The sequence below is a fragment of the Oryctolagus cuniculus genome, chromosome 5 (assembly GCF_051225735.1).
Source record: "Oryctolagus cuniculus isolate XC-2025 breed Fujian yellow rabbit chromosome 5, ASM5122573v1, whole genome shotgun sequence".
NCBI classification, from domain to species: Eukaryota; Metazoa; Chordata; class Mammalia; order Lagomorpha; family Leporidae; genus Oryctolagus; species Oryctolagus cuniculus.
In genome coordinates this window covers 102932148-103220505 of record NC_142871.1, presented here as the reverse complement: position 1 = coordinate 103220505, position 288358 = coordinate 102932148, and the positions used below count along the sequence as shown (strand labels likewise).

At 38.8% G+C, this 288358-nt stretch overlaps 1 protein-coding gene, 1 long non-coding RNA gene and 1 pseudogene across 11 annotated transcripts; all 3 read right to left on the bottom strand.

The window, feature by feature from the left end:
• Window positions 1-26472: 26472 nt before the first annotated feature.
• Window positions 26473-122675, bottom strand: LOC149126602 (uncharacterized). Of its 8 annotated transcripts, none has more exons than XR_016233938.1 (6): window positions 122439-122675; window positions 121249-121362; window positions 95598-95644; window positions 61177-61365; window positions 60491-60606; window positions 26473-27558 (listed from the first exon to the last, which is right to left on the bottom strand). It is a non-coding gene; the product is annotated as an uncharacterized LOC149126602 (long non-coding RNA). The 8 variants fall into 8 exon arrangements; XR_016233940.1 differs by having other exon boundaries at window positions 121249-121358; XR_016233941.1 differs by lacking the exon at window positions 26473-27558 and adding an exon at window positions 39548-39700.
• Window positions 122676-144043: 21368 nt separating this feature from the next.
• Window positions 144044-287633, bottom strand: LMBRD1 (LMBR1 domain containing 1). 3 transcript variants are annotated; one of them, XM_089333068.1, is made up of 16 exons: window positions 287532-287633; window positions 281034-281210; window positions 268626-268686; window positions 245837-245934; window positions 241788-244357; window positions 235520-235608; window positions 230216-230289; window positions 209010-209135; window positions 205965-206117; window positions 187014-187078; window positions 186566-186668; window positions 185607-185711; window positions 178901-179050; window positions 177179-177257; window positions 144861-144952; window positions 144044-144717 (listed from the first exon to the last, which is right to left on the bottom strand). In XM_089333068.1, exons 7-16 carry the CDS (start codon window positions 230237-230239, stop codon window positions 144604-144606), a joined length of 1011 nt encoding a protein of 336 aa, XP_089189194.1. In that variant the 5' UTR covers window positions 230240-230289; window positions 235520-235608; window positions 241788-244357; window positions 245837-245934; window positions 268626-268686; window positions 281034-281210; window positions 287532-287633; the 3' UTR covers window positions 144044-144603. The 3 variants fall into 3 exon arrangements, with proteins under 3 accessions (XP_089189194.1, XP_008261307.3, XP_069930010.2); XM_008263085.5 differs by having other exon boundaries at window positions 241788-241855; XM_070073909.2 differs by lacking the exon at window positions 287532-287633 and adding an exon at window positions 287251-287381 and having other exon boundaries at window positions 241788-241855.
• LOC127493182 (tRNA N6-adenosine threonylcarbamoyltransferase pseudogene) lies at window positions 279142-280485 on the bottom strand (annotated as a pseudogene).
• Window positions 287634-288358: the final 725 nt, after the last annotated feature.

Genomic DNA, 288358 nt, shown 5'->3' with positions numbered 1-288358 from the left:
TTCTTCAATAGGAAAAGAGTATCATGATATAAATTTTCAGTTGTCAGTGTTTTCTAATAATCCTAATAAGATGAATAAAAACCATTGGTAGCTGTATGCATCTGCTGATAAGCAGTTGCAGAACTGCAGATCAAAGCCCTAGTTCTGGTGCAGCCAACCTACTTCTGCCTTCCTCATTTCGAAATCCCATTCTGAAATCAATTTAGAACTTCCCATGCTTTTATATTTACACATTCACTCATTCACCCATTAACTAATACATTCTGTGTACTCTTTCAGTCACTGATGTCTGTGGTCAGGTCTCTGAAACACTGACTTGTTGGCCTCTGGGAAGAGATGTCAGCTTTCAAGGTCTTTAGGTAACCTGATAAATAGTTCCTTTCTCACTGTCCAGATTCTGAACCATATAGGACCTATATATTGTGAGTCAAATATCACTGACATAATCTGAGTTGGAGTTTGCAGTGTTTGAAAGTGGGTAAGTGAATTTCTCATTCCTGGCTCCCAGAAATCAATATCACAGGTATACCCTGTGTCAGACTAGAGAAGCCTTCCTGTTCCTGCCCTCAAGCCAGCAAAACATCTCTATGAAAGGAAAAGAACAGCACATGCCATGCTCCTAGTTCCTAGGAGAAAGGAGATAGTAGAATGAGCTCTACGCTTGCCAATTTCACTCTCCATATTCCCAGAGAGAATGTTGAGGGAGGTCAAGAGTCTTAATGGCACAAAGGAAAGGAGGAGGCCCAATGTCAGCCCATCCCATGTTCCTGTACAGCCCACAAGCTAAAAATAATTTTTAGAACTTCTAATGGTTGAAAAACAATCAAAAGAATATCTGTGGCATATAAACATTATATAAAATTCAAATTCCAGTGTCCATAAACAACTTTGATTGGAACACAGCCCTGCTCCTTTATTTACATATTGTCTGTGGCTGTTCTTGCAAGGCAATGGCAGAGCTGAGTAGTGACAGATTTTGTATGGCCCACAAAGCCTTAAAACACTTGCTATTTGACCCTTTATAGGAGAACAGTGCCAAACCTTTACAAGAAGGAAAAACTTGGGTTGGAGTAGAAGAATTCTGTCTGGGGTTTTACTGCAGATGGAATCTGCCACTGAGTTTGTATCTTTGATGTGGGAACACCATTCTCTTCTCAGCTCTCCACCTCTACACATTCAAAACCTGGCATGCATTTTTGTGATTTTCTTAATTCCTTATCTAATTACTCACTGTTTTCTGTTTGTTTTTCCTTTAAAATGTCTTCGAAATTATCTTCCCATTTCCCCCTGCTGTTGTCCCAGTTTCACCATTGCACATCAGGATCCCCAGCAATTTTCCAATTTGCCTTCTTAATTCCAATATCTCCACAGACTTTTAGAATTGAAAATAACTTTAGAGAGTTTCTGTTCAATTCCCTCATTAACAAAATGAGGAAACTGTTACTCTCTGGGAGACAAAATGACTTTCTCAAATTTGCAAACCTAATTTGTGGCAGACTAGGACTAGACTCCCTCCCAAACAATAGCTCAGGCATCCTCCAACGGCGGCATGCCATCTCCTCACATTGTTCTTGGGAAATTTTCGAAGACTTCTACGGATCGTGTCAAATTTATAATCTAATTCATAGATCAGAAAACAATTATCTGTGAGTCCAGTTTTGCTCTCTACCTGCTTTTATATAAATAAAGTTTTATTGGAACCCAGTCATGATCATTTGTCTACTTATGTATGGCTGCTTTTGCACCACAGTGGCAGAGCTGAGTAGTTGTACCAGGGACTGTACAGTTAGTTGCAAAAGCCTAAAATATGGACTAGCTAGTACTTTACAAAAATAGCTTGCTAACTTTGATCTAGACTTACTTTCTCAAAGGCCCCACCTCTTACTACTGTCAGTAGGGATATTAAGTTCCAAGGTATGCGTTTTGGAAGGATACAGACTTTCAAACCATAGCACTTTAATTTTAGTGAGTGAGTCTAATTCCACATTCAATTTCTTTCTCTATTATCTAAGACATACTTTATGATCTCGGAAGATACACCACCACACCTTCAGCTTAACTGATTGTGTATCAGACAGTTACAGTCAAACTAAGGAACAAAAAGCCAATTTGATACTGTTTATACTTTCCCCAATTTATCAAGCAAATATAAATGTACAGAGACTCCAGCATGTTTTCTCCCTTTGGAACTGCACATCTTGTTTTTTTAGGGCCATTTGCAGAAACTCAGTCTGCAGTTCTTAAACGGTGATGCGTAGTCTGTCTATTCACATTAGCTTACAGCAGAACTCTTAGGACATCCTTACAAATGAATTGATTCCAGTGTCAGCCAAAAGCCTACCTTGAGACAAGTGCCTGGAGCTGCTTAAGAGAAAATTGAGTTAAAGCGAAACATAGATTTTTGGAGTACAGGAAGGTTGCCTGCTCCCAGTTCTTTGCACTTACAACTTGAATTCACTCTATGGCCAACTTCCCCCGGAGAGGCAGTCAGTTTCCTGTCTGTAGAGGAAAATGAGATCATGGAGGCAGCAGAAACTTGTCAGATGGCATGGGAACAGAGTGACTCTCGAGTTTTTTGTTTATTTTAGTCCAACAGTTCTTGTCTGTATCTCCAACAGCTTCTTCTTCCAGTTTTACTGAACACTTTGTTCAGTCTTCTTGATTTCTTTGTCAGTTGCTGTTATGTTTTTAAAGTTCTTCTCAGAAAATTTTCTGTTTCCTAAAGAGAATGCTGTCTGTTTGCAGCATTTTCACCAGTGCTGGTGTGAGAAAGAAATCTTAACTCCTTCACCTTGTTTTGTGTCTTCAGCCCACCCACCTGCTATTAGGAAAACAACAGCCTGTGGAAGTCTCCTTTTTTGCCTTCAAGCCCAAAGTAACTACGAATCTAGTTGCAAAAGGTGCTGATTTTTACTTCATGGCAGTTCTTGGGAGTCTTAAGTCACCTCTAATTTTGTGCTCTATCTGCTCCTAGATATTCTAGCTCAGCCCTCTTCATCACATCTCTCTTCTCTCTTCCTCAGGCCCTTCTCCAGTGAACTCGATTTCTCTTATTCATTGTAAACACTGTTCCCTCCTACAAGAGTCCTCCCTTAGCTGACCACGTTGGGGAAACATAATTAAAAACAAAGTCTTTCAACCCTGAAATCCTTCCCACAAAGATAGTAGAGCAAGAAAGTAATATTATCATTGAATAAGCATTAAATCAGGATGTAACGCATATAAAATTGTCTAATTGTCATTAGACAATTGTGTCTAAGATATGGCAAAGGCAAAAAGAATTCTCACTCTTCATATAGCCAGGCAGACGCAGTCCATTACATACATGTTTCAAGATAAACAATTGCTAGTCTTTAAGTGAGAGAACTTGACAGCACCATTTGTCACACATAGTTGTGTTAACTTTGGTAATTGGGGTGACCATCTGTATTAGCTAATTAGCTTTATTCAGAGAGAAAACAGACTTCTCATATCTTTATGACAAGGAGCAGTTTTGTAGCTTGGAGCAAGGCACCCACAAAAGTTGGACTCCTATCCTCCCACAGAAATAGGAAGTCCTATTTCACGGAAACTGGAAGACCTGGGTTCTATTTCTTTCACGCTTACATGTCATTGAAATGGCTCCCAGGTCCTTGGGTCATAAAGAAAAAAAAAGCTCATCTAATTTTAACAAGAATTTACATTCATTTAAAGGAGATGACAATGAAATTAAATCCCATGTTTTCTAAAATAAACACTCTAAATAGAAGGGACTTCTCGATGATTTTAGTATCTTTAGCACCTTAGTGTTTGAGTAATGATGTGTAATGAAACAGGAGGAAGGACTGATCTGGAAACCAGATATTTAAATGCTCCAAAAATGAGGAAGTGGGAGAGAAATCAGGGAGAAAGGACATAGACTTTTCTTGGTGACAAATATGGTTCTTGGATACAATTCATGAACACTCACATATTGTAACTGAGGAGTGAGCTGTTTGGTAAGGATTCTTGGGCCCTACCTCAGACATTCTCATTCAGCAGTTTTTGAGAACTTAAGAGTAAGTTCCAGAAAATAGAAATTTTTAAGAACTTTCCCAAATTATTTTGCTGTGCAGCCAGGTTTAGGAACCATTGACTTGGGGTAAAATAATGTGAGCATCTCTATAATTTCTGTTGAGTTAATTCTAGAGAGTTTGGCTTAATATCTTAAAAGAAGTTGAAAATCAATAAAATATGTAATGCTAGTAGTTTGTAAACAAATAAAGTCCATTTCATTTGAAAAATGGAACGAAAAAAATCTTCTGGAATAGAAAGAATAGCTGCTACTATTAATGGCTCCTCCCTCCCTCCCACCTCTGTGTCGTAGGTTTCAGGGTTGGGGAGCATCACTTCTGCTGACAGGTGATGAACACCAATAATTAAGCACAAAACTTGGCTGAAGGCTAAGTTTTCTGAATAGCATTTGGACCCTTAGGGTTGAGAAAATGGGTATTTCTTAGCACCTGCAGGTAAACTGGAAAGCCCACAAAAGATGTTTTCAAGATTGCCTGGTAGGTAGGCAGCACTGTTTGGCAGCAGGTTTCCTTGCAAAGAACAGATGGTCTAAAAGTAGTGTCTTAAGCACAATGGGGATGAGTGGAGAGTGGGGAGGGCAGGATAAAAGTTCACCGAATATTTTTATAAAGCAATATAATGTAATATAAAGCAAAAGGGAGAATAAAAAGGAGGCATGTCTAATAAAAGAATTTAGGATGCAAGATGGACAAAGATCAGAGGTAAAATTAAACATAAATGATTTGAAGCATACCACATGTAATGGAAATCTTTTATAACCCTATCTAGTGAATAGAAATGTAACCATAAAAACCACTAGTGAAAATCAGTGTGGTAATGGAAATAAAATAAAAGAAAGGGGAGTGACTCTTATCCTTAACTGAAATTCAGCCTCATATCATGGTTATTAGGAAATTCAGTTTCTCAAATAATGGTATCACAAAAGTTTCTAAAGACTTTTAATGTCTGCACTTGGCCTGTTGCCCACAGCTGACACTTACTGGAAGGGCACGGGTTCACAGATGCAGCACTGAGTGATGTTGCTTTTGTGGACTTCTTCTGTCCTGCCTTAGTCACAGTGGGCTAGTGATTTTAACAAGTGGTCCTTCTCAGACAACCCTTCACTAAGTTTACTAAGCTTTATTTAGGTTTATTATTCTGGCTAGGACTTCTCATTGAAAATGTATATATATATATATGTATAGGTATATGTATATATACATACATACATACATATACACAAGTAAGAAGTTGGAGACAATATAAATACCCAAAAATAGAGAACTAGGAAAATCAATTGCAATGATTTCAATAAACAATCATAGAATTATTCGAGTCAGATTTCAGAAGAATATTTAATAATTTGGGAAAATGCTAAAAAAAAGGTCAGAGTGTAAAAGAGTATATAAATGATAATCTTAATATTATAAAGTTTAAAAAAATTAAGAACAAAGGCTACCGCTGTGGCATAGAAATTTAAGCCTCTGCTAGCAGTGTTGGCATCTCATATGGGCACCAGTTCGAGTCCCAGCTGCCTCACTTCCAATCCGGCTTCCTGCTAATGGGCCTGGGAAAACAGTGGAAGATGTCCAAGTGCTTGGGCAACCACATGCAAGACCTTGAAGAAGCTCCTGGCTCCTGGCTTCAGCGTAGCCCAGCTCTGGCCCTCGTGGCCATCTGAGGAGTGAACTGGTGGATGGAACATTCCTCTCCTCTCCCCCCCCTCCCCTTTTCTCCCATCCTCTCTCCTCCTCTCCCTTCCCCTTTCCTCTCCATCACTGCCTTTCAAATAATATTAAAAAAATAAGAACAGAAATAGCACCCATTTTAACACTAAATTTATGTCTCTAAGAAATTTTTCTACTTAGTTTTTTCCACTTGATTCTTTATTCTATTTCATATTTTCAAAAACTTCTGCAGTGAAAATTATGCATGTTTACATATATATGTACACACATTCTACTCACTACAGATATTTTAAAAAATATGAAATGCTACATATCTATGATATACAGCCAAAACAAATCTTCCTTTGGCTGCATACCAAACAGATGGCCTAAGCAAAAACTTTATTTCTTGCACTTAAAAGAGGTCCAGAGTAGATGTGGCAACTCCAGAGCCACCAGTGCCAGCAGGGTGTAGTTTTTTTTCTCAGGGTTATCTCATAACCCATTCTATGTGTATTTTAGGCACGAAGGAGGATGAAAGAGGACAGCAAAGGGCACACCTTTTGCTGGGTTAGGCCCCTTTGAGGAGCTTCCTTAGAAGCCTCACTCAATAACATCTCATGATCACCCCTATCTGTAAGCGGAGAACTGAAGTATTAAACATCTGTTGCTTCTTGGGAATAAATTCCAGGTTTTCTTCTTGTTGCTGTTGTTTTTTAAAGATTTATTTTTATTTGGAAGGCAGCGTTACAGAGAGAGAGATCATCCATATGCTGGTTCACTCCCCAAATGGCCACAGAGCCAGGGCTGGGCCAAGGCTGAAGCCAGGAGACAGGAACTTCATCCAGGTCTCCCACATGGGCCATCCTTTGGGCTTTCCCAGGCACATTAGCAGGGTTCTAGATTGGAGGTTGAGCAGCCAGGACTCCAACCTGCACCCATTTAGGATGCTGGCATTCCAGGTTGCGGCTTAACCTACTACGCCACGTCATCCCCCATGTTTTCTTCTAATGACATAGGAAGGAACGGCGTTTGAGTAGGTCATTAGAAGGCTATACTGTATTTCTAATGATAAAACCATCTTTGAAATTGTCCTTTAAAATATGATAGTGACAGAACAATAGCATAAAAATAATCTGCATGAGACAAAAAGAAAAGAAGTGGAATAGAAACAAGCATTAGGAATCACAATCTTCAGTTAACGGGCATTATGAAATATATGAAGTTTGTATTCCTTAAACAAAAGGTTTCTGGAGGTGGGGGGATAAATCTTATGTTCATCATAAAAAAAAAAAAAAAGAATCACATGGGGCCGGCGCTATGTCATAGCAGGTTAACGCCCTGGCCTGAAGTACCAGCATCCCATATGGGCGCCAGTTCAGGTCCCGGCTGCTCCACTTCTGATCCAGCTCTCTGCTGTGGCCTGGGAAAGCAGTAGAAAATGGTCCAAGTCCTTGGGCCCCTGCACCCACATGCGAGACCCAGAAGACTCCTGGCTCCTGGCTCCTGGCTTCGGATCGGCACAGCTCCAGCCGTTGCGGCCAACTGGAGAGTGAACCAGCGGATGGAAGACCTCTCTCTCTCTCTGCCTCTCCTTCTCTGTGTAACTCTGACTTTCAAATAAATAAATAAATCTTAAAAAAAAAAATCACAGAAATAAGGTAGCATTGTGGTGCAATGGGTTAAGCAGTTGCTTGCAATACCACCATCCCATATCAGAATGCCAGTTCAAGTCCTGTATGCTCCACTTTAAATTCAGCTCTTTGCTAATGTGCGTAGGAGAGCAGAAGTTGCCCCAAGTACTTGGGTCCCTGCTAACCACATGGAAGACCCAGATGGAGTTCTGGGCTCCTGACTCCAGCCTGGACCAGCTTGGATTTTGCAGCCATTTCAGGGGTAAATCAGCAAACGAAAAATATATCTGTCTGTCTGTCTCTCTCTCTCTCTCTACTTTTCAAATAAACAAAACACAGAAATGAAGTTATTCTGACATTTATGGGAAGGGAAAAGGAGAATGCAACAATGGATTCAACTGTTAATGCCAGGTTTCAAACAGACCGTTTTCTACTTGCCAAAATTAAATTCTAAGTACAGTGAATTAAGGCAGAGAAGTGGGAGAAGGACTAAACTTCATTATGTTTTTCGAGGGTTCCCAGGACTTACAGTATATCTTGGAATCAAAGTAGATACTCGCAATTAGAATCTGGTCTTCCTGTTTCTCCCTGTAAAGCACAGAATGCGAGTATCCCTTAAAGTGTAGTGTGCGTCCAGAACACAGCAGTGCTATCTGTTCTCCCACTCTATGAGGTTAACAGTTCTATACCTTACTTGCTACTAAATAAATTTCTTCTTTTGTGTGTCAGTTTGCTACATAAATATGAGTAGGATTTAAATGTCCGTATTATTTAAAAGATTACAAATATAGATATGTGTTCTCTAGCCATATGGACAAGTTTTCACAATAATCTAAAAGGTTTATTGTGAAACTATCAAAATAAAAGGATTTAAAATCCATTTGGAGGGGTGAGTGGCCTAGAGATTAAGATGCTGTTTGAAACATCTGCATCCCGTATCGTAGTGCCTGGGTTTTCAGTCCTTACCTCTCTCAGTTCCTGACTCCAGCTTCCTGCTAATGCACACCCTGGGAGGCAGCAGGTAATTTTGTAAGTAGTTGGGTCTCTGACACCATCCTGGGAAACTAGATTGAGTTCTGGGCTCCTAGCTTTGGCCTGGCCCAGGCCAAATATAATAATTTTAAAATAAATATAATTAAATAATTTTAAAAGCTACATGCACTTTGGTACAAAAAAATGTTGAAGTTGCTGCATAGGTTTTTCATGATACAGAGTTCCCATGTACTCGGAAGATTACTCATGGAAGTACAAGTTCAAGTGTTGACCATGCTTCATCATCAGGATACATATAGCTGTTGTATGTAGAAAAGATTCTATCATTACCAAAACTGGCCCCAACATGAACTCTGTTAGTTGCTTGTGTCTAAAATGAATTTTTAGATATTTTAAAATTCAAAGAATGATTTTTTTTTAGTTCCAATATAATAGATGTGTTATATACATATTATTCATATATTACCTATATTCTATTCATATAGGTGTGTGATTAAAGTTGACAATTATATGCTTATTAAAAAATTCTTGGGGCCAGTGCTGTGGCATAGTGGCTCAAGTCATTGCCTTCTGTGCCAGTATCCCATATGGGCACCAGTTTGAGTCCCGGCTATTCCTCTTCTGATCCAGCTCTCTGCTATGGGCTGGGAAAGCAGTGGAAGATGGACCAAGTTTTTGGGACCCTACACCCATGTGGGAAACCTAGAAGAAGCTCCAGGCTACTAGCTTCAGACTGGCTCAGCTCTGGCTGTTGTGGCTGTTTGGGGAATGAACCAGAGGATGGAAGTCCTTTCTCTTTCTCTCTCTCTGCTTCTGCCTCTGCCTTTCTGTAACTCTGCCTTTCAATAAGTAGATAAAATCTTTTAAAAAAATTCTTATTTCTACCATCTAGCTTTAACCACTATTAAAATATTGGGCTATGGCAGCTTCCTGCTGGTACAGACTGTCAGAGGCAGCAGTGGTAGCTCAAGTAAGTGGGTCCTTGCCACGGATGTGGCAAATCTGGATTGAGTTCCCAGCTTCTAGCTCAGGCCTTGGCTCCACTCTGGCTGTCATAGAGGGCATTTGGAGAATAAACTACAGATGGGAATACTCTCTCTTCTCTCTCTCCCTCTTAGTCTCTTTGCCTCCCCATACCTAAATAAATAAAATAGTAAGATAAATAAATTTATTTGAGTTTAAAAGTTAAACTTCATATTAAACACGTAATTTTGGAGAAATCAGAGTACAAGGAAAAACAGAAAGCCTTAAAAGTTTGTAAGCACAAAAGTTTATCTAAATTTATACAGTTAGATATCTGAAGAAGTCAGAGAAAATGCAAGCACTTCCTATACAAACTGTAGATTCATAAAACTAGCATTTCTGAGTAAATTACATAGCTGAAAAATCTGAAAAGAATTTGAATCCTGAGTTTCAAGTGGAACCATGATGTTTATTTAGAGAACAATTAGAAGATGCTCAAAATTAGACCATAAAGGTCTTCTATTTCTGCAGATCTGAAGTTGAATATATTATCGCTATGTTCCCTTGTATGACTTCCCAATAATTTGGATTTCTTCTTCGTTTATTTGATAAGCACAATGCTGTGTATATGTTTGCAGAGAGCTTATTTTGCAAAGGAAGCATAGGAGTAAAACTATCTGAAAGCAGCTGGTGGCATTTGTGTTGAATAGAGGGTCTCTAAGCTGCCACCACGAAAGTGAGACACTTCCTGTCCTGTTAGAAACCCCTGCCTTTGTGATGCTAAGCAATAGGATGCTGGTAGGAACAGGAATTTAATTTCCTCACTTAATGTCAGCAGTAAATTTGGTTAAGGCAAAACAACACCATTATCAAAGTACAGTTAACATCATGGAAAAGCTTCCAAGTTATGCCATGGAATTTTTGAATTGATTACTGCTTAGGATTTACCCACTCATTCATTTGCAGCAGCAGAAAGCTCCTAATTTCTGAGTTCTTCATGCCTGAGCATCCAGAAATACACAAACAAACAAAATTCATCAGAAACCATAAGGCATGTTGAATGAACCATATTGGAAATTTTACCAAGAACTTCCCTATAAATACTGTCCCAGATCTCCGGAAATTTCACTTCTGAAAAATAAGTCCTTCCTTCCAAAGTACAGTTTATGGATTACAATGACCACCCCCCCATAACTTCCCTCCCACCCTCACCCATCCCACCTCCCGCTCCTTCTCCCCCCCCCCAAAAAAAAATTCTACCAAAACAAAAAGAAAAAAAGAGAGATTTATCTTATTTATTTGAAAGACATACTTACAAAGAGGTAGAGACAGAGGAGAGAGGTCTTCCATTTGCTGATTCACTTCCTGAATGGCTGAGATGCCCACAGCTGATCTGATCTGAAGCCCTAGGACCCAGGAGTTTCCAGAATCCAGAGGCTTCTTCTGGGTCTCCCAAGTAGGTGCAGGGGCCCAAGCACTTGGGTCTTCTGTTGCTTTCCCGGGTGCATTGGTGGGGAGCTGGATAGGAGGTGGAGCTGCTGGGACTCGGACCAGCGCCCACATAGGATGCTGGTGCTTCAGGCCGGGGCTTTGGCCCACTGTTCAACAGCACCAGCCCTGCTAGTCTTAAGATAATAGAAGTTCAGTGCTAAGAAACGGTAGTTAGTCATTTTTCCATTTGATTGAGGTTTTATAACCTTTGCCTATATTTCTAATAAACTGGAGTCTTCTTGCTTTTTACTTGCTGAACTCTATTTACTGGAGCATTAAGCTCTTGACTGCCATGTATATTAAAGAAATGTTATCTCCAAAGTGAAGGGCAGGGCTGATGTTGTAGCATAGCAGGTTAAGTCTACATCTGTGGCACCGGCATCCCATGTGGGTGCTGGTTCAAGACCCAGCTGTTCCACTTCCGCTCCATCTCCAGCTAATGCACCTGGGACCCCTGCATCCATGTGGAAGACCCAGAAGAAGCTCCTGGCTCATGTCTTCGGACTGGCCTAGCCCGGGCATTGCAGCCATTTGAGCGAATGAACCAGCAGATGGAAGATTTCTCTCTCTTTCTCCCTCTCTCCTTCTCTCCCTCTCTCCATCTCTCTGTCTGTGTGTGTGTGTGTGTGTGTGTGTGTCCTCCTCTGTTTGCAACTCTGCCTTTCAAATAAATAAAAAATAAATCTTTTTTTTTTTTTAAAAGTGAAGGGAGAAGGGAGCATGGGAGAGGAAGGGAGGGTAGGGTTAGAAAGGGACTAACCTTATAGTCTCAGAACAGATCTATGAACTATATTGGACTTGTGAAAAACTAAAATAAATTAAAATTTAAAAAATAAATTAAAAAAATAAGTCCTTCCTGAAATGTTAAGAATAAAAAAGAAAAACTTTTAAGTCTCCACTTTTTATGTGTTACTTCTTGTCACAAATTGTACTAAATGTGTCACAGTAGCTCAAATAAGTAGGCACAATTATTACCTTAGTTCTGCAAAAGAAGACACCGAGACTCAGGCAGATAAAGTGATAGGTCCAAGATTATAAAACTAATTATAAATGACAACAGTTTAACATAACTTACATAGCAACATTGCCCTGGGCCTGCTTTGGAGCATGAATGACAAAATTATCTAAATTGTGGATCAATGTGGCACAACCAATGTATGTTCATTTTAAAACATGAAATGTACACGGATTTACCACATATTATGAACTTAAATGGAAATAAGTCCATTAATTTCAACCAACTAGGTTAAAACGAGGTTTTCCTAGTCAGTGCTCAATAAATAATAGATACTATTATTATTCAAAAGTAATGTCTATGCTTCAAGAGATAATTTTAATGATATGGTTAGTAGAAACAGAAGGAATTCCCTGATTGGGAAACATTCTCTTGGTCTGAAACCAAATGTTGAGACCCAAACTGTATAGCATTTGCCTCCAAACAGATGAAGAAATGCATTTTGAAATGACCCAGCCCTGAGTATTCTCTCAAAAATGTGAAAAGTTAAAATTAATCCTTGTTCTTTACTATGAGACAGCCAGATAGGACCATGTCAGCTGTTAATGCAGGAAAGCCTTTGCTTTTCCCAGACCTCCCAATCCTGGAGGAACTTCCACTTTGACCATGGCCTTGTCTAAATATGATCAGAGTCAGTGAACTCAGGGGGCTTCCATAGGGGGCAGCTCATGACAAGAGCCTAGGGTGATTACTGAGGCCATAAACAAGAGTGTCAATTTGTTAAGTCAACAACAGGAGTCACTGTGCACTTAACTCCTCATGTAGGATCTTTGTCCTTAGTGTGCTGTACATTGAGATTTAATGCTATAACTAGTCCTCAAACAGTATTTTTCACTTTATGTTTCTGTGTGGGAGCAAACTGTTGAAATCTTTACTTAATGTATGCTAAACTGATCTTCTGTATATAAAGAGAATGGAAAATGAATCTTGATATGAATGGAAGGGGAGAGGGAGTAGGAAAGGGGAGGGTTGCGGGTGGGAGGGACGTTATGGGGGGGGGAAGCCATTGTAATCCATAAGCTGTACTTTGGAAATTTATATTCATTAAATAAAAGTTAAAAAAAATTTTTCCCAAATCTAAGAATGACATTCTTTGAGAGTACATCCCCGGCCCAGGTAACTCTTTTCTGGCTGTCTTTCCTGCAATGTGCCAGTCTCTGCCTTCCAGGGAAGCTAACACTAATCATGGATAAAATGTCAAGGAAGATATACTTGAGCATAGATGACTGCTTTCATGGGATTAACAGTATTCTCCTAGATCTAAGAACAGCTTCATCTACAATCTGCAGGATACACGATAAAGGAACTAGGCAGTATTCAGTATTTTCAAATCATGGCGGTCATCATTAATGTAAAAAAATCTATCTAGTTTAAATATTTTCCATAAATCACCTGCAGTGATAGTTTCCAAAGCAAAAACAAAAGACATAATAGAGCCTCCAGACTGAATTTGTGGTGTGTCAGTGACATAAGACAGAAATGCATCCTGACACGTTCTTTGAATTTTCAGTTCTATATGCTGCTGAGCCTTTCAGATGATTTACCTTCTGGATATAAGGCTAATATTTGCATCTTGACTTATTTTTATAGCTACATTCCTGGATTCTTATTACCCAGAATCTAGTACACTGGTATAAGTATAATAAAATCTGTTAGGGTCTTGTAACTTTCTATTTCTATTCCTACAAAGCAACTAATATATGGTAACTCTTTCTTTGTACAGTTCAATACATACACACCATGCTAGAATACCAAAATAAATGAAATATGTTGGAACATAGCTATCAGAAATAGAAAAATACTAAATCAATGATGTTGTATATTTTATCTATTGGAATAATGTTTTTCTGAGAAAAATATTACCATTTATTTTTAAACATACAAAATTAAGAATCAACTTGTGGGGTCAGCATGGTAGCATAGGGGGTTAAGCTGATGCCTGTGAGGCCAGCATTCCATATGGGCATTGGTTCAAGTGCTGGCTGCTGCATTTCTGATCCAGTTCCCTGCTAATGTGCCTGGGAAAGCAGTGGAAGATGGCCCACGTCCTTGAGCTCCTGCACCTATGTGGGAGACCCAGATGAAGTTCCTGGCTCCTGGCTTCTGTATGGCCTATCCCAGGCCATTGTGGCCATTTGGGGAGTGAACCAGTGGATGGAAGATCTCTCTCTTTCTGCCTCTTCTTTCTCTGTAACTCTTTCAAATAAATAAATCTTTTTAAAAATCAACTTGTAATTGTCAACTTACACATTTTATGATTTGAGGTAAAAACAGGATAATTTCTTTTTTTTTACCTTATGTTTGTTTGTTTTTTATTTAGTAAATATAAATTTTCAAAGTACAGTTAATGGATTACAATGGCTCCCCCCCCATAATTTCCCTCCCACTCACACCCCTCCCATCTTCCGCTCCCTCTCCCATTCCATTCACATCAAGATTCAGTTTCAATTATCTTTATATACAGAAGATCAATTCAGTATATATTAAATAAGTAAAGATTTCATCAGTTTGCACCCACAGAGAAACACAAAGTGTAAAATACTGTTTCAGTACTAGTTATAACATTAATTCACATTAATTCACACACTAAGGACAGATCCCACATGAGAAGTAAGTACACAGTGACTCCTGTCGTTGACTTAACAATTTGACACTCTTGTTTATGGCGTCAGTAATCTCCCTAGGCTCTAGTCATGAGTTGCCAAGGCTATGGAAGCCTTTTGAGTTCGCCAACTTTGATCTTATTCCGACAGGGTCGTAGTCAAAGTGGAAGTTCTCTCCTCCCTTTAGAGAAAGGTACCTCCTTCTTTGATGACCCCGTTCTTTCCACTGGGATTTCACTTGCTGAGATCTTCCATTTAGGTCTTCTTTTTTTTTTTTCCCCAGGGTGTCTTGGCTTTCCATGCCTAAAATACCCTCATGGGCTCTTCAGCCATATCCGAATGCCTTAAGGGCTGATTCTGAGGCGAGAGTGCTATTTAGGACATCTGCCATTCTCTGAGTCTACTGCGTATCCTGCTTCCCATGATGGGTCATTCTCTCCCTTTTTGATTCTATCAGCTAGTATTAGCAGACACTAGAATTGTTTGTGTGATCCCTTTGACTCTTAGACCTATCAGTGTGATCAATTGTGAACTGAAATTGATCACTTGGACTAGTGAGATGGCATTGGTACATGCCACCTTGATGGGATTGTATTGGGATCCCCTGGCATGATTCTAACTCCACCATTTGGGGCAAATCAGATTGAGCATGTCCCAAATTGTACATCTCCTCCCTCTCTTATTCCCACTCTTATATTTAACAGGGATCACTTTTCAGTTAAAATTTAAACACCTAAGAATAATTGTGTGTTAATCACAGAGTTCAACCAATAGTACTAGAACAAAACAAAACAAAACAGGATAATTTCATAACTTTCAGATTCAATTTTATTTTAAAATATTTAATAGCTATTATTAGTTTGTATCTTAGCCCATACCTAGATACCTCTAGAGATAATACATATATTAATATTTATATTTGTAGCTACTTCGAATGTAATAGCACTGTGTTTTATGATAATTATGGTGTGGAAATATTATAAATAGGAATACAAAGTAATCTCAACTTTCCTAGATTTAATAATGATAAATATTTAACTTCCTAATCTATAAATTACTAACTATCTCTTTCAGGAAAATCTAACTCTAAATATTTAAATACTAACCCCAGGGAGATTGAAATCATTTCTTTAATCTGTATAATGACATGATACCAATTTCGTGATATAAAGAAGATTGTAGATTCTAGATTTAAATACATATGATGAAGGGAGATAGAAACAGTTGAGGAAGATACAGGGAATAGGAAGGAGGGAGAGGGAGAGAATGAGAATAAGTCATCATTGTTTTATGGCTTCTATTTCTTCGTTTTCCTTTTAGTAAATATTTGATTTATCCTTTTGATTTTAAAGGCAATACTTTAACCTTCCTTTCATATTGCTCTATTATCCCTTATTCTTTAGGGTTATGTTCTGTCTTTCACGGGGTAGATTTGTTATGTGCTGTACAATTTTGTGAGCTTCGTCTTACAAAATGCACATTTCAGACTATAAGGCATCCCTATGATAAATTTTATTCAATTTAAAATTAAGATATAATCTATACACTGTAAACTACACAAATCTTAGATGTGAAGCCTGATTAATTATTGCATATGCATACAGCCATGTGACCCTCACACAGACGTAGATACAGTAGATATACTACTCAGTCTCCTGCTAGTCAACCTCTGAAAAGTAATTACTAGAAGGATCAACATTTGGAAGTATATTTTCCAGTTTTGTTCTTCTCAGAAAACTTCCCTATCCTATTCCAGGTCCTTTAAATTTCCACCAAAAACATTCATTATGACTTTGTGCTTGAATTTAATCCACAGGTTGATTAGGAGATAATTGTCATCTTATCAATAATTTTTTCAATCCATGTACATGGCATTTCATTTCATTTCTATTTGCCTTTCCTGAATTTCTTGGCAATATTATGCAATGTTTAGTGCATTTTAATTGTTTTTCCCTAAGAATAGAAAGCTTTATTTGTTAGTATCTCTCGACCTTGTGTGCATGCAGGTCTGTTTTCTTTTTTAATTTTTACTGATATAAAGAGAATAGATTTCATGTATTTCATAAGCAGAAAATAACAGGCCGGCGCCGCGGCTCACTAGGCTAATCCTCCGCCTAGCGGCGCCGGCACACCGGGTTCTAGTCCCGGTCGGGGCGCCGGATTCTGTCCCGGTTGCCCCTCTTCCAGGCCAGCTCTCTGCTGTGGCCAGGGAGTGCAGTGGAGGATGGCCTAGGTGCTTGGGCCCTGCACCCCATGGGAGACCAGGAAAAGCACCTGGCTCCTGGCTCCTGCCATCGGATCAGCGCGGTGCGCCGGCCGCAGCGCGCCGGCCGCGGCGGCCATTGGAGGGTGAAACAACGGCAAAAGGAAGACCTTTCTCTCTGTCTCTCTCTCTCACTGTCCACTCTGCCTGTCAAAAAAAAATAAAAAATAAAAAATAAAAAAATAAAAAATAAAAAAAAAAAAAGAAAATAACAATACTTCTTTCCTCGCCTCCTCCCTCCCTAAATCCCCCCTCCTTCCTTCCTTTTTATCTTTAATTTTGCAAAAGCTTAATTTCATTCCAGTGTATAATCACTGGCTTAAGACAACACTAACCATATATTCAACAACTAAAAAGAAGAAAGACCACGTTCCACAGGAGTATAAACAAGGGCTAAAAACAACAATCAAGTCACAAGATGCCCTTTTCATTCCTATACTTTTTTGTATTTTATATTAACTCCCACATGTCAGAGAAAATGTATATGATATTTAAAAAATTAACTTCTAGATAAATGATTTTGGTGCTATTTTAAATGGTATTTTTAACCTTTTTAATTAATATAAAGAGAACAGATTTTGTTTATTTCAAAGATAAATTCTAAAAATATAACCACACTTCCCTCCCTGCTTCCCTCAATCCCCCTCCATCATTTCTTTTTTTTTACCTTTAATTTTTGCAATAACATATTTTCAATGTACCTTATAATCACAGGCTTAACGTATCACTAGCCATAACGTTCAAAAAGTAATAAATAGAAAAACCACAGTTCCACAGGAATATAGACAAGGGCTAAAAATAATAATCAAATCATAAGATGTCAGTTTCATTCTTATACATTGTTTTGCTTTTGTATTCTGTACTAATACCACATATCAAAGAAAACATGATATTTGTCTTTGTAGACTGGCTTATTTCACTGAGGATAGTGGTCTCCAGTATCATCAATTTGTTGCAAAAGACAGGACTTTATTCTTTTCCTGGCTGAGTAATATGCCTTCATATAGATAAACCACATTTTCTTTATCCAGTCATCAATTGACAGACATCTGAGCTGATTCCATATCTTAGTTTTATCAATTTCTAATTGTTTGTTGCTTGTAAATAGCAATAACATTGTTCTAATGCACTGACCTGATACTCAGCAACTTTTATACCTTCATTTATTAGTTCTTTTTCTTTTTTAAAAAAAGATGTACTTATTTATTTATTTATTTGAAAGTAAGAGTTTACAGATAGAGAGGCTATCCATCTGCTGCTTCACTCCCCAGATGGCTGCAATGGCTGGGGTTGGCCAGGCTGAGGTCTACCCCGCTGCTCCACAGTGCTATCCTCTCTTCTAATATTTTGTTGCTATTTCTGTTTTAGATTTTCTATGAATTCAATCATGTTATCAGTTTTCTTTCTAATCATTGTGTCTTTTTCTATTTGCTTTATTGATACAAATATCAAACAGAAGTAGTAACAGCTGACTATTTTGTTCCCAACCTTAGAGGGAAGCATTCCATTATTCAACATTAGATATGTTGTTTTTTTTTTTCCGTAGATTCTTAAATAGATACTATTTATAAAATTTAAAGTCTTTCTATATTCTTGGTTTTCTGAGAATTTTTTATCATGGACATGTGTTGAATTTTAGCAAATCTTTTCCTACATGTGTATATTGAGATGATCATATGTATATTGAGATGTATCCTCTGTTAATTTGGTGAATACTGTTTATTGATTTTAAAATATACTAAATCAAACTTGCATTCTTGGAATAAACTCATAAGATAGAATTTTAAATTCACCATGTGGGGGTTGGCACTGTGGCATAGTGGGTAAAGCTGCCACCTGCAGCGCCACCTGCAGTGGGTGCCAGTTCAAGTCCCTGCTGCCCCACTTCTGATTCAGCTCTCTGCTGTGGCCTGGGAAAGCAGTAGAAGATGGTCCAAGTCCTTGGGTCCCTGCACCCATGTGGGAGACCCAGAAGAAGCTCCTGGCTTCGGATTGGCACAGCTCCATTCGATGAGGCCAATTGGAGAGTGAACCAGCAGATGGAAGACCTCTCCCTCTGCCTCTCTTTCTCTCTGTGTGTAACTCTGACTTTTGAATAAATAAATAAATCTTAAAAAAAAAATTCACCATGTCAATGGCCCTAAAGAACTTACTACTTTCAAACTTCTTTTTTAATCACTGTTCCAGCTTGGCATTGTGATACTAAGGACAGTTCAAATGAGAAGCTAGTTACAGTAACCTAGAACCACTTTGTAGGTACATAACTGAGCAACATGATGAATTTATATCCTTAAGAACTTAATTCACTTTCTAAACAGAGTTAAGAAAGTCAATAAAAAGCCAAATAAACAAACAAAAAAACTAGCCCAAACAGATTTACATGTCTTTGAAATTAGTGGGGTTTCACCCAATGAAGTTTCCTAGGCATTGGCTTCTTCTGATAAGACCAATGAAAAATAAAGGAGAAGATAAATGAGTTGTAGGTAAAAACAGCGGCAGCAAGCAGCACTGAAGATAGAAGACCAGGGTAGAGCCATCTCATGTAGAGAGATTAGACGACAAACTCTCCATAGCTTCTGGGAGGTGGGCCTTACATTACTGTAGTGCAGTGCAATAATTAATGTTGATCTTATATAATTTCCAAAATATTGAATTATTTTAAATTTGCTCTGATTAAGACAATGGAAGATTTTCTCAAAATGTTCTATATAAAATGGTTGACATTCCAAATCTGACAAAGAAGCAAACCATTCATTTTACATATATTCAGTCCTATATAGTTTTATATGGTTATACTTAGTTATACCCTATATAGTTTTGTATGCATATATAGTTGTATAGTTATACAGTGTGCAGTACAGCTCTCCGAAATTCAGTCCTTGAACTTTAGGATAATTGAAGTTGAACTTTACTTTGAATATGAACTCCTTCTTTTCCACTCTGTTCTTTAAAAAGCAACTGTAAGGGGCACACCAGCTAAGAAATCAACATGGTAAACAATCTCAATGCTGATCTAATAAACAACACCTGTCACAGTGGCTTCTGTTTACCTGCTCTTCCATTCTGGCATTCATAAAGTCATTTCTTTTTACACAAGACTGTACTAAGGAATAGTTAATGTCTTTAAAAACAATTTGAAGGTAAGAGATTATTCCAAAATACCAGTTGTGATTATTATCATAATAGTCTGGGGGCAAGAACAATGCAATGATCCTAATTGGTAACAGAGATGTCCTTAACCTTCTGTGGGATGGGTAAAGAGAAGTAAAAACAGCCTTCAGCCCCAGAAGCAGAACCCAGGAAGTAAGTGCAAAACTGATGAGGGTTGAACCTTCACACTGGAGCTTCCTAAGTGATTCTTTAACCTTTTGCCAGGCAAAATATAATCTTCAAAATCCAACAAGAACGCTATCTTTAAATGTATACTATTACCTTTTCAAAACTCTGTTTAAATGAAATTTAGATAGGTAATAGTGTTCATTCTATAGTAAAAATCTGAATCTTATATGACCTCCCAAGATATCAAGGATGGCAAACCTCACTTAATGGTAAAATAAATATTTGCTTCCTAAATAATGCACATTTGCATAACAAGTATATATATGAAACATTTATATGATATATCAACTATGTTTAACTAACTTCCAAATGGACATTAGTAATTCAGACATCTCTTTTGGACTCTATACTCACATATTAAGCATCTATCTCTAATTAGATATCTTAGGGTGCCTCAAGTTTCATTTATCTAAAAACTAGCACCTATAATCCTCAGCCTCACCCCAATTTTTCCTATGTGTCTTCCACATTCCCATAGATGCTATTTACTCAGTTTCTCCAGAGTTGGTTTTGATTCCTCCTTCTTTCTGAGTCATATCATCTTCAAGTCCTTTCAATTCAACTACATTCGTATCTTGATAATGTAGCTACCACTGCCATGATAAAATCCATCTTTACTTCTTGCTTAAATAATTATAATTTCTTGGGCTGTCATTGTGGCATAGCAGGTGAAGACATCAACTACAAAGCTGGCATCCGATTTGGATGCTAGTTCTTGTTCTGGGTGCTCCACTTCTGATCCACCTCCTTGTTAGCACCTTGGGAAAGCAGCAGAAGATGGCCCAAGTGCTTATGCCCTTGCCCCTATGTGGGAGACATGGATGAAACTCCTGGCTTCTACTTGGTTCAGCCCCAGACATTGTGGCCAATCTGGGAAGTGAGCCAGTGGATGGAAGATTCTCTCTCTCTCTCTCTCTCTCTGCCTTTCAAATAAATAAATCATTTTTAAAAATGTAAGTCAGTGATGCCATACTTCTGCTGAAAGCTTACTAATGACTGCCATTTTACTTGGGATAAAATGAAAAATTTTAAATATTTCATGTCTAATCTAAGGTCACGTAATCAGAGAAACTTTTTTTTTTTTGTAATTAGCAGCATCATCTATATAAAATGAGTATCTGATAATTTATTTAAATTATCTCCCCAATCCTTTTTTATTTTTATTTAGTAAATATAAATTTCCAAAGTACAGTTTATGGATTACAATGGCTCCCCCCCCCCCATAATTTCCCTCCCACTCACACCCCTCCCATCTCCCGCTCCCTCTCCCATTCCATTCACATTAAGATTCATTTTCAACTATCTTTATATACAGAAGATCGATTCAGTATCGCAGAGAAACTTCTATTGTCATCACTCTGTCTAAAGAAGTTTTCTCACTCTCCTACATTTCCATATAGTCTCTTACTAAACCTTGCTGCAATCCCTTCTCAGCATCTAGCACAATTAGGAATGTGCTCACTTGTTTGCTCGCTTCTGTTTGGATCCCTACCCAACTAAACTAGAAGCTCCTCAAGAACTAGGCCCATCATTGTTTTGCTTGCTGTTGTAAACAGAGTACTGTGTAGTCACAGACCGTGTATATAGGAATGTGGATGGATATGTGCTGTTGGAAAGAAGAGACTCTTTCAAAGTTGCTTCTCGCTGTGCCTAATGCAGAGGCCTTCTCTTATGTGGAGAAATTAACAATGGGAAGTTATAAATTGTTGCTGGCATGCTTTCTAATGGGTTGAGTGTTCACCATATGCTAAGTCTCCTCTTCTTGTTTCCCACTTAGAAAGTAATTAGTTCTTCTTCCTTTGCTGCTGCAAAAATTATCTTCCTCTTCAAAGGTTTAGCGGTGCTCCATCCTGCATTGCCAATCAGTCTGGGCACCATATCACTCTCAACAGCCCGCCTACCTATATCACCTCCATCATTTTCCCCACCTGCTTCCAACACTCTAATCAAGAAGCACCACTCATCTTCCCGTCTGTCTCTCTCCTTCTATAGATGCTTTACAGGACAGTTTATGCTATTTCAAAAGCCCAGAACAAGCTCCCATCTGCCATCTGTTAAGCCATCATTTCTTCTTCATTAAAACTCTTCCTTAAATTCAAGCTCATTTCAGAAAAAAATACGAGTTTGGAAAAGACTGAGATGTCTCACATTTCGATTCAAGTGTCTAACAATGGTATACCTTGGTTTACTTAATAAGAAAAACATAAGGAATAAAGTCTAAAATAGAAAAACAAAACCATAGCATATATATTTTTTTAGTTTGAGTACATATGACCAAATTACATAATACAGATATATATATGCATATTCTATATGTGGCAGTGTTTCAACCTGATAGGAAACCAAAGGCTTATGATTATCTTACACACAATGTACTGCACGGAGGGTATAGAATAAACACATATACATATTAATGTCATAGATACAGTCATGTACAAGTTATATTAAAATACATACAAGGTTTGGAAAAGAGTTACAGATTGGAAATTTTTCTTAAACCTAACCACTAGTTTTAACTTATTGACAAGGTATTCCACATTGTAGTGTCAAGTGGCCTGACAAAAGATTTCTTCTTCCTGAATAAGTTAAACATTTCATGTTCTTAATAGGCCACCTTCACCAAAGCAGAAGAAAGGAATTTGTTCTCCAATGAGGGTAAAATACGTAACACATGCCTAGCCATAGAGAAAAGGAGATTTTATCAGGTATTTCAAATCTGTTGAGTCCTAAACCAAACACAGCCCTAATTGTGGAAATCACTGGATATAGACAGAACAATACTTGTAAAAAAATGGAAATTGATAACAAACCATGAGTTTGTTATGAGTTAGTACTAGGTTCTTTCAACATCCATTCTTACAGACGTTTGCCAATGATTCCCTTATATTTGTATAGGCTTAATGTTGATTTCTATATTCTAGGGCAATTTGGAGAATTTTTAACAGAGCCTAAGAAAATGGGCCAAAATGATGGATAGGATGATAATAATGCCTATTATGGAAGGTAAAGAAATTGGGGTTATTTAATTTTCAGAAATGATGGTAATGGAATGACAATTACTTTAAAAAGAAGGCTATCTAAGGTGGGAAAATGGATTTATAGTGTGACCAAAAAGAGATTTACAGTAGTGATAAAGGAGATTTTTGGTATAGATGATGAAGTTTCTACAGAAACTAATGTAATTTCTATTTTCGGACACAGTTGAATCAGATGGATGACAGTCTATTTGAAGTTTATTTGATGTAAAAGAAAATTGTCCAAGCAATTTGCAATTGGGCGGGGGGAGGGTTGAGCTTAAGAATTATGGATGCTTTGATCCTACTTTCAGTGACCCTGGAACAATTTTCTCTCAACAATAACTTTGTATTTCAACAGGGTATGGAATATTATGTATTTAAGAAACTAATGTTTATAATCGGAAATCTCTATGATGTGAAAACAAGATGTGAAGTCAAGGTGACAACATAGGTAAGTAACTTTATAAAACTACTGATTCATTTTGGGAAAAAAAAAAAGTACTTCTCTTTCTCGTTCTTCTTTCCTTCATAATTCTGAAGGTCACTTCTGACACAATGCTGAATCCCAAGAGTGAAGTGTTAGGAGCGGCGATTACTAAATTTAACTCTAAAAGTGTGAAGATGGAGAACTTCATAAATTGAATATGTCACAAATACTGTATGGTGAGGAATTGGCATTCATTAGGTACAGAAGTGTCCTCACTACCAATTTGTAGCCTCATTCAAGAGTGATGGGGTCACCCCTGTGTCATGTAAATAAATTCGACTATCCTGATTCTGACGTTTTTCCCTCTGCTTCACTTGTATGATGGCTCAGTTCTATTCTGAACTTTATTTTCCTTGTAATGGCACACTGAAAATGTCTTGTAATAGCAACAGGAAGTTCCTGTGCTTGACCTTTACCTATCACAGGAAGATTATGTTGTGTTATTATTCTGAGGAAAGTGTTTTACTTGTAAATTGATAAGCCTTTCATTTACAAAGAAAATGTTGATTCAAGCTAAGTCATTAACAATGATAAAGAGTTTATTAAATCCAAATAAAGGTCCTGTCAGCAGTAAATATGTGCAATTATGCCATTATCAAAAATGTCATCCTATTTATAATAAACATTTTACAATTATAATGGCATGGATAAAATCAACAAACACATTCATCTATCCAAGTTTTTCAGCTTTATTGATCTTCAATTTTTCCAAGTGGAAACTTATAATAGAGATGATTTCTGATACCTTTCCAATTAAAAACTAAAAAGCTTTGTTCATTGATTTCCTTTTCATTAGTATGATTAGCACAGAGTCCACAAAGGGCTTTTAAACAGCCTTCCTGCTTGCTTTTAGAAAGAACCGTTCACCCAGGAAACCCAACTTTACTGCAAACACTTTAACAATCCAATGAACACATTCCCCATCACTATCACCTTCTCTCAAAATCAAGGTCCCCATCCTGGAAAAAGAGGAGAAAGAGAATGTAAAGCAACAGAAACAACAACAAAAATGATACCTAGCTTACTGCAAATTTCAAGCAATGATAAATAGCAATGAAAGAATGAGAAACAAAAAGACAAATATCATATACTTTCCCTGATTTGTGGTAACTAATATACAGAGTACAAAAAATGTAATGTATATGTGCAATTTTGTCATTTTGAGATTTGATTATTGTTTACAGAACTCGTCTATTCTCTTGAGGAACAGTGGTTTTTCTACTTACTACTTGTGAATTCTTTATTGACTGAAGGGTTAAGCTTGTGATTATAAAATAAACTGAAAGCATGTCATTGTAAAAATTAAAAAGTAAAAATAAGAAGGAGGAGAGAGGGTGGGAGCATGGGCGGGGAAAAAGAAAAAATATAGTTATACACATTATGCGTGATACATATCTGAGCTAAAAAAGAAAAAGAAATGAAAGAAAGAAAAATTGGGGCAGGCATTTGGCACTGTGTTAAGTTCCCGTTTAAGACACATGTATCCCTTATTGGAGTGTCTAGGTTTGAGTATAAGCTCTACTTCCAGTTCCAGGCTCTTGCAAATGTGCATTCTTGGAGGCAGCAGGTGATGGCTCAGGTACATGGGCTCCTGCCACCCACATGGTGACCTGGGTTGAAACCCTGGCTCCCCATTTCACCCTGGCAATGCCCTGGTTGCAGGCATTTGAGAAGTGAACCAGCAGATGGAAGATCTGTCTATCTCTCTGCATTTAAAATATAATTTCAATAAATAAATAAATATTTAAGAAGAAAAATCAATTATTTGATTATTATTAACAAATTTTTAGATATCATTTTATTTCTAATAAAGGTACAGATAATTGACTAAATTAAATGGTTTTTAAATGCACTCATGAGGTGACTTAAAGGTAATCTGAGATTCTGCTAATTTATTTAAATATTTTGCAAGAATTAAACATAGTCCTGCCTTTTTTATAATTTCAAAAAATTGCAATTAACAAGATAAAGCTTGACTAATGATTACTTAGATTATTAGATAGTTAAAATATTCTAACACAAGTAAAATCAAATACATAAGAACATCTTAGCATCAACCTTCTATTTTATGTCATTCCAATATTCAAATATTCCCAGATAAAATAACATATTAATTTACTTTCAAAACAACTTTTCATGGATTTTTTTTTTTTATTTTTGACAGGCAGAGTAGACAGTGAGAGAGACAGAGAGAAAGGTCTTCCTTTTGCCGTTGGTTTACCCTCCAATGGCAGCCACGGCTGGCGCGCTACGGCTGGTGCATCATGCTGATCTGATGGCAGGAGCCAGGTGCTTCTCCTGGTCTCCCATGCGGGTACAGGGCCCAAGCACTTGGGCCATCCTCCACTGCACTCCCTGGCCACAGCAGAGAGCTGGCCTGGAAGAGCGGCAACCGGGACAGAATCCGGCGCCCCGACCGGGACTAGAACCCAGTGTGCCGGTGCCACAAGGCGGAGGATTAGCCTATTGAGCCACGGCGCCGGCCTCATGGATTTTTTAATGTGCTTTTTATATACAAGAAATGTGGATGCCTAACTTTTTATGTACAAACAAGTCAGCAACAAAGAAGGGCTCAGCAGCGTGGGTGGCAAGTGACAGAAACCACTCCAAGCATAGGAGAGACATACTGACACACACAACTAACAAATCCTTGACCCACTTGAGGCATTGCTGAATCCACATGCAAGAGCATCACAGATCTGAAGCTGTGTCTACTCTACCTTCTGATTGCCTCTGCATGTGTTTATTCCAAGGAGGACTCATTGAGGAGGAGAATAGCCAAGAAGTGGGAGAGGCTGATGTTTAACTCAGAATATAATGGGATTTTATACAGGACAGGTCCACTCTTTCTATTTATTTATTTATTTTTAAATTTTATTTAAGGTATACGAATTTCATGTATTTCATATACACAGATTCAGGAACACAGTAAAACTTTCCACTTTTTAAAGGGCCTCTTATTGGAGGCTTGATTATTTTATTTCTTTTTTCTATAGTTATCTAGATCACATTGTGCTCTCACCAAAAGAAAGCAGTTGCAATCTCTCTGAGTGAAAAAAAATAGAATTCAAATATTACCTGGTCTAAACTGGTCCCTTCAGCTGCCTTCTGTCTCCAAGTCTAAAAAGCAGTGTTGCACAGCAAAGGAGCTGTCATACCCACTAAACTCCTAGTCCCAGACCTGCATCAGAATAGAAGCATCAATTTAGTCTAAGAATTACATCCTATTCTTCCCTTAAGCAACTGCTAGATTTAACAATTATCTTTCTTGGATAGACAGACAATAGTTTATTATCATCCTGGTCACAGTACAGAATTGATGCTAATAGTGATAAGCTACCAAAACCTTGGATTCTTTGTCATTGGCCAACTCTTGGTTTCTTCCTAGTGCAGGAAAGGAGCTGCATTAACTCTACCCTACGTTTGAAGTTTACTCTCATTGGCTTCCATCTGGGTGGTTCAACCCTATACACTCCTGTGTTATAGGTGAATAGTGTATACGTGCAAATACAAATAACACAAATAATGATAAAAATATTCCAAGACCAAAGTTAAAATTGTAGTTGGAGATTTGGAGAGCAGGAGCAAAAATGATTAAGTATAGTTACTATGGATAAGGAATAAAAATACAAAAGCCCTAGAACATAGCAATGACAGCTGAGAATACCTATAAACCACATTGTTCAAATGTATTTCACTTATGTGATGACTCACTGCTACTCCAAATCTTTTGTTTTCAAGCTCAAAAATATTAACGTGTGAGCCAATATTCCACTTCTCTGAGAAAAATCAAGCCATACAATGTAAGTTCTCTGTTTCCTTGATTGTAAATCTTTTGGAGGTAAAATCAAGGCTCTTCCAAATGATCTGCTATCGTTGATCACTTCTCACTCACACGGTTACAATCTTTTCTTTCTTCTCCTTCTCTCCTTCTTCTTTCCTCTGTCTTCCTCCTTTTTATTTACTTTTTTTGTCTTTTACCTCTCCAAAATATAAACTACACAAAGGCAGAGAAGTAGTGGCTCTGTTCTGCTCGCTGCATATTACCTAATGCCTAGAACGGTAAATGGTACAAATCAGTACATACTTGCCAAAAAATATTAAAAATACCAAAATAGAAAATTTAAACAGAACAAAATAGGTTTCTACTAAAGAGTCATAACTAATTTTACTATTTCAAACTGACATTTTAATGGGTTCTTTTTCTTTGCCGAAATATAGCACATATTCTTCAAGAAGCTCACAGACCACTTTAAGAGACAGAAATAAAAATTACAATACAATAACTTAAGACTGAACAAAATGCTATGGAGCAGAAATGATTAGTAATTAATTCTGCCTGGTAAAGTTAAGAAGAATAATAAAAGTTGACCTTAAAGTATGAGTAGAATTTGTAAGACTGCTGTCTGAAATTTTAAAGAAAATTCCAAGGCTCCTATCACTCTGCTATACAACATTTTTGTCTTATTAGAATAAACAGTATTAAAAACATAAGACCACAGTTATAAAGCAATACACATGAAAGATTACTATACCCATTGTCTTCTGTGAGATGTCTGTCTGCCTCCACAAATGAGGAATAACACATTCAAATTTTCCTGCCTAAGTTTGCATTTCCCAGGTCCTTGATGGCCAATGCTACTCCAGTATTTTAAGAGTTCACTTAAAACCTTTTCTCTTGATAGAAATTAATAGGATTAGCCCTCAAAGAAGATGCAGGTAATTTATTTTTAAAATTTTATTTATTTATTTTTTTGAAAGGCACAGAGACAAAGAGGGACCTCTTTGGTTAGTTTACTTTCCTAAGTACCTATAACAGCTGGGGCTGAATCAGGCCAAAACCAGGAGCCAGGAACTCTTGCACATGAATGGCAAGGACTCAGCTACTTGAACCATCCCCAGGGTATGCAGGGAATTCATTAACAAGAAGTTGAAATAAAGAACACAGCTAGAACTTGAATACAGGTACTCTTATACACAGGCATCTCAAACCGTATCTTTTTTTTTGTAGTTTATTTTATTTTATTTTATTTTATTTTATTTTATTTAATGAACATAAATTTCCAAAGTACAGCTTATGTATTACAATAGCTCCCCCCCATAACTTCCCTCCCACCCACAACACTCCCCTCTCCCACTCCCTCTCCCCTTCCATTTACATCACGATTAATTTTCAGTTATCTTTATATACAGAAGATCAATTTAGCATATATTAAGTAAAGATTTCAACGGTTTGCACCCACACAGAAACACAAAGTGTAAAATACTATTTGAGTACTAGTTATAGCATTAATTAAACACCTAAGAGTAATTGTGTATTAATTACAGAGTTCAACCAATAGTTTTAAGTAGAACATAAAAAAAAATACTAAAAGGGTAAAGTATTAAGTTCTTTTTTTCTTTTTCTTTTTTTTGTTTGTTATATAGTTTTTTTTTATTTAATAAATGTGAATTTACAAAGTGCAACTTTTATATTGTTGTGGCTTCCCCCACCCAACCTCCCTCCCTCCCGTGGCCCTCCCCTCTCCTACTCCCTCTCCCATCCTGCCCTTCAACACATTCATTTTCAGTTACCTTCATATACTGAACATCAACTTAGTATATACTAAGCAAGGATTTCAACAGGCTGTCCTCACACAACCGCACAAGGTATAGGGTATTGTTCGACTAGTAGTGTTGTTTTTAAGTTTCATAGTAGAACACATTAAGGACAGAGATCCTACGTGGGGAGCATGTACCCAGTGACTCCCGTTGTTGATTTAACAATTGGCACTCTTATTTATGATGTCGGCAATCACCCGAGACTCTTGCTATGAGCTGTCTAGGCTATGGAAGTCCCTTGAGTTCATCAACTCTGAACTTGTTTAGTCAAGGCCGTATCACAGTGGAGGTTCCTTCCTCCCTTCAGAGAAAGGTGCCTCTCTCCTTGATGGCCTGTTCCTTCTGCTGGGGTCCTGTTCACCAGGATCTTTCATTTAGATTGCTTTTTGCCACCGTATCATGGCTTTCCATGCCTGTGAGACTCTCATGGACCATTTAGCCAGATCCGAATGTCCCAAGGGTTGATTCTGAGGCAGGAGTGCTGCCATTCTATGTCTGCTGTGTGTCCTGCTTCCCCCGCAGGATCATTCTCTCCCTTTTAATTCTATCCTTCATTACTTGCTTACACTGGTCTTATTTGTGAAATCTCATCGACACATACCCTATATTTTTGATCGGTTGTGTATTTATACTTATCACTTTACCAAGTGCGCTGGCATTGGTACCTGCCTCCTTGGTAAGACTGAGTTGAAATCCCCTGGCACATTTCTAGTTCCACCATTGGAGGTAAGTCCGAGTGAGCATGTACCAATCTATATATCTCCTCCCCCTCTTATTCCCACTCCTATGTTTAACAGAAATCACTTTTCTGTTAATTTTAAATGCCTAAGAATGATTGGGCATTGATTACAGAGTTCAACCAGTGGTCTTATGTAGAACAAACAGAGCAACAACAACAACAACAAAAATACTAAAAGGAATAAAATAGTAAGTTGTTCCTTAACAGTCTAGACAAGGGCTGATCATGTCATTGTCTCTCATAGTGTCCATTTCACTTCAATGGGTATCATTTTAGATGCTCGTTTAGTTGCCATCGATCAGGGAGAACGTATGATATTTGTCCCTTTTGGACTGGCTTATTTCACTCAGCATGATGTTTTCCAGATTCCTCCATTTTGTTGTAAACGCCCGGATTTCATTGTTTTTTACTGCTGTATAGTGTTCCATAGAGTACATATCCCATAGTTTCTTTATCCAGTCATCCATTGATGGACATTTAGGTTGATTCCATGTCTTAGCTATTGTGAATTGAGCTGCAACAAATATTGAGGTGCAAATGGCTCTTTTTTTCTCCCCTTTAATTCTATTTGCTTAAATTCCAAGGAGTGGGCTGGCTGGGTCCTGTGGCAGTGCTATATTCAGGTTTCTGAGGAATCTCCAGACTGTCTTCCATAGTGGCTTTACCAGTTTGCATTCCCACCAACAGTGGGTTAGTGTCCCTTTTTCCCCCACATCCTCGCCAGCATCTGTTGTTGGTAGATTTCTGAATGTGAGCCAATCTAACCGGAGTGAGGTGAAACCTCATTGTGGTTTTGATCTGCATTTCCCTGATGGCTAGGGATCCTGAGCATTTTTTCATGTGTCTGTTGGCCATTTGGATTTCCTTTTTTGAAAAATGTCTGTTAAGTTCCTTGGCCCATTTTTTTTATTGGGTTGTTTGTTTTGATTTTGTGGTGTTTTTTGATCATTTTATGGATTCTAGTTGTTAATCCTTTATCTGTTGTGTAGTTTTCGAATAACGTCTCCCATTCTGTTGGTTGCCTCTTCACTTTCCTGACTGTTTCCTTTGCTGTAAAGAAACTCTTCAATTTGAGGTAATCCCATTTGTTTATTTTATCTTTGATTATCCGTGCCTCTGGGGTCTTCTCCAGGAATTCTTCACCTGTTCCAATATCTTGAAGGGATTCCCCTATGCTCTGAATTAGTTTCATGGTGTCGTGGCACATCTCTAGTTCTTTGATCCATGTTGAGGGGATTTTTGTATAAGGTGTAAGGTAGGGGTCTTGCTTCATACTGCGGCATGTGGACATCCAGTTTTCCCAGCACCATTTGTTGAAGAGGCTGTCCTTGTTCCAGGGGTTGGTTTTAGGTACCAGTACCAGGCTATTTTGATTATAACTGCCCTGTAGTATGTCTTGAAGTCTGGAATTGTGATGCCTCCGGCCTTGTTTTTATTGTAAAGGATTGCTTTAGCTATTCTGGGTCTCCTGTTTCTCCATATGAATTTCAGCATCATTTTTTCTAGGTCTTTGAAGAATGACTTTGGTATTTTCATTGGTATTGCATTGAACTTGCAAATTGCTTTTGGAAGAATGGACATTTTTATAATATTGATTCTTCCAATCCATGAACATGGCAGGTTTATCCATTTTTTTGTGTCATCTTCTATTTCTTTCTTTAGTGTTTTGTAATTTTTCATCATAGAGGTCTTTGACATCCTTGGTTAAATTTATTCCAAGGTACTTTATTGTTTTTGTGGCTATCATGAATGTGATTGATCTTAGAAGTTCTTCCTTGGCCCTGGCATTATGTGTGTATACAAAGGCTGTTGATTTCTGAGCGTTGACTTTGTATCCTGCTACTTTACCAAACTCTTCTATGAGTTCCAGTAGTCTCTTATAGGAGTTTATCAGGTCCCCTATATAGTATCATGTCATCTGCAAATAGGGATAGTTTAACTTCCTCCTTTCCCATTTGTATCCCTTTAATTTCTTTTTCTTGCCTGATGGCCCTGGCTAACACTTCTAGGACTATATTGAATAGCAATGGTGAGAATGGGCATCCCTGTCTGGTGCCAGTTTTCAATGGAAATGCCTCCAACTTTTCCCCATTCAATATGATGCTGTCCATTGGTTCATCATAGACTGCCTTAATTTTGTTGCAGAATGTTCCTTCCAACCCCAATTTGCTTTGGGTTTTCATCATGAAAGGGTGCTGTATTTTGTCAAATGCTTTCTCTGCATCTATTGAGATAATCATATGATTTTTGTCTCTCAATTTATTAATGTGATGTATTACATTGATTGATTTTCGAATATTGAACCATCCCTGCATACCAGGGATAAATCCCACTTGGTCCAGGTGAATGATCTTTCTGATGTGCAGTTGGATTCGGTTTGCCAGAATTTTGTTGAGTATTTTTGCATCTATGTTCATCAGGGAGATAGGTCTGTAGTTTTCTTTCTCTGTTGTGTCTTTTCCGGGCTTAGGAATTGAGGTGATATTGGCTTCGTAGAAAGAATTTGGGAGGATTCCCTCCCTTCCAATTGTTTTGAATAACTTGAGAACTGGGGTTAGTTGTTCTCCAAATGTCTGGTAAAATTCGGCAGTGAAGCCATCCAGTCCTGGGCTCTTCTTTTTTGGTAGTGTGTTTATCACTGATTCAATTTCTTCCATGGTTATGGGTCTGTTTAGATTTTCTATATCTTCACGGCTCAGTTTAGGAAGTTTGTATTTGTCCAGGAATCTATCCATTTCTTCCAGGTTCCCCAATTTGTTAGCATACATCTCTTTGTAGTGGTTTCTGATGATTCTTTTTATCTCTGTTGTGTCTGTTGTTACATTTCCATTACTATCTTTGATTTTACAGATTTGGGTCTTCTCTCTCCTTTTTTTTGGTTAGTTGGGCCAATGGTGTGTCGATTTTCCCAAACCATATCTTAACTGCCAGGCCATGTGTCCACTCCAAGGTGCAAGTAATTTCATCAGAAATCACAGCTTCTGCCTGGGACTAGGGAGGTGAGAGAGGGGGATAAGAGAGAACCAAGACATCATTACCAGTTGCTGCAGTGGAAGGCTTATAACTCTCTGCTTCGCTGTACACACTGCATTCTGTGCCCCACATCCATTGTTTCAAACACAAGGAAAAAAAGATCTGAACCTAAGATTTCCATTTTCTATCTCCAGATACAAGAGTAATATCTAAGGTATGTTTGGACATTTATTCAATGAAAAATAGTTGACAAAATTCGTTAAAATGTTTCTGACCTTGAAGCCCTGTAATTTTTGTGGCATTGAAAACTGATGAAGCAAAGTGATATATGATCCAAGATATAGCATGATCTCACTGCAAAATATTGAGCACATTCAAAAACATGGATTGATAATGGTTAGCATGGAGGTCCAGATAGAACAATGGATAGAGATTAGGCAAGACACACTGGGGAAGAGTATAAGGCTTGCTGTGGCCGAAGTGCAGGATACATAACTGGGAGAAAATGTCGAAAGAGGACATGAGGGAGCCGGCTATGCAGCGTAGTGGGTAAAGCCGCAGCCTGCAGTGCTGACATCCCATATGGGCACCGGTTTGAGTCTAGGCTGTTCCACTTCCAATCCAGCTCTCTCTATGGCCTGGGAAAACAGTAGAAGATGGCCCAAGTCCTTGGGTCCCTTCACCCACATGAGAGACCCAGAAGAAGCTCCTGGCTCCTGGCTTTGGACCAACTCAGCTCTGGCTATTGCAGCCATCTGGGGAGTTAACCAGCAGATAGAAGACCTCTCCTTCTCTTTCTCTCTCTCTGTATGTCTCTCTCTCTCTTTCTCTCTGCCTCTCCTTCTCTCTGTGTGTAACTCTGACTTTCAAGTAAATACATAAATCTTAAAAAAAGAAAAAAGAAGAAGACATGAGAAGGTATGTTAGGGCAAGAATAATTAGAGAAAGGCCAGCTCTGTGGCACAGTGGGTTAAAGGTCCAGTCTGCAGTACCAGCGTCCCATATGGGTACCAGTTCTAGTCCTAGCTGTTCCACTTCCAATCCAGCTCTCTGCTATGGCCTGGGAAAGCAGCAGAAGATGGCCCAACTCCTTGGACCCATGTACCCACATGGGAGACCCAGAAAAATCTCCTGGCTCTTGGCTTCAGATCTGTATAGCTCCAGCCACTGCAGCCATCTGGGGAGTGAACCAGCAAGATGGAAGACCTTGCTCTCTCTCTCTCTGCCTCTCCTCTCTGTAAATCTGCCTTTCAAATAAATAAATAAATCTTTAAAAAAAGGATAGAGAGGCATTGCCTGCTATTATTAAGAATACAGAATATATATTATACATCACTGTCAATGCTGTTTATTACTGCTGAGAGCAAGTTGGCATGTCAAGTAGCTTCAATCAGCTCATGATGTATCCGAATAAAAGAGTTAACCTTTGGTACACACTGAAGAGTGTATTTCCTGGAACCGATCTCATTTCTAATTCTTCTTGTACACTCTATTGATGCTTAGGTGCAGCTTCAGTCTCTTTTCAGCATAGTTGTAGGCAGAAAGAAGGTTAATGGGCTTATGCTAGTAAAGTTAAGACAAAGCCTGCAAAAATTCCCCAACTCTTTTTCTTTGCTGATAAGTCTTTTTCCCAAATATGAGATAAATATAAATGGAGAGTTTAAAAAATACAGAGAAAACATGCAACTTTTAAATTATGTATCTATATTGCTTAGCTTTATACAATAAAGAATCAAAAGTCTTTTACCAAAATCGAAGAGGAAGATTTTTTTCAACCACAAAAATGTAGATTCTCAACCACGATATCTTTTAGAAAATATAATACCAGCATCAATTATCTCTTTAATTGAATTCCTTAACTATCTATCTATCTATCTATCTATATATATATATTTCAAATGCTAGCAATCATTTAGATTTCATCCCATGTCATTTTGTAACTCTTATCACAGGCACACTCAAACACAAGACTGCAAATGGGGTTGGCTGAATATTTCTATTTTGGTGCAGCAGGAGGAGCAGAGATGTCCCAGTTTAGTCAATCCCATTTTCTGTTTTGCAGGTCACACACCAGCCCTTCAGTTCATGAAGTTTCTCTCTATTTCTGGAATAAAAGCTTCCCTTGCCTGTAGAGCACTTCAACCATGTCAACTCTGCAAGTTGAGAGCTGATGGGACCGATTTCTCTGCTGGATGTTGTGAGCAAGACAGCAAAGACAGCGTAAAACTGACAAGCTTAAGGATTCCAATGAAATATCCCAATTAAAGGGCAGTTGAAATGCAAACACCAGAACCATGTGCAATATGTGTGTCAAGAAGAAAGAAAGGAGCATGAATGCAACCAGTATCACAGAGGAAGAACATGGTGAAAGAGATTCAAATTAGCAGTTTTCAAGCTGTATGAGAAGACAATAGACACCGGGATAGAGATGAGAAGTAACAAAGCCCTGTGATACACGTGATGCCTTCCCCTAATGAAATTCAGCATAGCAGAAGGCAGGCCCACAGAACTTCTAACAAGGAGAAAAGGCAAGGCATAGCTCCTTAACCAGAATGCCTGATTTGTCTAAAACAATATTTTGATTTTTGCAAGTTCATTTCACTTCCTTCATCCACTTCCTTGCTGCTTCTTCAGATATGAATATTTGTCCTTTTAAACTACTTACAAAAATGTGAGAAGAAACTTATTGGAACCTTTGGGGTCACTGGTCCTGAACCCCCAGGCCCAATGAAACTAGGTGCAGATGGGTAATCCAAAGGCTAATGGGAAGTGTATCACTCGCTAGGGAAAGCCCCCCAACCTGGGACCTTCCAAACTCCTGGGACAATGTGCTGTAAAGTTTGCCAAGGAGCCTTTCTGCACATCCCTGCCCCCCTCATCAGCATCTGTGTGGCTCTCTCCACTTCCCCCAACAAGCAGCTCAAGAAGGGACTCTTCCTGCTGTCCAAATGAAAGGAAGCCTGACTTCAAAACCCCCTGCCCTCTGTCCAGGGCAGGCTTAACCTGCACACTCTCTACCCCCTTTCTGTCCCCTCTAAAAGGAAGTCTTTTCTACTTTAACTGGCTGCCTCCTTACCTTCTTTGGATGCTAAAAATCCTAAAACCTAACAAAACTAATAGACAAGGCTAACATAATAACATAGAACCAGAGTATGACAGTGCCACAAAAAAGATCCCGGAACAGCAGCAGTGATGGACAGAGCACTAGGAAGATGTAAATGAGTAAGGCGCCCTGAGACTGATCACAGATTGGTACGATGAGCTGCACTCACTGAGCCAGTATTTTGCCTTTGGCCTGCATTTTGTTAACTCAATATTTAAAGCTTATTTGAGTTAACCACTAACATTAACAGATGTATAAATTTTAGAATCTCTGCAGGACTAATCCTAGCTCTGATCTTACCCTTGAATGATCTAGGACAAGTAACTCTGTTCCTAAACTCCCTTATCCATAAAATGTGGGTAATAATATAATTTACCTTATAGAATTTTTATAAGGATTAAACGACAATGTATTAGAGTACTTGTAACAGTACCTGACAGAGTAATTAGGTGTTAGTACTAATGATATTTGCTATTCCATTTGAAAAACTGGCCTTTGGAACTGTGAGGCAAGCTCAAAAATAAACATAGAGAAATGCCTTAAAATTAAACAAGATGTATTTGTGTGCAGTAGATAAATGAATTATATAAACTTCCAGTATGATTATTTACTATAAGAGAGCATTGCAAATGCACAATGACCTGAAGAGTAAACTCTTAAAAGATTTTTATTTTCATTTTGTCTGAAAGGCAGAAAAACAGAGAGACAATCAGAGAGAGAGAGAGAGAGATATCTTTGATCCACTGTTTCACCCCACAAGCGCCTGCAACAGCCAGGGCTGGACCATGGCGAAATCAGGAGCCCAGAACTCCATCCCAGTCTCCCATGGGAGTGGCAGGGCCTGAAGCACTTGAGCCATCACTTGCTGACTCCCAAGATGTGTATCAGCAGAAGCTGGATCAAAAGCAGAGGAGCTAGGGCCTGATCCAGGCATCCCAATATGAGATGCGAGCACCCCAAGGGGCATCTTAACTGGTGCACCACATGCCATCCCAAAGAATAATCTTTGTAAGCTTTTTTAATTTCAAAACCGAGTATAAATAAAACTGTGGGCAAGGCAGAAGAATTTTCATCTTGAAAGTAACTGAAGAAGCATATTTTAAAATATAGCAGATTTTTTAAAAGTAGTTTCTTAATAAAAGAAACCATCTGAAGCAACATTATGGAGGAAAAATGTCCTTAACCCTCAGAATAAGTTCAGGAGGATATAACATTTAAAACTCACATATTTAAGACACTGATAATTATTCTTTTTTAAAAATATGTTTAAAATAATATACATAGTAAATTCATGTTATTTTAAATCACATATTATCCAAAATCTAAAATGAAATAATGCATGGATAAACATGTGTAAGAAAACAAAATGGAGTGTGTATACACACATGCAAAATATCTAGAACTTTTGGGTCATAGAATATTCAGTATACTGCATGACTGTTAGAATGTGAATATACAATGAGCACTTATAAATCAATAATAAGAAATTCAACAACATAAAATTCAAAGTAACTAAAGCACATAGTTATTTTCTAAAAGAACAAATAGAATAAATAAAATATTTTAGCCTCACTAATATCCAATAAAAGTAATTTATACCACCAACAGGATTATATATTTCACTGACAAATTGGAAGTGATTTTAAAATTTAATAGTCTTAATAAAGGCTCTAGAAAAGAGGACTCTCATTGATTATTGGTATCAATTTCTATGAATTAAGAGAGAACTATATGAAAAGGCATCAAGAACCTTAAGTTTTACCTATTCTTTAAGCCAGAATTTCACTTTCAGTAATTTAGTGAAAGAAAATGAGTCATCAAGGGGAAAATAAAACTGTATGTGCAATCTTGTTATCGCTGATATTGATAATAAAAGTAAAATCTTTAAAATAAAATAACATAAATAACTGGGTCATAAAAGACCAAATGAAGAAATACTATATGACCTTTAAGATTGTGCCAGGGAAAATGAACTAAGAACATATTTATTATATTCTTAGAGCTTTTGTTCATTTTCAAAATGTTAAAGACTATTGGTAATGAATTTAGCTTTAATGAACTTGACTTTTTTTTTTTCGCAAAATATCACTGTAAGAAACAAGTAAGTTGGACACAAAAATAAGCATAAATTTGAGGAAGAAAAAAGCTTGCTCAAAGCTCAGTGAAGCAGTTCCAAGAACAGTTTCCATGGATTCAAAAGAGGAGAAGGGGGTGGTGGTGTGGCATAGCAGGTGAAGCTGCTGCCTGCAATGCCTGTATCCCAAATGGGAACAGGTTCATGTACTGAGTGCTCCACTTCTGACCTGCTCCCTGATAATGGCCTGGAGAAAGCAGCAGAAGATTGGCCAAGTGTTTGGGTCACTACCACTCATGTGGGAGAACTGAAAGAAACTCCTGGCTCCTGGCTGTCCTGGCCCAGCCCTGGCTGTTGCAGCTACCTGGGAAGTTACCAGTGGATGGAAGATCTGTCTCTCCCTCTCTCTCTGTAAATCTTTCTAATAAGTTATAATTTTTTTAAAAAAAATAAACATAAAAAAGAAGAAAAAGGAGGAGGAGGAGGAGGAGAAGGAGAAGGGGAAGGAGGAGGTGAGGAGGTGAGGAGGAAGAGCAGGAGAAAGAGGAGGAGGAGGAGGAAAGAGAAGACAGCGTAAGTCTGCTGGGATAGAAAAAGAGAAATGAATCCTGCATTCCTGTATAAAAATACAAATCCATCTTCCTGTATCTACTTGCCCAGTATTGCAGAAAAACAATCCAAGCACGCTGTATTTTCTTTCTTGTATTCTTTTCTGTGCATTTCAAGAATACTATCAGTATCAATACACTAAAGAGATTCTTCTCTGGAAAGCTAAGAGACATCATCACTTTTTACCTTAATCTACAATGATAATGTAAGTTATTGATATTCAAACATTTTCTAACACACACATACTCAAACGCACTAGAAAAAAAGAGTTTTTTTTCATATTTTACTGAAAGTCTCTGACATACAGTGGCAATCTTAGAAATAAGTTCTAATGAGTAAGACCAAAAGAAGTCTTATTTCATGGCCTATGGCTTGGGCTATCCATCAGCAAGCAGCCTTCGTCTGGAAGGTGAGGTGCTAAGTGCATTCCCATGACACATGTAACAGTGACTGCCTTCCTCTGACTCCATGACTCTAATCTCCTGGTGGATTCCCTTAAAACCTGCTAAATTGGGCAGATTGCCATCAGAGGTGAACATCTTATTTCTAACCCTTGATTGTCTTAAATTTCTCATTATCACACAGAAGACACAGAGAACAACAAACGTGACTTATTGCCAAACTCACAATTCAAAAGAGAGGCAGGAGACAGAAGCAAGATCCAGGGGGAAATTTGACTGCCTGGTAACTGTATGACACAAATAAGATTTCTCACTAAAACAATTCCATGTGTAAGGTGCAACCAGATGAAGAAACTGAGGCACAGAGCAAATAAGTAATCTGCCTAAGGTCATATAATTAGCAATTGGGAGCTATAATTTTAACACAGTCTGTCTCCAGAATCAGCATTTTTAACCATGAAATAGCTTATCTTTGGGGGAGGCGAACTGGGAATGAGGCTTGGAAGAAATAATTACTTCCTACTTTATTTTTTGTCTTTTTATTATGTGCATGTACTATTTGGATCAAAACAAGAAAATAAAAATTCTTAAAAATATCACAAATTCTAAAGCATATCTGAAGAGACAGGAGGGAAGAAAACTCAAAATTCTCATAAAGTCTGATGAGGAAAAACTGGTACTTCCAGATGGTAAAGCCTGCAACAAAACAGAAAAATTTACTCAGTGAAGAACTGACAGAAGAATTAACAGAGAGAGCAGTGTAATGGGAAAAATAACTTAAAAGCCAGTGCCAGCAAAATAAAAATGTAAAAAATATTAAAAAGTGGAAGGATTATTAAATGACAAATAAATTAAAGAAATAAATGTAAAACTGAAGTATGAAAATCAAGAGATAACCTGCTCCCAGGATAAGAAAGGACTTTCTCTCTTTTTAAAAAGACTTATTTTTTAATTTTCAATTTTAATTTTTAATTAGTTTTTAACATATTCAATGTGCTTTGTAGTTACAATTCTAAGAACATGATATTCCCTTCCCTTCCCACTTTCCCTCCCACCCTCTTTCCTTCTCTATCTCAATTTTTGTTTTTATTTTTGAGGTAACATATTTTAAATTTACATTATGGCAGAAAAGATTAATACTTCCACAATTAAGAAGTTTAACAACTAAAAGGCAAAAGATCCTAGTTTAGTGAGGATACAGACATGGCTATAAACAATAATTGAAGCAAAAATGACCATTTAGGGGCCAGCACTGTGGCACGGTGGTTTAACACCCTGGCCTGAAGCGCCAGCATCCCATATGGGCGCCGGTTTGAGACTGCTTCACTTCCGACCGAGCTCCCTGCTGTGGTCTGGGAAAGCAGTAGAAGATGGCCCAAGTCCTTAGGTCCTGCACCCACGTGGGAGACCCGGAAGAAGCTCCTGGCTCCTGGCTTCAGATCAGCACAGCTCCGGCCATGGCGGCCAATTGGGGAGTGAACCAGTGGATGGAAGACCTCTCTCTCTGTCTCTCTCTGTCTCTCCTCTCTCTGTGTAACTCTGACTTTCAGATAAATAAATAAATCTTTTTTAAAAAATGACCATTTCAGCCGGCGCCGTGGCTCAATAGGCTAATCCTCCACCTTGCGGCGCCGGCACACCGGGTTCTAGTCCCGGTCGGGGCACCGGATTCTGTCCCGGTAGCCCCTCTTCCAGGCCAGCTCTCTGCTATGGCCAGGGAGTGCAGTGGAGGATGGCCCAGGTGCTTGGGCCCTGCACCCCATGGGAGACCAGGAAAAGCACCTGGCTCCTGGCTCCTGCCAGGATCAGCGCGGTGCGCCGGCTGCAGCGGCGGCCATTGGAGGGTGAACCAACGGCAAAGGAAGACCTTTCTCTCTCTGTCTCTCTCTCACTGTCCACTCTGCCTGTCAAAAAAAAAAAAAAAAAAAAAAAAAAAAAAAAAAAAAAAAAGACCATTTCACCTTTATGCAGTAAATTTTAAAATAATCAAGGTAAATGGCTCCCGGTGTGGCCCAGGCTCCTTAGGACCACCTGGAAAGCTATCCTAGCTATGTGACCTTCAAGCTGATTGGAGAAGCGTAGCGGTGCCAATATCACTTCTAGCCTATAAAATTAGTGTTGTCCTGAATTAGTTACGCCCCTTCTGCCTGCCCTTTAAGAGATGGGCATGGTTGTTAATAATGCGGGTATGTTCAGTGAAACTTGTCTCATGCCTCTTGTGCCCCATCATCCCGGCAGTGCAAGGAGGCTCACAGGTTGAGCCTGCAGGATCTTCCATCCAGTGGTTCACTTTCCAAGTGGCAGCAGGCCGGCCACAGCCAGGAGCCAGGAAATCTGAGTCGCCCACGTGGGTGGCAGGGGTCCCAGTACATATGCCATCATTTGCTGCCACCCCAGGCTCACTAACATGGAACTGGACAAGAAGCAGAGCAGCTGAGACTCCAACTGGAACTCTGATATGGGATGAAGGTCTCACAAGTGGAGGCTTAAGGAACTGTGCAGCAATGTCCAAGCCAGGAAGGATTTTCTTAACAGAAAGCACAATAGAGGAAATAATCATGAGAGGACAGGCAACTTTGCCAACATCAAAAGTCTAAAAGTCCATGTTTAAAATATCATACTCGGCCGGCGCCGTGGCTCAATAGGCTAATCCTCCACCTAGCGGCGCCGGCACACCGGGTTCTAGTCCCGGTGGGGTGCTGGATTCTGTCCCGGTTGCTCCTCTTCCAGGCCAGCTCTCTGCTGTGGCCCGGGAGGGCAGTGGAGGATGGCCCAAGTGCTTGGGCCTGCACCCCATGGGAGACCAGGAGAAGCACCTGGCTCCTGGCTTCGGATCAGCGCGGTGCGCATTGGAGGGTGAACCAACGGCAAAGGAAGACCTTTCTCTCTGTCTCTCTCACTGTCCACTCTGCCTGTTAAAAAAAAAAAAAATGTCATACCCAAAATGTAGGGCTGCCAGCAAGGTAAGCCACTGCTTGCAACACATGCACCCCATATCAGTGCCAGTTTGAGACCTGGCTACTCTGCTTCCAATTCAGCGCCTTGCTTACATGCCTGTGAAAGAGGCAGATGATGGCCAAGTGTTTGGGCCTCTTCCTCCCATGTCAGGGACTCAGATGAAGCTCCTGGCTTCTGGCTTTGTCCTGTCCCAGCCCTGTCTATTGAGGGCATTTGGGGGGTGAACCAGTGGGTGGAAGATCGGTCTCTCTCCCTCTTTGCCACTCTGCCTTTCAAAATAATAGATAAGCAAGTCTTTTTTAAAAATGCAAGACCATGATTAGGGATACTCATTCATCAAAAATACAATCAGGAATTATTAGCATTGTATGCAAGATATAATTATACATCAATAAGTTATTCAAAGAAAATCTAGAAAAGAAAATGAATTGACCACAGGAAAAAATATAAATCACACATAACTCATTTAATTCTATCTTTTATATAGATACAATTTTCCCCATTTATAGAGGAAAACTGACACTCAGATTAAGTAGCCAATAAGTTGTGAGCAGAGAGCTGTAATTTTTTTGAAATCCTGGCTCCATTCTGTGAATAATGATGCATATCTCTATACAGATCCTCCTCTGATTATGAAGGAATTGCAATCTGCTAAGTCCATCCTAAACAGAAAGTATCATAAGTAAAAAACACACTTAACACAACTAACCTACTGAACACAATAGCTTAACAACTCAGCAATGCACTGCCGATGTCAGTGGTTTACCCTGGTGAGCACTTGATTGACTGGGACATGGAGCTCATTGCTCCTGCCCAGCTTGCAAGAGAGTACGGTACCACCAATCAGTAGTCTGAGAAAAGTTCCAAATTCCAAATTCAAAGTATGATTTCTACTAAGTATCACACCATTGCAAAGTTGAAAAAGTGTTAGTTGAACCATAAGTTGGAGACTGTCTAAATAGATATGTCACATAGCAATAAGGGAATATTGCTATCAAAAGTTAAAGAGAAGAAATCTGTTTCGTGCATGTAGTTGATGAACTGATACAGTGCTTCTCTGAGTCTACTCTCATCATTCCCAATAAATTCAGGGCACGCCCTTACCATATTTGCTAGTGAAATAGTACAGTGTTATCCACGTGTGAGTTTATGTTATGGGAGTACATATGGAAAAACAGATGTAAATATCTCAGAAGGGAAGAACTAAATGCATTTCTGATTGAATGCTGCTCCATCCTATCTAGCAGTTTACCAGGAAGCCAGAGGCCAAGTAACAATAACCACCCAAAAAATTCTGAATCCACAAAAGCGCCATGAGGCATGCATTATTACTAAGAAGAAATTGACATTATGGTAATTCTAGAAATATCTAACTTGAATTTTTCATTTGTTTGCATTATTTAAAATAATTTTATAACCAGATAAAACCTCAGGGTGTTTCTGTTTGAAAGTTAATATCTGTATTCTAAGTTCAATCAGCTTCCTTGCCAAATTTTTGGCCCAAAGCTTTATTACTGTTGAAGTTAATTGACTGCTCTACAAAGAAAGATAATGTTAACTTTAGGAGGAGAGGTTATCTCTGAAGCTTTTATCAATTCTTGCCAAATCTGAGATCTATTTCTGTCTTAAGGCATCTGTTACTCTGAAAGTAGCCTCTCTCCTGCTCCTTCCTCCCTCATTTTTCCCCAGAGTCACCAGTCTCCTTCAGTGTAGCATTTTCATCATTCCTCACATCAGTGCTTTACACCTTCTGTTTCCTTCTTCTGGAGTCTTGTTCCATAGTAATACACCTTTTATTCCAACATCCATAGGTGGTACTGGGAATGGTAATCATCTTCGCCTGTCTATCATGATCACAATCTATGAGAACGAGAAAAGGAGGGATGGGGCAGGGAGACGATGGGAGGGAGAGAAACTCTCTGGGTGGCTGAGCTGTTTAACTCTCTCCATTTTAGCTCAGGTACACTGGCTTATAAGTATTTAAGTAGTAGGGGTAGAGAAGAGGAAGGGGTTAAATGCCAATATTCAGTTTCAACAATAACCACTGCTGCCAACTGGCGTGGCTTCAAAGATTCCCTTCCCAAACAGATGGCATGCAAGTTGTATCCTTGGAAAATACGACACTTTGAAATCCATACAATGAGTCAGACATTTTAGGATTGAACATTAAAGTTTAAGCTGATTTTATCATCTGATTATGTCTCTACTAATAAAACACTACAGCATATGAAATGTTATTAACAAATTCACTTAGATTACTTTAGCTCAAGTTTTTGGAAAATATGCATCCTGAATAAACTATACATGGATTTCAATAATTTCTTAGACCCAAATAAACTTGCCCTTTGGTTCCATTTCCATGAAATTTTTGAAGTACCCTAGTATCCTAATATCTACATAAGACTGCAAAGAGAAATAAAGAGTAGTGTGGGATTTATTTTTAATATGGATACTGAATAAGTTCAAAGAACATGGCAGAATAGAAATTGTGGAAAGCACAGACACTGTAATGTTTAAACTAACACATAAATATGCATCCTATTAAAAGTCATATGCATATTTTTTTCCTTTGGTCTCTTTGAAAGATTTTAGTCCAACTACTGTTTATGTTTCTGTAGGCTATAGCAAACTTTTAAAAATCAGTATACTGCACCCAATTTTTAAATTTGTTCGTAAATATAAAATATAATTTTTATGCATCATATATATTCACAGCAATGCCTGTGAGAAGTAGACACTAGCACGAGAGTTTACTATTACCACATGATATGCTGGTGTCACAAAACAGCTTCATGAGCAACACTGAGTTATGACAGCAACGGAGTCCCCATCATTGGGGATTTTTTTATTTTGTGTTTGTTTAAATAACATTTGTAGAACACTTACAAGTGGTTATGCTCTATGCAAAACAACAAAACAGATGTTGCTGCTTGCTCACAATATGCCAAAACGTACTTGATCCAAGTACCAAGATCAGTTTCAGCCTGGAAAGGCACAGGCTTCAGGGTCTCTTGTATTTCAGTAATCATCAAGGCTCATTAGTCCACCTCGAATCCTCTTTCTTTAAATGGATACTTTTTGCTAAGGCTGAGGGAGAAAATAGCCTTAAAAAAGAGTAAAAATCACCATAAAAAGGTGCTTTTCCTTTTCAATTTACCAGATTTGTAATATACTAAATTCGGGGTACAGCAGGTTAAAGCCCTGGCCTGAGGAACCGGCATCCCACATGGGTGCCAGTTCTGGCCCCAGCTGCTCCACTTCTGATCCAGCTCTCTGCTATGGCCCGGGGAAGCAGTAGAAGATGGCCCAAGTCCTTGGGCCCCTGCACCCACATGGGAAACCCAGAAGAAGCTCCTGGCTCCTGATTTTGCATCAGTTCAGCTCTGGCCTCTGCAGCCATTTGGCGAGTGAAACAGCCAATGGAAGACTCTCTCTCTCTCTCTGTAACTCTTTCAAATGAATAAAAATAAATCTTTGAAAAAATAAAATAAAATACAATATTTGAAATATCCAAAAGGTAATAGGAATGAGTCTTCCCTGTTCCCAGCCCCTTTCCTTTGCCAATGGCATCAGTTTCTTGTGGCTCACTCCAGAGATAATTCTATGACTGAGCAAGAAAGAGGTAACTTTCTTCTTTTCAACCAAACAGGATACTAATGCATCATTCCTCAGCTTTCCTTTCTCACTTACCTGAGGTCATTTCATCTTAATATTAAGGAAAAAAGATTTCTGTTGTTGTTGTATAGATATTTAATTAATTGGTAAAATTCTATATGGATTAATATGTAGGTTGCTTCTCACATTATTATAAACAAATACAGCTATATATAAAATTCTGATACCTACAACCCTGCTTAGATGTTAAATTCCAAAATTATTAATATATTTTGTAAAATAGCAGAGGCACACTGTCATACTTGAACTATTTCATCTGCTCATTTTTACCCTTTACAATCCTTTCCAACTCTAATTGCCAAGTTTAACAGTAGGTTCTAAGTGAACATTAATTAAGGGTGATATGGCATATTAAATTTCATTAAAATTCTAAATGCCATTACCAATAGTCAGAGTTTTGCCTTCATCTGAGAATCTATTTGACCCTAATTAGAGAACTTAGCCTGTCTTTCTTTGGATTTCGGGGGGGGTGAGGAGGTTAGTAAACCGCATTAATTTTGAACTTGTGACACCAGTTCTGATAGACTTTCACCATTTCAGAACTCTTGGAGCATGAGTACCAGGTGGATTAACACTAGCTCTTCTCTATTAGAGCATAATTTAGAGGCTTTACAAATGACTGGGTTCCACTATGACTCACTTTGGCCACAAAACAACTTACTGGGAGCTTATAAAACGGCCTGAAAGAGACAGGAACTGAGATGAAGGCTAAGACACTCTGGTGACCACTTCCACACAGACACACCAATTCCTAAAGAGGCCTGGCAAGAGACCACAGCGGGCTTTAGTAGAATCATAAGAAAAATCCTGTTGAAGACAGCAGGAAGGGAAGAGTTACCTGAGTTACCTTTCTCTAGCTCCAAGTAGTGCATCCTGGGGAGAGAGATGCCTCCCATCTGGGGGCAGTGAGAGGGAACTGAATCTCAGTGCCAGGTCCACTGTGAAAAAATTCTGTACCCATGGCCATAAGATTTGAAGGCTGCACAGCCAGGCATTCCTCCTCAGTCACCACCACAAAACAGAGGAAGCCTCCACCAGCTATGCAGAGGGGACTGTGCGCCACATCCAGGACCTCAGTCCTAGGGCCTGCTGCCCCAAGACTAGCAAATAAAGCCAAAGGCCTCCATCCCCTAGTCTAGTGCCCACAGACAGAGCTTCCAGATTTGCCTGGCTTTTTGTACAGACCTGGGCCCCCGTAGAACAGACTAATCTCAGTGAGTCTCATAGGTGGTCTCAGGTGGGCCTAGTGTACACCCCAGGACTTCATGAAGCCTGATGACCATTGGACCCGAGTGTGACACACCATGGTGCCAGTCTAGGCAGCCAAGGGAATGCCTTTATCTCTCTCCTCCAGATTTGGGAAGACAGCAAAGAGCCATAAGACTATGTCTTGGGACTCAATGTTGGGCTGAAAAATCCTGACACTGGGCAGATTCTGATGGTTTCTATCCAGAGGCAGGTGCCTGTGGTTGCAGTCTCTGGACTTGGCCCAGTATCAGGTTCAGGTGGGATGGATTTTCTTCATTACATATAACCACCAGCTTCACCTGGGCTTGGCATACATCGCCAAGATTGCACACGGCCTAATGATTTTGAGAACCAAGTAAGACACTTCATAGCTGAGAGGCTGCCTCTACTTCCTCTCCTACAACCTTGGCTAGGCAGTAAGGACAAGACTGTTTTGGGACTCAGTGACAGGCTGGTAAAAAAGAACACTGAATCGTTTCTCAGCCTTTTGGCTAAGATCAAGTGTAAAAAGAACATTGAGCAGATTCTAACAGTCCCTGACGGAACAAGGACATAAGCCTCAGCCATTTTAGGTTCTTATTACCCCTGTCTTCTTTCAAGAGACCAGTTCAGACTCACATCCTGTATTGTTCCCTACCCCACCTCCTGCATTCTTCCCCAGGTTTCAAGCCAGTGGGCCAAACTTGAACCTGGATGGAGAAGCTCATCTCCACCTACTCAACTCCACCCCCACCCCTAGCCCACCTAAGATATACACAGATCCACGTGCTGGGGTCTGGGCTCTCTGCCACATGTTCTGTCAGTCTGTGTACACGTTGGCAGTCGGTCAACCTCTGTTAGTTTATCTTTGAATAAATTCGGTCTGGCTACGAGTTCATATTCTGTCTCTTTTTTCTTTCTTTCCTGTGCCTCTTTTCCTTACATTTGGTGCCTCATGTGAGGACATACCAATCTGCACTCTTTTCTTTACAATCACTGTCCCCACGCCAGTGCCTACAAACAGAGCTTGTTGGACCTGCTTCAGTGCCAAGTGGAGTTTTGTGGTTCTAGGTGATCAGCCTTATATCCCAACCTGCATCACCAGTAGCTAGTAAGTAGCAGCATTGCACAATGAATCCACCTTAGCAGTAGACACACCATTGCAGGATGAGCTTTGTTGCTATTCCCATGCTACACTGGTCTCCTTGGAGGTGGCCTCTGGGTGTGGTCTAGTGTTGTGGCACTGGTGGATACAAGACAAGGAGTTTGAGCCTACCACAGGCCTAGGAAGAGACTTGTAGGTCTCTTTTTAGATACTTCCTCAATTCAGTCTGAATAATGCATCAACTTTAGACTGGGGAAAGTTTGAGCTTGGGTAGTAGTTTAGGACTGAGTCACTAAAATATTACCAACAGCTGACCTGGGGCAAACCTACTGTCTAGTGCTGAGATAGCAGAAATATTCATAGACTCAGATAAAATAAACAGCTGCTCAGAATTTCTAGGAGAGCCACAAACAAAGCCAAATTACTCTAACTAATCCTTCGATAAATAGAGGAGATCATAAAGTAATAAGCCCCAGAAACCTCCTGGGAACCATGACCTCATGTAAAAGCAAAATAAGACACAAGACAACAATCATCTAGGAACTGAAATTTTCAAATGCTCAGCTAAAGATTTCAAAATAGCAGTTTTAAGGAAACTCAATGAGCTTCAAGAGAATGCAGAGAAAGTGTTCAATAATCTGACAGAGTTTTGGAAGTAATGAAAAGAAACTCAAATAGAAATCCCTCAACTGAAAAGTACACTAAATAAAGTTGGAAATGCAAAGGAGACCTCAATAGCAGGATAGATCACACAGAAAAAGAATCAATGAGCTTGAAGACAGGGTATTCAAAATACACGGCGGGGGTCGGGGAGGAGTAGAATCAACAGAATGAAGAAAGGCAAAGAACAAACATCTGAGTTCTTAAAGTTCAAGAGGGACCTGAGAATGTCAGAGGGGTAGAAAACATATTCAAAAGGATAATGGGGGCTGGCATTTGAGCATAGCAGGTAAAGAAGCCACCTGTGAGACCAGTGTGATATGGGCACCAGTTCATTTCCCAGCTCCTCCACTCTGATCCAGCTCCCTGCTAATGTGCCTTGGAAGGCAGTGGATGATGGTTCAAGCACCTACCCCCCTGCCACCAATGTGGGAGACCTGGAAGAAGCTCCTGGCTCCTGGCTTCACCCGGACCCTGCACTGCATATTGTGGCCATCTGGTGAGTGAACCAGTGGATGGAAGACCTCTCTGTCTTTCCCTGTCTCTTTGTAACTCTGACATTTGAAATAAATAAATCTTTAAAAAAAAAAAAGAATAATGATAGTAAACTTCTAAAACCTAGAGAAAGATACAGTAATCCTAGTACAAGAAGATCAGAGGTCACCAGTCAGATTCAACCCAATCAGACAACCTCAAGATACATTATAATTAAGCTCTCCAAAGTTAAAAAGAGGATTCTCAAAGTCACACACACACAAGGAATTAATAACACATGAAAGAGTCCCAATTTACCTGCTTCATTCACTCAAGGCTTCTCAGCAGAAACCTTATTACCCAAGAGGGACAAAATTGATATTTTTTACAGTAATGTGGGGAAAAAAATTGTCAGTCAAGAATAATATACCCAGAAAATCTACCATTAAGATATGAAGGAGAAATAAAGGTGTTCCTAGATAAATCCGAGAAATTTTGCCACCACCAGACCTGTTTTTCAGGGCAAAAGGAAGTTCTTAAACTGAAAGAAAGAGATGCTAATGGGTAGGAAGCAAACATCATAAGGTAGAAAACTCACTGGCAAGAGTAACTACACAAACAAATTCAGAATGCTCTAATATTACAAATATTGTATATAAACCATACATGTCTTAGTATGAAGACAAAAACTTTTAATTTGACAGGCAGAGTTAGACAGTGAGAGAGAGAGAGGGAGAAAGGTCTTCCTTCTGTTGGTTCACCCCACAAATGGCTGCTACGGCTGGCACACTGTAGGGATCCAAAGCCAGGAGCCAGGTACTTCCTCCTGGTCTCCTATGCAGGTGCAGGGCCCAAGCATTTGGGCCATCCTCCACTGCCTTCCTGGGCCATAACAGAGAGCTGGACTGGAAGAGAAGCAACTGGGACAGAATCTGGGGCCCCAACCAGGATTAGAACCCGGGGTACCGGTGCCACAGGCGGAGGATTAGCCTAGTGAGCCATGGCGCCGGCCAATACAAAAACTTTTAATTACCACATTAAAATATTGTGAGAGGCTATATAGATAGAGGTAAAATGGAACAGTAAAAAATTCAAAATATAGGGGGAATGGAATACAAGAATATAATTCTTTTATTAGTTTTTCTAATCTCTGTTTTGTTTGCCTATTTCCCTATATTTTTAATCAATATTAACTTATAATCATTTCAGAATAGTTTGTTATAACAAAAGAAGTTCATGGTAACCACAAAGTAGATATCTATAATAGATTTACCAAATTAATAAACAACTAGTTGAGTACACTGCTAGAGAAAATCACTTAACCACGAATAAAGATTGTACTTTAGGAACAATGAGAAAAAGGAGCTATAATAACTAGAAAACAATTATCAAAATGGCAGTAATAAGACTTTATTTACCAATAATTACCTCAAATGCAAATTCTACAAATAAAAGATATAGAGTGACCTAATGAATTTTTTAAAGACTTAACTATAATCAGTCTATAAGAAAATCACTTTACCTCTAACTGAAAGTAAAAGGATAGAATTAGATATCTCCTGCAAATGGAACACAAAAGAAGGCAGGAATAGCTGTATTTCTATCATATAAAATTGATTTTGGATCAAAAGCAGTAAAAAAGGACAAGGATGTTCATTATATAATGACAAGGAATTCAATTCAATTATAGGAAGTAAAAATTATAAATATATATATATATCTGATATAAAAGTACCCAAGTACATAAAGCAAATATTAAGGTACCTAACAGGAGAAATATATGCTAATATAATAGTAAAGGACTTTGCCACCCCACTTTCAGAAATAGGCAATTCATCCAGACAGAAATGCAACAAAAGAACAACAGATTTAAATTGCACCTTAGATCAATTATACCTAACAGACATCTACAAAACATTCCATTCATATGGCAGGTCACAACACAAGTCTCAAATTTAAAGGACTAGAAATAATATTGAGCATCTTTTAATGCCACAAGTTACTTACTCTTTACCAACTTACTCTTTAACAACCACCAGATCAAGAAAGAAATCAAGGAGGAAATTTTAAAATGTTTTTGAAATGAATGAAAATGCAAACTCAACAAAGGAAAACCTGTAGGATACGGGAAAAGCAAAACAAGGAGGGAGGTTTATAGCAATCAACTCCTGCACCAAAAAATAGAAAAGTCTCAAATCGCTATACCTCAAGGAAGTAGAAGAACAAGAAAAAAATCAAACCCAATATTAGGAGAAGGAAAGACATAATAAAACTCAGAGCATAAATAAATGACATAGAGACTAAAAAAAGTAAAAGAAATGAAGAGATGATTCTTTGAAATGATAAACAAAATTGAAAACTCCTTAGCTAGACTAAGATAAAAAAGAGGTCTCAAGTACATAAATTCGTAGATGAAAATGGTGACATGACAACTAAAACCACAGAAATACAAAGGATTGTTAGAGGCTACTGTGAGCAACTACATGGTAACAAAGTTGATGACCTAAAAGAAATAGGCAAGTTCCTGAACACATGCCCATGAACAAGACTGAATCATAAAGAAATAGAACACTTAAGTATAAAAACTAATCCTTATTAAATTACTTTAAAAAATTGGAGAGAATGCTTTGAAATTCATTCGATGAGACCAGCATTCCCTTGACACCAGAACCAGATAAGGACACCACAACAATGACAAAACAAAGCTACAGACCAATATCCTTGCTGAAGAGAGATGCGAAAATCCTCAACAAAATTCTAACACATAAAATTCATCAACATAATAAAAGATTATTCACCATGATCAACTGGATTTCATCCCAAGGATGCCACCATGGTTTAACACATACAGATCAATAAATGTGATGTACCACACCAGCAGAATCTTAAGATCATATCAATTGATGCAAAAAAGACATTTGATAAAGCTCAAAATCCCTTTATGGTAAAACTTTATGAAAAAATTAGGTATAGAAGGAACATGCCTCAACATAATAAAGACCATATGTAATAAGCCAAGAGTTAGCATCAAATTAAGTGGACAAAAGCTGAAGGTTTTCTAAGATCTTAAAAAAAGAGAAAGCTGTCACTTTCAATATTTTTATTTAGTATAATACTGGAAATCCTAACCTGTGAGTTAGGCAAGAGAAAGAAATAAAGGACATGCAAATTGGAAAGGCAGAAGTCAAATTGTCACCATTTGCAGATAACATAGTCTTATATAGAGAAATTCCCACAGACTTCATTAAAAAGCTATTAAAAGTAATAAATTCAGCAAGGTTGCATGATACAAAGTCAACATGCACAAATCAGTAGCATTGTTATATACCAATAATGAACCAGATGAAAAATAAATCAAAAAAGCAATATCATTTCCAATAGCTACAAAAAATAATAAAATACAAAGAGCTTAATTGAAGAGGTGAAAGATCTCTGCAATGAAAACTACGAATCAGTAATGAAAGCAAATGAAGAAAACACAAAAAAATGAGAATACATCCTGTCTTCATGAATTGGAAGAATCAGTGTCACTAAAATGTGCATACTACTGAAAGCAATTTACAGGTTTGGTACTATCCCTATTAAAATACCAATGCATTTTTCATTGAACTAGAAAAATAAAACAGTACTAAAATCTGTATGGAACAAAGGTTCCTGGATAGTCAGCACAATCTTCAGCAAAAAGAATAAAACAGGAGACATTATACTACCTGACTTAAGAACATATACTACCTCACTCCAACAGGTTTCCCTCTTGGTGTTCAGTCAGTCGTCACCGATCAGGGAGAACATATGGTATTTGTCCCTTTGGGACTGGCTTATTTCACTCAGCATGATGTGTTCCAGATTCCTCCATTTTGTTGCAAATGACTGGATTTCGTTGTTTCTTACTGCGGTATAGTATTCTAAACCTGTTGGAGTGAGGTGGACACTATGGGAAATGGTGGCTTGATCAGCATAGCCCTGACTGTTAATGAACAACTAAATACATTATCCCTCTTAGTAGTTTTTTTTATCTGTTCTACTTAATATGACTGGTTTAGATCTGTAATTGATGCACAGTTATTCTTAAGTGTTGAAAATTAACTGAAATGTGATCCCTGTTGAACATGGTGGTGGGAATGGGAGAGGGAAGAGATGTATAATTTGGGACATGCTCAGGCTGACTTGCCCCAAGTGGTGGAGTTGGAAGCATACCAGGGGATTCCAATTCAATCCCATCGAGGTGGCATGTACCAATGCCATCTCACTGTTCCAGGTGATCAGTTTCAGTTCACAGTTGGTCATGGTGAAGGAACTGGGAGTCAAAGGGAGCACATAGACAAGTCTAGTACCTGCTAACGCTAACTGATGGAGTAAATAAAGGGGAGAGTGATCCAACATGGGAAGTGAGATACTCAGCAGACTCATAGAATGGCAGATGTCCTAAATAGCACTCTGGCCTCAGAATCAGCCCTAAAGGCATTCGGAGCTGGCTGAAAAGCTCATGAGAGTATTTCAGGCATGGAAAGCCAAGACACTCTGGCAAAAGATCTCTGCGAGTGAGATCCCAGTGGAAAGAACAGGCCATCAAAGAAGGAGGTACCTTTCTCTGAAGGGAGGAGAGAACCTCCACTTTGACTATGAGCTTGTCTAAACAAGATAAGAATCGGAGAACTCAAAGGGCTTCCATAGCCTTGGAAACTCATGACTGGAGCATAGGGAGATTACTGATGCCATAGACAGGAGTGTCAATTGGTAAAGTCAACAACAGGAGTCACTGTGCACTTACTCCTCATGTAGGATCTCTATCCTTAATGTGCTGTACATTGAGATTTAATGCTATAACGAGTACTCAAACAATATATTTCACTTTGTGTTTCTATGGGGGTGCAAACTGTTGAAATCCTTACTTAATGCATACTAAACTGATCCTCTGTAAAAAAAAAAAAAAAAAAAAAAAAAAAGAAATTATCAATTCCCAACTTGACTCTCACTGGGATTAAACATGACAATAGGTCTGCTCTGATTTCATCATCATTTTAAAAAATCATCTATTATTTTTCACTTTATGTTTCTGTGTGGGAGCAAACTGTTGAAATCCATACTTAATGTATACTAAGCTGATCTTCTGTATATTAAAATAATCGAAAATGAATCTTGATGTGAATGGAAGGGGAGAGGGAGTGGGAAAGGGGAGGGTTGTGGGTGGGAGGGACGGTATGGGGGGGAAGCCATTGTAATCCATAAGTCGTACTTTGGAAATTTATATGCATTAAATAAAAGTTTAAAAAAAAAAAAAAAAAGAACATATACTACAAGACCAGTAATCAAAACATCATGGTATTGATGCAAAAACACATCCATAGATCAGTGAAACAGAACAGAGACCCTAGAAGGAAACTCACACATCTATAGCCAACTGATCTTTGACAAAGGTATTGAGACTATGTGTTGAAAAAAGGATAGTCTTTTTCAATAAATGGGTCTTGGAAAATTTTATATGCATGTACAGAAAAATGAGACTAAATCTCCATATTTTCCCAGGTACAAAATTCAACTCAAAAATGTATTAAAAACCTAAATGTAGACCCTAAATTCTGAAACAACAGAAGAAGAAACAGAAGACACAGGAAAATATTTCAAGACTTTGGAATGGGCCAAGATTTTCTGGATCAGATCCCAAAAGCATGGGAAAAAAAAAAAAAAAGGCAAATGGCATTACATCAAACTAAAGAGCTTCTGCACAGCAAAGATAGCAATCAATATGAGTGAAGAGACAACATATAAAATAGGAGAAAATATTTTCAAGCTACACATCTGACCAAGGGTTATTATTTAGAATATAAAAGTAACTCAAACAACTCAATAGCAAAGAAGCAAATAATCCAATTTAAAATGTGCAGTAGATCTATACAGCCATTTCTCAAAGGAAGACATACAAATGGACAACAGGTATGTGAAAAATGCTCAATATCATTTATCATCAGGGAAATGCCAATGAAATAAGAGATGGAAGAGATGTACAATTTGGGACATGCTCAAGCTGACTTGCCCCAAATGGTAGAGTTAGAAACATATCAGGGGACTCCAATTCAATCCCATCAAGGTGGCATGTACCAATGCCATCTCACTAGTCCAAGTGATCAATTTCAGTTCACAATTGATCATAATGAAAGGACTAAGAGTCAAAGGGAGCACATAAACAAGTCTAGTACCTGCTAATACTAACTGATAGAATAAATAAAGGGGAGAGTGATCCAACATGGGAAGCGAGATACTCAGCAGACTCATAGAATGGCGGATGTCCTAAACAGCACTCTGGCCTCAGAATCAGCCCTAAAGGCATTCGGATCTGGCTGAAAAGCCCATGAGAGTATTTCAGGCATGGAAAGCCAAGACACTCTGGCAAAAAAAAAAAAAAAAAAAAAAAACAAAAACAAAAAAACAAAAACAAAAAAACAAACAAACAAAAAAAAACAAACACCTAAATGAAAGATCTCTGTGAGTGAGATCCCAGTGGAAAGAACAGGTCTTCAAAGAAGGAGGTACCTTTCTCTGAAGGGAGGAGAGAACCTCCACTTTGACTATGACCTTGTCTAAACAAGATTAAGAGTCGGAGAACTCAAGGGGCTTCCATAGCCTTGGAAACTCATGACTGGAGCATGGGGAGATTACTGAGGCCATAAACAAGAGTGTCAATTTGTAAAGTCAACAACAGGAGTCACTGTGCACTTACTCCTCATGTAGGATCTCTGTCCTTAATGTGCTGTACATTGAGGCTTAATGCTATAACGAGTACTCAAACAGTATATTTCACTTTGTGTTTCTATGGGGGTGCAAACTGTTGACATCTTTACTTAATGTATACTAAACTGATCTTCTGTAAAAAAAAAAAAAAAGAAGAAGAAGAAGAAATTATCAATTCCCAACTTGACTCTCACTGGGATTAAACATGACAATAGGTCTGATCTGATTTCATCACCATTTAAAAAATCATCTATTATTTTTCACTTTATGTTTCTGTGGGAGCAAACTGTTGAAATCTTTACTTAATGTATGCTAAACTGATCTTCTGTAGATAAAGAGAATCGAAAATGAATCTTGATGTGAATGGAAGGGGAGAGGGAGTGGGAGAGGGGAGGGTTGCGGGTGGGAGGGACATTATGGGGTGGGGGAGCCATTGTAATCCATAAGCTGTACTTTGGAAATTTATATTCATTAAATAAAAGTCAAAAAATATGTGCAGTAGATCTATACAGCCATTTCTCAAAGGAAGACATACAAATGGACAACAGGTATGTGAAAAATGCTCAATATCATTTATCATCAGGGAAATGCCAATGAAATGCACAAATGGGATACCACCTCATCCAATTAGGTTGGCTATTATCAAAAAGACAAAACCCACTAGTGTCTGCAAGATTTTGGGGAAAAGGAACCCTAGCACCCTACTGATAGAAATTTGAATTAGTATAATTATTGTGAAAAACAGTATGGAAGTTTCTAAAATAAAAATTAAAGTAGAAGTACTGATGACCCAGCAAACCCAGGACTAGGTATATATTTAGATTGTACATTACACAATGTACATATGTATAAAACATAACATAGTATCACATATATATGTATACTTGCTATATGTCTGTTAAATTTTTTTTGAAAAATTAAAAAGAAATGCCTGAAAGGCAAAACTTGAAAAACAGGCAGAAATTAATGCAACCCAAGTGGTTAGGAAGCAGAATAACTTTTGCAAATTCAGATAAATATCTTTTGTTTTTTTTTTTAAATCCTGGTTGCAAGCCACTGAATTGATTTCAAGACCCACTAACAGGGAAGGACCTGCAGTTGGAAGACTCTGTTCTAGAGAGATTGATTCAGACAGTGCGTCACTGTTGATAAATAAAGTGTACAAACCTGTGAGGAGGTAAAGAGTAAAGAAAATAGAAGACCATTCTGAGTTTGGAGGGAGACAGATAGAATGGAACGTGAAGCTTGTACCATACCTCCTTTATCAGCAGAATGAAACCAGCATGAGCCAAATTTGATACAATACCAAAGATTAACCTGCTCACATCATCATTTAGCACTGAAGCAGTACAAATCATGGCTTTTCTCACAAGGAAGAAAGTGAGGGAGGGAGGGAGGGAGGGAGGAAAGAAGGGAGGGAGGGAGGGAGGGAGGGAAGGAGGAAGGGAGGGAAGGAGAAAGGGCAGGCAGAGTTTTAGTGTTACTTTAGCACATAAGCCAGTGGCTCTAATTCAATACAACTGCTCTGAAGAATCCCCATTGTTTCAGAGGCAAGGCTCGCTCCACATGCCCTTTTTAGCTTTGCTGCACTGGCTCTCTTCCCTCACCATTACTTCGCCTAGCTTCTGGTTGTCTGACATGAGCTGTCAACATGCTAAGAGGCATAAAATTAAAAAGCATAACTTCATAGGATCCTGCTTCTTCCAGACAGGTTCACCTAGATCCTAGGCTAAATTCTTGCCATATTGGATTCCATGAATTAAAGCTAAATTCAATACTCAGATTATGTTTTGAGGCCCACAGTGTTCCTAAACTTGTGCTCAATTTTGATGTGTCTCTGGCTAGATGGCATTCCCCTCCTTCTTTCCCCCTTGCTCTCATCAAGTGGCAACTGCCGCTCTTCTGGGAACAGTAAGCCTTCCTGCAAAGTTTCAGCCTTGGCATTTATCTGCTCCACAGTTCTAAAGTTAGTAGAGAAGTAGAAATATTTCATTTCCTTGATTATGCCTCCACTCTTTCAAATTACTCCCAGGAAATGTCAAAGCCAGAAGAAATATCTTGGAGACTACGACAAAATTAAAATTGTGCAGAAAAGTGGCCTGCCTTAATGAGATTATCCAGGCCAGCCATGTTGCTGATGAGTCTTCTTAGCTAAAGGAAAGCATTTTCTCACTAGCTTTCCTGCCCAGGGGATAATTTAACCCTCATTGGCTGTCTAGATATCCTCAACAGTCCAGGAGAGGCCAGCTGGAATCTCCCAGCTAATTAACCATGCCCTGTGTGGCAGGTGCTCCTCACTTTGATTTCTTCACCTGCGGACTGAAAACCCTGAGTTCTACTTCTATTTTTAGTCACGTTTGTAATAATGGAATGAAAAATAAGTGACTTCTTGAACTCCTGTTACACATCAGTCAGGGAGAGCAAATATAGCTCACTCTGACAGTTCCTAAGTTAGAGCTAAAGAATTTCTCAGCAATTCAGTGGTGTGAACTTGCACATTCTTAAAGCTGGTTGTTTCCTGAATGCACTGTCTCTGCAGATAACATGTGAAACGTGGTGTAGAGAAAATTTGGCATTCCCAGGTGACATTCGGATTCCTGTAAGTCTAATTATAGCAAAAAGGATTATCAACAAAAGCTGGGTTCCTAAATGTGGTGGGTGGCAAAACTGTATCATTTCCATGAGACTTTATTCTCACTTTCGTTCAGCCCCAGTCCCCATAAACCCCTCTCCCCAGTGAGGCAGAATAGATACTATGTTACAAAGCATGAAATTATCAGATTCTGGGGTCAAAAAATAAAAACAAAACAAAACAAAAAAAAAACAAACAGCAAAACAAATGAATGCAAATTGCTTCTAAATACTTCTTCTGACCTTCTTTATTTATTTATTTATTTATTTATTTATTTATTTATTTATTTATTGACAGGCAGAGTGGACAGTGAGAGAGAGAGAGACAGAGAGAAAGGTCTTCCTTTGCCGTTGGTTCACCCTCCAATGGCCGCCGTGGCCGGCGCGCTGCGGCCAGCGCACCACGCTGATCCGATGGCAGGAGCCAGGTGCTTCTCCTGGTCTCCCATGGGGTGCAGGGTCCAAGCACTTGGGCCATCCTCCACTGCACTCCCTGGCCACAGCAAAGAGCTGGCCTGGAAGAGGGGCAACCGGGACAGAATCCGGTGCCCCGACTGGGCCTAGAACCCGGTGTGCCGGCGCCGCAAGGCAGAGGATCAGCCTATTGAGCCATGGCGCCGGCCTCTGACCTTCTTTATATCTGTGAATAAAATGTTGTGTTGTTTCTTGATTTTTTTTCATCTATTATTCATTCACATTGCCATCGTAATCTAATTTCACTAAATATTAATTCTATTTTATCTAACAAATCATTTTGAGTGATGTGATTCAACAATTCCCACTTAAAAAGAATATTTCTGAGCATAGAACAGGGCTTCCATTTCATGTCAAGGAATGTCTATTTTGTGAGTAATATTTATTTCTGGTTTTTAGAGTATTTTTAAAATATTTATTTTATTTATTTGAAGGAGTGACAGGGCTACAGAGCTAGAGATAGATGCAAGAGAGGGAGGGGACAGCAAGAGAAGGAGAAGGAAAGGAGGGAGGGGGAAAGAGAGAGAGAAAAAGAATAAATCTGTCTTCTATCTGCTGGATTACCCCTCTGGTGCCTGCAATAGCCAGGCTGGGCTTAGCTGAAGCCATGAGCCAGAAACTCTGATCAAGTCTCCCACTTGATGGCAAGGACTCAAGCATTTGTAGCATCATCAGCTGCTTCCCAGGCAGATTAACAGGGAGCTGGATCAGAAGTGGGGTAGCCAGGACTGGAACAGGCATTTAGATAAGACATGCAGGTATCCCAGGCAACAGCTTAATCTACTGTGACACAAAGTCTACCCCATGAAGATTGTTTCAAGTTATTTAGATCGTACTGGTCCTGTACTTAGCGTTCCCAAGTGCCTAAGAGTTGATGTGTGCACCACGTCTTGTGTACCACATAGCTCTGAAGATGGAAGTAAAGAAAGAGGAGCTGTAAGCCTGTTTCAGAAGTGCGACCTTCTTTCCCTTCTCTACGCCTTCTCTCCTTCCCAGTAAAAACTAAAGGATTTTCCTCCAGAAGGAATGAAGCAGAGGGTGGTGTCTGGACTGGCAGATGCCTGGGTGTGTCAAGAGTGGTAAAACAATAATTTTAAGAAAAAGCTAACACCATCTAAGTCCATCCTTCTCAAGCTGGGTACCCAGGACACTTTGTCACATTGTGATCTGGCATACTTATACAATTATACAATTATACAATTATACAATTATACAATTCTCCAACACTCAGAACACTTTATGTAAGAATCCACTAACCGGAGAAAAACAATTACCAAACAACCCTGGCCATCCCCAAAAAGATACTAGATCCAAAGAATTCATTACCAAGTCTTGTTAACTTTAAGGGATTCACATGCTCTATAAACTGTTCTAAAATTTCTTTTTTAATTATTCAGTTTTCTGAGCTTATTTTACTATGCTGGCGTGAATTAAATAACAACACCAAAAAACACAAAACAAAAAGAAAAACACAACTTGTCATAAATGTACTCATAAAATAATAAATGAAGTGCTAGTAAATTATATTTGGCACAATATTAAAAGAAAGATACCTGGGGTTGGTGCTGTGGCTCAGTAGGTTAATCCTCTGCCTGCAGTGCCGGCATCCCATACGGGCACCGGTTCAAGTCCTGGCTGCTCCACTTCTAATCCAGTGCTCTGTCTTGGCCTGAAAAAGCAGTAACAGATGTCTCAAGGCTTTGGGCCCCTGCACCCACTTGGGAGACCTGAAAGAAACTCCTGGCTCCTGGCTTCAGATCGGCCCAGCTCCAGCTGTTGTGGCCATTTGGGGAGTGAACCAGTAGATGGTAGACCTTTCTCTCTGTCTCTCCCTTTCACTGTCTGTAACTCTACCTCCAAATAAATAAAATCTTAAAAATAAAAAAAGAAGAAAGAAAAGAAAGACCGGCACTGTGGCGTAGCAGGTAAAGCCGTCGCCTTCGATGCCGACATCCCAAGTAGGTACCAGTTCTAGTCCTGGCTGCTCCACTCTGATCCAACTCTCTGCCTTGGCCTAAGAAAGCAGCAGAAGGTAGCCCAACTGCTTGGGCCCCTGGACCCATGTGGGAGACCCAGAAGAAGCTCCTGGCTCTCGGAATCTGATTGGCCCAGCTCCAGCTGCTGCAGCCATTTGGAGAGTGAACCAGTGGATCCAAGATCTTTCTCTCTCTCTCTCTCGCTCTGCCTCTCACTGTCTGTAATTCTACCTCTCAAAAGAAGAAAGAAAGAAAAGAATTACCAGAGATGTGGTGGAGCAGGTAAAGCCTCCACCTTCGGTGCAAGTCCTTGGGCTCCTGCACCCGTGTGGGAGACCCGGAAGAAGCGCCTGACTCCTGGCTTCAGATCGTCCCAGCTGTCTGCTGTGGCCATTTGGTGAGTGAATCAGCAGATGGAAGACCTCTGCCTCTGCCTCTGCCTCTAACTCCGCCTTTCAAAAAAAAAATTAATAAGACATTAAAAAAAAAAAAACGAAAGATACCTATGGAAAGTAGAGTTTATTTAATGAAAGCAAAGATATTTTAAAATTAGGGACTTGTTAATATAATATCCCCATTAGTATTCCTGATTTTTAAGTAACAAAACTCCTAATGAAAGAGGAATAGCAGAATACTTCCTCAGTGTTATATAGAGAAAAACATAGTCTAACCCAGAATCCCACCGATAACTGAGAAGTCTGAGTGAAGTTACTGTAAGTGAGGAACTATACACATGTAACATGTGTATACTGCTGCTATTGCCTCACACCACCTGGAACTTCTGAATGATATATTGAAAGACTAAATCAGAAGTAGAATAATTTGAAGGATTGGCAAGCTGGAAAACAAATAGATCTACTGACTAAAAACTTTAAAATACCAAGGGAATATATAACATTGTGTGCTACAAAAATGACAGCAAGCTTTCTGAGATATCAAGAATATCCAGTTAGAAAATGTAATGGGATGGCTGGTGCTTTGGCTCACTTGGTTAATCCTCCGCCTGCAGCGCAGGCATCCCATATGGGCGCCGGGTTCTAGTCCCGGTTGCTCCTCTTCCAGTCCAGCTCTCTGCTGTGGCCCGGGAGGGCAGTGGAGGATGGCCCAAGTGTTTGGGCCCTGCACCCTCATGAGAGACCAGGAGGAAGCACCTGGCTCCTGGCTTCAGATCAGAGTAGCGCCGGCCGGCCATAGTGGCCATTTGAGGAGCAAACCAATGGAAGGAGGACCTTTCTCTCTGTCTCTCTCTCTCTCACTGTCTATAATTCTACCTGTCAAATAAATTAAAAAAAAAAAAAGAAAATGTAATGGGATAAAGTTTATGAGCATGAGAAAAATTCATATTTCTAGGAATAAACACTTGAAAATGTGTTCCAGATATAAATATTACTCCAAAATATATATTAAAAAAAAAGCTGGCTTGACTTGAAGGCTTAATAGGGTAAATATTGCAATCTCTCCCAAACTAATTATTGTAATGAATTTCAATTTTGATCCTAGTTATTTTTATGCTGTAAAAGTGATTCTATAGTGTATTCAACTTACAAATAGGATGGAAGAGGCCAAAAATTTTTATTTAAAATGAATGAGAATATTTTTCAATTAAAGCTGAGGAATTTTGTTGAATACTATGAGAATAAACAGAATAAGTGAATTATTACAGAAAAGACAGAAGCAGATGCTACTATAATTCACAATTTAGCACATATTGATGGTAGAATTATCAATTGATAGCAAAATAAGACTGCCTGACAAACACTCTGGAATAATAACCTAAGAGTCTAGAACTTTTAAACTAGTTTGGCATTTTCAGTCTCATCCAAAATATAACCCAGATGAATTAAAGAGTTAACAATAATAAAGGAATAAACAAACAAGTAGATAAACTAAAAGCCAGGTGAAAATACATGTGAATATGCACAAAGCTCAAAGAACAACAGTGTTTTCTCAGTATAACTTAATTAAAATAAGAAATCCTAAATTAAAAAGGTTTGTTTCATTTGCTACAAAAAAATCAAAACCTTCCATATGTCAACAGCCATTATAAATAATATAAAAGACAAATGATTAAAACGGAAATATATATCAGGTAATGTGTAAATGTCTTTAATTTATGAAGAGCTGTACAAACAAAATGGCAAATAAATAAGTAGTGAGTAACTCATTACAAAAGAGATAATGTACACAGCAGAAATGCAAATGGCCAGTAAACATAACTTTTTTCTAACAATGAAATGCTAATTCACTTTGCTGGATTCCTGATTATCTATCTAGCTATCCAACCATTTGCCTGTTTGTATGTAAGACTTCAAGAATGCAGGGAAATTTTTACTTTACTAATCTATTAGAATGGGGATTGTAAATCTTTTCAAGAAAAGGCAAGATAGTAAATATTTCCAGCTCAGTGGGCCATATGGTCTCTGTTGCAACCAGTAAAATCTGCTGTTGTAGCACAAAAGCAGTCAAACATAAATGGATATGGCTGTCTTCCAACAAAATGTCATTTCCCAGCACAGAGACTAGGTCAGATCTGGCCTGTGGGCCATAGTTCAAGGACCCCTGATTTAGAGGGAAAGCTGCAACAGTTCTGTGGATCAGCTTGCCCAATATATATTGAAAGTCTTAAAACATGCTTTTCATTTAAGCAATTCTCTTCTCAGAACATATTCTATCCTTTAAATAATTCCTTTCTCTAAAAGATTTGTTTTTATTTAAAAATATTTCAAATAGTAAAATCAGACAGAGTTCAATGAGCACACATACATTCAACAATTTTAACATTTTGTCATATTTGCTTCATATGTAAACATTACACATACACTATTAGTTTAAGTCAAAGGTGAATATATAATATTGAATTCATGACAAAAATCATAAAAAGAGATAAGAAAGGTATATAATTATATATGGGTATAATTCTGCTTTTTAATGTCTAACCGTAAGGTTTTAGACAAACTGTGCTTTACAACAGATGGCCATGCCATTTCTCAAAAGTAGGTCACCGAACAAACCACAATGACATCCGGAAATATTTATAAACATTTGACAAAAGCAGATTTCCATAGAATATATACAATATGACCCCAAATGTGTACATGCATGCCCATATGTGTATACATATACACTACATACACTGTAGAGATTAACAACAAAGAATCACAAGTCTGAGTTAACAAGAATATGCAAATAGTAAATCAATTTGCTTGAGTTCAAATTTACAGTCCACAGCTTTCTGTAGGAAGTTAATCTTCATTAAAGGTCTCAACCTCATTCTCCTCATCTGTGAAACGGGAAGACTATTTGTATTTACCTCATTAAGTGTCATAGAGTTAGCAAGGTGATATGGTGGGATTCTCTTAGTCTCTTTGAGCAGCTATAAAAAATACCATAACGGGGTAGCTAATACATAACAGAAATGCATTTCTAACAGTCTGGGGACTGAGAAGTCTAAGATCAAGTTGCCTAGGCTGCAGTGTCTGCTGAAAGCCCACTGCTTGGTTTGTTCCTCAAGGAAGCTGGGTGGGATGTCTTTTAGAAGAGCACTAATCCCATTCATGAGGTCTCTGCCCTCGCGAATACCACCTCCCCAAACACCAACTCCAAATGCCCCCACACTGGGTATTAAGTTTCAACTTCCGAATTTTTGTGGAATACAAACATTAGTCTATGGCCAATATGTAGAATGAATCAATAAATGCATCAATATCCAGATAGAATATTTATATATGACTTTTATTATCTTTGTACCTTCAGCCACTTTCTAATTTTCTTATGATGTATATATTATTTTTCAGTTCTATGAAAATGTTAAAATTTTGCATTTGAGAATTGTGTAAGCTACCTCCAACCTCAGAATAAAGTAAAATTGTCAGTAATTGTGTTTTCAATAATTCTGTAAATTCTGGAAAATATTGAACCAATCCTAAAAGACAGACTGTATCTGACTTTAAAGAAGCAATTTCACAATCTGCCAACATTCTTTTCTCTCAGAGGAAGAAATTCAGAAATGTTCTTATCTCAGGTGAGGCAGATGTGGATCTTAGGCTGGTAGAATATAGTCTCATTGGTAACTGGTGGTCAGAGTGACCTGGCCTAAGGCAGAACATGAAATGTTCACCCAGTTTGAAGAGCTCACGTCCTGACAGGAAATAACTCTGAGAGAAAAATCTATGTGAGCTTTCTTCTTTGAGTATATCCAGGAGACTCAAATGTGCTTTCTTGAGGATTTGAGTGCAGACATCTCCTTCCTGAATGGCAGACTAATTTCTTGCCTCTTTTAAGCTCTCATTTAAAATCAAGTAGTCCATCTTCCCTATTGTTATGGGATATCTGAGGTATAAGCCATTGAAATTCAGATAAAATCCAGGGAGAGATACTTGAAGCTCCAATGCGTGGTTTCCAAGTCTCTTTCCTTTCCGTTTTTCCCTTCTTTTCCTCCCTGCAGCCCTCTCTTCTTTTCCTCCTTCTTTTATCCAGTCTGGCTACTATAATGAAACACCGTTAACTGGTTAGCTTACAAACCACAGAGCTCTATTTCTCACAGTTCTGGAGGCTGGAAAGTCCAATATCAAGGCACCAACATATGTGGTATCTGGGGAGGGCTTGATTTCTGGTTCATTGGTGATGCTCTCTTATTGGGTCCTCACGTAGCAGAAAGGGGCAAAGAATCTCTTTGTGATCCTTTTCATGAGAACTCCACCATCCTGAACTAATCACCTCCCAAAGGCTCCATGTCCTAATACCAATAACTTGGGGATTAGGCTTCAACATATGATATAACAGTCAATTTCTTATTTTTGATATTCAGAAGATTCAATATCCATCTTAATGTTTCATGCAGATCAGCAAAATTCCTGCATATAAAACAAGCAAGTGGTTGCCTCATGTCTTTATTCCCCCTAGTGGAGCACACTGAGTTTCTTCCGGCTCTATGAACACCCACGCATAATGAATGCAAGGGGATCAAGTACGTTCATTGAGTGCCTTGAGTTCAGCCGCTCTATGGAGTTGAAGAGAGGTGAAGATCAGTCTCTGCTGGTGTCTGCTGTGGCCTTCAGTGCCAAACCCCAGAAGTATTTGTGTGAGGAAGGAAGAAAGAAATATGTTAAGTTGTATTGTAGGGGAATGAATAAATTCTGCAGGGGGTTTCAGAAAGGAGGAAGTGAGAATCAATTAAAAAAAAAAAAAAAGCCTTGGAGGATGAGTAAGATTTTATAAGGAGGATTTTAGACAAATGGGTCCCATTAGCCTACTGGAATTTCTTGTCGCAACCTTGTGTGTTAGGGGTTTCTTAAGGCTCTGAATCAATGAATGCAATTTAGTAGATGCAAGGGTGTATGTTACAGGTAAATCTTTCAAAACTGGATAATCTTATTATGTATTTCCCAGATTGCTCCAGTCTATATAAAATAGTTTTTGCACCTGGCCTCATTCTAAGAAGCTCCAAAGTATTCATGATTATACACATGGGGGGCATTTCAAAAATTTCATGGAAAATGAAATTACAAGATAGGCTTATTTGTTGCAAAATTCAAATTAATGTATAGTTTTCACATAATACATATTTTCCATGAACTTTAAAATTTACTTATTTATTTTTAATTTATTTGAAAGGCAAAGAGACAGAAACAGAGAGAGTGAGAACTTCCAACTACTGGTTCACTTCCTTAATGGCAGAACAGCCAGGGCTGGGCCAGGCAAAACCCTGGAAGCCAAAACTCAATCCAGATTTTCCATGTGGGTGGCAGGGACACAAATATCTAAGCCATTACTCCTGCCTCCCAGGGTACACATCAGCAGTAAACTGCAATCAGAAGTGGAGCCATAATTTGAACTCAGGCGCTCTGATACAAAATGTAGCCATCCCAGGGGGCGGAGCCAAGATGGCGGAATAGTGAGGGCGCGCACCGATAGTCCGGGAAAATTTAGTTTAATAAAAGGGGAGTTACGGTAGCCTCAGAAAAAAGAACCAGGAAAATATTGCAGACAAAACTCTTCTAGATCCAGTGGGCGTGAATCAGAGGACCTACTGGGAGAACAAGGTCGCCCACCGCGCGCAAAAGCCGAGCCGCAGGACTGAGCTGCGCAAGCTGCAGGGTCTGCGCGCAAGTGCTCGAAGGGGAGTGCAACAGCGGGGAGACTTGGGACGTCCAGGGCTCCGAGTCCACACATCAGCGCTGGAAGGGGAGCAGACCTGTGTGGAGAGCGTGGGAGCCCACAGTTCGGGACACCAGCGGCAGACTCAACACACCAGCGCTGGAACGCGAGGTGAGCCGAACCTCAATAACCCGAGACACCGGCAGGCAAGCGGAGAGAGGAGACTAGAGGGAACGACCCCCGGCAGGGGGGGGGGGGACTTCACCAAGCTAACTGGAAGAGAGAGAGAGGGAAAAAAAAAGGTGACTGGTACGGACACGGGTTTCTCTCTCTCCGCTCACCTCTCAAGGGCGAGCAAGACAAAGAGCAGGCGCCATCTTGGACATACGTCATAAGCAGAGCGACCTCAGGTCTGCACCAGCCCTGAGCCTAGCAGAAAAACCTGACTCTGGGCAGGGCGAATTAACAGGAGATTAGGACCTAGTAAATTTGTGGTGCTACTGAACTGAGACTGTGAAAAAAGAGACGGTGGGGGAGAGAACTCACAGAATTCACGTGAGCACTCTCCAGAGACGCTACAATTCCGTAACTTTGGCAACCCAGTGGGAGACTGAAGGAGAATTTGAGCCCACTCCAAGGGCCGAACAGATTCCCTGTGTGGTCCTTGGGAAAGAGCTTCCGATCTCTGGCTCCTGTGGGTATATCACTTGCCTGCTAACTACCTCCAACTTTGTTCAGCTGTGCAGAATAACTTCCCTTTTGAATCAAAAAAGAGAGAGAGAGAGAGAGAGAGAGAGGTTTACCACGCCTAACCTGGGAGTGTCACCTTTGGCACACCAAACAGAGCTCTCAGGCCACACCCATCTCAAGCCCTAAGGGTCCATCAAAAACAGATAGTCCACTTAATCTAGAGTCATAGTATAACAAGAAAAAGCACCACAGTGAAGAAACCGAATATCTCCAATATGACAAATAACAAACGCAAAAACCAAGGTAATAAAAACAAGGAAGTCACCATGAAGCCCTCAAATGAAAAAGACACCCCAATTCAAGATTATGAGGATGATGACATAGAAGAAATGCAAGAAGCAGATCTCAAAAAATTGATAAGAACATTAAGAAGTTCTCAAAAACAAATTCTTGAACTACAGAAATCCTTAATGGACAAGATAGAAAATCTCTCTCGTGAAAATGAAATATTAAGGAGGAATCAAAATGAAACGAAACAACTAGTACAACAGGAAACTGGGATAGTGACTGAAGTGAAGAATTCAATAGATCAAATGAAAAACACAATAGAGAGCCTTACAAACAGAATGGGAGAAGCAGAAGAGAGAATATCGGACTTAGAAGACAGAGAACAGGAAAGGATACAGTCAGACCAAAGAAAAGACGAGGAAATTAGAAATCTAAAACATATTGTCGGGAATCTTCAGGATACTATTAAAAAAACCAACATTCGGGTTCTAGGAGTTCCTGAAGGCATGGAGAGGGAGAAAGGATTAGAAGGCCTTTTTAGTGAGATATTAGCAGAAAATTTCCCAGGTTTGGAGAAGGACAGAGAAATCCTAGTACAGGAAGCTCACAGAACCCCTAATAAACACGACCAAAAGAGATCCTCACCACGACACGTTGTAATTAAACTCTCCACAGTGAAACATAAAGAAAAGATCCTAAAATGTGCAAGAGAGAAACGTCAGATTACTCTCAGAGGATCTCCAATCAGACTCACAGCTGACTTCTCATCAGAAACCCTACAAGCTAGGAGGGAATGGCGAGATATAGCCCAGGTACTAAGAGAGAACAACTGCCAGCCCAGAATATTATATCCTGCAAAGCTATCATTTGTGAATGAAGGTGAAATAAAGACTTTTCATAACAAACAGAAATTGAAAGAATTTGTTGCCACTCGTCCAGCCCTGCAAAAGATGCTTAAAGATGTGTTACACACAGAAACAAAGAAACACGGTCATCAATATGAAAGAAGGTAAAGGAAGGAAACCAAGGAAGGAAAGCTCACAGCAAAAGATCACAGGGAATTCAAAGCATATATTAGAACTTATCTTTGGCAAATGGCAGGGCAAAGTTACCACTTATCATTAGTCACATTGAACGTGAATGGCCTGAACTGTCCAGTTAAAAGACACCGTTTGGCTGATTGGGTTAAGGAACAAAACCCATCTATTTGCTGCTTACAAGAAACACATCTTTCCAACAAAGATCCATACAGACTGAAAGTGAAAGGCTGGAAAAAGATATACCATGCCAACAGAAATGAAAAAAGAGCAGGCGTAGCCATCTTAATTTCAGACACCATAAACTTTACCACAAAAACCTTTAAGAGAGACAAAGAGGGACACTACATAATGATTAAGGGATCAATTCAACAGGAAGATATAACAATTATCAATGTATATGCACCTAACTACAGGGCACCGGTTTATCTAAAAGATTTGTTAACGGACTTAAAGGGAGACTTAGACCCCAATACAATAGTACTGGGGGACTTCAATACTCCTCTCTCAGAAATAGACAGATCAATAGGACAGAAGATCAACAAGGATACAGTAGATTTAAACGACACTATAGCCCAAATGGATCTAACAGATATATACAGAACTTTCAATCCTACAGCTAAAGATTATACATTCTTCTCAGCAGTACATGGAACCTTCTCTAGGATTGACCACATACTAGGCCATAAAGCAAGTCTCAGCAAATTCAAAAGAATTAGAATCATACCATGCAGCTTCTCAGACCATAAAGGAATGAAGTTGGAAATGAACAACTCAGGAATCCCTAGAGCATACGCAAACACATGGAGATTGAACAACACGCTCCTGAATGAACAATGGGTCATAGAAGAAATCAAAAGAGAAATCAAAAACTTTCTGGAAGTAAATGAGGATAACAGCACAACATACCAAAACTTATGGGACGCAGCAAAAGCAGTGTTAAGAGGAAAGTTTATATCAATAGGTGCCTACATCAAGAAATTGGAAAGGCACCAAATAGATGAGCTTTCTATTCACCTCAAGGATCTAGAAAACCTACAGCAAACCAGACCCAAATCTAGTAGGAGAAGAGAAATAATTAAAATCAGAGAAGAAATCAACAGGATTGAATCAAGAAAAACATTACAAAAAATCAGCCAAACGAGGAGCTGGTTTTTGGAAAAAATAAACAAAATTGACACCCCATTGGCCCAACTAACTAAGAAAAGAAGAGAAAAGACCCAAATCAATAAAATCAGAGATGAAAAAGGAAATGTAACAACAGACACCACAGAAATAAAAAGAATCATCAGAAATTACTACAAGGACTTGTATGCCAGCAAACAGGGAAACCTATCAGAAATGGATAGATTCCTGGACACATGCAACCTACCTAAATTGAACCAGGAAGACATCGAAAACCTAAACAGACCCATAACTGAGACAGAAATTGAAACAGTAATAAAGGCCCTCCCAACAAAGAAAAGCCCAGGACCAGATGGATTCACTGCTGAATTCTACCAGACATTTAAAGAAGAACTAACTCCAATTCTTCTCAAACTATTCAGAACAATCGAAGAAGAGGGAATCCTCCCAAATTCATTCTATGAAGCCAGCATCACCTTAATTCCTAAGCCGGAAAAAGATGCAGCACTGAAAGAGAATTACAGACCAATATCCCTGATGAACATAGATGCAAAAATCCTCAATAAAATTCTGGCCAATAGAATGCAACAACACATCAGAAAGATCATCCACCCAGACCAAGTGGGATTTATCCCTGGTATGCAGGGATGGTTTAATGTGCGCAAGACAATCAATGTGATACACCACATTAACAGACTGCAGAAGAAAAACCATATGATTATCTCAATAGATGCCGAGAAAGCATTTGATAAAATACAACACCCGTTCATGATGAAAACTCTAAGCAAACTGGGTTTGGAAGGAACATTCCTCAATACAATCAAAGCAATCTATGAAAAACCCACAGCCAACATCCTATTGAATGGGGAAAAGTTGGAAGCATTTCCACTGAGATCTGGGACCAGACAGGGATGTCCACTCTCACCACTGCTATTCAATATAGTTCTGGAGGTTCTAGCCAGAGCTATTAGGCAAGAAAAAGAAATTAAAGGGATACAAATTGGGAAGGAAGAACTCAAACTATCCCTCTTTGCAGATGACATGATTCTTTATTTAGGGGACCCAAAGAACTCTACTAAGAGACTATTGGAACTCATAGAAGAGTTTGGCAAAGTAGCAGGGTATAAAATCAATGCACAAAAATCAACAGCCTTTGTATACACAGACAATGCCATGGCTGAGGAAGAACTTCTAAGATCAATCCCATTCACAGTAGCTACAAAAACAATCAAATACCTTGGAATAAACTTAACCAAGGACGTTAAAGATCTCTATGATGAAAATTACAAAACCTTAAAGAAAGAAATAGAAGAGGATACCAAGAAATGGAAAAATCTTCCATGCTCATGGATTGGAAGAATCAATATCATCAAAATGTCCATTCTCCCAAAAGCAATTTATAAATTCAATGCAATACCAATCAAGATACCGAAGACCTTCTTCTCAGATCTGGAAAAATTGGTGCTGAAATTTATATGGAGGCACAAGAGACCTCGAATAGCTAAAGCAATCTTGTACAACAAAAACAAAGCCGGAGGCATCACAATACCAGATTTCAGGACATACTACAGGGCAGTTGTAATCAAAACAGCATGGTACTGGTACAGAAACAGATGGATAAACCAATGGAACAGAATTGAAATACCAGAAATCAACCCAAACATCTACAGCCAACTTATATTTGATCAAGGATCTAAAACTAATTCCTGGAGCAAGGACAGTCTATTCAATAAATGGTGCTGGGAAAACTGGATTTCCACGTGCAGAAGCATGAAGCAAGACCCCTACCTTACACCTTACACAAAAATCCACTCAACATGGATTAAAGACCTAAATCTACGACCTGACACCATCAAGTTACTAGAGAACATTGGAGAAACCCTTCAAGATATTGGCACAGGCAAAGAGTTTCTGGAAAAGACCCGGGAGGCACAGGCAGTCAAAGCCAAAATTAACTATTGGGATTGCATCAAATTGAGAAGTTTCTGTACTGCAAAAGAAACAGTCAGGAGAGTGAAGAGACAACCGTCAGAATGGGAAAAAATATTTGCAAACTATGCAACAGATAAAGGGTTAATAACCAGAATCTACAAAGAGATCAAGAAACTCCACAAAAACAAAACCAACAACCCAATTAAGAGATGGGCCAAGGACCTCAATAGACATTTTTCAAAAGAGGAAATCCAAATGGCCAACAGGCACATGAAAAAATGTTCAAGGTCATTAGCAATCAGAGAAATGCAAATCAAAACCAGAATGAGGTTCCACCTCACCCCGGTTAGAATGGCTCACATTCAGAAATCTACCAACAACAGATGCTGGCGAGGATGTGGGGAAAAAGGGACACTAACCCACTGTTGGTGGGAATGCAAACTGGTCAAGCCACTATGGAAGTCAGTCTGGAGATCCCTCAGAAACCTGAAGATAACCCTACCGTTCGACCCAGCCAGCCCACTCCTTCGAATTTACCCAAAGGAATTTAAATTGGCAAACAAAAAAGTGGTCTGCAGCCTAATGTTTATTGCAGCTCAATTCACAATAGCTAAGTCCTGGAACCAACCTAAATGCCCATCAACGGTAGACTGGATAAAGAAATTATGGGATATGTACTCTTTAGAATACTATACCGCAGTAAGAAACAACGAAATCCAGTCATTTGCAACAAAATGGAGGAATCTGGAACACATCATGCTGAGTGAAATAAGCCAGTCCCAAAGGGACAAATACCATATGTTCTCCCTGATCGGTGACAACTGACTGAACACCAAAAAGGAAACCTGTTGAAGTGAAATGGACACTATGGGAAACGGTGACTTGATCAGCATAGCCCTGACTGTTAATGAACAACTTAATACATTATCCCTCTTAGTAGTTTTTTTGTCTGTTCTACTTAATATGGCTGGTTTAATTCTGTAATTAATACACAGTTATTCTTAAGTGTTGAAATTTAACTGAAATGTGATCCCTGTTAAACATAAGAGTAGGAATAAGAGAGGGAAGAGATATATAATTTGGGACATGCTCAAGCTGATTTGCCCCAAATGGTAGAGTTAGAAACATACCAGGGGACTCCAATTTAATCCCATCAAGGTGGCATGTACCAATGCCATCTCACTATTCCAAGTGATCAATTTCAGTTCACAATTGATCATAATGAAAGGACTAAGAGTCAAAGGGAGCACATAAACAAGTCTAGTACCTGCTAACACTAACCGATAGAATAAATAAAGGGGAGAGTGATCCAACATGGGAAGTGACATACTCAGCAGACTCATAAAATGGCAGATGTCCTAAATAGCACTCTGGCCTCAGAATCAGCCCTAAAGGCATTCGGATCTGGCTGAAAAGCCCATGAGAGTATTTCAGGCATGGAAAGCCAAGACACTCTGGCAAAAGATCTCTGTGAGTGAGATCTCAGTGGAAAGAACAGGTCTTCAAAGAAGGAGGTACCTTTCTCTGAAGGGAGGAGAGAACCTCCACTTTGACTATGGCCTTGTCTAAACAAGATAAGAATCGGAGAACTCAGAGGGCTTCCATAGCCTTGGAAACTCATGACTGGAGCATAGGGAGATTACTGATGCCATAGACAGGAGTGTCAATTGGTAAAGTCAACAACAGGAGTCACTGTGCACTTACTCCTCATGTAGGATCTCTGTCCTTAATGTGCTGTGCATTGAGATTTAATGCTATAACGAGTACTCAAACAATATATTTCACTTTGTGTTTCTATGGGGGTGCAAACTGTTGAAATCTTTACTTAATGCATACTAAACTGATCCTCTGTAAAAAAAAAAAAAAAAAAGAAAAGAAAAGAAAAGAAACTATCAACTCCCAACTTGACTCTCACTGGGATTAAACATGACAATAGGTCTGATCTGATTTCATCATCATTAAAAAAAATCATCTATTATTTTTCACTTTATGTTTCTGTGTGGGAGCAAACTGTTGAAATCCTTACTTAATGTATACTAAGCTGATCTTCTGTATATTAAGATAATCGAAAATGAATCTTGATGTGAATGGAAGGGGAGAGGGAGTGGGAAAGGGGAGGGTTGTGGGTGGGAGGGACGGTATGGGGGGGAAGCCATAGTAATCCATAATTCGTACTTTGGAAACGTATATTCATTAAATAAAAGTTAAAAAAAAATGTAGCCATCCCAAGCAGTGTCTTAAGTACTGTACAAAATGCCTGGTCCACCATGAACTTTTTGAGGCCTCCTCCTACATATGAATTTATAAATATTTTGTACTCAAATAAACTTATCTATTTAAGTCAATTTTCCACACTTTTTGAAGTGTCCTCGCATAAAGACACACACACACACACACACACGCACTCTCTACATATGCACGCACACAAATATACACATGCATACAACCACCATAGCCTCAGCATTTTGCAAAATATCATCTGACATTAGTACTAGATATAGACCCTCCTAATAGTTAAACTGCTTCGCCCATCTACTTCCAGTTTTAGTGCCTAGATACAGGCCCTGCCCACTGCTATTCCAATCCTTTCTAGCCTACATGCCTTTTCACTTTCCTGTCTTCAACCAAATCCTGGTAGAAAATGATTCCAATAAGCTTGTGACTCAACATTCACAGTGACAGATGATTTTTTTCACACACATACACACAAAAATAGTTTTCATATTTCCTTGGGAAAATATATATTGGACATATATTTCAAAGAATTTGAAGAACTTCCATAGCCATTATATTCTAACTTTCTTGGGTAGAATGTAGTGGTAACTTATCCATTCTCACTTCGCAAATGAAGTCAGACAACAGTTATGGCTCAAAATCTTGCAGAATGTCAAGAAACTGGTCATCTAACCCACATTCCCCAAATCTTAGACTTTTACTATTCTGTATGATAAGTACATAGATAAGAAATGACAATTTACTTGCTAAAATAATGCCTGTCTCTGACAAATACATGTTTTTAATATACTCTACATTTTATTACCTTTTTGTGTGATACTATTAGGATTAGCGAAAACTTAGTCCTGAGTATTTTTCTTGTTTTAAACTTTATATTGACATAAAGAAGCAGTGAAGTGATTTTGTTAACATCAGAAAGCCTATTCCATTGTCATGCTTATTCCTGAAATTGTTAATTCTTTGAAAATGTTTCTTGTGGTATTAGCATTTTTATGATAGTAATAAAATTTAGGATTTGTTACTTGATGTTACTCCCTGATGGAGCTTCTGTGTATCTGATGAATATGCAGTTCTAAGATAGACTTGACCTGGAAAACATACAAAGATGACACCAGATTGTAGAACACTTTGGGAATCTCAAAAAATTTTACCACAAAGGCCAACATTACATGGCTGACATGAGGATTGGGACAGGTTATCCTCATCATCCTTCAGCTACAGGAGGGTCTGTCCAGGGGCAGTTATCATCTCACCTAGTGTATTGCCGTGCTAGGACTGCGATTACAAAGTACTACCAACTGAGTGACTTAAAAACAGGAGGTTATTATGTCACAGTTCTGGAGGCCTGAAGTCAAAAATCATGATGTTTGCTGGTTGGTTCCTTCTGAGCTCAGTGAGGAAAGCATCTTTTTCGGGCCACTTCCCCAGGTTACTGGTGTTGGATTTGACAGCAACTTTGGGTGTTCTAAGCTTCTGCTGCAAGACTCCAGTCCCTGCTTTCTTCTTTCTCCTCCTCCTCTTCCTTACCCTCCTCCTCCTCCTCCTCTTCTTCTTCTTCTTCTCTCTCTCTCTCTCTGTCCAATTTTTTTCTTTTTGTAAGAAGGCAAGTCAAACTGGATTAAAGTCTCAGCCTACTCCAGTATGACCTCATTTTAATTCGTTGCATCTGCAAAATGACTCTATTCTATATATGGTCACATTCTGCAGTATTAGAAGTTGAGACTTCAACATGTGAGCTTTTTGGGAAAACAATTTAACTCATAACACACAGGAATAGAACTATCGGTCCAGACAAAATAACCAGTGTTTGGGATTTAAATCCTGACTATTTTTTCACACATGTATAAAAGAGGCAGGAATCTTTGGTCCAGGGTCAGAAGATCAATTACGGTGCATAAAAATGGAGGAAAATGCATTCTGAGTCCACCAGGTTCCTGCTGTGAAAAATGTGTGCCCCTGGACAAAATGCAGGTGGATGAAATAGCATGTAGGTAATTTGATAGATACCATCATCATTGTTGGAAGTAACCAAATGCATGACATCCTGAAGTGGTTCAGACTCCTCTTATTTACCGAAAGAACAAGGTCTTGCTCAGGGTGTAATAAAGTCTCCTGGTAAAATGTGCAGAAGTTATTTAGAATTTCCTGAAGCCATGTGCTTATGCACAACAATGAGCGGAGGTTGCTGTTACTCTCTCATCATAGTGTTCAGGGAATCACATGAGTATGGTTCAGAATGTAATAAATAAAAAGATCAAGATCATATATTTTTCCTTTGAATTGTGTGGATTTTAAATTTGTAGTTGTATATTCACTTTATATCACTGCATAACAAATGATCACAAACACAGAAACTCAAAAGGGCACTTATTTTTTATCTCACAGTTGGGCCAAAATTCCCACACAGCATGACTGGATTCTCTGCTCAGATTCTCATCATTCTACAACCAAGGTTGCAGCCAGGGCTGCAATTCCCATCTGAGGCTCAGAACCAGGCTGTTGGCAGAATTCCTTCTCCTGCTCTCCATGTGGCCTTCTCCATCTTCAAGCCCAGTATTGAGTTATGACTCTTTGAATTTCTCTGGTTTCCTATTGTATTTCTTCTTTGGCTTTTAAAAAACTCATGATTACAGAATAATCTCCCCATTATAAAGTCAACTGACTAGTAACCTAAATTACATTTGTAAAGTCCCTTTGCAGAAGTACCTAGGTAAGTGTCTAACTGAATAAACAGGAAATAGGACCTGGGGGTGGTGAGGCTCTTTAGAAATGTGGCAGCTGCTCAGACTAAGGGCATTAATATGCAGCTAGTTAGTATTCAAGCTTGTGATCTTATGCAACTATAAGCACACAAACATTATATAAGAAAGTGTATCCATTCATCTGGTGGACACCTTGATTGAGTCTACATCCTGTCTATTGTGAGTAGTGCTACAAAAAACACGGTAATGCAGGTATTTATTTGATATATCAATTTTATTTCTTTTTAAAATTTTTATTTTATTTATTTGTAGAGGGGGAGAGAGAGAGAGAGAGAGAAGAGGCTCTCATCTGTTTGTTTACTTTCCAAATGCTCACACTGTCAAGGTTGGTCCAGGCCAAAGCCAAGAACCAGAAACTCAACCTGGGTCTCCCATTTGGGTGGCAGGGACCCAACTTTTTAAGCTATCACTTGCTGCCTCCCAGGGTACATATTATCAGGAAGCTAGGATCAGGACTGGAGCCAGGACTTGAACCTAAGCAATTTGATACAGGATTCAGGTATCCCAAGCAGTGTCTCAACCACTTCACCAAACACCTAGCCTTGATTTAATTTCTTTTGAATATATATATCCAGTATTATGATTATTGGATCAAATGTAAATTCTATTTCTATTTTTTAAGAATTATTCATACTGTTTTCCACAGTGGCTGTATCAATTTACATTTCCATCAACTTTGTATAAGAGTTCCCAATTTTCCTGCATGTTTAGCAGTATTTGTTACTTTTTATGTTTTTAATAGTAGTCATTCTAACTAGAGTAAGTGGAATAAGGTGATAGCTCATTGTGGTTTTGACTTTCATTTCCACGGTGGCTAGTAATATTAAGAATTTTGTCATATATTTGTTAGCCATTTGTATTTAGAAAATGTGGTATATATACAGTAGAATATTATTCAGCCATAAAAAAATTAAATTCTATTATTTGCAGCAGTGAAATGAATGTAACTAGAGGACATTAATTACATAAAATAAGCCAGACACAAAAAGACAAATACCACACACTCTCCCTCATAAGAGAAAGCTTTAAATAAAAGTCAGTATGAACATAAAATAGTGATTGCTAGAAGCTAAGATGATGAGAAGGGGACACAGTGAGTTTGGATAATAAGTTCCTAGTATAATACTGTGTGTGTGACTATAGTTCACAATAAACTACCACATATTTTCTTAACAAGTTGAACAGAGAAGCCTGAAGTCTCCTATCATAAACTAATGACAAGAAAAGGAAAATGTAAATTAGCCTGATTTGATTAATGAACATTGTGTACATTCATTAAAATGATACATATCCTATAAATATAATATATCCTGTAAATATGTACAATTACTGTTAAGAAATTGTTTAATATTTAAATATACAGAAACAGTAATTAATGTTTTCACTTATGTTTAATAATTATGAACTTATGACAAATACCCTATTATATATAAAATTGAAACAATAACTGTTAAAGAAAATGCTAACCATTTTTAAGTTTTTTTTGCCTTGATTTTGGTTTTAAATCTGAAACCTTAAGTGATGGAACGAAAGAAGGGAAGTAAGATGAAAATAAAATTTCACTCTGGGGACTCTTTACAAATAGCAGTGATATTGGAGTAAGTCCTTTAGTCTCTGAGGCTCAGTTTCCTCTCACTTCCTCAGAGAAAAAGTGACTAATATTGAAGCATGTAGGGTCGCTTTGAGAACCAAGTGAGATAATTTATAAAAGATGCTTTGTAGGCCGGCGCCGCGGCTCACTAGGCTAATCCTCCGCCTTGCGGTGCCGGCACACTTGGTTCTAGTCCCGGTCGGGGCGCCGGATTCTGTCCCGGTTGCCCCTCTTCCAGGCCAGCTCTCTGCTGTGGCCAGGGAGTGCAGTGGAGGATGGCCCAAGTCCTTGGGCCCTGCACCCCATGGGAGACCAGGAGAAGTATCTGGCTCCTGCCATTGGATCAGCGCAGTGCGCCGGCCACAGCGTGCCGGCCGCGGCGGCCACTGAAGGGTGAACCAACGGCAAAGGAAGACCTTTCTCTCTGTCTCTCTCTCTCTCACTGTCCACTCTGCCTGTCAAAAGAAAAAAAAAAAAAGATGCTTTGTAAACAGTAAGGGGTAAGACAAACATATATGACTTGTTAAATTACCACAGGAAGTTGAAGCTTCTTTCAGAAAGAAGCAGACTATCCAACCACTCCTCCCTTGAATGAAAGTTTCCCCTGGAAGAAAAGCAAATTCCAGCAATGAAAAACTCCAAACTTTGGTGCCAACTTGTTTAGCATTCATGCTAGAAGATGTTCCTTCCTATGTGTATGCAAGTCTGTGTAGGTGTGAGTGAGTGTATGTTTGGGGGATGCACTATGTTAAAATTCAGTGAGCAGTACGAGAAGTCTTGGGCACATTCTGTTAAAAGGGATTTAATACCAAAATTTTAAAGAAAAATCTAAGTCTCTCCTAGGACCCAGCAACTAGATGCTAACAAAGTAAACAACAAAGCATTTTCAACATTCAAGAAAACCATCTGGTGTTACACTTTGCCTATAAGACCTTATAGAACAGTCTGAGTAATTTGGGTCAGCAAATATGTGTAATTACGCAAATAAGTGTTCAGGTGCTTATTATTTACATAGCTCTTTTACATTCTCTCTCAACATATTATTACCAACATTTATTTCTACCCTACATTATTGCATCCCAAGAAATATTTATGCACTTAAGCACTTACATAACAGGAATTATGTATAAGAAACTGTTCTAACTTCTTTATGAATATTAATTCAACATGATGACTAATCCTCATAACCCTATAAAGTTTAAACTATCATTATCTCTATTTATAGAAAATTTTAACTATAATAATTTGTTTCAAAATCGCTTTCTTCCAAAACAGAGTACTTTTTTACAAATGGTTTTCTCTCTTTATTTCATCATTTCTACAATTTACATCAAGAAAGGATTTGAACTGCAGTTGCTAAAGGCTTTATACTACGAAAAATGACAAAACATAGTGTGAGTTATTTTTGTAAAATCTTAGAAGTGAACAGATTAGCTTCACACAAAATGCACTGTGATTAGAGGTGACATTGCGATTTTCTAAATAATGTCAGTTTTAATGAAGCAAAGTTCGCTCCCCACAAAACAAAAGGTGCCAAGTTGTCTGCTTTTGATTCACTGTGCCTCTTGAACACTGTGGTTCCTTTCTGTATTTAAAAGAGTATACAGTTCAAAATGCTTTGATCTTATTCTTACCACTTTCTAATAAACATGAAGAAACCTGTCATTCCCTACTCTTAAAAGAGGCTATTGGTATATTTTCTCATATTTTATTTCTTTCACAAAATTTTCTAAAACATGCCTCCACTTATTGTGTTTAAAAATGATTTAAAAATATCCAAAATTATAGATTGCTGTGCCTTATCTTCACTTTGTAAGGCACACTATTAACCCAAATATGGTACTATCTAGAAAATATGGTTTATTCTAAAGTTCATGGGTATAATGGCAGCAAACGGCCAGGAGCAAGACCAAGATTACTCTTTTAGCAGATTGATAGTTCTGAGGAAAGTGTTTGTAAACTTAAATTTCATTTTGTGCTGCCATATTTCAAGTCCCACATACGTGCCAGCTGCTTAAATGCATATACAATCGTCATCAAGATTAACCAGCACGTAAAAGCTTATCATAGGCAAGGACGCACAACATTTCAGACCATATCTCTTTCTTTGAGTAGTTAATCTCACCTGGTACCAAAATTAGATACATTTCCTTGAAGAGTTTAGGAGAAAGAACATTCCCTGACAGTTAATCTGTCAAAAATATGGACATGTTATTAATTTGCCTTTCACACTAACACATTGAAGGCTGTTAAGAGCAAATGCCACCTGAGTGTCGCAGCCTCAAGACAAGCCCCAGAGTTGGGGGTGCAGGGCCAGAAGATAGCCCTTACAGCTCGATTTGAAGGTTCATTCCCTGAGCCTATTTTGAATCCGGTTCCATGGTTTCTGATAATATATGCAGAGGATTTTATAAATTAAAATCACCATCAGAGTACAGGGTATGTAACTCCAGAAATAGTATTAAGTGCTAATGTTTATTTTAGGCTTACTATGTTCCAGACACTCTAATAAGCACTTCATAACTGTTAAGTATTATCTTTAGTTCTAAAATGAAGAGACTGAAGCCTGAGAGGTTCAGTAAATTGTCCAGAGTCACAGAACTAGTGAGAGAGTCAGTACTGAAATCCTGACAGTCTAGGTCAACAGCCTGTAACCTAGCAGCACAATTCTAAAAAACTACAATCCTCTCACTTAGAGAATAAGATCTCTTATACTTAAAATACACAGCCAAACCTCATGCATAGTATCTATAACAGTCCTTAAAAAACAATTCACTTCTGTTTGCTTGTGTGTCTGTTATATATTGCTGCTTAACACATCTACTCACAATTTACCAGCTTAGAACGATAATCTTTTAATAGCAGAGTCTCAGGGTCAGGGACTTGAAGGCAGCTTGGCTGCACTGTTCTGCTCCGGGGGTCTCTTATATTGTTGTCAAGCAGTTATTTAAATACTGGAATGGGGCTGAGGATCATGACAGCCACTGGCTGCCATCCTTGGTTCTTTGCCACCCATACCCCTTTCTAAGGCTACTTAAGGACCATGGCAGCTGAGGCCCCCCAGAGCAAGAAGAGTGAGGCAGAAGCCCTGTGGCTTTTGTGACCTAGCCTCTTTTTTATCTTATTCACAAGAAGTGTCAGAACCAAAAGACAGAGGATCTGAAACAATTCGTAAGTACATGTTGTCTTGAGCTTGTTTCTCAGAGAACGTGCCTGGAAGCTGATCTTTTAACACTGCATTCCAAAAGATGTCAGGTGCTAGATCACAAGTAAGGGATGGTAAGAAGTTTTGAGGAACCAGTTCTAACTGACCCCAGGTAGGAGGACATGCCCAAAGAATGCAGAGTAAAGTTCTCTCATTGGAATACAAAAATTTCCTCCTCTGGGCAGGATTTGGAGGACATTTTCTGAACATGGGAGGTATATGCAGAAGCATGACAAACTTCTGTACCTGCACCAGATCACCTCCACATGCAATGGCTTCAGGCCCCTTATAATGAAAATAAGACCTTGCTACCTCCTGCATCAGGGAGGCACTGCTTTGGGATCTATCCCCAGAGTCTCCTTGCCTGCAAGCTCACAATAAATCTTTCTTAACTGAGAGTCCTGAGTGCATGTTCATTTTCGTATTCCAAGAAAGAACTCATTTGGTTTAGTAACAATGAATTGCTAAGTCCAACCCAAACTCAGGAAAGAAAATTAAGCTCCACCCTTTGGATGGAGTCTCAAAGAACTTTGGGTTTTTTAAACACACCACTACACCACCACATTTAGTCTAGTTCAGCTAGAGAAACTTGTCTTTCATTGTCCAACTCTTTATCATCAAAATTCGATTTTATCTTGTCATTCTCAGAATTGTTCTGATTACTTACACCTTATAATATTATAAACATCCTGGTTCAAGGCTATCTTTTCTTTCTTTTCCCCTGACTCCATTGCAATGTTTCCAGAAATACTGTGCTAATCAGGGATGGATACTGAGAAACAGTACCCTTGGAAGAGTTCCCACCAGAAGAAACACAAAGACACAACGGTAGTTATTTCCCTAAGCCCTGCTCTGCAGTCAAGTGATTCCCTAAGTGTCTACACCCATTACCTTAGTCAAATTTATAGATAAGCAATGTTTGTTTCAGACCCAGATGGCAGCACCCCTCCCTGGATTACAAGATCCTCCTTTTACCTGCCCTGGCTCTCAAGTCCCCATCAGGTGTGCCAGTAATCAACTTGTTTTCCATCTGTTCATCCCCTACAGCCAGCTCCTCAGAATGTCACTATCACCTGATACTAGTGGGATAAACTGATTCAATCTAAGCCAGAGTTTTTCAACTTAGCACTACCGACATTTGAGGCTGGAGAGTTCCATGCTGGGTAGGGTTAGCCTGTGCATCCCAGGATATTTGGCAGCATCCTTGTCATTTACCCATGAGATGCCAGTAGCAGCACTTCCCAGTGGTGACAAACAAAAAAGTGTTCAAATATTCCCTGCGAGGCAAACTTTGTCTTGATTGAGAATCAATGACTAAGCTATTAGAACTGAACTCTGAAATGTATATAGAGATGTCTCATGTTTCCTACAAAAGAGGCAGTCAATTATATTTTGAGACAAGAAGGATTTCAGTATGAATCAATTATTTAATTTAGTAGCCTATTTCTTCAATTGTCATTTGAGCTTTCATTCGCTAGATGATTTCTAGGTGAGCAGAGGGTTGTGATCTATTTTTTCAAAAGCACAAATATTTGAAAGATCTAGAACAAGATGGAAAGGAAATAAAGGCAACTAGAATGAGAACAAAGGTAATAGAAAAGTAAACTTTTCATATTAAAATTATCTTGGAATATCTAGTCAATTTTTTTTAAGTTAATGCCATATTGATTGATAACCACACAGTAGTCAGTTCTCTAAACATTTTCTCAAAATATTACCTCATTTAATTTTTGTGACAACCTTGTGCAGTAAATATTATTACACTCAGTTTGACACATGAAGGAGCTGGGACAGTGATTTATTGCTAATAGTTATTTGTGCTTCTTTCTTCTGCTCTATATTCCCTCGGGATTTTGTTTTTGTTTCACTAGTGCTTTTCGTTGTCTTCTAGAGTGTTTTGTGCTATGTATTGAAACTTTAGAATAATCACAAAATTTCTCAGGTCCATCTAGGTCACCACTATCTGGAGAAAAACAACAGAACCCAGAATCAGGAAGAAAATAACAGTGACCCCAGTAGAGATGTCAGTCCTCAAGAGATTAGGAAAGTGGTCCTGTTTTCAAGAGGATTGTGAGGAATCAGTCTGAGGGAGGCTAATTGAAGGTCAAAGTTGGAGGAGATCACAGGGACAGACAGAAGTATTTTTGCAAAGATGAGAACAGACATTTTTAAAACACAACTTGGATTCCAACAAAAAGTTGGCCCATGACCTTGAATGGAAATATGGAATTACCTAATGACACTACTATCAGCATTAAAATGTACCTAAAATAATGTAATACATTCCCTACTCCATGAAAAATTGTTGAATGTCTACTTTTTGTGTCTACAGCCATACCCTGTGCCACCCTCCTCGTTCCTTCTTTCTCAAATACCTTCAGCGGCTCTCTACTGCTTTCTAAACCAGTAATAGAGGTCTTCTATCATCTGACTTCACTCTACTTTCTTAGTCCAGTCTTTGCCCTTAACGCACAAAATTGAGTTATTTGCATTTTCTCTGAAATGCTTTTCAAAACTTGCAACTCACAGTTCCTCTTGCTTAAAATAACCTTTTCTCAGTTTCTGATCTATGAAAATTTTACCATTCTTCAAGGCAAAGATTGAATAGTCTGTCTCTGTGACTCAAACTCTAACTCTGACATCCCACAGTACCCAGTCTGTACCTTTTTGAGAAACTTTTGGAGTTTATCCTGAATTATATTGAGCCATGTATCTATCCAGTTACTAAACAGTAAACTCCTTAAAGAGAAGGAACATATTTTATTCTTCTTTGTTTCAAAACTTTGAAAATCTGATGTGCTCAATAGACATGTGTTAAGTTGGAGTTTGACTAGTTGATACCTCCTTTTGGAAAGCAAACCCAAAGCCAGCATAAAAATTTCCACTTTATGATATATGCTTCCAAATATCTTAATAACTTTGGCATTTGTAGAACCTTTTTTCTTGTAGGAAGTGCTTTATAAATGTGTATATCCTCTAATTAACCCTTCAATGGCCCCGGTCTTGCTGTATCAGAAAATAAAGTGAAGATTTTGTATCTTTTCGTATAACACTACAGAGATTTTCCATGAAAGAGTGAAGTTGGATGCTTTCCAGAGTGCAAGGAAAAGCAGGAAGCTAGCAGGTGCCAAATAAAATGGACTGCCAGTCACCACAGAGGGGCTGAGGCAGAAGGGATAAACATGGAATACAAACTTTCCTTTCTGTTTTACTATATCCTTGTGATTATTAATGACATTATATGTCTATTATAAGTGCTAATTTTCACAAATCCTAGAAAAGAATTCAAGTACTCTGTAGTCTAATAATCTATTTTTGTATGAATTAAATGTCCTGAATTCGGCCGGCGCTGCGGCTCACTAGGCTAATCCTCTGCCTTGCGGCCCCAGCACACTGGGTTCTAGTCCCGGTCGGGGCGCTGGAGTCTGTCCCGGTTGCCCCTCTTCCAGGCCAGCTCTCTGCTGTGGCCAGGGAGTGCAGTGGAGGATGGCCCAAGTGCTTGGGTCCTGCACCCCATGGGAGACCAGGAGAGGCACCTGGCTCCTGGCTTCAGATCAGCGCGGTGTGCTGTCTGCAGCGGCCATTGGAGGGTGAACCAACAGCAAAGGAAGACCTTTCTCTCTGTCTCTCTCTCACTGTCCACTCTGCCTGTCAAAAAAAAAAAAAAAAAAAAAAAAAGTCCTGAATTCAATAATATAAATTAATGTATATCATTGTGTTACAGAGGTAAAAATAAAATTTTTTTTGACAGGCAGAGTGGACAGTGAGAGAGAGACAGAGAGAAAGGTCTTCCTTTGCCTTTGGTTCACCCTCCAATGGCCGCTGCGGCTGGCGTGCTGCGGCTGGCGCACCGCGCTGATCCAAAGCCAGGAGCCAGGTGCCTCTCCTGGTCTCCCATGTGGATGCAGGGCCCAAGTACTTGGGCCATCCTTCACTGCACTCCCAGGCAGTGAGTGAGTCCAGAGAGCTGGACTGGAAGAGGAGCAACCAGGACAGAATCCGGTGCCCCGACTGGGACTAGAACCCGGTGTGCCGGCGTCACAGGTGGAAAATGAGCTATTGAGCTGCGGTGCCGGCCAAAAATCAATTTTTAAAATGCATTGAAGACCATAATATTACAGATTTAGCCAAATTAAAATATCTGGTCTTGGGGGACAAACATATTTAAAACCTAATTATTCATTTTAACCTAAGGAATCTTGAAACTTGTTTTATGTTATCTATAGTACTTAATTCACACACACAAAAAAACAACAAAGCTCCACATGGTGTTTTTTAGGAATATATTTGCTAATTAATTAGGACACATCTGTGAGTAGGTTCTAAGAAACAGTGTACCTGCCTGAATAGGAACCTTCAAGTGTTCACTCTATGCGTCAAGGCTTGTACTTGCACACAGTACACAGCTGCAGCAGATCCTTTGCCTTGGGAGCAATCAGCATGACTCATTTGCTTCTCTGGAATATTATAGAATTGTGTTGAATATAATTTATTTAGAAATATTACTTGAATATGTGCAATGTGTTAACCACCATAATCCATTAAATATTATTAGCACTCCATCTTATATTGTAGATAAAAATGGGCAATAGCAGTCCTAAGAAATTGTAAGCACCTTGAGCAGATATAATATTATCAACTCTTGTTTTTAAGAATTATTTATTTATTTGAGAAGTAGAGTTACAGACAGTGGGAGGGAGAGACAGAGAGAAAGGTCTTCCTTCCATTGGTTCACTCCCCAGATGGTCATAACGGCCAGAGCTGCACCAATCCGAAGCCAGGAGCCAGGAGCTTCTTCCAGGTCTCTGATGTGGGTGCAGGGGCCCAAGCACTTGGGCCATCTTCCACTGCTTTCCCAGCCCATAGCAGAGAGCTGGACTGGAAGAGGAGCAGCCGGGACTAGAACCAGCACCCATGTGGGATGCTGGCACCACAGGAGGATTAACCTACTGCGCCACGGAGCCAACCCCATCAACTCTATCTTAAAGATAGAGTATACTAAAACATATTATTCAGTGAGATAACACTCAGTCACATTTTTCCAATTAAGCAATGTTAAGCCCAGTTGATATCTGCCCAGGCCAGGACATAAAAGTATACAAAAGAAGGCAGGCGTTGTGGAGGAGTGGTTAAGCTAACACTTGGGACACCTCTATCACATATTGGAGTGCTAGTTTGAGTTCCAGATCTACTGCTTCCCATGCAACTACCTGCTAATGCACTTGGGAGATATCCGGGTCCCTTGCCACCCATCTGTGAGACTCAGACAAAGTTCTGGGTTCCTGGATTCAGCTTGGCTGTTGTGGGCATTTGGAAAGTGAACCAATGGGTGAAAGATATTCTCTCTCTCTCTCTCTCTGCCTTTGAAATAAATAAAACTTTAAAAATGTGTACAATGGATCCCTCTTATTCTGAAAGGAATATGCTTCAAATCCACAGTGTAATCCTTTATACAAGTACCTAATTAGAGAATGAATGATTTTACTGTTTTTTTTTCCTGCACATAAAAACAGTGCAACATGGATTTGTTGTATGATAGGATAATACATGTCCCAGGGAGGATGGAGTGCTACAGAGTGACATTTCATCCTAATAGAGTGATGTAATGTAATAGTCAGTTATTTGTTACTCTAACTAAATACCTGAAATAAGCTACTTATGAAGAAAGGTAGTCTATTTTAGCTCACACTTTTGGAGCTTCACAGTCAAAGATCAGGCAGCCCCATTGGTTTGGCATCTGAGGATGGACTTCTTAATGGTAAGAGGGGTACATGTGTTTGTGTGTCTCCCCCTATGAAGCCACCACGGCTGGGTCATGGAGGATTCACCCCAACAGCCCAATCCAATTTCATCACTTTCCAAGCACCCCACCTCTGAACACCATAATTGGATTAAAATTCTGCCCTTCTGGTACTATTAATGTAAAGACTTTAGGGACAAAGTTTTTAACGTATGACTTTTGGGTGACGCTCAAGCTAATTTCTAAACCATTGTTCACACAATTTAACACTTAAGACTTATTTCTTGAATTTCCACTTAATATTTTCAGACCACAGCTGACTGTGAGTAATAGATAACAAGGAAACTAAAACCACGGATAAGCTAATAAAACTCCCCATTCAAAATTTCTGAGTATTTCTAAAATAATTTTTAAAAATTGGGGCTGGCACTGTGGCATAGTGGGTAAAGCCCCCACCTGCCTTGCTGGCATCCTTTATGGGTGCTAGTTCGAGTCCCCGTTGCTCCACTTCCAATCCAGCTCTCTGTTATGGCCTGGGAAAGCAGTGGAAGATGGCCCAAGTCCTTGGTCCCCTGCACCCACGTGGGAGACCTGGAAGATGATCTTGGCTCCTGGTTTTGGATAGGCACAGCTCCAAGCTGTTGCAGCTATCTGGGGAGTGAATCAGCAGATGGAAGACCTCTCTCTCTGTCTCTCCCTTTCTATGTCTGTAACTCTGCCTCTCAAATAAATAAAATAGATCTTTTAAAAACAAAAAGATCAGCTCAGGGTACATGTTAGATTGTGTGTGCGTGTGTATGTGTGTGTGTGTAAAGTGGTAAAAATATCTTTCAGTGCTTGGTGTAAGAATTCATTCACTGTGGTCCTGATAATATACAAAATTTTCTTTGTAAACTTAAAAAGAAACTAAACAATGAAAAGGAAAATCAGAGAGAAAGACAGAAAGACCCACAAGTTAAAGGAAGAACTTGAAAAAGAAAAAGAAAAAACCTGAAATACACAAAATACTAAAAAAAAATCAAGGAATTTTAAGCTAAAAGTAGGTTTTGAGAAAACTAACAAAATTGATAAACCCCTGGTAAAATTTATCATAACTGAAAGGAGAGAAGGTATAAATTGCCAATTTAGGAATTAAAAAGACTTCACTACAGATCCTCCAGATATTAAAAGAGAATGCTGTTAAATGAATAAATTACTTTAAAATTCATTTTGCCAAAACAGACACAGTAAAAAATAGAATATCTAAATACTCTGATATCTATTAAAGGACTGTAGCCTGTAATTGAAAATGTTTTCACAAAGAACACTCCATGAACAACAGACTTAATAGTTTAGACTTCATTCACAAGCACATCAATACAACAAACAACATCATTAAGAATGTAAAAGGATAGTAGAAAGTGGAGCCAGCCCCTCTCCTTGTTGGAGTAGGAGGCTACTGATAGGCAAGTATAAATGATCAGCATGATCAATGTGGTAAGGGATTAGTGTCTGAACAAGAATTCATTTATCTGAGTAGGAACTCATCAGTAGGAACTCTCCCATGCAAATGCTCACACATAGAACTATTTACAGATATTGTGTGCATCCATATCTATAGGTACATGATCCTTGCCTAACCAACTGAGAGAGCCTAGAAGAATGTCATCCCAGTAGCAACAAGCACATGTGTGCCCTTACATTGGTCTCTAATAATGTTCTTTAACAAAAGAAATTTGAGATCCCTGGAGAAAGGATTGATTCTAGAACTTGAACAGAAAATACTTAAGATGAGCCTGGAATATCTTTGTAATGGCAGAAAATAAGGAATAGCTAAACAAACAAACAAACAAAACGCCCACTGTAATTTGCATACAACATAGGGGTATAAGAGATAGTTGAAAGAGTTCCCAATGGCCAAAACTAGAACAGTTTGAGCAATAAAATAAAAGTACTATTGAATTATACCCTGAAGTATAAAATATTTTTGATTCTATGTTGATATAAATTATTAGAAAAAATTAATAAATTAAGGAGAAGAGATAATTCTTCAGGGCAGAAGAATCTTAAGTGGCATATATAGATCACCGGCCTTCAAAGGTGGGGGGCATAAGTCTCCATTCCTTAAGTGTGGGTTGTGTGTAGTGACTCCCTTCCAAAGGGCACAGTAGGAGGGAGGAACCTGGTGTTATCAAACAATACCTCAACCAGGTGATCAAGGTTGGTGTCAACAGCAATAAGTTACTCTGGTCTAATTATGAGAAAAGCACTAACAATTGCAGCAGAGGGACATTCTACAACACACTTGACTAGTGTTCTTCAAAATCCTTGAGGTCATCAAAAGAAGTTCTGTCACAAGGAAGCGGAGCCCAGGGAGACTTGACATTTAAATGTAATGTGCTAACTTTGATGGAGTTCTGGAACAGAACAAGAACATTAGGTAAAAACTAGAGAAACATGAATAAAATATGGACTTTAGTTAATATTAATAGATCAATATTGGTTCATTAATAAGAACAAATGTACCATACTAATGTAGGAAGTTAATAATAGAGGGAGCTGGGTATGAGATATATGAGGACTTTCTGCACTATCTTTGCAATTTTTCTGGAAACTTAAACTTATTCTAAAATAGAAATTCATTTCTAAAACAATTTACAACACAAAACAGGGAAAATATTTATAATACCTATATCTAGGAAAGGACTTACACATAGAATATGTAAAAAACAGATCTGTATGAGAATGTATGAAGAAAAAGACTACCTGCTAAGGAAAAATGATTTAATTGGGTAGACATTTCACAAAAAAATATACAAATGATAATAAGCAAATAAAAGGTGTCTAACATCATTATTTATCAAGATAAAGAAACTTAAGACTATAATAACAAACCATCTCACATTCCCCCAAATGGTTATGATTTGTAAAACTAACAGTGTTAATGTTGGTGGGGATGTGTATCAATTCCAAGTCCTAATCACTGCTGTTTGAAGGTATATTGATACAACTGCTTTGGAAAACCAATTGCTATCTATCAAAGCTAAATATAATTATAACCTATGATCAGCATTCTTCATAATAATCCCAAAATAGAAATAACCTAAACCCCATCAACAAATAAAATGTATAAATAATGGCTTGTATTTTTACATAATGGAATATTATTATATAACAAGAGAAATTCTCCTGTTATATGAGCAATATAAATGATTTTTACAGAAATGGATAAAATGAGCCAGACACAGAAGAGTGCCTACCATATGATGTTATTTATATGAAAAATTCACAAAATAGGTAAAAAAGAACCTATACTGACAGAGGTCTCACAGATGACTTGTCGCTCCCCCTCTTCGTGGAGGAGCAACACAGGACCCTGCGCTGTTCTTTCGTCTGCTCGGCCCTCCCCGGGTTTGCTGCTGGTTCTTCCCGGGTTGGCTACTGTCCCTTCCACCTCCGTGGAAGGGCAGTTCCCCCTGGCCACATTCCCCACTTCCGCAGGGGAGCGGCACACCGCCGGCCGGCTCTCTGGGGGGCTGCACAGGTGTTCCTTCAGATGTTCCCCTTAGATGTTCCTGGTGAATGCCGTCTCTCTCCTCCTTTATAGTCCTCCTCCGCCAATCCTAACTCGGCTGCCCACACGCCGAGTACGCTGCTCTCCTCTAATCAGGAGTAGGTCCTACAGTTTATTGGTTGAACTGGAGGCAGCTGCGTAGAAGCTGTTTTCTCCTCTCCCAGCGCCATATTGTGGGAGAGCAGATGCATAGAATAAGTCTTAATTCCAGTAACTCAGTGTCGTTCCCCCACGAAGAGGGGGAGCGACATAATGGTGCCGTGACTCGGATAGGAAACCTAGCTCGGATAGGAAACCTGACTCGGATAGGAAACCTAGGACGGATATGAAACTTAGGAGGGAAGAAACGGGAAGAATTGGGAAAATATCGGAGAGAGAGACTAGCAAACAGCCTAGGGAAAATACCGGAGAGAGAGACTAGCAAACAGCCTAGGGAAAAGCCGGACGAAAAGGGTGCCGGAAGAAGCTATTGAAAGCCTAGGCATAGACTCAGATACGGACTACGGGGGGAAGCTGGGAGAAATCTCTAAGGTCGAAAGCAAAAGTGAAAGCTAGAACAAACAGACTCGGACGCGGACTGTGGGGAGAGGCCAGGAGAAATGAGGGAGGAATATCGTTGGAGGAAAGCTTGGGGAGGAGACGCAAGCTACGCTGTGTTACTCGCGGAAGCCGCCGCGTGCAGAGAGAGCACGGGGCGTGAATAGATAGGGAACGCTGGCGTAGGCCGTGGTTCAGACGCGAAAGGGTTAAGCGTGGAGACCGCGGAGCGCGCGAAGCCGAGCCGCGCAAAGCCGGGAAGCTGCGCAGATGAGAGAGGCGCGCGGGCTGAAGCGGCGCAGAGCCGGGAACCCGCCGGCGGGGCGAGGTGCCGGAAAGCCGCAGGGATAGGAGAAACAGAAGTTTAGAAGTAAAAGAGAAATAGGAATGTTGGCAGACAGAAGTAAAATGGGAGAAATAGAAATGCCCGGAGATAGAGAAATAGAGAAAAATAAGGCCTCCCCTCAACATGCCAATTAGAAGGCTTGGATTCGGTCTGCCCGATTAGTGAGGCGATGAGTACCTGGGCGGCTAGCCGCAGGTCACCGAAGACAGGCACGAATTAACATCAGTAAAGCTTCCCCACAATACCGCAATTAGGAGGCTTGGATTCGGTCTGCCTGATTTAAGGCGGTAAGCGCCAGCAAAGCTCGACCAGAGTATGAGCTGCAGGTCACCGAAGATAGGCACGAACCAACACTAATAAGTCTCCCCCACAATAAGGCAATGAGAAGGCTTGGATTCGGTTTGCCTGATAGGTCTTGTAAGTCCCCTGCAGGCAGAGCAGAGCATGCGCTGCAGGGCACCGAACACAGGCATGCATCAGCGCCTAAAAACCTCCTTACAATGGTGAAGAGAGGACCCGGATTCGGTTTTCCTGATTGATAGGACTTGTAAGAGCCTGTGGCAACTCTAGCAAGTAGAGCAGAGTGTGTGCCGCGGGACACCGAAGACAGGCGCGTATCAACGCTAAAAAATAAAAAGAAAGGGGGATCTGTGGGGAGCAATCCGGACTAGACTAAGTTACTCGAATTAGGACTTATTCTATGCATCTGCTCTCCCACAATATGGCGCTGGGAGAGAAGTAAACAGCTTCCGCACAGCTGCCTCCAGTTCAACCAATTAACTGTAGGACTTGCTCCTGATTGGAGAGCAGCGTACTCAGCCGAGTTGGGATTGGCGGAGGAGGACTATAAAGGAGGAGAGAGACGGCATGCACGAGGAACATCTACGAGGAACATCTAAGGGGAACACTGTGCAGCCCCCGAGAGAGCCGGCCGGCGGTGTGCCGCTCCCCTGCGGAAGTGGGGAATGTGGCCGGGGGAACTGCCCTTCCACGGAGGTGGAAGGGATAGTAGCCAACCCGGGAAGAACCAGCAGCAAACCCGGGGAGGGCCGAGCAGACAGAAAGAACAGCGCAGGGTCCTGTGTTGCTCCTCCACGAAGAGGGGGAGCGACATAATGGTGCCGTGACTCGGATATGAAGCCTAGGCAGGATTCAGTGTCGTTCCTCCACGAAGACGGGGAGCGACACTCAGTCCAGTCCGGGTTGCTCCCCACAGATCCCCCTTTCTTTTTATTTTTTGGCGTTGATACGCGCCTGTCTTCGGTGCCCCGCGGCACACACTCTGCTCTGCTTGCTAGAGTTGCCACAGGTTCTTACAAGTCCTATCAATCAGGCAAACCAAATCCGGGTCCTCTCTTCGCCATATTGTGAGGAGGTTTTTAGGCGCTGATGCGTGCCTGTGTTCGGTGCCCCGCAGCGCATGCTCTGCTCTGCCTGCAGGGGCTTACAAGCCCTAACAATCAGGCAAACCGAATCCAGGCCTTCTCATTGCCGTATTGTGGGGGAGACTTATTAGTGTTGGTTCGTGCCTATCTTCGGTGACCTGCAGCTCATACTCTGGTCGAGCTGCTTGCTGGCGCTTACCGCCTTAAATCAGGCAGACCGAATCCAAGCTTAATATTGTTGTATTGTGGGGAAGCCTTACTGATGTTAATTCGTGCCTGTCTTCGGTGACCTGCGGCACATAAGCTGCTAGCTGCCCGCAGGTGCTCATCGCCTCACTTGATTAGGCAGACCGAATCCAAGCTCTCACATTGCAGTGTTGTAGGGAGGCCTTTTTATTTCTCTATTTCTCTATCTCCGGGCATTCCTATTTCTCCCATTTTACTTCTATCTTCCAGCATTCCTATTTTTCTCACTTTACTTCTAAACTTCTGTTTCTCTTATCCCTGCGGCTTCCCGCTCTCATTCTTATCCCCGCGGCTTCCCGGCTGCGCCCGCCCCGAGGCTGCTTCTCGGCAGCTTTCCGGCTGAGCCGCTTCAGCCCGCGCCTCTCTCATCTGCGCAGCTTCCCGGCTCCTCGCCCCGCCGGCGCCCGCCCCGCGGCGGCTTCACAGCTCTGCGCGGCTTCCTGGCGCCTCGCCCCGCCGGCGGGCTCCCGGCTCTGCGCGCACGCTCCGCGGTCTCCACGCACCTCGCGCCCGCACCACGGCCTCGCGCCAACGCCCCGTGCTCTCTCTGCACGCGGCGGCCTCCGCGAATGTTTCCGCCACCACCGGCATTCAGTCCAAGTTCCCCGGACTAACCTGGCGAATTCTGGCGGCCCACGTCTCTGCCTCTGGCTCCAGATCCTCGCCTCTTGCTCCCCAGGGTGACTTGAAGAATTCCAAGATGGCTTGGCCTGCACTCGCGGCTTCATCCTCCCCAACACTTTTCTCCACCCGGTGTGTTTCCCCAAGTTTTCCTCCAACAATATTCCTCCCTCATTTCCCCCGGCCTCTCCCCACAGTCCGTATCCAAGTCTAAGTTTCTTATAGGTTTCACTTTCACTTTCAACCTGCAGTCCATATCTGAGTCTAAGTTTCTTCTTGCTTTCACTTTAAATCCTAACTTCTTTCCCACAGTCCATATCCGAGTCTATGCCTAGGCTTTCAATAGCTTCTTCCGGCACCTAGGCTCTTTGCTAGTCTCTCTCTCCGGTATTTTCCCATTTCTTCCCGTTTCTTCCGTCCTAAGTTTCCTATCCGTCCTAGGTTTCCTATCCGAGTTAGGTTTCCTATCCGAGTCAGGTTTCCTATCCGAGCTAGGTTTCCTATCCGAGTCACGGCACCATTATGTCGCTCCCCGTCTTCATGGGGGAACGACACTAAGCCCTGCCTAGGCTTCATATCCGAGTCACGGCACCATTATGTCGCTCCCCCTCTTCGTGGAGGAGCAACACAGGACCCTGCGCTGTTCTTTCGTCTGCTCGGCCCTCCCCGGGTTTGCTGCTGGTTCTTCCCGGGTTGGCTACTGTCCCTTCCACCTCCGTGGAAGGGCAGTTCCCCCTGGCCACATTCCCCACTTCCGCAGGGGAGCGGCACACCGCCGGCCGGCTCTCTGGGGGGCTGCACAGGTGTTCCTTCAGATGTTCCCCTTAGATGTTCCTGGTGAATGCCGTCTCTCTCCTCCTTTATAGTCCTCCTCCGCCAATCCTAACTCGGCTGCCCACACGCCGAGTACGCTGCTCTCCTCTAATCAGGAGTAGGTCCTACAGTTTATTGGTTGAACTGGAGGCAGCTGCGTAGAAGCTGTTTTCTCCTCTCCCAGCGCCATATTGTGGGAGAGCAGATGCATAGAATAAGTCTTAATTCCAGTAACTCAGTCCAGTCCGGGTTGCTCCCCACATGAGTGTCATCTTAAAGAGGAAGTAAATGAGAGAGGTCATAACAGGTATTTCTGAGATAATGGCAATAGTCTATGTAGTTCTGGGAGGTCAGTACCCTTATCTCTGCTCACTTTGTAAACATTCCTGAAGATGTGACCATTTGTATAATTTTCTGCATGTTATACCTCAGTGAAAGTACAGAAACAACTACACTGTAGCCAGTGATCATTTCTCACCTACCAGCTTGTCCAATATGCAAAATTCGACAGCATGCTCTATTGGTGAAGCTGTGGAGAAAGGGGAATGCAGTAGGTTACAACCCCTTTGCAGAAGAATATGACGCCACTGTCTAATGTGCCAATCTCCAAGAGTACCTCACACTGTGACTTGATTTGCAGATAGGCCCCTTAAAGGAAAGATTCAGTTAAAATGAGGTCATTAGGGTTGCCTTAATCTAATCTGACTGGTGGCCTCTTAAGGGGACACTTGTATCCAGAGAGACACTGGGGGTACATTCTCACAATGGAAAGACCATGAGAGAAGAGAGAAGGCAGCCGTCTGTAAGCCAAAGAGAGAGACCCCAGAAGACGCCAAATCTGCCAATCTCTTGACTTGTAGCCTCCAGAACTATGAGAAAACAAATTATCAAATACACACAGTTTTAGTATTTTGTTAGGCTAGCCTTAGCAAACTAATTCACTAACAAAGTATAACAGTGACTCAGAAGTCTAGAACAGTTTTAAGCATTACTGATTTCAGAATTACACATGCAACCAGCTCACAAAAATAATTTACATGTTTATATTTTTATATTCCTATTATATTTTCTATTGTGAAATTTAAATAATTTTATTTACTTTTTAGGCCTTCTGACTAAATAAGGCAAACACCAATTTTTTTTTTAAAGATTTGTTTATTTATTTGAAAATCAGAGTTACAGAGAGAGAGAGAAAGAGCAATCTTCTACCTGCTGGTTCACTTGCCACATGACCACAACAGCTGGGGCTGGGACAGGCCAAAGCCAGAAGCTTCTTCTGAGTCTCTTTTGTAGGTGCAGGAGCTCAAGCACTTGGGCCATCCTCTGCTGCTTTTCCAGGTCCATTATCAGGGGGCTGGATCGGAAGTGGAGCAGCTGGGACTCTAGCTGGCTCCCTATGGCATGCTGGTATTACATACCTGCTATACCACAGCACTGGCCCAACAAACACCGATATTAACATTAAGATTTAAAAATAGGCCAGGTGCCACGGCTCACTAGGCTAATCCGCCGCCTGCAGCGCTGGCACACGGGGTGCTAGTCCCGGTCGGGGCGCTGGATTCTGTCCCAGTTGCTTCTCTTGCTGTCCAGCTCTCTGCAGTGGAGGATGGCCCAGGTCCTTGGGCCCTGCACCTGCATGGGAGACCAGGAGAAGCACCTGGCTCCTGGCTTCGGATCAGCGCAGCGCGCCGGCCGCAGCGGACATTGAAGGGTGAACCAACAGAAAAAGGAAGACCTTTCTCTCTCTCGCTCTCACTGTCCACTCTGCCTGTCAAAAAAATAAATAAATAAATAAATAGATTTAAAAATAACTGTTACAAACCCAGCCAAGCCAAAGTGAGACAATACAGTATTTTTCTGCTTTCCTCTCTGTAGCATTCTTCAACATAAGCGAGTGGTTAATAATGGAAAGTTTCTCTTTACAGAACTCTTCCAGCTGTTAAATAAATTTTTATATCACAACTTTTCAGAATTATTTTCAGCTAACATGATACAAACACAAACAATAAGACTTAGGTACCTCCTGATATACGTACACAACACCATCTATAAAGTAATATTGAAAAACTAATAAAAACTAACTTTGATGAAGTCTCCATTTTATTGGAAATAGAGGAGAGAAGAATATGGCAAATGATACACCAGTGGGTACTCAGTACATTTTACTGGATAAATATTTTGTTTGTGTATAATAAACAGCCAAAAATAATAAGTTGAAAAAAAAAGTAAAGGATGGAACACCTGTATATTAAGTAAGACTTTGTCTTGGTACCAATTTGAGCAAACTACAAAAGCAAAATTGATATTTATAAAATAGAGGAAATATGACTAGATATTTGATATTAAATATTATTTACTTGATAGAAGATGCGATGATACTATAAAAGCTATGTTTTAAAATGGAACTTCTTGTTATTCAAATACATCTAAATATATAGAGATATATGATGTCTTGGAGTTTTCAACATAATCCCACATTGAGAAAGGAAGTAAAAGCAGCAAATATTGTGATAAGGATGTGTTTATTATATAATTCCCTACTTTCGTGGTTATTTTTAAACATGGGAATATATTTTTAAAGAGTTTTTAGACATAGCAGTAACTTATTCTAATGAAAGTAATGATGGTTGAAATAACCAGCAGAAACTAAATCCTAAAGGAAAATACAAACTGAAGTACGGATTTAGCAATTGAGTGTTCAATTCTGCCATCCTACCAAGAAAAACCTTTCCTGTTGCTTGCAGCATTTAATTTATCAGAAAAAAAAATAAAACCTGCTGATGCGAAACATTACTCCAGCATAATTCACTTTACAATTACCCAGGAGCACTTCTTAGCCCAAGATAGTCTAAATTCATAGGAATAAGTTACCCAAGGAATTAATTACCATCCAATTTATTACTTATATCTTCTAAGCTGTTGAAGAAACTGGTTACCTGGAAAATTATGTATTTTTGGAATACTTGTCAATTTAATTTGGTTGAGTTTTATGGCAGAATTAATCAGCCTTTTCCTATTTCTTATGCCCAAGAAGCCACAGATGTGTCTTCTATAGGACTGTTGGTTGTAATATGAAGGACTAATCCTGCTCTCTGCAGCTGTGCAGTCAAGGCTACTAGAATTTACTATCTCAAAGGACATAGCTGCAGAAATCGTTCCTGAATTTAGCAGCTGTCAACAGCTAATTGCCTGGTGCATACCTGGTTGTCTAACATCACAGCAACTGATTTGAGATTTGGACTGATGCTTGATGTATTACATCAAGGGTATATGCATTCCGAAAAGTAAAACCCATACTAATGCAATATCAAAGTCTTTTTTATTTGCTTTCTTCACCAACTTAGTAAGAATAAATTTGGCTCTCTCAACACCAAAAAAATTATCTCAGGAATCTCAAAAGAAGCCTTTATGTTTTATGTCAAAATCTAAATATAAAGATTAATAGTCAAATGTTGTTTTATGATTTCCCATTAATTTACCTCATTTAATATTTTATTGAATAATATTTTAAGAATATTAAATAATACTTTTAAGTGTGCTCCATGGATCTCTAGTATGTCTCACATAATATTAAAGAGAAACACACATTGAAAACATTTTATGTATTCAAATTTAATGCGGTGTCTTGTATTTTGTCTGGCAACCACAGCCCTCCCAAATGCCAACATTACAGGCAAAGCTCCTGTGGCTTACCAAGGGGGTGAACCTTTTAACATCATTTCTGTTATTTCTATTCTTGCTGAACAGGAAAGTACAAAATTCTAGTGCAATGTCTCAAGAGGGCTATTGCTAAGCAATGGCCAGCTATATACATTCTTCCAAAGTCAATCCCAAGAACCAGTTTTTACCTGGAAAACAAAATCATTAGAGCAACTGAGTTGATTTTTCAGTTGGAACTAGAGTTAAATTCATTGTTGAGAAACTTGGCGTTAGGTACAAAGAATGTCACTGACTTTGCTCTGTGACCTGGGGCAACCACAGTCTTGCTGAGGAAATCAAAGTAAACTTAACTATAGAATTGTTTCTCAAACTTTAAAAGTGTGCAAATCACCCTCAGATCTTGTTAAAATGCAGATTCTGATTCAGTAAGGAATGAAGTCTATGTTTCAAACAAGCTCCCAGGTGATTCCAAAGCTACTGGTCCATATACCACTCCGAGAAGCGAGGAACCAGGGTAAAGCAATTTACATAAGCAATTCTGTGCAAGGCTTGATACCATGAAAGCTGCTGAATGTCAAGGAGTTAAGTCTCAGAAGAGAATCAGGATAAGTGAATTATGCTTAACGCTGGGAATATAGCCAAATTTTGATTAAATAGTGATTGAGAACAAACTGAAGCCAGTTCTAATAGCGTACAACCTTTACCTGAGATAAGTAACAAATAATATACACATGAGTCAAAAAATTGACATTTATGGAAAAATGGCTTGAAACAAAAGGAGTCCACATCTACCGCAGCCTCTAAATTAGGGGATTATATCTTAAAGTTCATGGAGCCTCAGTATTCCAGGAAGAGATTTGGAGGAGCTCAAGAACATCCTGATTATACAAAGTTAAGTGCTAATAATGCAGGGCTGATTAAAAAGAGTTAACAACTAGTATGGCTCGGGCACTCTCCAATCAGAGTGTTTATCTGACCAGTCCCAACAGTTGTTAACACAAATCATTGTGGGTCCCAACTGAATATCAGGAACCTGTTTTCCTCAGGAATTCTTTAGTGTTCATTAGATTCACAAAGTCTGTGATCCAGAAAAGCTACCAAACCAGTTTTCAGTGGATCATGTCAGTGGAAAGCATTATAATTCAACTGACCATCTTATATAATTATGAATTTTAATATTTCATGTACTAGTATTTTTTTTCAAAATTGCTTTACATCAGGACCAGAGTTGTGGCAAAGTGGGGAAAAGCGGCCACCTGTGATGCCAGCATCCAGTATGGTTGCAGGTTTGAGTCTTGACACCTCTACTTCCAATCCAGCTCCCTGCTAATTAGCCTGGGAAAGTAATGGAAGATGGCCCAAGTACTTGGGCCCCTGCACTCACATGGGAGATCCAGAAGAAGCTCCTAGTTTCTGACTTTGACCTCACCCAGCCCTAGCCATTGCAGCCATTTGGGGAGTAAACCAGTAGATAGAAGATCTCTCCCTGTCTTTTCCTCTCTCTGTGTAACTTTATCTTTCAAATAAATAAATCTTTTGTTAAAAATGGCTTCCACTGAGTCAAATTTAAGAGTTAAGTTACCAAGTTTTACTGAGGATTAATAAGAAATCAAGAAATTAGTTATTGTGTTTTCCTAAAGATTATACCTACTACATCTCATGGTTTATACTACGTGAAACAGTTGCAGATTAATTCACTGGATATCAATTCAAGAAATATCTAGTTTGCAAGTGTGTTTGGTATTTTTTAATTCTTTAGTTTCAATTTACTAGTTTTCATTTTTTAATAAAATTTTTATATGTAATGTTTTGTCTCCAACTTAGTCTCCACTGTCATAAAGATTTAAAAGGTTAGAATGGAACACTCATCAGACAGTAAGACTGAAGGACAAGGGGAAGGGAGAGTTCAGGTAATAACAATATTGTAAAATAAAGTTAGAAATATAACTAAAATATAGTTAGAAAACACAATTAAAAATTGGGTGAACACTTGAGTAGACATTTGTCCAGAGAAGACATACAAGTGTCCAACAGGTGTTTTTAAAAATGCTAAAACATCACAACACTACAAAACTGCAAATTAAAACCACAATGAAATATTACCTCATACTTTTAAAAGGCTGTCATAAAAAAAGGTGGACAATATAAAGTGCTGAATGTGGAGAAAAGGGAGGCCTTGCATGCCATTGCTAGGAATGTAAATTAGTATATCCATTATGGAAAATAGTATGAAGGTTTCTTTAAAAAAAAGTACTATCACATGACTCAGCAATCCCACCATTGGGTATACAGTTAAAGGAAGTACAATTAGTATGTTAAAGAGCTATCTTTGTTATTCACAATAGCCTTGAGACAGAATCAACCTAAGTGTTCATCAACAAACAAGTACAGAAAAATTGATACACATACGTAGTGGAATAATATTTAGCCTTAAAAGAGAAGGAATCCTGTTTTATGTAACAACATGAATGAAACTTAGAGGACATTATACTAAGTGAAATGAGCCAGGCACAGAAAGACAACTACTACATGATTTCACCTACGTGTAGAGTCTAAAAGAGTTGAATTCAATAGAAGCAAAAAATAGGAGGGTTGTCACCAGGGATTAGCACATCGGGGAGAGACTGGGGAGATATTGGTCAAAAGATATGAAATTTCAGTTAGACATGAAGAATGAGTCCAAAGAGATCTTTTGTACATATGGTAACTATAGTTAAGCATAATATATTTTATTCTTGAAAATTGCCAAGAGAGATTTTAAGTATTTTCACCATAAATAAATGTGAGGTAATACATGTTAATTTATTTTATTTATCCATTTCAAAACTTCATCTTGTTCACCATAATGATATATAATTCTTATCAATTCATATTATTTTTACAGTCTTGTATGTGCTGAATACCTACAAGTACACTATTTATTTATTCATAAGACTGCCTCATAGTAAAAACACATTCAATACTATACTCAAGAATATATTGGCCAACTGGCAAATCTACTTTCAATAAACAAGCTTCCTATCTATGAAAGCATGTAAGAGATTTCTCTCACAGTTAAACTATAGTAACATTATAGTAACATGTATATTAGCTTCTAATGGGAAGCAAAATCCTCTAAAAAGATTATATTTATCTCTGGTAGAGAGAAGGCAAACTGGCTAGGGGCTTTGATTTGAGAAATGACATGATGGTGATTTGATTCCCAGTATTTCCTTTTTGCCTTGTAAGCCCCAGACTTGGTCCTGAGGAGACCAATAGCCCAGAATGCAGAAAGTCAGAGACCAAAGCAAACAGAAACACCCTGAAACAAAAGTCCATTCTATAGGAAAATGACCTGGAAAGGGACAGCCTAGGAAGACAGAAAACTTTAAGACAATAACTTCTTTATTCCAGACAAACAGTAGAGGAAAAAATATGGCCCTACTTCTACCCAGCAGCAATAAATGAGAGCCTGAATTTCTCCCTTCACAAGGCTATAATTAAGCATCTCAACGTCCTTACTAGGATTCTGTTAGAGAAGGCCAAGCAGGGAGTCAGCAATTTCATTCCCATTTTCTGGATCCCCACCTCTGGTATGAGTTGTAGATTCCATAGCAGCTGGGTCTCCCAAACAACATAATGGAATGCCCTTCCCCCTCCCTACTGTCATGATGTCAGGGGAGGGTACTGAAGAGTTAGGACTTTCAACATTGCTCGCTGACATCATAACAAACCCCAAAATGGTGTTAGGAACCACATAGGAATCTGGATCTCTCACTCTTGTGAGTAATAAGGAACTCCCACTTGATATGTCAACAGAGAATGAGCAAGATACTTGAACTTATCATTCTATCGTACCCACTTCTGCCACAGCAGTCACAGAGAAAGTCAGTTACAATAAGATTGAGTCTCAACAATATTAAAATATACAAATTTTAATAAAAATCACTTATAATGACAACCAGAAAAATCTCAAACAGAATAAAAAAAAAGACAATGAGATGTGAACACCAAGATGACAAAATGTTAGCATTATCTGACAAGGATTTTGAACAGCCAGGATAAAAATGGCTCAGTAATCATCATAAACATATGGAAACAAATGAAAAAATAAAATGTTTTTGTAAGAAATAAAAGATGTAAATAATAACCAAAAGGAGACTTCAGAACTGAAAAATACAATAGCCAAGATAAAAAGTCCAGAGGATGGGCTCAGCAACGGAATGGAGTGAACAGAGAAAAGAATTAACTGACTAGGGGAGAAAGCAATTGAAATTACCCAATCTGGGCCAGCGCTGTGGCACAGTAGATTAATCCTCTGCCTGCAGAGCCAGCATCCCATATGCGTGCCGGTTCTAGTCCCGGCTGCTTCTCTTCCCATCCAGCTCTCTGATATGGCCTGGGAAAGCAGTGGAAGATGGCCCAAGTGCTTGGGTCCCTGCTCTGGCATGAGAGACCCAGAAGAAGCTCCTGGCTCCTGGCTTCAGATAGGCACAGCTACTGCCGTTGCAGCCATTTGGGGAGTGAACCAACGGAAGGAAGACTTTTCTCTCTGTCTTTCCCTCTCACTGTCTGTAACTCTACCTCTCAAATGAATAAATAAAAAATCTTAAAAAAAATAAATTACCCAAGCTGAACAACAAAGAGAAGACAAACTGAAAAAAAAAAATCTGTTCTCAAGGTATCTGTGGGACTATAACAAAAGATTAACTATTTGTGTCATCAGAGTTCTGGATATAGCAGAAAACTGTTGAGGCTGAAAAACTATTCAAAGAAATAATGATGAAAATCTTAAACAGAATAAGCCCAAAGAAATCCACACTAAGATACATCAAAATTAAACTTCTAAAAAGAGGAAGACAAAATCTTCAAAGCAACCAGAGAAAAATGATAGCTAACATATAGGAGAAGAACAACTTGACTGTATGACAAAGATTTCTCATCAGAAACCATGGAGACAACTAGGAGGTGACACAATCTTTTTCAAGTAGTGAAAGAAAAGTCATTTTAACCCAGAATTCTTTACAATGAAAATGTCTATTTAGAAAGACTCCTGAGTACTGCCCTAGAAAAAGTAATGATGACATATACATATCTGTATTAACATAGTTCCTAGCACGTAAGAGGATACATCTTGAAATTTGTTAACAAAGTATCTTCCCTAGGGCATCATAAATTTCTGCCATTTTATCTTAAAGATGATGTTAGTAAGATCTATAAATCATCAGTCTATCATTAACCTATGTGTATCTTGCTAGAGGCAGGGGTCATACAGGGCCAGTGTTGTGGTGCAGCAAGTTAAGCCACCACCAGCAACATCAGCATCCCAAATGGATGCCAGTTCAAGTCCCAACTGTTTCACTTCCAATCCAGTTCCCTGCTAATGTGTATGGAAAAACAACGGAAGCTGACCCAAGTGCTGGGGCTATATCCACATGGGAGACCTGGGTGTAGTTCCAGGCTCCTGGATTTGGCCTGGCCCAGCCCTGAGTGTTGCAGCCATTTGAAGGGTGAACCAACATATGGAAGATAGATCAATCTCTCTCTGTAACTCTGCCTTTCAAGTAAATAAATAAAGGTTTTTAAGAAAAACAACAAAAATCTCATCAAAGAGGTATGTGTGGTAGGATTAACCTAAAGGGGAACTATTCCAAAAAGCCACTGTTACTCATAATTAAACAGAGTGCTTGGCCCTCTTCATAAAGAACATAGGCAAGTTTCAACATAATATACTCAGGTCCTTGTTTCTGCATCATTCTGATGGCTACAGTTGGAGTTAGTACACCTTGCAGAAGTCATTCAGGTGACGAAAAGACAGTGATAGCAACACACACAATCCAATGTTTCTTCATATTTTCTTCAATTTTTCAATAGTTCTTTAATTCCAGTAGTATGACAACTCTAAACAATATATTTGTATTTTATAACTATATCCAGGGTTTGTTTTCCTTGTGCAAAACTGAATTGGTAAAGTTAAACTAACTAATTGCTCATCTTTTCATCTTCTTGGACACTCAGCTAAACTACATTTCCCAGCATCCCAAGTCATTGATCAGGCCACATGACTGAGTTATAACCAACAGAGAGTAAAATAAATAACTGACATGTGACATTTCCAGGCCCAAGTCATAAAAGCCCTCACACTTGATCTACCAGGTTCTTATTTCCCCCTCTGGTTTGATGTGAAGCTTAGAAGCCACATATGAAGAAATGCAGATCTGGGGCCTGTGTCGTGATGTAGTGGGTTAAGACACCACCCGCAACAACAGCATCCTATGTAGGCACTGGTTCAAGTCCTGGCTGCTCCACTGCCAATCCAGCTCCGTGCTAATGTGCCTGGGAAAGTACTGGGGGATGACCCAAGGGGTTGGGCTCCTGCACCCATGTGGGAGACCCAGAAGAAACTCCTGATTCCTTGCTTAGGCCTGGCCTAATGCCAGCCATTGCAGCCTTTTGGGCAGTGATGAAATGGATGGAAGATCTCACTGTCACTTCCCCTCTCTCTCTGTAACTCTACCTTTCAAATAAATAAAATTAGTCTTGTAAAAACAATGGAAGGAATCTATGTTCTTGAATCATAGCTGGGGAAACAGCTGCTTGCCAATCAGAAACATTGGTTTTGAACTTCATGTGAGCAAGAAATAAATTTGTCTTGGATTAAGCAACTTAAATTTGTGGATTTCTCTGTTACAGCAACTAGCAGTATAATAATTAATGCGGTAGGTTTGTGTTCCACCCCATTCACCACTTTTTAATTACTTCCCCTCTCCAGTGCCCCTTCTATTCCCTTTGCTCTCCTAACGTTAGGGTCTCTAACATTAGAGTCTCCTACGTTAGAGTCTCTTGCACCTAAGGCAGGCTTGAGGGCAGTGACCATTCAGTCCCTACAAAAGGCTCTCCTTTTCTAATTCTGCACATGAGGCACCATTTAGGAGGGAAGAACGAGTCCTTACAGGGGAGAATACAAGCCCAGCCCAAGCTTCTGGGAAGCAGAAAGCAGAAAATGGAAAGGGTGGCAACTGATGTTCTCATATGCTCCGGAGAGCTGAAGCTGATCTGCAGATATTTGCGGCTGCCATTCAAGCGCTGCAGGGAGAAGCTGGCCAAATCATCCAAGAAAGGGAAAACCCAACTCCTGTGGCTTAAGTTCAGTCTGTTCTCAAGGCAAAGTTTTGTTATTACCTATATCCAGGGCTTTAAGTACTGCAATTTCCTATTCTTTTTTTTCCAGAAACCATCTGGCCCATCTCCTTTTTGTGAGTCTTTGGAAAGAAAACCAGAAAACACACACACACACACACACACACACACCTCACAACTCTCTGCTGCAGGGTAACCTAGTCAACCTTTAAATTAAAAAGTCACACGCTTCCAAAAGTCTGCTTCGGACTATTCTGCATGCAACCTGACTCCCTGCTGATAGGAGTGATTCAGGAACTTGATCTTATGAAAGAAGGATGTGGAAGAAAAAGCAGCAAGGATACTGACAAACCACAGTAGACCATGAAAAGAAGAAGGGATGAAAAAAGAAGGGCGATGCAAGCTCACTTGTGTCACCTGAGGCAGCACAGGAAGAGAAACCAGCTTTGAAGTGACAGGACTGTTTTCATTTGTTTGCCAGGAAGTAGCAGACATCAGCTTGAATATAGTTTTTCAGTAACAGTTCTGAGGACGATGACGGATATTTCTTTAAAGAGCAGCATAGTAGGTGTTCAATAAATTATAAATGAAAGGACATAAAAGAGAAACCAGGGCAATTTTTTTAGTAAACAAAAAAGTGGAAGATGGCTACTGATCATATGACATCAAGACATTATTTAAATTCTTGTTAAGTGTGAGGCCAATAATATCTTTTTATATAAGGGAATCTCATTAAGCCATGTTTGATACAGGCAAATTTATTTTAGTCCCATTTAGTTCATAAATCAGAGTTGGGCTGGCATAGAAGGTGATTCAACATTCATAATTAAAGCAGAACTTGCCAGTTACCAGGCACATGGAATTCTGTTCATTTTCCCATACAGCTAAAATAAAACTCATTAGTTCCAGTTTCTCTAGTTTCTCTGTGATACACTGCCTGGAACCTAGTATTGTTTATTCTGTCTCATAATAGTTTCTTAGCTGCCCTCAACTCCTTGGAGTATAGAACAATTACAATCTAAAAGGAAAAAAAGGAATGCATTTTTTCCCAAAGGATAAAAGATTTAGCTTTAAAGAAACATTACATGATCCAGCCCACGTTTAATAGTATATCTCTGCTGGTGCACTAGTATCAGAATGGGTAACAAAAACAAAAGACAGGCCTGCACCCATCCAACACTCATCCATGGATGCCACACTCATCCATCGAGAAGGGCCACTGAAATATGAATGATCAGTGCTGCATACTAGTCTTAAATATTGTGATAATTATACAGCTATTGGTCCCACACTTAGGTCTCTGGGCTTCAATTACTCCTCTGAGAAGTGAGGAGGTTTCCAGCTATAAATTCCCCTGCAGCAAAGAGAGCTGACTCAACTCAATTTAGAGCTTTGGAATCTTGGCCTCATATAGAAATATTGATTTAAGGATGGACATAGGCAGCATTTTTTAATTTGCTTGCTCAAGATACTTACAACCAGACTTGTAGTTTCCAAATTATAAGAAATTATTAAAAATAAGTGTGTGAAAAAGAATATAATGGAAGAAGGAAGGATGCACATTTTCGTTGCATTGTGACTCTCTAAACTGACAATATTGAAAGTTATGTTAGGGTTGGTCTTGTGACTCAGTGGTAAAGTCGACATATGAGAGTGCCAGTTTGAATACTGGCTACTGTGCTTCTGACCCAGCTCCCTGCTAACATGCTTGAGGAAAGCAGCTGAGGTGGATTTGTTCTGAGAGGAGGAGCGTGGTGGGGGCAAGAGGCTGGAGTCACCACACAGACCCCGGGATCCAGGTGAAAGCAGGCCAGAGGCGAGCAGCCTGCAGACTCATTTATTTCAGTTGGTACAGCAGCTTAAATAGCCAAGGCAGCCAATCCAGTCAAGGGGCGGTCTATGCCCTAACCAATCACAGCCTGTTGCCAGGCAGTTTCCGTTGCCAGTGGCCATCTTGGAATGGCCTTCTCATTCCACCACAGATGATTGCTCAAATATTTGAGTTCCTGCCACCCATGTAGGAGATCCAGAGGAGTTCCTGGTTCTTGGCTTCAGCTTGGCCCAGCCCTTGCTGTTGCAGCCATTTGAGGAAGGAACCAGCAGATGGAAGATTTCTTTTTCTCTTTCTCTTCCTTTCCAAAAAATAAATAAATAAATAAATCCTTTAAAAAGTAAAAGTTACATTCATATTTCATGTTCACTTCTTTAATCAGCAGATAGGATACTCTATTTTGTTCAACCCTTATACAATTACTTGTAATCACATTCTATATTACACACTGTGTGTGGGGAGCAACTCAGACTAGACTGTTACTGGAATTAAGACTTATTCTATGCATCTGCTCTCCCACAATATGGCGCTGAGAAGGGAGTAACAACTTCTACGCAGCTGCCTCTCGCCAACTTGAGTGGTGACCTGCAGGAGCTGATCCTGCTCCTGATTGGAGGAGAGCAGCGTACTCGGCATGTGGGTAGCAGAGTTGTGATTGGTGGAAGAGGACTATAAAGGAGGAGAGAGACAACATGCACCAGGAACATCTATCTGAAGGAACACCTGTGCAGCCCCCGAGAGAGCCAACCGGCGGTGTGCCACTCCCCCACAGAAGTGGGGAAAGTGGCAGGGGGAACCGCCCTTCCACGGAGGTGGAAGGGTCGGTAGCCAACCCGGGAAGAACCAGCAGCAAACCTGGGAAGGGCTGAGCAGACAAAAGAACAGCGCAGGGTCCTGTGTCGTTCCTTTGCGAAGAGGGGGAGCGACATAATGGTGCCGTGACTCGGATAGGAAACCTAGGCAGGGTTTAGTGTCATTCCTCCACGAAGAGGGGGAGCGACAACTGTGGAGGAGAATGGTTCAAAGGGTCACCCTTAAGGTGCTTATAATTGAGAAAATTTATCTATAAATACATGTGTGAATAAGTACAAATATATCCTCATAGATATTATATGTGTGTATATTAAATTTGTACACACACATACACATATATGTGCATGCATTTGTTTAACTGATAAACATTTATATATTTCTAGTTCATTCTGCATATATGCATATATATAAATACATATAAATATATGTGATACATATGTACACATACATTTTATATGTGTAACTTTTACATATTTATACACCTGGTATGTGTGTATATATCTATGTATTATAAGTATGCATTCAAAGGCAAAGATTAAGTGCTTATGGCAGAAGAAAAGGAATCAGAGTACTTTCATGAAAGAAATGGCTTTTATTGGGATTGGGTGTGAATGTCTTCCAATGTGTAGAGACATGTGAGAAGTGATAATTTATGATGAACTAACATTGATTTAATACGGGTCTTATTTAATGGTTGGAAGGGAGCTGTAGATATTTTTAAGAAGGGCACTTAACCAGGTCAAGGTCATGTTTCCAATCTTATTCTGGAAACACTATTAATAGTAAAAATAGGAAGAGATTAGAGATAAGAAAAGCAAGTAGGAAGCTATTGTCAGGAAAGGGTTGTAAAAAGGATTTTGAATTAGCTTGGTGACTGGAGCAGTGGAGATCAGAGGGCAGATACAAGGGCAGACTCTGCAGCATGTGGACACTGATGTACTCCTGGGGAATAAAGTAAATAAGAAGTGTAGAGAAAACACGACCTATTCGAGCTCCCAGCACGCTACAGGATGATGAAGTCCCAATTAACCCTGAGGAGGCGGCAACATGGTGAGGTCAAGGTGTACATAGCATACTTCAGGGGCCTGCATAATCTAGGGTGTAGAGTAATTAAGTATACAGCCACTCACAGGTAGAGACCTGACCTTTCCACTCTTCCCTCCCCATCTTCTATATTGGAAAATGGAAAAATATTAAAATAGAACACATTCAAAAAGTGTTAAGTGACAAAATAATGCATTTAATAAATATAAAATCATAGTGACTGTATGATCTTGAAGATAACATCAAAAAATGCCTAGATTTGCAGGCCCTTTAGAAGAAGAAGCCATTGTCCATTCTGGAGGTGACCAAGAATAAAAGCCAGTATGTGAAAGAGATCAGGGTTTTGTGAAGTGAGAAGGAATCAAAGCAGGACGTAATGTTGCCTCATGACTTGGAAGAAAAATATCTAGGTGGTTGTCATTTGAATATTTAAAATAATTGGGATTAAGCTTAAGAGAAGTGACATTTCTATCAGAATTTTTATTACTTGTTTTTAAGTTGATTTATGTTTTTATTTATGTGAGATTTCTTTTATAATACACATTTACAATGCTGTATATAGAATGTTATCCCTTAGAAGTGTTTTCTAAAGATTGTTTCCACAAAATGATAATCCCTTGGATACATGATTTAAAAATATAAAAGCTATTATAAAATATAATAAATACTGCAAATTATATATCATCCTATTGAAACTGCACAGTACACAAGGGAAAACAAAGGATCCTGAGAATTCTACCTTTTATCGAGCCTCCACTGTGTGAGGCCCCTGCTAAGCCTCTTATCTCACTTGATCCCCAGAATGATCCAGTGCCACACAGGATATCATCATTTTTTGGATCAGGAAAATGAGGCTTATAGAAGCCAAGCCAATCACCCAAGTCTCACTGTCATTAAGCTGACATGAAATCATATATATTTTTTTAAAAAAAATTTTTGACAGGCAGAGTGGACAGTGAGAGAGACAGAGAGAAAGGTCTTCCTTTGCCGTTAGTTCACCCTCCAATGGCCGCCGCGGCTGGCGAGCTGCGGCCGGCGCACTGCACTGATCCGATGGCAGGAGCCAGGTGCTTCTCCTGGTCTCCCATGGGGTGCAGGGCCCAAGCACTTGGGCCATCCTCCACTGCACTCCCTGGCCACAGCAGAGAGCTGGCCTGGAAGAGGGGCAACCGGGACAGAATCCGGCGCCCCGACTGGGACTAGAACCCGGTGTGCCGGTGCCGCAAGGTGGAGGATTACCCTATTGAGCCGCTGTGCCGGCTATATATATATATATATATTTTTTTTTTTTTTTCTGAACGCCAATGAACTCAAGAAGCAACTACAATTGGGAAATATTGCATGGGGCAGGTTGGCTTTTCAACCCAAGCCACCCACTGTTACTTCTCCACGCGGATTCCTCTACCCAAATAGAAAGTGGTGTTTTTTTCCCTTTGTTTCTCCCCCCACCCCCACTCCGCCGGCAGGCATTAGGAAGGTCATCATGCAAGAAAGATACTACCATTTCAAATCTCAAACATCCAAATCCCTAAATCCCCAGAAGCTGATCTAAATGTCAAATAGAATTTTTCCTTCTCTAGTAATGCATTCTGGGCTTACCCTATTTCTAATTTTATAGAGGCCTACCACTTTGTGTGAACCCCAGTTTAGCAATTTAGAATAATAAGATACATTAAATAGGCCATGCTTGCATTTTTCTAGCAAACTGAACACATAAAAATAATTGTCCCTGCTGGAAATGACCAGACCCTATATTCAAAGAGGAAAACTAATGAATTCTGTCTTTATAGGCAAAGTATGGGAAGTCCAACCCAAACTATCCAAATCTACACTTTAATTTGCAGCCAAGTAATTAGATAACAATAAAATATGTCCTAAGTTACTACTTCAGAGCCCAGCTGAAACTACTAGCTGGCAAATGACTCTAATTATGCCAGAGGAAAGAGTAGATGTTTCGTATATGTGTTAATAGCACAGTACAAAATAAACCCCTTATCAAAAATTTTTTCTAAGAACTCAGAAAATGGGATAGATTCCTATGATGAAAAGATGTAAGAAAAATAGAGTTTTCTCAAAACTATTGTCAGCATCTTTGAGAGCTGCTCAGCAAACAGTAAAACCTGGGAATAGAGAATATTCAGCTTTTAATCTCTGTCTTCTTTTTTCAAAAATCTATCAAAATAATACTTTGCTTTTCATCGTGGAGGAGTAGCTTCTTGAAGCTTTAAGAATATTAAACCTTGGATGTCAAACATCTCATTAAATTGGAAACTTTTACTTGCTTCCAGAAAACAGAATAACGTTTAAAATTGGAACCTGATATTGTTGTTAAGAAACTGTGGTCTATATTTTAAATCCAAAGTAATAAACATGTCCCATATAATAAAAATGAATTTTATATTTTTCTGAAAGTATTTTTGCACTGTAATTATATAGAATTAAATGTACTTACTGTTTGCATTATTGTGAATTTTAAAAATAAAATTGAGTAAAATTGTAGGCTGACATTTTAAAATATGTATTATACACAAACTGCAAGTAGAGTAACATGTACTTTCGTATTTACTGAGCTATGGTCTTTTGTATTTGGGGCAGGAATTGTATTCACATGTCGTTAGAAAAATACCATGCACACTGTCAGTTCTGTAGATATAATAAATACTGAGCACATTTATACCAAAGTTTCATTTGTATTGCAAATTTTTAGGTTTCTTAAGATTTTCTGTGCTATTTGCTTAAATTTATGTTTAATACCTTGACTAGATGAACATTTAATATTTTTTGGAACTCCATGGGTTTTAAATTTTGATAATTCCATTTTAGGATCATTAATTATCTTGGGCTTTCCACTTACTCTGACATCAAAACATGTTTAATTACCTTTCCCTCCATCCTACCTCCCACTATCATCTCATGTGATACTAAATCTTAAAGAATATATGATTCTTGGCATTTGTGGATATTGTCTACAGCCATCAGTTACTAAGGGTGGCTTCTATTTTTAAAGTTATGTAGGGGCCTGTGCTGTGGTACAGTGCGTGAAAGCCCCAGCCTGCAGCAACAGCATCCCATATGGGCACCGGTTCAAGTCCTGGCTGCTCCTCTTCGGATCCAGCTCTCTGCTGTGGCCTGGGAAAGCAGTAGAAGGTGGCCTACGTCCTTGGGCCCCTGCACTCAGGTGGGAGACCTAGAAGAAGCTTCTGGCTCCTGGCTTCAGATCAGCTCAGCTCTGGCTGTTGCAGTCATTTGGGGAGTAAACCAGCAGAATGGAAGACCTTTCTCTCCCTCTCTGGCTCTACCTCTCTCTGTAACTGTTTCAAATAAATAAAATGAATCTTAAGAAAACAGATTATGTATTTACTTATTTGAAAGGTAGAGTTACAGAGAGAAGGAGAAACAGAGAGCAAGAGAAAAAAGAGAAAGAGATCTTCCAACCAGAATCAGTCCTCAAATGGCAGCATCAGCTGGAATTGGGCCAAGCAAAAGCCAGGAGCCAGGAGCTTCGTCTGAGTCTCCCACGTGTGTTTAGGGAGCCATCTTCTGCTGCTTTCCCAGGTGCATTAGCAGGGAGCTGCTTTGGAAGTCAAGCATTTGGGACTCGAATCTGCGTCAATATGGGGTGCCTGTGCTGCAGGCAGCAGTTTAACTCACTAAACCACAGAGCCAGCCCCTGGCCTTTTGTGTTTTTCCAATGAGGGTATGGTAGACCTCATCCCTGAATAAATTCCTGCAGACCTAGAAATAGAAGACAGAGAAGTTTGAGGTGTCAGAGTTAAGGAGATGGATGTTGAAAATGAAATCAAGAAAGCCTATAAATATTTATATTTACTAAAAAGGCAAACTGGGCCCTTTATAAAAATTAATAATAATTCTGTATAACTGATACCCAACTTGTCATTTATTGTTGGGCTAACATCTTTTTTCAATGAGCTATAAAAGTGGTTTTGTTGATTGCTTCAATGTAGACTTATACACACAGCTACACATTTCTTTATTTCTTCTTTTTTTTTTTTTTTTTATTTGACAGGTAGAGTTAAGGTCAATGAGAGAGACAGAGAGAAAGGTCTTCCTTCCATTGGTTCACTCCCCAAATGGCTGCTATGGCCAGCGCTGCGCCAATCTGAAGCCAGGAGCCAGGTGTTTATTCCTGGTCTCCCACGTGGGTATAGGGGCCCAAGCACTTGGGCCATCCTCCACTGCCCTCCTAAGCCACAGCAGAGAGCTTGACTGGAAGAGGAGCAGCCGGGACTATAAGCCGGCGCCCATATGGGATGCCGGCACTGCAGGCGGAGGATTAACCAAGTGAGCCACAGCGCCAGCCCCCTCACAGCTACACATTTCAAAATCTGTTGTCCTTTTTAAAATAGACATATACAGACAGATGCTTTTATAATTAAGAAAGAATTTGTATAAAAATCCAGGTATGTGTGCATCAGTGAGCTTTGGAATGGCATCCTACTTTGTTCCCTAGAACACTAGAAAATTAGTGGATTTAGTGCTAGATCTGATTAGTGGATATTAGAAAATGCTAGAGCAGAAAAAATAAAGAACAGTTTTCACATCCCTGTGAGGAACTTGAAGAACACTCCAATGAGTCTTTGATGACCCTGACACCTTCCAGCTGTTGATGGACAAGAGACCTTAGATATAAGTTCTGGAATAATTAATTTATATGACATCATTGTCCTTATGAGGACCCTGAAAGAGCCTGACCATCCTCTCTCCAGGGCATTGTGCTTTCTGGGATTTGGCCTTTGACAAATGTCCATTCTGTTGGGACTCAAGCAAAAAATCTACAGGGCTCTAGGAAGTTACAATAAGAAATGAGCTTCAACTCTGAACAGATGAAACCCAACCATTTCATTATGAATAAAGGTGGCATTGGAGCAAATGCTTCAGAGGAAGCTTGAAGACATTCCAAGAGAGTCAGTTACTCCTGTGATTTAGCCTGGGGTTAAATCCGTGCAGGACAGGGACATTAGTGAGAAAGAGGAAGCCAAAAACCAGGACCCAATCTCAAAGGATTTGACAACTGTTCTGGTTAAGGTCCTGTAACTAAGCTGCTGACTCAAACAATTTATCGTACATGTTGATGCCAGTTTTAAGAATTTAGGAACTAGAGCATAATCAAGACATGGAAGCCAGGAAGAAACTAATGCTTTCTGAGGACTTACTATTGCCAGGCATTCTTTTTAAGCATTTGGTGCGTATCAGCTTAAGTTACTTAATGCACACAACACATCTCTCTGGTCCTATTTTATCCGTGGAGCAGTTGATACTATTCAGTTGCACAACTGGTATGTGAAGGAACTGGTGTTCAACAGTTGTTCAGCTCCATTGCCCATGCTTTTATTCAATAGCCTGTGCTTCTTTAGACTTTGCCAGCAACATCATAGTTCCTGGCTTTTGCTGACAATTTGAATGAAGGTGCTGTGCTGGGTCTTCCATTAGCTCCTTGATTCAACAATATTTTCTGAGCACTGATGATATGTCAGGCATAGTGCCACATACTGGGAATACAGTCATAAGCAGGATAAATTAAAGCTTTGATCCCATGAAACTTATAGTTTAGCACTAGAGACAAAAAGTAATCAAAACACCCAATACTTTTGACAAATGCTATGAAGAAAATAAGCCAGGGTGGTAAAAGTAACTGATGGGTGAGAGGATGCTAGTTTTGAAAAAGTAGTCCTAGAAGGCTTCTTTTTCCTTTAAATTCAACATGATCAGAAGGGTCAGTCATGTCAAGAGCTGAAGTCAGCATTCCAAGCAAAAGGGATAGCCAGTACAAAGACTGTGAAGAAATGCATCATCTTTGAGGCTAAGAGAGAGGGTAGACAAAATCATGGCGGGATTTCCAGTTCTGTGTTGAATATTAAGTCTTTGGCTGTAGGAAAAATTTGAGGTCCTCCACCATTAACTTTAGACAGGAGGCATGTGAAGAAATCCTGCTGGAAGAAACCTAGTGAAGAGAAGTGATAACCCAAAAGAAAGAAGAATCAATCTTTTTTTCCTCCAGACACAAGAAAGATTTTTGCTTCTTCCTTGTTGTAGACCAGAATGAATGATGGGGATCTAGGAAGACCAGAGCAAGTATTTCCTCCAAGAGAATCAGCCCATGGTCCTGAGAATTGTCTATGTGTCTCTGGTCATCTAGGTGTTAGAGAGAACCATACAACATATGTGTTTCCCCTCCAATTTTTCATTTACATGTTGGATTTTGGGTAGGACTCCAAATTTGAGATAAAATGCACTCTAAGGGATATTTTTTTCTTTGCTGCTCCTATATAGAAACTTTCAATTCCTTTCTGATTTGATGTGTTAATTATGAACTCCTATTTCCTGCACCAAGACCTAACATCCAAGTTGCAGAAATAGAGTAACCTACATATGAGGATTCTTGAAAAAGATCATGGAAAATGTACATTATGAAAAAACTATGGGGGCTGGCACTGTGGTGTAGTAGGTTAAGCCTCCACCTGCGGAGCCAGCATCCCATATGGTTGCTGACTCAAGTCCCAGCTGCTCTACTTCCAATCCATATCCCTGCTGATGGCCTGGGAAAGTAATGGAAGATGGCCCAAGTGCTTGGACCACTGAATCCATGTAGGAGGCCCAGAGAAGGCTCCTGGCTCCTGACTTCAGGTCAGCCCAGTTCCAGCCATTGTGGCCATTTGCAGAGTAAACCAGTGGATGGAAGACCTCTCTCTCTCTGTCTCTCCCTCTCTCTTTGTAATTCTGCCTCTCAAATAAATAAATAAATCTTTTTTAAAAAGCCTATACATTGACATTAATTTTTGTTGCGATAAAATAAACTTATACTTTGATTCCATTTTCCATGAACTTTTTGAAGTTTCCTTGTACTGACTAGAAAGAGGGAGGATTTCTGGCTGAAGTTCTACTGGAAAGAAATAATGATGTTGCCCAAACTGAACGTGGATAACCAATTCCTTAATGAATTAGAAAGGGAAATTAGAAAGCAAAAGTGGGCAAAAGCTGAAGGGGCCTGTAGGAATTGCATACCCACATTTATAATTTTTAGATTTTACTTGCTTATTTGAGAGGCAGAAAAGGAAGAGAAAGAAACAGAGTTGAGGGAGCTCCTATCTGTCGGTTCACTTCTCCAAATGCCCACAACAGCCAAGTATGCTGGGGAAAAGCTAGCAGCTGTGAATGCATCCAGGTCTCTCTCATGAGTGGCAAGAAACCATTTTTTAAGCCATCTTTGCCACCTCCCTTGGTGTACACCAGTCAGAATTTAGAGTCAGGAGCCAAACCTGGGAACCAAGCTCAGGTACTTCAACAGGGAAGTAGGTATCTTAACCGCTAGACTAAATGCTTGCTCCCTGAACCTCCTTTTGTTCATTTGCTGAATCTTTACAGAAGAATAGGCTTGTTCCAGTGTTCAAATGTAGATAACTCTAAGGATTGAACAGACAGACAATTAGGGTAAAATTTAAATATTTGGGATATTTTAAGAGTCTTTCTCAAGGCTCCTTTCCAAGTCTCATGGATATGTAGTTTATCTGTCTTCCTACGAATGTCCTAACAGTATAGCTAAATCTCAATACAGTTCCAAGTCTTCAGTCTCCTTTAGCTTGCTAAGACTGTATTACAAAAATAGCTTTTCCTCTTTGCTATTTTCTTTATAATAATTTCCTACTCACAAATTTTAATTCCTCTTTTTGTTTTATTTATACCCAAAGAGTGATGAGCAATAGCCCATACTGCTGAAGAAAGGGCATAATTTAGTGAAGCTATACTATTGGAATTTTTCATGGAAACTAACAGATGTGTGAAAGGTGGTTTTTAACTCCTTATAAGTAATAAATTCAAACTTCCTGAAACAAATCTTCCTAATTAATTCCATGTTTAAAAATTCCTCAGTTCCCAATAGTCTTCCCATTCCACCTATGCCTCCTTCCCCAAAATATGTAAAGATGAGAAGTCTCCTAATAAGTTATTAATATTTGGTGTCTTTGATGTCATATACCCATTTGCTTGGGTTTAATGCAAGCTCAGATGTTGAAATCATTATGAATGATTACATTATCAGTCATTTTCTTCCCATTCTGAAATTTGTCACTCTATGTCTTGACTCTTCATACTTTTTGTCTATTTTGCCTTTACTTCTCATCACTTCTTTTAATAGATCAACTCAAGATCCCTGTCATGCCTGCTCAACTAGTTGATATTTTTAGGTGACCTGCTTCATGGATTTAGCAGGTAATATAGCTCAGTAGATTTGGTAAGCCTATATCTCACTGCATATATCCTTGGAAGGGAAGGCAGAGGAATCTAGATACCAAAATTGAATCTTAGTTAAAAGCTAACTTAAATGAACAGTTGGGATACTGTTTAAGGCAAAAACATAATCAGAAAGAGCTTGATAAGCTTTGGTTTATATTTAGTTGAAAATGACTCACCCCCTTTCTCTTTCCTCCAGCCACCCAAGATGAAGAAAGGAAAGAAGAACAAGGGGAAGAATGTGGCCTCAGCCTCAGGTATCGTGAATAAACAGGAGACTAAGAAGTTGGTAAATCTACTATTTGAAAAAAAAAAGCCAGAGTATCTTGGCCTGTATATTACATCTAGCCCCTAAGGAACATGAATCGTGTTGTCAAATGGCCCCACTGCATCTGGTTGCAGTGGCAAAGTGCTTCCAATGATTAATCAGTTCACTCACACCTTGGACTCCCAAAAAACTACTCAACTGGTTAAGTTCACCTGAAAGTGCAGACCAGAGGGCAAAGCAGGAGAAGGAGCAGAGCCTGTTGGCCTGCCTGGGAAAGGAAGAAGGTTGCTGACAAAAGGAATGTTCCCAATAGTAGATCACCTATCCTTTAGGTGGGGAACAATAATGTCACTATCATTGTAACCAGCATGAAGACTCAGCTGGTGGTGATTAAACATGGCATGGAACTCAGTGAACTGGCTGCTTTCCTGCCTGCACTGTGTACTAAAGTAGAGGTTCCCTAGGGATCATGGAGGTGAAGGCCAGACTGGAATATCTGGTCCACAGAAGCCTTGCAACACCATTACCTTCAGACAGGTGAACTCTGAAGACAAAGGTGCTGTGGCTAGGCGGATAGAAGCTATCAGAACCATATTCAGTGATAGACACAATGAGATTTGCCAACCCTGGGGAGGCAAAACCCTTGGGACAAAGTCTGTGTCTTGCATTGTCAATCCGAAAAACACAAGGGGTGGAGAAGTCACTAATAAACTACATCAAATGTACACTGTTAAGATTTTTGCACATAAAAAATAAAAATTCTCTACCACCAAGGAAAGGAAATAATTCAACCTGAAGATTTAATCCCTTTATTCATCAGTGAAGGACATCTAATAGATTTTAAATGGATACAATACAGATGTCATTTGGAATTATTCTAATGATTTTTAGCCAGAATAGTTTGATAGCAGAAATAAGGTAGAAGACAAGACACCATAATACCAAAACTGGGTTTTGGAACGATAGATATATGTTTTCCTTTCCTTACATATTTGGTTAAAGTGAATTTTTATATGCAGAGCTTATTTCAATAGCAAGGACCACCTGAATAACATAAGTAAAGGCCATCGGTTGCCTTTTATATAAGTTACTGGACATGAACTTGCAACCCTGGTTAATTCAGTTTCTTTTGTGCTGCAGGCTAAATGCTTCCAAACAAAGTGGTTTGAATAAAAAAATGGAATATTCTTCTGGTGTTATCAGACAGGCAAGAAACTTAATAAAATAAGCTCATATCCATTTTGAATATATGTCAGGTAACTGAATATCTTGCAGGTACTGAGCAATTTTTATTCATAGTAACTTCAGAACATCTACTGAGAATCTAGTTTCAAAAATAAGTCAACTCCCATTATTTAAAAAGGATTTTTTAGCTGGCAGAATTCAAAAATAATAATAGAAACAATTTTTTAGAAGTCATGGGATGCTAGTAGTCATGACGGAAAGTAGCCCTATGTCATTTTGAGGGATAGACAACAAAAGGAATTTTATTTCTCAAAAGGGCAATCATCCTTTTCAAAAACATTGGAATATTAACATAATCTAGGCAAATTTTTATATTACCCAGATGTGGATCTCTTAAAACTCAAGTAAACAACAAACACATTTCATTTTTGTCTTAAAGGAATTTAAAGGACGATCTAATAGTTGACATAAAAACCTTCTCAGAAGAAAAGCAGAGTTCCATAGGTTACATTCAAGTAGTATGAATCAATAGAAAAAAAGTCATCTGGATCATTGACAAACTTTTGTTTTTCACTAGTGTTTTATCTACACCAAAATAGAACAAAATTGTGGGAGCTCAGAGATAATCATAACCCCAAAATAGATTTGCAGCAAGAAGATTTTAGAAAAGGGATAAAATCTATTTCAAAATACAAAAATGGACAGGGCATCTATTAAATAAGAGAAGTCCAAGATAAAATAAAAACAAAATGAAATCTACAACAGACCCAATAAAAATGCTGTTGGAAGCAGTGAAGAACTTGGTATTATGGGAAGCTGCTGTATGATGGATTACAGAGAGGGTAAAAGTTGGAGTCTGAAATACTTGGATTAAAACTGGTTTGGTTATTTATTCGCTATGTGGTCATTCAATGTCTTTGAGTATAAGTTTCTTCATATATAAAAACAGGGTAACGGCATGTTCTAGTCTGATCAGAAGCATCCTATTATACAACCCAGGGGAATATAAAGTTGATGATAACCTTAAGTTGAGTAATGCAATAGGCTAAAACTCTACCATGAAAAATGTTATTGAACATATTCACAGCACATAGTAGATCCTTTAAACATGGTTAATTTTGCCTGACCATAATATGCAGGACTGATGACAAAATTTTGAATCAGCTGAATAGACAAGTGATCACCATATCCTGGCACTGAAGATATAATTACAAATATTGGAAATTTGCAAAAAACTGACAGCTGTGCAGAGGTAAGTTCAAAAATCTAACATAGAAATGGCAACATTTTCCAAGGAACACAGAATGAATGCATGTTAGTGTAAGGGATAAAAACGTAAATTAAAAAAAGTTCCAAACATAAGTAAAATCACAACTAAGATTAGAAATAGGCATTACCATATACCAGCTTATTTTAAAAATAGGTGACAAGTAAAAATGGGTTTGTTAATTTACAATTTGAAAAGAGCATTATGTTGAAAGGGATAGAAAATGAAAAATCAGAGACGTTTTTCTCCTCTGAGCTAATCAAGGCCAGAACAAAGGAGTTATAGATGGAGCAATCACCCATATGAACAGTCAAAAAGAATGATTCCAGGTGTTGCTTGTGTGGAAAGTTACCAAAATGAAACTCCCAGATTTCTAAAATATCTGAATGTATTAGCCTTCTCTTGAGGGCCCAGTGAAGAAATGGAATACTAGATCTGAAGATGATTTTTGAATAAAGATGACATTACTGAGAATACACTGTTTATAAGTTAAACTTAATAGGAAAAACCAAATTAAAAGATATAAAATTAACCCCTTGGGACAAGCATTTGGCTTAGCGACTGGAATGATGGTTGAGGTGCTTACATCCTGTATCAGAGTGCCCGAGTTCAATAACTGATTCTGGCTTCTGATTCCAGCTTCCTGCTGGTTTAGACTCTTGGGGGCAGAGGTGATAGCTCAAGAGGTTGAGTACTTACCATCCACGTGGGAGACCTGGATTAAATTCCTGGGTTCTGGCTTCAGGGCTTCGAGCTCGCTGCCCATTGCACACATTTGGAGAGTGAACCAGCAGACTGGAGTTCCCTCTCTCCCTCAAGGAAACAGAATTGAAAGACAGGCTTATAATAACTATATCCTGAACTCTGAGGTTCTAGCACTAATGACAGGAAGCTAAGACCCTTCTTCTCTACCACTAATTCTAATCATTCCGCCCCACTTGATTCAAACGGCTGCCAAATCTAATAGGCAACTAAATCCACATGAAGTCTGGTGTTCAGTGGGCATCCATGTGAAAGTGCTATGAGGCTAACCCAGAGACCGGATTCGCACCTGGAGACTAGCATAAAAAGCCTCAGGAGGGGGTGGGAGGTAGGAATCCAAGTGGAAAGGTTGAGAGTACTCCTGAGTGAGTTTTTAAGGATATTTTCTAGCCTGAAGGAGACCAAGGAGGTGCTGAAATGGTGGGTGGGGTCATCCTTGCCTGGGATCCTGGAGAGTATAAAGTGACCATACAGCAAGGGAGCTTCCTAACTGCTTCTACACAGGTGACATCGGCCAGGTTCTCCCCCACAATGAGTGGAATGCCCGGTGGGCTAATAAAGACAAACTGGCACCACATCTCCTGGAGTCCAGGTACAAAGAAAAGTATCAGCAGGACAGAGTACTCAACAAAGGAGGCAGACGGAAACATGGATGAAACAATTAGAAGTACACTTAAGGCAGACGGAAACATGAATGAAACAATTAGAAGTACACTTAAGGCAGACGGAAACATGGATGAAACAATTAGAAGTACACTTAAGGCAGACGGAAACATGGATGAAACAATTAGAAGTACACTTAAGGCAGACGGAAACATGAATGAAACAATTAGAAGTACACTTAAGGCAGACGGAAACATGAATGAAACAATTAGAAGTACACTTAAGGAGACAGAAACATACACAGAAGAGTTTCAGAGTTCTGAAAATTGTTTTCCACTAATTGTTTTAGTAGAAGTGAAGGAAAGGTGGACCCTTTGACACTTGAGTTAGAGGCAAGGGAAACCACTACAAGGAGTATCTCAAGCTGCAGCTTAAAAATATAAAAAGATGGTTTATTGATTTCCTATCGCTGCTGTAACAAACTCCCACAAGCAGAGTGTCCTAAAACCAAACAAATTTATTACCTTATGGTTCCGGCAGTCCAGAGCCAAACATGATCTACAAGGCTGCATTTCTTCTAGAGGCTCTAGGAGGGAATGTGCTTCCTTGCCATTTCCAGCTTCTAGAGGTGCCACACGCCTTAGTTCACAGTCCCTGCCTTCCTCTTCAAAGCTAGCCACTGAGGATCGCCTCCTCTCTCTGCCATCCTGCTTCCCCTTATACAAGAGAAAGGACACCTGTGGTTACTCTGCCCACCTAGATCACACAGGATAATCTCCCATATGGTTACACCTGCACAGTAATGTATTCACAGGTGGCAGGGACTGGAAACACATTTTTTTGGCAAGACAGCATTATTTAGACAGCCATGGTTAGAAGAAAGGAAAGATAAGCAAAGGTGGATGACAGAGTTGAGAGACACAACATGAAAAGCACAGAAGTTTCCAGTAGGAGAAAAAAAGAACACAAGGAGGATAAGAAATTGATTCCACATGTACTAGGAAAATAAAGTGATCTAAACTGAAAAAAGCTTGAACCTGAATATTCAAAGGACTTAATGAGTTCAGGCAGGATGATGGGAGTAGGCATATTCTGATATAATTTTTAAGTTGTTAAGACTAAGAAAAAATTCAACTTTTAACAAAATAATAAGGTACATAGAAGAAAAAAGGATTCATGTTAGCATCAGACTTCTCATACACATCATTGTTAATAAGAAAAGGCAATAAAATAAATCTAGACCCTGGTAGCTCACATCTTTCTTGTCGCCAGTTTTGCTTGTGAAAACCTAGAGGTAAACTGAGTTCTAATAGCTTTTGGGAGAAAGTTTTGCAACCCAAAGTCCCATGCCAGTCCCCCTCCCCCCCCCCCCCCGCCCCAAATTACTTGTCTGGGAGCCTGAAAAGTATCTGTATGTATGCAAGAATTTGGAAAGCAGGGGCCGGCGCCATGGCTCACTTGGCTAATCCTCCTCCTACGGCATCGGCATCCAATATGGGCGCCGGGTTCTAGTCCCAGCTGCTCCTCTTCCAGTCCAGCTCTCTGCTGTGGCTCGGGAGGGCAGTGGAGGATGGCCCAAGTGTTTAGGTGCCTGCACCCGCATGGAAGACCAGGAGGAAGCACCCGGCTCCTGGCTTCAGATTGGTGCAGCGCCAGCCATGGCAGCCATTTGTGGGGTGAACCAACGGAAGGAAGACCTTTCTCTCTTTCTCTCTCTCTAACTCTGTCAAATAAATAAATAAAAAATAATTTGGAAAGCAGATCACACACTCCAATTGAAAATAATAGTTTAGAAAGGACTTTACTCAAGCAAAAATGCAGCAGAGACCTCAAAGAGGGCATCTATGAGAGAGAAAAGAAGAAAGGAAGGGAGGAAGGAAGGAAACAAGAAAGAAAGAAAGCTCAGTTTGAATGGGTTTAGTTCTTAGACTTGCTGAGAAAGTGTTATTTATAGCGGCCATTTGGGGGGTGAACCAATGGAAGGAAGACCTTTCTCTGTCTCTCTCACTGTCTAACTGCCTGTCAAAAAAAATTAAAAAAAAAAGAGAGAGAGAGGTAGAGACAGAGAAAGGTCTTCCATCTGCTGTTTCACTCCCCAGATGACCGCAATGGACGGAACTGAGCTGATCCAAAGCCAGGAGCCAGGAGCTTCTTCCAGGTTTCCTACATGGGTGCAGGAGCACAAGGACTTGGGTCGTCTTCCACTGCTTTCCCAGGTATGGTAGCAGGAAGCTGGATCAGAAGTGGAGCAGCTGGGACTAGAACCAGCACCCATATGGAATTCTGGCACTGCAGGTCCAGGCTTTAATCCGTGCACCACAGCATCAGCCCCAAGAGTTATACTCTTGATTCTTACTATTTTACTTCATACTCTGTCAATTTACAATCTAGATTTATACTTCCCTTAAACCAGAAATTGGGAAACTTGTTCTATAAAGAAATGGTCAGTAAATATTTTCCTTTTCAGGCCATAAACAAGTAAATAAATACATGTAGCTGTGTTCCAATAAAACATTGAGCCTAGAAAATAGTTCTTTCACCATTGCTGAGGGCCCGAAGGATGAAGCACAGACCATGGACTCTCATGAATAGAACTATGAGCCACAAAAGAGATACTGGAGTCCTGAGTTCCAGACAATCCTAAGTTCCTCCTGGTGAGTGAGCCTTGACTTGGAAATAGGGGCTTTGCAAATATAGTTAAGATGAGGTGCACTGGGGTGGGCCCTAAGTCTAATGACCAATGTCTTTATTAAAAAGGCCATATAGAGACACAGACAGGCACTCAGGGAGAAGATGGTCACGTGAGGATGGAGGCAGAAACTGGAGTAATGCAGCTATATGGTAAGTAACAACAGAACCAGTGGCAACCACTGGGGATACAAGCGTAAGAAAGGGTTACTTCCTAGAAACTCCAGAGGAAGCCTCTGACCCTACATGAAGCCATGTGCAATGGAGAAAAGTAGTTTACAGAATCTCAGCTCTAGCACAGAGTGACTGAGGACTTTGGAGCCTAAAAAAAAAAAAAAAATTAATAACCACCACAGATAGAATCTAATTGATTACATAAAATTTAACATGCCTTTACAGCAAAATAGATGTTACACATAGTAAACAAACAGAATTACAACAAGGACAAAATCATTATAGTCCTGAATCTCTAAGTAATTAGACCAGGACACATGAAGACAGAAAGGGTTTTTTTTTTTTTTTTTAACTGTATATTTATTGCTGTATTGTTTGTAGTGGCAGAGGGACAGAGAGAGAAAAAGCAATTAGAAACTCATCAGTATGGAATGATTGAATAAACTATATTTGCACATCATGGGATAGCATATGTTGTTCATAATAATGAAACTGGTTCCATTCTAGCAATAATAATAGTGGAGTAACAGACACAGGACCAGCACTCTGCCAAGGGCTGTGGAGGATCTGAGCTTACCATTCTTGTGAGGTAACAAGTTTGCCTGCTGTAGTTTCAAAGGTGCTGGCAGGAGAAACAAAACTCTGAGATCAAAAATAAAGGATTTTATTATTCATAACACAATGTAGTCTCTGTACTTTCCGAGATATTTTCTATTCTAACATCCTTGTAAAGATTTTTTGGACAAAAGTTGTCATAAGATGTCCAGGAATATCATGGGAGACTTGCCCTCCAATTCCCTCCTTCATTAGAACATTTACCAATTCCAAACAAAATAAAAGATTCAAAATATTTGAATGAGTGAAGAATGCCCAGAAGTTACCAAAAATGGGGAGGAATTCAAGATCTGAAAGAGTGCATTGGATAATTCTCATTTTTAGGTAGCTTCTTCTATGAGGCTCCTCTTCAACCCACAAGGAGCAGAACTACCTGAACACAGGCAGAAAACAGCTTATTGCTTGAGGTGTCAAAGACAGAACTTATGGATGTCAAAAAGGCTGGAAACTGCAAGAGAAAATTCTGAAATGAGGAAGATATTCATTAAGTGAAGCCCCAAATTTATGAGGAATAAAAAAGAGAACTCTTTTCCAATAATTGGCAGACCTCTAAATTGTACTTCAAAGGGATGACTCTAAAAGTAATAAAAGCAAATTATAGGCATCCAGACTGGAAGAGAAAAATAAAATAAAACTGTCTTTGCAGAGGGATTCATTTTAAAAATTTCTTGGAACAATTCATCAGGTAAAATAAGACTGAACAATTCAAGGTCAATATAATACACTAGATTATTTCTATGTACTAGAAACAAACAACTGAAATTAAATACTACCATTCAAAAAAGCATTAACATATTAAATATGGAGGGATATGTGTGACAAATATGTAGAAGAATCAATGAGAAAACTACAAAATGCTGCAGAGAAAAATAAAAGACCCAAATAAGTGGAAAGATAGCATTATATTAGGTGAGAAGGCTCAATACGTCAACCAAAACACTCAATTCAGTGACTCCATGTGCACTGTCCTCAAAACAATCTATAGATGTAATGTGATCTCCTCAAAAGCCCAGTACATGTTTTTAGAGACATTGATAAGGTGATTCTAAAATATTTATGGGGATAAAAAGGGCCTAAAATTTTTGGATAAAAGCTTTAGAACCTATAACAGCTTAGTTCAAGATATTACAAAGGAATCAAGAATGGTGTAATATTGGTGTAAACACAGAATGATAGCTAAATAGAAGAGATACACACATCCAACCACATATGACCTGCTAAATTTTTATAAAAGAGCAAAAGTAATTCAGTGACTAAAGAATAGTCAATTCAATAAGTGATGCTGGTAAAACTAAATATACATATGAAAAATAATAGAACTCAATCCATACCGGGAATCATACACACACATGCAAAAAATTAACTTGAAATAGATCATGGATTTGATTCTAAAATCTAAATTTATAAAACTTTAAGAAGAAAACTTAAAGAAAATATTTGTAAAAATTATTTAGGCAAAGGTTTCTTAGCTAAGATACTTCACAAAAGAACAGATTTATCAGATTTCATAAAAATTAGGAAGCATTGATATTTAAAATATATAGATAAGGAAATGAAAGGTCAGGTCACAGACTGAGGGAAAATATTTGCCAACCACATAAAGGACTTGTATGCAGAGTGTGCATATTTAACTTAAAGACCTCACAAAGGGCAGATAAACATATGAAAGGTTGCTTACCATCATCAGTCCTCTCCCAGCAGATCAGCAGAAGTGAGTGACTGGCCTGTTCCTTCATGGTTGATGCATGAGAACAGACACTCATTGCTGATGGAGATGGAGGTTCCAAAGCAATCTGATTGTTAAAGGACCTATTTTCTTGGACAAGCGAAGCAAAACCAGAACACACCCAAAGAAACTGCATAATTCAAAAAAAAAGGTAATACTTACCATACAGAAAAAGGAATTCCCTCAGAGGAAGAAGACACAAAGAAATTAAAAATAAATCTTAAATAAATTAAATCATAAAATAACTATGAGAAAAGTGTATGTAATTTAAATAAGTGATGATAATATACTTGCCATATAGCCATTTAATTAAAAATGCTATGAGTATAATCATTTGATAAAAAATTAATTAAACATACAATTACATAATGCTGGTATCATAAGTAATTTAAAATTTCAACAGATAAACTAAAAGAGAAGACGGTAATAGTAGGAAACAGCATTATTAGTTAGCAAAATTAAAAAATAGCCCGGGGTGGGCATTTGGCCTAGTAATTAAGATGTCCACATTCCACATCAGAGTGCCTGGTCTGGATTCCCAGCTCCAGATTCCAACTTCCTGCTAATGTGGACCCTAGGAGGCAGCAGTGATGACTCAGATAATTGGGTTCCTGACACATCCAACTCACATTGGGAGACCTGGATTGTTTTCCCAGTTCCTGGCTTTGGTCTTGGCCCAACCTCAGGCATTTTAGAGTGAACCAATGGATGGGAGTTCTCTTCCCTCTGCACCCACCCCCATCATCTCACTCTATGTTTCACACTTTGTCTCTTAAACAAATGATGAAAAAAACATTTTTTAAAAGCCCAAAACAAAAAGTAGGAAAATACTGAAGATGATAAAAAGGACAAAGTCAAAGCTACTCTGACAACCTGTCAAGTATGAAGCTTTCTTTTCAGGGAGCTATCTGGATCAATCATCTCCATAAATTTAATTTCCTCCTTTCATCACTTTTCTTATGTTTCTGGTCCAGAGTCCAACTTTGAACATTATGATGCCACAGAAGTCATAGTATCAAAAAAGTTAGCTACAAAAGCTTCACTCTTTGCCTTGTAAATGTCACTTTGTTTTTAAATAACAGAAACTTCACCAAAAAATCTCTCGTATGAAAAGTAAAAACATTTGAAGGTATTTAGCGAGAATGAGCATAGATATATTAAATTTTAGTGTATCAGTCAATTTTTACTTCTTTTCCAAAAATAAGGACGTAGTACAAGAAGTTTGACATGAAAGTGTCCAAGTTTGCAAGACTTTTTTAAAAGTCAAAAAAGCGTAAACCAGATTCTAATATATGCCCTGGCTGCTAATACATTCCTCAGAGGCTAATATATACCCCAGATATATCTTGCTGAGCAGTTTAAAATAAATTTCCAAAAAGTTGTTTCCATAGCGAATTTCTGAAAACGAAGTCGTATTTCCCCTTTTAACTGAGCCTTTTAACAGGAGATGATGATTTTCTGTTTAAAATGTTGATTCCAAATCTCACTAAAAATGGAGATGTTAAGGTTGAATATTTAGATAAATAATATTTTTTGAAAGGTGAGTTTGGTTAAGTGTTTTAGCATTGCATATAATAAAGTGCAAATTACACAGTACCCAAATTGCAGAGTCGTAGGACACGAGGAGCAGGGGTTGGGAGCCAGAAGTCCAAGAGCTATTGGTGCAGCAGCACTGTGGAGAAGCCAGTTAAGCCTCCAGCTGCGACACCAACATGCAATATTAATACTGGCTTGAGTCCCGGCTCCTCCACTACTGATCTAGCCCCCTGCTGATGCTCCTGGGAAATCAGTGGGAGATGGTCCTAGTGTCTGGTTCTCTGCCACCCATGTGGGAGACCTGGATGGAGTTCTAGGCTCCTGAATTTGACCTGTCCCAGCCTGACCTTTGCAGCCATTTGAGCAGTGAACCAATGGATGGAATCTCTGTGTGTGTGTGTGTGTGTGTGTGTGTCTCCCTCTCTGTCTTTGTCATTCTGCTTTTCAAATAAATAATTCTGTTTTTTTTTTATGTGTTGCTTATGCCCTGTATAGGCAAGCCACTGGAGCACCACCCTTTTCTCTGGTGTGAAATAATTCACTTATTGTCTATAAAACACTTATTTCTAAAATGTTAGCATCCTAAGTCAAAGCCCAATGTTAATATTTCCTAATCTTTTAAGTTTTAACAGTTTACCTTTTATTTAAAAGTTTGCATGCTTGTAATTTATATGCAAAAATCCTGACTTCTTTTATGCTTATCAGTGAGATGAAATAAACAGACCTAGTTGGCATTCTGGTCAGAAAAAAGTTGCTAGAGAGGCAGGCATTTAGCTTAGCAGTTAAACTGCCAGTTGGGGAACCATCACACCATTTTGGAGCCTGGGCTCAAGTCCCAACTCCACTCCCCATTCCAGCTTCTTGCTAATGGAGTCCTTGGGAGGACAGCAGGTGATGGCTCAAATAGTTGGGTCCCTGCCACTCACATGGAACACCTGGATTGCATTCCCAGTTGCCAGATTTGGCCTGGTTAAGCCCCAGATGTGTGGCCATTTTAGAGAATAAATCACTGAATTGGAATTCTCTCTCTCTTTCACTCTCTTTTCCCCATGGTCTTTCTCTCAGTCTTTCTGCTCTCAAGTAAATAAATAGATAATTATTTTTAAGGGTGGGCATTTTGGCTTAGCAGGCTAAGCCACCAGTTGGGATGCCTGTGTCCTGTCCTGTATTGGAATGCCAGTTCGAGTCCCAGCTTAGACCCCTGCCACCCTATAGAAAGACCCAGATGGATTTCCAAGCTCCCAGCTACAGCTTGGCCCCACTCTGGCTTTTGTAGACATTTAGGGAGTGAACCAACATGTGTAAGAACTCTCTCTCCTTCTTTCTCTGACTCTGACTCTCTGACTGTTCTCTCTTTCGCTCTTGCTTTGTTTTTTAAGTAGAAAAAATAAACTTTTTTTTAAAGAAAGTGACCAGGAACACTGATTACCAGCTTGTTGGGTACTGTGATGAGTTTGAAGAGAGGGATGCACATGCTTCACAAAGTGGGTTCCAGGATACCTGCTGATCGCTTAGAAACATCATCACACACCACGTGGCTCTCGGGCACATAAAGAACTTCTTTGGACAAAGGTTAGGAGTAATTTGCAGTGAAAGTGTTGAGGGTTTCCGGAAGTGACACCTATGAAGCCAAAAGTGGACAGGAGACTTGGCAATGAAGGCAATGCTGACATTAAGGGCCTCATACTCTGCCAACAGAGTTACCATATCTGTATTCTTTGAGAGCAAAAGAGGGACCCTGTTTATGAAATACGCTTTTTTTAAATTTATTTGAAATCTAGAGAGAGAGAAAAAGAGAGTGCTTCCATCCACTGGCTCACTCTCCAAATCCCAGCGCAGCCAGGATTGGGCCAAGCCAAAATCAGGAGCCAGGAACTACATCCAGGTTTCCCACATGGGTGGCAGGGAACCAAGTATTCAGTCCAGGGTGTGCACAGTAGGATGCGTCAATGGAGAGCAGTGCTGGGACTCAACCCAAGCACTCCGATATGGGATGTGGGCATCCCAAGCAGTGTTTAAAACACTGTACCGAATGCTTGCTGTGAAATGTGACTTTCTTGAGGGAAGAAACTTCCTTGAAGGTATATAGGGATTCTGTCTTACACTTTTTATGTCTTGGTAATCTCAGCATCGCCCAGAATCTGCGCACAGTAAAAGTTCACCACATGTTTCTGAGTGGAGAACTTTGCTTTTGGTAAGTAACTATAATTTCCTAGAATTATACTGCTCTCACTCAATAATATCACAGCAACACTGCTGAAAATATAGATTTATCCTGAAATGTTCATATAGCCATAACTAGATTACCCCCTCACAGTATATGTTAGTTGAAGACTGAACAAGGCTACCTAAGTAAGGATTCTACACTCCCTAAAATTAAACGACTCTTGAAACAGTTGCAAATGTTTCTTTTCACAGCAGTCTGCCGTGTCTAAATGTCTAAATATTCCCAACAGAGATCATTTTAATCCAAGGATGGTGGTGGTGGTGATGGATGTAATCAATTAGCAAGCCACTCTTCCACCCACTAAGACAAAGAGCTGGTGGGGTAGAATCAGTTGTGTTTGCAGAAATGCCCAAGTGTAAAATAATGGCAACTAGCTTTATTGAAACCCTACTAAAAACCAAAGCATCACACTAGGTATTTTCCATGCATTTTGCCAATTCTTATAGCAAGCTTCCCCAGATCACACAGTCAGTCAGCTAACTGATCCGAATACCAGGCTAGGGTCTGCCTCATGGGTTGGTGGGCTTACCTAGGGGCTCTTCAGGGAAGGCCAAAGTTGAGGAGGATCAAGCAAGGCTGCTGAGCAGCAGCAAACCAAAGAGAAGTGCAATAAGGTGCTGAGCAGGGAAAGACGATAAGAAAAATACAAACTCAGGAGGAAGGCTAAGCAAAATCCGGAGCTGAGAAGGACAAGGGCAAGAGTCTTCATGCTACTTGTTAAACATCAGCTACACTCCTGGGAGAGCTGTGTAAATGGCCACTGCAGAACTGGAAAGTTCTCTAGTGAGGCTCTTGAGGCCGCAGCCACGACAAACAGAGATTTTATAAAAGCTTCTGGAAATGTTTAGGGATTCTAATTATTTTTCTTTTTCTTTGATGATCCTAAAAGTGGTTAATGTTATAAATATATAATATTTGTATTTTTTTAAAAGAAGGACAAAGCAGTGTTATTGTGAAGTTGCTGTGATTTTTACCTAGTGAGGGCACACTGTGTTTTCTGTTTGTTTAGTTTTTTATTATTTCACTTAAAACTTTATGGCAAGGAACCAAATTCATGTATTGGTTTAAATGTTTCGAGTTGGGACCAGCACTGTGGGGAAGCGGATAAAGCCCCAGCATGCAGCGCCAGCATGCCATATGGGCACTGGTTCGTGTCCTGGATGCTCCACTTCCGATCCAGCTCTCTGCCATGGCCTGTAATCAATTAAATTCTATCTGTGGTGGTTATTAAATGAAAATTTTTTTTTGGCTCCAAAGTCCTCAGTCACTCTCTGTGATAGAGCTGAGAACTGTAAACTACTTTTCTCCATTGCACATGGCTTCAGGTAGGGTTTGAGGCTCCCTCTGTAGTTTCTGGGAAGTAATCCTTCCTTATGCTTGTGTGTGTGTATGTGTGTGTGTGTTTGGTTTGTATTATGAAATTTCACAGTATGGCTTGAGCCTAACTACTAGTTTGGGAAACTCATCCATTTGAACTCTAGGGACAGAATCCAGGGCCTGAGATCCAATTCAAAATCCTTCTTGGAACACGTATTTTCAAATGTATGATGCCATTAGGTGGAGTAATATATCCACCACACAGAAGGATTCAAATTCATTTTAGGTTTAAAACCATGTGTGTCCCCAAGGTTGTATATATGCAGAGTATTTCTTGGTGATACTGGCTGGATATGTACTATATAGAGTCTTGAGAATTCTTTTCACAATGAAATGGGGTAAAAAGTGTTCACTTTGAGCCAAAGAAACAGTCATATATAAGTAAAAAACTTGCCTATAATTCTCATTTAGCAACCCCCAGGTTGGATTTTGATTGAGGCACATCCTCTCTTTCTGCTTTCACCACACTATAGATGGCAGCAAGCTTGTTGCAGGTGTACAGAGAAACAGAAACTCACGTACTGAATTACAAATTCTAACCTCCAAAGTGACAGACAGTGTTTCACTGAATTTTACTTTGTTTTTGTACTTTGCAATGGTGGTGTGTATTCACATTTTACTCATTCCTAAAGGGGGAAAAAAGCTTTACAAATGTAATTTTTTGAATTCACAATGTTCCCATGAGGAACTGAAGAGAAATTCTTCGGGTTGTACATTAAAGTAAACAGAAAAACAAAAACTGGAGACAAAGACTATACTATAGTCTTTTCAAAATGATCAAGCCAGAGAGCACCGTGGAATACAATGGCTTCTTAATTAAGGGCTCTGACTGCTTCCATGCTTGAAATAATTGGGAGGTTTTAGTCTTACATTTCACTAGAGTTTTGACAAAGAGTTTGAAGGAATTAAGATCTTTCAACAGAAAAAAAAAACTGGCTATGTTGATAGCAATAATTTACGTTAGAATTTTTTTCTTTTAGTCTAAAAACATTTACTCTTTAGGTTTTCTTACACTTGGTACTCTCCTTATAGAATGGAATACTTGTTTTTGATTCACTAAGTCCTTAATCTAGAGGTTAAAGTACAAAGCTATTTCTTAAATGCAATGAGGTGTCTGGAACCCTAATGAGTAAAGAGCATTCTGAGAGCCAGGTTTTGGCACATCAGGTTAAGCCGTCATTGTGATGCCAGCATTCCACATCAGAGTGGCTGCTCCACTTCCAATTCAGCTTCCTGCTAATGTATCTGAGAAGGCAGCAGAAAATGGCCCAAGTACTTCTGCCCCTCCCACCCATGTGAGAGACCAGGATGGAGTTCCTTGCTCCTGGCTTTGGCTTGGTCCAACCCTGGCTGCTGCTGTCACTGGGCAATGAACCAGTGGAAAGAATCTCTCTCTCTCCCTCTCCTCCCTCCCCTTTTGATGCTTTGCCTTTCAAATAAGCAAATAACAATAAATTAAAAAAAGCGTCATGAAATAAAGCATCTTAGGGATGATAATAATACCTAATAAATATTAATGAGCTTAGCACCTGACAGGCGCTATACTAACCACTTTATACTAAACCAGGGCTCCCAGAAGTCCCATCAAGAGGAGAGTAGGAGTATTGTAATTTTACAAATGAGCAAACTGTGGCAGAGAGGAAAATTGACTAGGACTCATAATTTTAAATCCTGAAGAGTCACTTATAATTCTTTGTAGCCACAAGAGAAATAGGACACAAATATTAGAGGTGGAAGGTAACAAATAATTTTGTTCTTCACTTCTTGATAGGAAAAGATGTGGGAGAAATGGATCCCTGGTCAAATAAATGTGGAGACCCCCTTGCAAATTCTATATTCACTATCTCATTTAGTCACAATTTCTGAATCGATTTCTTTTACAAATTCCTATTGCTTTAAACTTAATAAAGGTTTTGTTATTAAAAACTAAGAAACACACTAAAAAGCATTTGAAACTACTTCTTTCATTAACAATCCTCTTCCAATTTTATATTTGTCTTTAGCCAACTTGTCCTTGTTTTGTCAAACTAGCGTAAGCAAAATGATTAAGGAACAATTCAAGGATAGACATACTATAGAGCGTAGACCAAATCCAAACTTCATGTGCTTTAAAAATTTTAAGGCTTGTAAAAGGCTGATGGGTGGAGGCAGAGGGAGAATGGAGACTATGTGACGAGAGTCCTTACATGGCTCTACAAAGCCTGAAGTATTTATTATCTTGTCCTCTATAGCAAATTTTCTCTGAAGATTTATTTATTTGAAAAACAGACTGAAACACACAGAAAGAGAGGGAGGAATGGGGGGGGGAGAAAGAGAGAGAGAGAGAAAGAGAGAGAGAGAGATTTCCTCTACACACATTGGATCAGGGCAAAGCCAAGAGCTCAGAACTCCATCTGGGTTGCACACATGGATAGCAAGTGGCCCAAGCACTTGAGCCACCATATGCTACTTTACTACACACACCAGCAGGGAGCTGGAGGAGAAATGGAGCAGCCGACTCCAACTGGCGCTCCAACACGCGATACCAGCATAGCAAAGCGAAGGTTCATCCTGGATGTACCACAATGCTAGCCACCCCACCACCCTTTCCCTTACAGAAAGTTCGAAACACCTGGAATAATCAAACATTCTGAAATAATGCACATAATATAATTAAGTAGGTTTTTTTATTTTTATTTATTTATTTTTTTATTTTTGACAGGCAGAGTGGACAGTGAGACAGAGAGAGACAGAGAGAAAGGTCTTCCTTTTTTCCGTTGGTTCACCCTCCAATGGCCGCTGTGGCCGGTGCACTGCGGCCAGTGCATCACGCTGATCCGAAGCCAGGAGCCAGGTGCTTTTCCTGGTCTCCCATGGGGTGCAGGGCCCAAGCACTTGGGCCATCCTCCACTGCACTCCCGGGCCACAGCAGAGAGCTGGCCTGGAAGAGGGGCAACTGGGACAGAATCCGGTTCCCCGACCAGGACTAGAATCCGGTGTGCCAGCGCCGCAAGGCGGAGGATTAGCCTAGTGAGCCACAGCGCTGGCTTAAGTAGGTTTTACTTTCACAATAGAAATATGAAATTGTTCTCTCCTTTTCACTCTCAGGGTAACTAGTTTACAGAATCAAGTGACAAGTTGAATCAGAATGTTTTCAGGTATTATAACTAACTACTCAAATTCGATATGTACAAATACTTATTTGCCAACTTAAGCATGTAAGAGATCATATTTCTATAATGACAATTTCTGTTTTTCATTCCAAGTTAATATCAGTCAATTTAGGGTTCCCATTTTCCCAAAAGTGAGTCCAACATTGAAGGGGACAACCGGGTACCCAGTACCAGGACTTTGTGCTGCTGATCCAGGTAGTACTGTCACTCCTGGGGTTCCTGGGTCTGCCTGACCTCTGACACAGCAGCCCTGCTTCCTATTGGCACAGCCACTTCAAGACTGTCTCCACTGTGCAAGGCCATTATAAAAGCACTAAAGAGAAGTCAGTTTCTATTTGGACAATTTGTTGCCTGTAACTGGTTTAGCATTTGCTTATCTCAAGAATCTTAGGGCTTCCCTAAGTTCGAGAAGATACCCCTCTCAGCCTTATTGCATTCTATAATACCTCTTTTATAGCATTTTTTACTTTATAATTTTCTATTTTTTGAACTTATTTTTGCTCTGGAGTCTGAACAACTTTTGAAAATGGACACCGGAGCCTGTGTTGTGGCATAGCAGGTTAAGCCACCACCAGCTGGTTCAAGTTCCAGCTGCTTCACTTCCAATCCAGCTCCCTGGTAATGTGCCTGGAAATGTTGTGGAAGATGGCCCAACTGCTTGGACCCCTGCACCCATGTGGGTATCCTGGAAGAAGCTCCTGGCTCTGCAGAATTTAAGAGAGATGAGGAAAGACACACACACACACAGAGAGAGAGAGAGAGAGAGAGAGAGAGAGAGATATCTTTCATCTGCTGGTTCACTCCTCAAAGGGCCACAGTGGCTGGGAGCAGGGCCAGGCTGAAGCCAGGAGCAAGGAGCTTCTTCTGGGTCACTCATGTCAGTGGCAGGTGCACAAATAGTTGGACCATCTTCCTTTGTTTTCCCTAAGCACATTAGCAGAGAGCTGGACCGGAAGCGGAGCAGCTGGGATATGAACCAGCACCCACATGGGACGCCAGTGTCGCATCCTGTAGCTTTATCTGCTACACCACAAAGCTTCTCCCTCCCATAAATATATCTTTTTTAAAAAAGAAAATGGATACCATTTTATTCTTTTTTTGCTTTGTGGGTCTCCAGATTATAGCAGTTTCTGATATGTACTAGGCATTCAAATATTGGTTTAAAAAATGAACACAAAATAACAGAAGGCCTTCAAGCTTGATTAATTTGGTTAGCATTTGAGTTATTGTATACATCAGGAAAAAAGTTACATTTTCATTAAGTTCTCTTTTTCTGGAAAAAATGAGATTTTGTGTGTACATATTTATAAATGTGCATATGTTTATGTGGATATATGTTTATGTGCATATATATTATATGTATAAATGTGTTTAAGTCACACACATACTTGAAGATTTCAAAAAGCTTCAGGTAAATACAGAAAGTATTATTTTAAAAATAAAATAGAAGCTACAGCAGGTGAGGACAGTACCTGTTATCAAATCTGATCATGCTTTTCATAAATCCTAGGATAAGTTCCAGAACTGAGTCTGGTACACAATAGACACAGTTGGGTAATCACTTAATGACCTCAGTGCAAAAAAAAAATCATTTCTTTTGGGCACAAATTTTATCTTGGTCTACAGACCCCTCTCCTCTTGATGTGGAAACAAGGTGGCTCTGAGTGTCTCCTAATCTCATCTAAATTTGTTGCTTCAAAAGTAATGAGGGCACTTTAAAAAGGTTGTATATAAATGAAACGAAAAAATACATTTATTTGGTACAGAAATTTTTGAAATTCACATTTTCAATTCACTTTTTGAAGTTGCTTTGTATATATTCTCTACAAACACCTGAAGATTGGTTTACACACCCACTTATCAGAGAACTCAACCTTGAGTACTGTCCACGGCTTCAGTGTGAAGCTCAGATAAGTATGAATCCATGAGAGAATCACGTAAAAACAAAGCTGTACACCTGACCATACTAGCTTAGTTTTTAACACAAAGTCCATCCCACAATTATTATTTATTTTGATCTAAGAGAAAATCTTCACATTCTTTGTCAAATTACAGTTGAAGATTATGGTAGCTATAGAAGTGCTTTCCAATAACTAGCTAATGAAGGGAAGAAGATAGCCCTCTATAAAATTTATTAATATTCTGAAATGGTGAGATAGAATTTTGTAGAAACAGGGTGTAGCTAATCTTTATGTATAACTCTAATAAAAAGCGTTAGTTGGGATTTCAACAGCTGGTTGTGTCTAGAAGGTCTGGGGCAGTTCAATGGAGGTAACTTGGAAATGTTGGTTATCTTGGAGGTGGTCTCTGCTGAAGAAGCATCGCCCCGACATGCCTGAAATGCTCCTCACAACTTCCTGTGGCACATCACTTCAACCAACATCATACTTAACAACATTGGGGCCATGACACTAGTAGAGATGTGCTGTGTTTTGCAGAGGTGAGCATTACAGTTACCAGAATCTTTTCTATAGTAACTCAAACTTGATAAAGTGATTTCTGATGTATATTTATTCATGCCTTCAGACACAGTCTTAGAAGATATTAATAAAATTTAATTACTGCCAGGGGCCATTGGGCCACAAATTTCTAGACCAAGTTTAGAAACAATGGGCACTAGAAACTCAGTAGTCTGGAGTATGTAGGAGCTTGGATATATGCTGAGTGGAATAAATGATGTACATACAAAACTAATTCATATTGAGACTTTTGAGAGTCAGTCAGATTCCCTGGAGATCCCAAATTCGGTCTCCTTGCATATGCCTTTCTATTTAAACTTTAGTGAAGACATTTGCTCATTAACATTCTTCACATAAGAATTTACAATGTAACTTTCTTTTAAATCTTACTGCCAGAAAAATGATCTACAGGCAATCTGAATGCTTCCTATTATCAAATATAAAAACTTCATCATTCATCATCTCTTTTTTTGTCTTAGCTGCCCGGAAATTCAATGACATATTTATGTATAACTGCAAGAACTATTTTATCTTCTGATAAAATTTATCCTTTAAATAATATCTGGTTTTTAAAATCTTTAATATATTTTACAGATTTCAATATGCTGCTATTTCTCAATTTATCTATTTTAAATATTATCTACTGACTTCCTATGTTAAACGAATTTTTGCTTGCTTGAGACATTTTCCCATTGCTTCCTCTTTTTTTGCCCATCTCCTAATATTGTTATATTACCAATTTAGATGATCTATTTAACCAATTTAAGTTCTTTTCACAACTTTAGTAAACTGTAGGAGAGCAAGAAATGGTTTTCTCTATCCATTTTAGGATTTTGGCTGGGATTCTGTAACAAAAGACAGATTAACAGGAGAAAAGCATATAAATTTATTTAAAGTAAGTGTTACATGACATGGGAGCCCTCATAAAGAAATGAAGATTCAATGAAGCAGTTCAAGTTGAAAGGTTATCTACTGAACTAGACAAAGTATATAAACTATGAAAACATGACAAGGTAAAGAGGCTTGGGCAAAGGTAGTTAATGGTGGAAGGGAAGTGGGGGATTAGTTTAGCAAAGTTTGCACAGATTGGGCTCTGCTGGTAAGAATATTGCTTTCCACCAGGAGACTCCAATTTAATCCCATCAAGGTGGCATGTACCAATGCCATCTCACCAGTCCAAGTGATCAATTTCAGTTCACAATTGATCATAATGAAAGGACTAAGAGTCAAAGGGAGCACATAAACAAGTCTAGTACCTGCTAATACTAACCGATAGAATAAATAAAGGGGAGAGTGATCCAACATGGGAAGCGAGATACTCAGCAGACTCATAGAATGGCGGATGTCCTAAACAGCACTCTGGCCTCAGAATCAGCCCTAAAGGCATTCCGATCTGGCTGAAAAGCCCATGAGAGTATTTCAGGCATGGAAAGCCAAGACACTCTGGCAAAAAAAAAAAAAAAAAAAAAGAAAGAAAGAAAAAAAACCTAAATGAAAGATCTCTGTGAGTGAGATCCCAGTGGAAAGAACAGGTCTTCAAAGAAGGAGGTACCTTTCTCTGAAGGGAGGAGAGAACCTCCACTTTGACTATGACCTTGTCTAAACAAGATAAGAGTCGGAGAACTCAAGGGGCTTCCATAGCCTTGGAAACTCATGACTGGAGCATAGGGAGATTACTGAGGCCATAAACAGGAGTGTCAATTTGTAAAGTCAACAACAGGAGTCACTGTGCACTTACTCCTCATGTAGGATCTCTGTCCTTAATGTGCTGTACATTGAGGCTTAATGCTATAATGAGTACTCAAATAGTATATTTCACTTTGTGTTTCTATGGGGGTGCAAACTGTTGAAATCTTTACTTAATGTATACTAAACTGATCTTCTGTTAAAAAAAAAAAAAAGAAGAAATTAGCAATTCCCAACTTGACTCTTGCTGGGATTAAACATGACAATTGGTCTGATATGATTTCATCATCATTTAAAAAATCATCTATTATTTTTCACTTTATGTTTGTGTGGGAGCAAACTGTTGAAATCTTTACTTAATATATGCTAAACTGATCTTCTGTATATAAAGAGAATCAAAAATGAATCTTGATGTGAATGGAAGGGGAGAGGGAGTGGGAAAGGGGAGGGTTGCGGGTGGGAGGGATGTTATGGGGGGGAAGCCATTGTAATCCATAAGCTGTACTTTGGAAATTTATATTCATTAAATAAAAGTTAAAAAAAAATCCCCTAAAAAAAAAAAAAAAAGAATATTGCTTTCCTTCTGGCTTAGGGAGGGCATCTTTCAAATGAAGAGATTTCCTGCTTTTAGAATAAAAAGGGGATGTCACAGTACTTTTCTTGCACCTGTTGTTTCTTATTACACGCTTTTACACAAAAATAACCCTGAAGCTAAAAGGCATGTTTTGGAGTGGTATGGTCTGCCACCTTTCAATAGCCAAACTCCCTCTTCCAGAGATAGCATCTTTGGATTCCCTCCATGTCCCTCCCTCCCTCCCTCAGAGGAAATAGACCTTTTCCTCTTAAGTCTCCCTCCAGCCCTCACCTTCAATCTTCCAATTTTTATCAACCATCTTGTAATTTGGTTAAAATTAATACTTAAATTTGCTGCTAATTATCAGTGTCTACAATTCTTTGTCTATGGATTGATTCTAAGGCAACACATAACTGTAACTGAGTATACAGCATTCTTTGAAGAGCTCAGCAAGAAAACATTTTTTTGCATTGCTTTTTGTTATCCTGGAGCTCCTGTGTTTATTTTCCTTTCTTTCCTCTTCTTATGCTTTTTTTTTCCCTTTGATATAGTCACCTGAGCTAGAATTTGGTTCCCGGGTCCTCATTATTGCTGCATGGCTGAATAAATTAATCACTTGTTTGAAGTTTGCATGGAACATGAGGGCTCTAGTCTTCTGGAAAGTTATTACTCTACATGATCTCTTATTTAGGCATATTCAAAGGAAATATGTTCACCATTAGTAGAAGTCATAACACATCAGATTCATGAAAATATAAAAGTAAAGGCATTCCATATGATCAGGAAGGAAAAAGAAAACCTTCCATGTTAGAATAAAAGTAAACATCTAAATATGTAGGAAGTAAATTTTTAAAATCTAAGAAGAAAAAAATCAAAATAAAAAGCTAATAAATTGGTCTGACAAAAACAAAATATTCATTAGAAATAATAAAAAGTATATGCAGTATTCAAGCAAAGATAATCATGCTTTTGAATTTTTTAAAAAATTATTATTTACTTGAGAGCAGGGAAAGAGAAAAAGAGCTCCCACTTGCAGGCTAATTCCCTAAATACCTTCAAGGGCAGGGAGCAAAACCAGGAGCCCAGAACTCAATCCAGGTCTCCACAGGGTTGTTAGGAATCCAACTGCATCAGCCACTGTCACTGCCTCCCAGAGTCTGCAATAGCAGGGAGCTGGGAACAGAAACCAGCACCAGGGATCAAACCCAGGCACTCTCATGAGATGCAAGCATCCTAAGCAGTCAGCATCTTAACTGTTAGGTCAAATACCCACCCTTGATGATACTTCTAAAACTCTAGGTAGAAAAATCAATCTCAAATCAGGCTATATATTAAAATACAGCTCCTTAAGTCCTAAACCATGTAGACAGGCTTAAAAGCTTCTGGCTAGCAAATTCATCTGTCATCGGAGTGTCTTCCATGGATAAGGCGCTACTCTAGGTTTAACTAGAAGTTCTGTTCAAGAATTTGCTGTCCAAAGGAGGCAGAAGCAAACATGATCTACCATACACACTATAGAATATGCCAAGTGAGTAGAGACCAGGAACTTCAGGGAGGAAGAGTCTAATGAGATAATGTTGAGGCTGAGATTTGAAGAGTAACGATTTTCATAGGAGATAGAAGAAAGGAAAGAAAATCAGAAGCAGAACCAATAGTTCAACAGAGTGGAGATGTGCTTCTATAGTCATGCAGACAACAGTGAGACATGTATTCGTTCGGCTCATATAAATACAGTAGGAAAGGCAGACAAAACTAGAGAGAGGTAAGAGATATACCAAAAAAGCCTTATGCATCACAAAAGGTTTAGGGTTTTTGTCCCAAAATAAAAGCTTTCACACATAGAAAAGAAATGAAATAACCAGATTTGCACTTTAAATGTTGGGAAAAGGCTGAAAGAAGTCAAGACTTGGCCGAAAGTCCAGTGAGGAAGTTCAAGAACCAGTGTGTCTTAGTCTCCTTGGGCTGCCATAATTTATAATCCACACAGACACACCCCACAGACCAGGTGACTTAAACAACAACAATTTCTTTTCTCACAAATCTGGAGGCTGGGAGTCCAAGATTAAGGTGTTGGCAGGGTCGGACCCTCGAGGCCTCTTTTGTTGGCTTGTAGACCACCAGGTCCTCACGTGGCCTCATCTCTGAGCATGCACATTCCAGATGTCCCTTCCTCTTCTTATAAGGACACCAGTCATATGGATTAGGCTCTACCCAACAGCTTCATTTTATCTTAATTCCTTTTCTAAAGGCAGAATCTGTAAACACACCCATATTCTAAAGTACTGAGGGTCTGGGCATCAACATATGAATCATGAGGAACACAACTGAGTCCCTAGCACAGCAAGCGGCAGTAGGAATGGAGAAGAGGGGATAAGTGGAAGTATGGTTAGCATGCAGAAGTCAGGGGTTGGTGTGGGGTGTAGTGGGTCAAGCCACCACCTGCGATGCCCATATCACATGGGTGGTGGTTCACGTCCCAGATGCTCTGCTTCAGACTCAGATCCCTCCTAATGGCCTGGGGAAAGCAGCTGGAAAATGGCTCAAGTGTTTGGGCCCTGCCACCCACGTGAGAGACCTAGAAGAAGCTCCTGGTTTGCGGCCATCTGGTGAGTGAACCAGCAGGTGTAAGAGCTCTTTCTCTCTAACTCTTTCAGATGAATAAATACCTCTTTTTTTTTTTTTTTTTCTTTCTTAATGCAGAAATCAACATGACTTGACTGGTTGATGAGTCAGGAAGGGATAAGAAGGTCTGTCTCATGTTTGGTTTGGCAATTGTTTGGGCCATATTTTGGTAAATTGCACCATTTGTCAAAAAAATACAAAATGGGGCCTAGTATGCTCAAAAACAATGAGGAGTCTTATTTTTCAATATGCTGTGACTGAAGCAGTAATTTCCAGTTAACAGATATGTACAAGTTTGGAACTAACAGATGGAAACGGAGAGTATATGAGATGGTTCAGAAAGTAAGAACAGGGAGGAATGAAATTCTGATGGAAAACATTAAAGGGTAGGCGAAGAGGTAGAAGCCAAAAATGAGAGCTGTGAAGGTGTATCAAGAAAGAGCCAGGGAATGAGAACAAGAAAATAACACAAAAAATTAAGGGAGAGAACAATTCAGTTCAAGACAGCTGTTAATTTCTACATGTTTTTTAGAAACTTAATGATATTTTACTTTAGGGGTCATGATATTTACTTTTTTATGAGTTCTAATTTGCTTAATGTTTCTGATTATTTCTCATACCTAGAATGTGTTCAAAATACTCTACTGACATCTATAGCTTGCATTGCACCTTTTACAAATTTCAAATTTTTAGAAAGAGAAAGTGTCTCTAAAGTCAAAATATTATGTCATTGTTTTAAACTGATCAGTAAACTGATTTTTTTCAGGATTATTTTTGAAAATATCCTCATTTTTGCTGGGATACAAATTTGGAGGTCAGTCATAAAACAAAACTATCAAAATATACATGTTTTGAATACTGTTTTGAATACTGAATATGTTTTTGAATATTTTGGGGTAATAAGATATCTAATGGATTACTATTTGAAAAATATAAGGATACTTCAAGTTTATGGAAAAGTGGAATTAACAGGTAAACTTGGGAGAATCAGTGTGGCAGAGCAGGTCAAGTAACCACTTGGGGTGCCTGCATTCTACATTGGAGTGCTTGGAATTGAGTGTAAACTCTGCTTTTGATCTAGTTGCAAGCTAATGTGCCTAGGAAGTAGCAGACGATGGTCCAAGTACTTAGGCTCTTGCCAATCATGTGGAAGACTCAGATGGGATTTCAGGCTGCTGGCTAAAGTCTAGGCCAGAGTTGCACGTATTTGGGGGAGTGTACCAGCTGACATAAGATCTTTCTCTCTTTTCTCCTGTGTTCTTCACCCCTGCATTTCAAATAAATAAATACATCTTCAAAAAGAGAGATGAGTTTATTTTGTTGTAAAAACATTTTGACATCCATGCACAGTTTTCTAATAATGTGCATTTTTCATGAACTATTTGAAGACCTATAATACATCTTAGAATGCCATGAGCTTTATTCGACAGCTATACTGCAAATATTATTTTTAGATAATCAAGTACAGATGCTTTAAAACTCCACTTTACTCTGGAGACCCTAAGGCACACATACAAGAGATTTGTTATGTTTTTAAAAAGTGACAAAAGGGAGTATTGATTCTGGAAGATTTTTAATCAATTTACCACTATTATACATTAAAGAAAAAATTTTTCCACAAACATTCCCTCACAAAGCTGGCAGTTTTATATTTACATAGTATTATTATAGCAATTTTAAATGTTCATCTATGATATAATGTTATTTCAGAAAACATAAAAATATAGTTTTTTAATGGCCATGCTTCCATTTTTGATGAAAGCTACCTAGTTCATCCTAATGTTAGTTTAACACTTTAAAAATGCATAACAGATATTCAGTCAGCTTTATAAAATCTTTAAGACAGAAGGCTGTCAAATAGAATAGACGGAGGGCTCATCATCACTTAGGTCTGAATCTTCATCTATTCCTTCAATGACTGATTTCTTCCCTTTGCAACAGGATACAATTAGTCCAATCAAGAACACCTGTAAATTCAAATACGCTATATGTTATATCTTAAATTTATAATCATTCAGACAGAAATGCAATTAAAATTCAAAGGCAGTAGTGTGACACAAATGGACACTTTATAAGAAGGTTGCATCATGCCTGGGATGTCTGTACTTACCCCAAGAAAGGCCCAGTTACCAAAATAGTATGCAGCACTGAAGAACCAGAACTTGTGAAGGAACAGGTACGTTCGGGTAACAGTACACTGATCTGTAAAAGCAAATAAAGGTCTATCGTAAGGGAGTTTCTTATTTAAAACTGGTCATTAATATTCTATCTAGAAGGTTCTTAGCCAAAGCTAATGATCAAGGTCATCCAGAAGCAAATGTTATAAATGGGTCTGAAATCTAGGTATCCCTCCAAAGACCCCTTTGGATCATCTTAATATATTGTTAAATTGCCACCAATATGACACATTTTTTTAAATGAATGCCACTCTTAGACAGATCTCAAGTATAAAAAGATTATACTGGATGGAATAGGATAATCATTTTAACCTGGAGTGCCAGAAATGTCCTAAAACAAGAACAAAGATAAAGTCTTCCCGAGAAATATAAAAAAAAAATTAACAAAGTGATGAGATGCGTTTAAGAATAATTGCACTTTTCTAAGAAGTCAATTCTCAGTACAGCTTAAACTTGAAGTTTTTTCTGAGCCTTTTTTTTTTTTTAAAGAATGCTACTGAGAAGACAGCTGTTTCTTCAAAAAGAAATACAAAAGTCATTATTTACTGATATGCTTCCTGTTTTAACTTCTGGATAGCATGAAAGCTGGAGTTTAAAATTAAATCATGTGGTCTCTCTTTCAAAGAAAATGTAACTCTTAAAAGACAAACTCACATACTAGTTATTTGCTATTTTCTTCAGTCTCCCAAACTAGTTTTACCCAAATCCATTATTCCATTATGTTACAAAGTCATCTAAATATACTGACAGGTATCTGGTAGAAGATGTCTAAAGAAATAATTCTTTGAGTCTTCAAGGAGGACCTAGGCAGCACAATACATTGTAACTGAGCAAAAAAAAAAAAAAAAAAAAAAAAGCATTTGCAGCAGCTGATAAAGGATAACATCACAAATTTCAGGCCTATACTCTTTCTAGAAAAAAATCCTGATCTTGCAAGGCAACTTCTAATTCCTCTATTTGTTTTTTTTTTTTTTTTTTTGACAGGCAGAGAGTTAGACAGAGACACAGAGAGAAAGGTCTTCCTCCCGTTGGTTCACCCCCTGAAAATGGCCGCTATGGCCAGCATGCTGAGCCGATCCAAAGCCAGGAGCCAGGTGCTTCCTCCCGGTCTCCTATGCGGGTGCATGGCCCAAGCACTTGGGCCATCTTCCACTGCCTTCCCGGGCCACAGCAGAGAGCTGGACTGGAAGAGGAACAGCCAGGACAGAACTGGTGCCCCAACCAGGACTAGAACCCAGGGTGCCGGCGCCGCAGGTGGAGGATTAGCCTAGCGAGCCGCGGCGTGGGCCTTTCCTCTATTAATTACAAAAGAGATAATAGTTTCAGAATACTTTTATTCAAGAAGGATAATGGAAAGCTCCTTCATACAATCAGGAGACCAATACTGCATCCTATTGCTGATTAAGAATATACACCTTTTATTTCTATTTTTATGAACTTTGTCCTCAGCTTCAATATGTAAGTGCTACCTTCTCTTAAAACATAAGATTGAGCTGGGAGCTTTGTAGTCCAGATTATTACATAAGGATTTTTTTTTTTTTTTTTTTTTTTTTTTTTTGTGACAGGCAGAGTGGACAGTGAGAGAGAGAGAGACAGAGAGAAAGGTCTTCCTTTGCCGTTGGTTCACCCTCCAATGGCCGCCGCGGCCGGCGCGTTGCGGCCGGCGCACTGCGCTGATCCGATGGCATACATAAGGATTTTTTGTGAGTTGTCACATGGTTTCTCTGAAAAGTTGAGTTTAGGTTTATATTTTACCAAAATGTAAGACTTGTATAAAAAGCTTTAGATATGTTATGTAAAGACTTAGAAAATCTAAATCTCATTGACTAATCTCTTCCACTGTACTTCAATATTTACTTCCGAATTTCTCAGTACCAAAATGGACAGACACCTCCTCTTCTGGCATGAAAACATGCGGTTGAACAAAAATGCAACCACTCTAATTTCTATCTACTGAGCCCCCACGGGCCTCTTTCATACTCCTTACTCTCTGTGTCAACTAGATCAGGAGTATTCTTTAAGAAAAGCAAAGACCTTCCACAGCAGTGGCTGAACACAGGCTTCTCTCCCCTCCTGGAGTTAGCATCCAAGATTATGGCTTGAAACTAGCTGCCAGAGAGAAAATTCCTTCATCACTCTCACTGTGCTTTCAGCACATGTTAGTTTCACTTCTATGACAGAACTTATTTTGTGGTAATATAATTATTCAATTTGTCATAGTTTTCCAATTAGATACACCTGAGTATTTTAGAATACCCACCAGAGTATTCATAGGCATTCATATTCAATATAACTCTGTGGAGGTAAAATAGATCTTAAAGGAGAGGCTGCCTTATTTAAAATTTATATTGCTAAATAGTACATTTTCCAGTTTTTTTTAAATTAAAATGTGGCAAGACTAAGGATAGCAAAACAAGACACTTGGATACGTCATGTGAATGAAAGTAAGCAATAAACGTCCAGGATTGTAAAGGCTTGGGATTCTCACTTGGAGGTGAATATCCTTTGGCTCTTTCTTTGCCAGGTGAACAGGCACATTTGATCAGGGAAGTCTGCACTTTTGAAGGTGTTAGCAGGGTCCAGCACTGTGGCACAGTGGTTTAAGCCAACACTTGTGATACCACCATCCCATGCTAGAATGCCAGTTTGAGTCCCAACCACTATGCTTCTGATTCAGCTCCCAGCTAATGTGCCTGGGAAGCCAGCACATCATGGCTCAAGCATTCACATGAGACCCGGATGAAGTTCCTGGCTCCTGGCATTTACCTGGCCCTCATTCGACTGTAGTGAACATTTGAGAAAAAAGCCAGTGGGTGGAAGGTCTCTCTTTCTCTCCCTCCTTTCCTCTCTCTCTCTCTCTCCCTGCTTCCTCTCTTCTACCTCTCTCTCTCTTCTACTGCTCTTTCAAATAAATAAACAAATCTTTCTTAAAAAGGGGGGAAGATATCACCATCTTTTCTCATAGGATCATAGTAAAGGCCAAATTAGGTGTACCAAAAGCTCCATGCAAAATTTCCTTCGTTTTTCCTCTTTTTTATTTATTTATTTTTTAAACTTTTATTTAATAAATATAAATTTGCAAAGTACAGCTTTTGAATTACAGTGACTTTTTCCCCCTCATAATTTCCCTCCCACCCGCAACCCTCCCAACTCCCGCTACCTCTCCCATTCCATTCACATTGAGATTCATTTTCAATTATCTTTATAGAAGATCGATTTAGTATGTATTAAGTAAAGATTTCAACAGTTTGCACCCAACGGAAACACAAAGTATAAAGTACTGTTTGATTACTAGTTATAGCATTAATTCACGTTGTACAACACATTCAGGGCAGAGATCCTACATGGGGATTAAGTGCACAGCGACTCCTGTTGTTGACTTAACAACTGACACTCTTGTTTATGACGTCAGTAATCAAGCTAGGCTCTTGTCATGAGTTGCCAAGGCTATGGAAGTCTTTGAGTTCGCCAACTCTGATCTTATTTAGACAAGGTTATAGTCAAAGTGGAAGTTCTCTCCTCACTGATGGTCCATTCTTTCCACTGGGACCTCACTTAAAGAGATTTTTTTTTTTTTTTTCTGACAGGCAGAGTGGATAGTGAGAGAGAGAGACAGAGAGAAAGGTCTTCCTTTTGCCATTGGTTCACCCTCTAATGGCCACCATGGCTGGCACACTGCGGCCTGTGCACTGCGCTGATCCGAAGGCAGGAGCCAGGTGCTTCTCCTGGTCTCCCATGGGGTGCAGGGCCCAGGCACCTGGGCCATCCTCCACTGCACTCCCTGGCCACAGCAGAGAGTTGGCCTGGAAGAGGGGCAACCGGGAAAGAATCCGGCGCCCTGACCGGGACTAGAACCCAGTGTGCCAGCACCGCTAGGTGGAGGATTAGCCTATTGAGCTGCGGCACCAGCCAACAGAGATGTTTCATTTAGCTTTTTTTTTTTTTCCAGAGTGTCTTGGCTTTCCATGCCTAAAATACTCTCATGGGTTCTTCAGCCAGATCCGAATGCCTTAAGGGCTGATTCTGAGGCCAGAGTTCTGTTTAGGTCATCTGCTATTCTGTGAGTCTGCTGTGTATCTGCTTCCCATGTTGGATCATTCTCTCCTTTTTAATTTGTTCAGTTAGTATCAGCAGACATTAGTCTTCTTTATGTGATCCTTTGACTCTTAATCCTGTCATTATGTTCAGTTATGAACTGAAACGGATACCTTTGACTAGTGAGATGGCATTGGTCCATGCCACCTTGATGGGATTGAATTGGAATCCCCTGGCACATTTCTAACTCCACCATTTGGGGCAAGTCTGATTGAGTATGTCCCAAACTGTATATCTCCTCCCTCTTATTCCCACTCTTATATTTAACAGGGATCACTTTTCAGTTAAATTTAAACACCTAAGAATAATTGTGTGTTAATTACAGAGTTCAACCAATAGTATTAGGTAGAACAAAAACAATACTAAAAGGGATAAAGTATTAAGTTGTTCATCAACAGGACAAGGGCTGATTAAGTCACTGTTTCTCATAGTGTTCATTTCACTTCAACAGGTTTCCTTTTTGGTGCTTGGTTAGTTGTCACCGATCGGGGAGAACATATGATATTTGTCCCTTTGGGACTGGCTTATTTCACTCAGCATGATGTTTTCCAGATTCCTCCATTTTGTTGCAAATGACTGGATTTCATTTGTTTTTACTGCTGTATAGTGTTATATAGAGTACACATCCCATAATTTTTTTATCCAGTCTACTGTTGATGGCCATTTAGGTTGATCCTTGTCTTAGCTATTGTGAATTGAGCTGCAGTAAACATTAAGCTGCAGACAGCTCTTTTATTTGCCAATTTAATTTCCTTTGGGTAAATTCCAAGGAGTGGGATGGATGGGTTGTATGGCAGGGTTATATTCAGGTTTCTGAGGAATCTCTAAACTGACTTCCAAAGTTGCTTTAACAGTTTGCATTCCCACCAACAGTGGGTTATTGTCCCTTTTTCCCCACATCCTCTCCAGCATCTGTTGTTGGTAGATTTCTGTATGTGAGCCATTCCAATCGGGGTGAGGTGAAACCTCATTGTGGTTTTGATTTGCATTTCCCTGATTGCTAGTGACCTTGAACATTTTTTCATGTGCCTGTTGGCCATTTGGATTTGCCATTAACAAACTCCAGAAGAAAAAGCATATGATTATCTCAATAGATGCTGAGAAAGCATTTGATAAACTACAACACCCTTTCATGATGAATACTCTAAGCAAATTGGGTATAGAAGGAACATTCCTCAATACAATCAAAGCAATTTATGAAAAACCCACGGCCAGCATCCTATTGAATGGGGAAAAGTTGGAAGCATTTCCACTGAGATCTGGTGCCAGACAGGGATGCCCACTCTCATCACTGCTATTCAATATAGTTCTGGAAGTTTTAGCCAGAGCCATTAGGCAAGAAAAATAAATTAAATGGATACAAATTGGAAAGGAAGAAGTCAAACTATCCCTCTTTGCAGATGATATGATTCTTTATTTAGGGAATCCAAAGAATTCTACTAAGAGACTATTGGAACTCATAGAAGAGTTTGGAAAAGTAGCAGGATATAAAATCAATGCACATGGAAAGCCACGACATGGTGGCAAAAACAACCTAAATGAAAGATCCTGGTGAACAAGACCCCAGCGGAAGGAACAGGCCATCAAGGAGAGAGGCGCCTTTCTCTGAAAGGAGGAAGGAACCTCCACTGTGATACGGCCTTGACTAAACAAGTTCAGAGTTGGTGAATTCAAGGGGCTTCCATAGCCTAGACAGCTCATGGCAAGAGGCTCAGGTGATTGCTGACGTCATAAATAAGAGTGCCAATTGTTAAATCAACAACGGGAGTCACTGGGTACATGCTCCCCACATAGGATCTCTGTCCTTAATGTGGTTTACTATGAAACTTAAAAACAACACTACTAGTCAAACAATACCCTATACCTTGTGCGGTTGTGTGAGGGCAGCCTGTTGAAATCCTTGCTTAGTATATACTAAGTTGATCTTCTGTATATGAAGGTAACTGAAAATGAAACTCGATGAAGGGCAGGATGGGAGAGGGAGTGGGAGAGGGGAGGGCCGCAGGAGGGAGGGAGGTTGTGGGGGCGGAAGCCACAACAATACAAAAGTTGCGCTTTGTAAATTCACATTTATTAAATAAAAAAATAAAATAAAATCTATGCACAAAATCAACAGCCTTTGTATACACAGGCAATGCTATGGCTGAGAAGGAACTGCTAAGATCAATCCCATTCACAATAGCTACAAAAACAATCAAATACCCTGGAATAAACTTAACCAAGGACGTTAAAGATCTCTATGATGAGAATTACAAAATCTTAAAGAAAGAAATAGAAGAGGATACCAAAAAATGGAAAAATCTTCCATGCTCATGGATTGGAAGAATCAATACCATCAAAATGTCCATTCTCCCAAAAGCAATTTATAGATTCAATGCGATACCAATCAAAATACCGAAGACCTTCTTCTCAGATCTGGAAAAAATGATGCTGAAATTCATATGGAAGCACAGGAGACCTCGAATAGCTAAAGCAATCTTGTACAACAAAAACAAAGCCAGAGGCATCACAATACCAGATTTCAGGACATACTACAAGGCAGTTGTAATCAAAACAGCATGGTACTGGTACAGAAACAGATGGATAGACCAATGAAACAGAATAGAAACACCAGAAATCAATCCAAACATCTACAGCCAACTTATATTTGATCAAGGATCTAAAACCAATTCCTGGAGCAAGGACAGTCTATTCAATAAATGGTGCTGGGAAAACTGGATTTCCACCTTACACAAAAATACACTCAACATGGATTAAAGATCTAAATCTATGACCCGACACCATCAAATTACTAGGGAACATTGGAGAAACCCTGCAAGATATAGGCACAGGCAAACACTTCTTGGAAAAGACTCTGGAGGCACAGGCAGTCAAAGCCAAAATTAATAATTGAGATTGCGTCAAATTGAGAAGTTTCTGTATGGCAAAAGAAACAGTCAGGAAAGTGAAGAGGCAACTGACAGAATGGGGAAAAATATTTGCAAACTATGCAACAGATAAAGGGTTAATAACCAGAATCTACAAAGAGATCAAGAAACTCCACAACAACAAAACAAGCAACCCACTTAAGAGATGGGCCAAGGACCTCAACAGACATTTTTCAAAAGAGTAAATCCAAATGGCCAACGTTTTTCCTCTTAAAGGTATACCTAAACCCATGATAAAGAATGCAGTTCTGAAGAGTTGCTCAAATACTTGCAAGAAACACTAATGTTTAGGTTTCAGAAAGTTATGCCTGATAGCAGTAGAAAAAAATAATTGCTGACATTGGTATCATGACTACTCTTTGCATTTCATTATATTTTTGTATTTATGGCTAAAACAGATACAAATGGATATGACAAAATTCAAATGCATGTAGGAAATACTGCTAAATCATAACACACTTTCAAATAAAAATTACCAATTTGAATGTTTGAAAACATGGATAGAGGGATAGCTTGGGACCAACGCCAGCAATGTTTGTCACTATTAAAAAAATACGAGCAGCACGGTCTGTGGCACAAGTATTTTATGAGCTTCATTTTATAAGGAAGCTACTTGACAAAAGCCACTCACTCAATCTTCTCAGTATCGTCATGCTCTAAACTTAAGAAATAGAAGTTTTACTACTCATTTCCATATGTAAAGATATTTTGAGAGTAAGAACTTCACTGAATTAGAAATTTCAGGGCCAGAGTAGAGATTACAGAAGAGGCAGAGCTGGAGAAGCAAGTAAAATCAAATCATTCTCTCCCAGAGATTTAATAATCCACTCAGTGACATTTTAAATGGGCTTATGCTCTGCTTTATTTGTCCACAACCAAAACAATATCTTAAATACTTTTCTATCATAGTATTCTATGTTTATCATTTATAAAGATTGTAGACTTTGATATAAGCCTTCCAAAATAACAAAGAAATACAAAATCATTCTTAGCATTATGCTTTGTTGAAAAGTAACACAACTAAAATTTCATGCACATTGGTATAGACTCTTTATAGTTATATTTATAAGTATATTAGAAATTTATATTCACATAAAGTGACACACAACCACAAATTTTTCTTAAGAAGTTCCATGTATTTATTTCATATTCAAGTGATAATTCCACACTGAATAAGTGGAGAGGAGCTTCTTTCTTCACCATCTGCCCTCATTCAGCTGCTAACCTGAATCACAGATATCTAGGGTATCTGCAGAGTTCTTTTAAAAGAGCCCTAAGAGAATTACAATAAATACTTTAATTTGGCTTCAAACTAAATATAAATTATTGCTTTCTTCATTAAGGGACTGTGTTCTAAAATCAAATGTTCAAGAGATTTCTTCCTGCTGTTCTTCACAAGGACATTAAAAATTTCCAATTAAACTAAAGATTAAAGTTAACAATGCAAAGTAAAAATAGGGACCTCACATAATTTTTTTTATTCTCTGCTGATAGAGTGACTATAGCAAAGATCAAAATTAAAGGGGCCAAGGAGGGGCATCTTGGGTACCTGAATTCAATCCTGGTCTCACTACCTTTCCTCTGTCTCTCCTTGTATATCAACAAGCAGAGAAATAATAACATAAAACACAATCAAATCATTGTTTTTCATACAACAGCAACTTTTATCAATTTACCTTATAACTTTTATATTATTTTTTTTCCTTTTTGGCTACTCATGCTATTTTTAATGTATTTTGATTGCCACTAAGATAACTGCAGTTATTAACTAACAAAATAGCACTCTCTCTTTAAATATATTTTTAAAAAAGTGTTTATTTAAGCCACAATTGAGTCATCATGTTAGACCTTTACATGAAATCAATTTATGATTTATTATACTCTTTATATTTATTTATTAACTAAATTCTTATGTTACATGACAAAACTCAAACTATTGAGAATAAAGCAAGCATTTTGTTTGACCAATGACAAAAAAACTGTCAGAAGACTGCACTGTTTAGAATGCTACTTCGTTTCCCATGGTTGTCTGATTATGCTAACTTTGGTTTGGTTAGGATCTTGCTATCATTGAATATAAATCTTGACTGTGTACACTCTGAGAGGCTTAGATTTTACTGTGATATGATTGGCTTTGAGACCATAACGTGAATAGTGTACAGCCTCGAGGGTACTGACAGTAGAAGGAGGTTCACCAAGTCAGGAGACTATTCAAGTGCAAAGAAAAAGAGCCCTATGGTTAGAAAGGAAAGTTAAATCTGAGAGACTTTTAGGAAGTAACATCCCTATTTTACAGTCAAATGGACTTGAAGCCTATTAAACATATTTGCATGGAAAGACCTGAGAGACTAGCAAAATACATCCATATAAACAGGAGGGCAGAAACAAATAAAAACATGTAACAAAAACCAAAGTTATATATCTTTAATTTAACAGATGGTAAATAGCTAATGCTTTGCTAAATCTTACTGGGAAAACTGGGTAATGGGGTAAGAGAACTGATACATAACAAAAGTCATAGAAATTCTAAAGGAAACAGTTTTATTATATCTTGAGAAAATTCAAATCATTATCAGCCTTATAAAGTTAGCACTGTCCAGCTTTTTAAAGAAAGAATGCTCCTAACTTCATTTGCATTACCAGCTGGCTATATAAAACATATTAAAAGGGATGAAAAGCTATACTACTTGTAGAAACGGCATAATCACAAACTATATTAGTTAATTTTAAATTATTGAGATTTACTACTTGATACATTATTTGTCCAATACTCAAATATAAAACAAGTAGCTTCCACTACTTTTTATTAAACAAAAATAGCTGAAGGAGCATATTAGAAAACATCAAAGTCAGAAACAGAAGATCAAGATTTACTTGTCGAATTTGCCACTAGTATACGAGTACTGTGAGACTCCATGGTGAGTTATTTAACCTCTAACCATCAATTTCTTTGTGAATGACATGCAGAAAATATATGCCTACTGTTGGTGTAATGGGATAGGAACAATTTTCTGATTCAAGTTTAGAGAAGAAGTTACATTTGGTTTATTTAAAAATGGAAAATATTGATATTTTAGGAGTCAGCAACCTTAATCAACAATGTGTTAATGAGCAGGTGAGAAATTTCACAGATGTACTTAAGTTGGCTTTGGTATAGAGAATTTGGAAAGTTCATATCTAATTGACTTCACTATACCGTCTTGGTTGAACTTTCGGAAGCACAACAAAAATATCACCTAGAAAGAGAACTTCAACATTAGGAAACTTTATAGCTCACTAGCAAAATCCAAGAAAAATGATGTTCTAATCAACACTCAACTTTCTGGTTCGCATGGTCATAATAGTGCAGGCTATAACAGCTATATGATACCTGCCAGTAAGATCAATAGAGCTCTCTTACTTTATGTTTACTTAAGACACTGTGTGACTACAGATTTGGTTTTCCATGCAGATTATTTATCTCTGGTGAGAATTCACTAACCCTGAGCCTCTGGTTTCCTTAATATTTATACTTCTTATAGGTAAACTAATAAGCAACTATCTGGCTGATATATCAGTTTATTCTCTAGTTATATGAAACTAAATATAGATGCTAGAATCCAAGGTATGGCAGTTCTTAGATACTACTTTTATCTCATTACCGTAACTTCAATACTGCACAAAATATGAATTTGCTGGAATCAAATAAAATGAAGTTATCAAATTAAATTTTCATTTGTCAAATCAAATACTATATATGTATTAACCATGAAGAACCATTTTAAACTGCTGAAAACTAAGCTTTCCAGTTCAAGATGACACACAAAGCATAGTCATTTGTTTCTTGTCCTTCCAAAGACCTCACGGATATTAGAGTACAGAATTAAAGCCAGGAGCAATCTTTTAACAGCAAAGAGAATGGAAGCAGGGCCATCAGCTGATGAGAAGTTCCAACAATAATCTTGAAGATGGAAAGCCACATTTAAATGGACTCCAGTAAAGCAGCTGATTTCTCTCCCATATATTTTAAAAACATAATCTGAGGATCAAGAAGCCCCTGGCTACATGCACAGAGTTCCCAGCAATGAGACTTCTAGTTTCTGATACTTAAATATGAACTGATATAAATCAGAAGGGATCATGAGATAAATTCCGAAAACTAACCAGCTAGAAGAAGAAAGAAGAGAAAAAGAACTGTTTTGAGATAACCAGAAGGGTAATTTTACTTAAAGAAAATCATTAGGAAAATTTTTTAGTATCTTCAAATATTGAGGCTATTACACATAAAACAAGGATGCTTTTAAAAAAAGTCAGAATAACAGGGCTGACATTGTGGCACAGTGGATTAAGCTGCTGCCTACAACAGCATTCCCTGCAAGCACTGGTTGGTTGGATTCCCAGCTGCTCCATTTCCAATATAGTTCCTTACTAATGCACCAGGGGAGGAAATGAAGATGTCTAAAATGCTGAGCCTCTGCCACCCATGTGAGAGACTCTGATGGAATTCCAGGCCCCTGGCTTCAGCCTGACCTCGCCCCGACTGGCCATTTGGGGAGTAAATCAGCATATGAAATCTCGCTCTCTGTAACTCTACCTTTCAAATAAATCATAAATCTTAAAAACATTTATCTGACTATGATGTAGATTAAAAATGTTATCTCGGTCAGTGCCGCGGCTCACTAGGCTAATCCTCCGCCTGCAGTGCCGGCACACTGGGTTCTAATCCTGGTCAGAGCGCCGGATTCTGTCCCGGTTGCTCCTCTTCCAGTCCAGCTCTCTGCTGTGGCCTGGGAGGGCAGTGGAGGATGGCCCAAGTGCTTGGGCCCTGCACCTGCATGGGAGACCAGGAAGAAACACCAGGCTCCTGGCTTCGGATTGGTGCAGCGTGCTGGCCGTAGCACGGCCATTTGTGGGGTGAACCAATGGAAGGAAGACCTTTCTCTCTGTCTCTCTCTCTCACTGTCTAACTCTGCCTGTCCAAAAAAAAAGTTATCTCAAAAAATAATAAACAAAATATTAAGTTAAAAAATTCCTTAAAATACAACACATACCTAGATTCTGACCATTTGTTGCCAATACCAGCACCACCATTAATTCTCCTTTGGATTACTGCAACCCTTCTGTGAAACTGGTTTTGCCTTTAGTACTTTATGTCTACTTCAGGCAAATTGTAACAAATATGGCATGGCCCCCAGGGCAAATCAGACTTACCATGTGTTTTTATGTTTTCTAGAAACACAGCCACAGCCATCATTGTGTCTTGTCTATGGTAGCATTCATGCAGCAATGGCAGAGCTGAATGGTTGTGACTGACTGCTTTATGTTCTATAAAGCCTAAAATATTTACTATCTGGTCCTTTAGAGAGAAAGCTTGCTAAGCTCTACTCTATATGCAACACAGTAGTCAGAATGACCCCTCAAGACCTAAGTCAGATCATGCCATTGCTCTATCACAATCTTCCAGGCACTTTCCATTTGAAAATAGGAACTGAAGTCCTCAAACTTATCTACCTGCTGTTCCTCTACCTCTCAAACATACACTGACTCTACAATTGCTGCTGTCCAAATCTGGAATGCACTTCCCCAGACACATGTGTTTGTTTCTCATTTAAGGTCTCTATGTAAAAATGTCATCTTCTCAGTAAGAATTTCCTTCCTACTATACTTTAAATTTCAAACCAGCCCTACTTTGGGTCTATATTCCTTTGACGCTTTATTTTTCTTCATAATAACTATCACCTAATATACTTAACTTGTCTGTCTCCTACTACAGGGAGAATGTTTGCTTTGTTTTCTGTTGCATCCCTAGCACCTAGAATGGTACCTGGCATACAGCAGACATCAACAAATATTTGCTACATGAAAAAGTCGAGGAATACTAGGTAAGGATAAACTAGGAGATGGAATACTCAAACTTAAGACATTTATAAATTATCTTAAGGTTCAGGATTATTCGGATTGTGGTTCTAAGTATTCATGAAGATTTGTCACTATTTTGGATCATAACACAGACATTATTTCATGCCATATTTTTGAAATAGAGTAACTTTGTAAATAAGGCTATTAAAATTATAATTCTGGTAGAGTTGACATATCCTCACCTTATTAGCAAAATCTAACTACCTTAACTATCCATCCCACCCTCAAATTTAGACTATAATGGGTCTAGTGCTGTGGCTCAGTGGGTTAAAGAACCGGCCTGCATCACCAGCACCCAATATGGTTTGAGTCCTGGCTGCTCCACTTCTGATCCAGCTCCCTGCTAATGTGCCTAAGAAAGTGGTAGGCCAGGAAGAAACTCTTGGCTCCTGGTTTCCTCCTGATTCAGTCCTGGCTGTGGGGGCCATTTGGGAAGTGAACCAGTAGATGTAAGATCTCTCTGTCTCTCCTTTTCTCGCTTTGTAATTATGCCTTTCAAATAAATAAATAAATAAATATTTGAAAACGAAGTTTAAAGACTATAGAACAAAAAGGTCATCTAGCTTTCTAAGGCAATTGTCCCATGTTCTTGTGTCTGAGGGTCCAGATGACTTCTGTTCTCTTGAAGGGGGTTATCTTATTAGTTACAAAATTTAGGGAAGATAGAGTGAATTAGCTTCACTCAATAAGGAGTAAACTGTGAGTCTGCATTCAAAGTTGCCTTTTGAATCTAGATTTAACAACCTGGCACCATTTTCATTGCAAATTGTAACCATGGTCCACCACTAAGCACACACAGCGCACCACAGAAGACATTAATAAATGCTATCATCACAAAGCATCCATGTCACTTTTTTTTTACCCCAGCCCTTAAGGCTATTCTCAGAATATCCCTTTACCAGCTTCTTTTCAGCCTATTAATACTAGCTTTCCTTAAAATGAACATTTTATCTATAACTTTATAAATCAATGCCAAGCAATCAGCTAGTGCAGTAATTCTTTTAATAACATTGATTTTAAGTGGAATTAAAACTCTCTGGCATAACACATTTTTTTTTTCTTACCAAATTAGGGGTAGAAGATAAAAAAAAAAATCACCTCAATCCAGTGTTAGTGTTTATGTAAGTACTTAAACAGTACTGCTTAGGCACCTAGACTCTGAAACAGAATTCCAGGAACTTCAGAAGTTCAAGGAAAAATAAATATTCTATTTTCTGAGAAAAGATGGTACTGAGAACTTAAAAGCCAAATTTAATAAAGAGTCTCAGTAACTATGCTCCCCACCTAATTTTTCAAAAGAGAGGAAAGAAAAGCAGCCTTCTCTAAAATTAATATCTACTTGGCAGATGCATGTCACTATCTTGTCTTTCACTTCACTGTTAAAAGTGTTTCACAGTGTTTTTAATCATAGAAGAAATAGGTTATTTATTTTGAAAAGCACAGAGTGGATATCTCCTTCTCAGCTGAGTTACAGTCAGAATTTTGGACTTTGTTTATAAACAAAATCATTTAAAAACGAGATAATACACATTTTCCAGGAAATTTTTCAAGATACCTTCTGTTTATTCTCTTCATCTACCACCATATGTTTAATTTTCTATGTTAAAACATACAAAGCTATATACCACATTGGATGCATTGTTATTTAAAATTCTCATTAAAGAATAAATATCCAGTCATTTCATTTTAGTTATTTATCTTATTATTTTTTTTAAAGATATGAATATAGAAAGACATTGCTAACAACCCACTTATTTGAAATTCAGTGTTCACCTAGAATTTTCTCTCAGGATTCTTTTGTCTTTTTTTTTTTTAAAGATTTATTTATTTATTTGAAAGGCAGATATACAGGGAGAGAAGGGGACAGAGAGAGAGAGAGAGCGTGCCCGCGAGAGCGAGCAAGAGAGATCTTCCATCTGCTGGTTCACTCCCCAAATGGCCTCAATGCCTGAGGCTGGGTCAGGCTGAAGCCCAGAGCCGGGGGCTCAAGCACTTGGGTCATCTGCTGCTTTCCCAGGCGCATTAGCAGGGAGCTGGATCAGAAGTGGAGCAACTGGGACTCAAAACAGCACCGATATGGGCTATCAGCACTGCAGGCGGAGGCTTAACCTTCTATGTGACAGCACCAGCCCTATTTGTTACTTCTTATCCAGCCTTAGAAACTGGTTGGTTATTGGGTGTGAAGAAAACAATATGAATATAATTCCAAAATATTTTTTATTAGAATTAACAGTAGGGAACAGAAAAGGAATGGGTCAATTCTCCCCAGCCAACAATTAGAAAAGGAGTGAGAAAGATAAGAAAATGAGAGAAGAGTTCTACCTTGTATTTGAGTTTTCAGGGTTTGCCAGGACATGTGTGTCCATTCAAATAAACCAGCAGTCCATTAGAAAACAGAACAGAAATCTAACATTCTGGATTCTTGATTCCTTGCCTTTAAAATCCTCAGCATGACTAGCCAATATATTGTCAACCCTCAACTCTCCAGACACCTAGAAAACCTCATTGATCCAGTAAAATTAAGTTTATTAGATTTAACTGCAGTGAGGGAGAACAGTAGACAAAAGACATAGAAGAATATTTACAAGGTTTTATGGGATCAGGCAAATTGGACCAATTTAATCAAGGTCTTGCAAAAGTGGGGAACTGCTTAGCACTGGGCTAAGTTATGATCAAACAGCTTTGGATTGGTAGGCACAATGAAATGAAGTCCTGAAGCAAGTCTCATTGAGCCATGAATCTTGATAAATAAGATGTTTTAGTTGTTTCACAGCCAGTAGTATTTCTCAGAGCAAGTAAACTATGTGTGTTTTTAATATTCTTTATCACAGTGGCAGGGAAATAGGTCTGAATCCAGAATTGTTTAACACAGAAACATTCTGTGGGTGTCAGGGACCCAAACTTCATAAGGTAAAAAGGCTTTTCATATTTATTTATTAGCATTTTAGAATGGTTTAAATTTTTTATGAATTATTAAAATTAAATGTGGTATTCTGAAATGGGCAATATGCTGGAGTTGTCAAAGTAAATTTGGAAAATAACCAGACACAAGGTTAGTTTGCTGGTGCTATCATATGAAACAACCTTTATTGTAAAATCCACCTTTCAAAGCAAAAGATTCGTGTAAGAAAATGTAGAAATTGCCCTATCATAAAATATAGGTGAGAAATTTATAGAAAAATCTTAAATTGCTTAAGAATTTTAGATTATATGGCCAAACACGAAATATCATTGTTTTACTTAAATTGTTAAGTTATTAAAAAATACAAAGATTTTTTCCAGTAGGTTTTAAAGTACTATGTGTATTTAGAGAAGAGGTGCAATTTCTGAAGAGTTTTTAATATGTTCTGTGTGGATTAAACTGTTCGGCATAATGTCTCAGAAGGAATGTGCCCTGTAAACCTGGTCAAAGAAAGACTAATTTACATGCCATGATTTAATTATATACCTATGATTAAATAAAAATTATTTGATGCTAGAGACTTATAACTGAAATGACAGGAAAACAGATGAATTATTTTTGTAGCTGATTCAAAATTAAAAGTAAACAAGAACGATTAATTCACTTTCATAAAGTTTTATCTTTTAATCTAAATTGCTTTGAGAATTATCAGGTAGCACTGTACTTACCAATTTTTATGTTAAATATAAATTCTGTAATTTTGTAGAATAAAATAGATCACATTGACCCACTGGGTATATAAAAAATTTATGGGGCCTGCACTGTGATGTAGTGGTTAAAGCTGCTGTCTGCAGTGCCGGCATCCCATATGGGCACCCGTTTGAGTCCCAGCTGCTCCACTTCCGATCCAGCTCTCTGCTATGGCCTGGGAAAGCAGTAGAGGATGGCTCAACTCTTTGGGCCCCAGCACCTGCGTGGGAGACCTGGAGGAAGCTCCAGGTTCCCGGCTTCAGATCGGCACAGCTCTGGACATTGTGGCCATTCTGGGGAGTGAACCAGTGGATAGAAGACCTCTCTTTATCTCTCTGTAACTCTGCCTTTCAAATAAATAAATAAATATCTTTAAAACAAACCTTAAATTTATAGAATCAAAGCAAAATAATGTATTTAAATGTAAATATTTTAAATGTATATAAATAATGAGTAAATATAGTGTATAATACCCCAAAGATGGCATTTAGAGATGGTTATCTTTGGTAGTTCCCTGTCTTGCTATTCATAATGCTATTCTAAATTTTTTAAAATAGCAGCTTCTTTGGTGGTTCCCATTGTATTTTTTGCCTTTTGTCATTATTTTTATTTATTTATTTATTTTTAATTTGTGCATCTCATAAATACATTATGTTCATAGTAATTCTTCCCACTATACCCGCTCTCCCACCTATTCTTCTCTGCTTCCTGCTCTCTCTCCTGTTTTATCGAGAAAGAGAAATAAAGAAAGAAAAAGAAAAAAGTACAAATGGAGTAAAAAAACCTGAGAGGTGTTCCTTAACAGTCTATACAAGGCTGATGTATGTTATTGCTTCTCAAGGGTGATTTCACTTTTATTTTTCTTTCGCCCTCTGCCTTCCTCTTTTCCCTTCCTTCCTCCCCCTTCTTTCCATTTAGAAACTTAATTGTCTTTAAAGTAGAACCCCAAGGATGTTACATCTTTTGTGGGCTCTTAGATGTAACTATAACTTAGGCGACATACTAAAATCCTCCTTTTAATATAATAACAGGAATTGAGTCTTGAGAACGAGTTTTACTATTAAGTTTCACAGTACAACTCTTTGGGAACAGGAGTCCTGAGTGGTTAGTTAGTGCACAGTGGCTCTTGTTTACTTAACAAATAATACTTACTTTAAACTTTTATTTAGTAAATATAAATTTCCAAAGTACAGCTTTTGGATTACAGTGGCTTTTTCCCCCTCATAATTTCCCTCCCACCTGCAACCCTCCCAACTCCCGCTACCTCTCCCATTCCATTCACATCAAGATCCATTTTCAATTATCTTTTTATATAGAAGATCAGTTTAGTATATATTAAGTAAAGATTTCAACAGTTTGCACCCCCATAGAAACACAAAGTGAAAAATACTGTTTGAGTACTAGTTATAGCGTTAAATCACATTGAACAACACATTAAGGACAGAGATCCTACATGGGGAGTGCACAGTGACTCCTGTTGTTGATTTAACAATTGACACTCTTTTTTATGGCGTCAGTAATCACCCTAGGCTCTTGTCATGAGTTGTCAAGGCTATGGAAGCCTTTTGAATTCGTGGACATCGATTTTATTTAGAAAAGGTCATAGTCAAAGTGGAAGTTCTCTCCTCCTTTTAGAGAAAGGTACCTCCTTCTTTGATGGCCCATTCTTTCCACTGGGATCTCACTCACGGAGATCTTTCATTTAGGTTCTCCCCCCCCCCCCCCAGAGTGTCTTGGCTTTCCATGCCTAAAATACTCTCATGGGCTCTTCAGCCAGATCCGAATGCCTTAAGGGCTGATTCTGAGGCCAGAGTGTTGTTTAGGACATCTGCCATTCTATGAGTCTGCTGTGTATCCCGCTTCTCATGTTGGATTGTTCTCTCCCTTTTTCATTCTATCAGTTAGTATTAGCAGACACTAGTCTTGCTTGTGTGGTCCCTTTGACTCTTAGACCTATCAGTATGATCAATTGTGAACTGCAATTGATCATTTTGACTACTGAGATGGCATTGGTACATGCCACCTTGATGGGATTGAATTGGAATTCCCTGGCACATTTCTAACTCTTGTTTACTTAACAAATAATACTTATGACATAAAGTAATCACCCAAGGCCCTTGGCATGATCTGATTCAGCTATGGAAGCCATTTGGATCCCCTAGCTCGACAAGGCCATATGCAAAGTGGAAGTTTTCTACTCCCTTCAGAGAAAATTCCATCCTTAATCTACCCAAGGGAAATGAAATCAGTATATGAAAGAGCTGTATGTACCTCCATGTTTATTGCAACTCAATTCACTATATGGAAGGCATGGAATTAACCCAAATGCCCATCAACTGAAGACTGGATAAAGAAATGTACACCATGGAATACTTCACAGCAGTAAAAAAACAAAAAACAAAAAATAATGTTGGTGCATTGCAACAAAATGGACAAAACTGGAAAACATCATACTTAGTGAAACAAGCTATTGTCAATATGTTCTCCCTGATATCTGATAACTAATAGAGCACCTAAAAGGCAACATTTAGAAATGAAATGTACACTATGACAGACAATGATTTTGAACAGCCTTTCTCTTGACTGTTGAGGAACAGCTTTTTATTCTATATTTTTGGTTATGTTTCCCCTTCTTTTCCTGGATAACAGTCTCCTTATCTTTTTTTTTCCATTAAAATCATTGAACTCTATACTTAACACAGAGTTAATCATATATGTGTAAAGTTAATTGAAAATAGATCTTAGTAAAGAATAAGAGTAAGAATAAGAAAGGGAAGAGAAAGCAGGGATGTGGGTGGGAGGGTGGGCATGGTGGGAAGAATTACCAAGATCCTAAAACTGTAATTTTGAAATGCATGAACGGTATAACTGCAAAGCAGTATCATCATACATACTCCCCTACAAACTCACTTCTAAGGGTATAGCTAAACAAATTGCCATAGGACCCCAAAACCCCTTAAGCTGGCGGTAAAATAATGATAACACTTAAGATGCTGGAGCATCTTAAGTGTTATCATTATTTTAACATATACATACTCCCTTTTATGAATTGTATAGAATGAGGCTTGATCTCTTAACCTTTCAGTACTTTTGAGGCAGAAGAATATTCTCTTAAATAGCCATAGTACGGCTATTAAATGTAGGAAAGGTAATGTTGATACTATTTTTTTGTTTACTATACAGTCCATTTTCTTACTATTTCATTTATCTCAGTGATACTTCTTATAATACTTTCATTCTCCAGTAAAGGATGAAACCCAGGATCAAGTATTAAATTTGATCAACATGCCTCTTTTTTATTTTTAAAGATTTATTTGTTTATTTGCAAGGGATATTTTACAGAAAGGCAGAGGCAGAGAGAGAGAAAGAGGTCTTTCATCCATTGGTTCACTCCTGAAATGGCTGGGAAGTCCAAAGCTGTGCCAATCTGAAGCCAGGAGCCAGGAGCTTCTTTCAGGTTTTCCACACAGGTGCAGGCAATAGCAGACAGCTGGATTGGAAGTGGAGCAGCTGGGACTCCAACCAATACCCATATGAGATACTGGCACTGCAGGCAGTAGCTTTACCCGCTATAGCACAGTGCCATCCCCTCAACATATCTTTTTAATATTTAATCAGTAACAGTTCCTCAGTTCCTTTATCTCATATAACATTGACATTTTTTAACTATACAGGCTAATTACTTTATATCATGTTTCCCAGTTTATTTTTATCTGATATTTTCTCATTATTTGATTCATGTCATCCGTTCTTTTCAACTTAGTATATCATAAGAAACATAATGTATATCCAGTCCCCAATGATAATAATTTTGATCAACTGGTGGAGATGTTACCCAGTTTCTTTGAGGTATAGTTACTATTTTTCCTCTTACAATTAATAAAATAAAACCTATGGAGAAACTCCATTGTGGTTTTAATCTGTAGCAGCTTATAATAAGTTTAATTTCAATTACTATAGTATTTTCACTTCTAAATATTTTATATGGTTATTTACAAATATGCTAGGATTTCATTTGTTCTTTCATCCCTTCAGTATCCATACACACAGACACATTTCTTTGTTTCTTGCCAAAATTTAGCTCAGTCTAACTCCAATGCCACGTCTTTCCAAGTCTCCATTTATATGCATTCTGTTGATGATTTCTCAACCAGTCTCTCAGCAATAGTTTCCAATTATCCCTGGCTAATATGACATAAACTTCTTTTCCAGAAGTGCAGATACAACCCAACTGGCGACTAAAGATCTCTACTTGGGGCTAGTGTTGCAGCACAGGATTTAAGCTGCTGCTTTACAATACCAGTGCACCAGTTTGAGTCCCAGCTACTTTACTTCTGACCTAGCTTCCTACTAAGGTGTCTGGGAAAGCAGTGGATGGTTGTCCAAGTACTTGGGTCCCTGCTACCCATGTGGGAGACCAGGATGGAGTTCCTAATCTCTGGGTTTCTGCCTAGCCCAGACTTCACTGTTGGGGCCATTTGGGGAGTGAACCAATAGATGGTTCTCCCTCTATGTCACTCTGCCTGTCAAAGAAAAAGACAAGAAAGGCATCTTTACAAATTTTCACTTTGAAAAAAGTTTGAAGAGAAATTAGTAAAATAATAACCTCCTGAGTGCCTTTTGGTATCATTCCATATTAAAAAAAATAAGGTTAAACTCAACAAAGAGGCAGATGACATAACGGGAGAATATATAAAGGATTAATATCCAGAATCTATAAAGAACTCAAGAAACTCAACAACAAAATAAACAATCCAGTCAAGAAATGATCAAAGGAACTGAATAGGCATTTTTCAAAAGAGAAAATCCAAGTGGCCAACAGATGCATGAAAAAATGCTGAGGATCACTAGCCATTAGGGAAATGCAAATCAAAACCACAATGAGGTATCACTTCACCCCAGTTGTAAAGGCTTTCATTCAGAAATCAACAAATAACAAATGCTGGCAAAGATGTGGTGAAACAATTGATCATAATGAAAGGACTAAGAGTCAAAGGGAGCACATAAACAAGTCTAGTACCTGCTAACACTATCCAATAGAATAAATAAAGGGGAGAGTGATCCAACATGGGAAGTGAGATACTCAGCAGACTCATAGAATGGCAGATGTCCTAAATAGCACTCTGGCCTCAGAATCAGCCCTAAAGGCATTCGGATCTGGCTGAAAAGCCCATGAGAGTTTTTCAGGCATGGAAAGCCAAGACACTCTGGCAAAAGATCTCTGTGAGTGAGATCCCAGTGGAAAGAACAGGTCTTCAAAGAAGGAGGTACCTTTCTCTGAAGGGAGGAGAGAACCTCCACTTTGACTATGACCTTGTCTAAACAAGATAAGAGTCGGAGAACTCAGAGGGCTTCCATAGCCTTGGAAACTCATGACTGGAGCATAGGGAGATTACTGATGCCATAGACAGGAGTGTCAATTGGTAAAGTCAACAACAGGAGTCACTGTGCACTTACTCCTCATGTAGGATCTCTGTCCTTAATGTGCTGTGCATTGAGATTTAATGCTATAACGAGTACTCAAACAATATATTTCACTTTGTGTTTCTATGGGGGTGCAAACTGTTGAAATCTTTACTTAATGCATACTAAACTGATCCTCTGTAAAAAAAAAAAAAAAAAGAAAGAAAGAAATTATCAACTCCCAACTTGACTCTCACTGGGATTAAACATGACAATAGGTCTGATCTGATTTCATCATCATTTAAAAAAAATCATCTATTATTTTTCACTTTATGTTTCCGTGTGGGAGCAAACTGTTGAAATCCTTACTTAATGTATACTAAGCTGATCTTCTGTATGTTAAGATAATCGAAAATGAATCTTGATGTGAATGGAAGGGGAGAGGGAGTGGGAAAGGGGAGGGTTGTGGGTGGGAGGGACGGTATTGGGGGGAAGCCATTGTAATCCATAAATCGTACTTTGGAAATTTATATTCATTAAATAAAAGTTAAAAAAAAAAAAAGATGTGGTGAAAAAGGTAAGAATGTAAACTGGTACAGCCACTGTGAAAGATAGTATGGAGATACCTCAGAAATCTGAATATAGACCTACCATATGATGCAGCCATCCCACTCTTGGGAATTTACCCAGTAGAAATGCAATTAGCATATAAAAGAGTAATCTGTACTCCTACGTTTACTGCAAGTCAGTTCACAATAGCTAAGATATGGAATCAACACTGATGCCCATCAAATGAAGACTGGATAAAGAAATTATGGTATATGTACACCATTGAATACTACAAAGTGGTATAAAAAAAGAAATCCTGTCATTTGCAACAAAATGGATGCAACTGGAAAACATTATATTTAGTGAAATAAGCCAGTCCCAAAAAAACAAATACCATACGTTATCCGTGATCTGTGGCAACTAATAGAGCACCTGAAAGGTAATCTACAGAAGTGAAATTGACACTTTGCAATGCAATGACTTTGAACAGCCCTTCTCTCCACTGTAGAGGAACAGGTTTTTTTTTTTTTTTTCTTATTATTTGTTGAACTCTTAGTGTAGGGTTAATCTTATGTGTATAAAGTTAATTGACAATAGATCTTAGTGAAAAATAAGAAGGGGGGGTGGCGTTGTAGCACAGTAGGTTAATCCTCTGCCTGCAGCCAGAGCATCCCATATGGGCACCGGTTCAAGTCCGGCTACTCCTCTTCTGATCCAGCTCTCTTCTATGGCCTCGGCAAGCAATACAAGATGGCTCAAGTGCTTGGGCCCCTACATCCAAATGGGAGACCTGGAAGAAGCTCCCATCTCCTGGCTTCAGAATGGCACAGCTTCAGTTGTTGCAGCCATTTGAGGAGTGAACCAGCAGATGGAAGACCTTTCTCTCTGTCTCTCCCTCTCACTGTCTGTAATTCTACCTCTCAAATAAATAAAACATTAAAAAAAAATAAGAGTGGATATAGGAAAGAGTAAAGGAAGAAGGGCGGGGATTTGGGTAGGAGGATGGGAATGGTGGGAAGAATCACTATGTTCCTAAATTTGTATATATGAAATACATAAAGTTTGTATACCTTAAATAAAAGGTTTCTAGGTTAAAACATAAGGTTTATGTATTTAGTTCATATAGCATTCAGTATGTGGGATTTTTTCAAAAGCTTTTATGACAAACCCACAGTCAAAAAACTGAAAGAATGAAAGCTGAAAGCATTTCCCCTCAGATCTGGACCAACCAAGGATTCCATTTTCACCATTTTTATTTAATAATATTAGAAGTATTAGCAAGAGCAATCAGAGAGGAAGAGAAAGAAATAAAGGGCATCAAAATTGGAAAGGAGGAAGTAAAAATATCCACATTTCCAGATGACATGATTTTGTACAGGAAAAACCTATACACTCCATCAGAAAAAAAAAAAAAACACATTAGAACTGATAAATTAAATCAGTGAGATTACTGATATAAAATCAACATACAATAAATGGTGGCATTTTTATACTCAATAATGATCTTGCTGAAGGAGAAATCAAGAAAGCAATTCCATTCACAATAGCATCAAAAATTTAAACATTTAGGAACAAATTGGACCAAAGAAGTAAGTGATCCCTCCACTGAAAATATAAATCACTGATGAAAGAAATTACCAAGGATACAAAAAAACAGTAAAAGATGTTCCTTGTTCATGAACTAGAAGAATTAATACCATTAAAATATTCATAATAGGGCTGGTGCTGTGGCATAGCTCGTAAAGCCTCCACCTGTAGTGCCGGCATCCCATGTGGGTGCTGGTTCGAGTCCTGGTTGCTCCACTTCCTATCTGGCTCTCTGCTATGGCCTGGGAGGGCAGTGGAGGATGGCCTGAGTCCTTAGGCTCCTGCACCCATGTTTTGGCCCAACTCCAGCCATTGCAGTCATTTGGGGAGTGAGCCAGATCTCTCTCCCTCTCTGCTTCTGCCTCTCTGTAACTCCACCTTTCAAATAAATAAATAAATCTTTTTTTAAAAAAGTCCATAATATCTAAATTAATCTGCAGATTTAATGCAATCTCCATCATAATACCAAGGAGATTTTTCTATAAAATTAGAAGAAATAATCCTAAATTTCAAATGGAGCCACAAAAGACCCAGAATAGCCAAAGCAATCCAGAGGAGGCCTCAAGATACCTGATTTCAAAGCTATAATAATTAAAACAGCATGGTATTGGCCTGAAAACTGACATACAGATCAATGGAACAGAATAGAAAGCCCAGAAATTAATCTATATACATATAGCCAACTGATTTCTGACAAAGAATACACATTGGGGAAAGGACAATAGTTTTTTCAATAAATGGTGCTGGCAAAATGGATATGTATAAGTAGAATGACATCAGATCCCTACCTCTCACCATATAAAAAAATCAACTCAAGATGGATCAAAGGCCTAAAAGTTAAGACCTGAAAGTATGAAATTCCTAGAAGAAAACATAAGGGAAAATCTTCAAGATGTTGATGTAGGCAATGATTTTTTACATAAGACCCCCAAACCATAAGCAACAAAAATATAACTAGACAAATAGGACCATATTGCACTCTTCACAGCAAAGGAAACAATCCACAGAGTAACATGACATCTGACAGAGCAGGAGAAAATATTTGCAAGCTACTTACCCAAAAGAGGATTGATGTCCAGAATATATCAAGAACTCAAAAAACTCAACAAACAAAAAAACCAATCAATCCAGTTAAGACATGAACAAAGGACCTGAATAGACAGTTCTCAAAAGAAGAAACACAAAAGGCCAACAAATACATGCAAAAATGTTCAGTATCACTACCATCAGGAAAATGCAATCAGAACCACAAAGTGATCTCACCTCATACCTATCAGAATGGTTATTACAAAAAAGAAAGTAACGAATGCCAGCAAGGATATGGAGAAAGGGGAACTCTTTTTTTTTTTTCAATTTATTTTTTTAAATGATTTACTTTTATTATTTATTTGAAAGTCAGAACGAGAGAGAGAGAGAGAGAGAGAGAGAGAGATCTGCTGTTTCACTCCCCAAAAGGCCACAAAGGCCAGGGCTGGGCCAGACTGAAGCCCAGAGCCAGGAGCTTTTCCAGGTCTCTCTAGTGGATGCACAAGCCCAATCACTTGGGTCATCTTCTGCTACTTTCCCAAGAGCATGAGCACGGAGCTGGTTTGGAAGTGGAGCAGCCAGGAATTCAGTTTGTGCCCTCATGGGATGCCTGTGTTGCAGAGGGCAGCTGTATCTGCTACCCTAAAATGCTGGCCCCAAAACAGCAACTCTTTTTTTTTTTTATACTTTTTATTTATTTATTTTTTTATTTTTTATTTTTTTGACAGGCAGAGTGGACAGTGAGAGAGAGAGATAGAGAAAAAGGTCTTCCTTTTTGCCTTTGGTTCACCCTCCAATGGCCGCCGCGGCCAGCGCGCTGCGGCCGGCGCACCGCGCTGATCCGATGGCAGGAGCCAGGAGCCAGGTGCTTTTCCTGGTCTCCCATGGGGTGCAGGGCCCAAGCACCTGGGCCATCCTCCACTGCACTCCCTGGCCACAGCAGAGAGCTGGCCTGGAAGAGGGGCAACCGGGACAGAATCCAGCGCCCCAACCGGGACTAGAACCTGGTGTGCCGGCGCCGCTAGGCGGAGGATTAGCCTAGTGAGCTGTGGCGCCGGCAAGAGCAACTCTTAAATGCTGCTGGTGGGATGCAAATTAATACAGCCTCTATGGAAAATAGTATGGAGATCCCTACCGGGGGGAAAAAAAAAAACTCTAGAAACAGAACTATCATATGATCCAGAATTTCCATTCCTGGGTGTATATTCAAAAAAACAAGAAAACATTGTACTAAAGTAGTACCTGCTCCACCTTGTTTATCTCTCTTTTTTGTTGTTAAAGACTTGTTTATTTATTTGAAAGGCAGTTATGAGGGGTACAGACAGGGAAGGGAGAGAGAGGTATGTTCCATCTGCGAGTTCATTCCCCAAATGGCTGCAACAGCTAGGGCTGGACCAAGCTGAACTGAGAAGTCAGGAACACCATCCTGGTCTCCTACATGAGTGACAGGGGCCCAAGCACTTGATCCATCATCTGTTGTCTTCCCAGGTACATTAGGAGGGATCTGGATTGGAAGCAGAGTAGCCAGAACCTGAATCTGCACTCTGTTATGGGATGATGGAATTGCAAGCAGTGGCTTAACTCACTATGATATAATGTCAGTCTCATCCATCATATTTATCACAGCATTGTCTGCAATAGCCAACATATGGAATCAACTAACATGTCCATCACCAGATGAATGAATAAAGAAAATGTGATGATATACACACATTCACACATACACACAATGGAATACTATCCAGCCATAACGAAGAATAAAATCCTGCAAATTGCAGCAAAGTAGATGGAACTATAGGATATCATGTTAAGTGAGATAGGCTAAACAGAGAAAGACAAATACCATATGCAGGCATTTAAGAAAATAAAATCAATATGAACACAGAATGTTGATTACTAGAGGCTGAGAGGGGCAGAAGTGATACAGGGAGTTTAGCTTTTTTAAAAAATAAGAGAAGCCAGATGAAGTTAATCAATTGTCACATATATATCCTAATGATAGGTTAATAACAGGGAAACCTGAGCGTAGGGTACATAGGAACTCTGTAATACTTCACACTTTTTGTTTTGTGAATTTAAAACTATTTTGAAATAAAAGGTTTATGCAAAAAATATTTTTTAAAAATAAAGTATTATAAAAATTCCAAACCACACTTAAAATAAAACCACATAAAAAGCACAAAAATCACATTTAGAGAAGGGATTTTCATCATTTCAAAGTTTATTCACTTACTTCTCTTTATTACCTCAGCCCCTACTATCCTAACACTGTATCCTCAAAAGTTTAAGATCTGTTAGTTGATAAATCTCTCTCTCCAAAGCACCAACACTACTGACTACTGGATATGATGTTTTTGGATATTATAATGCTTCATTATTCTGGCTATATCTTGTTTTCTATACTCTTTCTATACCCATGGTTAGCCATTTGATTTGCACCCTTCTAAAAATTCTGTTAGTTTACTTCCCTCAGGGCTTCAAACAACTGCTCCATACATTAAAAAAGCAGCAACAACACTTCATTTTTAAAATCAAAGGAATGATTGTGCAATAATGCTAATCTTTTCTCTCTCTATAAAACAAACATGTTAAATGCGGGGGTTGGGGGGTGGGAGGTGGGAAGAGTGTTAGAATCTGGAGATTTGCAAGAGGGTCCCAAGTCCTGTCTGCAACTCAAACTCTCACCTCTTAGGTACCTAGTTTCTGCATCTCCAGGAAAGAGAAGATTAAACGAGTTACACACTGTATCCACAGTTTTTTTTTTTTTCCCCAACATTCTAGTTCATATTTTTAAAATTATTTATAAATTTTTTTTTTGACAGGCAGAATGGACAGTGAGAGAGAGAGACAGAGAGAAAGGTCTTCCTTTTTGCCTTTGGTTCACCCTCCAATCGGCCAGCGCACCGCGCCTATCCGAAGGCAGGAGCCAGGTGCTTCTCCTGGTCTCCCATAGGGTGCAGGGCCCAAGCACTTGGGCCATCCTCCACTGCACTCCCGGGCCACAGCAGAGAGCTGGCCTGGAAGAGGGGCAACCGGGACAGAATCTGGTGCCCCGACCGGGCCTAGAACCCGGTGTGCCGGCGCCGCAAGGTGGAGGATTAGCCTAGTGAGCCACAGTGCTGGCCAAAATTATTTATAACTTAATGCGGTTCTTTTTGGCCTTTATCACCATTGCTATGACTTATGTAAAAATTTGGTCTAGTATGGGGGTGGGGAAGATAGATGGAGATCTTCCAACACTGACCAACATAATATTTCAGATAATGGTTTCAGAAAGATAGTTCTTTGAGGTTCTGTGAAAATATGTCAACTTGCTTACCTGTTAACAACAGCAAAATAACTGAGTAAACAAGTTTTATTTATGGAGGCTTGCTTGAATCACCTCTTGATGATGCGTGTATCTGCTCCAAAACTTATTATTTAAATACTTTCTAAAGTAAGACATCAATCCACATTTTCTCTAACATTATTGGTAGTTATTCAAAATGATTCTCATTTCCCCCCTTCATATTTTTTATATAAAATCTGTAGCTTTACTTTTTTTCTATTCAATTTTTTATATTTTATGTAGTTTGGTTTAATACAGCAGTTTCTATTTCAACATCTTCTAACTTAAGTAATCTTAACCATTTGTCCTAGTAATATAATATCCTCAAGCTAAAACCTAAGGACTACATGATTATTTTTAAAGATTTCATTTCTATATATTAATAATAATATATTTAATTAGAATAAACTACAAAAAATAAAGTTTGGCTTATAGAGATCATTCCATTTCCAGTTACTTTAATGTCTGAATAAAAAAATACAAGTTTACTAAAAAAAAAAAAAAAAAAAAAAAACATAATTAAGTAGGACCCCAGAAAGAACATTTTTGGCTCAAGAATTTTTTTAAAGTGATCATTTGGGAACATACTAGCTTGCTCATTTCTTGCTGTATTGTCTAAATATTCAAAGCTTCTACCATACTTCATACTTTCTATAACACGCCAAATATATTTTTGTTTTTATGCCTCATTAATGCAGGCCTTTTCTCTACTTAGAATATACTTGTTTTGTTTTACTTGTTCATTTAAATTTAACTTACTCTTTCAGACCCAACTGAAATATACTGTCCCTGAGCAGAATAAATCAATATCCCCTCCGCCTTCCCACAGAGTTTTGTTTCTAATTTCATTAAGGCTTGCTATTTATTTTTATTCTTATTTCAATGATTTATTTTCATACCCAGCTCCATTAGATTGTATGATTTTGAAGGTAGGACCATATATGTGTTTCCTCTGAAAATTTCTCTTGCCAATTATAATCTAGTACTTACAATGCCTAATGCGTCTGGCCATTTAAAAGCTATATCAGCTGATATATAAAACTGCACATATTTAAGGCGTACATATGATATTTTGATATATGTATACATGATATAATATTCAAATCAGTGTAAAAGTATCAATGTTCTCAAATATTTAGCATTCATTTATAGTGAAAACATTTAAAATACTTTCTCTGATTTTAAAACAATACACACATATATGCAGTCTGTTATCATTGCTGGTCATCCTTCTGTGCACAGAACACCAGATTTTCCTTCTCCTATCAAACTTAGTGCCCATTAATTACCTTCAGCCATTCCTTCCTCCCCCCAACTTTCCTCTGCCTCTGGTAACTACCTTCTACTCTCAATTTCTATGAGATCAATTCTTTTTATTTTTACTCTACACATGAGTGAAATTATTAGTACTATTCTTTTCATACCTGGCTAAATTCCCTTTTAGTATAATGACCCACAGTTCCCTCCACACTGCTACAAATGACAACTTCGTCCTTTTTTATGGCTGAATAGTATGTCACTGTGTATACGTGCCTCGTATTCTTTACCCATTCATAAACGGATAGACACCCAGGTTATTCTATTTTGGGATATTGTGAAAAGTGCTGCAATAAACACTGGAGTGCAGAAGTTTCTTCCAGACTGATTTCACCAAGGCACACTGACCTTTCATCTTCTATTTTGACAAAAATATTTAGTTCCCAAATACATTTGTCTAATTCTTTAACTATTTTATTCACAGTTATACATGAATTGTCTATGTGTTAATGGTTATTAGATTTAGTGGCAATTAAATAATATAAAAATAGGAATGGAAAGGTCCCTTTGTATATAAAACTTAAAACCTGACTTCTGATTAGTTGACTAACTTTAAATACATAAAGTATGCATTGCCTTTCAGGATAAATCAGCTGCTACTGTCATTTAAAGAGAACTTTATAAACATAGTAAGACAGGCATTGTTTAACTGTTAGATCATTCTATACTTTAACAGATTATTTTAAGGGAAAATATCTGAACTAAATTATTTTTAGATAAAGATTCTCTTTTGAACCCCACTTACTGTAAATACTTTAAAACTAAGGTTTCAGTAACTATTTTCTATAAGTTTAATACACGTCAGACCACTCCATATATGAGCAAAACCTTATTTTGAGAAGTCTCTAAAGCATGCTTACTATTGCAACGAAATCATTTTATTTACTTTTACTATATTCTAGGCAGATGATCTTTTCTTGAAAATAAATTATAACACTATAATTCTAATGTTTGTTTCTAGATCTAAAAATCATTCTCTAAAACTCTAATGTTTGCAAAAAATACATAGCAAAGGTGCCATAAACTGCCTGATGGGTTCCTTAGGCTATAACATCATTTATTACAAGACAAATGTTCCTACCAGAATGTCACAATGTATAGTGTGGACTTTTTCCTCCTGTGTTGAAATTCCTCAGTTCCCATTTAAATGAATATTGCCATGCCATATGATATCATCCCATCTCTACCTTTAGGTCTCTAATGTTATGTTCCAATCTGCTCCTTCATCTTTCTCTATCATTACTTAAAGTATGTTCTTGAAAAATCATATTCTGCTACCCCAATTCAATTGTCCTATTTCTAATATCCTCTGCCAAGTATGCACAGGCAAATTTAATGTTTAGAGACATGCTATAGAACAACAAAAACAAGAAAGGTTGGAAAAATAAATCAAATCTATAAACCTAAAGGGCATGTTTTTGTGCTGCAAAGTAACATTTCAAAGGATGAGTCAACTGAAATATTTACAAAAAAATTTAGTAGTTCAAAGCGAGTCATTCTAACCACTGTAAATTAGATTAGATGGAAAAACAAAAATACTGAACATGATTCATATAAAAGTTATAGTCAAGTGTGTCATCTGACTAAAGCTTATTGATCTCCAAGACACAAATTCACTCACTCCAGCAATGCAGGGGTATTTTGAAGTCCCCTCTACCAGTACAACATAATTTCAAAACCTCAAATTGTTTTTATTTGTTTTCCTACTAAAGCCTCAGTAGTGCTATAGCATTTTGAGGATCAGAATCTGTTTTAGATCTTCAAGGTCTTAGTTTAAAAAACTCTAAAGTAACTCAATATTAACTTCTCATTCCATTTTCATCTAGCTAAAAATGACAACTCAAAGCACTTCAACTACCAATCCTACTTGTGATGTGCATATATATATATATACACACACACACACAGAATTGAATACTATAGTATTCAAAGAAAAAACATTACTTAACAAGTCACAGAAAAAACGATTCCCTAAAAATACACATAGAATCGGATTTTGCCAGTATACATAAAATGTTTCACACAATGCCTGAAGCCCAACTGTATGTTCATAAAAGTTAACTTCTATTATTAATGCTATTATTATTATTACCAACTAATGTGATCAGACTTAGATTAAAAGTTATTCTATGACACAAGTATTTTGTTGTGTCAGACTAAGAACTGTAGATTCTATCAAAACTTCTTGAAGTTTTTAAATTACTTCACAGTGTTTTTTAATGCTAGTAAGCATGATGGATAATAACTACTGGTCGTTACGACTTATTTAACTAATTTGTGGTAGTTATTTATCTAATGGAAGTCATTCTATCACCAATAAATTTTGTTTAGAGACTTACCAACTTCTACTTGCTAAAATCTCCTTTTTTACCACATAGTCAAATACATCAAATGAGTAACACAACAAAATGAGGGATGATTCTGCTCTTAAAGTTATGAACCCAAGACAAATGATAACAACTGCTTTACCTTCAGGGGCATCTGCATCACATCTCTTTGGCACAGAGAGGGTTGAGTTGCCTTTATGGTCATCAAAAGTTATATTGCTCTGAAAGAATAAAATATAATTAAAAGACAAATATTACGATAATAAATATATCCGGAGAAAAAAGTAATCACATTGTGAATTTTAAGCCATTTTCTATTAACTACATTATCTAATATTCTAAAGAGTAAATTTTAAACAAAACTGCAATTAAAAGAAAAAGTGTAAATTTAACACTAGGCTTTTTGAAACAATCCTTTAGGTCCTCTCTTGAACCATAAGGTTTCTTCACAGAATAAAATAGTTCCATTTCTAGTCCAACCATGGCATCCCAACTGCAGCAAGCAGACTGTCTTTTGTCTATGCAGACGGCATAATCTTCTTTCATTTATTCAGTATGTAATAAGCATGACCCAGTGAAGTAGGTGCAAGGGATGAGGCAGGAAGAGAATGAAATGTCAAACAAATGAGAAATATTGTGCAGGTGATCTAGTATGGTATTTCCCAAACTCAGGTCAGACATGGACTTCCATCATGACCTGTGTGTTATCTGTTCCACCTACACTTTACCAAATATTTCTCAATGAATTAGCCTCTTAAATGCTTAATAATATTATAGAAGACATTGATTGGGAGTCCAATGTTTAGGGTTTTTTTTTTTTTTTTTTTTTTTTTGCTTGTTTCTGATTAATTGTTCAAATAAAGAAGGAATGGGGGAAGTAAAGGAGTGATCTTGGATGGATTAATACTTCATTAAAGTAATACTTGAACTAGAACTTGAAGTATAGATATGGTTTACATTTTTATGAAGTAGAGCAGAAAAAATTTTAGGAAAGGGAAACAAAGGTTAAGGGGTTGGTGTTGTGGCACAGCGAGTTAAGCCACAGCTTGGGAGTCCCACATCCCATATTAGAGTGCCAGTTCTAGTCCTGGCTACTCCACATTAGCTTCCTGCTCACGTGCCTGGTGGGCAGTAGATGATGGCTAAAGTATGTGACTTGCTGCCTCCCACATGAGAGACCCGGAAGGAATACCTGGCTCCTGCCTTCCACTTGACCCAGCCTGGGTTGTTGTGGACATTTGGGGAGAAAATTAACAAATGGAAGATATCTCTGTTTCTGTCACTTTGCCCTTCAAATAAATAAATCCTTTTAAAAACACACACAAGTTGAATTATTTTTGGTTAAAATATTTTAAATGTCAGAAAAATCCAAGTTGCTGTTTGATTAAGACTAAGAGGTCAACATCATCAGGAAATCACTGGAACAGATACGAGGATATGCATCATGCTGAAAGAAAGCTCAGTTATCTGCAGATAAAACACTTACAAAGCTTCTCCTATAGGACTCATAGTAGCAATGAACAGACACATGGTATTCACCAAAAATGGTATTGGTTGTCATATTATTAAAATTACTTCAAACATTATTTCAAAAGAAATATTATGAGTTTTAATAAAGTACTGACATAAATCTCAGTGGTTTAGCACCAATGGATCCATGTAAGGACTGATTATAATGAAAATCTCTGGGTTATTTTTAAAAACAACAGTATAAAACAAATATAAATATTCTCAAAAGTGGAATGAAAAACACAGCAAATTAAATTTAATCTGGTGAATTAGTAGGCTAGGTATCATAATTAAAATTTGATTTTCAATACTCTTTATATTATCTAAATAATTGAGTTATAAATATTGCACTTACCTCTATTAAGTAATTTTGGCTTCCATACATGACATATTGTGGAGCAAGACTATAAATCATATAGCTGGTGTGAAGGACAATAAGCAGAAGTATCATGCAGAGAAATAAAAGTGCTTGGGGCCTGGTTCTACCCCTTCTGATTTTATATAACTGGAAGAAAAGACAGGGACAAACTCTTAGCAATGTATTTTACCTGCTCTTGTGTTATGAAGAATAATTTACACAGCTCAACCATCTTTTTTCTAAAATAAATACCAAGTATTCTTAGTTATTCCACATAATTAAAAGAATGAAAAATACAATTCCTTTTCTGAAAAGCTTTTAGATTTAGCTTTATGTTTATTTTAAAATAATGGCAATGCATCTATATAAAAAGGATCCTATAAATGCTCCATGAAAAACCCAGGACATAGAGACTATATTAGTATTCACATAGTCTGCTTCCAGACAAACCTAAAATTACTGTGTAAGAGCATCTGCTAGAAAATTATAGAGCTATAAAGAATTCTGAAATATCTCTAGTTCTATCCAAAGATTAAATATCTGAGTTTAAATTAGAACTATTAGTGATATATTTTATATATTCACAACTTATTTAATATTACAAAATAAGAACAGATGTCTCAATTATAAACACTCAATTCTATGAAATACCCATGACATTCTCATATTTCAGTCTTAGAAATTTTGTTACAAAATTTAGTTTATGATAATTTACAATAATCTGACTACAGATATTTTCATGTATGTCTATACTAAAGGGGAATGAAAATACACAGTAACTGGGTTGAGTGTTTGTGGTAGCGATCCGGATGCCATTTGTGATGCCAATATTCCATATCATAGTGCCTAGGGGTTCAAGTCCCAGCTCCACTTCTGATTTCTAATGTAGACTTTTGGGTCTTTGTCACCCATGTCAGAGACCTAGATTGAGTTCCTAATTCCCTGCTTCAGGCTGGCTGTCTTGGCTATTGTAGACATTTGGGGAGTGAATTGAGGGGAGATCTTTGTCTTCTTTTTGCTGCCTTTTAAATAAATAAATAAAATATTTCCCCTCCCAAAGATTTATTTTATTTATTTCAAAGGCAGAGTTGCAGAGAGAAAGAGGGAGGGGGAAGAGGGGAGAGGAGAAGAGAGAGAGGGGAGAGAAACAAAGAGAGAGAGAGAGAGAGAGAGAAAGAGAATCTTCTATCTGCTGTTCACTCCCTACTTGTCCACAACAGCCAGGGCTGGGCCAAGCTACATTGGAAACCAGGAGCTTCTTCTAGGTCTCCCACATGGATGCAGGGGTCCAAGCACTTGGGCTATCTTCTGCTGCTTTCCCAGGTGCATTAACAGGAGCTGGATTGGAAGTGGAGGAGGCAGGACTGGCATTAGTGCTCATATGGGATGCTGGTAGAACAGGTGGTGGCCTAACTCACTACACTACAATGCAGGCCCCCAAAATCAAACTTTTAAATACATAATACAGGGTTTTTGCTTCTTTTCCAGCCCCCCTCCATGCCACTCTGGCTGGAGGTCTTTGACTCTAATAAATTTTACTTTCAAATCTCTGTTTGTCTGCTTGGAAATTCTTCCATGTGAGACAAAGAATTGAGGTAATAATATTTTCTCTGCCACCATTTCACCCATAACATGTTGGTGCCGTGACTTGGACAGCAACTCCAATGTGACACGGATCCTACTTGAGTTTGACTCCAGCCAGCATTGGATCATCCCACCGGACTGGTGAGCATGCAGGTGGCTCTTGCTTTTTTTAGGAGAATTTCACTCTCGTTCGTAGCAATTCTCATTTTCTCAAAAAAAAAAAAAAAAAAAAAAAAAAAAAAAAAAAAAAGGGTCCCTGTCAGCCAGTTAAAAGCTATTAGTGTAGCTGCTGGACTTAAGATTCAGAGGCCAGAGCAAACTCCTGGGGCCGAGACTCTTCTAACCCCTCTCTTCCCTGGTGTGGTTCATCCCTTTGCATGGGACTGGGAGAAGGCCTCGAGACAACTGACGGGTTCTGGCTGGTGCTACACTCCAGTGCTTCCAGAAGGTCTCTTGGCCTGGCACCAGAAGCCGACAGCTGAAATGGTGTTGGGCTGTGAACCACTTTCCCTCCCTCGTGCATGGATCGGCCCTTTGTGGGAGACTGGGAGAAAGCCTTGAGACAATTGACGGATCCTGGCTGGGGCAACACTCCAGTGCTTCCGTGTCTCATGGCCGCGCACCAGACTCCCAACAGCAGAAATGATGTTGGACCAGGAAAGGCACTTTCCTACAGGGAGCAAGTCCCCTGCTGTTTTGGAATCCTCAGGAGCTGTAAAGCAAGAAGCTCCGCACTTCACACTTCTCGTCTCTGCTCTCGGAACGTTGGCCTGGTCCAACTCAGCTTCCTTTCGCAGGGATCAGCCCGACACACGGGTCTCGGGGAAGGACTTGGAGTACTCTTGAAATTCAGGCCAGGGCGACTCTGGCATTTTTCAAGGACTTCCTGACCAGACACCAGACTCTGACAGCCCATTAGGGTATTGGCTGAAAACTGATTTTTGTTCTTCCTTCCTTGGAGATTAATTTGTCAGCAAGACTGGGCACAGCTTAGAGCAAGGCTATGGGCTCCAGGCTCCATTCCTCAATGAATTTTTCTTTTACCCCAAATCCTAACAAGATCGCTGTCTCTGCTCCTCTAAATGCTTTGCCTCCTCTCCTCTCCTCTCCTCTCCCCTCCCCTCCCCTCCCCTCCCCTCCTCTTTTTTTCTTTCCTTCCTTCCTTCCTTCCTTCCTTCCTTCCTTCCTTCCTTCCTTCCTTCCTTCCTTCCTTCCTTCCTTCCTTCCTTCCTTCCTTCCTTCCTTCCTTCCTTCCTTCCTTCCTTCCTTCCTTCCTTCCTTCCTTCCTTCCTTCCTTCCTTCCTTTCTTTCTTTCTTTCTTTCTTTCTTTCTTTCTTTCTTTCTTTCAGAGTTAGACAGTGAGAGAGACAGAGAGAAAGGTCTTCCTTCTGTTGGTTTGCCCCATAAATGGCCGCTACAGCCGGCGCGCTGTGCCAATCTGAAGCCAGGAGCTTCCTCTTGGTCTCCCATGTGGGTGCAGGGCCCAAGCACTTGGGCCATCCTCCACTGCCTTCCCAGGCCACAGCAGGGAGCTGGACTGGAAGAGGAGCAACCGGGACAGAACTGGCGCCCTAACCGGGACTAGAACCTAGGGTGCCAGCGCTGCAGGCGGAAGATTGGCCTAGTGAGCCGTGGCGCTGGTCCCTCTAAATGATTTTCATACCTCGCCAGGTCTTCTCAACTCATACAAACTCAATTTCCTAGTCCCACTAGTGGGTATTTCCTAGATATTTCATTCATTAGCTCTGGGTTAAATTTAATTATTACATTTGTAGACAGGTAGCTTTTCGATCTAGACTCCCATTAGATGCAGTCCCCATGTGGCCTGAACTTGTATAGACAAGTCTCAGCGTGTTTCTGGTATCCCCTGTCTACCTCCTCAGTTCCCTCTTTTGGCTCAGTTCTGTCTGGGCCTTCCCATGAAGTCTCCTTAGGAATCTCCAGAGGGGTGCCCATCTGCTCTGATGGTTTCCCTCTCCCACTAAACCTAACATAATGGTGAACAATCTCCAGTGCTCATCTTGTCCCTGGCACATCAGCCCCAGGCCCACAGTCATCCTTGGGACCCATCTGGCAGCTGCTGAACCTTCTGTTTCAGAGACAGTCCCAAGTAGCTGACTGCTGACTAGGCATCACTAGCCCAAGTTTTTGTTTTGTTTTGTTTTGGGGGGGCGGGAGTGTCAAAGGAAAACTAGAATCAAATTCAATTAGAACCTAAAGATGTCTTTGTAATTGATAAATATAAACTGGGTAAATGCAAATAAGATCAATGTATCTAAATGTAAACTTTGGTACTCTTAGCACCTTATAGTCTATGGAAAAACTATTTGGGTTTGCTAACATCTGTTTTCATAAATTATCCATAAGAAAATAGTTTAACACCGCTTGAAAGTAACAAAGGTTGAAATTTGATGTGTTATCTTATTTAGAAAATGTTGTCTTAATTTGGAGATTTCTAAGGGGTTATTTCAAAATGTAAATCAAGGAAATCAGCACATAGAAAAAGGTCACAAGTAAAATGTGTTCTTGGTAAGGAAGATTAAGAAGGAAAGATACTTTTTTGAATAAAGAAAGGACATGGTTTGTAAGAATTTATCCTAAAAAAATAAAGAATTTATCCTAATGGCTATTTTACTCTGGACTGGAATGGAAAAGATGGAAAGGCTTAAGTAAGTTGCAGAAGGTATTAGGATGTCACAGAAAGTTATGAAAGAAATTTTTGGATAAAAAAGCAATTAATCTATTTTTCTTTGAAATAGGATCTGATTAAAGCAATGAGGTTTGTGCAATGTTTATACATTAATAAATATTTTGAAATAGCCTTAAAAATCTGTTTAAAGACTACAGCATCTCCTTTTAATACTTTTTGTTTAATTGGTGACCTTCTGTCAGTTTTCCAGGCAGCTCAGGTAAGCTATTTCTCTTCCCTAGTTCTGACTCTGTTAAAATTGTGCCAAGCTACGAGACAATTCCATGCACTCATACATTTAAGGTTTTATTTACGAATTTAGGGATGACCAAAGAGACAGAGATTTTGTTTTCTGTTGAAGTGACCTATTTTGTTCTTAATGTCTCCATTAAGTTCTGATTGTTTAAAAACAGCTGAAAAGTTTTTTTTTTAATTAAGAGAGTTATAGTTTGTTTAAATATATACCCATTCTAAAGCATCTGAGTAATAACTCTGCAACAATGATCAAATCTGGTCTGTATTATGTCCTAATGTTAAGGGATCCTGTTTCTAACAAATATTTTAAGCATTCTTGGCAACTTTGACAAGCATTTAAAAAATCAAAATTCTAAATTCTTTGGACTTTGATATTTCCAGTTGGGTCCCTGGAAATATCAAAGAATCTATCTTTCATCTTGCAGCGATACCAAATTAATAAGACTATTTGGATTACATTAAAGATATTGTCAAGATGTGAAGTTGTGTTAAATTTTAAGTTATAATAATGTAAAATGCCACTGATACAAATATCCAAAAGTTTCAAAAATCTAATGATTTTGTTGTGTTGTTAACAGACATGATGGTTACCTTAATGAGAAAGGCCCAGTGGCCTAAAAGAGATAAATGTTTCTATAAAATCTTACAAATGCTTTCTTTTTTCAAAAATAATTACTTTATTTATTTGAAAGTCAGAGTTATACAGAGAGAAGGAGAGGCAGAGAGAGAGGTCTTCCATTCTGCTGGTTTACTCCCCAAATGACCACAATGGCCAGAGCTGAGCTGATCCAAAGCCAGGAGCCAGGAGCCTACTCCAGGTCTCCCATGTGGGTGCAGGGGCCCAAGCACTTGGGCCATTTTCTACTGCTTTCCCAGGCCATAGCAGAGAGCGGGATTGAAAGAGGAGCAGCCAGGACTGGAACCAGTGCCCATATGGGAGGCCGGCACTGCAGGCTGCGGCCTTAAACCTGTTGTGCACAGTGCCAGCCCAAGTGCTTTCAAAATACTGTGTGGAGTAAGCAAGTGCTACTTCTTGTTGATTAAAGAGTTTATAATTTTAAACTTGTCTATTTTTTAAGAAAAAACAGCTAAAGATTTTAAGAAGCTATTACTGAAACTGCTTTATTGTTCTACCTTGTATGTTATGTTATATGTGTATATATGTTGTATGACTACATGGGAAAATTTATTAAGAGCTCTGTGTTAATTGGCTTATAGATAAAAGATTGCTCATAAATAAACTGCTGAATTAATCAAAGGTACCCTTTTTTTGTTGGTTTCACATGCCCTAAATAAATCTCTGTATCAGATGTTTTAAATGTGTTGGTAGAAAGAAATTAAAAATGTTTAAATCATTGACATGTTTGTGCTTGGGTTTGCTGGTCCAACAACTTATATTTGTGTTAGATATTTAAGTGATGTTTCCCAACACAGGTACTTTTGTCTTGAAATTTATAGAAGGCATTGGACCTTCTGGTAAATATTTTCCTAAGTTGTTATTTAAGTTAAAATTGTGTGCTAAGTTTTCATTTGATATAAGTTACTGACAGCAAGCAATCTGGGAAGGCTGACTTGTTTCTTCATTTCTCTGTTCTCTTCAGGATGGGAAACTGACTCTATACCGAAGGACTCCCCATGATCTACAGTTTGATCTTTAGACCTTATAAAAGGGCTGACTAACAATTTTTCTGTAATTATAACATAGCCAAAATGAAAGCTTAAATTATGATTTCACAGCTAGATTTACTTTGCCATGGGCACAGTAAACAGGAAAAACCTCCTTTTCAGACCAAATGAAGGGACAGAAAGTTTTACTAATGACTTCAAATTTTATAGATAAGGTGGTCATCATGTTTGATGTTAAAGACCATAGCTTTCCTCATGGGCATTGTTTATCTCACAGAAAAAAACACTACCAGAACATGCCTGTGACTATTGCTTCCAGCTTAGGCCACCAAAGATTAGCGATGGGACTAAGCACCCCCTTATACAACCAAATCACTGCTCTTGGATAACAAGTAATTTTATGTCAACATGAAGTGAAGAAGCCACTTCAACAGGTTTAATTTCAAGATAATCATAATTTCTATATTCTAAATCCAAGAAACTTTGGAATAATATAGGTTATACACAAATGATAAGAAAAAATCAAAATAATAATGTAAATATACTTACCCTAATCCAAAAGAACCATATGCCAATATTTCGAATTCCTGCCATTGAAGTAAAAATAAAGTACATAATAATAATTGTTATAAGAATATAGTCAAGAGGAAAAACCTGAAAAAAGAAAAAAATTAATTTAATAACAAACCATAAGGGAATTCATATAAAATTATCTGAAAACTTCATTAGTTATAGTTGTAAATTATTTTTTAAAGCTTATTTATTTATTTGACAAGAAGAATTACAGAGAAGCAGAGGCAGAGAGAAAGAGAGAAGTCTTCCATGTGCTGGTTCACTCTCCAAATGAACATAACAACTAGAACCGGGCTGATCTGAATCTAGGAGCCAGGAGCTTCTTTCAGGTTTCGCACTCGGGTGCAGGGGCCCATGGAAGGACTTGAGCTATCTTCTACTGCTTTCCCAAGTCATAGCACAGAACTAGATTGGAAGTGGAGCAGCCAAGACTCAAACCAGTGACCATATGGGATACTGGCACTGCAGGTGGTGGTTTTACCTGCAACATCACAGCGCTGGCCCCGCATATGTTTAAAATAACAACTTGATTTAGGTTTTAAAAAATATCAACAAAAGGACATCTTCCAAAAGAAAAAAAAAACTAGTATCAAACTACTACCAAATTAATATCACTGTTCTAAGACAAATCCTAAAACTAAAATTCATATTTATATATTAACAGTAATAATTCATGAAAAATTATAAACAAAAAATTGAGTGGAAACGTTCACTTTAAGTTACATTTTCCAAATCAACTTAGGTATAAAGTTCAACAATATGTCTCTGTAATGTCTAAAGCAACATATCAATGTAGAAATTATATGAAGATAAAAATCAAATGAGTAAAGGGTACAGTATATGTCAAAGTACTAACATGTTTACAGCATGATAATTTTATACAAAAGTATGTGAGAATATTTGCTGGAATATAAAATGACTAATATTTTACTTACTGTTTGTAGTAAAGGCAAAAGCATATTCAGTGGATTACTCAGATTAGTTCCAAAAATTATAAAACCAGAATCTATTCCAGCTGAATGAAGAGCTTTATCTAAACTAAAACAAAAAAGAATTATAAAGAATGAATTTATGTTATACTTTCACATTTTCAGTAAATTTAGAAAGCATATCATCATATCCTAAGCATGCAAATTCAGCTGAGTCAAAAAAACCCATGGATAACAAATGTTAAATATCTTAAATGTCTTATGGATATTGTTCAATTGATATAAATAAATACTGTTAATGACTGGATAATTCATTGAGTTAATGTTGTAAAGAACACATCTAGTAAAATAGTATTTAAGATGAACAGGCTACACTAATAGAATTCAGCACCAAAAATGTGTAATATCAATGGATTTGTTTAAGTGCTTTAGAAAATGTCTCTACTGTACTTACTTGGACAGGAAGAGAGAAATTACGAACAGCAATGCAACTAAGATGAAAAATATTCCCCAAATGATCTAAAAGTAAAAAGAGATTCATTAGAATGTAGTTCTAGACATTGATACTCAAAGTTCAAAAACCATTATGCTTAAGCTCAGTTGCTAACATATGACAACAATCTAAAACAAAGATACATTTTAACTTAGTGTATAATTCCAGGCATTTGTAACCCAAATTTCCACTATGAGACTATTTAGTTGAGAACACGGACACAGAAATGTTAAAATGAAAAATCCTCACTAATAAGTAAACAAATTAAACTTTGTTAGATCAAATATAAACATTTTATTCTATTATTCTCAAATATATATTCAACAACTGAAAAAACATTAGGATACACACACACACACACAAAACCAGGAAACTCATCAAGTTATATTCCCCTGTTTATTAAAATATGGAATTTGAAACATTTTCCCATAGAAGTAATAATATATAGTACTTAAATTATATCACAACCAGAAAAGTCTGAGTATAAGTGAAACTATTCCTGAAATAGAATACCAAGAGCACTGAAGACACTGTCATATCAAACATGTTTCTATGGGGGAAATGTGATAAGCATTGTAACTGGTAAAACACAATTCTGGCCGGCGAGGCAGCTCACTAGGCTAATCCTCCGCCTGCAGCACCGGCACCCTGGGTTCTAGTCCCAGTTGGGGCGCCAGATTCTGTCCTAGTTGCTCCTCTTCCAGTTCAGCTCTCTGCTGTGGCCCAGGAAGGCAGTGGAGGATGGCCCAAGTGCTTGGGTTCCTGCACCCGCATGGGAGACCAGGAAAAGCACCTGACTCCTGGCTTCAGATCGACGCAGTGTGTCGGCTGTAGTGGCCATTGGAGGGTGAACCAACGGAAGGAAGACCTTTCTTTCTGTCTCTCTCTCTCTCACTGTCTAACTCTGCCTGTCAAAAAAAACCAACCAACCAACCAAACAAACAAAAAACCCCACAATTCTTTCTACTGTATGAACTTCTTATTAGGGATGGTAGAAAAAAAAGGAAAAAATATTGAAACAGAATCTCTAAGGAATAGTTTCAGGATTAAAAAAAAAAAAAAAAAGAGGTGAAATCTATGTTAGCAATAACACACACTTCCTCCACCACCACCCAACCATTATCTTCCACGAGATCCAGGGACAACTGGGCTAGCGTTGCAAAAGTAACAGCAAAAAGTGAGAGTTCACCCAACCATAGTTAAGTGTTTCTGGCTTCTCCTTTGACTGGGATTCATAGAGTTAGGTGAATAAAATCATGAATGTCAAGGAGATTTTGCCCTCTCATTTTACATGATTGCTGAGTTATACGTTAGAATGCAGAAGGGATAAAAGAAGTAAAGTAACAACATACTGACCTACCCACCATGTAAAGATGATTTTTAAAAGCAATTTTAGGCCTTTGTTCTAAGAATTCTTCAATTCTATTATAGCCCTTTTGGGGGTTGTAGGAAAGGAAACCATTGGGAATAAGAGAGGACGAAGAACACTATGGTCATCTCTTAAAATGGAGTAATTCCATATAAATCTCTTACATATTAGAATTCCACATGATAATTAATTATTCACGAAGAGTTTCACTACTACAGAACCTTGCAGTGACTCTTTTATAATTATAAATGTTCATTTGTAGAGGGTACAAAGGAGTTAAACATTCTTTTTCTGTATCTGATGCCTCGGTGAGCTGGAAGGCAACAGCTTTATGCTGAGGATCCACAAGTGAAACATAACTTCTCAATAGCCTGTTAACATGAAATACTTCATAGCGTGAGGCAGTATTACTGTCGGATGCCAATTAACAGTAGAGAAACATGACATAGAAATAACACTTGAAGATTCCAGTCCCTTGGTGTCCATTTTGCAGAAAAAATTATAAAAATAATTTTTTAAAATGCTTAACTATCTTCCCAGTCTGATGGGATGAATGACCCAGAGTTGGACTTTTGAATAAGTTACTTACAGAATACAGGATAAGTGTAAAAAAACATAAATGCTTCATAAAGACAAGAGAAAAACTATACATATTTTAAAATATGAGGATTTAAGGCGTTAGCAATCTTCCCAGGCTCTAGTCATGAGCTGCCAAGGCTATGGAAGCCCCCTGAGCTCATCGTCTTTGATCTTATTTCGACAAGGCAATAGTCAAAGTGGAAGTTCTCTCCTCCCCTCAGAGAAAGGTACCTCCTTATCTGATGGCCCGCTCTTTCCACTGGGATCTCACTTGCAGAGATCTTTCATTTAGGGCTTTTTTTTTTTTTTTTTCCCCCCCAAGAGTGTCTTGGCTTTCCATGCCTAAAATACTCTCATGGGCTCTTCAGCCAGATCTGAATGCCTTAAGGGCTGATTCTGAGGCCAGAGTGCTGTTTAGGACATCTGCCATTCTATGAGTCTGCTGTGTATCCCACTTCTCATGTTGGATCGTTCTCTCCCTTTTTTATTCTATCAGTTAGTATTAGCAGACACTAGTCTTGTTTATTTGATCCCTTTGACTCTTAGACCTATCATTATGGTCTATTGTGACCTGAAATTGATCACTAGTCAATAGGAGTCACTGTGCACTTCCTCCCCATGCAGGATCTCTGTCCTTAATGTGTAGTTCAATGTGAATTAATGATATGACTAGTGCTCAAAGAGTATTTGGCACTTTGTGTTCTGTGTGGGGGCAAACTGATGAAATCTTAACTTAATATATACTAAATTAATCTTCTGTATATAAAGATAATTGAAAATGAATCTTGGGCTGGCGCCGGGGCTCACTAGGATAATCCTCCGCCTTGCGGCACTGGCACACTGGGGTTCTAGTCCCGGTCGGAGTGCCGGATTCTGTCCCGGTTGCCCCTCTTCCAGGCCAGCTCTCTGCTGTGGCCAGGGAGTGCAGTGGAGGATGGCCCAAGTCCTTGGGCCCTGCACCCACATGGGAGACCAGGATAAGCACCTGGCTCCTGCCATCGGATCAGCACGGTGTGCTGGCCGCAGCACGCAGGCTGTGGTGGCCATTGGAGGGTGAACCAACGGCAAAGGAAGACCTTTCCCTCTGTCTCTCTCTCTCACTGTCCACTCTGCCTGTCAAAAAAAAAAAAAAAAAAAAGGAAAAAGAAAATGAATCTTGATGTGAATTGGATGGGAGAGGGAGCGGGAGATGGGAGGGTTGCAGGTGGGAGGGAAGTTATGGGGGGGAAAAGCCATTGTAATCCACAAGCTGTACTTCAGAAATTTACATCTACTAAATAAAAGTTAAAAAATAAAAACATAACCGGCACTGCGGCTCACTAGGCTAATCCTCCGCCTTGCGGCGCCAGCACACTGGGTTCTAGTCCAGGTCGGGGCGCCGGATTCTGTCCCGGTTGCCCCTCTTCCAGGCCAGCTCTCTGCCGTGGCCAGGGAGTGCAGTGGAGGATGGCCCAAGTGCTTGGGCCCTGCACCCCATGGGAGACCAGGAGAAGCACCTGACTCCTGCCATCGGATCAGTGTGGTGCGCTGGCCGCAGCGCGCTGGTCGCGGCAGCCATTGGAGGGTGAACCAATGGCAAACGAAGACCTTTCTCTCTGTCTCTCTCTCACTGTCCACTCTGCCTGTCAAAAAATAAAATAAATAAATAAATAAATAAAAATTAAAAAATAAAATAAAATATGAGGATTTAAACTAATATTGATATGGTCATTTTAGTGATGATCATGTTGGGCTGCCAAAAATATCACATATTCTATTCAAGTTATGATGTCAATTTTAAAACAAAAGTTAAGTTATGGAAATGACACCAGTAACAAAGTAGTGTAAAAACCTCTGAAAATATTATCCTTCAAAAAAGTTGTAAGAAAACTGGTATAAGTTGTCTGAATCAACTCATTCAACACTCTGGGAATTAATCAAAGATATGCAGTAATCGAGAAGCATTTATTTAAGGAAGATGATTAAATCCCAGTAAGAACAAAGCACACTGTAACATTTGATTTGCTCTAGTCCTGATGCTACCTCTCTAGTGCTTTGTAGCCTTGAAAAATAGATATAAAAAGCCCAGAGCCTTGGAGACACCTAAGGAAGCAGAAAGAGGAAGAACCTCTTTTATTTTGTATTTATTTATTTTTCAATAACAAAAATCTTTATTGAATTACAAATTTTAAAATGGATCACTTAATTTAAAAGTGGTACTATTTTTATTTTATTATTCTTAAATTCACTCTGTCAAAAACTTGTTTTGTTTTTAAAATGATAAAAACAAAAGAAAAAAAAAGAACAAGTAATATACATGTACAAGAAATTACAAGAAATAATGATCATGGTTAGTTACAGATGCAAAATAATATCTAATTATCCCAGACTTGTGAATAATTAAAATCAAATTCATATGCTAGTTCAAATATTATACACAATTAGATAAGCTGGTCAAGTATCATTTGAATACACACCATATTTTAAAATTATATTACCTTTTATATTCCTGTAACATCTTGTCTAAGTACATGCCAATATAGGAAACAATGTAATTTTCATTTATGGGTTAATAGAGTGACAGAAAATGTCCACTGTATAGGTTTCAGAATGTAAAAGTTCAAGAACTTTTCTTAAGGAGAAAAAAACTTAAATTACTGAAAGTTTAACATCAATTTACTTAGAAAACAGATGCCATACAATTATTATATGGTGGACCTACTGATCTGACTACAAAAGGCATTTAAGGAAGGGATGTTCAGATGAAAACAGATTAACCCAAAAGATGTATGTTGCTTTAAACATTTGTTTTGCAGGAAAACCAGTTGCTTGGCCTAGTTTAAAAGCTATTACAAAATTCGCTTTTTTTAATGGTCCAGGTATTTAGCCAATTCTTCCACCTCAATAGAACTTCCATCAGTTTCCACATTCATTGCAAACAAATGTGGTCATTGGTTCATCAGCACTATGGGTTTGCACCTGAGTGTAGGAGCAATTCTTTGGTTCTCCAATGGCTTTTTTCGTCAAATTTTTCCACATCTCCTTGAGCTTGTCTCTAGCCATCTCCTCTGCCATCAATCTAGGAAATAAATCAGGAGGGATATTCCCACACAATACATTTTTCCTTAAATCTGGATTTCTTGCATCTTTAAGATTTGATATCCTATTTTGTACTCTATTTTTGTATTTCATGTCTGTATTCCTTATTTCTTGGTATAAAGCTTCCTTAATTGGAGATCCCAAGCTCTATCTGACTGAATTCAAACTTAAAGAGTACAAAAAGCCTTTCTCTAAAAGTATTAAAAAAAAAATCACAAGCAGTCTATGAACTTCATGACCACAGCATCAGTGGACAACAGTTAAAATTAAACTAACCAAAAAGCTTAAGATAAAATTTTTAAAATGAGGAAAGGAGGTATCAATAGGGCACTGAAAAGCACTGACACGTTTGTGGGCATCTGGAAGGTGCTGTGCATGCAGAGGGCTGTGTCTATGATCAGGAAAGATCTGGTTGATACTGAGACTCTACAGAGAAGCAAGTGAAGACTAAGGCCGATTTGTAGAATGCCTGCCTCAGTATTGATGAATTATACATAGACACACAGATTCCTAGGCAAAAACTAGGAGACTCATTGGTTGCAGATTTTTTTTTTAATGTGTATCCAATCATTAACAAACCAACTGAGTAGAGACAACAATGAGTATATACTACGAAGAATATGGACTTTATAGAGGTAGTTCACAAACACAACATGAAAAATAACAAAGATTAATAGCAGAAAACTGGGGGCTGGTGTTGTGGTGTAGAGGGTTAAGCTGCTACTTACAGCACCACTATCCTGTGTGGGTGCTGGCTTGAGTTCTGGGTGCTCCACTTCAGATCCAGCTCCCTGCTGGTGTGCCTGGGAAAGCAGTGGAGGATCACCCAGTGCTTGGGCCCCGGTCCATGTGGGAAACATGGAAGAGCCTCCTGGTTCCTGGCTTTAGATAATTCAGAACTGGCTGTTGGAGTGAACCAGCATATGGAAGATCTCTCTCTAACTCCCTCTTTCTCTCTGTTAACTCTGCCTTTCAAATAAATAAATAAATAAATCCTAAAAAAAAAGGGGGGGGGCAGAAAACTCTGAGGATAGAAGAGAATTTGATTTCCAGAGATAACACATTATATTATTTAAAATTGTCCAGGTATTAACAACAAAATATGATGTATGTAGGAAAACAAGAAAGTATGACTAATATGCAGGGAGAAAAAAAAATCAACAAACAGACTTATTAGACAACACTTTAAATCTGTTGTTTTAAGTACATTCAAATAACTTAACAAGTCATGTCTTAGAATGATTTCACCACAGAATATCAATAGATAAAAGTTATTAAAGAGTAATTCAAAATTTTAGAGATAAAAAAAAAAAACAGTAACTGAAGTTAAAAGTTCATTGGAAGGACTGAACAACAACTTAATAGGCAGAAAAGAGAAGTTAGCAAGGTTGAATAGAAATTGAGATGCTCTAAATGCTCACAACAGCCAAGACTGGGGACAGGCTGAAGTTGGGAGTCAAGAACTCAATCCAAGTTTCCCCCATGAGCAGCAGGAACCCAATCAGTTGAGTCATCATCACCACCTTCAAGGATATGCATACATAGGATGCTAGAGTCAGGAGCGAGAGCTGGGTATTGAATCCAGGTATCTGATATGGCACACAGGCATCTTAACTGCTGACCCAAGTGCCCACCCAACATTACCATGAAAATTTAGAATCAGCTTGTCAAATTCTGCAAAGAGGCCAACTGGGATGTTGATAGAAATTTCATTGGATCTTTAGATCAGTGCAGGGAGTACTGCCACCTTGAAATTAAGTCTACAAGTGTTAATCTATTCAAGCTATTTTTTTCAGTGATGCTTTATAGATTTCAGTGTACAGGTCTTAGACTTCCTTGGTTAAATTTACTGCTAAGTATTTTACTATTTTTGATTGTATTTTAAATGGAATTGTCTCCTTAATTTCATTATGTACTGTTCATGGCTAGCAGATAGAATATCACTGCCTTTGTATATTGATCTTGTATCCTGAAAACTTGCTGAATTTATGTATTTACTTTATTCTAGTGTTCTTAGCAGTTTCTATATATAAAGTACAAGATGAAATCATGTAGAAATAGATAATAAATAATCTTATATTTAAATGGAAAAACTAGTTATGAAGGTCCACAACAATAAACCACAATTCTGAAATCCAAAATGTTTTAGAAATCAAAACTTTGTTTCTAACTCATTTGTTGATTAAATCTGGTTTAAATTAACATGGGACGTACAAAGTATTTAACTCACTTATTGTAAATATTCATATATTCATTGCAGAATTAGTAATGAATTTGAAGGGAGATCAGTGGGATGCTGCCCTGGACCCTGTTAGGGTTTTATTTAATATGTACTGTACACTGCTATTCTAAAAAGGCAAAAAAAAAATATGAATTGACCTAAGGATCTTGGTGAAATATTTTAGGATGTATAATGTTATTATGGACTGAATGAATTCTTGGCAAATTCATATGTTGAAGCCTAACACCTGATATTATGGCTTTGGAGGTGGGGCTTTGGGGAAGTAATTAGATTATATGAGGTTACAACGATGCAATCCCCATGATGGAATTAGTATTATTAGAAGAAAAGTAATCAGATAGCCCTGTCTCTTCACTATGCTAGGACAGAGCAAAAAAGTAACTACCTGCAAATCAGGAAGACAGAGCTCAGCAGGAACCAAATCAGCCAGCACTTGATTCCTAACTTGCCAGCCTCCAGAACTAAGAGGAATGTCTGTTTTATAAAAAAGATTATTTCATTTATTTGAAAGAACAGACAGGAAGAGACAGAGAGACAGAACAATCTTCCATGGCTGGTTCACTCCAGGAGCCAGGAACTCCATCCTGGTCTCCCACATGGATGGCAGGGCCCCAGGTACTTGGGTCATTTTCTGCTGCCTTCCCAGGCACATTAGCAGGAAGCTGAATTGGAAATGGAGCAGCCATGACTCAAACTGGCACTCTGATGAGGGATGCAGTGTCAGATGCTGCAGTTTAACTTGCTGCACCACAACACTGGCCCCAAGAAATATCTGTTTGCAGGTGGAAGGAAGGGAAGGGTGGAAGAATGTCTATGTTCCTGAATTTGAATTTATAAATGCAAGAAGTTTGTATACCTTAAATGAAAATATTAAAAATGCCACTCAGTTCATCTTTATTTTTAATAGCAGCATAAGCCAAGACAAATCTGTTGATCACACTTTAAATGCATGTGGATACAGAACAAGGGAGAGTGGAACCATTTTGGTTGCTTCTTAATAATTTGAATAAGTGGGGCTGGTGCTGTGGCTTAGCGGGAAAGCCGCCACCTGCAGTGCTGGCATTCCTTACAGGTGCCGGTTCGAGTTCTGGCTGCTCCACTTCCAATCCAGCTCTCTGGTATGCCCTGGGAAAGCAGCAGAATATGGCCCAAGTCCTTGGGCCCCTCCACCTTCATGGGAGACCTGGAGGAGGCTCCTGGCTCCTGGCTTTGGATCTGCGCAGCTCCGGCCATTGCGGCCAACTGGCGAGTGAACCAGCGGATGGAAGACTTCTCTCTCTGCCTCTCCTTCTCTCTCTGTGTAACTATGACTTTCAAATAAATAAATAAATCTTTAAAAATACTTTGAGTAAGAAAGTAGATTAAACCAAATATATGGGATGATAAAGCTACTAGGAATAAAACAATGGAGATTAAGGGGAGACAGGAAATATGAAAGATTGGAGTATAGACCTCGAGAGATAGAAGGTCTATCATCAAATGGGTGTAGAAGCACTTAAAACACCTCACATTTAAAATTAAGAAAAAAGCTTACCTAAAAAATTAAAGCATAAGTCTCTCTTCCACCCCTGTGTGTCTACTTTCATTCATCAGTGGTAACTATCATTAATAGCTTCCTATGAATCTTTCCAGTAAGGCCGTATCCTAGTGAGTATGCACATGTGCTCACATGCAAAATATCAACAAACGGTGTACTATTTCTACCACATATAACATCTGTAACCTGGACAGTAATTTCACTTAAAATACAACACAGTCTGAATAACATTTTAACACTTGCTCAAGATAGGGTTTCCTTTTATATAAATAGAATTTGCATTCATTTTAATGGCTGTATAGTGTACTACTTCCTAATATTGATATAACAAATCAGCAGCTAGTCTCCTATTGATGGGACTGTTTTCACTATATGGTTATTATAAGCATTCATATGGTTGATATAACAAACAATTATTTGAAAAACTTTAATATGCTTTGCTATTCAAAATATTTTTAGGTTTATGGCTATATAACTTCCTCTATTGTTGACATCCTGCATTAGTGTGGTACATTTGTACCAACTGATGAAACAATGTTTATGCATTCTTTTTTTTTTTTTTTCGTCAAAGCAGACTTTATTGGAGCACACGGCACAGCCCCCAGCTCAGCCCGCTCCCCCCCACCCCCACCGCACCCCGAGTCTTCAGTTTCCATGGCGCCGGGGCCGCGCAGACCGCTCACGGGCTCCCCAGGCGGCGGCGATGGTGACACCCCACTCTCGAGGGCGGCCCGGGCCCCAGGGGAGCGGGTTCTGTCGCTGGTGCACCGCACAGGGCGGGGAGCCCTATGCATTCTTATTAACTAAAGTCCACAGTTTCAGGTTCATTGTTTGTGTGCTACAGTTCTATGGGTCTTGAAAAATGATAATGCGTATCCACCATTAGGGCAAGGTACACAAGTTTCACTGGCCTAAAATCCCTTGGGTTTTAACTATTTATCCAACCCTATCTCACTCTAAACACCAGACAGCCATTGATCTTTTTATTTCCCCTACAGTTTTGAGTTTTCCAAGAATGTCATAAAGTTAGAATCGCAAAGAATATAGTCTTTTCAGACCAGATACTTTTTGCTTAGTAATATATTTAAGATTCTTCCATTTCTCTTTATCATTGAATAATATTCCATTGCATGAATGTGCCACAGTTTATCCACTTACTTATATTAAAGGACAAGGAGTGACTTCTGCTGCTCAGCAACCTTGTTAGCATGTGGTATTATCGCATTTTCTGTTCAATAGGTGAAAAGTGTTATCTCATTTTTTTAAAATTTGAAAAGCAGAGAGAGGAGGACGGATATTTCCTCCATTGGTCCTTCCCCAGGTGCCTGCAACGGCTGGGACTGCCTCAGGTTGAAGCTGGGAACTCAATTTGGATTCCCACATGGATGACAGTAACCCAAGCACTTGAGCCATCCTCTTGCTGCCTCCCAGGATGCACACCAGCCAAGAAGCAGGAATTGGACACAAAGCTGGGATGTGTAATCATCTAATGATATAGTGTTGCCTATCTTCTCATTTCCTTATTTGTCAACTGTATCTTCTTCTGTGTGATATCTATTCAGAAGGTATGTGCATGTGTTATGTTGAATGTTTCCTTATTAATGTGTTTTAAGAATGCTTTATATAATTTGAATATAAATCCTTACCAAATATGTATTCTGTGAATAATTTTTTTCCCAATTTGTGGCTTGTCTTATCATTCTCTCTCTCTCTGTTTTGAAAGATTTATTTATTTATTTATTTGAAAGGCAAAGTTACAGAGATGCAGAGACAGAGAGAGACATTAATCTTCCATCTGCTGGTTCACTCCCCAAATGGTCACAATGGCCAGAGATGGCCAGTCCAAAGCCAGGAACTTCTTCCAAGTCTCCCACATGGGTGCGAGAGCCCAAGCACTTGGGCCATCTTCCACTGCTTTCCCAGGCCATTAGCAGAGAGCTGGATTGGAAGTGGAGCAGCCGAGATTCGAACCAGCCCCATATGGGATGCCGGCACAGCAGACTTTTACTCACTATGCCACAGCCCCGGCCCCCTTAACATTATCTTAACAATGTCTTTGATAAAGCAGAATTTGTTAATAAAGTCCAATTTATTATTTTTTTCATTGATAGTATTTTTGGCATTATATTTGCAAACTCCATGCCAAACTTAAGTCATCTGTTTTCTATGTAATCTTTTGGGGTTTTTATAGTTTTAGCTTTTACAGTTCATTTTTGTAAAAGGAATAGGTACTGTCTAGATTCACTTTGTTTTATACAGATATACAATTGTTCTAGCCACCATCTATTAAAATCCTATGTCAAAAACCAGCTGTTTGTACTGGTATGGTTCTATATCTGGACTCAGTATTCAGTTCCCTTGATTTATATGACCATTGATCCACTAATACCATTCTATCTTGATTACTGTAACTTCATAGTAAACCCTGAAATTAGATAGTGTTAGTCATCTTTGTTCTTCTTCAATATATATGAGATTATATATTTTCCCTTTCGATGTAAATTTTATATCAGCTTGTCAATATCCACAATATAACTTGATAGGATTTAACTGGAATTATGTTGAATCTTCAGATCAATTTAGAAAGGACTGACATTTTAAGAACTAAATGTTCTGTTTTAGAAACATGAATAAGTACGACAGAAAGTAATTTTTCTATGATTTAACCAAATATAAATTATGGAACTTTTATTAAACTATAATAAAATGTGACATGTGATATTCTATGAAGAATACTAAGTAAGACAAAGTGAAAATACTATTAGTGCTACTAGCTACTAACTTTATGTGATGTTACATAAACCAATGAAGAAGCAACTCTCCAGAAAAGTCTCTCCTGCAATGCATTCAAAATACTGAAGTACCTCTACCTAAGAGAACACTATTCTTCAAAAATCTCTTACCTCTCCCTTTAACATAATTTTGAAACCCTGCATTGTTTTCACTTAAACTGGTGGTTCTTAACAGGGGTATGACTTACCCACCAGACAATATTTAGGAATGTCTGAAGGTATTTTACCATGGTTTTGGGAGAAGGGGACAGTTCTACTGGCATTAAGAGAATAGAGACAAGAGATGCTGATTATCATCCTACAGGGTATAGGACAGCAGCCACCTTGCCAAAGAATTACTGGGCTCCAAACATAAATTGTGCCAAGATTTTTTCCCCATTTAGCTTTTATTTTATTTGTTTAAGTGAATTTATCAATACATCAGATTTTCAGAGTCACAGGAAATACATGATAATTATTACAACATAATTCTCATCAACTCTCATATTGATGTGATATTGATACAAAGGGAACAGATTCAATGTAGTTCATAGATTCAATTCTAATATAATGATAGCTACCTTTCTCCTTCCCTCTTTCTTTTTTCTTTCCTTTCTTCCTTCTTAATTTTTAAGATAACATATTTTAAATTTACATTACAGTCAAAGGCTTAATGCTCCAATAAACAAACAGTTCAAAAGTAAAAATATAGTTCAATAGGAATATAGGCAAGGGCTATAAACAAGAATCAACAATTTCTCCAAGCAGTTCACATTCCTTTTGATGAAGTTAGCTAGTGGTTTGTCTATTAAAACATATATGGCATAGCGGGTAAGGCCGCTGCCTGTGGTGCCAGCATCCCATATCAGCACTGGTTCAAGTGCTGGCTGCTCCACTTCTGATCCAGCTCTCTGCTGTGGCCTGGAAAAGCAGTGGAAGATGGCCCACGTACTTGGGCCCCTGTACTTGCTTGGGAGACCTAGAGGATGCTCTAAATAAATAAATAAATAAATCTTAAAAAAAAAGGTTAAAGAAAAAGAGACATACTACAGGGCAGTTATAATCAAAACAGCCAGGTACTGGCAAAAAAAAAAAAAAAAATAGATGTGTAGAATAATGGAACAGAATACAAACTCCAGAAATCAATCCACATATCCATAACCAACTTATCACTGACAGAGGAGCAAAAATCAATCCCTGTATTAAGGATAGTCTCTTCAGCAAATGGTGCTGGGAAAACTGTATCTCCACATGCAAAAATAGGAAAAAAAAAAACCCCACCTCACGCCTTATAAAAAAATCCACTCATAATGGATCAGGGACCTAAATCTATAACCCAGAACCATCAAATAACTACAGAACACTGGGGAACCTCTGCAAGACATTGGCACAGGCAAAGATTTCTTGGAAAAGACCCCAGAATCACAGGCACTCAAAGCCAAAATTGACAAATGGGATTACATCAAGCTAAGAAGCTACTACACTGCAAAAGAAACCCTCAGAAAAGTGAAGAGGCAACTGACAGAATGGGAAACATTTTCAAACTATGCAACTGATAAAGGATTAATATCCAGAATCTATAAAGAGCTCAAGAAATTCAACAATATAAAAACAAACAATCCAGTTAAGAAATGGGCAAAGGACTTGAACAGACTTTTTTCAAAAGAGGAAATTCAAATGGGCAAAAGACACATGAAAAAATGCTCAGAATCACTAGCCATCATGGAAATTAAAATCAAAACTACAATGAAGTTTCATCTTACCCCAGCTAGGATGGTTCTCAAACAGAAATCAACAAACAGTAAATGCTGGTGAGAATGGGGGGAAAAGGTATCCTAATCCACTGTTGGTGCGAATGTAAACTGGTAAATCCACTGTGGAAAACAGTATGGAGATACCTAGATGTTTATTGCAGCTCACTTCACAATAGCTAAGATATGGAATCAGCCCAGATGTCCATCAACTGATAACTGGATAAAGAAACTATGATATATATATATATATTTTAAATTTTAAATTTATATATATATATATATCATATATAGATATATGATATATATATCTATATATGATATCTATATATCTATATATGATATCTATATCTATATATATATCATATATAGATATATATATATATCATATATATATAATATGGAATACTATTCAGCAGTTTAAAAACAAAAAGAAAAAAGGAAATCCTGTCTTTGCAACAAAATGGATGCAACTGGAATCCATTATAGTGAAATATGCCAGTCCCAAAAAGACATATACCATATTTTCCCTGATTTGTAGTAACTAATAGAGTACCTAAAAGGTAATGTATAGGAACAAAATTTACATTTTGAGATTTGATGTTTGTTTATAGCCCTTGTCTCAACTGTTCAGGAACAGTGTTTTTTTCTTCATACCATTTATTGAACTCTTTAGTTGGTGTAGAGTTAATCATATGATTATAAAGTAAACTGAAAATAGATCTTTGTAAAAATTAAGAGTAGGAATAGGAGGAGGAGGAGGAAGAATGGTGGGAACATGGGTGGGTGGGAGGTTAGGGTGGAAAATATCACTATGTTCCTGAAACTGTATATATGAAATACATGAGATTTGTATATCTTAAATAAAATTTTAAAAAAATTTAAACACTCATGGAAAATAAAATTTTTTAAAAATGTGTCTTCTTTTTCTGGTGCATTTAAAGTTTTTTTTTTTCTTTTTTTTGTTTTTGGTTATTTTTTTTGTTTGAATTCTATTTTTTCTATTATCAGGATCACTATCCACTTTCATTTGTTTCTACTTGGTTAGTACATCCTTAAACAGTTCTTTATTTTCAGTCTTTTCAAATTACTGTTTTAAGTGTGTCTCTTCTAAACAGGATGTAGTTAGATCTTTCTTTGTGAAGAAAATTAAAATTTTTTCTTTAAGTGGTGTATTAGTTCTATTATTCTATAGATATGACTGATACTTTTAGAGTCAATAAGGCCTTACTGTTAGATAATTTTGTGCTTATTACATTCCATGTGTGCTTTGTTCTAAATACCCTGAATAGGCAGGAGACAGAAAGTAGAATAGAGGTCTCCAGGGAAAGGGGAATTTTTATTTAACAGGTACAGTATTTCTGTTGGGGATTACAGAAAAGATAGGACAGTGATAATGGTTACATAACACAGTGACTTTACTTAATAATTGAATGTACACCTAAAATAGTTAAAAGAGTAAATTTTATAGTATATACATATATATATGCACACACATATATAGCCATATTTTTATATATATAAATATATATAGCCATATATTTCTGAAAAAATACATGTGATATAATTACAAACATGAATTTATAACTTTCTACATAAATACAATAAGGGTAGACACATCAAAATTTCAAGTAGTATTTAAAGCCTACAGATCTATAAGTTAACTGGGGCCATTGTCATACAAGCTCAAAATTATGCTTAGAAATGTGTTTCGTAGTATATATGAACTACTTTAAGGCACCACATACTTATTCTAATTAGATGCTTGTGTTTATAAAGGTCTTTAGTAACAAAACTCATCTCCTTTAAGTTCCATTTTAGCATTTAAGTTGAAAAAATCCTCTATATAAAATGATGTGTTTACACAGCAGCTACAATTTTTTCAGCTATTTACATAAAAGACATTGTACTATACACATTATTTATTTAGCTCTCATAACAAAAATATGATGAGTATATAAGTCCATTTTAAGGAACCGAAAGCTGAGGTGCAGAAAGCTGAAGTAACAAGACGTTAGGAAGCTGTGAGAAGCAGAGCAGGGACTCAAACCTGGAGGTATGTAATAGCAGAGGTCATGCTCTGGACCACTGTGCTTCTGAAACAAGGGCTGCGTGTTCCACAGGAAGTAGAGCAATGTGAAATCACAAGATCAACTTGACATCTTCATTAGAAAAAATATTTTACTCTTATGGAAAAATGTAGAAAATAACTTTGAACTTTCATATTTGTAAATATTTAAATCAAGTACATTTTGTAATAAAACAAATATGGATTATAGTACAGAGGAAATGGCAACTCTAGCACAGAATTTGGAAAACAATGCAACTGTGAAGAAATTTTGTATTTGACTTCTCGAAGGTCTTAAATCAACTTCAGCATTAAGTGAACAGTGTAGGGGGGGTGAGTGGTCCAATCTCTACCTTCCACCACTAGGCTAACCTGGATGCTGGCATTTAAGAAGTAGTAAACAAACATGTGGTTTCCCATTTCTGAATTAGAACACATGTAGTCAAACACAGGAGTGACAAATAACAAACAATTTTTGTATCTCAGTTATGGAAAAAAGTAATTATGAACAAAATAAAATACTGTTGACAGAAATTTAATTAGATATAAATAAATTAGAATGTTTCATGTTCCTAGATTAGAAAATTCAATATTGTTAAGTCTCCCAAAATTTACCCATAAGTTCAAGTAATCCCCAAAGACATCCCAGTGGGTATTTGGTGAAATTATGAGTTGATTCTAACATTTATATAGAAATGCAAAGAATCTAGGATAGCCAAAATGATTTTGAAAAAGGAAAACAGATTAAAGACTATACAGTACCCTACTTCATGACTTATTAGACGGCTCTAATAATAAAGAATAAGCATGAGGACATATAGATCAATGGAGCAGAAGAGAGACACACACATATAATCAATCAATTCAACAAAGCTGCCAAGGAAATTCAACCAAGAAAGAAAGTCCTGTCAACAAAAGGTGCTGGAAAAATTCGACATACAAATGGAAAATAAACAAATTGTAACCTTTAAGACACAGCACCACAAAATTAACTTAAAATGGAACATAAACATAAATATAAGAATTAAAACCACAAAATTTACAGAAAAATGTAAGAGAAAATGCTTGTTGTCTTAGGATACACAAACATGTCTAAGGACACAAAAGTACAAGGCAGACAAAAATATGTTGAATTTCATAAAATTTTTTAGAAATCTGTTTGGATGTCAGTGATGAAAGACATAAATAAAATATGCCATAAACTAGGAATCGATATTCATAGTACATGTCTTTAATAAAGTAAAACTTCTTGAAACTCAGTAATAATAGAAAAATATTTAGAAGATGGTTGAAAGATTTTTTTTTTTTTTTTTGACAGGCAGAGTTAGACAGTGAGAGAAAGAGACAGATAGAAAGGTCTTCCTTCTGTTGGTTCACCCCCCCAAATGGCTGCTACGGCCAGCATGCTGAGCCGATCTGAAGCCAGGAGCCAGGTACTTCTCCTGGTCTCCCATGCAGGTGCAGGGTCCAAGCACTTGGGCCATCCTCCACTGCATTCCCGGGCCACAGCAGAGAGCTGGACTGGAAGAGGAGCAACCGCGATAGAACCGGCGCCTCAACCAGGACTAGAGCCCAGTGTGCTGGCGCCACAGGCGGAGGATTAGCCTAGTGAGCCAGGGCTCCGTTCAGTTGAAAGATTTAAATGTATATTTTACAGAAGACACACAAATAGCCAGTAAGAACACAAAAAGACATCTAATATCCTTAGTCACTAGGGAAATGTAAACCAAAATCATTGCACAGCCATTAAAATAACTTAGAAAATACTTGGTAGAGCTGATAAGGATGTGAAGCAATTCTACAACTCATATTGCTGTGTGAATGCACAAAATGATACAACCATTTTGGCAACACTGACAATTTCTTATTAAGTTAAACAAATAAACACTGGGCCTAGAAATTCTATCCCCTAAGTATTTACCCAGGAGAAAGTAATGAAAACACACAGCTACACGAAGATTTCTACAAAAACATTCAAATCAGAATTACTCATCATAGATTTAAGCTGAAAAAACCCAAATGTCCACTAACAAGAGAGTTCATAAGCAAATTGTGGTACAGACATACATCATAACAGCACTCAGCAATAAAATGCAACACAACAATGGGGGTGGGGGGGATGGGGGGAGTTATTGCAGCAGTACGGATGAATCCCAGGAACAGTATCTGTGCTAAAGAAGCCAGAAAAAAACTGTATTCTCTATGAGTCCATGAAATTCTGGAACACGTAAAGTTCAACTCTAATGAGAGAAAGGACATCAATGACTATCTGGGGTCTGAGCTCGAAGGAGCAGAGGTGAGCACAAGGTACATTTTGGGGGATGGTTTAGATGTTGTACATATTTATATTTGGCAAAATTAATCTATATACTTAATAGATTTTAAAATCCTTCTAAACATATGTTCAGTGAAATGGGACAGTGTGTTTAAAACAAGGCAGCTGATGTTAGAAAAAAGGTTATGAATATTTATAAGAATTTATATGCAATTTAGGATTAAAATAAGGGTTGGAGGTTTCATCAGACTTTTGGTGCTAGGAAGACAAATCACCATGGGAAAAAAAGGCTGGGATGAATCTTTTTTTTTTTTTTTTAAAGAAATTATCCTAATTGTAAAAAAAAGTGATCACCTACAAAGATAAACTAATTATGGAATAATTTTGAAAACAACACTTTTGTAGGAGAAGTCTTCTAGGGTGAGTATCTAGAGTATTTCTTCTCCAAAAATAAAAAGCAGACAAAATACTAGAAACTCAACCTGTCTGACTCATCTTCGATGGCGTTCTCTGAAATGGTTCTTTTACAATTTAGCCAGAATCTACTTTCTAGCCTCACCTTGCCTAACAACATCAAATAAATCTATTTACTGCACTTTCTGAATTGCAATTTGCACACTATTATACACAAAATGCCAGTATTTTTTGAAATGTCCCCAATACAGAATGGGCATATTTGGAAGTCTGTGGCCAGCAGTTTTAGTTACTTTTCAGTCCGGGTCATATTATAACGGCCTTAGCTCAGTCTATAGTTAAGAGATTAGGTACTACAGTCTCAAGAATTCAAGGCTGGAAGACAACAATTTCCAAAACAAGAAAACAAAGGTTTCCCATCTCAAATAATGCCTTTTTGCATACTTTCAAAGCATAATTCCACAATGAGGCAAATTCTATTACTCTGATAGGTACCCAAGTGCTAATATGAGTCACAGGTCTCTTCTTTACAGGAAAGTATAAACTTGCAAAATATGCTAGCAGCCGGTTATACATCTATGCTTTTCAGTTCTAGGTAACTTCCCCATAATGCTTATATCACAAATGAGTAAACGAAGCTCAGAAGGGTTATGCACCTTGCCTGAATGACCAAACAAGAGAACTGTGATTGAAAGCAAGATTACAAAATCCAAAATCCATGCTTAAGTACTATGATGTGATGCCACAATAGGAGAACGCAATCTCCTTTTGAGTTGCTACATAAACTTGGGAGAAGAGGATCAGCATAATTTTGAAGACCATATTTACCTTCAGGGGACGCAGAGCACCGCAAAATTTCGTCCACCAGCTGTTTTCAATGAATTCTAAGTGCCTCTCTCTTTTCTTGAGTGTTCGCAACCTTTCTTCAAATTGTTTTAAAGCACGCTTATCCCTTGCTGGCAAAGGTCGACCATCTTTACTCTGCAAATGATGGTACAAAATTCAGGTTTTTTATGATGAAAATATTACTAAAGTTCCCACCAGATTTAGTGACCATGCAACAAAATGTTTTTAGGATTGGGCACTCCAGGCAAAATTTATAAACTGAAAAACACTGACAACAGTTATATGACAGTAAGTATAGTTGAACAAAGGTCTCCCTCACAATGTAGATGTACGCACATTTAATACTAACCCTTCTCCTGGTACATATTTTCCGAATACTCACAAATGTGGAGAGAACTACTTGTGAAAACAACCCCATTAGAAGGTATTTGTTTAACTACTATATACGCTGTTTAGTTACTCTCTCTTCCCTCCAACCTCCTCCTAGTCCTTATTTTAATTTACATGGCCCTGCCCCTTCTCTCCCTTGTTCAAATACCTGGGTTACCCAAACTGATACTTCTCAGCCTAATTCACACACCAGCAGAGTAATGCAATGCAAGACTGTGTGGCTGGCGCCAGTGCTGTGGTGTGGTAGATTAAGCCTCCGCCTGCAGTGCCAGCATCCTATATGGGTGCCAATTCGGGTCCTGGCTGCTTCACTTCAAATTCAGGTTCCTGCTAATGACCTGGGAAAGCAATGGAAGATGGCCTAGGCATTTGGGCCCCTGCAACCATGTGGGAGACCCAAATCAAGCTGCTGGCTCCTGGCTCAGGATTAACTAAGCTCCAGCCATTGTGGAAGTCATCTGTGGAGTGAACTAGCAGGTGGAAGACCTGTTTCTGTGTCTCCCTCTCTCTGTTTATAACTCTATATCTCAAATAAATAAATAAATCTTTAAAAAAAAGAATATGTGGCTTGCAGCAGGTTTTCTAGCAACTGCTAAGAATTGCCACTTCTTTGCTCTCCAAATGCATTTGGAACTAAGTCATGCTTTCTTTGATCAATATCTGAAAGGTAATTTCCATCTATTTTTTATTTTATTTTAAGACTTACTTTATTTATTTGAAAGACAGAGTTACAGAGAGAGAGAGAGAGAGAGAGAGAGAGAGAGAGAGGTCTCCATCCATTGGTTCACTCCCCAAATGACTGCAATGGCCTGAGCTGATACAATCCTGAGCTGAGGTGATCTGAAGCCAGGAGCCAGGAGCTTTCCATCTATTTTTATGTGATGCTTCCTGTAACTATAAACAGCACCTTTTCCATGATGTCGCACAGACATTCCCAGTTGAACTCCCTACACCCTAAGTGTCTTCAACTGGGCACAATTATAAACTACAATAATAAGACCATTGATAAATATATGAAAAAATGTAAATTTGCTTTAATGGAACAAGAAAAACATGTAAACAGGACTACATTTTACTACAAAGAGGAAATAGGTGTTTAGCCTTGTGGCTATGATGCCTATGTCCCACATCAGAGTGCTTGCATTAGATTCCTGGCTCTGGCTCTGGCTCTGGCTCCTGGCTCTGATTTCCTGCTAATGAAGATCCTGGGAGAAGGCAGTGATGGCTCAACTAATTCACCTCCTGCTACCCACATGGATTATGTTCCCAGCTTCCAGTCTGGGTCCTGACCTGACCTCAGCCATTGTAGGCATATGGAGACTAAATATGTAAATGTGAGCTCACTCTCTCTGTCTCTGAAATGACTATGCAAAGATATTATATAAGATAACTTCTTTAAGATTGCTAGTGATGTTTTAAATAGGTTCTAAACTGATACACAGCATTTTTCTCTTCCGTATATCCAAGAGAGGCCTCAATTTGAAATCACAGATAATAACCAAATATTTTTTCATAAATATATGTTCACAGTTACATATCTGTACATACTTGTACCACTATGCTCTCCTGGAGTCAGCCTTTCTGTATATTATCACAACATTTTCAAGCTTTATCATGCCTCAGAATTATCTGGAAAGTATGTTAAACAGATTTCTAAGCCCTACCCACAAAAGAATGCAACTTAGTGGGTCCTAAGAGGGACTTAGAATTTGCATTTCTACCAAATTCCCAGGAAATACTAACATTACTCATCTAGAGACCCCATTTTACAAACACTAGACTGTATTTAAATATCTTCACTTCTTTAACTCAAGTACATTAAGTCAACTATCTTGGGTATTATCCTACTGAATCCCAGAAAACAGAACTTACAGAACTTTCTGAAGACCAGAGAAACAAAATGCACAGTCCCTTCTGGAAGAGAGATCCAGCCAATAACATTTCAAATGTGTGGTACAAGAAGGATCCAGCAGCTTTTAACCATAAAATTGTTCTCAAAACTTCCATTATAATATCAAAAGGATGCCAACAATGAGGCAGCTTTGTTTCACTGCTGATCACTATTTGAGAAAAAAGGGTCCACTAAGAATATTCTTAGGGGTGTAAAATAATAGCAGGGAAAAAAATAAACCCATGTTATCTACCTATCTGGTGAACGCTTCAGTGGACTGAAGGAACGATTCACTCTGTATTGCCAATTAACTAAACCACTATATTAACATTGGTCACAGAAACAAATGCCAGAATTGAAATTCATCATCTTGAAGGTAATAAAACAAGAAAAACTTTTATTGTCTTTTTAGAAATCCATTTAATTGGCAAGTGATGAAATGTAATGTTTACTTTATTCAACTAGTACATAAAACCTGAACATAAGGGATATACTAAAATATGTCATATGTGGTATTACAATTCCTGAGTAGCAAGGTCTTGATCATAAGCATAACTTTAGAACACTGATAGAAATTATACAAAAAGCAAGTTTTTAAAAGCACGGACATGGTTCTTGAAGGACAGGTTATAAAAATGTAAACAGTAAAAAGAATTATGGGATTGCCAATCCCTAAGTCACATCACAAAATAGTTCAAAGACAAAGTAATTGTGTGGTTCCCAATTATAACAGAATATGAACTCACTTTTGATTTAATTGTTTGAATGTGTTGCTCCACTTCTTCAATGTCTTCAGTGTTTTCTAAACGTTCATAAGCAGCACTTCTAGTACCTTTTATCAGATTTAAAGGTAGCGCAGACATTCCATAGGCCTAAGAGAAACAAATTTTAAGTATGTTTTGGTAAACATATTTTAAATATATTATATACAATTTTCAGGATTTAAAAAAATTTCTTTCCAGCAGTAACTTAAAAGTGAGTGGTGGTAAAGAAGTACAATCACAAACATGGTATACATGGGAGTGAAATATAATTATACTGTCTCATAACTCTATTTATTTACATTTATACACATACAGGATTATGTTTATAACACTACTCATCAACTGGGAAGTTACAAATTTAATGTAAATATAATACATTATCAAATAATAATTTACAACTTCAGGCTAATCAAGAGTTAAGTCAATGTGAATTAGTAAAAACAATTAGTAGGGGCCGAGGATATGGAACAACCAGTTAGGCCACACATGTGCTGCCTGTAACCCAACTGAGAGCCAGTTCAAGTCCCAGCTGCTCTGACTTTTTACTTTAAGATTTATTTATTTATTTGAAAGGCAGAGTTAGAGAGAGGCAGAGGCAGAGGCAGAGGCAGTGAGAGTCTTCCATCTGTTGGTTCACTTCCCAAACAGCTGCAATGGCTGGAGCGGGCCGATCCAAAGCCAGGAGCTAGGAGCTCCTTCCAGGTTTCCCAGATAGGTGCAGGGGCCCAAGGACTTGGGCTATCTTCTACTGCTTTTCCAGGCCACAGCAGAGAGCTGAATTGGAAGTGGAACAGCAAGGACTTGAACTGGCACCTAAATGGAATGTTAACACTGCAGGTGGTGACTTTACCCACTATGCCACAGCGCTGGCCCCTGCTCCACTTTTGATCCAGCTCCCTGCTAATGTGCCTGGAAGGCAGCAAAAGATGGCATAAGTGCTTGGGCCCCCACAACCCACATGTGAGACCTGGATAGAGTTCTAAGATCCAGGCTTCAGACTGGCCCAGCTCCAGTCTATGCAGCCATTTGCGGAGTAAACCAGTAGATGGAAGACATTTCTTTTTCTTTTTTTTTCTTTTTTCTTTTTTTGTTTTTAAGATTTTATTTATTTATTTGAGAGCTATAAAGACAGGGAGAGGGAGAGACTGAGAGAGAAGTTTTCCATTTGCTGGTTCACTCCCAAATGGCCACAATGGCCAGATCTGAGCTGATCCAAAGACAAGAGCCAGGAGCTTATGCCAGGTCTCCCACACAGGTGTAGGGGGCGAAGCACCTGGGTCATCTCTACTGTTTTCCCAGACCCTAGCAGAGAGCTGGATCAGAAGAGGAGCAGCTGGAACACGAACCAGCACCCAAATGGGATGCCAGTGCTACAGGCTGAGGCTTAGCATATTACACCACAGTGCTGCCCTGGGTGGAAGATTCTCTCTCCCTCTCTCTGTAACTCTGTATTACAAATAAAATAATAAATAAATCTATAAAAAAACTGTAAAATTTACAAGTTCACAAAGCAATTTATAAAACTATTTTCAGCAGAACAAAACTGAATTTTCTTCAACTATATAGAGCATGACTTTAGGACATTTAAGTATTTTAATATATTCATACATATTTGATAAATATACCAATTTTTATATATAATTTATTTAAAAGTTCTAGATATTTATAACTAACCTTCCTGATATTTGAAATACTTTACTGCAAGTATTTTAAAAACTATTAATTAGTATATTAGTGTATGCACTACTCAGCCCCATAAATTCCATCTCCCATTCCCCAAAAGATACTTTTTATTATAATCATTAGTAATACTTAATGGCATTTGGTTTGTAACTGTTATTCAATATTGCTATTGAACTGAAATCCTTAAAAGGAACACTGGTAACTATCACCTCCTGGGTACACAAGTATTAAATCTTTTTTCACTTTTCTGCTAACACATGACCAACCTGCTTTATTCAGGCCCCCATGTCATTAGGTAGTGCCCTGAGATTGAATTCAGAACAATGGATATGGCTCAAAACAACACACGCCCTTCTGAGGCTTAATAATCCCAACCACCAACTATCGTGGGCTATCCTACATGCTTCCTCTCACGATCTCTACTATCTGGTTGTCAATTTCCAAGGTGACTTCAGGTATCTTTAGTGTTAATTTAAACTCCTTTAATATTCTTAATTGAGTCTCCTTTAGACATTGATTAAACATTGATTAACCTACAATTCAAATAACAAAGCACAAATTGACTGATCAGGTGTGTCTTCTTAATAAAAGGAGAATAAGAACAAAGAACATGAATAAAACAAAATCTCAGAAATCAACTAGTTCTATCAGGCAATACCAACTCTATGGCATGATACATTTGGATAATTAACTAGCTCTTACCAAACAGGCTAATCTCTGTATTTGCAACAAGAGAATTACTTAAAAGCTTGCATTTTAAATATTATTAATACACAAGATAGTACTCTCATGATTTTCCAATCATTCAAAAAAAATGTGGGGCAATACTGTGGCACAGCAGGTAAAGCACTGCTTGCAGAGCTGGCATCCCATATGGGTCCCAGTTCAAGTCCCAGCTGCTCCATTTCCAATCATCTCCCTGCTAATGGTCTGGGGAAGCAGCAGAAGATGATCCAAGTGCTTGGGCCCCTGCCACTCATGTGAGAGACCTGGAAGAAGCTCCAGGCTCCTAGCTTTGGATCAGCCCAGCTCCAGCCACTGCAACCATTTGGGGAGTGAACCAACAGATAGAAGATCTTGCATTTTCTCCTCTCTCTCTCTTTCTCTCCCTCTCTCTTGCTCTCTCTCTCTCTCTCTCTGTCTCTAAATCTGCCTTTCAAAACAAATACATACATCTTTAAAAAGAAACAGAGGAGTAGAGATAGATACTGTTTGAATTAGAAGAAAATGAAATTTGGGAGGTTCCAATGTGACAGATAGTGACAGGATGGTTTGTCTTAAATAGGGGTAAATTAATATTTAAAAGTAAGTAAAGAGAGAACATTCATAGGATAAAACTGCAGGACATCCACAATCGGAGCCCCCACCCCACCCCCCACCGAGTAGTGGAGGTAATCCAGGCCTGTGCTGAGAGAGAAACAAACAAGTAAGCAAAAAACAGAAGATCAGCCAATCTGGACTGGGGAGGAGGATGCCCACCCTGGCAAGCCAGGTGAGAGAGGACTCCACAGGCCCACAGCGTGGCTGATCCATTGGGAGGGAAAGCTTAGTGAACTGACATTGGAGTTCTATGAGGATTTTCCACAGGCAAGGAAAAAAAACAGAGGGGGAACAAAAAGCCATACATCTCCCTCCCGTCCCCCACCACGGCTACAGCAGAGACCTGCGGCCAGCAGAGGGGGAGCTGACACCACTGTTGGACACAGGCAGGGAGGAGCAGCCCCAGCTCTGCTGTCAATTGCACCTCACCAGTTGCCTGGCAATGGGAGGGGACAGGAAAAGCCACATGAGGGAGCCTGCTACTCCTAAAGTACAATCAAGAAGCGAGCAGGGCTGAAGCAAGTAAGTAACTGCAAGCCACAAATATAACCAGAGAGAAAAGAAGTCTACAAATGCAAAGAAACAAAAGCAAAAACACAAAAATCAAAAATCAGTAAGACACGATGAGTCCCCCAAAGGAACACTACAACATTTCAATATTAGAATATGAAAATGAAGAGACTGAGGAAATGCCAGAAATGGAATTCAAAAAATTAATCATCAGATTACTCAGAAGCAATCAGAAGCAAATTCATGAACTAAAGAAAACTATATATGACATGAATGAAAATTTTTCACATGAGGGGCAGTGCCATGGGGCACTAGGTTAATCCTCCGCCTGCAGCACCAGCATCCCATATTGGCACCAGGTTTTAGTCTCGGTTGCTCCTCTTCCAGTCCAGCTCTCTGCTGTGGCCTGGGAAGACAGTGGAGGATGGCCCAAGTGCTTGGGTCTCTGCACCTGCATGAGAGACCAGGAAGAAGCACCTGGCTCCTGGCTTTGGATCAGTGCAGTGCGCCGGCTGTGGCAGCCATTTGGGGAGTGAACCTACGGAAGGAAGACCTTTCTCTCTGTCTCTCTCTCTCTCACTGTCTATAACTCTACCTGTCAAATAAAACAATCAATAAATAAATAAAAATAAAAATTTTTCACATGAAATTGAGATTTTTAAAAATAGATCAAAATGAAATACTAGAAACAAAGAATTCAATAGATCAAATAAAAAATGCAGTGGAAAGTCTTAACAACAGAGCAGGCAAGGCAGAAGAAAGAATATCCAAGATAGAAGACAAATCCCTGGAACTTTTACAGTTAGGCAAAAAACAAAAAGAAAAAATGAGAAAACTAAAGAATATTGCTGGAGATCCACAGGATATTACCAAACAACCCAACATACAGGTCTTAGAGGAGTTCCTGAAGGTGTGAAAAGACAGAACGGATTAGAAGGTCTTTTTAGTGAAATAACAGAAAACTTCCCTAGTTTGGAAAAGAAAGACATCTAAATATAGGAAACACATAGAATTCCCAATAGACATGACCAGAGAAGTAGGAAACACATAGAATTCCCAATAGACATGACCAGAAAAGATCTACACTAAGACACATTGTAGTCAAACTCTCCACAATAAAACGCAAAGAAGAGATTCTAAAATGTGCATGAGAAAAATGCCAGATTACCCTCAGAAGATCTCCAATGAGACTCACATCAAACTTCACAATGGAAACCCTACAGGCTAGGAGAGAATGGTGAGATACATTTCAAGTCTTAAGAGAAAAAAACTGTCAACTCAGAATATTGTACCCTGCAAAGCTCTCATTTATGAATGAAGGTGAAATAAAAACCTTCCATAACAGAAACTGAAAGAACTTGTTGGGCCAGCGCCATGGCTCACTTGGTTAATCCCCCGCCTGAGGCGACAGCATCCCATATGGGTGCCAGGTTCTAGCTCCGGTTGCTCCTCTTCCAGTCCAGCTTTCTGCTGTGGCCCGGGAGGGCAGTGGAGGATGGCCCAAGTGCTTGGGCCCTGCACCCGCATGGGAGACCAGGAGAAGCATCTGGCTCCTGGCTTCGGATTGGCGCAGCGCCAGCAGTGGCGGCCATTTGGGGAGTGAACCAACGGAAGGAAGACCTTTCTCTCTGTCTCTGTCTCTGTCTCTCTCTCTCTCATTGTTTAACTCTATCTTTCAAAAAATAAAAAAATTAAAAAAAAAGAATGAACTTGTCAACATCCATCCAGTCACCTTGAATACAAATGTTCTCAATGATACAGTAAAAAGACACAGACCAACTGAATAGATTAAAAAACAAAGTACATCTATTTGCTGCCTACAAGAAACACATCTCACCAACAAATATACTTGCAGACTGAAAGGGAAAGGATGGAAAAAGATATTCTATGCTAACAGAAACCAAAGAAGAGCTGCTGTAGACATCCTAATATTGGACAAAATAGAGTTTAACATAAAAACAGTTAAAAGAGATAAATAAGGGCACTATGTAATGATCAAGGGATCAATTCTACAGGAAGAAATGAGTTATTAATGTTTATATATGTAATTACAGGGCATCTGGCTAATTAAAGAAATGTTAAGGGACCTGAAGGGAGACATAGATTCAAATACAATAGTAATGGAGGACTTCAATACCTCACTTTCAGCAATGGAAAGATCAACCAGAAAGAAAATCAACAAGGGAACACAGGTAATTGACATTATATGCCAAATGGATTTAACAGATATATACAGAACATTCCATCCTAAAGCCACAGAACACATCCTTCTCACCAGTACATGAAACTTTCTCTAGGACTGACTACATGCTAGGCCATGAAGCAGGTCTCAGCAAATTCAAAAAGTCAAATACATCTTAAAAAAAAAAAAAGATACAAAAAATGGAAAAATCTTCCATGCTCATGGATTGGAAGAATCAATGTCATCAAAATGCCCATACTACTGAAAGCAATTTACAGATTAAATTTGATACCAATCAAAATACCAAGAACATTCTTCTCAGATAGAGAAAAATGATGACTGAAATTCATATGGAAACACAGGAGACCCCGAATAGCTAAAGCAATCTTATACAACAAAAACAAAGTCAGAGGCAACATAATACCTGACTTCAAGACATATTACACATTGGTCATAAACAAAATAGCCTCGTACTGGTACAAAAACAGATGAACAGACCAATGGAACAGAATAAAAACTCCAGAAATCAACCCAAGAATCTACAACCAACTCAATCTTTGACAAAGGAGCCAAAATAAATCCCTGGGGCAATGAAAGTCTCTTCAACAAATGGTACTGGGAAAACTGGATCTTCACATGCAGAAGAATGAAGCAAGACTCCTGCCTTACACCTTACACAAAAATCCACTCAAAACGGATTAAAGACCTAAATCTACAACCCAATACCATCAAATTATTAGAGGACACTGGGTAAACTCTGCAAGGCATTGGCATAAGCAAAGAGTTCTTAGAAAAGATCCCAGAGGCACAATCAAAGCCAAAATTGACACATGGGATTATATCAAATTGAGAAGCTTCTGTACTACAAAAGAAACACTAGGCAAAGTGAAGAGGCAATTTACAGAATGGGGGGATATCTGCAAACTCTACAATTGATAAAGAATTAATAACCAGAATATATAAAGAGATCAAGAAACTCAACAACAATCCTGTTGGTGTTCTACTGCACAATAGGGAAGTAACAGTTAACAATAACATACTGTACTTTTCTAAATAGCTGGAAGAAAGACTTCTGAATGTTCACACCACAAAGAAACCTTGAATATATGAAGCAATGGATGCTAATTATCCTAATATGACCATTAAAATGTATGCATGTATTGAAATATTATATTGTGCCCCATAAATACGACAATTACTGTTTGTCAAGAAATATAAGAAGAATGAAACAGATGTACAAAAAAAATTTTTTTAAAAAAAGAAGAAAATGAAATTTGGATAGAGAACAATTTTCTTCTAATTAGATCAGTTTTTACCAAATGCTTTTTTTTTTTTTTTTTTTGACAGGCTGAGTGGACAGTTAGAGAGAGAGACAGAGAGAAAGGTCTTCCTTTGCCATTGGTTCACCCCCAGTGGCTGCTGCAGCCGGCGCACTGCAGCAGGCGTACCACGCTGATCTGAAGCCAGGAGCCTGGTGCTTTTCCTGGTCTCCCATGCGGGTGCAGGGCCCAAGCACTTAGGCCATCCTCCACTGCCTTCCCGGGCCACAGCAGAGAGCTGGACTGGAAGAGGAGCAACCAGGACAGAATCTGGTGCCCTGACCGGGACTAGAACCCAGGGTGCCTGTACCACAGGCAGAGGATTAGCCTAGTGAGCTGTAGTGCCAGCTTTTACCAAATACTTGTAGAATATATATCTTGGTAAAATATAGAAAGAAAAAATATTGGATTAAAATTTAATATTAAATTTTATATTCTTAAACATTAAAATAAGAAGAATAAACCCCATGAGAATTAAAGTAGTCCATGATTCCTTTGTCTTCTCCTTATAGGGCTTCTCCTTTCCCTATCTTGATTTTGCTCTATTTGTCCCACTATTTCCACATTGATTAATCCAAGGCTGAGGAACATCTGGCTTGCAGGTCCTTTATTGCCCCTGAAATCATTTGGTCCAGCCCTGCCAAGGCAGGGTAGAACTTGAAATTCACTAAATTACACAGTCATATTTTATTTTAATAATCCAATAACATGTTATTGTCTACAACCAAATGCCAAGAACCTGGGCCATCATTCACTCCCTCCTAGGCAGACAGCTGAGTTAGAAGTGTGTAGTAGCTGGGACTCGAACCAGGAACTCCATTACTGAATACGAGAATTCAAAGAAGCAGCTCAAGCAGCTGTGCCACAACACCCACCTTTATGTTACATTTTAAATACTGTTAAAACATAAGTTATTGCTCTCATGATTTCCTAGGTATGCCTCCCTGTCTTCCAAACCACCTTGAAACTAGCCTTTTTTCAACATTTATTTTCTTTTTAGTTTTTAAGAGATTCAATATAATTCATAGATACAATTCTAAAAATATGATTTTTCCTTCCCCCCTCTCTCCTTCCCCTTGTTTCTTTCCTTCCCTTATTCCTTTTTTACCTTTTGAGATAAGGTATTTTTTTAAAGATTTATTTATTTACTTGAAAGGTAGAATTACAGAGAGGGTGATGCAGAGAGAGGTCTTCTATACATTGGTACACTTCCCAAATGGCTGCAATGGCCAGGGTCAGGCCAGACCTAAGCCAGGAGCAGGAGCTTCATCCAGATCTCCCACGTGGGTACAGGGGCCCAAGCACCTGGGCCATCCTCCACTGCCTCCCCAGGAAAAGTAGAGGAGCAGGGACCCCAACCAGAACCTACGAGATGCCAGTGCCACAGGCGGCAGATCCACCCCACTACACCACAGCGCCAGCATACGATAATGTATTTTTAATTTACATTATAGTCAAGGGCTCCATTCTCCACCAAATACAGTTTAACAGGTGAAACAGCAAAAAGATCCTACTTTAGCAGGAATATAAACAGTAGTCAAATGGGAAGATGACTAGTTCACACATATACCATATACAGTAAATTTTAAAGTAATCCCAGATCATTAAAACTACGGTAAAACATTCTTTTCTACTGGTTTGACAAAGTATGAAACAAAGTTGGCAAAACTATATTTGCAGAAATACTGATTTTTAATTTTAATGTTTGTTATTCTGTGTTGAGTGATTTTTGGATTCCTCAATAATATTAACTTCAGTACTCAATTCTGTTCCCCAGTAAAATTCTGGTTTAGTCAGAAATAACAACATGGCTGTTTAATTTAGAGTTTACCATCAAATAAAAGGTCATCCAAAATCTAACTGGTCTGCTGGTTTCACAATCTACAAATCCATCATCCACACTGTTTCCAAAGCGATCTCACTCTAACCCCAAAGGCAGATCATATCGTTCTCATTAATATCCTTTAAGATAGTCAGGAATAATAAGGGTGTTTTTCAAAGTTTCCTGGTAGGAGTTCCTAGGATTCTGGAAAGGTGCTTCTAGGAGCACCTAGAGAGCAGCTCTCATCATGTCAACAACCTACCACTATAAAATTTCACATAGATTGTTTCTTAAAAAGTTGTTTTTCTATTTTTTTTCAAGGAGAGGTATAATTATTGGTCTTGTGAATAGATTCCAGTTAATGTATTCCTGCATACAAAGCCAATGACCTGATCATGAACTTGTAAACTTTATCTCATGTCTTAGAATTGTTAACAATTCTCAAAACTCTCCATTTTTATGCTACTTCAGGCTCTATCCAGCATACACACTTTAATACAGGCAGTTTCCTCATCTAAAATGTCCACCTCCCTCCCATACTTCATTAGCAAATTTCAGTGGCCTTCAGGTCACAGCTTAATTATAGCATGTCTGAGAAACCTTCCATGACTTTTAAATATGCCTTGCTTATAACTCAATTATAACACATGACAATGTACATTAACATTATTGCTCTGCACATTTGTTTTATCCCTGTGTCTGCCAAAGTTGGGTAATCACATTTCTGAGCCAGGCTAGCAACAACTGCATTACACTTATTTGGTATGTAAGGACTAGGTTCCAATTCTTTTCCCTCCCACTGTTTACTAATAAAATAATTTCTCTGAGAATATTTGACCAAAAGTCTTTTAAAAGAGGGCTCTTAATTCACATGCAGTTATTTCCTACATAGAACTGATATATTTATTAGAAGAGCTGAACTGAATTTTTACTCATAGTTTAATGTAAAAGATTTTAGAAAATAAAAATATGGCCTTGGTAAAAATTTGAGGCAACAAGGGACCAGAACAAAAGATCTTTTTCTTACAATTTTTAGTTGTCTAAAGACACAAATAAAACAGACATCATTTGTTTACCAAGTTTTCATATTTATTTGAACTTTCAACGATGATCAGAAAATTTAACTATAACATTTAGATGATTGCAAGCTTAATATAAACATTATATAAAACATTACAACTTTTGAAATCTTAATAATTTTTTTTGAATTTAATCTCAAATTTCTCTGAAAAAAATGTTTTACAAGACTATCCTTTTCATAAACTAAAAATTTCTATTGCTTACTACTGCCCTCTAGTGAATTTCAGGAAAATCAACAAAGGTAAAGAGATTTTACACTATTTCAAATTGCTTCTAGGTAAGCCAGAATTGCCTTCAATTTTATTTGTTTGAACTTCCAAGAATAAATCACCAGCTCTGTTTTACAACTAAAATGTTTTATAACAACACAAACTAATAAAAACATGTCTAATATCTATTTGCACTGCTCAGTTTAGAATGGTACCTTTTCTCTACCATTTCTTTTATCTAGAATGATCGTTTCCGTTTATAAAACTTGGATTACTACCAAGTGCCAACACCAAGCACTATCTGTACACTGAAAAACATTTCTTCTGCATAGTTGTGGAATCTATTATTCAAGGATATGTACAATGAAACAACTAATTTAACAAGTACTCAATATTTTTCTTTTAAATACTCAGTGGTTTTAAGACACATATTCATGTATTTTTCTCACACTGGAAGCAGTGAAATTTGGATGCATTTTGAAATTGAAGGCATGTTATAAACAGTGGCTGGGCAGAAGTATGATAGAGTTATCATTACCTGCATATTCAAAAATTTGGTCAAAGTAGATCACATTATGATTACAATCACTTCAGTTGAGCTGGTAAAACTATCGAGCTTATGCCATTTATAAGATAATATTATGATCTGACATTGAAACAAAAAGTTAACATATAAGAAAGAAGAGAAGAAAGCAGCAGAAACAATAAAGCAAATATTCACTGGAACAATGAGTTAAGCGATTTATGATCTTAAGAAAAGGGAAATACCCAAAGTTGAAATCATCTTGCATTTTTTCTACATACACACACACACACACACATACACACAAAAGGACTGCCTTTCACATGGCAAAGTAAAAAGCAACACCAAACTATTTATATCTGCAGAATGCGTATGTTAGCTACTTCAAAGAAAATCCCAAAGACAAGGGTAGAGTACTTAAGAAAAGCTGTGTCATCAAAATCTTTAGAGCATAAAATACAATATTATGTGTTAAGAAAACATGAACATCAATAACCAACAGAAAAAGTGACTCAGTACCAAGTGTAAATTTTTAAAGGTAGTTTTCTGAATTATTTCACTCATATTTTCCATGTTGGTTATGCACTAGGACATTTAAATTTTTATACTCTTTAAGTATCAAAAAAGTATAGATAATAAAAAACTTTCAAGGATTAAAAATAGTACATAAAATCATGGTGCATGTTACAATCAGTAAGCTTAATTAAATACAGTATCACATGAAAAATTGGAAACACTGATTCTTAAAGGGGATTTCTATCTCCAAATATTACTACAATCACTACTCTAACCCACAGGGTGCTACATAATGAAGGTCAGTATCCCCCAAAATATATATGCTGAGGCTTAATCTTTCATATAATGGAATCTGGAGGTAGAACTTTCTGGAAGAAATTAAACCGTGAGAGTAGTGACTTTAGAGAGACACAAGAGAACTTGCTGCCTTTCTGCTCTCTACCATGTGAGGATCCACTGAGAAGCCAGTGAACTAACAGAAAGCGGCCCTCATCAGACACCCAACCTGCTGGTATCATGATCATGGACTTCTCAACATCCAGAATGGTCAGAAATAAATAGTCATTGCTTATTCCACTGAGCCTAGGGCATGTCTGTTATAATAGCTTGAATTAAGGCATGAGAGTGAGATAACTTTTAATGTGTACTAGAAGAAAACATTAAACATATCTATATTTGGATTGTTTTCAGATAATTACATTTGTTAATTTATATTGTATAGTAAATATACACATATTAACATCATAGTATGTATTTATAATTCAGAAACATCCTGGACGGCATGTTTAAAACTTTACTGATATTGGTAAATAATAAGTTTAGCAGTCAATGCTTCTACAGGTACTTCACTAGCCCATATATCATATTTTGCTTGAGGACATCATTATTCAATATTTCCCCACTTGGTGGCACCAAAAAATTAAAATATCTACTTAGATATTTGTGCCTAGAGATCTCATTTAAAAAAAAAATAAGTATTATCAGATTTCTTTTCAATTTAAACTTAAAACAACAAGCAAATTAAGATGCTGTGTGGAGGCCAGCACTATGGCTCAGAGGGTTAAAGCGCTGGCCTGAAGTGCTGGCATCCCATAAGGGTGCCAATTCTAGTCCCGGTTGCTCCTCTTCCGATCCAGCTCTTTCCTATGGCCTGGGAAAGCAGTAGAAGATGGCACAAAGCCTTGGGTCCCTGCGCCCATGTGGGAGACCCGGAAGAAGCTCCTGGCTCCTGGCTTCAGATCTGCGCAGCTCCGGCTGTTGCGGCCAACTGGGAAGTGAACCAGTGGATGGAAGACCTCTCTCTCTCTCTCTCCCTCTCCTCTCTCTGTGTAACTCTGACTTTTAATTAAATAAATAAATCTTTAAAAAAAGAAAAAGATACTGTGTGACATTATTTATTTTTCTCCTAAAACTGAGTGCTCGGTTATTTGGCTATTCCTTGAGACATTACACAGTGGTCACAATCTTAGTAAAATTTAAATAATCAACTAATTTATAAAGTAAATAATAATACATATCTAAGAAACTGAGAGTTAACTGGAACATGAAATACAAAAATTCTCTAGTCACAATGAGAAAATTAGGTAAAGATTCTGTAACAGGCATTTTAATTTAATAATTCAAAGTATAGTTAAGTATGAATTTTCCACTTTGGGTACTTTAAAATTAAAATTCTACTTTTTAAAAAATATATTTATTTATTTATTCTTAGAAGAGTTACAGAGAGAGAGAGAGAGAGAGAGAGAGAGAGAGAAATATCTTCTATTCACTGGTTCACTCCCCAGATGGCAGCAATGGTCAGCGCTGGGCCAGGCTAAAACTAGGCACTTCATCCAGGCTCCCATATGGGTGTCAGGAGCCCAACCACTTGGGCTATCTTCTGCTGCTTTTCCAGACCATTAGCAGGGAACTGGATCGGAAGTAGGGTAGCCAGAACACAAACCAGTGCCCATATGAGATGACGGCATCACAGGCAGCAGCTTAACCCACAGTACCACAAATCTTCTACTTCTGACGTGTATTATGCCCGTTTTTAATGTCTTACCAAATGAAAAACCCAACTCTCAGGTTTTCTAGGTTAGGAGAAAACTTTGTATCTCAACTGCAAACTAATATAATACTTAGTACTGTTAATCACCTACTTACAATAAGACCACCAATCTATGAACAGCTGACTTTTTTTTTTAAGATTTATTTTATTTATTTGAAAGTTACAGAGAGAGAAGAAGAGAAAGAGAGAGATCTTCAATTCACTGATTCACTCCCCTGATGGCCACAATGGCCAGGGCTGGGCCAAGTGCAAGCCAGGAGCCAGGTGCTTCTTCCACGTCTTCCACATGGGTGGAGGGGTTCAAGCACTTGGGCCAACTTCCAGTGTTTTTCCCATGCCATTAGCATGGAGCTGGGTCAGAAGTGGAACAGCCAGGACTCAAACTTGTGCCCATATGGGATCTCAGCTCTGCTAAGCCACAATGTCAGAATGCAGGCCCAAATAGTTGACTTTCAATGAACTTTTCCTATAGTTTTTCCTATAGGTATTATGGGTCCATTTTGACAGGGGAGTTGGATCAGACTGTGACTGAAGCTCAGCTGTGCATGCATGATGGTACCCCTTCAAACAGCATCTCCTCTAACACCCTTCCTCTCTCTACCCACACTGAGTCCTAAAACGACCCAAGCATGCTAGGACTGAGCTTTGAGCACACTTACAGTGCATTTTAAATGATTTTATTTGTCTATCCACAGCAGTCCCCATGCGCCCCTCCACCCGAACACTCCAGCTAGCCACCAATTATGAATGCTTCTGTGACATACTCATCTTTGAATAATCCATATTGTCATTGGTTATAATTGCTTTGCCATCTGGTTTACTTTCACTGGGACAAGAAAAATGTAGGCACTATAGTCTGAACCACCTGAAATGAAATAATCAGCTCATTTCAGTGGCTATTTACTAAGTGCCAATATATTTTAAGATGGTGGATTGTTTAAATCTTCACAACCTAATTACTGAAATTTGATTCCCACTTTAAAGACAGAAAAATTTAGATGGTCAAGTAGCTCAAGGAACCTATGAACTTGAGGTCCACATTTAAGCTTCACCACTAAGCATACAACTTTAATGCTTAAGCTGCTTGAAGAATACATATAATGTAACTCCTAGGTAGTCTGATTTTGGCTTTTATATTGGAAACTTTTCTTTGGCCTTAACCCATAAGTGGCCCTTCCCTACATATTCAGCAACTTTCATGTCTTTGCAATTCTCACCCTGCTTTGGTTCCTCTAGTTTTTTAATCAATGTTCTTCAGCACAGCCCACTGTATTCTAGAAGAGAAGATCTCTTTTAAGGCTACCTTAAATAATTCACTAACAGTATTATATTTGGTTTAATTATTTAAATGATAATTTTCAAAGTTTCAATTACAATATAAAATATTAGTTTAAAATATCATCTTTATAATAATATTGTTTCTACAGGAAAGTCCTCTTTCAAACATTTTTAATCATTTCACTCATTTTTTTCTACCCTCACACTCCTTACCTATAGTTAGTTAATTCCAAACCATCAGAGTAATACTGCTAAAATGTTTGTCAGAACCATTAATTTTCTATTCAAAATACCTGGTGGTTTCTAATAATAACAATATTCAAAATCCTAACTATGATTTACAGGGCTCCACACGAAATGGTCTCACTAGCTCATCTGAATTACTGCCATACTTGCCCTTGTTAACTGAGCTCCAGCCACAACGGTTTTGCCTCTTTACTACTATTTGAATATACCATACATGTGCTCCTCTCAGGATTTTTGCACTTACTCCTCTGTCATGGCTTGCTTTTAGTTCATTCAGGCCTCTTTTCAAATGTTACAGAAACCACCTTTGACCTCGTCCTCCCTCTTTCCTTCCCTTACCTTTCCATCCCTCTCCTCCCTTCCCTCTCCTTTCCCTCCCATCCCCTCCCTTCCCTCATCCCTCCTCCCTCCTTCTTTCTTTCAACTTATTTGAAAGAATGAGTTACAGATAGCAAAGGAAAGACAGAGAGAGAAGGAGAGGGAGATGGAGATATTCCATTAGCTGGTTTATTCTCCAGATGGCCCCTATGGCCGAGGCTGGGCCAGGCTGAAATCAGGAGCCTGGAGATCCCTCTGGGTCTTCTACGAGGGTGCAGGAGCCCAAGCATTTGGATCATCTCCTACTACTTTCCCAGAAGCATTAGCAGAGAGCTGAATTGGAAGTGCAGCAGCCAACTGCAGGTGTCACAGGCTGAGGCCTAACCTGCTGTGTCACAATGTGGGCCATGAACTCTTGACCTTAATAGCAGTAACAGCCTCCATTACCATCTATTCCCTTATGCTCCCTTATTTTCTGCATAACATCTACAACTTGACCACTGAGAGGCAATTCTTCCTCCCTGAGTCTTTCATTTCTGCATGTTTTGCAAGCCTAGCAGTCTATGTCCCCACATCCACTCCTTTTTTTTTTTCTTTTTTCTGTGCTATCTTTTTAAGGATGTCTATACAACAAATACTTTTGGAAGATACAGATAGTGTCTTTCTCTGGAGTAAAGAGAAAGCAAGCTTCCTGTTCATTATAAAGGGTTCAGCTTCCCCAAGCTCAGGGTTCTGTAATGCTCTCCACCATGTGCAAGTTTATCAGGTTCTATTCACATTGCCCCACGGGTATTGAGACTTAGGGAATCAGCACAAGAAAATGCTGATCCTATGGCCATTGCTGTAAGTAATAAAGTTCTTTGTCTATGACAATGAAATCTTGCATCTCGGGCAACTATACACAGAACTATGGCAGGCTGCAAGTAAGGTAAAACCCTAACCTCTTCACGGTTATTGACAGTGACACTACATATTACTTTTTTCTTTTTCCCGTTAGTTTCTCCAAAGTAATCTTTCATCAATGGCAGTTTCCTTATTTCCATATACTTTTCAGGGTACTGTTACAAGCAATATCATTTGACTTTTCAAAAATGCCTCTTTCCCCTTTTAAGTTGAGAAGACACTAAACCCAGGAAGTTTAAAAGACAAACTCAGATAAACATAATAAATCAATCACAGAGTAGCAATTAGAGACCAGGTCTAACTCCTAATTTATTATTAATTTATGACAGCTTCTTAAAAGACAACTAATTAGCTGGCGCTGCGGCTCACTAGGCTAATCCTCCGCCTTGCAGCGCCGGCATACCGGGTTCTAGTCCCGGTCGGGGCGCCGGATTCTGTCCCGGTTGCCCCTCTTCCAGGCCAGCTCTCTGCCGTGGCCAGGGAGTGCAGTGGAGGATGGCCCAAGTCCTTGGGCCCTGCACCCCATGGGAGACCAGGAGAAGTACCTGGTTCCTGCCATCGGATCAGCGCGGTGCACTGGCCGCAGCGCGCCAGCTGCGGCAGCCATTGGAGGGTGAACCAACGGCAAAAAGGAAGACCTTTCTCTCTCTCTCTCACTGTCCACTCTGCCTGTCAAAAAAAAAAAAAAAAAAAAAAAGACAACTAATTAACATGCTGTGTATGTATTCTGTACAATGGGAGGATAAGCACCACTGATACCAGATGGCAAATTCCCTATATGCTAACATATATAAATACAAAAATGGCAATGAGTAAAATTGAGTCTCCAAATAAGAACATGAGAGATATTAAAATGAAGACTTCTTTTTTAAAAAATTATGTACATATTAGAAAGCAGAGAAAGACAGTGAGACAGACAGACAGAAAGAGTTGCACACACTCCAGCTCACTCCCCAAAGGCCCACTATGCCTGGGAGTGGACCAGACGGTAGCAGCAGCTAGAAATTCAATCCCGGTTTCCTTTGTGGGTGGCAGGGATCCAACTACTTGAAGCATCACTTGTTTACCTCCCAGGAGGCACATTAGTAAAAAGCTGAAATCAGAAGGAGAGCCAGAACTTGAACTGTAGCATCCCAAAATAATTTACAGGTATTTTACCTGACGTCATAACTGTTCAGCCAAAATGCCCAACACTAATGCTTCCTTTATGATACATTAGGGTACATGAATAATCATGTACATAAATGATGTACATAAAATAATCATGTACATAAAACTAGATTCTGCCATTCTTGGGCTATCCATTTCTCTCTCTGCCTCTCAAATAAATTTTAGAATTTTTAAACTTGCTTTTAATGTAGGGGGCAAGCATTTGGTCTCACTGTGAAGATACCTGTTGAGATGTCCATGTGCTGTATTGGAGTGCTTGGGTTTGATGCCCACCACCAGCTTCTGACTCCAGCTTCCTGGTAATGCAAAGCCTGAGAAGTGCTAGTGACAGCTTAAATGACTGGGAGACTGATGCCCCTATGGGAGACCCGGATTAAGTTCTAGGTTCCATGCTTTAACCCTAGTCAGGGCCATTAGCGGAAATTTGGTGAATCAATCAGCTAATGGGAGCACACTGCCTCCTAAGCTCCCCCACCACCATCTCTGTTTCTTTTAAATAAACAAAATATTTATTTAAATGTCTAAAAATCTAGATTCTGCTATTGTACTAATAACTCATTTCATTTATGTCTAAAGGAGACCTAATGGGAAAACACATAAAAATGTTTCCATTATTATAAATAGCATTTTCTCTTTGTAAAAACCAAGAATGCTGTAAACATAAACTCACTAATCCAAAAAGGTTTGAGATATATTTGAAGCTTCCTGCACAGCTCTGGGGGAAGGTTAGGTAGGAAAGAAGCATTTCCACTTGGGGTTCCTCTATAAGTCAAGTAAAATTTTGAATAAAAAGTAGTCTGGAAAAAGTGGAAAGAGTGCAGTCTCAGTGAAGTGTTAGGGAGAAAATGGCAGAAGAAACCCTATGCAAATTAGAGGGACATGGTGGACATATGTGGAGGGTGTTGACGCCCACAACTCAGGACTCCAGCAGCTGAGAGCCTAAGCACCAGCATTAGAAAGTAGGTGAGACCAGATGGCAGCAGTCTAAGCCACTGGCAATAAAGCTGCAGGAAGAGCCTAGAGGGAACCTGGCTTGGAGCCCCATCGGGGATCTCCTACCTGCCAAACTAGAGAAGGGGAAAAAGGTAAAAAAGGAGGGACATGTTTCTCTCTCCCAGATCACTTTACAATGGCATCCTGTAGCAAGCCAATAGAGCAGGCAGCATTTTGGACATGCATTAACAGCTGTGCCAGCTCCTATCCACACCCAGCAACCAGCTGAGTAGAGACTCCTCTGGTGGGGAGAACTAACAGAGGGCTGAGTGCTCGTGACTGTGGGAGGCTTGTATGCCAGGACTGTGAAAAACACAGAGGCTGTGTGGGAGGACTCACATTGTGTCTGGCACCTTGGGCAGTCACTGTGGGAGGCTTCCAGACTCAGAGCTGTCCCCTAGTAGGGACACTACTAGGCAATCTGAGCTTATGCTGAGGACTGCACAGATCCTTTGTATGGTCCTTGGGGCAGAGCAGACAAATATTATACCCATTGGGGATAGTGATCAGGCAATGGTCTCCTTTGAATAGAGGACATCAGCTGGGCAGAATAAACTTCCCTTCCGATTAAAAAAAAAAAAAAATGAGGAGATTTACCACAGAAAACCTGAGTGTGTCACCTCAAACATACCCTTCACCCTGGAGCAATGAACAGACCTCCCTGGCCACACCCACTACAAGCCTCTAGATATTCACTGAAAGTACACACTCCACTTATCTACAGAGGCACAGTACAAAGATAAAAGTCACCACAACAAAAAAGCAAAGAAGGAATCAATGAGTATCTCTACAAATGCCAAATAATAAACACACCAATTCGAGAAATAATTATAAGGAAGACAACATGACACCCCAAAAGAATACAACACTTCAATACTAGATTGTGAAGATAATGAGATTAAAGAAATGCAAGAAATGGAGTTAAAAAATTATCATAAGATTACATAGAGGTAATCAATAGCAAATGCATGAACTACTGAAATCTGTACAGGACAAGAAAGAAAATTTCTCCTGCGAAATTGAGATCTTAAAGAGAAATCAAAATGAAATGAACAATTCAACAGAACAAATAAAAAATGCAGTGGAAAGCCTTAACAACAGAATTAGTGAAGCAGAAGAAAGAATACTGGAATTATACAGTCAAACCAAAAAAAAAAAAAAAAAGAGGAAATTAGGAATCTAAAACACACTGTTCGGAATCTACAGGATCCTATTAAATGACCCAACATATGAGTTCTAGGAGCTCCTGAAGGCATGAAAAGAGAGAAAGGATTAGAAGGCATTTTTGTTGAAATACTAACAGAAAACTTCCCTAATTTGGAGAAAGAAAGGGACATCCAAGTACAGGAAGCATACAGAACTCTTAATAGACATGAACAGAGAAGATCTTCACCATAACACATTGGAATCAAACTCATATAAATAGGATCAAGTTTCTGATAATAACAGTAGATAAAATTAAAAAGGAGAAAATGTTCCAACATGGGAAGCAGTCCACACAGCAGACTCACAGAATGACAATCGCTTTAAGTAACACTTTGACCTCAGAATCAGCCTTTAAGGATTCCAAGACTGGCTGAAAAGCCCGTGAGAGTACTTCAGGCATGGAAAGTCGACACTGTGGCAAAAAATGTCCTACATGAAGGATCTCTGTGAGTGAGAACCCAGTGGAAAGAAGTGGCCATCAAAAAGGGATGTACTTTTCTTCAAAGGGAGGAGAGAACTCCCACTTTGCTTATGGCCTTGTCTAAATATTGATGGAATTTGTGGACTCAAAACACTTCCATAGCCTAGGTAGCTCATGTGAAGAGCCTCAGGTGGTCACTGACGTTATACCTAAGAGTGTTAATTGTTAACAAGAGTCACTGTGCACTAACTTCTTGTGCAGGATCTCTGTTCTCAATGAGTTGTATTATGAGAGTTAACTGTAAAACTAATTCTCAGGGTTTTTTTTGTCTGTGTGTATGTTGTATGTGTGCAAATTGTTGAAATCATTACATAGTATAGAGTCGGTCTTCTGTGTACAAAGTTAATTGAAAATGAATCTTAATGGAGAATGGGACTGGGAAAGGGAGAGGAGGAGGAGGATGAATGGGAGTGTGGGTGGGAGGGTGGGTATGGTGGGAAGAATAACTATATTCCTAAAGCTATACATATGAAATTTGTATGCCATAAAAATAAATTAAAATAAATTTTTAAAAAAGACAATAAACTTTGTTTAACATGTAAAAAAATTATAGCCTGGGGGCTGACCATGTGGCAAAGGAGGTAAAGCTGCAGCCTACAATGCTGGCATTCCATATGGACACCAGTTCTAGTCCTGGATGCTCCACTTCTGATCCAGCTCTCTGCTATGGCTTGGGAGAACAGCGGAGGAAGGCCCAAATCCTTAGGGCCCTGCAGCCATGTGGGAAGAGGCTCGAGGCTCCTGGTTTCAGATGGGCACAGCTCTGGCCATCACTGCCATTTGGGGAGTGAAACAGCAGGTGGAAGATCTCTTTCTCTCTCTTTCTGCCTCTGCCTTTCTGTAATTCTGCCTTTCAAGTAGATAAAATAAATCTTTTTTTAAAGAAAAAAGTAGTCTGTGTGTAAGTTTGTCAGTCATTTGTAATTCATGCCTTACTATTTCTAGAAATATGGAAAAAATTTGAAGCATCTGAGAGCATAACATTTTATCCCGTATACTAAAAAATATCAAGTTATATAAAATATTTGGGTTCAAAAACCATATATCTCAAATAAGATAAGTCTACTATATCAGTAACAGATACTGATCTATGGCTCGGAGTTCTAGTATGCTTATAAATCACTAAATCTATTATTTCATAGTATAAAACTACCTTCAATATTTGTAAATTATAAAATCTGTTTCTGAATATTAAATTTCATAGACAACATGATTATGACTTGGTAATTAAAACCTTACCCTTCTCAAGTGAAGATTGAACAAAGAACTAAAATAGTAAATACAAAAATATAATGAAGCTGAATAGATTACTAAGGTTAAAAAAACATTACCTTCCAAGGTGATTTTAATGTTAAGTCAATTATCACCATTGCACTTACTGTATAAGTTATAGCTGCCAACATTCCAAGCAAGGTCAGAGAACTAATGGAAAATGACAATGCAGCTAAACCATCTGCAAAGAAAGAAAAACTCTGTTAAAAATACACATCTATAGTACTCAAAGTATATATTCAGCTAATTAACATAAAATACAAAATCCTGATCTCCTAATACATTCTGAAAGAATAAAACAAATAAATGTTACCATGTCCCTGAAGTGTTAACTACAAAATTTCTTCTTCTATTTGTTGAATTCTTTTCTTAGAGTATGGATAAGCTTATGATTATAAAATAAACCGAGGGGCCAGTGCTGTGGCGTAGTAGACTAAGCCTCCACCTGCGGAGACTTGGAAGAAACTCCTGGCTCCTGGCTTGGGATCGGCTCAGCTCTGGCTGTTGCAGCCATTTCGGGAGTGAACTCTACCTCTCAAAAAAACAAAACTCTTAAAAATATGTAAATAATTGACACTCTTATTTATGATGTCAGTGATCAGCAGAGGCTCCTGTCATGAGCTGCCAAGGCTATGGAAGCCTCTTGAGTTCGCCAACTCCATCAGTATTTAGACAAGGCCATAGTCAAAGTGGAAGTTCTCTCCTCCCTTCAGAGAAAGGTGCCTCCTTCTTTGATGGCCTGTTCTTTCCACTGGGATCTCACTCAGAGATCTTTCATTTAGGTGTGTTTTTTTTGTTTGTTTGTTTTTGCCACAGTGTCTTGGCTTTCCATGCCTGAAACACTCTCATGAGCTTTTTAGCCAGATCCAAACAACAGGAGTCACTGTGCACTTACTCCTCATGTGGGATCTCTGTCCTTAATGTGTTGTACTATGTGAATTAACGGTATAACTAGTACCCAGACAGTACTTTATACTTTGTGTTTCTGTGTGGGTGCAAACTTTTGAAATCTTTACTTAGTATATATACTAAACAGATCTTCTATATATAAAGATAACTGAAAATGAATCTTGATGAATGGGATGGGAGAGGGAGTGGAGGATGGGATGGTTGTGGGTGGGAGGGAGGTTATGGGGGGAAAAAGCTGCTATAATCCAAAAGTTGTACTTTGGACATTTATATTTATTAAATAAAAGTTTAAAAATATGTAAATAAATAAATAAACTGAAAGTATGTCATTATAAAAACTAAAAGAATAAGAAAGAAAGGAGGAGAGAAGGTGGGAACATGGGAGGAAGCGTAGGGTGGCAAGTATCACTATGCTCCTAAATCTATATATATGAAATACTTGAAATTTGTTCAACTTACATAAATAAAAAATAATGGAAGCAGAGTTGCACAATGGAAGCATGCTGGGCCCATAAATAAAAAATATAAAAAAGGGCTCTTGACAAATTGATTTATAAAAGATCTTGCAAACTAGCTAAGATTTTCTTTCCTTCATCCCTTAAGAAGAAAATTATTAGCAAATTATCAGTTATTAAAAGAAGCAACAAAATATCACATGCTCAAAACTTAATAAAAAGATTGGCCTTTCTCAAGGATGGATTCTGATAAATAACATTACATGGGAAAGCCATGAGCCTTGACTCTTTATTGCTTTTCCCTTTGATCTTAATACTTCCAGTTTCTTTGTTCTTAATTTTCAGGTAAGTTTTTAATATATATAGCCTAAGATTAAAATTCTAAGTTTTTCTCACTTTTTAGTTTAAGAGGGCTAGCCTGTCCACCTACTAAGAAAAATAAAAATAGATTCAAATGTGACACCATAAAAGAAATACTATGTAAGCAAGTTGAATTTAGGCCATATTTAAAGAAAGTCAATAAGTGAGGACAGGATCAATACTTTCAAATGAATATATCAGATTATATAATGAAATACTTTAATCTGAGTATCTTCAAATGATAGTAGTAATTTTTCTAGTTTTCATACAAGTCCTATCAGGCTTATATTGATCTAGTTTAAATGCAGGTTCTGTGGGATGAACTACAATTTTTGATTATTTTCCTGAATTCATGTTAATCCTTTCAAGGATTTTAATACAATTATAATGACCTGTCTTAAAACTCACACCTCAATTTTACATAACATGTAAAGAGTATATGAGCAAAAAATTCACAAATTATACAAGGTAGCTTTTAAGCCTTAACTTAAAGAAACTATTATTTTATAAAATTAAAGGCATTTTGATGCTATTACTTTCTTGATCGTACCAGAATTACGAAGAGAAGGTGTTCATACAACTAGCACATAATTAAATAAGAGACATATAAATGTGAAAAAAGTCTTAGATTTAAAAAAATGAAATATTATGGTACATTTGACAAATCAAAAAGTTAATATTACTAATGTTCAAAATAATCTAAACCACAGAACCCAAAGTTAATTACTATGAATTATGCGTATTTGCGTAAAGGATGAGTAAATGAGTACTAAAGACATCCATTAATTTCCTCAATATGGTAGGGCCTATGATCTGAGCACATATATATAATAGATACTGCTGATAAACAAGTGTGTACTATTTATAAAATACATTATTCTGGGGCTGATACTGTGGCACACAGATTAAGCCACTTGCTGTGATGCTGGGATTCCATATGAGCTCAGCCTCGAATGCTGGTTGCTCCACTACCAACCCAGATCCCAGCTAAAGCACCTGGGAAAGCAGTAGAAGATGGTCAAGGTTTGGGCCCCTGTCACCCACATGGGAAATCTGAATGGAGTTCCAGGCTCCAGGCTTCAGCCTGGTCTAGCTCTGGCCTTTGGGGCCATTTGAGCAGCTAATGTAAAATTTCTCATTCTAACTCTGCCTTTCATATTAATAAATAAATCTTTAAAAACAATGTAATGCATTGCTTCATCAAAAATAAATCAACCACTTATATGAATGAATTTTAAAACATTAGTCTAGACATACACAAAAAAGAATCATAATATATGATGATATTAATGATACTCAAAAAAACATAAAACTGGCACAGAGTGGCAAAAACTGCAATTGGAGTAGCTGTCAAGGGAGATGATACTAACTGAACAGACACATTGAGAAAACTTCTGGAGTGATGGTTATGTTCTATTCTTTGACTGCAATCACTTACACTGATTGCATGCACACATATAAGAACTATGCATTTTATTGCCTAAAATACGCAGAGAGGTAAGGTGATGTACAGTAAGATTAGATATAAAGAATAGCTGGATGGCTGTTTTGGACATAAAACAACAGCAGATCCACTGGAATGAGTGAAATGTACTCTAGAATATGGTGCTTAAGGATTGAGATAAAAATTAAAATTAATACTAATGAGAAGGACATGTGTTTGGTCCAGCAATTAAGATATCTGTGTCCCATCTCAGAGTGCCTGGGTTTCCTGACTCAGCTTCTAGCCAAAGCAGACAGTGACAGCTCAAGTACCTGGGTTCCTGTCACCCATATGAGACACCTGCACTGAGTAACCAGCTCTCAGTTCTGGGTCAGCCCTGGCCACTTGGGCACTTGAGAAACTGACCAATGAATGGGACTTCTTTCTATCCATCTATCTGTCTCAAGATAATGAAATCACAGAAATGGAATAATCCTAACCACATAAGTATTGATAAAAAATATACTAAGTTGAAGCAAAGTATAACATGAAATGATGTTTAGGGCAGAAGAGAAGATACTCAAAACACCTGAAGGAGTTAACTACAAGAAAAGAATCAATTTATTTCTCAGCAATAGGATCAACATGTATAAATCTTGATAATTCAGTATTAGTAGATGCCAGAACTGCTATCCTTATTCTTGCTAGTATCAGCAAGATATTAATGGACCACAATTTACAAGATGAAATCTTAAGTGGAAAGCAAGAAAATTAAGAAGTCCCACAGCAGCTTCCAAGTCTTAATTTAATCATCGTTCAATATTACATCTGGGTAAAAAGAAAGAACTGAACAAACAATGTACAGTAAATATTAGAGAAACATTCACAAAAGCAATAACATTTGTCAGTGTAATGTCTATAAAAAGTATTCTAGGCTTCTTTGGAAATAAATCCACTGTGTTCAAAGCACATGATAGTTGGAGTACATATTTTTGATATCAGTTTATAATGTCAAATGTATTTTTCAACAATTAAGCAACTTTATTAACCCTCTAAAGTTGTGTCTTCTTCTAAAAACCTAGGTAATTGATTAAGGAGAACTTCCGGACAAGCAATACCAAAATGCTTTGGTTAAGTTCATTTTTAAATAAAATACTGTTTAATTCATATGAAACCTCTTTTTTTTTTTTTTTTTTTTTTTTTGACAGGCAGAGTGGACAGTGAGAGACAGAGAGAAAGGTCTTCCTTTGCCGTTGGTTCACCCTCCAATGGCTGCCGTGGCCGGCGCGCTGCGGCCAGCGCACCGCGCTGATCCGATGGCAGGAGCCAGATACTTCTCCTGGTCTCCCATGGGGTGCAGGGCCCAAGCACTTGGGCCATCCTCACTGCACTCCCTGGCCACAGCAGAGAGCTGGCCTGGAAGAGGGGCAACCGGGACAGAATCTGGTGCCCCGACCATGACTAGAACCCAGAGTGCCGGTGCCGCAAGGCGGAGGATTAGCCTAGTGAGCAGCGGTGCCAGCCGCCTCTTTAATTTTAATCTTGCATAAAAGACTTAATCTCAAATAATAGTATAGGATTCTCTGTTATTAAAGTTAAAAATGAAGCCAATATACCCAGTACATTTGCAATTCTTTACTATACTAAGTGAATTAAAAATCACATTGCAATTATAAGACTTATCCCACTAAAATTTTTTGAAGAGTAAATCTTTCCCCCACAGTAATTTTATTAAGAAGTCAAAAAATTAGCTACATAATAGCTCGATAGTTTTGTATAAAGTAAGCCTTTATACAAAGCTCATAATTTATCTACTATACATTTAACAACAAGTTCGGACTGTGTGTTTAATTATTAAACAAAAATAAAAACAAGCAACTTCTCTAAAAATCCCAAAACATCAGAAATATAAATCAACATAGATTATTTTAAAGATTTATTTATTTATTTGAGAGGTGTCTTACAGAGAGAGAGGGAGAGACACAGAGAGAGGTTCTCCATCCGCCAGTTCACTCCTCAAATGGTGCAACAGCCAGAGATGGGCTGATCTGAAGCCAGGAGCCAGGAGCTTCCTCCGGGTCTCCCACGTGGGTGCAGGGCTCCACTGCCTTCCCAGGCCATAAGCTGAGAGCCAGATCAGAAGAGGAGCAGCCAGGACATGAACCTGTGACCATATGGTATGCCTGCGCCACAGGCGGAGGCTTAACCTACTATGCCACAGTACTAGCCCCAGCATAGACATTTTTAGAGTAAAGAATACTTACGACTACTTCCAAGTTCTTCAAACAGGAACTTCACTTTCTCCCACTCTGTAGAATTTTTGTTATCTGGAACATTTAATGGAACAAAAGCACTACAAAGGAGAAAATAAATCTTTTTAATGGTTTTTATAGATGTTGAATAAAAGAAAATAGTATGAAACTCGATTTTTACTCATTTTCTTAAATATGTATCACTACATATTTTATTTATTGCACTTAAAATATTTGTCAATTATACCTTAATTAAACTGAGAAAAACAATAAATAAATGTTTTTGAAAGCCAGAGTGAGAGATACAGAGACAGACAGAAACAGAGACTGATTTTCCATCCCTTCGTTCATTCCTCAGATGTCCCCAATAGCTGAGGCCAAAGCCAGGAGCTAGGAATTTCATCAGGGTTGCCTATGCAGGTGGCAGGGTCATCAACCACTGCCTTCCCAAGTGCATTAGCAGGAAACTGTATTGGAAGCAGAGAAACTGGGATTTGAATGGCACTCCAGTGTATGATGCAGGTGTGCGTCTTAGGCCACTGCTTAACCTGCTGTGTCGTTAACACCTGCCCAACAGATATTAAGATTATCAAAAATGTCCAAAGCATACATTAAAAAAGTTATGAATATCTGTGCTAACGCAGCAGAACAGAAAATATATATATATGCAATTATTTAAATATATTTATATACATAAAAATAGAAAGGAAATATATAACAATAAATAGAAAATATCTTACTGTGGAGTTAGGGGTGATTTTAATTTTCTTCTTAATATTTTTCAAGATTCTATTCAATACACATAATGAAAGCAGCTTCTATTTGCTTTTCATTCTACAGCTAAACAGAGACCATCAAAATAACAGATCTATTGCTAGCTTCCTAGGCTTGTTCTACAAGATTAGACTGGGAGAAAATGGAAAATAGAATATATAAAAGGTCACTTTATTATCTAACCCAGATCAATAAACAGGAAGATCAAGAGATTATAAAGTATTGCGTCAAATATCCCTTAGACAGTATATACGGAGAATCAAACAGGAATGTAAGAAGTAACTCTAATGCTACCCTCTCCACAATATAATTTTAGTTATATGCCAAGACCTATCCTCTTTTGTAAAGAGGAAATACTCAATGAGCTAAACAATGTATGAAGGCTATCTGCTCTTATAATGATTTCAAGTAAAACTAATAACTCTAAAATTTTCTTCCGTTTTAAAAGCTTTTACTGAGGCACTAGTGGCAATTCTTATAAAAGATGAGTGGGGAGAGCATGTCAGGAGTTATTTAAATTTCTAACGATTTCAATTGATTTCAGCTTATTATATTCTTCTCAATCTTGAAGACTTATTTCTCCAGGTCAGAAAGAAAAGTGATTACTCACAGGCATACAGCAATAAAGGTAGAAACTAAATTATTTGTTGCCCTAGTCATAAAAGCTAACATCTAAAATAACTTTTATCTATTACTTTTATCTATTATATATTTACAATATTAAATAATTTAATATTACTAGTTAATTAAAACACATATAAACAAAAATTCTTATATAATATTTCTCTATTTTATCTAAACAGGAATTTTTTTCTGGATATCCTTAAAAGTATATAAACAAAAATTCCTATATAATATTTCTCTATTTTATCTAAACAGGAATTTTTTTCTGGATATCCTTAAAAGTATATAAACAAAAATTCCTATATAATATTTCTCTATTTTATCTAAACAGGATTTTTTTTTCTGGATATCCTTAAAAGTATATTTCAAATTTGTTACTTGTAAACCTGTGAGTCTGAAGGGAAAATTATGTTGTATAAAATATCATTTATAGACTTACTAAAATAGAAACATAAATATCCAAAAATAGCAATTCTACTCAGGAAAGTCAATCTTAATGTGTCAGCTTTGGGTAATCAAAAGTATTGTATGCCACAGGAAGAAAATTAACTCCTGTTCTTTATGATACTTTTATGTTCAAATTCCTGAACAACGTTATTCAGCAGTTCAAATATGCAATGAAGAATACCAGAAAAAACTACATATGATCAAAATATTTTTTTAAACCCACAAAAACTATGGCTTCAGGAAAACACTTATTCTGAAGAGATACACTAGAGTTAACAACTGAGTACTTGCTATTATTTCAGTCAGAAACTAGAGAATAAACTAAAAGCAGGTTCCTCAGTACCATTACTACCAGGATTTTATAATCTAAGAAACAGACCTCAAATATTTTTATATAAACAAAGGGAAATACCCACACAACACAAAAACAATTACACCTACATGTGTCTATAAATTTTGAGCAATAATATTCAAAGTATTTTACAACCAATATGGCAAAGGCAGTAATCAATCAGCACACACCAGGGCCATAATTCTGGAGAATTTTCATGAGCTCAGCTTGATCCTTTAAATGATGCTGGGGTGGGATAGGAAGACTCAGGAAGGCAGAAAAGCAGTCCACTAATATGGAAGCATTTCAACGTTTTAACTACCTAAAGGAACAAACCACCGTTCACTGGCCTCCATCAGCCCTGTAGACAAAGATTTATAAAGACGAAAGAATGCCTTCTAACACATGAAAAGGCTACTGAAATTTTAAAAAATGAGGATGGAATATCAATATATCTGTTTGAGGAGGGAAGAAATAGTAAGGTCACCAGACATTTACCAAATAGTATTGATACTACAATAATCAAGAGTTAAAGTAAAATGGGATTTGTGTAGTAGAAAGATATTTTCTTAATCTGAGTTCTTCTCAAAAAATACATACGTATATGTATATGTGTATGTGTATATATATGTATACACTTCCAGCAGCCCAAAACACAAAGAACTAGATCAAAATAGGAACTGGAGCCTCATAAGATTATAATTTGTTTACATGTCCTTGAAGATTAAAAAAAACTGAAAACTGCTTAGTAAAAATATTGTATACCAAACATAACTCACTGAATAAGCTTGATACAGATTACCTCTTCAGGAAGAGACAAAGACTAATGAATTTCAGTAGATATAAAATGGAGATTATAAATTCATCAGAATTGAAATTAAGATATCTTTCAAATGTGTGATCTGTTTCTTCCTCTCGACTTTTTATAACTGCTCTAGTTCAGACCCTCATCACTCACCTAAATTCTTTCAGTGGTTACTTAGCTGATCTTCCTACCTACCATTTATAAGGGTACTTCAAAAAATTTAAGGTAAACTGGAATTAAAAGATTAGTTTACTTGGGTACAGAAAAGTTAGAAACCCATGGCCAGCTGGTTAAGCTGCTACCTGTGATGCCTGCATCCCACAGAAGCTCAGGTTGGAGTCACAGCTGCAACGCTCCCACGCCAGCTCCCTGTTAATGAGCCTGGGAAAGCAGAGACACATGGCCCAAGTGGTTGGGCCCCTGTACCCACATGTGATACCAGAATGCAGCCAGATTCCTGGCTTTGGGCTGGCCCAGCTGTGGTTATTGTGACCACTGGGGAGTAAATGAGTGGATGGAAGACATCTCTTTCCCCTCTCTCTTTCTCTTTTCTCTCCATCCCTCCTCTAGATTTTAGGTTTACAGACAAAAAATTTCTACATTAACAACGCAAATCAACATAAGTAGGTTTGATTTCTGTAAAAAGAAAAAAGAGGCACAGCGAGGTGTTTGGTCTAGCAGTTAAGACGCTGGATGGGGGTCGGCGCCGCGGCTCACTAGGCTAATCCTCCGCCTGCGGCGCCAGCACCCCGGGGTTCTAGCACCAGTCAGGGTCCCGGTCGGGGGCGCCGGATTCTGTCCCGGTTACCCCTCTTCCAGGCCAGCTCTCTGCTGTGGCCCGGGAGTGCAGTGGAGGATGGGCCAAGTCCTTGGGCCCTGCACCCCATGGGAGACCAGGAAAAGCACCTGGCTCCTGCCTTCGGATCAGTGCGATGCGCCGGCCGCAGCGCACCGGCCGTGGCAGCCATTGAAAGGTGAACCAACGGCAAAGGAAGACCTATCTCTCTGTCTCTCTCTCTCACTGTCCACTCTGCCTGTCACAAAAAAAAAAAAAAAAAAAAAAAAAAAAAAAAAGATGCTGGATGGGGAGGTGCATATCCATATTCAAGTGTCAGGGTTTGAGTCCTGCTCTGCTGCCAATTCCAGCTTCTAGCTAATGTACACCCTATGAGGCAGCAAGTGATGCCTCAAAAACTCGGGTCTTGACTTCCAAATGGGAGGCTGGAATAGAGGTTCTGGCTCCTATGTGGCCTGGCCCAGCCCCAGCTGTTGTAGGCATTTGGGGAGTGAACCAGCAGATGGGAGCTCTTTTTATCTGTCTCTCCTCTGTGTCTCTGCATTTCAAGTAAATTAAATAAAAATGTCTAAAATGCAAAAAAAAAAAAAGCAAAAAATATATTCAGTAGCTAAAATAAACAGCAAAACCACTAAAAAATGTCAACAAATACTCTTTTTCATCACATATCAAGGTAAAAAAAAGGAATTGGAAACATGTTTTGACTATAAACATTTGCAGTCTTAAGAACTCCTGGAACTACAAAAAATTACTGACCAATTTTATTCCCATCACAAATTACATTTAATAGGTAAATTTTTTATTAATTGAAAATTGTGGACTGAAATTGGAAAAATCAAATTATAAATAAAAACTTTAAATGACTTATTATACCTAATGCATTTCCTAACAAAAATTTGAAAGAATCAAGACCTATTTTTAACAAGGATAAATGTGTCTTGTTAACAAGGACAAAATTTAGGTAAAGAATCAAATGCACAAACCTGTATTGATATTAGTATAAAAATTTAACCTGAATCTGAAAAGATGCACAGACAAGGATTTTTACCAAAGTTCTGTTTATAATAATGAAAAAACTACAAACAACATAAATATCCCAGTAATTATCACTGGACCAATCAAATAAGTTGAACTCTTCTAAGAAATTAAGAGTGGGGATGAGAGGGAAGAGGAAGTTTCTAACTGTCAAGCTGTATAATTCTGCATACATTCCTATGGACTTACTTCTAAGGGTACAGTTTAAAAACTTGTCATTGGACCCCAAATCCCAATAAGCTGGGTGGTAAAAATGCCATCTTAAGTTTTAAAAGTTATCATATTAAATGTTAAAGTGAACATATAGATAGGATTAACTGTTAAAGTGATCATATAAATAGGATCAAGTGTCTGGTAATAATAATAGATAGAATTAAAAAGGAGAAAATGTTCCAACATGGGAAGCAGTCCACATAGCAGACTCATAGAATGACAATCACTTTAAGTCACACCCTGACCTCAGAATCAGTCCTTTAAAGCCTTCTGGCCTGGCTGAAAAGCCCATGAGAGCATTTCAGGCATGGAAAGTCAAGACACTATGGCAAAAAATGTCCTACATGAAGGAGCTATGTAACTGAGCCCCCAGTGGAAAGAAGTGGCCTTCAAAGAAGAATATGCTTTTCTTCAAAGGGAGAAGAGAACTTCCACTTTGCTCATAGCCTTGTCTAAATATGACAGAGTTCACGGATTGAAAAGGCTTCCATAGCCTCGGCAGTTCATGTCAAGAGTCTCAGGTGGTCACTGATGTCATACATAAGAGTGTCAATTGTTAAATTAGCAACAGGAGTCACTGTACACTAACTCCCCATGCAGGACCTCTGTCCTCAATGAGTTGTATTATGAGAGTTAACTGTAAAACTAATTCTCAAACAGTTTTTCATGTATATGCATGTTTGCAAATTGTTGAAATCTTTACTTAGTATAGAGTTGGTCTTCTGCGCACAAAGTTAATTGAAAATGAATCTTAATGGAGAATGGGACTGGGAAGGGGAGAGGAGGAGGAGGATGAGTGGGAATGTGGGTGGGAGGGCGGGTATGGTGGGAAGAAAAACTATATTCCTAAAGTTGTACTTAAGAAATTTGTATTCTTTAAAAAATAATTAACAAAAAAGTACAGACAAAACTGAGAGATCCATATTTACTATCCTAAAGATATATGCATAGTATATTACAAGTAGATATAAGAATTATATAAAATAAAATCACATTTGCAGATAACAAACATGGTGAGTGCATGCATGGGGGCAGGGGCATTTTGCACGATTTCAAGCACATAAAAAGTGTTTACATGGAACACCAGAGGAAGATTGCTAACTATAGCTATTGCTCAGGGGTAACACTAAAGAAGTCTGTCTGGTTTCATATTTTGCTTTTCCCTTTCCTAGACTTTTCTGAATGAATCTATTATCATTATTGTTATTAAATTAATTCCATTTCCATTATCAGTATGAAAAAAATCAAGACTTACCCAACCACAAGAAGAAGTGCACAAATCACAGCAAATCCCAAAGTGTACTTCAGAGCAGTTTTAATTTGCTAGATACCAAAGGAAAAAAGTATATCATTTAGCAAACTATTATATAAAATATTCTTGCAACAGTATAACAGTATTTTCATATCAAACATACATTTATTGTCAACAATGTAGTTTTGCTTGTTGAAAAAAATCTCAAATTTTCAGGAAAAATATGTATATGCTACATTTTAAATATCTTTGCAAGATGCACAAAAGAGATCTTAAAATATTTTTAATCATTAGTCCCTTGTGAAAGGCAATAAACCTAAAGTATAGTTAATATTCCAGTAGGCATCTTTAATAAAATATCAGAATATTTAATGAAATACTCATCATACAGGAAACAGCAAAAGCCTACAATATTGGGGCTGGCATTGTGGCGTAATGGATAAAGTTATTGCCTGCAACACTGGCATTCCATACGGGCACCTGCTCATGTCCCACCTGCTCTACTTCCAATCCAGCTCCCCTGCTAATGGCCTGAAAAAAGCAGTGGGAGATGGTCCAAGTGCCTGAGTCCCTGCCACCTATGTGGCAGACCCAGATAGAGGTTCTGGCTCCTGGCTTTGGCTTGGCCCAGCTCTGGCCACTACAGCCACCTGGGGAATGAACCAGTGAGTGGAAGATATATGTTTCTCCCTCTCTATATATAACGCTGACTTTCAAATAAATAAATAATTTTTTTAAAAAAAGAATCTTTAATGTCCCAACCCAATTCATCAAAATGGTTATAATATACCTGTATATATACAGGTGTGTATATATGCTTACATACTTTAGTATGTATTTTATATATTTATATGAGGAGTCCTCAAGAAGTTCATGGAAAATGTGTATTCTGGAAAAATATGCAAAGATTTCAAAAAATTTTTGCACCAAAATGAACTTATTTTTTAATTACATTTTCTACAAACTTTCTGAAGTACCCTCATATAACCTATTTCCAGGCACTGTTCTCAGAACTTTATATATTTTTGTTTTGTTGTTAAAGATTTATTTATTTTATTTGAATGAGTACAGAAAAAAAGAGAGAGACAGAGTGAGACAGAAAGCTATCTTCCACCCACTGGTTCACTCCCAAAACGGCTGCAATGACTGGGGCTGGGCCAGCCTGAAGACAAGAGCGAAGAACTCCATTCAGGTCTCCCACGTGGGTACAGGGACCCAATCCCTGGGGTCATCTGCTGCTGCTTTCCAGGGCACATTAACAGTGAACTGGATTGGAAATAGAGCGCGCAGCACTTGAACCAGTGCTCATATGGAATGCTGGTGTCCCACACTGCTCCAGAACACCACCCCCTACATGTTAACACACTTAACTTTCACAACCCTCATTCCCAGTTCAGTGGTAAGGAAGCTGAGGCCCAAAGAGGTTTAAAAATGCCCTACGTTACATTGTGTCAGAAGTGATGAAACAATAATTTGAAATTATGAGCTCAGGAATTTAAAGGCTATGTTTGTTTGATGCTCATAATATAATCTAAAGGGAAAAACAAAAACACAAAGCTGGACACTTGAAAAATGTATAGCAATCTCAAAGAAAGCTTTAATCAAAAATAGCATTATTTGTCCTATCGCAATAATTAAGCCTCTAAAAATCACCATTTAAAATTTAAACTCATGTTTCAAATGTCATTTTGTTCAAAAAGAGGTAAAATATTCTTTGTGGAAAAAAATCGTTAAGTAAAAGTGAGATCTGTTTTTGTCTCTTTCTCTTTGTCTCTGTTGCTCTGCCTTTCAAAGACATTTTTTAAAAAAGGGAAGGAGAAGCCAAAGGTAGGAGGAAGCTGTGGTTTAGAAGCAACAAACTGACCCAACATATCACTGAGATTTTGCTTTATAACCAGTCACCTTACCTTATATATCTATTTCCAAATATAGAATTACACAGTATCTGCAAATAATTTTGGCTCTCTTTATAAAAAAAAATCCTTACTTTTCCTCTAACAAATGTACTAATTATCACCCCAGGAGTCATTTAAAATACCATTTACTTGCTCTGAGTCTTAATACAAATGCTGTTAAGATTTCAGTCATAATTAAGCATGATGCTGACTTCTGAATGAATATATTTGTTTTTGCATTTAAGTATACAGCATAAACAATGCATAAAAAATTCCAGTAACTCAACAGAAATATAACACATCCATGCTTGCACTCTTTTCCCCCTTTAGTCCAAGAAAAGTAACAATTTTGACAAATATCTCAACATACCATTTTTCTTTGACCTATTAACTACTATATATTAATAGATTTCCTGTTTCTAAACTATTCATGCAAGTTAGAAATATGCAAATTTGGCTATACAATACACATACACTTTTTTAAAAAGGTATGTTTGCTTATTTATTTATTTATTTATTTATAAGTCAGAGTAAGAAAGAAGGAGGGTCGGAGAGAAGGATCTTCTATCCCCAAACGGCTGCAATGGCTGCGGGTGGTCCAGGAGCTGGGTACTTCATCTGAGTCTCCCAAGTAACTGAGCCATTCTCTGCTGCCTTCCCAGATGCATTAGCAGGGAGCTGGGTGGGAAGAGGAGAAGCTGGGACTGGAATCAGTGATCCGATACAGGATGCCAGTGTTACAAGCAGTTACTTAGCTCACTGAACCACAACACTGGCCTCCAATACCAATATATTTTTAAAGATCATCCTAAATTATTAATTTTTTAAAGATCTATTTTTATTTATATGAAAGGCAGAGTTACAGAGAGAAAAATGGAGAGACAGAGAGAGACCTTCCATCCACTAGTTCACTCCCCAGATGGCCACAGCAGCTGGGGCTGGGCCAGGATGAAGCCAGGAATCAGGGGTACAGGGGTCCAAACACATAGGTCATCCTCGACCGCCTTCCCAGGTACATTAACGGGGAGCTGGATGGTAAGTGGAGCACGTGGGACCTATATAGGCATTGCAGATGATGGCTTAACCCCTTATGCCACAACATTGGCCCTTTTAATATTTTAATTAAGAATTTCATACTAACACTTAAGTGACACCATTCTGTAATTCTGAACTTGTGTGTGTGTGCTGTGTTTGTCAGCTTTCTGTAGTTGTATTATCCTGAATTAGAAAGAATTACTTGCAAGTGTTTCTTCTTTATGTTCTTAGGGATGAGTTAGCAAACTGTGTCCTATGTGCCGTGTCTTACCCACTTCCTGTTCTATTAGGTCACAAAATGTTCTTTAAGTATTGCCTTGAGATATTTTCCTTTTTTTTTTTTTTTTTAAATTTGAGAGAGAGAGAGAGCAAGCGAGCACAACAGTGAGCAAGCTACAGAGACACAGAGGCTCTCATTCATTGGTCCACACCCCAAATAACCACAACAGTCAGGACTGGCCAAGCCAAAGCCTGGAGCTGAGAACCCAACTTCTTGAGACATCATGTGCTGTCGTACAGGGTGTGCCCTGGAAGGAAGGCAAATAGAAAGCCAGAGCCAGGAATTAAACCCAAGTACTCCCATGTGGAGCCCAGACATCTTAACTTTGTCTTACTACTAGGTCAAATGCCTAATTTTATCTCAGGATACTATAACACTGCAATCACAGAGTTGACTAGCCAAAACCATTTAGCCTACAAAGCCCAATACATTTACTAGTTGGCTTTCTACAGAAAACAGTTTGTTGACCCCCACTCTAGAATTGCTTTGACTAGTCATAAGTCATATGTGGCTACTGACTACCTGAAATATTCTTAAGTCAAATTCCTGCAAGTGTAAAAACATAACCTAAATTTTAAGATCTTATTAATGTTATCACTACATATAAAATGTTAATATTTGAAACCTATGATATTAAATTCAATCTAATTAAAATTAATGTCAAATTTTTACTCATTTTAATGTGGTGACTAGAAAATTTAGAATATCACATTTAATACTATATTTCTGTTAGACAACACTGCTCTAGAATAAATTCAAACAGTTTTATTATTCTTTAAAAAAGGGAGGAAATACCATCTTTTTAAAAACTAAATGGAGAACTCTAAAATAAAGATACTTACAGTACATTTACTTGTGTCATCATCATCCTTTTCTTCATAGTAGAAGTAGACAAAAGGGATCCAGAGAAACACACAGAACAATATCACAGAATATAAAGCTGTGGAAATAAATAACACAGTTCTATTAAATATGTATATATTTAATCAATGTCATCTATATGTGGTACTTCAAAAAAATTTTAAAGCCATTCACCCATACACTCATTTAAGAAATTCACTTTCTTACTGGATTTCCTATACTCATAACTCTATATGTGATATCCCAACAGTGTTTGCTGTCTCTTGTTCCATGAAATCAACAGCACTATTAGAATAACAAAGCATAATTCAAATCAAATATGGGGCAATTTCCAACAATCATGATAATAACTGTGCCACCAACAACTGTGGCTGCTAACACCTGAGCTCTTGTTATATATTAACTATGAAGTTAAGAACTGCCTATGAAGCACCTAATATAAATGTTAACTTTTGTATTCATTCCAATTCAAGTGGAGCACAATTCACCCAACACTTGCTAGTCACTCTGGCAAGTTAAAGAGAGAACTAAAAATGATGCTGTCCTTTTCATATAATTTCCCCATCTAAGTTTAAATATGCAGTATTATGAAATTGATCTTCTACAAATCAAGATAGAGAAACTAAAAAGAGCAATATAACAACAGAATGTTTACACTTAAAGTTAACTGATAGGTATTCATATTTATCTGCTTTAAAATGATGTAAGGGAAGGGCCAATGTGTGGCACCAAGGGTAAAGCAGCCACCTGCAAACTGGTGTCCCATATGAACGCCTGTTCAAGTTCCGTTGCTGCATTTTCATTCCGGGTCCCTGATAATGCACCTGGGAAGGCACTAAAAAATAGCCCAAGTGCTGAGGACTCTGGCACCCATGTGGCAGACTGGGATGTAATTCCTGGCTCCTGGCTTTGGCTTGGCCCAGGCCCATCTGTTACATCCAATTGGAAAGTAAACCACTAGATAGAAGGTCTCTCTTTCCTTCTCTCTCTCTGTGTGTGTGTGTGTGTGTGTGTGTTTGTGCATGTGTGTTTATCACTCTTCCTTTTAAATAAATAAAGCTTTAAAAATTTAAAAAAGTGATTTAGACTTGAAATGCTTATAGCCAGTATTCAGTCAAAAGATTTAATGAAACATAAATTAAATTAAAACTTGAGCAAAGACATAGTATACTTCATAATAAAACAACATAAGCAACTTTCTGGGACTTAGGCCTGAGAAACTTAATTTTTAAATCTGTGTATTCACTTTTATTTATATATACCATAAGTTCATGAAAAATATCGGTACTATTATAAATACATAAAGCAATTACAGAATGCTAATTTTTGTGTTCCTTTGTAAAATAAAGCATTTGTTATCACCTCATATCCATTAGGAAGGTTAATATTAAAAATAAAGAAATAAATAAAAATAACAAATATTTCAAGGATGTAGACAAACTGAAACCCTGTCCACTGTTGATGGGAATATAAAATGGTACAGCTGCTATGGAAAACAGTAACATGCTTCTTCAAAAAATTAACAACAGGGGCCAGCGCTGTGCTGTAGTACATTAAGCTTCCAACTGTGATACCAGCATTCCATATGGGCACAGATTCATGTTTTGGCTGCTCCACTTCCAACCCAGCTCTCTGCTTATCATCTTGGAAAGCAGTAGAAGATGGCCCAAGTGTATGGCCCCTGTACCAGTGTGGGAGACCCAGAAGAAGCTCCTGACTCCTGGCTTCAGATTGACCCAGCTCTGGCCATTGCAGTCATTTGTGGAGTGAATCAGCAGATGGAAGACCTCTGTCTCAGGCCGGCGCCACGGCTCACTAGGCTAATCCTCCACCTTGCAGCGCCTGCACACGGGGTTCTAGTCCCGGTCGGGGCACCAATTCTGTCCCAGTTTTCCCTCTTCCAGGCCAGCTCTCTGCTGTGGCCAGGGAGTGCAGTGGAGGAGGATGGCCCAAGTGCTTGGGCCCTGCACCCTATGGGAGACCAGGATAAGTATCTGGCTCCTGCCATTGGATCACCGTGGTGCGCCAGCCGCAGCGCGCCGACTGCGGCGGCCATTGGAGGGTGAACCAACGGCAAAAGGAAGACCTTTCTCTCTGTCTGTCTCTCTCACTGTCCACTCTGCCTGTCAAAAAATAAAAATAAATAAATAAAAAGAATAAGACCTCTGTCTCTCCCTCTCTCTGTCTATAACTCTTTCAAATAAATAAAATCTTTAAAATTTTAATAACCATGTGATTCAACAATTCCACTTAAAACAGAGTTTCAAAGAGTTATTAGTGGACTCATGTTTATAGCTGTATTATGTATAATAGCTAAAAGATGGAAGAAACCCAAGTGTCCATCAATGGATAAAGAGAATAGCAACATGGAATAATATCCAGCCTTAAAAAAAAGGAAATTCTGACATAAGCTACAGCATGGATAAACTTCAAGAACATTATGCTGTGGGCCGACACTGTGACACAGCCAGTGAAGATGCCACCTGTGACACCACCATCCGATATGAGCATCAGCTCAAGTCCCAGCTGCTCCACTTCCTATCCAGTTCCCTGTTAATGTGTCTGGAAAATCAGTGGAGGATGGTCCAAGTACCTAGGCCCTTGCATCCACATGGAACACTTGGAAGAAGCTCCTGGCTCCTGGCTTCAGCCTAGCTCAGCCCAGCCTCAGCTCAGCCCCAGCCATTGTGGCCATTTGAGAAGTGAACCAGCAGATGGACTATCTCTCTCTCTCCCTTGTATGTATGTATGTATCTCTCTCTCTCTCTCCTCTCTCTCTCCTCTGTAATTCTGCCTTTCAAATAAATACATAAATCGTAAAAAGAAAACTTTATGCTACATTAAATGTCAGCACCAAAAAGACAAATATTATGTGGTTCCAATTACATGAATTATTTATAGTCAAAATCATAGAGAAAGTAGAATGTGGTTGTCAGAAGCCGGGTGGGGAAGGGGAGAGAAATGGGGAGTTACTGTTTAATGGGTAGAGTGTTTCAGTTTTACGGGATAAAAGGAATCATAGAGATGGATGCTGGTGAAGATTACCCATGATGAATGCACTTAACACCAATGAAGTATAGACTTCAAATGGTTCCATATAAAGTTTTATGTTATGTATATTGTTACAAGAAAAAATGGAGAAAAAGAAAGCAGTTGCTAGTAATATATAATAAAAACTCAATTACTTATTCTGCTGGAAGGAATACAAAATTATAGAATGGTTAACCATGATGTTAACACTTGCTGGCACTGCCTCCTTTATTTAGAGGGCACTTATGAAACATATGATCTTTTACATGTATAAGTTACCATCAGAGTCAACTGGCATGACAAAAAAATTCTTCAAACTCAATAAAAATAAAACCAATTTATCATACTGTATCTCTTGTCCTGAAATCTGCTTCTTTGACCTAGCGCTATATTGTGAAGTACCCTGTGTGACAATAAATAATGCATCTTCATAAAACAAAAGACAACTTTTTTTCAAAACTGACAAAAGACTTACACAGATACTTCACAATAGATGATACAGAATGTTCAGCCTCATTGTTTGCAGTGATGATAAACTGGAGATGTTCCAAATCTCCATCAACAAATGAATGGAAAAGCAAACTCATACAAAAGACTATTACAAAGTAATAAAAAAGATACATGAGACACAGATGACTCTCACAAACCTTATGCTGAACAAAACATAAAAGATCAGCAATAAAAACCCAGCAACAAGAGCACACTTTTAAAATTTATTTATTTATTTATTTAAAAACAGAAAGGAGAGAAGAGAGAGAGAGAAAGAGGAAGTGTGGGAGAGAGAGAGAGAGAGACAGAGAGACAGAGAAACAAATATTCCACCTACTGGTTCACTCCCTAACTTTCAAAATCTAGAATGGGTCATGAAGAAGCCAGGAGCCATGAATTCAATTTGGATCTCCCCAGTGGGTAGCAAGGATAAAGTAGCTGAGCCATCAACTGCTGCCTCCCAGTGTGCACATTAGCAGGAAGCCTCAATCAGGAGCAGAGCCAGGACTCTGGCATATGGCTCTCCCAAGTGGCATCCAGACCATGACACCAACAAGAATACATTTTCTGTCTGAACTTATGGAAATTCTATAACTAGCAAAACTAATCCATTATTGGAAGACAAAAAGGCTATAGAGATATTGCACGTAGCAGTGGCCAGAAACACAGTTTCTAGCAATCAGCAGGCACGTGGAGGAAGTAAGCAGCAGATACAATTCTGAAGAGACTCTGATATTTCTCTAGTAGTCTATGACTCCACACAGTTTTCAAATGATTATCCTTTGTTTTCCTGAGCCCACATTTCATGCTATTTTCTGGTAATCTGAAAGCTCTTTTTCAATTCCATTCATAAAAATGTTTTCCTTTCACTTAAATTAAAACAAGAATTAAATTAACATTTATATGTTTTGTATTAGTTCTAATGACAAGTTGGGCTTAAATATCTGTAAATGGAAAAAATGTATATAAATATACCTATGTATAGCTGCTATCATCAACAGAAGAGAAATTGCTTCTTTTATAGTTATGCATCAAATTTATTGCCATTTTCAAGGAAAATTATTCTTAACTCCAACAGTTATGACATTTTCATATTCTGACATCTTCATAAAGCATGCTTTTACTTGTAAATGTTTTTCGTAAAAGAACACTACTAGCAAATAAAATAGAAGCAGTCTGTGGCTTATATGACCATTAACATCAAAGAACACATTAAGAAAAACTTTTAAAACCTCATGTCCACAGAAATTAACAAAAGTTAAACTCATAAATCAAGTTCCTTTTTAAAAAGAACTTATCAAGAACTTGGAAAATCCAGTGAACAGAGAGCCAGCAATTCTTAAAAGGTTATGGGCAAAAACTGTGGCAAAGAATATACAACTTCCATGATTTTAAAATAAATACAAAGCAAGCAATGGACCTGCTAAAAGTTGTATATTGTATATTATATAATAATATAAATTATAACTCATGTGAAAATGTGCTGGGACACATTAGAATTTTTTAAAAGATTTTTTAAAAATACTACCAATGAAAATAGCTAAATGAAAACACTATGATAACAAATAACTTACTCAATCTTGTGATAGAATAGTCATTACAAAGCTTTCTGTTTAAGAAGGTCAAAGTATAAAGATATTCTTAGAACTCTAAAAGCCTTCTAAAATTAACCATTTACCCAGCTGAACAAATCTAGGGTCAAGACCGGTTTTCTTTCAGCTGGCATTCCTTTTGTCTTTCTCTTTTCCCCTTTCCTCCTGTTTCCTGCCTGAAATTGACAGATAATGGATTAAACCTCAGCAGCCTGGAGTCTGTGGTAACCTTAATGTGGAAATCTTGTGCTAAGGGTGGAGAGTTGACAAGAAAGAAATGGCACTGTCGGTTATGTCATGATGCTGCCAAAACAGCCTTAGCTAGCCTATCTCCAGGGTTATTTTAACAGAGATGGAAAAACAATATTTAAGCTATGCATTTATTTCCAGTCTTCTAATAAGTGCCACACATAACTAGTGAAGCAGAATCTGGTGTCAAGGCCGGTGTTGCGGTGCAGTTGGTTAAGCTGCCACCTGTGATAGAATTGCAGGGCCATAAAGCAAGCTTACCTTTTTAAGAAAGTTAAAAGTATTCCAAAATAGCTAGACGATTTTACATTCCCAACAGCAGCATTTGAAGAAACTAGTTTCTCTATATTCATGCTAACACCTGGATATTATCTGTATATGTTATTATAGCCTCTAATGAACTGCATGTTGGTGATCCCCCAAAATTCACCATTTGATAAGCAGATTAGTGCAAGTATGAACCACAGACCTAGTAAGTCACCCCAGTAGAAACAACTGCCTCTTTTAACTGAAAGGAATACAGATGTGATAACAAAAGGGGAGGCTGATGGATCTGAGGATGAGACTACAGAGCAGTTTGGCTAAGAGTATATTAACTCCACAAGATAAAGAAAGAATTATCCTAAAGGCTATTCAGAGATCATCAAAGATTACCTCCAAAGAGGTTTCAAAGAAGGGGAAGAGGATACTGCCTAAGTTTCATCAGGCTAAATGAGGACTACCTGAAGCCTTGTAAGTGGGCTGTTGAACCAGTGGGTCCAGAAGACAAAGCATCAAATCAAAACCCAGCAGTTATCTTGCCAGATTGTACAACTATCTGAGATCCTTTCTTCCTTCTAAGGCCTCCCTTGGGGAATGGGGATGTCAAACCTAGGCTTGTACCACCACTCCATGTCTTTTAGAAGCAGCTACCTTTTCTGTTTTCACAGGATCAGAGAAACAGAATTTTAGCCTCAGGATGAAATGTACTTCAAGTCTCACAGGATCTGATTTAGATGATATCTAAGTAGGAAGTTGGACATTAGAAGTGATGCTGGAACAAATTACAACTCTTGCGGGTGCGCAGGCATTGTGGCACCACAGGTGAAACTACCACTTACATCCCACATCAGAAAGCCAGTTCCAGGCCTGGCTGCTGTGCTCCTTTATCCAGCTTCCCGCTGATGCATCTGGGAAACCAGTGGATGATAACCTAAGTACCTGGGTCTCTGCTACCCATGTTGGAGACTTCAAGTTCCTGAATTCTGCCTGGTTGGGGCTGTTGTAGGAATTTGGGGGGTGAACCAGCAGATACAAAATTACTTACTCTGTGTGTGTGTGTGTGTGTGTGTGTGTGTATGTGTGACTGTCTTTCAAATACATAATATAAAATAAACACTCTTGTGGCTACTGGGATGGAATAAATGGGAGAAAAACATGGGAGAAAAACAGGAATTTTTCATGGGGATCAGGGAATGGTATATAACAGAGTGAATTTATTCCCCAAAATTCATATGTGAAGCACTAGCTCCAGTGTGGTGATATCTAAAGATGGGTATCTTCAGGAAATAACCAGGTAGGAAGTAATTAGGAGGACATGTGGATGGGGTGCCTATGATGAGCTGCCCTTATAAAACAAGAAAGATCAGAGTATGTGTTCTCGTTCTGCCCCTGTGCCCCCCACCCCCACAGTCACGTGAGGGCACAGCAACAAAGCGGCTCTCTGAAAGCCAGGAAAGATGCCCTCTCCTGTAACCAAATTTATTGGCACCTTAATCTTGGACTTCCCAGCCTTCAGAACTAAGACAAAGCACTGAAGCACTAAAGCTGTTTTCTGTTCCATTTTGTCCAGCTTTACACTTGTTTTGGAGGGAGGGAAATCTGCCAAACTTCTTACCAGGCAGAAATCCCACCCCAAGCTCATTCAATTTTAACAACATGGAAGTATACATTATCCTCTCTCAAGAACAGAAGGGGAAACTTAAATGAGTTTCCTGGAAAGTTACATAATAAATAAAAGTCTCTTCATTTTACATATATTTGAGCACTTGCTCATGAGCCAAGTGTTCTAAGTGCTTGAGATCCATTAAGGACCAAAAGAGAAAACAACTCCTGCACTAGTGGAGTGCAGATTCCAGCAGGAGGATACAAATAATGAATAAACTAAATTATACAGCACATTAGAAGATGACTGTGTTCAGCAAGAAAATAAAGTAGACCAAGAAACGGTCCATGAGTTGAAGAACAGGTCTCATTCATAAGGCTGCATTTAAGAAAAGACTTGAAAGTTAAATGAGTTAAAGAAACTAGCCAGCAGATAATTTGGGAAGGGGGGAACATATTCCAGGCAAAGAGAACATAAACAAAGGCATGACAATAAGAGTGAACCTGCAAATAATCAAGGATTTTTAATAGTAACATTGATATACTCAGTGAAGGGAAAATGTGCTAGTTATCAATCGCCGTGTAACAGATGACCCCACACTTAAAAGACTATTATGACAGATGCTGTGACTCAGTAATAACATAATTCAGCTAAGTTTTCTATCTCGGGATTTCTCCCAAGGCAGCAATCAAGCAGTTACCCTAAGCCTTGGGAAGAACCTGCTTCCAAGTTCACTCACATAGCTGTTGGCAAAATCAGTTCCTTACTGGCTGTTGGCTTGAGGCTGCTTTCTACTCTCTGCTATGGGAGCCTCCTCTATCAGACATGAAACAACATGGGAGCTTGCTTAGGCAAAGCAAGCAATAGAAAAGAATCAGAAAGTCTGAGCAATACAAAGTAACTCTGCTTTAAAACTTAATCTCAGAAAAGACAGCCCATCTTTTTTTACCACTTGTCTCTGTTACAGACAAATTACCAGGTCCAGAACACACAAAACAATAGGGTATTACATAAATGTATGAGTACTAGCTGGTGGGGAGCATTATAAGGCATCTTAGGAGTTGGAGTAGTAGGAGGACATGAGGTCAGGTCAGTTTCTAGGATGAGGAAGAATGCCAGATCATATAAGGCCTACAAGCTTCAATAGTGACTGCACCCTTTTCATGAGAGTAAAACGGGAAGCAGGGTTTTGAGAAGATGAACAGGATCTGTCATGTTTCTAAGGGATCATTCAAACTGTTGTACCATGGATAAAACAAAGAAATATGTTGGGAAGCTTCTGCAAAACAACCCAAAAAGAGACCACAGCGGCTTGCATAGGAAAGTTGCCAGAAGACTACTTCTGGGAAGTGATCAGATTCTGGATAAATCCTAAAAATCAAGCATAAGAGAATCTTCTAGCAAACTTCATATAAAATGTGACAAAATAAAGATAGGAAGATGACTGCACGGCTTTTAGCTTGTGCAACTCTCTTACTGCTATGTACTATAAGGAAAATTATAGAGTATAACTAGAAGAGCATCAGTTGTTTTAGAAATGCTAAATGAGAAGTTTCTGATTTCTTGATAGAAAATCATCTAATAGCTGGACACAGAAATATGAAGTTCAAGAGAGGTTTATACATATATTTGAATCTGGGAGATGATATTTAGAGCCAAGCAACAGTACAAAATCACCAAGGAATTTAGTGAGATAGAGACTAGGTCTACAGAACAACCACAAATGGAAGAAGAAAAATCAAAAGTACCTGTCTCTTTCTCCAAAATCTTCAGTATACCAGGTTTATGGCACCAATGTGACAAATTAGCGGGTTGCTTAGAGATAGAAAATACAAGTCACACTAGCAATTAAGTCTAAGAGGTCATTTCTTTTCCTGATGCTTCTACTTGGAAACAAATTCTTTCGCTACTTAGTCTTAAGGAATCTTTATCAAGATAATATCTTGAGCAAACAACCAACAGCCACTTAGAAAACACACCCAGTATTTTAAAAAGGAAGAGAAGGGGTTAAGAGACAGGACACAACTATATCTTATCAAAAAGGAAAAAGAGAAAGATGAAATTTACAAAATTAGTGCTAGTCTTTCCATCTTGCCTTAAAAAGCACTGTACTGGAATATATCATTAGAGATGTTTTCAAGACAATAAAATGAAAAGGATGGAAGTTTGATGAGATGCTAAGTCAAGTCTCACAAACCCAAAATTATTTCACTAACAGCAAAGGTCTCTTGTTCTTTTATCTGACTTGAACAACAAATAACACATATGTAGCACTAATCACATGTACGACACTCTTAATACTACAATATAGGTACTACTTTGTCACCATTTCACAGGTAGACAAACCACAAAGCAATTAAATGACTTCAAGGTCCCATGTGCTCCTTTCTTTTTTTTTTTTTTTTTAAAGATTTATTAATTTGAAAGTTAGAGTTACACAGAGAGAGAAGGAGAGGTAGAGGCAGAGAGACAGAGCAGTCTTCATCCACTGGTTCACTCCCCCACTGGCCACGACGGCCAGAACTGCGCTGATTCAAGCTGCTTCTGGGTTTCCCATGGGGGTGCATGGCCCCAAGGGCTTGAGCCATCTTCTTCTGCTTTCCCAGGCCACAGCAGAGAGCTGGATTGGAAGTAGAGCAGCCGGGATTTGAACCAGTGCCCATATAGGTTGCCGGCACTGCAGGCGGCAGCTTTACCCGCAAGGCCACAGCGCTGGCCCTCCCATGTGCTCCTTTCAAATTAGATTCTAGGAATTGTAAAGCTTATTCTAGTTTGAAAGTACTCCTGCCCACCACCTTCATGTGCTGGAAACTTTATCAGCAATGCAGCAGTGTTGGGAGGTAGATGCTAAGTCAGGCAGGTGTCACTCACAAACGGATGTGATGCCATTATTAATGGAGTGGGTTCAATATAAAAGAACAAGTTCTATTCTCTCCCTCCACCCAGCCTCTCTTTGCCCTAGAAGGCCATTAGCAGATGGCAGCCTCTTGACCTTGGATTTACCAGCCTCCATAAGCACGCACCAATAAACTTCAGTCCATTATCAATTATGCAGTCTCAGTATTCTGTCACAGCAGCACAAAATGTACTCAGATAAACCCCGAGCTCAAACACATAGGAATGACACCGGTACAAATGATCACCAATTATAAAATAGAAGTGAGGAGAAAGTTCCTAAAAACTCTTTTAAATGCCATTAAAGGTCTGGTATAGAAACTGTCTGAAAGCTTCCTGGCCCACTTTATTGTCTCCTAGTTCCATAGCATAACTTATTTAAACATGTGCATGGTGTGACACACTCCGATTTTTACTACAGGATTGCTTAGTAACCAAAAAATAGGAACTTCCTAAACACCTAATACTTTGGGATTGTTTGACTAAGCTGTAAGAATAGCCATATAATGGAAAGCAGTGAAGTAAAAATGTTTAACTATACACACAATATAAAATTTCTATGGTTTGGATATGGTTCAAGTATGTATCCCAGAAGTCCATGTGCTGTAAGCTTGCTCCCCAGTATGGTGGGTTGAGGTGGTAGAACCTTTAAGAAGTGAAGAAGGGTATTAGGTCAGGAGGGTGCTGCCTGGGAAGGGACTGTTGATGTCTCACAGAGTGAGTGAGCTCTCACAAGGGAGACTATTACAAAACAAAGCAGGGCTACTCCATGTGTTTGGCCCTTTCTGCAACTTGGCTGGTTCCATTTCCATTTCTCTGCCATGTTGTTTTTTTGTTGTTGAGATATCTGTTATTTGAAAGGCAGAGTTACAGAGACACAGAGGCACAGAGAAAGAGAGAGAGAGAGAGAAGAGACAGAGGTCTTCCATCCGCTGGTTCACTCCCCAGATGGCTGCGACTGCCAGATCTGGGCCGATCTGAAGCCAGGAGCTTCTTCCTAGTCTCCCACATGGATGCAGAAGCCCAAGCACTTGGGCCATCCTCTACTGCTTTCCCAAGCCATAGAAAAGAGCTAGATCAGAAGTGGAGCAGATGGGACTTGAACCAGCACCCATACGGGATGCCAGCATTGCATAGTGACAGCTTAGCCCATTATGCCATGGCACTGGCCTCTCTCTGCCATGATGCAGCCAGAGAAGTCCTCACCAGAAGATGAACAGATGGGACCACCCAGTCTTGGACTTCCAGCCTCCACATTATGAGCTAAATAAAGCTCTTTTCTTTATAAAGAAACCAGCCTCGAGGGGATGCCATAAGAATTCTTGGGGCAAGGCTAGAAGAGCCTGTGGCAGCACGAGTCACTGGTGATATGCCTGAGAGAGAACCTTGAGAATCCTACTAGTTTTGAGTCTGGCTTGGAGGGCCCACCTAACCCTGCAGCACATTGCTTCCTCCCATCCCCCGACAAGAGTGCTGGCAGGTAGCAGGGAAAAAGCACCATCTTAATAAGGCAGTACAAGCTACCACAGCCTGCACACAACTGGGAGATTTTATCAGAGGGATAAATCCGTGGTCCCCACTGACTTTCAGTATGGACTGGAGGGTTGGTGGGGGAGGGGCGCCCACTTAAGACTGCAAAGCACTCCCCTTCCCTCACTCTATCAAGGCACCTAGACTCGACATGCCAAGGCAGAACACCACTCAGCTTCTATCAGACAGGCAGCTGGCTTCAGAAATGCTACAATTTGCTCCGTGGATAGGGAGGCTCATGGGGCTAAGAGTGGGTCCCCTGCTCCCTGTGACTGTTAGGAAACTGGTGCAGTTTTATCTATGGCACGATCTACACCCTGATTTACATCCTAGGCTCTAGCCCCCACCGCCATTGCTGGAAGCCAGGTGGCCACATGGCCCAACTGCTGCTGTCAAGCTCCACCCCCATCCTAATGGGATTCGCTACTCCTACTTCCCTGCCCGCCCTCGGGCAAAGTTTTAGAAGGGCCTGTACCTGAACATGTGGCTCTCTTGGCTCTTCTCTCCTGCTCTCTTGGGTCCTCTCTACTCTCCTCTCCCTCTCTCGTCTCTCTTCTCTCCTCACTAGCTCCTCTCCTCTCTGTTTCTTATTCTCTCCTTCTCTCTCTTTTCCTTCTTCACCCCTTCCCTCCAGCCTGCTGGTTTTCCCAATAAACCCTTTCCCTTACTCCAGATTTGGTGTGTTTTGTGACGGCCTAACAGAAATATATAACAGTGACTGTAGGAGTTCTGTGAAGCATCCGGCTTCCGAGTCTCAGAGCTCCCTGAGAGCTGGGAAGAGTCATAGCAGGGGGCTCAGCCATCACACTGAGCAAGAGATCCTTTGTGTGGTTTGTGCACTTGCCTGGGTGGGGATGTAGCCGCTGTGACCCACCCTGAGTAGCTGGTTCACCTTCCCAGAGAGTGGCTGAGGCTCTGATAACCACAGCCAATGCAATCATACTCTCACCACTTCTAAAGATACAGGAGATCTACCACTCTGGAACACTCTGGACTCTTGCCCACTCTGGAGCACCGGCCCCACCCAGCACGCGGCTCTGAATATCTGCTGACGCAGCAGACACTCCACTAAGCCATAGAAGCATATTACAAAGATAAAAGCCGTCAGAGAAGGAAACCAACATATGTTTCCACAAATGCCTAAAAAATAAATGTAGGAATGAAAGAAACATGAACAAGAAGACAGAATGTGACAGGATGTGAAGATGAACAGATTGATGAAATGCCTGAAAAGGAATGATCAGAAGATCACTCAAAAACACAGAGAAACAAATACATGAGTTAAAAAAATCCATAAAGGGCCAGCGCTGTGGTGTAACAGGTAAGGCTGCCACCTGCAGTACTGGCATCCCATATGGGCGCCGGTTTGAGACCCAGCTGCTTCACTTCCAATCACTTCCAATCCATCTCCCTGCTATGGCCTGGGAAAGCAGTAGAGGATGGCCCAAGTCCTTGGGCCCCTGCACCCGCCTGGGAGACCCAGAAGAAGCTCCTGGCTCCTGGCTTCGGATCAGCACAGCTCCGCTTGTTGCAGCCAATTGGGGAGTAAACCAACAGATGGCAGACCTCTCTCTCTCTCTCTCTCTCTCTCTGCCTCTCCTTCTCTCTCTGTGTAACTTTCCCAAGTAAAATAAATAAATATTTTAAAAAAAGAAATCCATCAATGACATGGACGAGAAATTCTACCAGGAGACACATACACTGAAGAGAAATCAACCTGAAATACTAGAAATGAAGAATTCATATGTCCAAACAAAAAAAGTAAAATAAATATGCAGGCTTGGTACTCAGAGAAGGAATATCTAAGAAGACAAATCCTTGGAAATACAAAAAAAAAATAAGAAAATTTAGAAAAACCAAAAATAGTGTTCAAGATTTATGAGATACTATCAAACGGCCAAATATACACATCTTAGGAGTTCCTGAAGGTGTGGAAAGAGAGAATTGATTAGACGACCATCAGAAAACTTACCTAATTTGGAGATAGGGACATCCAAATACAGGAAGCACATATAACTCCTGATTGACATGGTCAGAAAAGATTTTCAGCACAACACAGTATAGTCAAACTTTTAAAAGTAAAACATAAACATAAGATCATAAGATGAATGAGAGAAATGCCAGATTACCTTCAAAAGATCTCCAATTAGACTGACAGCTGAAGAATATGGCCTATGTGCTTGGGCCCCTGCTACCCACATGAGAGATGTCGAGGAAGCTCCTGGTTCCTGGCTTGGGACTGGCCCAGCCCTGGCCATTGCAGGAATTGTGGGGAACTGTGGCCATCTGGGGAGTAAACCAGTGGATGGAGGATCTCTTTCTCTGTCCTCTCTCTGTAACTCTGATTTTCAAATAAATAAATAAACCATAAAAAAAAAGATTGAAAACTGATTTCTCATCAGAAACCCTACAGGCTAAGTAAGAATGGAGATATGGTTGAAGTCATAAAGGAAAAAAATATCACTCCAGAATACTGTACCCAGAAAAGCTCTCATTTATAATTGAATGTAAAATAAAGACTTCCGAAACAAACAGAAAGAATTTGTCACCACTCGACCAACCTGACAAATACACTTAAGGATGTGCTATACACAGAAAACAGAGAAAGACAGAATCATGAAACAATGAGAAGGCAGCAAATGTCTTAATAAAAGAACTAAGGAAATCCAAAATAAACAATCGGAATACTTATGGAAAAATGACAGGACCAAGTTGTTATGTACCAATAATAACCTTGAAAAGAAATGGCCTAAATTATTCTATTAAAAGATAGACTGGCTGAATGGATTAAAAACCAAAATCCATCTATTTACTGCCTACAAGAAACATACCTCACCAACAAAGATACATACAAACTGCAAGTGAAAGTATATTCCATGCTAATAGAAAGCAAAAATGAGCATGAGTAGCCATCCTAATATCACACAAAATAGATTTTAACACAAAAACTGTTAAAAGAGACAACGAAGGGCAATATGTAATAATTAAGGGTTCAATTCAACAGTAAGATATGACTAGAGTAAATGTACAATGCACCCAATGCTAGGACACTTGGATATTTAAAAAAATGTTAATAGATCTGCAGGGAGACACAGGTTTCAATACAGTAATAATGGGGGACTTTGGCATCTCACTTTCATCAATGGACAAGTCAACTACACAGAAAATCAACAAAGAAACAACAGAGCTAATCCACTCTATTGATTAAATAGAACTGATTGGTATCTATAGAACATTTCATCCCACAGCTGCAGAATATACATTCTTTTCATCAAGCATTGAACTTTCTCTAGGATAGACCATAGGCTAGGCCATAAAGGTCCCAGCACAAATATTTGAAACAATCAAAAACTATAGACAACACCACTAATCAACAGCTTTAGCATGTATACATAAACTACAGCATGTTAATACAGCAATAAAAAACCAACAGAATACAGAAGTCTTCCAAAAGTTCATGTAAAATGTATTGTATTTTGTTTTTCCATGATTTTTTTGCTACTTACTTCAATACAGATAAACCTTAAATATATCAATCACTAAAGAATCCAAATATTTAAAAAATGCAATATGTGTTTCCATTTATATCTACCCACAAAATGATAACCTGAGAGCCAGGGCCAAGAAGAGAATGTGTCTCTGGAGGAGGGAACTGACAGACAACCACAGAAGAGCTGAACAAAAACAGCCAGAAGTAATCTGTTTAGGAAGCCCTACATTTGTACAACCCTTGCATGCATGTAAAAACAAAGCAATAATTTAAGAAAAACATCAAACAAAAGGAAAATTCACTTAAATGTTAAAAAGGTAAATGGTTTTAAAAAAAGTGAAAACCACTATGGCTTTACTACACTTATTTTTTAGTATAGTTACAGCAAGCATGAGAATAAATAAACACAAAAAATACAGTAAAGAGGTAAAAATTTAAACAAAAATTGAACCATTAAAAGCAAATAACTTAGATAAACATTAAAACATGCAAGAGATATAGAAGAATTGCATAATAAGCTTAAACATGAAATAAAACCTCACCAAGAACTAAAAAATTCACACAAGAACGCTTTTATAAAAGAACCTAGGAAAGATGCTTTAAAAATGAAAAAATTAATGAAAACATTTAGAAGGAAGAAAGGAATAAATCCTTAAATTTCTGGGGAAGGATACAACATCTCCAGATATGAGTGTCTCCTTCTGACTACAGGGCAGAGGGGCAGAAAAGAACAACAGTACCCTCTCACCCTTCAACAAGCTCTAGCAACTGTATCTCCTCCAGTCAGCTTCAGTTAACTGCGGATTGTTGAAAGCCACTCAGCAATAGGCAGCAGCAGCAATCAGCCTGCCTTCAACAATCTTTCCAGGAAAAAACAACCAAAATCCCATTAGTAGAGGAGCCTCAAAAACGTGGTTTTCAGACCTTAGGAGTTGTAGCGATCCTTTTAGAGCATCCACAATGAGAAACGATTTTCACTGTGGTATCACGATGTTATCTGCCATTGCACTTATGCTTATATTTGAGCTGATGATGGTAAAACAACAGTGGAAAGAAACTGCAAGACCACGGACCCAAATTGAATTCTTGGAGGCAGAGGGAAGTCTGAAACTTTTATTCATGAATGTCTACTTTGAAGCAATAAAATTCTATAAATGTCAACTTTAGAGTATATATCTGTTTTTCATGTATTAAGATTTATTACATTAGACTTAATTAACAAAGAGGTGATTATTCCAACTATTCCCCATTTGGCAGCCCAATTTTAACTGTTAAATCTGGAAAAAAAAAAATAGTACCCATTGTAGATTATAAAAATCTTAATGCTATATGCCATCCATTATGTCCACCATACCTTATACCTAATATTAACATATCTGATGCCTTTCAATAGATAAATGATGTTTCTTCACTATTACAAGTGTGGCAAATGTGTTTTGCTCAAAGCTTTTCCAACAGCCCCTCAGTCTCAGTTTGCCTTCACCTTGAAAGGACTCTTCTTCTAAGGTATACATGGGCACCTCATTGACTTTGCCATCACATACATTACTTTGCAAAGAATTTAACTGTGCCCGTCATTTATTAGGAACACAAGCACACACACATTGATGACATCCTCCCTATATGCAACTATTTGACATACTTGCGAAGAACATACAAGGTTAATACCTTATCATCCTACTTGAGTTTTGGTGCAATGCATGCCTCATTTAAAAGATTAATTGTCACTGATGCTACAAATCACACTAGCTTATATGGGCCACTCTCCAATGAAAGGGGCTAAAAATCAGTCAAAATAAATTCTATAGGCACTCTCCTTAGTACTCTCAGTGACTTCTTCACTGTAGGGGTGCACAAGCCTTCTGAAGTCTCTGGATCATCTATGATGTCCATTAGTTCTCAAGGGTTATGATGCAAGAAATTACTTTTCTTGGAACCTTGCTATGTTCCCGTAAAATTAAATTAGATGACTATTAACTGATATACTAGAAATATAGTCTCCCATACAATTTGAGAATGTGATTCTCCAAACCATGTTGTCTACTAGGACTTTGTCCATGGATAGAGGACAGTCAAACCTGAGCACGGCTACTGCAACCCAAACTTGGCATACTCCACTTGGCAGAGGGGATGTCCTCCAATGTCTACTGTCTATGTCCAGATGTCAGGCAGGAGGTCACCCCTCTAGCAAATAAGAAAAGCCATTTAATTTCAGCTAGACACCATTCTGCTGACTGTAGATCTCATTACTCTTGGTCTGGATGCATTCACTGGTTGCAATCCAGAAACCCAAAGTTACCACAGACATATCATTGGCAAACATGGAACTCCACTAACAAAAGCTTAAACCAAGAGTTACGGCTTAATATCTATTTTAACACAATTTCTCAGAAACCATCTAGCCCAAACCTTGGACAGCTGGAAGCTGTAATACTTGGCCCACCCATAAATGAAACTTTGTGCCAGATGGGTTCTATATCCTTGAACTACAAGCAGAGTATTACAGACATTAATACTCCAAGTTGATCCAGCTCCCCGCTAATGTGTCTGGGAAAGCAGCACAGAATTGCCCAAATGCTTGGGTCCCTGCATCATATGAAAGACCTGGAAGAAGCTCCTGACAAAAGTCTGGCCTGGCCACAGTCATTGCAGCCATTTAGGGAATGAACAAACCAAAAGGAAGATCAATCTCTCCCTCTCTCTCTCTGTCAGGATGGCCAAGCAGTCTAAAGTATCAGACTCTCTCACTCTATAACACTTTCAAATACATAAATAAATCTTTTAAAAGTAGCTCACTTCAGTAGATGCCCCATTGCTCAGCCATTGTGACTTTTAATACCTTAAGGTCTTTTTTTTTAGAAACCTTTTATTTAATGAGTACAAATTTTGTTAAGTACAACTTTTTTTTTTTTTTTTTTTTTTGGACAGGCAGAGTGGACAGTGAGAGAGAGAGAGACAGAGAGAAAGGTCTTCCTTTTGCCGTTGCCGTTGGTTTACCCTCCAATGGCCACCGCGGCCGGCGTATCGCGCTGATCCGAAGCCAGGAGCCAGGTACTCCCTCCTGGTCTCCCAAGCGGGTGCAGGGCCCAAGGACTTGGGCCATCCTCCACTGCACTCCCAGGCCATAGCAGAGAGCTGGCCTGGAAGAGGGGTAACTGGGACAGAATCTGGCGCCCCAACCGGGACTAGAACCCGGTGTGCCGGCGTCGCAGGCGGAAAATTAGCCTAGTGAGACGCGGCACCAGCCTAAGTACAACTTTAAGCATATAGTGATTCTTCACAACATACCCGCCCTCGCACCCACATTCCCATCCCACTTCCTCCTCCCTCTCCCATTTCCAGTCCCATTCTCCATTAAGATTCATTTTCAATTAACTTTCTACACAGAAGACCAACTCTATACTAAGTAAGGATTTCAACAATTTGCACACATACACACACAAAATAGAAAAAAATTGTTTGAGAACAAGTTTTACTGTTAATTCTCATAGTACAACTCACTGAGGACAGAGGTCCTGCATGAGGAGTAAGTGCACAGTGACTCCTGTTGTTAATTTAACAATTAACACTATTATGTATGATGTCAGTGACCACCCAAGGCTCTTGATATGAACTGCCAAGACTATGGAAGTGAGTATATATCTGTTTAATAATCTAATTGTAGATATATATATATATATATATAAAGAATACTGTGTCTCACAATATCTCAACATTATTGCTATTTTAGCAATTATGAGATACACTTGCTTTTTTTTTTTTTCCAGAAAATTTTTTTTTTTACTTGGAGGTACCACTGAGAGATGAGCAATGGTTAACCAGACCATTGAATATTAAGCAATGAATGATGAGACTGTCACTTTAAAAATGATAAGTGATAGCATTTGTTATTGATGATAAAACTCAAGCACTCAAGACAAAATCAGAATTTTGGAAGACCTGAATTCACCACCTTGAGCTTTATAACTTTCTAGTACATAAGAACTTGTTTTGAGAAAAAAATAGTGGTGACATTAATGAATGTGATTTTTCAATGTATAATGATATGTGCCAATATTTGGAAGACCTATATTATTAAGTGAGCCAATATCTTCCAAATGAATAAAGCAAGATGTCAAAAATCATGCATAGATGCAAGATACATTCCAAGTGCAAATAGACCAAGGGATCTTAGTGTAATGGTGTGTGAAAAGGCAGTGAGAGTACAGATTTCAATCAGTAATATAAAGAAGGTTAATACTTCTACACATTTTCACTGAGGAAGACGGCTGAAATCACTTTATCAGAGTGTTTAAGAACTTGAACTTTTTCAACCAAAATCTCTTCTATAGAAAGCTAGCATCTAAACTGGCACCTAAAATAATCTGACAAATATAGAAAAAAACCCTGCAACAGTGGCTCTTTGGAAGAAAATATGCATACAATCTACAATAGCATTAATTAAGTAACTGAACATTAATTTCAATACTCTAAAAAAGTGTCTAACGACTTGTTTGTAGGAAGCTTTCCATTTGAAAATACACATGGAATTCCAACATAAACTACAATTAAAAGCATATTTTGTCTCACAGATTCCATGTTCAGCCTCCCTATTCACCCAAAAGTCTCTCTCATTGCACACGTATGAGTCTCCTTGTAAAAAATCCACTGTCCCCAGCCACAGGTTCCTAAACCTGGCTGTGCTAAAAGCAGAATTGGTGTTATTAACTTTCTAGTAATAGATTACAGACTGTCTATCACACCAAAGTAAATTAGAATCTCCCTGGACACAACTGAGTATTCAGTATTATTTAAAAGATCCCCAGATGATTTCAGATTGCTCTGGGGGATTCAAAGTTGCTAGCCGTTGCCACAGTTAATATTCCCACACCACTCACTAAAAGGCAGCTCCAGTTGTTGATGTTAAGATCTACTTTAGGAACTCATTAACAAAATGATCTCTGGAGCCAGTGTTCTGGTGCAGTGGGTTACACTGCTGCCTGCAATGCCAATATTCCACGTGGGCACTGGTTCATGTGCAGGGTGCTCCACTTCTGATCCAGCTCCCTGTTAACGTGTCTGGGAAAGCAGTGTTAGATGTGGTTGGGCCTCTGCAACCCTGTGGGAGACCCAGCTGGAGTTTCTACCTCTGGTTTCAACTTGGCCCTGCCCTGGTTGTTACAGCCATGGCCCTGCCCTGGTTGTTACAGCCATGCCAGAAGTAAATCAGCAGATGGAAGATCTCTCTCTGTGTATCTCTCTCTGTAATAATTTTGCCTACCAAAAAAAAAAAAAAAAAGTGATCTTTAACATCAATTTCTTCATCACTAGAAGGTAGAAAATTTTTAAAAAGAGATAACCATTAAGGAAAATTTAGAAAGACGTTGAACATGAATTCTCACATACTACCTGGAAAGGTGAGAAAATGAGAAAGTGCTGATCAATTTGGAAACAGTAGATGAACTGTAGAATCAGACACAGGTAACATATAGAAACAGTGTTGTGGACTACCTGAGTTTGTATAGTTCTCAGGAACCAGAAAAAGTTATCTAATAGGTAGCATCTAGCATTTCAGGAAAACAGCTGGGCTTGAGGATATAAGCTATCTTAGAAGCTGCGCAATCTTTTCATGCTCCCAGCTGTAGGTCACCACCAAGCCAAAGTTAAAGGCCCATGAGAATACTTCAGAAAGTTTGTGAAAATAGGATTAAAAATTTATTTTGATGAAAAAATGAAAGTCATGCATTTGAAGGGTCTTCAAAAAGTCCATGATATCTGGGTTCTAGTCCCGGTTGGGGCGCCGATTCTGTCCTGGTTGCTCCTCTTCCAGTCCAGCTCTCTGCTGTGGCCCAGGAGTGCAGTGGAGGATGGCCCAAGTGCTTGGGCCCTGCACCAGCATGGGAGACCAGGAGGGAGTACCTGGCTCCTGACTATGGATCAGCACAGCGTGCTGGCAGTAGTGGCCATTTGGGGAGTGAACCAATGGAAGGAAGACCTTTCTCTCTGTCTCCCTCTCTCTGTCTAACTCTGCCTGTCAAAAAAAAAAAAAAAAATTCCATGAGAAATATGTATTATAAAAAATATTCTGAAGTTTTTTGCATCCAAATAAACTTTTAATTCTATTTTTCTATTAACTTTTTAAAATACTCTCTTAGTATCTATAGCTGAGGTGGATATGACTAACATGAAAATAACCATTAACATCATCCAACAAGATGTTGTTTTATTTCCATAGTCATCATAGAATCTTCGATTTGGAATCTGGCTTTTCATGCAAATTTTTAACTTAAACCAAGTGTCTCAACTATCCTATCTCAATGAATTTCTCACTATAACCTAAATGCTGCAGAGAATCCCAAAAGTCCTTAAAGTGTCTGTCTATAATGATTAGCTTATCTTCAACACATTTGAAATGGTACTAAGTAAACATAATACTTGGAAGGATTGAGAAAAATACTCAATAAAATCCATTCTATAGACTTAATTTTCTCCATGGACCCAAACAACTGAAAAGCTTCACAAACTGACATTTTGGTTTATAAGTCTCGTGATTACAATGGATTTGTCCAGTTTCCTCCAGGTTCAAGGGTAAAGCATTGCTCATGGCCATAGTTCACTGACATGTAAGTTGGCTTATCTTGTCATATGTTCTCTACTATAGGATGACTATACTTTAGTATCTCACAGATGACATATTTTGCACTTTAAAATGTTTTAAAAAGTGTTTTAGAGCCTTCTAATAAATCTATACTAAAAAGGAAACATGATACTTAAAATAGAACCATTTTGAAAGTCTTAACTTACTGGGCTTAAAATTAGGTTTTATTATATCTAATGTTTTCATCATGAATATTACACTCTATACTAAAATACCACAAAAAATTTTCTAAACTCCATATCAAAGCAATAGAATGTCATGAGTCTTTAAGATTTTAAATCAGGGGAAAAGGCAAAGGTCAAAACCACAGCAGCTAAATTAAAATCCAAAGAAACCTTGAAAAAGAAGTCTCATCAACAGACATTTCTGTAGATTGTCTCAGTTTAATATTCATCATTGGAAAAAAAAAAAAAAAACAGCATCACTTCCCTAACTCAGTAATTATGCATTGTTGTAAAAACATGACTCTCATGATTTTGCAAAGAGAAAATGTTAGAAACATTCAGGTGGTTATCATATAGCTTTCATTATCTAATAACAAGAAAAGAGGGGGACAGAGCAGGAAGGAAGGAGACTCAATCAACCATAATTCCTGGATTAGAATGGCTCTACAGAGTACAATACGGTGGATGCTACTAATTCCCCAGAATGCACTCTTCTGCTATCAACACTTAGGAACTGAGAACTGAGACTTTAAAAGGAGAACTCAAGCAAAGGAAATTAGTAATGATAACAAAACTAGATTTGCAAGATTTAAAGTAACTTGACTGAAACAACCACCACAAACTAATGTTAAAGGTGAACCTAATTAACGCAAAACAGGTTAAAGTTTCTGGATGTTGAAATGAAGGCATATTATTTACTCCTGGTATACGAAATACTCTGGTATACGAAATATTAACTTTATATGTAACATCAAAATGTAAAAGTCCATAACCAGCTTTATTCTACATTTTGGTGAGCTTCCCAAGCAGGAAATAAAACTGATACTTACTATAGTAACCATATAATACAGTGTCTTCAATCTGTCTGCTGACATTAGCATTAGCCCATTCCTAGAATAGAAACAATAAAAATACTAATGAAACATCCATTCATCTAACAAATATAGTTAACTTTTCATAGGACTAAACATCACTTCTAAAATCTATCATTTCTTCAAGAAGTGACAAATACACATAATTTTCAATCAGTGAACTCTGAGATGACAACATAATTCTGAGGAAATAACACACACATACATAAAGGCACCTAACTCAGACTGAAGATCAGAGGATGGCTTTTCGAAACCTACTCTAAACTGAGGCCTGAAGGAAAAATGATATTCTCAGAGAAAAGGAGAAAATAGCAGGAAGGAAAGAAATATAAAAGAGGGTTTTGAAAAAACTGTAAGAGCCTAATACATTCACTAGAGATTTTGGAAAAGTAAATAAAAGCAAGTGTAGAGAGGGAGGTAAGGGGGTATGAGGAGGCACTGGGGAGTCATGCTAAGTATTTTGGACTTTATCCTAAAGTCAGTGAAAAAATCATGATATATTTTATGTAGAGTAACAAACTTGATTTGTATTTCAAAAATAACTTATTTGTGTATGCTACACAATTTTAAAGAAATACCTAAAAGTTAGTCTAGACTCCTTTGCATCCATCCCACAGTGCTCTTTAAACTACTAAACTTAAAAAAAGTGATTCAAATTTGTCTTTTCAAACAGAAAAAATGCACATTAGTCTGAACTGAGGTATGTCATAGATTTTTTTGTCTAATGCCTAAATTCTGTGAAAAATTAAACTGGGAGAGTCGAAGGAAGTGATCACTGTTATTTAATAAAGACTGAAATTATAATCCAGGTCAACAAGTTTTTATAAATACTTTGAGTTCAAGTCAGTGGTAACACCCCAGTGTAACTGTTCTTAAGAAGGATATCAGGCCGGCGCCGCGGCTCACTAGGCTAATCCTCCGCCTAGCGGCGCCGGCACACCGGGTTCTAGTCCCGGTCGGGGCGCCGGATTCTGTCCCGGTTGCCCCTCTTCCAGGCCAGCCCTCTGCTGTGGCCAGGGAGTGCAGTGGAGGATGGCTCAGGTGCTTGGGCCCTGCACCCCATGGGAGACCAGGAAAAGCACCTGGCTCCTGGCTCCTGCCATCGGATCAGCGTGGTGCGCCGGCCACAGCGCGCCAACCGCGGCGGCCATTGGAGGGTGAACCAACGGCAAAGGAAGACCTTTCTCTCTGTCTCTCTCTCTCACTGTCCACTCTGCCTGTCAAAAAATAAAAAAAAAAAAAAAAAAAAGAAGGGTATCAATATTAAATTTCCCTTAAAAGAATTTTAGATTTATTTCTCTTTGTTTTCCTTTTTTGCCTACTGACACCTCTACCAAAGAACATTTATGCATTGCTTGTTGATAAATGCTGAAAAGAAAATATAATACAAATTTACTTATATAAATGCAAAGTTTTAATACACAATGTAAAAGAATACAATATTTGTCCAATGACAATAAAGACTACTAAGCGCAAGTAAAAACATATTAGCTACACAAAGACAACTATTAATGATAGCACCTAAAAGATTTAAATAAATGGAAGGTCACCTGTTCCCAAATGTAAAGATTTTAAATACCAATTCCCTCTAAAATAATCTCTAAAACAATATATATTATCAATCAAAATCCCAATTTGTTAGGAAGTAGAATATATTGACATATTGCTTCTAAAAGACATCTGAAAACACAGCTAGGCAAGGGCCAGGAAAAAAATATTTAAAAGACTAACAATACTACGCTTAATTAATTCTGCACTTCACCAACAACTACATTTTACTAGTGAAACATGAAAAGTTATTTTTACAGTAATCTTTCACCTACATAATTGGTAAAATTTAAGTTGATAATGTCCAGTTGAGGCAAAACATGGAGGAAAAGCCATCTCCTACTCAGTGATGGTAAGAAGAATCGTCTGTGACCTAGGCATCTTTTCTCCAATCTATCCTAAAAATTATCATCCTACTTTATTTGAACAATATTTCTTTTTTTGTTTGTTTTTTTTTTGTTTGTTTTTTTTTTGACAGGCAGAGTGGACAGTGAGAGAGAGAGACAGAGAGAGAAAGGTCTTCCTTTGCCGTTGGTTCACCCTCCAATGGCCGCCGCTGCAGCCGGCGCACCGCGCTGATCCGATGGCAGGAGCCAGGATCCAGGTGCTTTTCCTGGTCTCCCATGGGGTGCAGGGCCCAAGCACCTGGGCCATCCTCCGCTGCACTCCCTGGCCATAGCAGAGAGCTGGCCTGGAAGAGGGGCAACCGGGACAGAATCCGGCGCCCCAACCGGGACTAGAACCCGGTGTGCCGGCGCTGCAAGGTGGAGGATTAGCCTATTGAGCCACGGTGCCGGCTTGAACAATATTTCTTTACTTACTTATTTATTTGAAAGGCAGAGAGACAGAGACAGGCAAATAGAAAGAGTTCCTCTGATCCACTGCTGCATCCCCAAATGACAATAGCCAGGCTTGGTCAGGGCTGAACCCAGGAGCCAAGAACTCAATTCAAGTCTCCCACATGGGTGGGAAGAACCCAAATGCTTAAGCCATCACCTGTTCCCTCCCAGGGTACACATTATCAGAAGCTGGAATTGGAGGCAGAGCAGGTACTAAAACCCAGACACTCTAAAATGGGACATGGACATCCCAGTAGGATTTTAACCACTAGGCCAACAGTGGGGAATGTCTGGCCCACGGGTACATAAGGCCCATGTAATCACTGGGTCTGACCCTGTCAAGGCAATCGCCTCTGGGACTCGAAATTCAAAAAATCTATAGCAGGCTAATTTTTAAGCTGGTAACTTTTTATAGCCCATGAATAAATAATGTTATAAATATCCAAATGGTCCTTTGCATAAAAAAAGATTTCCCATCCCCTGCTCCAAGCCAAATGCCTGCCCCTAAAGATACATTTTTTTAAAGCCAAGCAATATTGTCCAACAAATGACCTCAGGATTCTTCCTGGGCTGCTCCCACTAAGAGAGTCCAAATGTGGTCTCCCTTTCCCACGTTGGAAAAGATACTCGCAATTTCAATTACTCATGAGACCAAGGAAGCCAAAGTATCCCCAGGTGTTTAGCAACCAGACTATTCTAGCACTCCATGAATAGCCTGTATCTCCTCAGCTGCAATTACTTGACATCCAAGTCCACAGCGTTTGTCTACCTGCAAGACCACCCTTCTGCTGACCCTATAAGAAAGAAGATGAAGTTGAGGCACCTGTGCTAAGGCCGCTGCACTTTGAGAGAGCTTATCTGTTCATAATGTTGAATTATAAAAGAACCTACACATTTGCTGACCTTATCTCAGTAAATTCAAACCTGAATCAAGTAATATTTATTTGGTTTTCTGAAGAGCCTTTTGCCAAACAGTATTCACGAGAATGTTGTTTAGAATATCTCTAAAAAGAAAAAACAAACAAGGAATCGGTGATAATCTCAATTTCCAGAGCAGAAATGTTAAAGTGTATTGCTATACACTCAACATAGAATACATTGCAGACATTAAAAATGAGACGAGGGCCAACACTGTGGCACAGCTGGTTAAGCTGCGGTTTGTGACACCAGCATCCCATATTGGAGTGTTGGTTAGAGTCCCTGCAACTGTACTCCTGGTCCAGCTTATGCTAATGTAAATGGGAAGGCTTCAGAAAATGTTCCAAGTACTTAGGTCTCTTCCACTCATGTTGGGGACCAGGATGGAGTTCCTGGCTCCTGGCTTCAGCCTGGCCCAGCCCTGGCTGCTGCAGCCACTTTTTGAGTGAACCAGCAGATGGGAGATCTCTGTCTCCCCTCTCTCTATTGCTCTGCCTTGCAAATTAACCAATTCATCTTTTAGAAAACTTAAACCTGCCTGGGCTCAAGTCCTGGCTCAGTTTCTGATTCCAGTTTCCTGTTAAATGCGCACCCTGGAGGCAACAGATGATGGCTCAAGTATTTGGGTCCCTGCCACTCATGTGGGAGACTAGGATTGAGTTCTGGGTTCCTAGCTTCACTTTCGTCCAGCTCCAACTCTTGTAGGCATTTGGGGAGTGAACCAGAAGATGGAAGCTATCTCTCTGTGAGTGTGTATGTGTGTGTGTGTGTGTGTGTACCTCTATTTTTGCATCTCAATTTTTTTCTTAAGTGTTAAACTTTAAAATCAGATAAGAGCCCAATCTTGGTAAACAAAATTAAAGACAGAAATCTGGGGCCAGTATTGTGGCATGACTGGTTAAGCCACCGCCTGCAACGCTGGCATCACATATGGGAGCTGATTCAAGTCCAGACTGCTCCACCTCCACTCTAGCTCCCTGCTAATGTGTCCGGGAAAACAAAGAGGATGGCCCAGGTCCCCTGCATCCTCCTGGGAGACCCAGAAGAAGCTCCTGGCTCCTGGCTTTAGTCTGGCTTAGTCCTGGCTGTTGTGAGCATTTGGGGAGTGAACCAGAGTTTGGAAGAGCTCTCTCTCCCTCTCTCTCTCTCTGTAACTCTGACTTTCAAATAAGTAAATAAACCTTAAAAAAAGAAAAACCTAGATTGCAGTAAAATCTTTTTTTTCTTAATCCGAGATCATTTAAGTCTCAAGAATCACTGAAATGTAACATCTTTTATTCAACAAGATTTTTTTTGTCTAACCAGTTCTTATGGTAATAAGAAAATATAACTGCTACAATTTTAAAGCTACAAATATGTGTAAAATGTACATCATTCAAGTACTATTAGTATTTTGGACTTTTATACATTCTATTCCCTCCAAAATATCTGATGTCATGTCAAGAGAGCTTATTTTATGAAACTTTTCTTATTCTACATTTTGAGAAGTACTATGTATGCCCTTGGTATGTTTTATAAACTATCATCTTCCACCCCAGAAACTAAAAGGAACTTCAGTCATTCAAAACACAAAGGAATATGAGAAAGACTATTTTAAAAAGGTATTAAATAAAGCATATTTCACAAGAAAGGGAAAAGATATGCATTCCACTGAACAAAGATATAGTGGGTCACATGTGTAATTTCCCTTTCTCATTCTTCAAGATTGATGTTTTTTTTTTTTTTTTTTTTTTTTGACAGGCAGAGTGGACAGTGAGAGAGAGAGAGACAGAGAGAAAGGTCTTCCTTTGCCGTTGGTTCACCCTCCAATGGCTGCCGCGGCCGGCGTGCTGCGGCCGGCACACCGCGCTGATCCGATGGCAGGAGCCAGGTGCTTCTCCTGGTCTCCCATGGGGTGCAGGGCCCAAGGACTTGGGCCATCGTCCACTGCACTCCCTGGCCACAGCAGAGAGCTGGCCTGGAAGAGGGGCAACCGGGACAGAATCCGGAGCCCTGACCGGGACTAGAACCCGGTGTGCTGGCGCCGCAAGGCGGAGGATTAGCCTAGTGAGCCGCAGCGCCAGCCAAGATTGATGAGTTTTTAAGACCCTCTGTGGAACATAAGCTCCAACATGACTCTCCTCACTTTTACCTGATAATCTCACCTTAGATCAATGACTGTTATTCAGTAGCCAATTTGTTTCCCGTGGGACATCTGGCAATGTCTAGAGAATTGGTCAGGGAATGGGGAGTAGGCAGAGTGCTGCAAGAATCTAGCAAATAGAGGCCAAAGATGTTGTTGAACACCTACAATGCATAGGACAGTCCCCTCTAACCAAGAATTATTCATTGTAAGATGTCAGTGATTGAGAAACACTGGCTTAGATACTCTAAAATAATTTGAAGCCAAAACACAGAGGCTCACTCAACTCCCTACTAAATTTGAAACCCAGCTCAATCTGTATCCTAAGTCTTCCTTCCTCCAAAGTGCCCATACTCCTATTTATGTTCCAGTTCTTTCACTTTTAGAAATCAAACTCCTTTGCCTTCTCAAGGACATTACACCTGCAATGGTATTTTTCTCCTCACTCAAAAATTTCTCTACTCTATTGAATTCTAAAGTATGCAAACTCTAGTAACCTCACGCATAAGCACACATAAAAAATATCCCCATAAACACCACTTCTTAATCCCCTAGAGGACAAAACTTCCTGAAAAGTTGTCAGCATTCTCTACCACTACTCTCTCATCTCTCTTTAACATTTAACCCACTCCAATCTGACTACTCTACTGCCCCAATGAAATTACTCTTCATACCCACCAATGGCCAAAGCCAAGGCTCTCTTTTCTTGTCCTCTAACTTCACCTCTTAACATCAATCAAAAAGAGCTATCATTCTCTCTTCCTGAAACATACTCTTCTTCTGAATTTCTCTTCAGTTTTCCTTCCTATCTCTCAGTTTACAGCTTCTCCCCTTTAGTTGGCCTCTACATAATGGAGCACTTCAGTCCGTAATCCATTGTCAAATTTTTCCTAAATGCTCAGTCTCTCCAGCTACTGATCAGTCCATTACTCCAAATATCATCCATTTTGACCTTCAAGTATTCTCTCCAGTACTAAGCTCTCCTTGGAGACTTCAGCTCCATCTCGACTTCTCCACTTGCCTACGTGCATACATGTCATTAGTCCTCTGCACTTCCCTATTTTTCTCAGGTGTATACAACCCCATGCATCAGTGCTCTAAGTTTCATTTTCACTCACCACCTCTTAGTACATCTAAACAGTTCTCCCTCCAAAAATATGCCATTCTTAATCATTCCTCTCAACCAGCTCTACTTTAGTCCAAATTATCATTATTTTTATTTGTATTAACTTCCCATTGCAGAAGGAGAAACTCATTTACATAACCCAAAAGTGATACACCATCTAACCCCTGTCACTCTCTGGATCTAGCTTTTACCAAAACAAAACCCTCATTATCACACTTCAGCCAAATAAAGCAACTTTATCCCTGTCTGAGAGTCTCTGCATTTTCTGCTTGTTTCTCTCTAGATGGTCTCCCTGTGGCTCCTCACCTGATAGGCTCCTCATCCAGATCTCAACAACCTCAAAATTTCTACCTTGTTATATTTATTGACTGACTATTGGTCTGGCCTTCACCGACTGAAAGCTGTAAAGCAATCTCTTCTGTTCTGCTTGTTACTCTCCAGCACCTACAATTGTCAGGCATGTACTATGGGCTTAATGAGTAAGTAAATACAGTTAAGGCTCAACGAAGAATACAAAGTTCTAAGATGAACATAATTAGAAAATAGGAATGAGGCAAAAGTAGAGTTCAACTTAGACACTTGTCAAACACATAAAGAGATTAATCATTAGAGAATGGGAAAAAGTTATGAAATACACTCAAACACTAACTGTTGTGATGCCTGGTCTTTACTACCAATTTTAAAAAAAGTTTATATGTTGTATAAAATAAAGAATAATTGTTCACACTAGTGTCAGTTTGTATGTTTTATTTTTGATTGGCAGACTTTCTGTATAACACTTTCTACTGGCCAACTACAGAAAATTTTTTTAGAGAGCCTTTAGCTATGTTTTAAGGTCCTTGTTTAGCTAAAAAATTATTTCACAAAAAAAAAGAAGAAAATCTTCTAGCTAAAATTATTAGTAATGCTGTATGTTGAAGAAAAGTTAAGAGAAACATCTCAGGCATTATAATATACACCAGCCATGATAAGACAGAGAGGATATAATAAAGGTAATAATAAGCTAAGATGGTAACTAAGACAAAAAGAAAGCAGCGTTGACTGGCTGCTCACAGAACAGCCTGGCTACCTTCTGTTCTTCAGAAAAATACTGGCAATCACTGATGATACACACAGTTTCCACATAATCATACATTGCAACCAAGTTCATAATGAGTGCAGCAGCTTTAAAATATTTAAGGAGGAAATGCAGAAACTTATAGGCAATGCACAGATACTCATTTAAGAATAAAATGCAGGGCCAGAGCTGTGGCGTAGTGGGTAAAAGCCTCTGCCTGCAGTGTCAGCATCCCAAATGGGCAGCCAGTTCATGTCACAGCTGCTCCACTCAGGATCCAGCCTCTGGCCTGGGAAAGCAGTAGAAGATGGCTCAAGACCTTGGGCCCCTATACCCTGTGGGAGACCCGGAAGAAGTTCCTGGCTCCTGGCTTTGAATCTGCACAGCTCTGGCCGTTACGGCCAACTGGGGACTGAACCAGCAGATGAAAGACCTCTCTCCCTCTCTCTCTCTCTCTCTCTCTGCCTCTCCTTCTTTCTCTGTGTAACTCTTTTAAATAAATAAATAAAATCGTAAAAAAAAAAAAGGAATAAAATGCACAGTATAAAAGCTAGGATACAGTACAAATCATCATAGAAAACAATGTGAATTCACACACTTACTCTACCTAATAAAAGTAGAATAGATTAGAGCCAAGTGGCATATCTTTAACATGACTAGATCTACAACTGTGGCATCAAGTCGTAACTGTTAAATATTGGCACTAATCTTTAAGTACCTAAAGAAAAGTTCATGGGGCCGGTGCTGTGGCACAGCGGGTTAAAGCCCTGGCCTGAAGCGCCGGCATCCCATATGGGCACCAGTTCTAGTCCCAGCTGCTCCTCTTCTGATCCAGCTCTCTGCTATGGCCTGGAAAAGCAGCAGAAGATGGCCCAAGTCCTTGGGTTCCTGCACCCACATGGGAGACCCAGAAGAAGCTCCTGGCTTCGGATCAGCACAGCTCTGTTTGTTGCAGCCACCTGGGGAGTGAACCAGTGGTTGGAAGACCTCTCTCTCTCTGTCTCTACCTCTCTCTGTAACTCTGTCTTTCAAATAAATAAATCTTAAAAAAAGTTCATTGGGGAAAAGTTGCTTTAAAAAATGGTGCGCAATAGTAAGGAAGTCACTTACGATGCCCATTTTTCACATCAGAGTGCCTAGCTTCTAAACTTTGCTTTATATTCCAGCGTCCTGCTAATGTGCACCAAGGGAGGTGGTAGATGATAGTTCAAGTACTTGTGTCATTGCCCCGATGTGGGAGACTCCTTTTGAGATGTGGGCTCCTGGCTTCTTACTTACCTAACCCCAGGCAATGAAGGCATTTGGGGAATGAACCAGCATATGAAAGATCACTGTTTCTCCCTCCCTCCCTTTAAAATATTTTAAAAATTTAATTTTTTCACTTCTTTTGAGAGTCAGCAAATAGGAGACCATCAAATGCAAAGCATGAATTTCACTAATCAAAAAATGAGAAAGAAGAGATGGGAATGAGAAAACCACATACTAAGAATGAGTCAAAATATCAAGAAAAAAGTATCAAAGTACCAAGAAAAAACATGATACACTAGCTAAGCTACCTGGTTATTCTCTGAAAATAAAGAAAGCACTAGTAACTCTGAAGAACAGAAAAACAAAATAGAACTTACAATTGCTGGATAAATAATTCTATAATAATAAAAGTTTTTATAAAGTGGATAAAAGCCATTAACAAAGATGTTTCCCCTCCCTAATTACTGATGCTACATTTGTATTTAACAGATATAAGGTAAGGGCACTAACTACAACTTTGTATTTTCTTTGGCAGGTTCACTCCCCAAATGGCCGCAATGGTCAGAGTTGGACCGATCCAAAGCCAGGGGCCAAGGAGCTTCCTCCAGGTCTCCCACGTGGGTGCAGAGGTCCAAGGACTTGGGTGATCTTCTACTGCTTTCCCAGGGCACAGCAGAGAGCTGGATTGGAAGAGGAGCAGCCAAGACTAAAATGTCCCATATGGGATCCCAGCGCAGGTGGAGGATTAACCTACTGTACCACAGCGCCAGCCTCAAGAGTTCATTTTTCTCAAAGAAACCTAGCGAATGAAGAGCTCTGAGGCCAGACTGCAGAGCTTCAAATCTTAGCCATTTTATTACTTCATCTCTCTGAACCTTGGTTTCTGGCTCATAGAAACATAGAGAATAGTGTCTACCCATAGGGTTGACTGGGAGATCAAAGGTAGTTATTAGACATAAACTTCTTAAAATATAAAATGATATTAGTACGTATTCAATAGATGTCCATTACTATCTTCATAATACTACAGTGTTCTGCATCTACTAAGTGCGCAATTAATGCTTGCTCAATGAATGACCTTTAAAAAACAGATTTTGAAATTTTACAGCAATCAGAATGAATTTAAAACTAACTACAAGATAATTATCAAATAATTTAAGCCATTTGGAAACTATTCTGCAAAAATGAGCCAATTACTGAGATAACTGAAATGATACTATTCCATTTAAATATTTATATATCATGTGCTGGATACTCTGAATAAAACAGAAATAGTTCCTGCCTCATAGAGGATTAAGCTAACAAGAAACCTAAAAATAATTTGCATAATTCAAAGGAAATTTGAAAGTCTTCCAGTCCACGCCCTTCATTTTGAAAATGAGGAACTTCAAGTCCAGAAAAGTGAGGTACATATCAGTCATAATCCCAGGCTACCCTATTATCCCAACTCAAAGTACTTACTATGAAACCTAGATAAAGATTCTGATCTAGTGATGGGTGTTCAGCATAATGCACCCACAGCTAAGCACCAGCAGCCAAGGCACTCACACCCCATGTTGGAGTGCCTGGGTTCCAGTCCTGGCTTTGCTTCCAATTCCAGCTTCCTGTCGCTGGAATTTTTTTTTTTTAATCAAAAATTCTTTATTGTGAGCCATCCTAAGGTTCCACAGGGGCTCCCAACCATGCTTGCAGGCCCCAACTTTGCCAGAGGGACAGGAGTCCATAGCCTTGCCATGACTCCCATGTCAGGGAGAGTAAGGCCCAGGTTCCTGTGGGTTCCCCTTAGGAAACTATCTACTCTGATCCTGTTCATCTTGTAGTCCCTCCAGGTCACTTCTACTTCATCTGTCCAATACCTCTGTGTAATCCCAGAATCACGGAGTGGGGTTCTGTGTCCGGCCTGGAACATCTGCCAGCCGGCCTGGGCTATCATGGCTCCATTATCAATGCAGAATCTCTCATCTGTGGCAAAAAGCTTAGCTCCGCGTTCCTGGCACATTATCTCCATCATCTCCTGTAGCCTCATGTTACACCCCACACCTCCCACAATGATGGCCTCCTGGGAGCCACAGTGCGCCATAGCTCGCTCCGTGATCTCTACCAGCATTGCAAACATGGTTTCCTGCAAGGAGAAACACAGATCCTCAGGAGTACACTCGCCTGTGGTCAGCAGCCGCTGAGCTGCATCCTCAATAAAAGACAGAATCCCTGAGAATGAGACATCCATCCCCTTTACAGTGTAGGGCAGCTCGACCAGTTTCTTGCCTCTCTTTGCCATCTGTTCAATGTTGTAGCCAGGACTTGGGTCATTAGAAATCTTGAGCACTCGGGCAAAACGATCCAGACAGTTACCCACAGCAATATCGATGGTCTCCCCAAAGATGCGGTAAAGATGTTCTGAGTACGCAATCACCTGTGTGTTTCCCCCGCTGACATACAGCACAGTTGGGCTGGTGGCTCCAGTGATGAGACGGCCCATCTCAATGTGGCCTTTACAGTGGTTCACGCCTAGCAATGGCTTATTCCACAGCTGGGCCACAGTACGAGCCACGACAGCCACAGAAACCAGTGGAGCACCCATGCCAGGACCCTTGGTGTAGGCAACGCACTCAATATCCTGGGAGGTTAATCCTGCCTTGGTCAGCGCCTCCTGTAGCAGATCTAGGATAACAACTCAGTGGTGCCTGGCAGTGTCACCTGGAAGGAATCCTGTGCCCGGAGGCCTGACATAGGTCCGCCGCGGGTTGGCCAACACCTTGCCATCCCGCACCACTCCCACGCCAATCTTGTTGGCGCTGCCTTCAAACCCCAGCACCGTTGGCATGGCGCCGCCTGAGAGAGAACGCCCAGGCACCAAACACCGAGCTGCAGCAGCCCTCGGTGGGTGGTGCCGGCACGCTGTTGGTAAACAGTAAACTGTGCCCGGACACTAGCAGGTTGCTAGCAGGTGATGTCTCAAGTAGTTGGGTCCCTGCCATACATTTAGGAGACCTGCATCAGGTTCCTCGCTCCTGGTTTTGGTTCGGTCCTGCCACTGTGGGCTTTGTGGGGACTGAACCACAAAGCTCTCTGAGCTTGCTGTCTTTCCTGTCTCCTAAATTACAACCCCCAAAAAATTCTGATCTACTATTAACAAAACCCCCTCTAAATCATTCACTTATTGCATTAATGCAAATCAAAACCAAATAACGCTCAAGGGAAGCATATTTACAACAGATTCAAAAATAAAACCTATTATGATTATTGAGAACATTATATGATTAGCAAGTCATTATCTCACACTTGCAATTGTCAAATTAAGAGCTCTTTTATCAATTAATTGTCTGTTTCTAGTCTGCCATGTTAGTTTCTGCATTCTCAGTGTCTAAGCTACATTTCTGGTCTCATTTAATCCCAGATACAAAATCAGAACACAATACAGACTGGACTGGTAAATGATAACATTTGATTGCCAAGAATTTTAAAGGGAAAAAAAAAAAACATAGAAACACAGTACAATAATATTTACCTTAAATGTGCCATTTTGATTTTTCATGTAAGAAACCAAAAATATATCCACTGGTAGAAGTGCTGATGTGATTAGTGCAATTGCTAGAGAAAAAATTGCTGTTATGGTGGAGACAACTTCACTTTCCCGTTGACTTTGGTATTTACGAACATATATCCAGCAGAATGCCAAAATAGCCTAAAACGGAACAGAAAGAAATGTTTGTTACCACCCTAAGTATTTTCATGAAGTCTGAGGTAGGACTCGAAAATCTGAATTTGTAATAGATCCCCAGATGAGTCTGCTGCTGGTCAAGGGATCACATTTTGAGATCCTATGCTGTACTTAATCCAAGCGACAACACAGACAGATAATAAGTCAGTGGTTCTCAGCCTTGCCTCTAAGAATCACCTGGGCAGTTTTATAATACCCTTAGGTTAGGTTAGACACTCCTCTACCTGCTCCCCATTAATTCAATCAGTTAGAGTGAGGTTCCTCCAGGCATCTAAATGCCTCAGGATTTACAATTAGAGCCAAACTTGAGAACCACTGTTTTCAATAAGCTCAGAAAGAGCACTGGGACAAAAGCTCTGTTTTGTCCTTTCACCTGTTGAAAAGATCCACCTGCATTTCCTTTCTGATGTCCTAATTCAGGAGCCTGAAACCAACTGACCACTTTCACAACTTTCAACTTTTCCTACCACAATCTAGATACAAGAATAGTTCCAATACACTAGAGATTTCCCTTTGTCCCATTGTAGTTAACCTCACAAGCATTATACATGTTATCTGTCCCTATAGCTTCTGCCTTTTCTAAAATGTCATAAATGTGTTCATACAGTGTATCATCTTTTGAGTCTGGCTTCCTTCACTTGGCACAATGCACCCAAAATCCATACTCCAAGTTCTTTTGTCATTCCTTCATTCTGCTAGCATTTCAAATGACAGAACAGCAGGAAAAAAAAATTAAGTGACAAGGGAATTAAAACTTGGGAATCTCGGCTCAAATTCTGGTCTCAGTATTTATTAATGTTTCAATTGTTTTGGAAAAGAGCTATTTTTCATAGGATGCATTTACATTAACATTTTAAAGGGTCTGTTTAAAAATGAATTAATAAGTATTGCAAGCATTCATCAAATTTGTTTTGCAGTCCCTGGAAGCTTAGTTTTTTGTCTCTATCCTTGACAGAACTTGACACAGCACGTTCAATACAGTTTTTGCTGGATGTCAGGAATAAAAGGAAACCTGCACGTTTACAAAGTTCAAAGTGCTAGGCCTTCCTGCAAAGGAAAGAGTAACTAAGCAGGCAAGCTGAAAAAGGGAACCAAGTAGCATTCAGGGTTCTGGAACTTTGGGGTCTCAGAATCCCTTGATAGTTTTAGAAAAACTCCAAAGAGTTTTTTGCTCTGTAGTTTACAATGTATCTATTAACAGGTACTGTACTATAAAATAATCAAATTCCTCATCTATAAAATGGAAATCAGAAGGATGAAAGGACTAAATGAAATGTAAAATTTAGCACAGTGCTTGGTCATAATAACTCCTAACCAACAGCAGTAATTATTTCTAAGTGTTTCTTAATATTATTTATATATATATCTAATATTAATTGTTATTAAATGAAATAACACCTTAGAGCAATTTTTAAAAGAAACTAACAAATAACTGCTGGCAGTTAAAGAAAGAGTTGGAATAGTTTTCCCAATCCCTCCCAAGATATTCAGAGCTAACTGGTCTGGTCATTGGGATTTTAAAATCTCTCTAGTTTTAGTGAGCAGCTAAGGCTGAGAACCATTGGGGTAGAGGAAAGAATAAAAATGAATGAGTGTTTATTAAACTAATAAGCAAAGATACTGCCTGGGATCTTGTTAAGCCGCAGATTTTGATTCAGTAGGTCTACAACCATATATTTTGTATTTCTAACAAGTTCCCAAGTGATGCTCACACTGTAAAGTACAAGAGTAAATATGCGTCACAGAAATGAAGACTGTCTCATCAGTAATCAACAATGCAATGTACAGACGGCGTGAGCCTTGGGAACATGTTAGAACCGCTTAGGTCTGATACGGTAAACGCAGACAGATTACAAGCATGAGAGACCAAATCTAACAATTCTTTATGCGGTAGTAGAAACTGAAGCCTATTCTGTTTGCCCAAAATCATAAAGTAGAAACATTCATGTCCCGATTCTTCAGATTACTGGAAGCAGTTTGCAAAGTGTTAAATCCTCAGACGCCAAGAATTCTAGAGTTAAAATGTTTATTCTCACCATACTAAGATGTCAGTTACCTTCTTCACTGTGCTAACATTTGCACTCCTGATTCATAAGCCACAACGGTCAAAACTGCTAGTGCATTAGGACAAATCAAGAAAATGGCACCAAGCTGTGCAAGTACTCATTACATTCTTCACCCCCCCACACACACACACAATTTAACTTACGACTGTGCTTGAAAAGCAGTAAAAATTTACTTTATCAAGCTTTGACACTGCATTGCTTTTGCATTTTTTGTAATACATTATGGGGTAAAATTAAGTCCTTCTATTGCAGATGGAGGTGGGATAGCCATCTCCAGGAAAAGCACCAAAGTACTTAAGAGCTGAAAGCCAGACTGGTCACTCTTTTCAAACAACATCATTTTCCTTTTCTCTTTCTTTCTTTCTTTTTGAATATTTCTTTATTTACCTGAAAGTCAGAATTACAGAGAGAGAGAGGGAGAGATCTTCCATCTATTGATTCTCTCTTTCAAATGGCTGTAACAGAACGGCTTGCTCAGGCCAGAGTCAGGAGCCAGGAGCCTCATCTGGGTCTCCCAATTGGGTACAAGGGCCCAGGCACTTGGGTAATCCTCTGCTGCTTTCCCAGGCCTCTAGCAGGGAGCAGGATCAGAAGCGGAGTAGGTGGGACTTGAACAGGCGCCCATGAGGGATGCAGGTTTGAAGGCAGCAGCTTTACCTGCTATGCCATAAATGCTGGCCCCTCTTGAGCACCATTTTCATTTGAAAGAACAACTGAAACTATGGTTATTCAGTCTTGGATGTTTGAGAGATTTATGTCAAATGAACAAAATCAATTCAAGAAAAATTGACAATATTTGTTACTAGTGATAAACTTCAAGCTTTCAAATGAGAATCAGAATTTTAGAAAATTTGTATTGACTATTATGAGCTTGACAAGGCCTCAATACTTAAGAATTTGGGGGAAATTTCCTAAAAAGATCAGTGATGACTTAATGAATGCGATATTTTGATATCATGTAATGAAACATACCAATTTGGAAGATGCCTATAAATCAGTGAATCAGCACTTTTTGAATAAAAATAGATTATGGTATTAAACCATGCATGAGTACAAGAGCCATTCAAAGTGCAAGTTGGACTAAAAGATTTTAATATTGTTGAGTTTTGGCATAGTATCAAAGTATCTTAAAAATAATCTATGTCTTTTTTAAAAAAAAAAAGATTTATGTATTTATTTGAAGGGCAGCATGATAGAGGAAAGGACAGACAGTGACAGAAAGAGATCTTCCATCCACTGGTTCACTCCCCAAATGGCTACAATAGCAGAGGCTAGGCCAGGCCAAAGCCAGGAGCCCAGAATTTCTTCAGGGTCTCCAACACAGGTGTCAGGCGCCCAAGCACTCGGGCCGTTTTCTGCTGCTTTCCCAGGTGCATAAGCAGGGAGCTGGGTTTGGAAGTGGAGCAGCTAGACTTGAACTGCATCAGATATAGAATGCCAGGCTTTCAAAGTGGTTTAACCCACTGCACCACGACACCCACCCCGTCACTCTGTTTCAGAGTATGCATCACTGAAACTGAATTTTTTTCATGAACTTCAACCAAAATAACTTATCTCAGAAGACTGAATATAGAAGCGGGCATTCAGCCTCGTGGCTGTTATGCCAGTTAAGATACTGCATCCTTGGCCAGCGCCGGCACCCCGGGTTCTAGTCCCGGTCGGGTGCTGGACTCCGTCCCCGCTGCTCCTCTTCCAGTCCAGCTCTCTGTTGTGGCCCAGGAGTGCAGTGGAGGAGGGCCCAGGTCCTTGGGCCCTGCACCCGCATGGGAGACCAGGAGAAGCACCTGGCTCCTGGCTTCAGATCAGCGTGGTGCACCAGCCGCGCTGCGCTGGCCGCAGCAGTCATTGGGGGGTGAACCAATGGAAAAAAGGAAGACCTTTCTCTCAGTCTCTCTCTCTCTCTCTCTCACTGTCCACTCTGCCTGTCAAAAAAAAAAAAAAAAAAAAAAAAGATACTGCATCTTAGGTCACGGATACCTGGGTTTGATGCCCAACTCCTGATTCCAGTTTCCTGCCAGTACAGACCTTCAGAGACATCAGTGAGGGCTCAAGTAATTGGGTTCCTGCCATCCACATAGGAGTTCAGGATGACTTCATAGGATGACCAGGCCTGACCCACCCTGGCAGTTGCAGACCTTTGGGGACTGAGCCAATAGATAGGAGCTCTCAATCTTTCTCTGCCTCTTAAATAAGCAAACACACAAAATGAACAAGAAGATTGAATGCAGAAGCAGACATGAGAATCCAGCTGTTTAAATAAACCAGCAATTAGGGAACTGCAGAGACTTAAACAATAGCCCATATTACTAATTCCCCCCACTTCAACACTTGAGTACAAACTCCTTATTTCCCTCCCATTTTATTTGTTCCTGCTGGAATTTCATCAACTGAAATGGCTTCCCTTCTTCATCTACCTTTAGTCTACCTCAGCAGTAGGCTCTGGCACAGAGCTTGGGATGCTAGCATCCCACCTCAGAGCGCCTCGGTTGGAGTTCCAACTCGACTCTCCATTCTAGCTCTCTGCTAATGTGCACCCTGGGAGGCAGCAGGTGATGGCTCAAGTTGTAGGGTCCCTGCCACCCCCGTGGGAGCCCTAGATTGAGTTATAGGCTCCTGGCTTCAGCCGGGGCTAGGTCTGGCTGTTGCAAGTATTTGGAGACTGAGTCAGCAGAAGGAAGATCTCTGCCATCTGTCTCTCTGTCTTTCAAACAAACAAACAAACAAAAAAATTAAAATCTACTACAGTTCTCATCACTTTTCAGTATCAATTTCTATTCTCTGAAGTCGTATTTCTCCTACAAAATCATACTTTGACTTTCAGTGCTCAAAATGCACGTTTCAAGAATGTTAGTTTCCCCAGCTAACGTCAGAACTTTTTAAAGGCCATGTATTCGTCTCCTCCTGCGATTCACAGCACAACTGCTATACCTTCAATGGTTATTAATAACTGCCACGTCAGTCCCACTAGATTAGAATACTGGTTACATCCTTGTCTGTTTTCTTCTAAACAAATGGAATCTGATGGGACTGGAAAACCCAGGGACCTCTCCAAGTACAAGACCGGATAGCTCTGGAGACCACCAGCAACCATCAGGGTTTCGTTTTCTCCATGATAAGATTAAAGCAAGCTCCAGTTCAAAGGTGATACTACTAGCTGTGAACATGAAGGTAGCAAGAGAAGCATCAAGAATGCTTTTTCTGAAATTTTCACACAATCATCCTTTTAAAAAATTTGTGTTGTCTTCCCTGCAAAAATTTACTAGAACATCCCACACAAAGGTGTCAACACCCTAGAGAACCTGAGCATTAAAGGAAAATAAACATATCTCATTTCCGGAGCTGGAGGTTGTTGTTGTGTGTGTGTGAGTGTGTGTGTGTGTGATGCAAATGGTCAAAAGACCTTGGAACAAGAATTAACAAGAGAAGAAGATAAAGACGAGGAGGAAAAGGGTCTTGAAGAATACGAAGAGATAGAAGCAAACTGAACTCCCAAACAATACAACCAAGAGTGTTTACACGGGGTATGGAAGTAATAACCATGCTACTTTGGAACCATTACAGTCCACGTTTTGCTCACTGAGTGAGCAGAAACGAAATGGCTGGGAAAGAAGGCACCTGAAGTCAGACAGGCAGTTAACACATCCTGACACTGTGAGGGCTCCAGCTCTACCCTACCAGACTGAAAAGGAACGTGACACCTGGAAGTCAGAACGAGCGGCTCACGTCACCAAGGCAGAATCGCACAATGGGCACAGAAGGCTGGAGACTCACTCACCCCAAGGCGAGGAAACAAGGAAAACAACCTTTAGAAAGCAGACAAGTAAACAACGCCAGCGCCTACGGAACTGGCAAACATCGACGCACACGGAGTGCCCCTGTCCCCACAGGGGACCAAAGTCACCACACCCTTCTCAGCTCATCTGCGTCCCCAAACCCACCGGCCCCGGTGCCCAAGTAAGGGAAGAAGGCAAGTTTCCAAAAATGAAACCTGCAACATTAAACGTCATCAGGGACTAGAAGGCAAAAGCGTCCAGCAAGCAAGGCTCCTCCCCGTCGCCAGCACCGCCCCCGCCCCGGGCAGAGGAGCTCAGCACCGTGCAGGCTGAAAAGTGGGGCGGGGCGAGGAGGGTCGCCGGACCAGGCGAGGCCAGCTGCCCGACTCGCCCCTCCCTCCTCCCGCCAGCCCTAACACTGGGACCACTCCAGGCGCCTCCCCTACCAGTAGTAAGAGGCCGAATATGCACCAGCCGATCACCAGCTCCGCCGAAGCAGCGCCAGCAGCCGCCGCCGCCGCCGCCGCCATCTTCGCTTCCGGTCCGACAGGCCTGAGCTCAGGGGGTAGGGGAAGGGGAGGGGGAGAGGGGAGAGAGTGCTCTGGACGCGGCACCCGCGCGCCCTAAAGGTTAAAGGGGCGGAGGGGGCGGAGCAAACGGTTGCCAAGGAGATCCGACCCACCAGCGTCCCCTGGCGACGAGGCGGGTAGAGGCGTGGCGGGAAGGACTGCCTATGGGCGGGGCGCGTCCGGGACGCCATGACGTCACCGCGCTGACAGCTCAGGCCGCAGCGTGCTGGCGCTGGCAGCTCTGGTGTCCTCTCCCTGAGGCGCTGGCTGTCAAGGGTTTTAACCTATACTGAGGGACCGCAGCATCCAGGGAAATCCGCAAAGGATGAGCCAGGTGGTTCTGAAGATCCAAGTCAATCCAAGTGCTTCCACTTCATCGCGAAAACGAAGTTTGTGTATTGCGTCCAAGGCAGAATGGGCCATGTGATTAGCAGGTGACAGGAATGGCTGACTGAAAGTTTTCCTGCTGCCCAAATGACGTTCTAATTTGCTGGCGCTGGCGCCCGGCCGGGGGGAATTGCTTGGCTGGGTATGCCTTATCACGTGATGTGATGGCTTTTCTATTTAGGTCTGTGCGTGCCTGTGAATTTCCATGACGACTGTACACTAAAGATATCTGGTTTTGTGATCGTATTCATAATGAAATTGCACACTGTTGTTTTACTCATAAGTGAACAAAACGCATAAGCCAGTGATGAAGCAGG

Coding starts and splice junctions, on each gene's coding strand:
- LMBRD1 (XM_008263085.5), bottom strand. CDS start 287,615: ATGGCGGCGGCGGCGGCGGCGGCTGCTGGCGCTGCTTCGGCGGAGCTG. Junction 187,079..205,964: donor GTGCTCTGCGTCCCCTGAAG/GTAAATATGGTC, acceptor TTTTACTTTTAG/ATCATTTGGGGAATATTTTT. Junction 179,051..185,606: donor TATGGTTCTTTTGGATTAGG/GTAAGTATATTT, acceptor CTTTTCTTCCAG/TTATATAAAATCAGAAGGGG.